The 288,358-nt window shown below is 41.4% G+C and overlaps 11 protein-coding genes and 4 non-coding genes across 45 annotated transcripts; 7 read left to right on the top strand and 8 right to left on the bottom strand.

The window, feature by feature from the left end:
- Positions 1–24,033: 24,033 nt before the first annotated feature.
- zgc:63863 (uncharacterized protein LOC393372 homolog) lies at positions 24,034–49,428 on the bottom strand. Of its 3 annotated transcripts, none has more exons than XM_034600654.1 (11): positions 49,188–49,423; positions 48,007–48,061; positions 46,981–47,111; positions 46,790–46,870; positions 45,845–46,031; positions 45,644–45,745; positions 45,026–45,167; positions 43,789–43,973; positions 42,978–43,087; positions 38,775–41,247; positions 24,034–24,088 (listed from the first exon to the last, which is right to left on the bottom strand). In XM_034600654.1, the coding sequence occupies exons 1-10, from the start codon at positions 49,255–49,257 to the stop codon at positions 41,066–41,068; spliced, it is 1,245 nt and encodes a 414-aa protein (XP_034456545.1). In that variant the 5' UTR covers positions 49,258–49,423; the 3' UTR covers positions 24,034–24,088; positions 38,775–41,065. The 3 variants fall into 3 exon arrangements, with proteins under 3 accessions (XP_034456545.1, XP_034456546.1, XP_034456547.1); XM_034600655.1 differs by lacking the exon at positions 24,034–24,088 and adding an exon at positions 35,198–35,216 and having other exon boundaries at positions 38,771–41,247; XM_034600656.1 differs by lacking the exons at positions 24,034–24,088; positions 38,775–41,247 and adding an exon at positions 41,255–41,373 and having other exon boundaries at positions 49,188–49,428.
- Positions 49,429–50,547: 1,119 nt separating this feature from the next.
- On the top strand, positions 50,548–64,533 carry dgat1a (diacylglycerol O-acyltransferase 1a). Its single transcript, XM_034600652.1, has 17 exons — positions 50,548–50,985; positions 52,629–52,716; positions 57,403–57,443; positions 57,616–57,701; positions 58,014–58,066; positions 58,618–58,723; positions 59,014–59,142; positions 59,589–59,663; positions 59,760–59,863; positions 60,024–60,062; positions 60,337–60,378; positions 60,557–60,601; positions 61,018–61,130; positions 61,377–61,442; positions 61,668–61,755; positions 62,095–62,157; positions 62,293–64,533. The coding sequence occupies exons 1-17, from the start codon at positions 50,690–50,692 to the stop codon at positions 62,437–62,439; spliced, it is 1,581 nt and encodes a 526-aa protein (XP_034456543.1). The 5' UTR covers positions 50,548–50,689; the 3' UTR covers positions 62,440–64,533.
- Positions 64,534–64,724: 191 nt separating this feature from the next.
- LOC117770671 (cilia- and flagella-associated protein 20-like) lies at positions 64,725–66,844 on the bottom strand. Its single transcript, XM_034600324.1, has 5 exons — positions 66,761–66,844; positions 65,871–65,950; positions 65,653–65,764; positions 65,041–65,229; positions 64,725–64,910 (listed from the first exon to the last, which is right to left on the bottom strand). The coding sequence occupies exons 1-5, from the start codon at positions 66,842–66,844 to the stop codon at positions 64,725–64,727; spliced, it is 651 nt and encodes a 216-aa protein (XP_034456215.1).
- A 1,616-nt stretch (positions 66,845–68,460) lies between these two features.
- Positions 68,461–70,224, bottom strand: LOC117770672 (cilia- and flagella-associated protein 20-like). The gene is made up of 6 exons (XM_034600325.1): positions 70,141–70,224; positions 69,542–69,621; positions 69,328–69,439; positions 68,764–68,952; positions 68,574–68,681; positions 68,461–68,466 (listed from the first exon to the last, which is right to left on the bottom strand). The coding sequence occupies exons 1-6, from the start codon at positions 70,222–70,224 to the stop codon at positions 68,461–68,463; spliced, it is 579 nt and encodes a 192-aa protein (XP_034456216.1).
- Positions 70,225–70,973: 749 nt separating this feature from the next.
- Positions 70,974–72,999, bottom strand: LOC117770871 (cilia- and flagella-associated protein 20). The gene is made up of 6 exons (XM_034600657.1): positions 72,648–72,999; positions 71,934–72,013; positions 71,716–71,827; positions 71,407–71,595; positions 71,196–71,309; positions 70,974–71,093 (listed from the first exon to the last, which is right to left on the bottom strand). Exons 1-6 carry the CDS (start codon positions 72,729–72,731, stop codon positions 71,088–71,090), a joined length of 585 nt encoding a protein of 194 aa, XP_034456548.1. The 5' UTR covers positions 72,732–72,999; the 3' UTR covers positions 70,974–71,087.
- Positions 73,000–75,494: 2,495 nt separating this feature from the next.
- On the top strand, positions 75,495–78,919 carry LOC117770673 (G-protein coupled receptor 20; the record flags this gene model as incomplete). Its single annotated transcript, XM_034600326.1, has 5 exons — positions 75,495–75,530; positions 77,315–77,446; positions 77,667–77,923; positions 78,009–78,141; positions 78,332–78,919. Coding segments are annotated over 5 exons (1,146 nt in total), but the record flags the coding sequence as incomplete, so codon positions are not given.
- An 8,202-nt stretch (positions 78,920–87,121) lies between these two features.
- Positions 87,122–132,208, bottom strand: LOC117770868 (solute carrier family 45 member 4). Of its 4 annotated transcripts, none has more exons than XM_034600649.1 (16): positions 132,055–132,208; positions 130,082–130,163; positions 112,434–113,752; positions 93,766–93,954; positions 91,227–91,406; positions 90,897–91,087; positions 90,614–90,800; positions 89,946–90,407; positions 89,592–89,863; positions 89,283–89,444; positions 88,863–88,962; positions 88,698–88,778; positions 88,475–88,605; positions 88,082–88,150; positions 87,827–87,981; positions 87,309–87,681 (listed from the first exon to the last, which is right to left on the bottom strand). In XM_034600649.1, the coding sequence occupies exons 3-16, from the start codon at positions 112,744–112,746 to the stop codon at positions 87,507–87,509; spliced, it is 2,667 nt and encodes an 888-aa protein (XP_034456540.1). In that variant the 5' UTR covers positions 112,747–113,752; positions 130,082–130,163; positions 132,055–132,208; the 3' UTR covers positions 87,309–87,506. The 4 variants fall into 4 exon arrangements, with proteins under 4 accessions (XP_034456542.1, XP_034456540.1, XP_034456539.1 ...); XM_034600648.1 differs by having other exon boundaries at positions 132,014–132,208; XM_034600650.1 differs by lacking the exons at positions 130,082–130,163; positions 132,055–132,208 and adding an exon at positions 123,339–123,390.
- A 2,183-nt stretch (positions 132,209–134,391) lies between these two features.
- dennd3a (DENN/MADD domain containing 3a) lies at positions 134,392–154,474 on the bottom strand. 2 transcript variants are annotated; one of them, XM_034600647.1, is made up of 30 exons: positions 154,310–154,474; positions 150,993–151,090; positions 150,640–150,795; positions 150,332–150,467; positions 150,042–150,157; positions 149,814–149,944; positions 149,598–149,709; positions 149,379–149,498; positions 149,137–149,235; positions 148,925–149,044; positions 148,008–148,123; positions 147,666–147,821; positions 147,445–147,541; positions 147,254–147,357; positions 146,912–147,117; positions 146,662–146,821; positions 146,396–146,552; positions 145,737–145,959; positions 144,303–144,382; positions 143,663–143,842; positions 143,298–143,468; positions 142,611–142,740; positions 142,243–142,350; positions 139,740–139,837; positions 137,755–137,909; positions 137,435–137,501; positions 137,156–137,228; positions 136,912–137,030; positions 136,215–136,352; positions 134,392–136,085 (listed from the first exon to the last, which is right to left on the bottom strand). In XM_034600647.1, exons 2-30 carry the CDS (start codon positions 151,071–151,073, stop codon positions 135,891–135,893), a joined length of 3,804 nt encoding a protein of 1,267 aa, XP_034456538.1. In that variant the 5' UTR covers positions 151,074–151,090; positions 154,310–154,474; the 3' UTR covers positions 134,392–135,890. The 2 variants fall into 2 exon arrangements, 1 of the variants encoding a protein (XP_034456538.1); XR_004615450.1 differs by lacking the exons at positions 134,392–136,085; positions 136,215–136,352; positions 137,435–137,501 and having other exon boundaries at positions 136,967–137,030.
- Positions 154,475–155,183: 709 nt separating this feature from the next.
- On the top strand, positions 155,184–155,255 carry trnah-gug. Its single transcript has one exon. It is a non-coding gene; the product is annotated as a tRNA-His (tRNA).
- A 1,060-nt stretch (positions 155,256–156,315) lies between these two features.
- Positions 156,316–156,387, top strand: trnah-gug. Its single transcript has one exon. It is a non-coding gene; the product is annotated as a tRNA-His (tRNA).
- Positions 156,388–157,167: 780 nt separating this feature from the next.
- Positions 157,168–215,811, top strand: ptk2aa (protein tyrosine kinase 2aa). Of its 24 annotated transcripts, none has more exons than XM_034599778.1 (38): positions 157,245–157,509; positions 175,282–175,308; positions 181,525–181,769; positions 183,130–183,299; positions 184,444–184,531; positions 184,951–185,030; positions 185,419–185,481; positions 187,483–187,537; positions 193,641–193,781; positions 194,015–194,092; positions 194,276–194,383; positions 194,790–194,907; positions 195,314–195,344; positions 196,245–196,309; positions 196,615–196,701; positions 198,596–198,613; positions 200,961–201,017; positions 201,811–201,831; positions 202,415–202,447; positions 203,866–203,963; positions 204,445–204,529; positions 204,644–204,744; positions 204,869–204,984; positions 205,099–205,199; positions 205,614–205,703; positions 205,826–206,030; positions 206,361–206,472; positions 206,620–206,694; positions 208,035–208,142; positions 208,785–208,889; positions 211,791–211,853; positions 212,183–212,222; positions 212,559–212,662; positions 213,076–213,084; positions 213,763–213,918; positions 214,079–214,159; positions 214,426–214,511; positions 214,598–214,975. In XM_034599778.1, the coding sequence occupies exons 3-38, from the start codon at positions 181,569–181,571 to the stop codon at positions 214,722–214,724; spliced, it is 3,276 nt and encodes a 1,091-aa protein (XP_034455669.1). In that variant the 5' UTR covers positions 157,245–157,509; positions 175,282–175,308; positions 181,525–181,568; the 3' UTR covers positions 214,725–214,975. The 24 variants fall into 24 exon arrangements, with proteins under 24 accessions (XP_034455670.1, XP_034455669.1, XP_034455672.1 ...); XM_034599770.1 differs by lacking the exon at positions 157,245–157,509 and adding an exon at positions 167,787–168,003; XM_034599763.1 differs by lacking the exons at positions 157,245–157,509; positions 175,282–175,308 and adding an exon at positions 179,772–179,994 and having other exon boundaries at positions 214,598–215,811.
- A 2,369-nt stretch (positions 215,812–218,180) lies between these two features.
- On the bottom strand, positions 218,181–218,253 carry trnav-cac. The gene has a single exon. It is a non-coding gene; the product is annotated as a tRNA-Val (tRNA).
- Positions 218,254–218,422: 169 nt separating this feature from the next.
- Positions 218,423–218,494, bottom strand: trnah-gug. The gene has a single exon. It is a non-coding gene; the product is annotated as a tRNA-His (tRNA).
- A 244-nt stretch (positions 218,495–218,738) lies between these two features.
- Positions 218,739–226,071, top strand: clptm1l (CLPTM1 like). Of its 2 annotated transcripts, none has more exons than XM_034600222.1 (18): positions 218,739–218,981; positions 219,912–220,120; positions 220,313–220,407; positions 220,618–220,807; positions 220,928–221,127; positions 221,214–221,292; positions 221,526–221,643; positions 221,732–221,826; positions 222,148–222,232; positions 222,460–222,563; positions 223,013–223,078; positions 223,348–223,398; positions 223,489–223,571; positions 223,668–223,702; positions 223,811–223,866; positions 224,238–224,282; positions 224,540–224,655; positions 224,856–226,071. In XM_034600222.1, exons 2-18 carry the CDS (start codon positions 219,956–219,958, stop codon positions 224,941–224,943), a joined length of 1,671 nt encoding a protein of 556 aa, XP_034456113.1. In that variant the 5' UTR covers positions 218,739–218,981; positions 219,912–219,955; the 3' UTR covers positions 224,944–226,071. The 2 variants fall into 2 exon arrangements, with proteins under 2 accessions (XP_034456113.1, XP_034456114.1); XM_034600223.1 differs by having other exon boundaries at positions 219,933–220,120.
- A 1,254-nt stretch (positions 226,072–227,325) lies between these two features.
- Positions 227,326–229,509, top strand: rplp1 (ribosomal protein, large, P1). Its single transcript, XM_034599385.1, has 4 exons — positions 227,326–227,541; positions 228,477–228,551; positions 229,126–229,249; positions 229,386–229,509. Exons 1-4 carry the CDS (start codon positions 227,470–227,472, stop codon positions 229,466–229,468), a joined length of 354 nt encoding a protein of 117 aa, XP_034455276.1. The 5' UTR covers positions 227,326–227,469; the 3' UTR covers positions 229,469–229,509.
- The last annotated feature ends 58,849 nt before the right edge of the window (positions 229,510–288,358 follow it).

A 288,358-nucleotide genomic window follows, 5' to 3' on the forward strand; every position in this document is an offset into this window, starting at 1 on the left:
AACCACAGGCGTCTGTGATCGCTACAAAAACAAGATGAAACTCATAATAAATCCAAATTATCCTTCAGAGACTTAAATCATCTCTACAATCTCTGCATCTGTGACGTTCCTCTGCACCTTTAATCTTAACTTTACTCTGTAACACATCAGTAATCACGTTAGCCTGGTCTGTAATAGTTCACCCTGCATTTTGGAGGAAAAAAAAAACTCATTCTCCAACGTAGCTGCTGGATAGTGAACGGGACAAGAACTCTGAGCCGAGGCAGAGCAGCGTCGTCGGTCTAATTTCATATGACTGACACGCAGGTAAGAGGAAACAGGCAGAGGTCACAGAGGGTTGACCCCCCCCCCCCCCGTAAGAGCTGTCGTACAGGATGCGTGTGTGTGTGTAAGAGTCAGACGCAGAAGATAGATTGGGTATAAATTGAATCCTTTCCAATTGGGAAGCTTTTGTCTGTTCATCACCTCTAAAACACACACACACACCTGCCGCACACACACAGACACACACTCAGAGGGGGAGGAAAGTCTAAAGCATGATGGGAAAACTGATTCTACCCTCAACTCAATACATACACACACCAATAACCCTTGTTTTCTTTCCTCCAATCTTTCTTCTCTCCCTTATCTTTAAGCCTCTCATCCCCCTTTTTCACTCTTTCTTCGTCCTCTTTATTCTTTCGTACAAACTTCTGACTCCAACTGTGTGTCAGGGCTGCAAAATGTTTGTTTGCCGCATTACAAACAAACTCAATGTCCCCCCAAAAAATGTATGTTGCCGTGGATCATTGCATTTCCAGGATTTCCAGGCAGATGCATCATGTGAAACTCTGCTCTGTTGCTTCTCACACCCACACAGATTTATTGTTTTTTTTTCTATGAGATGAAAAAAAACACCCCACCATTTATGGCTGATAATGTTTTTTTTTCTTTTTTTTCTGTAATCTCTCTCTTTCTCTAATGTGTCTTTTATTGCACCAGTACAGAACAAAGCCCTCAGGCGCTGTACGCACACAACACACACACACACAGACACACACACACACACACATTTATAACCCCTCTTCTTCCTCACACACACACACACACAAACACACATACAGGCCACATGCTGAAACACAACAGAGTATGTTTGACTTAATATTATTATCTCATTTCACAACATGTAAGAGACACAAACATGCACGTTCGCTTGCACGTGCACACACACACACACAGGCTCGACACTTTTGATGTCAAGATCTGTGTCTGTGAAGCACTAATTCTGTGTCGTTTGTCAGTTCGCTGACAGTCGCTCACACAGAACAATAACTGCCTGTGTGTTTTTCAGTGGTTTTATGAGTGAGGAGCTGTATTTCCGCTGGTAGCCCTCGGCTACGGAGCCGGTTATGAAGATGAAGAAAGAGGAGAGACAGAGAACAAAAGTGGAGGAGACGGAGAAACCAGACATTGCAAATAAGGGAAGAGAAAATCTCTCTCTCTCTCTCTCTCTCTCTCTCTCTCTCTGTATGTGTGTGTGTGTGTGTGTACCCTGTTGCCAGTGCTATTAAAGTTGTATTGCATAGGGCTTTTAGAACATCGACCATCACCCAAGCAACTTTAGCTAATAATTTTTTAAAACCCTCTGTGCTTTGTGCGTGTCAGTGCTCCTTCGATGTGTGTGGGTGTGGGTGTGCACTTGTTCAGATATCTTTGCGAGGACCATTTTGAGCCAAGAACCTACGGAGGTTAGGACTTGGTTTTAGGGTTTGTGTTAGAATTAGGTTAGGGTTAGGCATTTAGTTGTGATGGTTAAAGTTAGGGTAAGGGGCTAGGGAATGTATTATGCCAATGAGTGTCCTCACTAGAATAGATGTACCAACGTGTGTGTGTGTGTGTGGGCTGTGCTATAGTCGGGATTTGAGCCTGTATTTGTTGGGTATACGACCTCTCGTCATATCTTCTAGAGCACACATAAGCTCCCCTCAGACGTGTGCGGCCGTGTGCAAATGCTCTGCTAATTTCAAACGTTGGCAGCGAAACGTTTGAAAAGGAGCCAGAGTTTTTATCTGAAAGTCTCTCTCGTAATCTGTCTAAGAACCGAGGAACATTTTGTCACATCTCGAACACTTCTGACTGAAGGCGGCCACACAGGCAGCTCAGTCAGCGACGCGTCAAGAGACTGAGAATTTCTCTGCACATGCTTTTACAGCTTTATAGGTTTTGCAGAAAAGACTCTGCTCTTTGAGAGAATCCTTAAAGAACCTTTTCAGCAACAAGGATTCAACGGTGACAACTGATCTCCCTCAACAAACATACATGACCATCATCTTTATTGCATTAATCATCGTTCTGGAAGGAAGAGATTCAGGTGGACGAGGGAGCTGAGGCAGCAAAGTGTGTAGCAATAGGGAGAAGTATCAGGTCCTAACACTTCCTCGAATATCTTTAGATGTTAAAAGCTGCAAATTAGAAAAGAGCAGTCGAGCATGAGTGGAACAGCTGATGCTGATCAGATGTTACAAGTGAGGCTTTGTTGCTCTGCATCATATAACGCTCGGCTTTATTTACAGTAGTTGCCAAAAACTCACATGGGCTCCTTTGGGCATTTCCACAGTTTTACACCAGGGGCGGGCGAGAAAATCTGCAGAGAATGTCAAAACCAACAGACTCACACATTTGCTTTCCCAAGTACAGCCCCTCCGGATAATTTCAAGAAAATATCCAAAGTTCAGTGCATGTCTGAAAGCAGCTTTATTAACTTTGACCGTGAAACGATTGTTTTCGTGCCACATCGGCTGGCGTAAGTATTTTAGGAAACTGTTGATCTCCTGGGATTTTCAACTGTCTCTTGAGTTTTTGCTCAAAACGATGTGGGAAAACAAAAAAACAACATCCAGTGTCCTGCAGATGGAAACAACTTATTGATGAGAGAGACGTCAGGGGAGGGTGGCCCGACTGGCTGGAGCAGACAGAAATGCTAAGTTATCTCAGATAACCACATTTTATGACTGCGGCGAGCAGAGAGGCATCTCAGAAAGCACAACAAGTCAAACCATGAGGCAGATGAGCTACAACAGAGGAAAACCACTTCTGCTAAGAACAGAAATCGGAGACACATGTTCCCCAGAACTGAACATTTCTGCTGAGACACGCAGATGGAGTCAGCGCTGGGAAGTAGGAGGAGAAGGTGAACATGGGTCGGATGAGCAGCAAAGGAGAGAGAGGTGACCTGTTGATGCACTTTGTACAACATGTCCTTCACCTGTCACTTCTTTTGCTCTGCATTATTCCTGACGAGCATTTTTAAAGTGTCCTCTGAGGCTTGTCAGGGCGGCGACTGCCAAGTCATGACAAGACCTCCACGACCCGCCCTGTCTCGCTTTGCCTTCATCTGTTGTGTGAGGCACTCAGTGATAAATACAGTATTAGTATACAGTATTTCTGGATGCAAATGCGATGCTCCTGAATACATTTTAAAAGCTTGAAGGTCAGCCATTCAAGACTGAAAGATATTAACAGCAGAAAATCATATTTAATACTCACACAAAGAGACAGGAATATTAAAATAAGACTGTTTCATAACCAGTTAAAAGCTCCTTGTAGGGGCTTTAACAGTAGAAAAACATATTTAATAACAAAACAAATGTATAAATGAGAGACAACCTTCTTTCAGTGTGTTTTAGTGATGTGTCCAGAAATGCTTTGAATAATTGAAAGTATTTTAGAGCGCAAACCTCCATCAAGGCCCAAAAGTCCCCAATGAAACTACATTTAACTTCACTAGTTCAAATTTCACATCATATCAGCCTCCTGTGTGTCAGGCATATGAAACTGGACACATTCATATCCGTCCCCTTAATATGACAGATTTTTTTCGTCAGCATCCATGAATTTACTTTCCCTGAAAAGTCAAAGAAAATGAAAAAGATATTCCTGGATCCGCCACCTGATTTAGATCCACTCTGAAATTGTATTTGTTTTTCTTTGGGTCTTGCTCCACCCCTCCACAAAATGTCATGGGAATCGGTTGAGTAGTTTTTGCGTAATCATGCTAACCAACAAACAAACTGTGGAAAGTATTCCAGTATGTAGGCATTCAAACTGTACAGACAATCCCAAAGCAGATGTACTCAAACTCCCCACTCTTTGCCTCAAGGTGACTGGGCCCAAATACAACTATAACTTCTTCTGTGAGATAAAAAGCAAAGACAAAAAGACGGAGTACAGAGAGGAGGGGACAGAGAGGAAGAGAGAGATTAAGAGAGACGGAGAGAGGAGCGAGTGCATGCGACAAAAACAGAGGACAGACTGAAGTCATTCAAGCTTTTCTTCCTTCCCCCGAATAATCCCAGTTTTGGAGGAGAGGAGATTGTGGAACATCCAGTCCTTGACATCAGCCAGAAAGTCATGTAACAGCACTAAACTTACACTGAGACTGAATCCCTCTGACATTATTCCTGTACACGCTTCTCTCTGCGGAACTCTGTCTCTCTCTTTCACTCTATTCTCTTCTACTCCTTCACTCTTATAACGTCTCCCCATTAGTCAATAGGTTCATTTATATCCACCTGAGCGTAAGTGCATTTTCAATTTGGGCATAAAAATACCTCTGAAACACGGAAAATTCCCTCTGAAGTACTTTTGCATAATTTCGGAGTATTTGGTTTAAATTTGGGCTGAATTACATTTAGGACGGATGTAACAGTAAGTGTATGTCCCAGTTGGAATTGTCTGGGAAGTGGTTGAATGGCCCATCAGTGCTTTTCTAGAGGGTCATTGTTCCATCCAATGAGGACTATAAAAGTGCTGCAGCTTAGAGATGAAGCAGATATTTGCAAACTGCGAAATACCGATAAAGTTCTCTGGGCAGAGATGCTCACCAAGGACATCGCAGCAGGTTTTTTGACGACTATTATACTATCAGCTGCTAGAATTAAGTTCTGTACTACATCCTCCATCGCTGAAAGAGCTGTTAGATGCAAAATCAGTGACGAAATGATTGTTATGAGGTCAGGAGACAAGGATGTTAAAGAGCTTCTTGTCTGTGATGGACCAGCAACTCTCAAGAAAATAAATATTCAACCTTTTCACGCTGATAATAATGATATAAACTTCTTATAGCACTTCTCATGCAGAAGTGAAAAGGACAATTCTGACAAATGACAGTTGGACCCAGCAAACTGGCCCCTCAAGGGCATAGTTAATGTGATTGTCGGGGCACATTTAAAAATCTTGCTGGGATGTTCACATAATATTATATCAAAACTAAATATAATTAAAATGAACCAAATATTCACAAAATATGTAAAAGAAAAGTAGAAAGAGTTCTCAATGTTTCCATCCACAAGTATGGCAGTGATGAAGGTATGCTATAGTAATAATACAGTCAATACATATATAATATACTGGCCTTTACAATGTTGTGTTTTTAACAGGATATTTAAATTCTTTAATATTTTACTAAAATATGTTTATTGTCAAATTTAATTTACAACAAGAACTGAACCTTTGATATTGATTATCCACACAACTAATCAATAAATGTATTATCTATCATTTTGTAAAAGATAAACACCTTATACCATTAGTATTAAGCACAAACTAAAGTTTAGGAAGCGTATTATTATGATATGAAATGTACCTTCCTCCATAATTTGTAATAATCAACACTTATCCACACACATATATTACTCACATGCAGCAAAGAATTCATGAAGATATTATCACAGAGTGAAAACACATTTATCGCCCAGAAATCTGCACTTTTATCGCCGTTATTAAATTTCCGTTTCCCTCTCGGGCAAACACAGCAGGTAGCCCCAGATCTAATTAGCTAGTTAGCCTTTGGTTGAGTGAGTAAAGACTCCATCAAGAAGAAATCTGAGCCCAGTTCATGACATTTTGCTCTGATAAAAGAGGAAATGTGTGCGGCAGTGGAGCATTGTGTTGATGAATGGCTGCTAAACACAGCAACTTCTGATTAAACACTATCTGAGAAGGTGTTCGTAACCAAACAGAAAGGCAGAGGGGGGAAAATGAGTGTAATCAAACAGATTTCCTCCAACTACTTGAACTTATTTATGGAGGTCATTGTGCCTGTTTTCAAATCGCTGGCCCCGCTAATCTGTCTGGAAGGCAAAACAACTCAGGAGTGAGATGTCAGATCATTCAGACACACAGCGTGAGCGGAATATTTAAAAGGGAAATAAGTTTTCCTCCGCTCCAAAAGGAAAAAACCTGGGACTATAAATAACCGCGCGGGGCTGATGGAGGCGGTCGTCAATACCAGTGAGTGAGCACCTCGACGTGTGCCGAGATTCATGAGCTTCAAAAACTCAATTTACAAATTTAGAGAAAACAATAATATCAGTTTACTGGAGCCACTTGAATTCATAATCTCTGAGAGATGACTCATAGAGCAACGAGTTTATATTACCACTATAGTAATGGTAGGAAATACTGAGATACTAACATTGTGAACATTGTACATGCTAAACACTAAAGTATATTAGCATTGTCATGGTGTTTTTCTGCCAGGTAGCAATGAATTTAATGTTAATGCGGTTGCAGCAACACAGAAGATACTACTAAGATATTTAAAGGACCAGTGTGATCTATTGGAAGAAATTGAGCTATTCATTTAATTCAATTTTACAGTATATTTATAATAGTTATAGTCCTGAAACTGTCATTGTGCTTGCATTACTTTAAAATGAGCTCATTATATCTGAGAGTGCGTCCTCCTCCACAGAGTCCACCATGTTGGACCGCCATATTTGTATGGTAGCCCAGAATGGAAAAAAGTCTCTGGGGAGGCGTTATGTAATTTTTCTTTTTAGCTGAAGGCCACTCAAGGTTCTCCTAGAGACTAATGAAGAGAGGGAGATGTAGGAGTTATTCAGTTGTTGGTTTCTAAGTGCAATTTCACTGCTAGATGCCACTAAAAAGAAGAATAAAAGATTCAGAACCAAGTGTATATGTTGTGTGATTTGTTGTTTCGATGGCAAAAGTTTCTTTGTCTTTTTAATTAGTTAAAAATGTCCAACCAACCTTAATATCTTCAATAAGTCGGTATTTAAGAACAAAGGTGTTCTTATATGTTTTGAACTATCATTATAATACTTTAAATAGTCATTGCACTCACTTTGGAGAATTATTAGGTTTAAATCTAAAAATGGGTTTTGAAATATGTGGCTACAGAAAGAAAAGTGACTATGTGTCATAATTATTTATTATCTATTTAGTTGATCTTGCAAAAACAAGTCAACTTTCATTTTACAGGTGAAATATTTCTGCCAACCTAACAGATCAGAGGTTGTGTTTCTCCTTTGATTTGTCTTCAAACTCCCCATCACTCAGGAGAAATTATTGCCATAAATTCCACTCATCGCAATAAAATGGAAATTGAGTCATATTTGTCACGCGCACCTCCCTCTCTCTCCCCCAAAGATGTTTCCTGCGCGAGGTTAAGCAAGCATATCCATGATTAACTGGAAATTTGACTAAACAATCCTCTGAGCGTCTCTCAGTCATTACGCCTAAATATGACAGAGTGTTAATACTCGGAGATTTTAACATTCATGAGGGAGAAACAAAGAAACTGGAGCCACAAAGTGGGAGACGAACAGAGATATGACTGGACACTAATGAAGATGTATGATGCTAATACAGTAGTGTGTGTGTGTGTGTGTGTGCGTCTGCTTTGGGATCTAAATTGCCTCTAAAATAGCTTGATAAATGCAAGTTGAAAAAAAATAAATTACACTTGTCAGTTACAGCTTAGTCAAACGGTAAAACCTCTATTGCTCTATCACCCATGTCATCAATCTGCTGTTACCACATCCTACTGATTCATAAATTATCCCCCGCTGATTTTTTTTTTTATTACTTCTCTGTGCTACTGCAGTTTTAACAGTGTGTAAATATTAAATATATATCAAATATTACAAAGAGAATGTGCGTCCATACAGAGGAAACTCAAATATTCTCTCCTCTGTCCGATCCCTGCCGCCTGTCACAAAAATTTGGACACGATCGTGAAAGCTCTCGCGACCTCTGACCTTTGCGTGAGGAACTGCCTGTGGCCAGACTTGACTTTTTGTGCGTCTGTAACAAAGTCAAATTTCAAGAGAAACATAGTCAAACGTGTTGCCCCAAATTTGAAAGAACATAAAGTCACGTTAACAAAAAACACCTCAGAGCAAAGATGAGCTGCTGGAGGAAGTTGAGATTTAGTAAGTCTGTTAAGTTATGAAAAATTTTTTTTAAAAATACATTTCCTCCGACAAACTCGGCCTCAAGACAAGTTTTCCTCTAAAATAAAATCAACAGCATCCGTCGTTTCAGCAAATATCCCAAAACAACATGGTAACGTTCATGTGACAAAGACCTCGAGCAGCCACACTGATAATGACTGTGTGTGTGTGTGTGTGTGTGTGGGTCAGGCGTAAAGGAGGAAACAATGGGATGTTATAGTAGAGCAAGAAAATCTGAAGATGAAAATAGTTTGGTTGGCTTTAAACATCAGACACAGTTGGGAACTGCTGTGGCTACATTAACCAAAGTTAATGTCCCCAAAAGTTAATTTAACCAAAGTTAATGTAGCCATGATACGTAGGGCGCTGCAAGAACTGATGCCAAATCAGACTTTACTTAAAACAAGAAAGTTTAGGGCACTTTCACACCTACGTTCTGTTGTCTGGTCCTTCGGACTTTCAACTGACAGATCAACGGACCAAAATTCAGTCCGACCAAAAGAGGTTGCCTAAGTCCAGATCAAACTGATCAAGGGTTTGGGTAGTTTTCTGCGTGAAAACCGTTTTTTTGGATAGTTTGGACCAATTGCAGGAAGTTAAAACAGCATAAAAAAATAAATATTTGCCCAGGTCAGATTACACCTGTCTAAAAAACAATCAATGTCAAGTATAGGTAGACGCCCACTTAGGTGATGACGACAGGACAAAAGAATTTGATGCAACCTTGTTAAGTCTGCTCCCTAAATTACACTGTGAAACCAAAATGAACCGGATCTAATGTAACCAACCTAACAAAGACATGAACCTTGGTTAACACTTTCATGTGAAATTTCCTTTTTTTTTAAAGCAAATGTAAAGATTTGACTCACTAATGACCAGAGAGAAGAGATAAAAGCAGCGACCCAAACATTTACTGTCTGAGTTTCACTGTGATCACAGCAGTTATCTAAAAGGCTCAGGTGCAATATGCAGGAGGGTGAAAGTAGGTCTGTAGTGCTGCAATGCCTCTTTTTAAAAAAAAGAGGAAAAGCTGACAGAGCAGAAAAAGCAGCTCTTTGATCCATATTCATATTTCCATTAATTTGACTGAGAACTCTCCACAACTGTTGATTCACTTTGAAGAATCACTTGTTCGTGTTCAGGAGCATGTGCAGCCGGTTTCTTATTCATAATTATACTGTTACTTTACAGGGTGTCTCTGTGAGAGTGTGGTTAGCGCATATACATTCACACACCAGTCAGGTGTGTGTCTTTCTGCGACACACACACACCCCATAGCCTTCTGCAGAAATTACACATTCAGTTTAAGGGCCCGTTTTTCATTAACCTATATTTGTCTGGGTTAAGCTGGCTGAGCAAACGTGGTGTTTTTCATTACTTTCTGTTTTCACACATTCACACCAGTGAGTCTCACTCAGAGAAAGGATCAGACGTATTTACCTCAAGCAGCAGTTCGTTTATTATTAGGTTAAAGGTTCAGTGTGTAAGATTTAGTGACACCTTGTGGTGAAGTTGGATATTGCAGCTGAATACCCCTCACCTCAACCTCCCCTTCCAAACATGATAGAGAACATGTGGTAGACTGCAGTTGTCATAAAAACTCAAAAGGTGTTTAGTTTGTCCAGTCTGAGCTACTGTAAAAAACATGGCTGCCTCCGTAGAAAGGACCTGCTCCTGATGTACATAAAAAGTATTTAAATACAAAAGGACCCATTCTAGGGCAGAGAAAACAACAATTCATACAATTTCGAAGATTACACACTTGTGAAAAAACTCACTTGGATTATTTTATATTCACTTTCTGCCAACAGATCCCTTTGACCTAAATCTTACACACTGGACATTTAAGTCGGTTTTCAGAAATCTAGAACAAGACAATCTGGGGATGAATTTAGTGGCTTTGGGAGAGGGACTGCCTTTTTAGTTTATTGGAAAATACATTTTGTCATTCTGTTTTTTGATGCAGGGTCTATGTCACTTATATGTGGTGTAAATATGCAATTCACATATATTCAGCTTATCTTTTTGCTTTTTGTGTTCTGTCAAAAGCACTCGTCTTTGTTTTGAAAAGTACGATATGAATAAAGTTTATTGTTATAATTATTGCATTTTGCTTAATTTGACAGAGATGCAGTTTAAACCATATAAACATACGTTCATTTATTTTTTTCCAGAAGCTTACAGCCAAATAAAATCCTGCTGACTCATCATAAATCAAAAACGCCGTCGTGGCCACCAAAAGGAACCAGCGGCAGCAGTAACCTCAGAGCTTTCTCCTCTGAGCAGATCAATATCGCTGTAATGAATTGCACTCACACACACTCACACACAGGTATTTTTCATTATTTCCGCTCTGTGTTGCTTTTTGAAGTGTAACAGAGTCGAGCAAGGAGCAAATTTAGCAACACTGATGAGAGGAAAAACCCAACAACGAACGTTTGTAAGGGGGGGATTCTGCTGCTGTGAGTCTGGGGTTGTGCAAGGTTAAAAGGAAAGAAGACTCGGAGCTGTGTGTGTGTGTGTGTGTGTGTGTGTGTGTGTGTGTGTCTGTGTCTGTGCTTGAGGGGATGGTGCAGTTTCCTGCGTCTCCCCGTCGCTCCTTGAGAAATCAACTCCAGCTGCTGCAGCGCCTCTCTCTCCTCCTTGTGTCCTTTCTCTTTCGCCCTCGTTTCTCTCCCTCCATTTCCTCTGTCTCAGTTTCCCTCTTTCATCTCTCCTGTACTTCTCACTAATACAGAAATCACATGTCTTCCCATCCTTCTTTCCGTCAGTCTGTCATCAGATCGACTTCAAACTCGGCACATGGACCTCTGAGCACTCTGGGTAGTGCAGTGTTGGCTGTGAAGTATTTTTGATGATCGGTTGTCAAGACACCAACAGGATATTTTCCTTTTTTTTCAAACAAATCCAAAGGCTGACAGGCACGTGTTGAACAGGCAAAGAACATAAAAGAAAAAGTTATGTCTGATAAACTAAACATTCTCTTGAAAACAATCATTAGCTGGTGTTGGTCATTGATCCCAAAAGAAACAGCAACTGGAAGCGTTTTTTCTATAGTGATCATGTGTATTGAACATGGCTCTGGTCATTTCCTTGCCTCAGTAAAACTGCATTTGGCCAATCGGTCATTTTCTTTTGAAAACTAGAAATTTACTAGAAGACAATGAAAAGACTTGACAGGTTTTTCACAGTTTTTGCAGGAAAAGGGGGAATCAGACTGATTTATAAACAGCCCTTTCTATTCAGGCCTTTTCTTATTGACCGACTCAGAACCACATTTAGACTTGTCCACATTTCAGTCATATTAATCCATGTGATAAAGCCAAAAACAAACAGGAAGAGTTTGAAAAGACAGGTAGAGGAAAGACATTTAAGAGCTCAATTTTACACATCACAGACGTCTCTACTCAGATTTCTGTCAGTACCCAGATCAGGCAGCATTATCACATTCAGATCTGTCCAGATTGTAGTCCCAATCCCAAATTTTCAAGCCAAAAACACACAAGAAAACTAAAAACTGAGTTGACAGGCTGAGAAAAGATATTTAACCACCAACTTTTTCACACTGGATTCATAGATTTGTCATTTACCAGTTCAGACATCAGGATTAGACATCAGGCTACCATTTGAAAATGTTAATATTATTATAAAAAAAGACTATACTGAAATCAGATTTTTGGATTTGTGGTTTAACTACAAGCAGTTGATGGAGTTGAGTAGATGATGATAAACGAAGATGGAATGAACTAAAAGAACCAAAACAAAACGTCATAATGTAGAAAGTGAATAAATATATCGTATTATTAACAGACTACTATAGAAAACAGGGAAAGAAAAGGAATTTCAGAACAAAAGCATGAGAAAGCCTTAACCTGAACTCTCGCTTTAACCTGTGTTCTGTGTAATGATTTTTCAGCACATCTCCGTCCCTCAGCTAACAAACTGTTCCCAAGACGACCAAGAAACTGTAACTCTGGCTTAACAGGCACAAAACAGCTGACACACACACACACACAGCGGCATATTACAGGTCCACCAGGGAACTAAACTGCTTACAGGACACACTGGTAGGAGCCCTTAATGACCAAAGGTGTTGGTGTGTGTGTGTGTTTGTTTGCAAACAATTTTCACATCTGCATTTCCACGTCACACACAACAAAGATGTGTGTGTGTCTTCTTGTGCACTTAGTTGAATGCAGCCAGGTGCTGTGTCTCTGAGTGCAAGTATATACCTGGGTGTGTATGTGTATTTGTGTGTATTTGTGTGTGTTTCTGTGTGTTTGTGTGTGTGTGGATCAATAAAGCTATAGCTGTAATAAGCTTGCTCGGCTGTTGTGACAGTATTGCAGCTGTCTCTGGAGAACAGATATGAGAAACTGTTGTGTAATTTACCTCAACAGCTAAATTCAGCACTTAATTTCCTAACATCACACACACACACACACACACACACACACACACACACAAGCACAGCACAGCACAGCACATTGTTATCTTATCAATTGGATATAATAGCAAGTAAATACGCAGCAAAGTTTAATTAAGTGGTTATTACACAAAACATTGTAAAATGTTGAGATAATGGAAAACTAATAGTCAAAATTATGTTGAACACAAACACAGCAAAAATCTATATAATAAATCCCCTTTTGAATTATAAAGCTCCCTCGTTTATGAAATGGTTTGTACAGTAAACTTTATTTATCGGTTAATTAATGGTCATAAATAATTTTCCAATTTATTCTGAGCAGTTATACTCAATTTATTTCATCAAGAAGAACCCTCCAGTGGACTTTCACAACACAAACTCTATGGAAACTAATATTCTTAAAACCTGGCGGCCCAGCAGGATTTGTCCCGATCCTCCCGACTCAGCACAAGTATTCTATAGAAAGCTACCGAACAAAGAGTGATCAGGGTGAATTCTATGAATGGAAGTGAATTGCCTTCCCCTGAAAAACGTATCTTATTTCAGTTACAATCAACATAACACCAAAATCAGTTAAGTGAAAGTTTTCTGTTAAATATCCTTGTATTTATTATTTAGCTTAACCATTACTACCCTTTAAACCTTAATAAAGAGTACTTATAAGAAAGTTATACCAAAGAACAAAGTAAAATAAAACTCACTCTCTCTCTCTCACTCACTCAACATTTCTTTACAACAGCATTATTTGGGCCTTGTTATCTCTTTGGGGCCTTAAACAGCTAATTCATTGCTTTGGGTGGACTCTGGTAGAATAATAGTGCAGTGAGTGAATAAATCTGGCTCAGCCCTTGTAACTGTCCCACACATCAGATCTCACTTAAATCAAGGTCGGACACTGTCAGAAATAACTTGGTTTTGTCAGTTATTGGTCGGTGAAGAGAATCGTCAAAGCAGAACTCATAAGAAAGTTTGCTGGTGAATCCTCTTGAGACACTGAAATATAAAAAATCTAGCTTGAAACTAAAATACTTGCTTTTTTTCCCATCTACTTGAATGTACTTGTGGCTCAAGGTCAGTCCTGCCCTACAGTGTGTGTGTGTGTGTGTGTGTGTGTGCAAGTAGATTTGTGCGCTTGTTTATCTCGGTTCAGGAGCACATTGTAAAGTCCAGTTCAGGGAGAATCTCAAGCATGAGAGGAGAAGACAGAGAGCCACACAATCCAAACATTGATTAATTGCTTTTGGAGCAGCTAGTCGAGGCCACAGCCTCGAATCAAACTGTTTTATTCCTTTTGTCATGTCTCCTCTTCATTGATAATTAATCAAATGAAAACCATTAACCTGCGGACAACATCTTAGCACGTCCATGTGTACAGAAAAAACAAATCAATAGAACATGATCAGGTATCTACGATTAAATGGTTTATTGATTACTTTGGATATGGTACAATGGTTTGACTAGAATGAAGCAGCTGTTCATGCATGTAGCTGCAAACTATTATCATCATGAAATGTGAGTTTTTGCAACTGAGACTATCACTGCCTGTGAATCGGTTCCGTTAACACACCAGTTTTTCTTTTATATTGAGATCTATGCAAGAACTATCTTATACCTCAGTTTGAATTCTGCATTAATTTATCACATATTGCTTGTCATTTGCCAAATATCTGCCAAAAAACATTATCATAGTATTTAACACCACTATCCTTTTCAATTCTCCTTCTTGGGATATTTACTAATTTTGCCTGGAATTATAAAGCCCCTCCTCCTGTGACTATAAACCCTGCTAGTTAAAAACCGGTGCACAGGGACCTACGCTATGATTGATTGGTTAAATCCAGGTGAGTGGGCGGAGCTGCTGGAGAGAAGTCCTCCACAACAGAGAACATGCAGGATCTTGTCATGGCTTTTCATGTTGAGGTGCTAGTTACGTTCAACTCTGCCACAGGGCGAAATACACATGAAACACTTTTGGCTATTGTTGAAGCCAATCAATATCCATGACATTTCCTTTCATGCTTTGAAATAAAGGTAAAAATGTAAGAAACCCAAAGTATTAAAGTGAAACCATCTATTGGATTTAAATGTCCAGTTCATCATTAACCCACTACAACTACCATGGATTCCTCCCTTACACATCACACACACATCACACATCACACACACACACACACACACACACACACACACACACACACACACACACACACACACACACACACACACATCCATCCAGTTCTGCACATTTTTACCCGAGACTAACAGTGCAAAGTCAAAGCAAAAGAGGAAAACACTTTCTGATAAGAAGATGAACAATGAAGATGAACAAAAACAAATTTCATCAGGGTGTGGAAGTGACTGTGACTCATAGAGTGACAGGTGTAGGGAAGTAAACCAAGAGAAAGGAGATGATCACACAGAACAGCAGTGAGAAGGCAACGTGAAAATCCTCATCATATATAAAATGTCTTCACTAAGTAATATGTACACATGTATTACAAACATAAATATTATTACACCAAAAATTAAACACCAATTCAATTTAACTTCACCTTCCCATCGCTTACGTACAAAAGTTTAGCTGCTCACAGCGGGGGCACATGTGCAAAACACCTGAAACAGCTTCTGCACAACAGAAATAACAAACACATTTTTTAGCTGATGATGTTGGCGAGATGTGGAGCAGCAAGAAACCACCTAGGAAATAATGATGGAGTGTTAGAGGAGAGAAGGAGCAAACAGGTGTGCACAAACTGACACCTGTTAGGGAGAAATATAAAAGTGCATACACATGCATGGAGAAAAATACACTAAGATGTGAGTGAAAAACAGCAGGAGACAGAGAGAGAAAGGCACACAGAGAGAGTTCCCTGGACAGAGAGAGGAATGATGTAAGGTTATGAAATTACAGCTGAGGGTATCTGATGGTCCAGACCTCTCCTTCTCTTCTCTCCTTCTCTCCTTCTCTCCTCTCCTTCTCTCCTCTCCTCTCCTCTCCTCTCCACTGCATCGTGTGTTTATCCTCAGGTTAATCTTAGTCATGTCTGTGTGCATGTGAAGATGAATCATCTGAGAGTGGTACAGTGGATTATTAAAATATACCTTTAAAATAGTCTTACAAATTATTCGGTGTCTGTCTGAGTCCGTGCTTTTCTACCCCCACCTCTCTCTGTCTCTCACACACACACACACACACACGCACACTTCAGATGGCATTTTGATGCTCCTCTCTGCTTTTATCTCTCATAGAATATAGATGATGTTACCATTAGAGAAGAGAAGAGAAGAGAAGAGAAGAGAAGAGAAGAGAAGAGAAGAGAAGAGAAGAGAAATCCTTATTCGATGACTCATTGTTAAATTAGCTCATTTCCTAGAGCAAGTGTCCGACTTTGTGTGTGTGTGTGTGTGTGTGTGTGTGAGAGAGAGAGAATTTGTATTTGCACGTATAGAGTATAATACATATACTGTACATGCATACACACAAATATGCTTGCATGTATTCAGATATATGTACTATATTATTTCAGTATATGCATGCATTAGCAGATACATGCAGAATTTCACTATTTGTCATATTTATCTGTTACATTTGGATTAATACCAGGAAACAAATTGAAAAAGTTTTTTAGTTATAGTTATAAGATCATTTTCAACCTGTTATTCTTCTGTTTATCTGTTGCTTTCTTTCTCTCTAATTGGAAAAAACTACTTGTTTGGGTGCTGAGACCGTATGAGCAGCATTAACCAATTAACCTTCCTCACCGTGAAACTGCCCACATCCAACATCTATTCATCTAGTGGAAGATTTAAAGAGTAATTATAGCTCAAATTCTCTCCCAGTATATTTAAACAGAGGAGTGAGGGACCTCTCCCTGAGGAGGAGGTGGCACATTTTGAACCAAACATTAGAGTGAAGAGAAGATGTAATTGTGTCTACATTGCGTTATATTCACAAAACACTAACTCTTGCAAATGAGTTGAATATAAATATACATTTCCAGGAGACAGGGTTGATTTCTAGGTTAATTACTGTGTTGTACTTCTTAGAGGAAGCCAGTATTGTTCCGGTGTTTCTTCATGAGGGACAATGGAGACCAACTAATTTCACAGTCAGTCAGCTTTGAGGACCAGCATCCTTATTATTGTACTAATTTATTTTTACGTTACCCTCGCTATGTTCTTTATAACCGTGTTTCTGATTATATTACATTTTAATCAACCAGTACAAACCAAATCTTAATTCTCCAACTTAACAGCCCACAGCAAACAATGAGGAAGCAGAATGACTGAAGGAATGTGATAGTTCACCTGTTTACATTAGAGGTTTACTTTTTTTCAACATGTTAGGTTTTCTGTAGGCGGGGATATAAAGTTCAGGTCTTGATAGTCCTGGCTGCACACACACACAGACACACACAGACACACACAGACACACACAGACACACACACACACACAATCTGGTGTGTGTGTGTTTGGTGCAGAGCACAGGAGACTGTTGCTGTTAAAAAATGCACATCCTGCTCTGTTGCACAAGCTGCTGCCACTGCTGCATGGCAGACAAAGTGGGTCAGCACACACACACTCACAGACACACACACACACACAGAGAGAGAGAGAATCTGGGGACATATTCACACACACTTACATTCATATGTTCTCTCTTATTAATTGTCTTTCTCATTCTTTCTTTCTTTTACTCTCTCAGTAACAAACAAACAAACACACACACACACACACACACACACACACACACACACACACACACGCACGCACTCAGCAACGCCCTGATGAGAGCGGTTTTCTTGCGTTTGGCAATATTTGCTGTGCTCCAGCTGTTCCAGCACTTAGAGCTCGAAGTGATGAAGACTATATGAGAGAGACACAGACCTGATATAGTACCGCAAAGACACAATGGAAGATATAATGAGGGGAGGAGAGGGAAGATAAGGAGGAAAGGAAAGGAAAGGAAAAGGAAGGAATGGAAAAGGACAGAAACAAGATTGGATATAATAACAACGGAGGAACAAAACAAGAGAGGAACAAAATGGAATCTATTTCTACAATCTTCCCTGTGTTCAAAGTGTGTTCAAAGGCAAACACTGATTATTTGCCAAATGAGTCTCTTGATTAACTTACTGTTGTGTAACGAAAAGGGCTGATGGCAGTTTCAACGCTGTGTCCAGTGTTTAATTAGATCACAAAGATGCCTTTTAAAGCTTTAGCACCCGAAGACTGTTTATTGGACCATAAAAACTTGTGTTGCATCATCCCAGAAGAACTAAACACACACACACACACACACACACACACACACACACACACACACACACACACACACACACACACACACACACACACACACACACACACACACACACACACACACACACTGCTGCATGGTGATCAAAGAGTGTGTGCCAGAAAAGTCGCTGAGGTCCAGGAGGAGAAAGTGAAACAAGTAATACACCAACCTCCAACCTGAAAGACATAACTGGGTGATGTAGTCGCAGGTGTGATGACACAACACATGCTGTACACAGAGTGTCATGAACACACACACATACACACACATGGGCGCATGTGTAAATAAACCAGACACCAACACACTTCCTCCTGACACATTCAGTAGCGCATCACATTATCACCCTCAAATCCCTCTGTTCTCTCACTTTCTGTCAAATACACACACACATACACACACACTCAAACACAGCTACACTTTGACACAAACACACACACTCGCACAGGAGAAGCACGAAAGCCAATAGTCTCTTGTCCTTCAAGAGCCACCTGTCAACAAACACCAAAACAATCTGTTTTATATCAATCACAATGGATGCACACTGGTGTTTCCACACCTAGAGGGGGACCTACACACACACACACACATCTTGTAACACAGTTGTTACGTGTGTGTAATAAAACATCTATCCACTGAATCTAGTACGAATGAAACTCCTCAGGCTGGAGGAAACTGCACAGCTGCCCACAGTGAGACACAGACACAGCACGTTCATTTATTATGAATTCTCTGCCAGAATTTTCAAAATGCAGGTTATCCATGTTCACTTAAATAATGCAGTGACAGTTCTTTGGTCATACAGTTAAAGCTCCGGCAAATATAATGATTTAAAAAACTAACTCATGCGGTTTTCCTTGTTTCCCTCAATGTAAAAACAAATCTGACATTTTTCTTTACTTGTAAAATGAAGTTTTAAAAATATTGGTTATGTATTGACACAATCTATAAAATGCTTAAAATAACATTTGATTGCAAATTTTGAGGGGGCAACTGAGGTAGCACATCATCACCTAACAAAAGAAATATTCAAATGTAAAAACAAGACACGTGCATTTGCCAATTGGTCAGAAACACTAAAGAATGGACCGAAAGCAGCGAACAGTACAATGTCTTCATGTTGGTGGAAATCACACTGAATCAGTGCAGCCATGAGGGGTTTTGTTGGAAGAAGTAAACAGAGCCTCTCCTTTGCTGTTTGAACAAGAACAAAAAAAAAGGAAGAGCAGCTGTTGTCACTTCTCTTGCAGGAGCTTCAATTTAGCAGCTCAGATGTAACACATTAAAGGGGACATAGCATGCCCATTTTACCACAAGTTAATATGGTTCCTTGTCTGTAACATACTTTGGTCAAAATACCACAAGGATCATATAAAACAGCACCCTTTTTACCTGTATAAAACAGCCCTCCACAGAGTGACCTGTTTTGAGTGCCTGTTCCTTTAAATGCTAATGAGCCAGCTCCCCCCTCCCCCTCTCCCCCCATGATTTTAAACGATATAAATTACATATTTTATATGATATAAATTATCAAATATGCCTCCCATACTTTGTATTCCCCTTCTGCGGAGAAATGCATGACCCGTGTGAACAGCCAGGCGGCTGCGCGCTGGAGAACGCCGCTGCGCTGCCTCGCAGCGGCGCTTCCGCGTCCGGTGTACCCCGGCGTAACTACTGTAACCCGGCGTAACTACTGTAACCCGGCGTAACTACTGTAACCCGGCGTACAGTAGAGCTGAACACTGCGGAAGTCTTCCACACAGCTGGCAGTGTGGAAGACCGCGCAGCCGCCTGGCTGTTCACACGGGACGAGCATTTCTCCGCGCTGGTCAGCCCCATAGAATGTATATATAAGGTCAGCCCGCGATTCTGCTTTCTCCGCTTGTTGTTGTACCCGTTGAATGTCGGGGTTCGGGGGTTACAGTAGCGCTGAACACTGCGGAAGTCCTCCACACTGCTGGCTGTGTGGCGCTGACACAAATTCCAGCTCACGCACGGGAGAGCGAGCGGTCGCTCCCGAGCAGCTGCTGCAGCCTCCCAGTCCCAACGATCCAGACAAATGCCACATGTGAGTGAATCGCGGGCTGACCAGCGGAGAAATGCTCGTCCCGTGTGAACAGCCCGGCTGCGTGCTTGGGAACGGCGCTGCGCTGCCTCGCAGCCTCGCTGCCTCCGGTGTAAACCCGGCGTAGCGAGTGTGGGGGGACGGGGGGGGGGGGTGGGGGGGGTGGGCCAAGACCATGTAGGGAGACTTCCAGTTCCTTGTTACGACACAAAACCCAGGAAGCGCAATCGAGTCGCTCAAGCATGACGTTTCTGACTTAGAGGAACTATAACAAAACGCGCGAGTGTTTTTTCCCCAGAGTTTTTGGGTTGGTAGACATGCCAGATACCCACATTAACCTGTAGAAGCACTAACAAAGTGGAATTTGCATGCTATGTCCCCTTTAAACTACATGTGAACACACCTGCACATGTCACTGTATTTTATAGACGCTGATGTGGTCCTTACTCTTTCACAACCACGAATAAAGCGCTGTCTCTAACTTGCCTGTAAATACAACAAACTCTGTCCTTGCTAACAACACACCTGAAAATGCATATTACAGAAAATACTACGAATTAGAAACAGCAGGGGTAACAAGTTAGACGAGGGATTTCTTTACTCTTTAGTTGCCCCGACATTGAGGCGGAACTGTTACTGACGGTAAGCGCGAGCAACATTTCGCTTATAAATCGTGACTGAAAACAACCAATCAGAAAGCGACAGAAACCTGAAAAAATCGTCATGATATCAACAAACTATAGATCGTTAAATTTGTGCATCATTTTTCGTAAGATATTCCACGAACCTTTTCATGAGACTACGTTGCATTTCCAAACGTCTCAGGTCCTGCTCATCCAGACTAAAATGCTAACCTAGAGTTGTCAGACTTAAAAAGAGCCTGCTGCGTTTTTAAAATCCTCTGTTTCAGGGGCTCGAAAAGGTCGTGGGGACGGATGGCGTCAATGTAGCTAGAGCGACGCACTTTCAGAATAAATAGTGAGGATGTAGCACAAGTCTGAGAAAAAGGAATGACATTATTTTTTAACTATTTGAGCTGGACTACCAGATCTGCGAACATATAAACATGTATCAACCTGTTGTCTGAAAAGGTTGTCTCAGGAAAGTCTTTGATACAAAGAGTTGTTGGAATCCCTCTCCCCGTGGTCACACTTTTTCAAAATGTGGAGACAATTTCTTGTGTTGTTCCTCTCGCTGTCCCGCAGCCTCAGCAGACTTTTACACTGGCTCGTCACCATGATGACACAAGCATCTTGTGTGAGTCAGAGACAATCTGGTGATGAAGAGAGAAGGTTGACTTGATCCGTCTGCTGTTATAAATTACATTTCCTCCTTTTCTTCCTGTCTGCAGAAAGATAAAAATGTCCCTTAGTCCAATGGAGAGAGACTGACATCCCCAATTAGAGTCCTCCAATCCTCTGTTTATTTATCTTACTTTATTTTAAGGCTTAAATTCCATCTCCTCCTTTCTTCATTCTATCCCCACCCACCTAATGCCTACTTCCTTTCTTTGTTATTTTTTTATTTGCTTCATCACACACTTTCTCAGGGGTCTCCGTCCCTCCCTGTGTTACACCCTGCCTGTCTGTCTCTTTCACCCCCATCACCAACCCTCTGTCATCTGATCAGTAGAATTAATGGCTTTATTTCCATCGCATCGCCATGGTGATGAATCATGTCGTTAATCATCATATTGCCGGGGTGACAGATCGTGTCATTAATCTGGATTTTTTTTTTTCTGGGCTAAAGCAGCAGGTTAGAGAAAGCCAAACCACACGGTGGTGATTAGCAGTTAACACAACCCCACACACACAAACACACACACACAGGAGGCCCCCTGCAGCTTTGCAGCAGTGACTTCATCGCTGCTGACTTAATCAAACCGTCACCGCTAAGATCAGCGCATACACTCACACACTCACACTCACGCACACACACACAATATAGAGACAGTGTGACCTAAAACAAAGTCCAAACAATAACCAAACAATTGGGTGGTGAACATGTTTCCTTCTAAGAGCCATTTCAATTCATTAAAAATCCTTCATAGGCCAAACTAAAAGATTGTGAGAAGAAAGTCCAAGACGCCCCAGAGACCTCAAGATTTTCTTTGGTGAACTAACCAAAGAGAGAGTGACCTGTGGTGATGTGTTTTCTCCTCTGAGAAATCATCTTACAACAGAATCAATTTCTTTTTCCAAATTAAAGAGACAAAGTCAGATGAAACCTGCCACCTTTCGTCTGTCTTGATTTTCTGTATCCTTTAATCCCACTTTTACTCTGTCATCCTCTAAAGCTCCTCGTGTCCCGTTTCCTCTAAACTGTCCAACTGTCCAACTGTCTCCCACAGCTCCTCTCTGAAGGTGGGGAGGAAAAGAGTGGGATCACGTCTAAATTACTGATTAACATCATAACAACAATCTCTCTCTCTCTCTCTCTCTCTCTCTCTCTCTCTCTGTAACACACACACACAGACACACAAAGACACACACACACAGACTTTATTTCCCCCAATGATCTCAGATGAATCAGATGAATCTGAGATCATTGCTTCATTAGTGAAGCTCTAGTTATTCAGATTGATTTAATTATCAAATCATCTATGCATCTGTGTGTGTGCGTGTGTGTGTGTCTGAGAGAGGGAGAGATTACGCAGTGATCTTGGCTGACATTGATCAGCCTCGTCTAATTGGGAGCATCTAGCCGTGTAATTGATTCTGCTACACTTCACAACTAGATGAGTTTAGCAACATCAACAACAGTGATTCACACTGATGAACAGAACTACGCTGAACCAAACCGAACTGAGCCGATCTGAGCCGAGCTGAGCTGAACTGAGTGACAGAGATAAACAAAGCTAACATCAGATAATGGTGCTTTTTCTGTTTGTTTACCTCTGTGACCATCACTACTGGAGGAAAAAAAAACTTTACGTTGATAAAACACACACAACCATGGCACATGTGATCTTTATATGCAGTCTATGTTGTGTTCATTTCTGTGTACATTATTCTACCATCACTGCAATAACATCCATAAACCCAATATGCATATCACATCAGGGCCTTAGATGCTGATTCTGATTGGCCAGAGAAAGTAAATTATATCTGTGAATAATGACTGAATTGTTGTTTTCAGCTGTTACCGGACGACAGCTTCTCAAAGCTTCAGTTATAAAGGAGAGGATAAAATGTTTTTTATAAAAAAAAAGGTTGACAGTGATAGTGTTAAAGATCTCATTCGCCTTGATTGTCATGTTGACTGCTGGCCAGAGGCTATGTGGGAACATATAGAGAACCAATGTACTCTGTGGAGACAAACACTGGAGGTGAATCCCCTTCATATCAAATTATTTCTGTCTATTGTGGATTTAAAGGAAATTTCTCCCTGTCTTTGGACTGTGGGAGGAAGCCAGAGTTCCTGCAGAAAACCCACACAGACTCAAGGAGAACATACAAACTCCAAGCTGGGATTCAAACTGGGAAGTCAGCCTGCAACAGTGCTAACCCCAATTCCACCGTGCCGCCCATCAAACAACCAGTAAAAGGCAAAATAATGAAAAAGTGTTTACTGGGAATTTCCTAACAGATTTTTTAATAAACACTAAAAAACTGGAATATATCAAAGTAGCTGCATTCGGACGAAATGTTGCAAGTGCATCATGGGAATGGGCTGGGAGGACTGAAACTGCCTTTTCAAGAGGCTGCCATCTTTCTGCACCTGGTCAATTTGAATGAAAAATTACCTGGGCAGGAGCTAAGTACACTGGCAGATCAGCACAACGCCAGGAAACTGGTGTTTATGCTAGTGCCAACTTTACTGTGTGTGTGTGTGTGTGTGTGTCCTGAGGATTAGTCATGCTCTCCTGCCTCTGCAGCACTGCCTACTTCCTGCCCCTCTCTCTCTCTCTCACACTCACACACACACACACACACACACACACACACACACACACACACACACACACACACACACACACACACACACACACACACACACACACACACACACACACACACACACACACACACACACACACACACACACCTGCATCCATCTGGCCGGTCCCCTCTGATAGCAGAGGTGTGAAACACAGGAAATCAGTCGACTGAGAGAAAGAGAGAGGAACAGAGGGATCGTGGGGGAGAAAGAGGAGGAAGAGGAGAAAAAAAAAGAAAAGAGGGGACATTAAAGAGAGAGGAGGAGTAATGGACAGAGAAGAGGTAGAAAGGGTGAGAGAAGGGGGGAGTGAAAGAGTGGGAGAGTGATATTAAACACCAGGGAGCTAACTGAGCAAATTCACCTGCCCACTCCGTTGTCTCTCTCTCTCCCATTTCCCCCATTTTCCCCACTCATCTGCCTCTCCTTCCCTTCTTCCTCTCTCTCCGTCTCCCTCTCTCATCTGTTTCTCCTCTCGCCTCCTACTCCCCTAATTAGCTCCAAATCCTCTTACATCTCTCGCTCTGTTCATCTTCCTCCTCCTCCTCCTCTTTCTCACCGCCTCTCCCCACTCTCGCCCAAAAAAAAAAATCAGGTTGACCTTAATGAACAGATGAAGAGAGGAGGGGAGCGACTGCATCGAGGGAGCCCGCAGAAAGGCTGGATCAGCGCTTTCTGGATCAGCGTTTGTTTACTCAGGACTCCCACATGTGAAGCTGTCAGTGTTTTTTTGTTTTTGCCTTATTGTCCTTTTTGAGGTAAAACTATGTGGGCTTTAGGATCATTTGGATGGTTTAAATGTTCCTTTACTCTATGGAAGGGGAGTGGAAGGAGAGTCATTAGGGTTTTACAGAGTTTACTCAGAGTTTGACAGTGAGTAGTGACAGTAGAGAGGCCAGAAGACGGGGGAAGAACGTAAATTGAATAGAATTACGTAATATTTTGTGTCATTAAACAGAGACACTCCTCTCACCTGAGAGTTGGATATAATATTTTTAAAGCTGCAGTATTAATGTCCCAAAGTCCACACATCAAATGTAACTTGTTTTTGCTCTTAAACCTGCATTGACTGGTGTTATTGCCCATTTGAAGGCAGCAGGAGCATTAACGCAAATATACACAGAGAGATGATCGTCTTATATTAAAGTTGATATAGCAAAGCTCTTATCTGTTTATCTAATCTAATCTGCATCTAGCAGATACAGAGAAAGGTTCCTGGCCACCTGATGAATGAAAGTCAATCTGCTTATTATTGCCTTTGATCTCTGCAAACTCCTGAAGCCGATTTCTGGCTCGGTAGCTGCTAAATAAATGATTATGTTCACAAGCTGGTTATTTGGTGAAGGAGAGGCAAAAAAACGTCTCTGAACACAGCTGCCTGAGAGGTGGGGGGGGGGGGGGGGGGGGAATCAAAGCAGTTGAGAGCTGGAAAACCAAAACAATGAGCTTGAAGACCCCAAAAAGCTCCATAGAACTGGAGTCCAGTGATTGTTCCTGGTCGGTGACTCAATACAAGTGACATCTCTCACATGCAAGAACTCACTGATCAGACTATGGTACAAAATAATAATTAGATTAGCTTTATTACAATAAATTCCATCTTGATATCCGAGATGGCAACTCTGGTGCTTTGACTTTTTGCCAGAATTGCAGTCTACCAGCGATCACAACATTGTGATGTGGTGACAATGACGTGTAATTATTTCTGTTGCAAATTTTCCATCATCGAGCCTTTTTACAAATGGTCTCATCAACATAGATCCATGAACAATTCCCTGGGAAATCTGACGACGTCAAAAAACACAAATTTTTCCATTGTTAAAGAAAGTGAAGAATAATTCCTGGATCCTCTGATCCAGAGTTGGATGGAAAATTTAATGGGTTCTTTCTTGGCCCATCCGTCAACCAAGTTTCATGCAAATCCGATCGGTAGTTTCTGCGTAATCCTGCTGATAAACAAACAAACAGACAGGGGTGAAAACATTACCTAATTGGCGAAGACAAAAGAAGAACAGCCTCTACTCTAGTGAGTCTCGTATTTGTTCATCCAGTTTGTTACCGGGGTGTTTTTCTGCTTTCTGTGGACAGCCAGCTGAATCGGATGATGCGACACAACATGGGGACACCTCCAGGAGGCAACAAAGATTTTAATGGTCAAAATAAAGTTTTACATATTTACTGTGTAATCGGTAAACATCAGGTTTTAAGACCAATTACAGGAATAAAACTTTCACCAACAACAGTTTGCTTGAAAGAGAGAATAATGCAGCAGCTTGTATCTGTGTCACCTCTGTAGCATTTGAGGACCAGCACAACGTGACAGCGTTTCCGTACAGTAATTTGGGCGACCAGGGACCTCGTCACTATCAACTCTCGTACTTCTCCCGGCTCCAAACATAAAGTCTTTCTTTGCTGATTGGAGCTGCAGCCTCTTGTTCATCCTTCTCTTCACTAACACACATAAATCTGTTTGGGTTGTTTCGAGGCTTTCAGGAAATACTCGAAGACACTTGACATAAAGACTTGGTGCTCCCAAACACATAAACACAAAATACTCCTGTCCCTGCTGAGACTGATGATACACTAATGTATATTATATGAGTATATTCAGGGTTGATTATACTTTGGTGACACACATCCAATTTTTGTTTACTTTAACAAAACAATGAGGGATATTCTGTGATAAGAGAAAACTTAAAAAACAATAAAAATTCAAAATACAGCCAACGATTTACAATGTAGTCCTGTGTGAATTAGATACCAATAAAATACCGCTTCTCACCAAAATAATTTAAATTATAACTTATACTTATGTGGAACAACTGGGTATTTTAGAGGAAGGGAGAAATAATTTATAATCCCTTATCGTTTTTTGTAAATACTGGGTATTTACAGGGTGTGAACAGGCTAATGGAACTAATGTTTTTGATCTTCAGAGTCCTTGAGATAACAACATTTAAATCCAAATCCAAAGATGCAACACAAATCCATTTATTGTGTAGGTGAATGAAAAAAGCATTTATATCTATGATTGGAAATAAGGACAATAACATTAAGTAAAAAGGTAACTTAAATATAGTTAGAGCACACGTGGCTGGTCTTTAATGTTTAATGAGGATTCTTGTAATAATTGATTCTTTTAATTTAACAGTAAGAAGAAGGTTGTTAACACCTCTTTACTGTTATTCTCTTTTCTTCCAAGTGCCTCATTGTTACTCCCTTGTTTCTCATTGGCTTGTTTTCATCCACTGCATCTACACATTAGTACCAGTAGGAACCAATAAGTGTTTTACTGGTATTTGACTTATACTTTTAATTACACTTTACATTATAGACTGTATTATGAAAAAAATGGTTAAAGAGATGCCATCTTTTTGTTTAAACACTTATTGATCAGAACTTTAGACTGTAAATTAGCATTAAACTGAATGTCTCCGAACTCTGTTGCAGAACTTCCACCTCAGTCTTTTTCCACGACATGTTTACATCACTTCTTCTTCTCATTTTTTGGGTCCATTTTCAGGACATGTTTTAATACTTGCTGTCTCCTCTGAGTCATTCTGTCGAGTGACTATACCTCCTTCCTCTGTACATCCTCCATCCTCCGTCAGTCTGCAGTGACCTCGCTGAAGCCTGGCCAGTGAGATAAGCTTACACCTTTCTCTCCTGTCCAGCTCTCCCGCTCTCCCCTTCCTTCCCTCCTTCCTACCTTCCCATCAGCCTGCAAGATTTCAGGCTCCTCAGCATTTTTTGTTTAATTTTTTCACTCTCTCTAACCCGTCTCTGCCTTTCTTCTCCTGTCTCTTTCCTGGTATTTTATCTTGTCTTTTTTCACAAGCCCTCTCTAACCAAGTTAAGATATAGGATCAACAGAGATAGAAAAAAAAAAACACAGCAAGGAGTTGTTTTTCTTGCCAGGTGTGTATGTGTGCAAGCATGTGTGTGTCTGTCAGAGGGGGGATTTGTGCTGACTGGTAAGGGTAAAAGATTCATGACCCAACAAAGCTTGTAAAGCTTGTCAGGGCCACACACACACACGCACACACACACACACACGCATATATCTACACACATTCACTCAATTTTTAGACCAGGTGAGTCGGCAGATTTTGCTCTCGGGGAGAGACAAATGGAGGGAGAGGCTTAAAGAAAATGTTAGAAGGGGAAAATGTTAAAAAGACTCGTGAGCACGAGAAAAATGGAGACTGACCTGGGTAAACAAAAAGGAGGAGGGGGATAGGAGGAGGAGGGGGATAGGAGGAGGAGGAAGAGGAGGAGGAGATAAAGGCGGCTCATGAAGCAGAAAGGTCTTTCAGCCATTTAGTGCACAAGGGATTTCTTGGCTGTGATGACACATCAGATGAAATAAACAGAGGAGAAGGACGAAGGAAGCACAGAAGCAGAAAAGACTGACTCACCTTTTTAATCACGACTCAATGGTGTCTTCAGCTGGTCAACTCTGGGTTGATTGCCTATCATACTCTGGAAAAACTGACTATCAGCAGTATCAAAGTCTTTCAACAACCTGCAGAGAGCATCACATGTGGAGTTTTCTTTATCTTCCTATAGCAGTACTCACACACTATGACATGAAGACATTTTAGTGATAATACACGTGCCATGGACAAGGTAACGTCACAATGTGAGAATGTAATGTCCAATTTTGTCAGCACTGAGAAACCTTGAAGTCTGTCCCTGATCACTCAAAGACAACAAAACATAACGCTGAAAAAAATGTATTTTCAATGTTTTAATCAGCTGGAGAACGTTTTGTCTGTTGCTTGATTGCTAGGCGACGGCTGTAAGGGCGGGATGATAATAATACACCAAAAGACACCTAGTCGACCATTGGAGCGTGCAACAGATGCTGGCTTCATAGTCCGAGTCCTCCGAAGGATGCGGCTGCTGAATTGAGACGCAGCTCCTGTGTTAGGAGTTGTCCCTTGTACACCTGTATGCATGTCAAGTGTGAGTGCGAGCATGCACTGGTGCACTTGGGATGCACGCCCAGCCCTTCTCCAGTTCACCCGGCGACAGCAGAGGAGAAGCTCAGTGTAACGCGAGAGGGCAAAGCATTATTTTATCTGAATACATTCAACTCCCTCTCTGTCTCTTCTGCTCCTACAGAATCAATAGTCATTACACTCAGAGTGAATTGATCTCTGAGTGCTGTTTGATGATTCCAGGGACTAAACTAACACCAGCTGAATCCTGGCTCCTTTGTACGGGACACTGATGCTATCTGACGAATGAATGTTGAATGCGAGGTGGCCGGCAGGTGAAGCCGGAGAGCAGCGGCGGTCAAGAGGAATCTGCTTCCTTTCATGCCACAGCTTCGGTTTACTGAGATCTTCATGTGTCTACCTGGTGAAGCATCCTGTTGGAATCAGGCATGGAGCAAAACGACTGCAGGTTTCTGTGATATGTGATGGAGGAGTGAGAGGAGGGTCTGAGACGAAGAGCTGAGATCCAGATGAAAGGGAATGAGACGGAGAGGAGGTGTGAGTGAGTGGGATTGTGAATACGTATAATTGAGAAACGACATCAAAAGAAGCCCAACCATGGCAACTGAAAGTGATCATAATACTTGTGAAGATCTTTGCTAAAGCACCAAAATCCTGCTTTAATGTATTATTACTTATTACGGGTAGTGTCACTTACTGCTGCCTGTGTCTCTGTTTATATAACCTTTGATTAACTTGAATTAAAAAAAATGTAAAGTTCTCCAGACATAAAATCTGATTTTAGTAAAAGTAATAAATGGTAATAAACATTACTTCAAACCCTGTTTTCTCTTATAAACTTCAATAAACTTAAAACTGTCTTTAGAGAAAAGTTAAATATCACATGGCTGCTTGTTTCACATGAGAAAAATAATAATTTGATGGTGATTAAAAGTGCATTTGTTTGATTAAAGAGAGAAAACATGAAGGAGAGAAGAAGTTCATGTACAGTACAGAGTCAGATACAGTGGAACCACCCCTTTCTATAAGAGGAAGGAAGTAGGGAATTAACTCTGTGTGCGTGTGTGCGTGTGTGTGTGTGTGTGTGTCCTTGAGTTCCTGCCTTCCAACACGAGGAGGATATTTTGTCAGTTTCCATTTCCAAACAGCCGTAAACAGAAACATTTAAATTTATGGTGGACGGCAACTTAAGCTGATAGTCAATTCCAACCCGGAGAGGATGAGGATCTGCAGCGGAATGAGATTGAAACGGGATTCCAAGTAATGTCACCTCCAAACTTGTGACAGCGTAATCAAACATCGACATGCACATGCTCAGATGTATTTATTTATAACATAATCTGTGGTCATGGATATGGGTTTATGGCTTTGGATCGCTCTCACACACACACACTTAAAATCCTATTAGTAATAATAACAGTGATGCGTTTGCATGTGGAAAATAATTTGCATTTTCTGCTTCTGGTGACCATCCTGCTGCGAGTAAAAACACCAATCCTTGATAGATCCTTATCCCTGCCTCTTCCCCTCTCCCGGCGTTTTAATGTCCTTTTATCCTCCACCATCTCCTGTCAGCATCTCTGTTTTGTTGACAGCACTGACACCCAAAACTGGAGCTTTAAATTGCTCCTTGCAGCATTATTTCTGTTCTGCCAGCCCCGCTGGTGCAGACGGGAGGAGAGGGACCAGACACGGCACATCCGTGTGTCACACACTTACAGCACACAGCCGGCGTAGCGTAACTACTGAACCAGGAGATTAGATTACTCTCTCACAAAACACATTATTTATTTTGCGGTCGAGCTGAATGTGGTTTGTAAGGAAGTAAATGCATTGAAACTGGATGCAGCCAAAGGCTTTTCTGGGCCATGTATAAATGACTATTACCCTTTGCTTGGTAACCATGACATTAGTTCCTGCTCATGCATCTTTTGGCAGATTAATTTTGAGCCCACTCTGTCCTTAAGTGCTCCACCATGGTCGTCCATTTGATTTCTAATAGAGTGTGGTTCTCATTTAAAACGTTTAGAGCTTTACTCTCTAAGTGTAATGACTGATTCCGAGCTTATCTGCGACCACATATTTACTTACTCAATGTAGGACACTTGTTAGTTAACCGTGACCCATTACACTGTGTGATGTGTGTTAATGTCAAGGATTATACAACTAGCTCAGTTTTTGGGTGTATATTGAAACTTAGAATATGTAGAGTAAGACTTTAAACATACAAAATCCACCAGCAAATGATATAATGACAAATCTTCACATAACCTAAGAGGAGGTACATTCAAATAATAAAAAAATTATGACAAAAAATTAGAAATTCCCATTTTGATTTACGATTTTTAAAATAATTTGAATATAAACCGTTGTACCAGACGTTGTTAGTTGTGTGATACAATATTTTATTCCTCTAGGACCATGATCACACCAGCTGACTACAGTTTCTCCTTTAAGTTTCTTGTTAAAGTGAAGTACAGTAAAAAACCATGTTCCGCCAGCAACCACCATGCAGACTGCACCCCCACTCCCACCACCTGAATAAGAAATCTTCAGCACTGAAGGGAGACTCTGCTGGAAGATCCTCCATCACTAGGCAACCAATGATGCTTCTGGGAGAAACCACCAAAAGTTAACGGATGCCAAGCGGCATCATCACCAGTACACCTCACCACCCATTTCATCGCCCTTAGTCAGGATTGTTCATTTGTTCCACTGTGCAATCTTTGATTAATTATACACCATTGCATTTACCCCATGTCAGTGGATAGTAGTAAATTAATGACCTTTCATTTGGACCCAGTTGTAGCATGTGTGCTCGTAGAGAAGTGGAAGAACACAGATCGATTGAATCAGAACTCATTGCCTCATATCTGAATTGAACTAACTGAATTGAAAGTTCTTGGTATATAAGGTTTACAGAATTATTCTAAGAACATGAAGTAGAAGACAACAGATTCATTCACCCGGTCTATTGCATGAGAGGTGTCCAACATTTGTCCTCTGTAGTCCAATATTTCAAGAATTAAAACAAGTGTGTGTTTTATTTGAGCGACAAACTTCCGAAATTTTCCAAACAAGTTTCTTACTTCTCAAAGAGCTGAAAGTAGAAAACGCAACATGCAACTCTGAATGAAGTTAAACTGGTACAACCCTGCAGCACCGTTTTGCTCTATACTCTGTTACGCAAACTACACACACACACACACACTTCCCCGCTATGACAGTTGCATTAGAATGAATGAGAATCTCTGAACCAATCACTTTACGGCTTTATGGCTCATCTGTCAGTGCAGCCATTAGACTGCCAACTTCTTGACATTTACCAACAAATTCATATTTCTCACACACACACACCCACACTTGTGTGCACACGTGCTCAAACACACACACACCCACACTTGTGTGCACACGTGCTCAAACACACACACACACACACACGGAGAAAGGCGCTCACTCAGTCACCCTGTTGGTCCTCACAGTGGTAGACGTGCTCTCACAAACACCCACACCCGACACACACTGAACGCTTGTTGACATTTTGCCAGCTCTACACATTTTTTTTCTGCCAGGCCTTTTCAAATGAAGGACATGAGATAGAGCCCTGTGACTTAAGACAGATTGATCCGTTCCCACCATAAAACTTGTTTCACGGCCTGCGAAGATGTGCTCCTCTGCGGCGTTGCACACACTTGACACAGACAGATCCAATTCGAGCGGAAAATTTACTCGCCGTCTCTTGTTAGCCCCTTCTCTACAGAGTTTGTGTGCGTAAATTAGATTATGTGAGGTCGGTATAATGGATGGGGGCTGAGCGGGGCCTGAACCGCTGAGAGCTAGTCTGAAAGATTAACCAGACATCACGATTTAGTTATGACACATCTTAAATTAGTCAGTGGAGAAAGGGGGAGTAAACTTTGACCGAAATGCCAAACTGTGTAAACAGCCTGCAAAGAATCAGCTGAAACCACGCGGCAAAATAACTTTTACACAACAGCCTTTTGAACCCTGAGGACAAGGAGAGATTCTTTCTCATGGATCAGATGAATATTAAACAGGGAAATCTGTTTCTAAACTTTCATACGATGATTATCCAGGCCTATAAAAGCATTTAGGTAACCGATGAGATTATATATAGATTCTTTAAATTCCAATCTACCTCTTCTAATGTTCTTTGAGTGTCATTTGTCTTGTGTGTAATTTGGTTGCTGTAACGCTGCCATTTCTTACCCTCGTCAGCCAAAGGTGATGCTACAAACCTTCAGAGCGAGGCTGGACATCGAGTCATCCATCACATTAGAAAGGCGAAGTTGTGCACTCTCTTTTAAAGTGGTAAGCTCAACCATGTGTACTTGCGCTAACATTTCCAGTCCTTTCCTCACCACCCAGCAGTCGTCCCCATCTCCTACTGGGGACAACTACTCATCACCTGTGCTTCCCATGTTATGAGTTTAATGTTTGTGACCTATGGTGGGTGTAGTAAACCTGATGGAATCAAAGAAGGAAGTCAGGTGACGTAGGTTGGGGTGGGATGGATGGGTCGACAAAACATAACATTCATACAACAGACCACTGTCCATTTCCTATATGATCCCAGTAATCAACAGTTGTTTTAACCACCAATTTTGGGGAAGTAATTTGTTAAACCTAAATAATAATCTTCCCAAAAGCGAACCAAGTAGATTTTGTGCCTCAACTTAAAGAAAACATTCCAATTGACGACACTATATAAAACTACACGGTTGGAGGGCTTGGTGATGACAGAGCATTTCTAGTCTTTCAAAACAACTGAATACTGGGCAGACTTGAGATTTCACACTGACTTCATTACATGTAATAAAGGGGTAATAATCTGTTAATGTTATAAGTCCTCCCTTCTTAGGCTTGTCCACTAACTGTTGCTATAACCATGTCACCACGTGTATGTAAAGCATAAGCACATTTCCCCATGTGTGCACCTGGCTGATCGCTGTTAAAGGTGTGCATGACTTGTCGGATTGTTGGTTTCGAAAAGACAAATAAAACTATCACACACATGGAAAGGATCTTTCACCACTTCCAGTCCGGTAGAGGAGCACGTAAAAGGTGAGACCCAAGACTCGTTGGGACACTTCCCTAAATCCTCTGGTGTCCATAGAAACAGGAGTGAGGTCAGCAGAGGTTGGGTCCAATGGGAGGAGGCAACCAGGAGGACAAGAGGTCATGTGTGAAAGCCACAGGAGGTCAGTCCCAAGTGTCCACACAGACGCTCACCAAGCGCTCACACGGCGTAATGAGTATCAGGTATTAATAGAGCTGTATGGACCGGGCCCGGTTTAAGCTAATGAGGCCCGAGGGTTATCAGAGATTCACAGTGATATGACTGTGTTAGAGCGTGAAAGCAGTAAAACACATTCCAGTTTCAAAGTTTCACATTTCGCTGAATCACACCTGATAGATGCTTTCAACTTTGGTCCTAGTTTTGTCCTCAATATGTATCTGCTACAGTATGTTGATATATACTGTATATTCTCATCAAGACTACTCGCTGTTATTTAATGGACTTCTTTCTTTTTGAATGGAATTTTCTATATCGCCACTTCTTAATAATGTTAATATTGTTATTTTTAGCCATGCTAGTGGCATTGCTTTGGGGATGTCAGTGTTAATCCGCCACATTGCTCCAGACTAAAATAACTCAGCAGCTATTGGATGGATTAACATTACATTTTGGTGATCCCCTCAGTGTCCTGCTGTGACTAACTACAGCCGCACAGAGCTGCTGCTATGTCCTGTTACTTCACAACTCAGTGAATTTATCTACCACAGTATTTTGATGATTTCACTATCTTAATGGGATGTTCTTTTATCTAATGGCCTTTCTTGTTTGTTTAGTTTGATTTTGCTATTCACTTATCTTTTAATGACACTGGACCTGTTTGGAGAAAATAAGTGCAATGTTCAACAGTTACAAAAAAAAGAATCTCTTGAAAAGTGAATGACTGAAATCTGGTCAAATTCATTCATCATTCAGGTTTTAAATGAGCCTCCAGATAAACAGTTTACATGTTCAATGAATATAACTTACAAGTGATGTAGAAACTTTCATTGCTGTCGTCTGCAACTGCCGAGCCAATAAATCGGGCTTTTAAAAAAAGATTTCACTTTAATTTAATTCCCAAAGCAACCTTTTCATTATGTGACATCTACATGTAAAATGATTGGTTTACCTATCTAAATTTCTAAGTTGTTTCAAGGTAACATGAGAGGTCACAGGACCACACACACACACACACTCTCTCTCTCACACACACACACAGTCCTGTGGTTGGGGCTGTAAAGTCACATGATCGAGCAGGGATATGCTGCACGTGTGTTGCCTGTAAAACAGTTTGGGACATGTTCTCTGATCCATGACAGAGTGAAGGGCTGCAAGTGGGATCAAGGGGCAGATGGAGCAGGAAAAGAAGCTGTAGACAAAGAAGTTTGTGTGACACCTGCCTCTGTGTGTGTGTGTGTGTGTGTGTGAGTGTGAGAGAGACCGTGGCTTCACATGGGGAAATCCAGCCTCATAAGCGTTTGTGATCGATAAAGCTAAAAACTTTCTCAAATTCATTCAGACTAAAAAACAACCTTTGTAAGATCTTTGCAAAATACCTGAAGCTGCTTTAATCAATAATGAATAAAAAATGACAACTTGTAATGAAAAAGTTACTGTTCACAGTGAAAGACCTACAGGGAGTTATCTGTTATTTTGGTTTTGCGGCTAAAGACGTAACTATTTGGACCTGCTCTCACAGTTCTGATCAGGCAGCTGTTTCACAATAAAAGCATGAATATCCCCACTGTTTGCCGCTCACCAGCACCAAACAACCCAGAGGCAGAGTTAGTAACTCGCTGGTGAACATTGATCAACATTTATCAGCAAAGTTGGAGTTGAGACCAAAAACCGAGCTGATAGGAAGAGTGAATATTACATTGATTCATCAGGTGACATGATTTCAAATACATGGTAATTAACACAATCACCATAACAACTAAATACAGATTACAGCTTGTTTGACAGTGTAATGTAGCACTACATCCAAATTAAATTAGGGCTGAATTATGTTGAAGGTTGGTTAGCTCACATGAACAAGTAGAGCTTCGGTACATTCTGTGGTTTTTCCCAATCTTCATTCATCCCAAGATAATTACAGTTGATTTTCATGCTTTTTTTTTTTAAGCACTACCATGACACCAATTAATTAAAGGCTTGGCATGGTTCCAGGGTTACAAACCCGAGGGACAAGATCGACTCAATCAATTCCAAAAAGCGCAAATTAGACGAGCAACGTGGAAGTCATCCCGTCTCTGCAAACTGAATCCAGTGAATGAATAAAATCAAAAAAAAAAGTATTTCTGTTATGGCTCAGCAGTGAACGTCGGGGTGCTGCTGCTCCTGTTATTGGTGGCACTGAGGCTGTGAGAATGTGTGTGTGTGTGTGTGTGTTGTGTGTTGTGTGTTGTGTCACCAGGGGGGAAAAAGACATCAGACAGTCCCCTGGAGCAGCTGTTGTCCCCAGCATGCCCAATGTTTCACACACACACACACGCACGCATACACAACACTTTTTTTCTGTCTGCACTCAAACATACACTACCTACTTTCTTCACCAACCTCCAATCTGTTCCTTTGTGTTTTTCATTTGTGTGTTCAAAGCGCCTTTAGTACACACACACACACAGATTGTTGCCAAGCTTATGCAACCTCACAGAATGCCAAGAGTTGTTCAGGGTGAGCACCTAAAATCCGACATGGGGTGTGTGTGTGTGTGTGTGTGTGTGTGTGTGTGTGTGTGTGTGTGTGTGTGTGTGTGTGGAGGGATCCCGGTCATCATTTACTGTTGAAATTAGGGCCGTAACACCTTCAGACGGCCTCGAGTATAAATTCAGACCATCCCTCTCCACATCTGCTCTGATCAGACCCACGCTCACTTCCACTCCGGCTCATTAGAAATCCTCAGGGGAGTGCTTTTAAACACACGTTCTCCAAGACCGCGGCTACCTCCGACACGTCCACCAGATGTCTTTTTCTACGGTATCAATCTTTCCTCCTCATCCCTCGCTCATCTTTAACCGTTGCCTTTCTGCCTCACCTCATGTCTCTGCTCTGATTTGCTCTCTGGTGTCCCTGGGGGGTGAGACGGACAGATGCGCAGCCTTGAACTAAACGAACACACGCACACAGACACAGACACGCAAACATGGCCAGTTATGGTTCACTTTAGGGGACATTACAACCACGTTTGTTCTGTATAAAATTGTCAAAATCAAACTTCTGTTAGAAATGTCAAGAATGAACTTTCACACTGTAGCGAATGAAGTGTTTCCTTTGCCATTTATTCACCGTTCTACTTCATAAACAGAAAGAAGATTCACTTACATGTAAAACACACATTTCAATATATTAAGGTGCAAAGAACCCGACATGTTCAACCATACGATGTGTATCTCTTTGTAACCATCATCAAAACATGCAAGAAAATGCCCAAAGCAATCATATATACACACACAGTTAACAGCTTGAAATTTGCATTTTGTAAAAAAAGATTTGGTGTGATCGTGTCTTTTGGGAGATTTTGGACCTGAGGGGAGGAAATAAAGTCACCAGGGGATCAACACATAGGTTCTCAGGGGCTTCATACATTACACACACTTCCATTGAAAAGTCAGCTCTTTATATGACTCCAAAAGGCATCTCTTCTTTTATAATCAACACAAAACTGGCGAGATCTGGTCAAATTGCAACTTTCTTGCAACAGTCAGATAAAATGTTCTGTTTACTTCTCCTAAAATACAGCTCACACTGATTTTATGGCCCTGAAACTTGCATCAATATATATATACTTTGGAGAGGGATTCAACACCTGGAGCAACTTTTTCATTTTTCATTTTGGTTTCGCTCAAACTGAGAAACATGCTTCAATCATTTTTCATGGAAGGCAGCTGCCAGGCTGAGGCCAGTGCAGGTGCTGTTCTATAGGTGTTTGAATGCGAATGTGGAGAAAAAAAAAAAGATGAGGAGAAAGTGTCTTAAGCACGCCAAGAGCCTGCGGCAGGAATTAAACCCTCATTAGGATCTGGCACCACCACACTCTCCCAGTGCGTGTACGTTTGTGTGTGTTTTGTGTGTACGTGTGCGTACATGGTACAGATATGACTACACAGTAGCATCTAGGGCTGTGTTGAAGATCACACAACCTGATCAACAGGGTTTTATTCCTGCACATTTATGATTTAGGCGACTAATAGAAAACATGCAAAATGCCTCAGATCGATAAAGCAATGTTATATGACTCACAGGTAACCAGGCATTATTACAGATGCACAATTGCCTACAATTGAAAGTTCAGCAAGTGGTGACAGAACAAACTGCACTTCAGAATGAGCTGTTTGTTTAAAACAAATCAAGGCCAACCATTCACCATAAGAACTGAACATGTTCCCTTTGCAAAGCCATTTGTTTATAATATGAATCTACAAAATTAACTGGCACACAAGCAAAACATTTAAAAAGGGACAGTTTGGCAATTATTCCTTTAAGGTCTAGTCCGATTCTTACATGCAAAATAATTTCACTTTTAAAGTTAAAAACCCTCAGATTTCATTCATACAATTCAATTACGTACCCATTTAATAAATAACCAATTAGATTGTTGTTCTTGAAAAAAATATTTTGACTTTTGACAGATAATAAAGAGGCACAGAGTGAATCAAAACCATGAACAAATAAAAACACAGAATATGCCCAGAAAGCTAATGAAGAATTGTAGTCAAGAATTGTAGTCAAGTCGAGCACACGCGCACACACACACACACGAAAATACGTTGACCTACATTCATTACCCTGAGACTTGCTCTTACCATAACTACAACCCTAACCTTCAACTTTACATTTTTAATAATGTACGTTATGGGGACCTGGTTTTCGTCACTGTAATGTGACTCAAACCAGGTCCTCACAGTATGAGTTATAACCGTGATTTGAATTAGTGACTTAAACACCAACAACTGTTAACCATTTTTGACTATCTAATAAAATGACACTCAAGATTCATATCGTTAAAAAGTCTTTCCAATTCATTTCCTCGTCTTCATTTTCTCCTTTTGTTTGCTCTTGATCTGCTCCTCCTCCGTCCACTGTCATTTTGCACACACCCGACTCTACAGATGCTCGGTAGCAAGTGAAGTCAACAGGACAGACGGTGTAAAGATCGGACACTTTTATCTCTGACAACAGAGGAAGTGCAGGAAGCTGAGTGTTGTGACTCCAGTGAAACTGTGTTAACAAATGCAGCAGCTCGGCTACATGCTACTAAAAGCTGCTAAATATTTCAGAGCATAAGTCAACAACCAGAGCATGCGTTGCTGTTCGGAGGAGCCCCAGTGCTCCGTACGCATGTATGTACCTCACCTGTATTATTAATAATCACTTTTTAGGTTATGAAACTCTGTGATTACATCTGGTCCAACAATATCTACAGTGAGTGTGTGGGTGGTGTTTTTTGAAGAGATGCACGTATTCAGCTTCTTCCACTAATACAAAAATTATGTTAAAATAATTACTTGTACTGTCCTCAAATTGTAAATCGTTTAAGAGCAAAGCAGTTGAATTTGGAAGAGAAACATGATGTTGAGGAAGAACTGAGTCTATGTAGTGTAGCTCTGTTGCCGGCTGTTCAGGGTGGATGGTAGCGCAAACCTACTAAATATTTTAAAGATGTAAAAGTAGTGGTGTCTTCCCCCCGTATTCTTTCAGCAGTGGTGGGCCAGACGACAAGAAAACTGCTTTGGAAAATATAAAAATCACTTTAAATATATGGTTTTCCTCCCGAAAAAAATGGATCTGCAAAAGACCCACTGCTTGTATTTTGCGCTGCAGGCTAAACTGTGGGTGGTTTTCATGTTTCGGGCAGCAACAGCTCGTTTTGTGTGTCAAACATTATTGTAAATGTAACTCAATGACACCTGGAGTTAAGCAATTAATAAAAAGCTCACAGGCAAAACATATCTCCCTCTCTCTCTCATTCTTTGTTCATAACTGGAAGCTTTCGGCGGAAAAACGCTGCTCTTTAATTATTTGCAGTCGTGTGTCATTGTGCTAGCAGCTCTATTCACACAGGCGTGCTAAAACACTTTCAACAGCAACGCAACAAAACAAGAGTGATGGTCTAAAAATGAGTTATCGGATAGATAATCAGCAAACAGGAAATACACAGAGACGCGAGTAAAATGTTGCAATAGTGGTGGCATGTGAGCAACAGCCTGAAAGAGCGAGACGCGTTAGTGTCACATGTGCATGGAGGGATTATGAGACAACGGGCCCACGGGCACAATCACGTAAAAGAACTCCTCCGATTCCTACGTCGAAGAAACACCAGCATGTCTGATTTTTGTTCTGTGTCTGTGGTCATTTCTTTTTTTTGGTATCATTTTATGTCTTTTTGAAGTTGTATCTCTTTGTAGTTCTTTTGAACCCCTTTATTCTCATTTCTATCTCTTTAAGATCATGTTGCATCTCTTTGTAGACGTTATATATGTCTTTGTGTATTTTTGCATCGTTTAAGTCGTTTTGCATCTCTTTGAGGTTGTATTGCTTCTTTTTGTAGACATTTGGCATCTTTGAGGTCGTTTTTTTTGCATCTTTTTGTGGTATGCATTTGTTTTGTGTCTCTTGTAGTCATTTTGTATTTGTTTTGGTACTTTTACATTTTTCTCCAAAGTTCCTTATCGTTGTCTTAGTGACCTTCCACAAAGAAACGTTAACAGTCAGTTCCTGGAGCTTCCTTACTCCTCTGGCCCCCTCGCGTGTGCTGGGCCGATGTTTGGTATAAGGTCTGACATGATGCACAGAAACACATTAAAGCATACACCCGCTCACACACATGCACACACAGCCTGAGGCTGACTAGTGGTTAGCATATGTTCATTGTGGTTGAGAAGCAACAACCTGTTCAGCACCAAGATAACTGACCTCCTCCTGCTTCTCTCTACCGTCCCCTCTGAGCAGCCTAAAGTCTTCTGTGTATGTATGTATGTATGCTGTTGATCCATCATGAGAGCAGCATGTGTCCGCTGTCACCACGTGTCACTCTGTGTGGGTCTAACAGTCAGAACAGCTGCAGCAACACCTCAGGTCCCCAGTCCATGGCCGTCTGAGCCACAGCGAACACAGCCGCCCCGAGCGTGGCAGACAGCCCCCACACTGCCATCTTCACCATCCTGTTCCCCGTCCCCCACAGCTGGCCTCGGTCCCGGGGTAAAGCTGCTTCCATGCCTGAGTGTTGAGAGGCTACGAGCCCAAAACAAGGAGGAGGGGGGGGTCAGACAACGAGGGGAAGAGACATGGAGGGGTCAAGAGGTTTCAGATCGCTCGAAGCTAAACCAAAGGAGGCTCAAGCTGCATTTTGTTATTGGGCTGGAAACAAACCGGGGGTCAAGGAAAGTCAAAAACAATTGGAGTAGAGACAAGGAGGGGCCAAAATATCACAATCCATTAAATATAACAACCAATTCTGCACCACTTTAACTAATAACAGCAGCACTTAATTAACCTGAAGGCCAAATGGGTAACGACTTTACTTCAAGTTATACTCAGCAACCAGCTTATTAGGTCCTGCAATAAATTATGGCTTCATTAAGTTTGTAAAGATCAGCGTTTGTTGAAGATGTTTGAGGCTGCAGTTTGAGCTGCTGTTTCGTACTGAGAAGTGTTTCTACTATTTTGCCCACCCACTTATATGAATGAGATTAGATTAAATATTGGATTCGCATCTAAGTATAAAGAAATAAATGACAGTTAAATCAACACAGTTCTAAAACAGCAGAATTAACCACAAACTGAATATAAGAATCTTAATGGAAGTTGGATTAATTTCAGAGCCATTTTATTAAACTACATTAGTTAAAGCTAAAAGGACCAAATACAGATTGAAAAGTCCCTGGAGCAGAGTGGCTCTTTAATTAGGTAGAATAAAAAAAAAAAAAGACTATTGTGTTATCTGTCACAGTGAACACATGATCGAATATTGTTCTTAACAGTACGTGAAAGCTTTTGTCTTCTGCATCATGTGCGGTTTGTGCATGCTGTGTATTCTGTGAATCCCGTCTGCTTAGTTGAAAAGGGACAATGAAAGTTAATTAACATTATCAGATTTAACCACACGGGCAAATTCCATGTGAGTATACGCAACTTAAATCCTGAAAAGTAAGAGAATCTATCTTTGACAATTAAATGTATTTTGATATTTTGAGTGCATCTCAGAGCCGAGAGTATTTAAAAAAGCTATTATTCTGCTGCTATACTACAAAATACGCATACATTGAAATGCAAACTACAAACAGTATCTGTGAGAGTCTATGAGTCTGAAGATGTACATGCCCCCTTGTCTGTCAGGTTTGTTGACCCACAATTCATCGTCTGCCACAGTGAAATCAGGAAATGCCATAGATTCACCCTCTGTATTTCGTCTTAGATGCTGCTAATTGAATTTTGATGAAACTGCAAAGAACGGCGTGCATCAGTTTTAATATTACCACCGTTTGGCCTGAGGGAAATTCCACGACACACTTTTGATTACTCGTACATCACAGACAACGTGTCAGGTGCCGCTAATCAGATTTCCCCAAAACCTATACGGGAATGATGCATCTCTTTGTTCTCTTCTGGCATATTTTAATGTGCACTTGATTGGTCTGATGGGGGTGCTACAACAGTTGTTTACTTGTTATTGATTGGCCCAAAGGCAGCGTTTGTGGGGGGATGACATATTTACTGTTGCCTGGTTTGGGAAGAATTGTTCTCTCATGTAGAGCACCGAAAAGCCAAGAAGTGCGGATCCATCGAAAGATTTCGATCAGGTAGAAATGTTTGTTTTCTAAAAATCTCACAATAAATATTCATCTTTTTCCCCCCAACTTCATAGAGAACCTGAGAAGAATTCACGCTTTTCTTCACTCATCGACTGAAGTATGTGGGGATTCCTTCTTCGGAGTCAGTAATAGGATTACAGTTATTTTTACCTTGTCTGGAGGTGGAGGAGCCCTGGGCCCTGGTGAGGCGTTGGAGAACAGAGTCTGGCCTCTGGTGCAGAGTCGAGAGCTGAAACGCTTGGAAGGTGCTGATGGACAGACTAGAGAGGGAGAGAAAAGGGAGGGGGGGGGATGAAAGAGAGGAAGAAGGAGAATGTCTAAGGCGAAGCACTAACAGAGGGAATTAAATGAGGTGATGGACGTCTGGTAAAGTGACGGATCAAGACAGGTGAGGAAGAGAGTTAGAGGCGATTTGAGAAAAGTGCTAATGCAGTAGCTCTTGTGTATTGGGAGCTGTGCATTATTGGACATCGGTATCTTTCAGTGTCAGTCAGTTGAATCCCCTCGTCAGTGATGTCACTTCCTGCCCTGAACAATGACTGTAAGTAACACTGAAGGGCACTGACAGGGAGAGAGAGACAATGAGAGACTATGGGAAGAGAGAGAGAGTAGTTGTGTCTCTATTTTTGCTTTACACACACAGACTAAGGTTTGAGTGTGTAAACAGCACTACAAAATCTTGATTGGTGTGTTTTTCTAGCACCCCCTCTTGGTTACTGAGGACATTACATTACAACACCTAAGGCCAACATACCTTTAGTTTAAATTATTGGTCACTAGTGAAAGTACAGGGGAAACTATTATTGCAAAGTGTTTGAAGGTGAAGTGATGAATATGATGAATAAATATGGATGTTATTTTAATCTAACCCTGCCTGGAGCCTTCAATGACGCCCTGTGTGTTTATCAAGCAGTATTATCATTTCTATTAACCATTTTCATTTCAGTAATTGCCTCCTCACCTCTTGCGAGATTGCAGTGCTGCCCGCTTGGCCAGTAATGATGGCGGGTACTGGCTGAAAAGTTCCTGCGACCGAGGGATCAGAAGTTCGTATGGGAGGTCCTGAGGGATGCGCGACAGGAGGTGGTGGACCATGGCCATGTCGCACTCAGTCTGCTTCACCGCCTTCTCTCTGTGCAACACAATCTGAGGAGGAGAGGATGAGGAGTTAAACGTTTTCACCCTGAGGTACGAGAATGTGGTAAGATATGAATTACAGTCTACGTGTTGTACTTTGGCTGTTTTTCAGTTCCACTTGTGAGGCAGAGCAAGTGCACGGCGGTGAGACAGGCAGATGAAGAGTTAACAACCCCCCCATGCTGTGCGCTGTACTCAGCCTTGGAGGAAACATGAACTACATTCTGCTTTGTTGTTTCACACACTTCAAACAGAGCTCTCCCTCTGCCCAGCCTCTACACACACACAAACACACACATACATTTGCAAACAAACAAAATGTACACAACACTAAACATACTCAAAACCCTTCATGTAAATAAAAGGGGCCTCATCAAACACAAATATACAGCAAACACAACTAAAAAAACACATGTACACACACAAAATAAATGATTTTCACGAGCACATGTGCAGATGGACTGTATATAAAGATGGCGGAGAAAAGCGTATTTCATGTGTACTTTGACTTTTATTTTGGTCTATATCCAAATCACTAACATGGAGGAGACAGGGTTTATGACCTATACTGCAGCCAGCCACCAGATGGCAATCAAAATGCTTTGGCTTCCCTTTTGGGGAGCTGTCATGTCATCCATCTTTATTAACAGTGTATGATTCACATACGTCTGCACCAAGCAGTAATTATGAACGAGTGTGAGACTGAAGAATCTACTCCAGAGTGAGACAAGGACAGAAACATAAAAAAACCACTTTGACTTTGTCATCTGTTTCTCCTCCTTCTCCATCATATATCAGTCAGTTCTCCTCATCATTCTGCTTCCTCCTTTTTCCTCTTTCTACCTCTCCCTCCATCCCTCCATAGTTCTGTACCCTTCTTTCACTCTCTCTCTCTCTCTCATCTGTTCATTAGGAGGTATCTAATTAACTAGTCCAGTGACTTCACAGTGCTCTGCCTCACTCTGTGAATGAGTGTGTGTGTGTGTGTGTGTGTGTGTCTGGATTTCTGTCAAAACAAAGCCCCTGCCTCTTGCCCATTTGCGGTCAGCTTGTCATCTTACCGTGGCAGCCAGGTAGATGGGCATCAGAGGGTGTGACGCCAGGAAGAAGTCGTAGAGTCTGAGTGTGTGTTTGAACTCGGACAGGACGTGGCCGTACCATGTGATGAGCCAGGACAGTGCAAAGATGGTTCCCACCTCCGCTCTACAAGAATAGGGAAAGAACACAGAGGCCACTGATGTTTAAAGACAGTCTGACATGATATTCTTATAGAAACCCTTTTATGTCTGTTTTTAAATGTTGTCCTGTCTTTCCTTTATATCTCATCTTTACTCAAAACAATGTAGATGCTTTTTTAAATTTTTGCAATTCCGCCACACAACACAGTGATGAGCTTTCTGTGAAACAAGCAGAGGAAAATCAGCACTTTGCTGCCCTCTAGTGTTTATTCCATTACATCACCTTCCTTTTAGCAGACAGGTTAATCCAAAGTGACTTCAATTAAGTTTCAGAATTGACAGGAACAAAACTAGCTGCAATTTAAAAAAAATCCAGAGTTGTATCTCTTTAAAAAACGACTAAAAGTGTGCTTAGTGTTTTAAGAAATTAGATGTATGCAAGTGCTGATATCCACAGGTATCATCAACAGTGCATTTTACTAAATGGTGTCTTTTGTGTACCTGATCATGAAGTCATGCAGCTCTGCATCGACTTGCTCCAGTATAGGCATCAGGTAGTTTAGAATGTGTTTAGTACTGTCCATGGTAGGATCCATGAAATCCCTGCACACAGACAAGAGAGACAGAAGTTATATGAATAAAATAACTTGGCATGTAAAAAAAAAAAAATCTAAAATCTGAGATTCTGGATAATTGTACAACCTGAGGTGATAATTGGAGAGTGTGTCCAACATGGCAAAGGCCATTCGCTCCCCAACAACCAGCAGGAGAGTGACGGCCACGTCATGGTAGCCCTGGTAGTAATGGAGCTGAGGGTTACGTTTCAAAACCTTCAGTATGATGTCGATCAGCTGCTCCTGAAGCACGGCTCTCTCTGCGGCCGGCATTCCTGAGGATCAGCAGGTTCAACCACAGACAATCTAGTTAAACATGGTTCTCTCAGAGACTGATAAAGCCTGGGCAGCCACACGAGGGAAGAACTAACACTATGTAACTTTTTCATAACAGTGTTTTGCAATTCATGTTCTTCATGACCATCACCCCTCTCCTTTATTTTCTGTGTATTTTGTGCAACGACAACACATTCTAACAAAAAACCTGAGATACGCTTGTGTTCATCACAGTTAATCATGTCTTTGGCAGCATTGTGAAAAGTTCAGCACACATTATTAATCCCAATCTGGCTGCTGACATCCAGGGTTTTATACGGGCTGCTTGTGGCATAAAAGTTCCTTGTACAACATGTGTATAAATATCCATTTTAAATATATTTTTCATATTCAGATTTGTTGAGGAGCTCGAAATCAACTAAATTAAGGATTTAATATGTTTAATCAAGCTTTCCCTCATTTCCTGCTGTTTTTCTTTATTTCAGCCAATTTATCCAAAAATCTTTAACTAACCGATTAAATCGACTCCCTCACATTTACGTAAGATACCTTTCTCTGTTGCTTCCCTTACTGACACCACAGGCTTTCTTCAGACACAAAAGTCAAGCCCTGGTGGAGCTCTCGGCTGATTAATTATTAACCTTTGCCAGATATCTGCATATTGCTGTGAGTACAGGGGGTACATTGTGATAAATGGCACTGTGCACTATGCTGCTATCTTTAGAGATTGCACACACAGGGACACAGAGACACACACCTTTAGGGAACCGCTTCATGGATCTCCTGACATCCAGGAGCACCTGGTTGTAGTCTTTGTGGTTTTCCCTCACATCTCGACCTGCAACAGAAGAAATGCTGCTATTATAACGGTAACTACTACCTGCAGAAACAGTAGTATCTTGTAGTATTCTGACAACCAGTGTATATTTATATCAATCAACTACTAACCAGGTTTGTGTGGTAGATCATAGACATTGATGTTCAGTAGTTTGGGCCAAACTTTCCTCCTGAGCTCATCAGTGAGGAGTCCACCTTTACTGCCTGCTGTTCTCCTCAGGGTCTCAATGTCGACTGGATCACTGCACAATGAAAAGTCAGGATTGGAAAATATTGCACAACCTTAAAGTCTGGCCATTAAGCAAAAAGACTTAAACCTTGACTTGCTTTAGTCTAATTCAGTTGCTCTGTTCCCTCTAAATCTTTCTGTAGCATCTGTCCTGAACCTCCAATATATCATGTGTCCACTTGTTTAAGGTGAATCGACAACTATTGTTTTTATATTGTTCAGCTGATTGTAAGACATGTGTTATGTGAGTGCATTGATCTTGTTCTCCTCTTTGTGAGCTTTCCTGCGCCATTTCACATATCATCTCACGTGCCTCCTCCTCATGATCCCCATCGCACTATTCCTCTGGGCACGTGTGAGTAATCTTCATGTGTGAAATTAGCTTAGCAGGGAGCGATGAAGGTCACTGTGCAGCGGAGAAAATGCATGCCATCTAATTGTGGAACGGCGAGTTGGACGAGCGGAGGGACAAGCATTTCCAGTTGGGAAAAACACAATGAGGCCTGTTGCTCTGGTGCTAAAGGAAACATGAAAAGCTAAAAACTGGTGATTTAAGGACATTTAGGGGGGAAATCTATTGATTGATGACAACATTATATTAACTGGTTAAATCTTAACACCCAATGTGTTGTGTACACTGAATATGTGTTTTAAAGGGTGTTGTATTTCAGCGCTAGAACACTGTATAGAATTTTTATATATAAAAGAGTCTTTCTTCATCAAAATCAGATGACCTCAATTACCTGTAAAATAGCTCAATAATGTGTAACTAGAGCAGTTCTAAATGAGAAAATAAAATTAGCTTTAAAAGGGTTTAAAAATAAAATGACCTCTCACATGGCGTACAGAGCAGAACAAAGAATCAGTGTGCTTAATGGTCAAGCTGTAAAAGAAAATATGATTATAACCTTATCAAAGCCTGATGGATCTCAGCCAACTTCTGTTTCCTCCCACAATCTGCTTCTGTAAATGAGGGACAAGGATGAGAGGATGACAGATATCAAATAGGGTGAAAAACAGCAGGGATGATGAAGAGGGAAGGAAACAATGGACAGAGGGAGGGGAGACAGAAGAGGGGGAAAAGAAGAGAGGATGAGGGACCTGGAGAGTAACGATGAAAGAGAAGATGAAAGAGAAGAAGTAACAGATTTTTTATGCCCAAATGATTTGCTTATTATTTTCTTGGTAAATAAATTCATTATTTGGCATTAGGGCGGGGCAATGTAATGATATCAGTAATTATAGCACCATAAAGTGAATCAATAACAATACGACCAAGGTTGTTATTATATATATATATTAAAATATAAAGGGTATATACAGAAACAGAAACAGAAACCACAACCTTCATTCAGGAAGGATCATATGGGTAATTTAAAAAAAAACAAGCATATATTTGCATGTTAAAATGCTGCAACCAACATCTTTGGCCATTTTATCAAAGCATTAATATTCTAAATCATCGTTTGTCGACTGCATTTAATGAAAATTTGACAAGTCCTCTCAGCTCTATTCAGAAGTTTATAGTGTCAAGATCTGGAACAAACAAACTAGTTGAATAAAGAAATTTGGATGAGATTCAAAACATGAGTTAAAGTGTTTTGAACGTCCAAACAAAACCCCAGTGTCTAAAGATGAAACCAGTGATTAACAGTTGTCTCTCGGCTGAAAGAGAAGAAGGATAGTTTCCATCTCTTCAGCTTTAAGTGTCCATGTTGGCTCTGACACACACGCTGTCCCCACAGAGGCTGTCCCCACAGAGGCTGCCACGCAGGCACCACCTGTAGATGTGTGGTGTTTCAGTTTCCTCTCACAAACACGTGTAAAGATTGGATGCAGGTTAGAAACATGCAGCAGGTGCTTCAGTGTCGCTCTGTGTCAGCTGCACTTATAGTATTAAGTTCACTGACACTTTAAACACATGGTTTACAGTCTGACCCAGTTTCTGTCTGTGCAGACACTCGATGGAGATGTATAAATACACAGGCGGGGTTACACCGAGAGAGTTTGGTTTGTGTAACTAGTCTGAATTCACATTTATTTCACCTTTATTAACTACTCAGCTGCTTTATTTGTGTGTTTGACTCACCTCTCGAGGCAGATCCATTCCCATTCACCGCAAACCCCGCGTCTTGTTTCTTCCTCTTGAGCCTTTTCATCCCTTTTTAAAAACTGACGACCGGAGAAGTAAGTTCGTGTCGCGTCATGGACGATGAGTGAAAACTGTGTTATTTAACAGATACAAACACCATGAACACACCAGACTGAGCCCAGCTGCCTGATACAGGAAGCAGCTGGAAGTGTCATCAGCCCGGCGCGCTGCAATTGGTCGAAAATCACACGTGACGCAGCGCACGCATGCTATTGGCTTTCGTGCGACTCGAGCTGCAAACTGTTCATACACGTCTACAGCTGCTTATTATTATTTATAATAAAGTATTTATTAGCACTTTTCTTAACAAAGTAACATAGTGCTTCACAAGAGGATAAAACAACAATAAAAAACCCTTTGGCTTCACTTTAGTGAGCTGTCATGTCATCTAGTTTATGTGTCTGATATGTGTTTGATAACCTGTATCATATTCATTATCCTTGCTTGGAAACCAGATTGAAATTGACATGGTTTACAGATGTGTTGTATAAAAAAAAATTAATAATGATGTATCTGCAATGATCCTTATGACTCAGCATTATTTTGTCTCATGCCCTCGGCCTAGATTGTTGCTGATCCAGCCCTTTTCACCAGTTTGAACATCTGTAATAGTGACAATGCAACTCATAAAGTCCAGTTTTACACTTGTTCTATTATTATTATAACCCCACTGTTATCCTCTTCCTAGTCACTACTGCGAGTTCTCGCGATACTCACGATGCTAACAGCGGACATTTTGGCTAAAAACATGGTGTAAATGTACCGTTTCAAGTCAGATTTGAATGTGGTGGCTTACGGACACTTGGATGACACCACAGGAGCAGTATGGAGGTATTTTATTGTTGTTGTTTTTTTCTGTTTGAAGAAGTGGTCGCCATCTGTTTACCCCTGAGTGTTTTGTGGACTCAACCACTTCACCCACCCCTCCATCATAGTGGGGAGTAGATAATGAGTGAATTTTCATTTTTGGGTGAACTATCCCTTTAAGAGAATTAATACTAAATGTAAAATAAAGATTTTAAATTAATTGTGGGATTTTCCACCAGCAGAATGTTGTTTTCACGTCATAGTCCTGCAACAATGACGTCATTACCAGTGTAAAGAAAATACACCGTAATAAGTATCTGAAAGCGACTTTTTTCTTGTGCCCATGAGCTCAATATACACATTTATAATATATATAAATATAAATGTGTATTTAGTGAAGTAGGGTTTAGATTTTACAATGGCCGAAGATATGAGCAGGAAATCCCAGTATTGTGAAGCAGATCCGGAACTTGTGCAAACCTGGCAACCCTGCTGTCAAACAGCACCTTGAGCGGATGAAGCTCCTCCAGCGGAGTCACCGCTGACTCACCGGCTCTCCCCGCGCAGCACACGCTTCATATCAGGTTGAGCAGCGATGAGAGGCGGGCAGATGTGAGACGACAGCCACAGGAATGAGCGACAGAGCCGATGCGAGAGGGCCCGTATCCCGCCGGAGGAGGACGACCATCTCCGGTGCTGCTGCTGCTGCTGCTGCCGGCGGCGGCGGAGCGGCGGCGGCGGGGAGGCAAGCCAACGGCAGCAAGTTGCACGACGCGGGGGAGAAACCTCGACAGCATCCGGCTAAATCCAAAACAGAGGACGAGGTGCAGGGACACGCGGGGGACAGCAGAGAGGTGTCCCGGCAGCAGCTCCCCGACAGCCCGAGGAAAGAGACGAGTGCAGCGGAGGACATCAGCGAGAGACTCAGGTAAACAGTGATTGGAAAACAAGTTATCCTCCATTTCTCAGGTTTCACAGATCTGGCACCAATTAGCTTCTCTGGGATTAAACATGACAAGTGCAGCTATGGTGGCTTTTGATTTAGGGTTAGTATCACGTGGAAAGAGAAGGAAGAGCTGTAAGCTAATGTGCAATATCACTTCAATATCCCTGAATGTGTAATATCACTTCAATACCATTTCATTTCTAATATCACTTCAATATCCCTGAATGTGCAACATTACTTCATGTCATATATCACGTCAATAACACTTCATGTGTATTTATATATCCAATATCATGTACTATATTATATTAATATAATTTGCAATATTAGTTGTATTATTTCATGTGCGATATCACCTCCACTATTATCATGTACAGTATTGCAATATTAGAGTCATTATCATGTGCAATATTTGCTTCTCATTTGTCTTTTCCAATACTACTTCATCTATTTTATTTTTATCTAGTTTTGGTAGTTTTTCCTTCATGTTTGTATGTTTTTTTAGCTTAACTTACATATATTCGTATATATATATATTAAGGCACTGATCCTCTTACTCCTCATTACACTTGATATTTTTATACTTTGCCTATTGTTACATTGTTATGTTATTCTTTGTTGTTAAAGCTATGACTTTATCTGGCACAAGAATTTCCTTGCAACCAAGAAGCAGAAATTAAGCGATTGTAGTACTACTGCTGTAGTACTACTAGTAATACTGGACTTTTCTCCTTCTAGATGAGTAGTGTCACTTCCTGAACTATACACTTACTGACAAACAACAATGGCATGTGCTTTTGCAATACTGTGACTACGTCTCTATCTGCACGTTCTGCTGCTGGTCTTGCTCAATGAACCCGTCAGCTCTTCCCTCTGACTTTCTATTATTTCGGTCTTCTTACTTCTTTTCGAATTCTCCCTCCTTCTTACTATAACGTTCTTTCCTTCCTGCTCTCCTCTCCTTTATTGTTAGTCTCCTCTCTGTTTCTTCTCGGTCACGTATGGTTGTGTAAAGGTTATTGCCTAACCTCAGTTTTAACACTGTAAAATACCTTTCACCTAAATTTTCACAATTTTTCATTGTCTGCTGCAACATCGTGTGATTCATTCATTTCAAATAAAATGTTATAGACTAAGTTGCTTCACAAGTTGCTTAATAATCCAGTTTGGGGGTTTCTTCATTGACCTTTTGACGGTCAGGTAAATTAAAGTAAATGCATCAAACCAGAAACACAAAAATTCGAAAAACACACAAAGTATAAAAAATATACAACTAATAAAAAGGACAAGAAACCAAAGAAAAAATATTTATACTAAAATATTTTACAGAACTATGAATGTACATTCGAAGATATGGTGACTTATGAGTTGACCTTCTCTGGGTGAATTAATGTTGTGTATAAAATATGAATAATACAGCCTCCTCAAATTCAAACCACTTCAATTTTAAATCAATGCGTCTGGTTTCTTCACAGTGGTATTTCTAAGTATTTGTGATTTCAACAAACAGTCCAGTGTTTCTTAACTGATCTGCACAGTGATCTAATCCCTGAGGTCGTGATTATGCAAAGGTCAGGAACCCAGAAGTCTTTTGTAAAAACTGTCCGCTCTGTGTTTTCCTGCAGCTGTCACGTCCTGCAGGAGTCTCTCTTGAGCTCGGCCAGTGGCTACAGCAACTACAGGGGAATCCTCAACTGGTGTGTGGTCATGCTGGTGAGTAATATGTCCATTTAGTCCGGAACATGTTCTTTGACTTCCAAAACAGCACACCATCAGCAATGTAAACCCTGACACGGCAGAACATTGTTTATGTGTTTATGAGACTAGAAATGACTCATACATCTGTATTGATTCTTACATCTATCTGTACACATATACCTCAGATATTAAACAGCAAAACATTCAACAAACTGTCTTGTGTTTCTTAGCTGAGGTTTGAGAGTTTCCAGTTTGCACAGTGATTTAATCACAGAGATCATCACCATGCGAAAGGCAGGAAGGGTGATAAAGAGCTGGAACTACCCAGAAGTCATCAGGAAAACTATTGTTTCCATGAGATTATGCTGGAACTAATCATAATGAGGCTTGACTCCTCCTGCAGCTGGTTTCCGTCCCGTCTCAGGCCTTTTGCTGCTTGTCCTCCCCAATTCATGCTTCTACTGTCAACAGAGGTAAAATGCCCCCAAAAATATATCTTTAAAAAATACAGAGGAGTTTAAATCCACAATTAACTCTCTGGGTTCTTCAACTTTCACACAAGAGCCCAAACCAGTCTATAAACTTGAAAGGAATAATAATGATGACAACTAAATCTCCGCTAGAGCAAAGTGAAAGAATTCCTGGATCCGCTCCAGAATATAATGGGATCCTCTTTGGGTCATGCCACACTTTGGGTCATGCCACTTCATGGAAACCAGGTCAGTAGTTTTTGAGTAACCTGCTGACAGAGACACAAATAAAACACACAGGATATAACACTGCTTCGCACAACAGCACATTTGAACTTGCAGGACGTCTTCGGGCGGCTGCTTTAACCACAAAAGTGACAGTATAACTCCACTTCCTCCTGGGACTCGGGATTAGTTGAGCCTGTTACAGTGACTTTCTGTGACACAGAAAGCTTGTGGCGTGTCTCTGTGTGTTTAAGTGTGAGGAGTCTGATAAGTTGCTTTTGTTGTGTTGTCACGGTTCACACCAGCACATTAACCACATATGTAAGTCAGCAGTTGCTTTTGTTTTGTCCTTGTTTGACATTTCCCATATTGAAATGTAAATGGGTGGTTGCTTAACATATTGCTCAATATTCCAGCTTCGGGGTCAGTTTGGGTTACCTGGAAATTTTCATTTCTACAATTCAGATCAATGGGGTTGATGAGCTTCAGCATGATCTCAGATGAACTGAATTGTCTCCTGCGTGTGTATCAAGGGTGAATTACAATCCACTACAGTTCATGCTCACAAATATTTGCTGTAACAAGCTCAGAGGAATCTCTTACAAGCAGCATCAGAAAATGAGAGAAAAGCTGCTCACTCCAAATGACAAGAAAATAAACCAAAAATAGCTCCTTCACATATGCAGTCACGCTGTTGCAGATGCAAAGGGAAATAGGTGAGCTTCAGGATGTACTGTAGACTCCATGAGAAGTGAGATTCTGATTTTGGGTGCTTCAATCTTGCGTCAGATGCAGAATCCCACAGTCTCAGATGAAGTTGCAACACTCATGTGTCCGGGGCTGAGGTCACTTAAGGACAATAAGGCCTTCCTCAGAGATATAAACTGTCTGCCCTGTTCCAGTGACTGTGTGTGTGTCTGTGTGTGTTTGTGTGTGTTTGTGTGTGTCTATCTGTAGTTTTGAGGGCCAATTTTGGTTCAATACAATCATTGTGAGGACATTTCAGCTGGTCCTCCCAAATTCAATGGGCTGTTTGAGGGTTAAGACTTGGTTTTAGGCTTAGGGTTAGAACTAGGTTAGGGGCCAAGGAATGCATTATGTTAATGAGTGTCCTCACAACTACAGAGAGACGTGCATGTGTGTGTGCCAGTTAATTTAATAGGCCCAAATATCCTGTTAGCTGCAATCCTACTGAATTTGAAATGGATCCGACTATAAATAGAGCAGCTTACTGTCTGCATGTTGTGAACTTGTGGATGTGTGTTTGCAATATATTTTGGGTGATTTTATTTGAATCAAGCCTCACTTTGCAGCTTTCTGACAGGATTAATCTCAGCTTTGAAAGTTTATATGTCTGTGACGACCACATTCTCCCCTCTGTGGCCACTAGGGGCCTGGGTCAGACAGTTTTGGGAATAGACGCAAGAGCATGAGGTGGAACCACTGGGTCTTGTGTTTCTGGGTCTGTGTGGGTGTGTGAGTGTGTGAACACGATTAAAGCTTGCATGTGCAATTTGTCCTTGATAAGCAGGACCAGAATGTCAGCCCCACAAGTGCATGTCTAAGAGATTAGTCGTGATATTTAAACTCCTTCTTCTTTACAGCCTGAATATTTACAGATATTACTCATGGTTACAATTAATACACAACGTTAGAGTGTAAGAAATAGAAACTCCGGCTTTGTGCCTCTGGGATTTTTCCACGTGTTAACGAGGGAATTTATAAGTGACTTAAACCTGATCTGAGGGATCTACTGGCAGAAATTAAATTTATAATATCCATCATTATCTTTTCATTAGTGTATAATCATTGAAATTGAGAAGCATTGTATTTTCATTTGCTTAGAATGATCCCTTCATATCTACAAGAGCTGCACATGGTTCAGTTTTACCTAGATTAGCAGATATTTGGAATACGACACGGTGTTGATCCTCGGTAAGAAATAAATCCTCCCAGGATGTAAACCACTGGTGCTTCTGCAGCTTCATATCACTGATCCTTCTGGTGTTCGGCCAAATGGACCATGTGTCGAGCTGAAATGACCTCAGGCTGACAGGGCCAGACAAGAGCAAAGCAAAAACTTCACACAGCCAGCTGCAAATCAGTTTCAGAGCATGAAACAAGACACTTAAAGCGGACGATGTGAAAATGAATTGTTTGTTCTCTTGGTCTTTCTACAATATATTTTCGATCATGAGTCTAAATGACTGATTGGTTATGAAAACCTTTAACAGAATGTAAAACTTTTGATTGACACAATCATATCAGTGCAGTTGTATATTCACAGATGATATTCATGGCATGTGCATATATATGTTGAATTTTTATAACTGGATTATTATTGGTTTAAAAATCAAGCGATTTATATGGGAAAAGATGTTGAACTTTGCTTTTTATGCTGGAAGAAATGACTTACCCTAACCCTAACCCTTTTTGAAATAATTAATAGATTGAGATTTGAACTAAAACCAAGCACGCAAGTCACAGTTGTCTCTGTGCATGTTAAGTTTATATTTCTGAACACAAAGGAACCTACGTAAACAACAGTTTTATAAATACAATGGATAATACTGACTTTTAAATAATTTCATACAGCTTTCTTAACTGCAGCTAATAGTTTAAAACTGGACAGAAATGCTTCTACAGCCTGGGTTCACTTCATTTACCCCCTGCAGACGTGTCTTTGAGCAAGAAACTGAACTCCTGCCAACTCCCTGTGTGCTGCTCTGAACTTTGAACTCTGACCTTCCTGTGGACGGGGATGAGAGAACAGGCACAATTTTGCCATTTTCAATGTTGCACAGTTGGACTTTGCAATGTTATATGTGACGTTGTTCTCGTGTCCACACTGAAGGTTACGCTCAGTGGTTCAGGCGACATTCATAGTTGGATTAAAAATCACATCGCTGCGGAGCCTTGGCAGACGAGTGTGTAACAACAACCTTCTCATGTATCACTGTCGTCATTATCTGGACTGTGTCTTAAACTCATAAACCTTACTGCCATAAAAATGATCTCAGAAATGTGTATATACTATACACATGCATGTTGCCTCTCTGTATGTTGAGTGCAGATCAGTGTGAGCTCAGATAATTGATGACTGAGATAAAGCTGGACCCCGGACCTTGAACTATAAAACATAATATAATAATAAACTTTTCAGCAGAGGGAGCAGCAGCAGGTTGGAACAGGAATCGAGGTTTGATGGTTACAGGAACGTGTGGCTAAGTTTAGGCAGGAAGCTCATCTGATCTTCATATCAGACACAAACAGACACGTCTCAGCGTGTAGCTTTTATACTGCAAGTGTCCCACTCTCCAGACGCTTTCTTCCACGTTTTAACTGTTGAAAGGCACCAGACCGTTCCTATTCCTGTTCAAGACATTTAAATCTGCAGATTAATCATGAGCTGAGCTGTGTGCAAAGAAAATGATCAGCCAGATTTATCACTAAGTATTTTTAGCCTGTAAACAAAGGCCAGATTCAGGGAATGGACACTTACATGACAACCTTACACTCAAGCATGTTATATACCTATAGACGGCTAAAAATTAAAAAGCAAAGGCAGCACATTAACCGTGCAAAATGTTTTTTTAACAAATAAATATATTATAAAATATAAATAAATATATTCAATATTTTTCTCTATTAAACAAATATTATGGGAATGCCTCCAATAAGAGAATTTCTTCAAATGTGCTATTAAAGTTCACTTGTACTAAAAGATAAACTGATAATATTTTCGTGGTCGAAGGTCACAGTGACCTCATTTAGTTGTTGACATGATACATCAGGAACAACCGTAGTGAATTTCATAACATCTGGCACAAAGGTCAAAGGTCACTGTGACCTCTAAAGCTCACAAAAATGTTTTTGATATCTCAAGTCTGCAACTGCACCGGTTGGCAGGGGGGGTGGGGGGGTAATTATATTTAAAATGTATCTCGTATGATTGTAGTTGTGACTGTGATTGATTCTCTTGTGGCTCTTGTGTCCTCTCCTCCAGGTGCTGAGTAATGCACGTCTCTTCTTGGAGAACATTATAAAGTGAGTACTCAGCTGAAGCATTCCCTGACTCCACCAAACTCGTACCTACACACAACATAACAATTTAATAATATACATTTATCTGAACCCCTCAAGACTTATTCTGACAGTAGCATTTTTTTAATTATGCCTTGTGGGATCAATAACTTCAATTCTCTCTCTCCTCATCCAGGTATGGCATCTTGGTCGACCCTATCCAGGTGGTGTCTCTCTTCTTAAAGGACCCCTATAGCTGGCCAGCAGCTTGCCTGATCATTGGTACAGACCTTATATTTTACTACATCAATATTATGTAAATATATTGTGAATGACTTTGAGCCTGTTCATGTTGAACTGACCAAACAAGTGCTGTGTCTTTATCACCTTTACATCTAGTTAATCAGATTAACATTGTTCCCTGTGTACGACAGAACAGATTATTTGACCTTTTACCTGCTAACAGAGGGTTGACCCCTGACATTATTTCCTCAGCTAATATAGTATGGTCTGATGCAATGAAATAAACTTAACATCATCAGTTTGTGTTGCTGTAGTAAAAAAATGTAAAAGATTCTATGTTCTGTGTTTCAGCATCAAATGTGTGCATCTTAGTCGCCCTGTACACAGAGAGACGTCTGGCTGTGGTGAGTCTCCACAGGGATTTTCATACTTTATTTGCATATTGGACAAAAACATTTATTGACATCCTGTGATCAAATTTCGGCAAAGTTGAATTATTTCTCCAATTCACAAACATGTTTCTTCTTTTTGAACTCTGCTGATAAAAATGCTGTAAACCTTGACTCCACCTTTGTTTGTCTTCAGAAGACCAAACGTTGGCGTTATATTAATATTTGTTCAAGGATTTTCTCAAAATTACGTCTGCACTGTCAGATGAGCTGTAAGAGAATGTGTAGGCTTGTTTTTAACTTTGTCAGTCGTGTATCTCCCATTTAGGATGTTTGTTAGAAACAGGATCTTAACACTTTCCTTAAGTCAACTATTTAAATTCCCCATTCCAGCACCTGCCCTTTTTATACCTGCTCTTAACCTTGATAAGAACAACACTGCTGATCCAGATTAGATTATAAAACGGACGCTGTGTTTTATTTGAAAGAAGTATGAGTCCTTGTGTTGCACAGTCGAGAAACTTAGATTTTCACTCCTTGATCGACTCCTTCTTTCATCTTTTCAGGGCACCATCTCCAAAACAACAGGACTGATCATTCACATTTTTAACCTGATGTCTTTGTTGATCGTCCCTTCAGCCACAGTGCTCTCTGTGACCTCCATTACCCCAGGTACATATAAATAGATACAGGAGATTTATTATATGACATATACATGTAAAGCACCTTTAACAAGAGTGTTAATGTGCATATTTTGATGCTCAGTCAAAAATATGTGTCAGTTGCTTCAGAAATGACAATCAAATGATAAGAGATGTAAAGTGATGCCCTTTCATCTATATTGTATTGCTCTTAGTCAATAGCTGTGTGCGTGTGTGTGTGTGTGTGTGTGTGTGTGTGTGTGTGTGTGTGTGTGTGTGTGTGTGTGTGTGTGTGTGTGTGTGTGTGTGTACACGTGTCAGTGGGTGGCGTCCTGTCCCTAGGTGTTTACACAGTGCTGCTTCTCAAGCTGTACTCCTACCAAGACACCAACAGGTGGTGTAGAGAAATCAGACAAGCCAAAGCCAAAAAACTGACACGATCCTACTCATGTAAGTACAAACACACACACACACACACATGCAGCAAATGTTGAATCTTCTCGACCAAGGCCTAGAAACTGCTCATGATCTTGTGAATAAATCAAAGAAAGGATTCACACTGACCAGGATGTTGATTTTGACTTTGACTTTTCTGTACTGTTACTACCACCTAGTGGTAAACTTCAGGTTTTGGGCCCAAACACAAAGTTTCAAATAGATACAGATAGTTAATATCTGTCTTTAACAGCTTTAACACCGTTTGTATTTTGACGTTATTTAAAATCTTGAATATGAATGCAACATGATGACTTTCTGTCTAGACATCGCATGAGTAGCCCTTAAAATTCCATTTTAATTTTTCAGGAACAACTGTAGAAAAATATGAGAGTCAATAGAGAATTATCTCATAAGAGAGACCTGCAGTTTGTTACAGTCTGTATTTGTGTGTTTCTCAGGTCCGTCTGTGGCTCAGTCCAATGGCTCAGCAGTTCACACTCATGTCTCCTACCCAGGCAACCTCACCCACAGAGGTGACGCCATGACGCCTGCACACACATGAAGTGCACAGTTTATAATGAAACATTTCAATAATGAACATTATTAATACTCTATTTCTTTGTTTTCAGACATGTACTACTTTGTGTTTGCCCCGACTCTCTGCTACCAGCTCAACTTCCCACGGTCACCACGAATACGTAAGAGGTTCCTGATGAGGAGACTTTTTGAAATGGTGAGAGGGAACACACACACACACACACACACACACACACACACACACACACACACACACACACACACACACACACACACACACCAGCACAGTTAACGATACAATACGAACCGACTTGCATGCATGTTTTGTTTCAATCATAACTCGCTCTTTCTTGCAGCTTTTCTTCATACAGCTGTTGGTGGGATTGATACAGCAGGTATGTACAATATTTATTTATAACACACAACACAGACAGTCATTCAGAATTTACACCACACACACACACACAATAAAACTTTTTTCAAACAAACTTTATTCCTGAAGCAGCTTTCCAAACCAGAGGAACAAGATGCTTCACAAAATGAAATATAATTGCAAAGATAGCAAATCATATCATCAGCAAAACAATGACATATAAATATAAAAACGATACAAACTACTTGAATCAAAGTCTTTTCACATTTAAACAACATGAATTTTGTGTCTTTCAGTGGATGGTTCCCACTATACAGAACTCAATGAAACCGTTCCAGGTGAGTACTATATATACACACACTTAACCCCTATATGTTGTTAATATATACCCCTTTACTGCAGCCCTGCTAACAACCTCTGGCCTAAATTGAAATCATATACTGTCATTTTAATCGTCTCAGTATCGACAATAATACATAAAGACGCTTTATAACGTTATATTCTTGTGTCTCTCAGGAGATGGACTTTTCCCGGATGGTGGAGCGCCTGTTGAAATTAGCAGTGAGTATCATCACAGGGTCGAACGGGACAAACATCAATGACCTTTTCATAACTTTAAAAAACAAGAAACATATGTTGAGGTAAATCAAGCACTTCACACATGTGGCTCAGGAGGTTGAGCGTCTTCTAATGAACGTGTGTGTGGAGTATATGAGATATAGAGAGACGCTGTATGAATTTGTGAAAGCGATTTGTAGAGTAAAGCGATTAAAGTGGTGGTTAAGACTAAAAGAGTGCAATGTAAAGTCAGTTTATTATTTCATCACTTGACCTGTCAAAATGGAAAGTAAATGTGTATATCTGATACGAGTAGCAACATGGCAACACACCCACACATCTTTCCCTTGTTTCTCCCACTCTCTTCTCCCTCTCCCTCTCCCTCTTCCTCTCCTCCCCCTCTCCTCGTCCTCTCCCAGGTCCCTAACCATCTGATATGGTTAATATTCTTCTATTGGTTTTTCCACTCATCTATGAACTTTGTGGCAGAGCTGATGCAGTTTGGAGACAGAGAGTTCTACAGGGACTGGTGGTGAGTACAGATTCCGTACAGTCAAAGTATTTGTTCACATACAAACACTTTTCATACATTTTAAGATACAAGACATGAAAACAGGCACACATGCTCCGTTTGTCAGTAATTTGGTAAATTTATTTTTGCAGAACTTAAACTTAAATGCGCAGATGCAAACGATTATGCATGTGCACGAACCATTTGTCACTCATGTATTAAAATAGGGAGCTCGCTCTCAATCTGTGCATTTCTTGTTCATTTTAGGAACTCTGAGACTGTCACCTACTTCTGGGCCAACTGGAACATCCCAGTACACAAGTGGTGTCTCAGGTGAGCACAGTTTTATTTTTTCAACACTGACACCTTGATTGATGTTTTGGCTTTTATCCTCTGTGGTTAAAGTTCTCCGTCGCTGCAATAGATTTTCTGCAGCACCTTATCTTTGAAGTAAAAAGCCAGACAGTGGATACACACAGTGGTGACAGGCCATCGAGATTGAAGAGATAAGGATCAGCAGGATTTATGAGCTGGTCTGTGTATCTTTGTGTGTTCCAGACACTTCTATAAGCCAATGTTGAGGAAGGGGGTCAACAAGTTTCTGGCTCAAACCGCAGTCTTCCTGGTGTCAGCCTTCTTCCACGAGGTAAATCCACAACAACACTAACAACATCCCTCCTATTTATTTATACTGTACTTAATATCCGTGCATTAAAGTGTCTGTTGTGGAGAATTGTTTAAATCAGTAGCAACTGAGAAAATTGTGTCATTAATGTAATTTAACATGACTGATGTGTACATTTAAATGTAACCGACTTCCTTAAAGTTCCTTCCTCCTGAATGAAAATGCATCTATTTACTCCTAAAGCGTAAAAAATAAAAAGATTGTATTAGAGTTTTGATTGTGCAACTTTTTTATCCATAATCCTACATTTTAATACACAAATGACTTGTTATGATAAAAATCCTTGTCTTTCCTCTTCAGTACCTGATGAGTGTTCCTCTGAAGATGTTCAGACTTTGGGCCTTTATGGGAATGATGGCTCAGGTGAGACACGTTGAACTGTCCCCAATATCTGTTGTTCACCTTCTCTCCTCAGCACTCCATCCCTTACCCTCCCGCACACGTTTACACAAACCTGTACACGAGCTCATTTTGACCTCTCAGCTTTGACCTCTGCAGGTTCCTCTGGCTTGGTTTGTGGGTCGCTTCCTAAATGGAATCTATGGAAACGCCGCCGTGTGGATCTCCCTCATCATTGGCCAGCCTGTCGCTGTGTTGATGTATGTCCATGACTACTACGTCATTCATTACAGCAGCAGCACATAGTACCGGATCAATGCACACATGCTCTGCTCCACTTTGGTGTGACAATGTGGTGGTCAGCCTCCAGTGTAATAAAAAACCACCATCCCCACCAGCTGTCATCAGGATGTTTAAACTTTGAACTTAAAGTGAAAAGACATTTGTATTTCTGTTATTGGAATTGATCCCACGTATGATTTTATCAAAAACAGAAGCAAATGTGTTTTTCTACTTTTTCCCCCAAGTGGCAGATATTGGTGGTCGTCCTGACTCGGCTTTTAACAATGACGACAGTCAGAGTTTTTACATTAAATCTGTGTATATATGTGCGAATATATATATACACATACACACACACATCCCGCTCTTCGATCCAATGCAGTTGTCAAGTATCACAGATATTTATATTGAAAAGATTTGCAAGAAAATGTGAAGAAAGGACCCAATTACCAAAAAAAAGGTTTATAAAAGGTTTTTGTGTAACATGCTACATGTGTTATACACCTCGGCATGATCGGATTTTATGTGCCAAATATTTTATTTTATACTTTGTGTGATTTTATTTGTTGATGCGACTGCAGTTGTATTGTGCCATCTTCAGCTTATTATTTATGTCTTTTGTTAAATGTGAATTATGCAGTTTTGATTTTACTGATCTGAACCAATGGATGTTTTTTTGCACTTTAAAGAGATGCATGCTGTTAAAGCAATAGATTTCTATACATGTTATTGGTTGGTCTGAGGAAAATATGTTGTTTTAATATAATTGTTTGTTCTGTACCATCCTAGATGAGGTTTTGTTTTTTATTAATTCAGTTTGTTTTAAGTAAACATATATAGTTGATTTTCTTCCTTGAGTTGATCTTACAGCTAAAGATACTAGAGCCTGACATCGTTGCCAATCTGAATATTGCCACATAAAGGTTGATAAAGGTGTAGTGTTATTTAATTTAACATTTTAATCTGTTAAACACTAAGTGAGATCTGAGTGTACATTTTAAAATCAGACTTTTAATTTTCTGAAAATGTTTCCCATGTTTTTCCCTCGTCGAAAAAACACTGTTCACATTCCTTGTTGAAAATTATAAGTGCCTGTCGCTTTAAAACCAGATCGAAAAAAATATATTGACCAACAGTTTATTGTAGAAACAACGAAGAAGCCAAATACTTCAAAAGGAAAGACATTTTTTCTCTGTAGCCGATTCACAATGCATTTGTATGTATGGTGTGTTGAAGTATTTGGTTAAAGCTGCTTAAAGCTTCTCGTCCTTACTTCAAATTCTGCTCCACGTTTATTCAAACCCTTTAGCAATACGAACCTTTTTCAAATCTTTATTTCCGACTAGATGTTATTCTGATGGATTTTTTTTTTTTTGAAGAGTTGTGTGTAAATCTATAAATCATATTATTGGTATTTCAGTGCACAAATGGCAGCTTTAATATCTTCTAAGTCTGAGCCACTTCTACCAACATGTGATTGAGTGTATGTTCTGTGAGCAGCAGTGAGTGCAGGAGATTTGTTCAGTCTTTGGAGTTCTGTATTAATAAGCTGCCGTCTGGGAGGCTTTTCCACATAATACAAATCACATGGCTCAGTGCATTCTTGTTAATTGGGAGGAAAGAAATAATCAAGAGTGAAAAATATACTGGGAAATGTCTGACAGCTCTTAAATTTAACTTTACTAGAAATTTTCCATCTCAGTTAAATTGACATTATTTGGTAAACAGACTCAAATTTACAGTAGCAATATGGAATAAATTATTATTTTTATTTGCATGACCCTCATATGGAAAATGTATTTCCTGAGTTGTTTACTTTTAACTCTGCCTTGCTTTTAGTTTTTCATGAGATTTCTTGTCAATGGAAATACTGAGCTGAGTTTAACATAACAAATGTCCTTTGAGGTGTGGTTATCAAAATTCTAACAAGATTGCCTTTTTGTGTTATTTTATTTGCCTGGAATGAACCCAGTTCTTGTCTTGGAATGTATTGTTTATTTCTTGATACATTTAACTGAAATCCAAAGTGAAACAAAGATTATATGTTTTGGGAATGAGAATAATTTCCACGGCTTTTTTTTTTAAGTTATTGGATAAAGATCGTTTATATTTGATGAATGAACTTGTCTATTTGTCTTTGTTTCTATTGCCAAAAATATCAGGTGCTATTATCATTTATCAACAATGCATTGAAAACTGTAACGGAAAGTGAGTCCGGAGGAGAATGGAGCAGGTAGAAGAAGAACAGAGGTAACGAGAGGTGGAGAAGGTCTACTGCTGCAAGAAAGAAACACACAAACAGACGGGTATTAGACATCAAACATCAAATATCTGCATGAGTAACGACCGGAGAGATATTTGTCTGTGCGTGGAGGTGCATGTCTCACCTTGGCCTTCGTATTTTTGACATTAAGTTTGAACTCTGCCGGGAGTTCGTCCTCGGAGTACAGTCTGTCAGAGAAATACACCCTCCTAATGCGACAGTTTGCGTGGATCTGAGAGAAAAACACTTTAGACATTAGCAACAGAAAGACAATACAGTCATAAATATTTAATTGGAAGATTTTACAGGCTCATCAGTTGAAGTAGCATCTGAAGACAGCTTGTTCCACTGTCTGCACTGACCTGTACACGCTGCGTCTCGACGTAATTCGTTCCATACGCCCTCCCGGTGAAGTCCGCAAGGTTGAACTGAATCTGATTCCACCCCTCATCCAGCTTCAGGGGCATGGTGCAGATGAACGGCGCCACATGTGTTGAGGTCCGATAGTTACTCGCCCGAAAACGCCGCCGGACATTATGATCATCCAACACCTGAGAGTTGCAAATATGGGGGAGAAAGTATGAATGAGTCAGAAGGACTCCTGACACCATAAAGAACAAAACCCAGGGTAAAACATCATTCCTGGGTTTAAAGGTTCAGTGTGTAGAATTTAGTGACATCTAGTGGTGAAGTTGCATGTTGCAGCTGAATACCCCTCACCTCAACCTCTAGTTTGGGCTACTGTAAAAAACATGGTGTCCTCCATAGAGAAGACTCACTCCCAATGTAAATATAAGTATTTAAATACAAAGGGCCCATTCTAGAGTCAAGAAAACAACAATTTGTACAATATAGAAGATCACACACTAGTGAAAACATCATTAGGATTATTTTAGATTCAATTTCTGCCAATAGATCCCTTTCACATAAATCGCACACTGAACCTTTAAGGAATACACGTGTGATTTCCCCACCTGGACCTCAAAAGTGAAATACTTTTTGAGGTTCTTTATGATCATGACCAGAAAAGGAAGCTTGATGCCCAGTGTGCTCTTTGGTTCTGCGGGACACGTGATGAATGTGGTGCTGTAGGGGTCAGAGAGGTTAAAGGGTGAGACAAGGGAAGATACAGTAAGTGTGTTTACACAACTTGACCTGAGCTGAGGGATGAGTCTAACACACACAAACTCACCTGACGTTCAGCCCTTCAACTTCCAACACCGAAGAGTTAATGTCCTTGTCCGTGATTCTCTCGACGTGGCCATTTTTCACCTATGAACATAGAAATATATGACATTTTATGGTTTAATATAGAGAACTCACCTGTTTCTCTCTTGTAAAAGAGCCCTACCACCATCATTCAACAGATATTAGTTTGCAGCAGATTGTATCTGTATAACAACAAGAAACAGCAGGACAGATGTGCAAAGGACATATTTGAGGATCTTTAGTGTCACACTTATACAGTTTGTCAGCCAGAGAGAACTAACAACTTTCGTAGTTCAAAAAATAATCTATTAAAATATTTAACATTTATTGTATTATGTTAATTATCAGTCGGGCTACAGTTCAGATGCTGATCTGGGTGGAGTCAGTCATATGATGAAGATATTGTCGTTGCATTTTAAATCTTTAAAGTGTTGTCATTTGACTGTAAATTGTCTTTAAAAAATGATATTTTCATAATCATTATTTTTGTTATTATTATTTATTGATAATAATATTATTGGCTTTACAACTGTGCCTTCTGGCCCTCCGTGTACCCTACTATGTTTACAGGGGCCTTCTGGCTAAAGCATTTTGTTAAGGTTTTGTTCTCAAACTGAGGTTTAAATTATAAAGTTTCAATCAAATGTATTTTTATTTTTGTCTGTGACTGAGGCAGATTAGCTTCACTCACATACATCTGACAATTGCTTTAAACTTTACAACTTCAACCTCAGTCAGCTGCCTGAACACTGACTTCATTACATTTTACACCACAGATCAGACATCAAAAATTAAGACCCAAACACGAACAGCTAGTTAGCAGTAGCACGTTATGCTAGGGAAGCCAGAGGTCGGCTCAAGGCTCTCAATCACCTGTTTGTCCCAGATCTTCAGAGGTTTGCTGCCGATGCTGTAAAGGATGGAGAGGAATCCGCTCTGAAACGTGCTTTTAAACATCTTCTGTGTTTGTGTTTGGAAAACTACTATTGCTAACTATTGTTTATAGATCAAATTTCCTCGGAGGGCTAAATCTGCGTCTGTTTGATGCCGGGTTTATTGGCGGGTGGCAACCAACATTAAAGTGTATAACTGCATCTTCATTCATAAAGGTAAAAGGTCCGATCATAGGTTCTACATCAAAGGACAACCCATCTTCTTTAGCTTTTTCTATGTTTAGAGCAAGAAGAAGAAGAAGATTAAACAAATCCAATGAACTATAGGAAATGAACTATAGGAAATGAACTATAGGCAAAAACCTCAGGTAATGAACTATAGGCCAATATCAATGACATCACATATGGGGAAAGGTTAGCATATTAGCATATTATATGGCAACGGAAACTTAATCTGTAACACAACAAAACAAATAATTTCATATAAAAAGGCATCAAAATTACTTCAATTCCCAAAACATATAGCTTTGTTTCACTTTGGATTTCAGTTAAAAGTATCAACAAAAAAACAATACATTCAAAGACAATAACGGTGCATTTCAGGCAAATAGAATAACACAAAGGGATATCTTAATGAATAAATATATATGTGTCAATATCTATTATCTATTATCCATCTATTTGGACAAATATTTCGATTTATATCATGGATGAATGGATAGAAGTCTATATAGGTCTTTTATTGGAGTATATCCACATATCAAAATATATATAAATATTGACAAGACAGCGTCTTACTTCTAACACCATGTTCCAACTAACCCGCTGTGTGGAGTTTTTCACAAGCCTTGCTAACACTGGCTGTGAGTTGGTTGCATGGTGCTATATATTAAACAATAAGATGGTAATTAAGATAATATGTGTAGGGATTTGGTGACATACACACAGCTCAGAAGTCAAAAACCAAAACCATAAAGAAATGTACTCTCATGCCACCGAAAACACTCCCTGCCACTGCCAGTATCCCCACAAATCCAGGTCCAAACTTCCTGAAAATATTTGGGACCCCCTGCTGGTACTGTGGTAAAGTGACCAGAAGCACACCCTGCTCAACCAAAATTCGTAGCTCCAATATTACACTATTACAAAGGGTCAAATATATTTATTTTGACATATTTTTAAATATGGAAAAGCACTCATTTCACAGTCAGCAATTTACACAGTATCAGTATTTCTGCAAGTTGATTCACATAACATTGTGCAGGGACCTTACAACATTAAACATTTACTATAAAGATTTTACAGTCCCATCAGTTGAAGTTAGAAATGGGCGATACCAGACTTTATAAGTTCGATATGATACTGTAAGGTTGGCCCAAGCAGTTATGGCACAAACACTGAGACAAACCCAGCTATGCAGTACAAGTGTATTTATTTTACATTCTTTACTTTTAACTCTGCCTTGCTTTCTTTGTTTCTATTGCCAAAAATATTCACATTTAACAACAATGCATTGAAAACTGTAACAGAAAGTGAGTCCAGAAAATACGTGTCTGTACAGAGAGCAACACAAGACAGCACTCAAAACTCATAGCACTGCAAAGTGTTGAATTTCATCAGAAGGAGGAGAATGGAGCACGTAGAAGAAGAAGAACAGAGGTAACGAGAGGTGGAGAAGGTCTACTGCTGCAAGAAGGAAACACACAAACAGACGGGTATTAGACAAACATCAAATATCTGCATGAGTAACGACCGTAGAGATATTTGTCTGTGTGTGGAGGTGCATGTCTCACCTTGGCCTTCGTATTTTTGACATTAAGTTTAAACTCTGCCGGGAGTTCGTCCTCAGAGTACAGTCTGTCAGAGAAATACACCCTCCTAATGCGACAGTTTGCGTGGATCTGAGAGAAAAACACATTAGACATTAGCAACAGAAAGACAATACAGTCATAAATATTTAAAAAGAACTCTGTCTGCACTGACCTGTACACGCTGCGTCTCGACATACTTCGTTCCATACGCCCTCCCGGTGAAGTCCGAAAGGTTGAACTGAATCTGATTCCACCCCTCATCCAGGTCCAGGGGCATGGTGCAGATGAACGGCGCCACATGTGTTGAGGTCCGATAGTTACTCGCCCGAAAACGCCGCCGGACATTGTGATCATCCAACACCTGAGAGTTGCAAATATGGGGGAGAAAGTATGAATGAGTCAGAAGGACTCCTGACACCATAAAGAACAAACCCCAGGGTAAAACATCATTCCTGGGTTTAAAGGTTCAGTGTGTAGGATCTAGTGACATCTAGTGGTGAAGTTGCATGTTGCAGCTGAATACCCCTCACTTCACCCTCTCCCAATGTAAATATAAAGTATTCAAATACAAAGGGCCCATTTTAGAGTCAAGAAAAAAACCTAATTGTACAATATAGAAGATCACACACTAGTGAAAACATCATTAGGATTATTTTAGATTCAATTTCTGTCAATAGATCCCTTTCACATAAATCGCACACTGAACCTTTAAGGAATACACGTGTGATTTCCCCACCTGGACCTCAAAAGTGAAATACTTTTTGAGGTTCTTTATGATCATGACCAGAAAAGGAAGCTTGATGCCCAGTGTGCTCTTTGGTTCTGCAGGACACGTGATGTAGGTGGTGCTGTAGGGGTCAGAGAGGTTAAAGGGTGAGACAAGAGGAGGATGAGTGTTTTAACACAACTTGACCTGAGCTGAGGGATGAGTCTAACACACACAAACTCACCTGACGTTTAGCCCTTCAACTTCCAACACTAGGGAGTGAATATCATTGTCCGTGATTCTCTCGACGTGGCCATTTTTCACCTATTAACATAGAAATATGACATTTTATGGTTTAGTCTAGAGAACTCACCTGTTTCTCTCTTGTAAAAGAGCCCTACCACCATCATTCAACAGATATTAGTTTGCAGCAGATTATATCTGTATAACAACAAGAAACAGCAGGACAGATGTGCAAAGGACATATTTGAGGATCTTTAGTGTCACAGTTATACAGTTTGTCAACGCTCATATATTCTGGCTGTAATATTTTGTTAAAGTTTTGTTAAAGCCCTTGTTCTCAAACTGAGGTTTGAAGTTATATAGTTTAAACCAAATACTTTTCATTTGTCTGTTACTGAGGCAGATTAGCTTCACTCACATACATCTGACAATTGCTTTAAACTTTACAACTTCAACCTCAGTCAGCTGCCTGAACACTGACTTCATTACAATTTACACCACAGATCAAACATCAAAAATTAAGACTCAAACACGAATGGCTAGTTAGCATTAGCACGTCATGCTAAGGAAGCCAGTGGTCGGCTCAGGGCTCTCAGTCACCTGATTCTCCCAGATCTTCAGAGGTTTGCTGCCGATGCTGTAAAGGATGGAGAGCAATCCGCTCTGAAATGTGTTTTTAAACATCTTCTGTTTGTGTTTGGAAAACTACTATTGCTAACTGTTAAACAACAGTTAGCACAACAGTTGGAGATCAAATTTCCATTCCTAATGCTACCGCTTCTCTGGGCGACTAAATCCGTTCCACTGCCAGAGATTAAAAGAAGTTCCAGTTCAGTTCAGTAAAAAGCAAAAATATAGAAGTCAAGGTGCAAACTGCATTTGCATCATCAAAGATAAAAGGTCAGATTATAGGTTCTTAATCAAAGGATAACCTACCTTCCAAGGCTTTTACTTTGTTTGGAGCAAGATTAAAAATCCAATAAACTAGGATGTAGAAAAGTCTTATGAAATGGTTTGGAAGGAGGGATAAGTGATTAAATTAAACATGGCAGGGATAACAGGTAGGACGTATAATTCGATCACAGACTTTTTATTTGATGGTTTATTCAAGTAAGAGTTGGGACTCGTTAATCAGGAAAGTATATGGTGGGACATGGTACTCCTCAGGGCACTGTCATTAGACCAATATTGTTTTCCATTATGATTAATGATGTTTTATCTCAAGTTCAGGGTGATATTGGCTCTCTGCTGATGATGGAGATGGGAAAAATACAATTGATGTGTTATAAAATGTTCATATTCATGGGCCTTAAAGTTCTCAGTGGAAAAAAACTAAAGCGTTAATGTTAACTAGTAAAATAAGTGTTGCTACGCTATCACGAGTTCTCGTGAGAACTGCAGCAGAAACTAGGAGAAGGATGAATTGACAACAATTAATTGAAAAAACTTTATTGAGCAGAGAACACAAGACATCACTCAGAACTCAAGCTCTAAAATTACTATATTACAAATTTCATCACACAGGGAGCGATGCAGGTGGAGAAGGTCTACTGCTGCAAGACACACACAAACAGACGAGTGTTAGACAAATATCAAATATGATCATTGTACCACATGTACAGATATCTGACTGCATGTGGAGGGGCATGTCTCACCTTGGCCTTCTGATTCTGGACGGGCAGATAAAGTTTAAACTCTGCCGGGAGTTCGTCCTCAGAGTACAGTCTGTCGGAGAAATACACCCTCCTAATGCGACAGTTTGCGTGGATCTGAGAGAAAAACACATTAGACATTAGCGACAGAACAGGCTCATCAGTTGAAGTAGCATCTGAAGACAGCTCGGTCCTCCTCTGTCTCTGCACTGACCTGTACACGCAGCGTCTCGATATAATTCGTTCCATACGCCCTCCTGGTGAAGTCCGAAAGGTTGAACTGAATCTGATTCCACCCATCATCCAGCCTCATGGGCATGGTGCAGATGAACGGCTTCACTCGTGTTGTGCTCTGATAGTTACTCGCCCGAAAACGTCGCCGGACATTTTTATCATCCAACACCTGAGAGTTGCAAAGATGGGGGAGAAAGAATGAGTGACCGTGAATCCCAACACTACGAGGAACAAAACTCAGAATATGTATCATTCCTGGGTTTAAGGAATACACGTGTGATTTCCCCACCTGGACCTCAAAAGTGAAATACTTTTTGAGGTTCTTTATGATCATGACCAGAAAAGGAAGCTTGATGCCCAGTGTCTTCTTTGGGTCTGCGGGACACGTGATGTAGGTGGTGCTGTAGGGGTCAGAGAGGTAAGAGGGTGAGACAGGATAAGAATAAGCGTGTTAACACAAGTTGACCTGAGCTGAGAGATGAGTTTAACACACACACACAAACTCACCTGACGTTTGTCCCTTCAACTTCCAACACCAGGGAGTGAATATCATTGTCAGTGATTCGTTTGATGTGCCCATTCCTCACCTGAGAACACAGAAATATGTGATATTTTATGGTTTTATAAGCAGAGATCATGCATTTCTCTCTGGTTAAAGAGCCCTATCACCATCGTTCAACTGGACAGATGTGAGTTTGTTGCAGATAATAAAATAAAAAACTATAAAGAAATGCAAAGGACTCGTTTGTTTGTTTTCAACTGTAAAAGAGATCCTGCTCAGTTCATATCATGGTCTATAAAAACCTTTTTATGATTAAATGTAGTGTTTTAATGTGACAATCAGCTGATCATATTATATCAGTCACTAAAATCCTGTTTCAGTCAGGCTCTAGTTCAGATGTTGACAGGATGACGAAGTTACTGTGAATCCATTTTGAACCTGTCAAGTGTTTTAATTGAAACAAAGAACATGTTTCACTATTTATTCTAATATATGAAACAAATTTAATTTCCTCCCTTTACTGGACCAGAATATCTTCACTCACAGCAATAACATAACATTAACTTGACAATAACACTGAGACACTGGATCCGTGACGTATATTACACCACAAATGATGCTGAACTGTAAACATGATCAATCTTTAAAACACTAACAGCTAGTTAGCATTAGCACGTGATGCTACGGAAGTCGGTGGTCGCCTCAGGGGTGTCACTCACCTTTTTGTCCCAGATCTGCAGAGGTTTGCTGCCGATGCTGTACAAGATGGAGAGGAACCCGCTCTGAAACGTGTTCTTAAACATGGTCTGTGCTCGTGTTTGGATCCACCACCACTGTTGCTATGCTAACTCTTCTTGTTTACAGTCTAGGTTTCCGGCCGTTCCCAACGCTACCGCCTCCGTGGGGAACTAAATAATCTGTTCCGCTGCAGAAGATTCACAGAAGCTCCGGCTTAATAAAAAAAGCACAAGAACCGTCGGAGTCAGTTCAGTTCGTGACGGTCACACGGTTCTGTTACCGGAGGCGTGAAGTGAAAGCCCCGCTCCGTTATTTGACTGTTGCTAAGGAACGGAATCGCTCGGTCTCGTTTTCACGTCGACTCTAAAACCGTGACCCACCCCCGGTTGCCTTAGCAACATAATGCTGGAACGTGAGCCGCATTCAACAAGTTGAAAAAGAGATGAATTAATAAATGAAACCTGAATTAAAACTCATTAGTATTAGTATTAAACATTAGTATTTAAACTTGGAGGTAGAATACAGTTAAATACAAAGACCTGTTCATATAGATAGATAGATAGATAGATAGATAGATAGATAGATAGACAGACATACATATATTATATTTAGCCTACATGTAATTTCAAATTGAAAAAATGTAGTTAACACATGTATATGTGTACATGTGTATGTACGCATACATTATACATATATATAATAGCTGACCTGACCCACCTACCTCGACAAGGCAGTGATGCATGTGGCATCGTGAGCGTAACATCAGGAAGAAGTAAGGATCGACGAGAACAACTGGCACAGATGTGGAAGGCAGAGACTCACCTGGTCCCCTTGGTAAGAGGAGCACTTGTGACTGTGACCCAACACACTAGGAGCAGATTCCAGGTACAGTCAGAAGAGTGTAGTCGTGTGCACAGAAGATCCTGAACAAAACCTACAAACCCTCAAACTCCCAGATCTCTGGGGCCTCTGAGGACCCGAGGAAGACATATACACCACCCAGGGCAATTTAGTTTATTTATATTTATATAGTTAAGGTGTATTCAGTTAAGTTATGGAGACACAGATACAAAATTTAAAAAAACTGATGCAGCAGAGGCACAAATATCCAGACTCTAAATCCCTTCTCTGGAAGCTACTTGATAACTTCCCCCAAATCTTGCGACACAGGCTCGATGTTTAATGTCCACGCCAAGATAGTGAAGCAATATTTCCTCAGACATTAAAAAGCTCCACCACAACCACATGAGACTTCTACAATATAACGGATTCAACAGGCTGTGCAAGCACCTGATGTGCTTCTCAGGATAAACTAACTTTTACATATAAAATTGTTGGACTGCCCTTTAAATTCCCAAAATGCAATGACAGCCAGTCTCTAAAAATAGACGACCCACACACGACTATATGTCTGCACTTCACCCTCTAAACCCCCACTAAAGTATCAAGTGGGACATCCTTCCTCTCGGCCTGCAGCACTTTCAACAAGCCGGGCCAGGAACGGTCTGACAGTTGTTTCAAATATTTGAACAAGCATGAGAAACAGTCGATCAAACATTCACCAGGCACTTTAGTGCCGGTATCGCAAACAGAGGGGGGAATAAATCAAAAGTCCACAAGCCTATTACTTGAATTGTTTGACATAGTAACATGTGCAGGTACTGTACACAGACGCAGACACACACACACACACACATTACATTCACTTACATTGATATCCTGGAGGTTTACTGTAACGTTAACCATACTACTTGTCTAACCTAACATTACAGTCACTGACCCAAAGACCACATTTTGTCCCCAGTTAAAAGGTTATTAGAATGAATCCTGTCCCCAAATGTAGCTTATGTCAGAAAAAAACACACACACACACACACACGCACACACATGCTGCAGAGTGGCGACCACCTCTCCAGCTGTTTACGTTACTGTGGTTTATGAGGTGCTGCTTCTCTCCACCTAATATCTGTGTTCAAATGAATGTCTGTGTTTTCCTCTCCATCTCTTTTTCTACCCGCTCTTCTTCTTTCTCTTTCTCTAAGGCCCCCCCCCCCCCCACTCTTCTTCACTCACTGAGTCAGGTATTTAAACAGAAACGTAGATAAAATGTCCCCTCAGACCCGGTCAGTGTTGGACCACCCCAGAGACAGCTTTAAAATAAACTTTCTTAAACAAACCCTTAAATAAAATTGTCCCTTGTTTCTGTGACTCAGCATTTGTTTTCTATATGTTGCTTTTCAGTAACAGCTACTCACTCCCAATCCAATCAGCCGCTGCCTCCAGTGGATATGTCCAATCCTCATTTTTTTTAAATAGAGTGTTGTAGTCCCTTCCCTGTTTTGTTTCTGATCCCTTTCCACCATTTTTGCACGATATCTTATGTTCTTAAGTTTATTCAGTGGTTAATTCCCTGTGATTAATGCTATTGTGCCAGAAATCTTGTTTTTCAGGAATTACATTAAGTTTTTCTGTTTCCCTTCCTCTTATCTTTTCCTAATCACTATTTCATATATCAAACAACTCACCAGTAAGCGGGGATGATGAGAGCGAGAATGGAAATTTAGGTATTGTGAAGTGAAGAAAGACAAGAAAGCAGAGGAGAGATGAGAAATAGGAAAAAGAGAAACATTTTCTACACAACATGTGACATGAGGATAAAGAGGAGGAGGTTCAGCTGCTTTACTCTGCTGGAGAAATGGTCTTTTCCATGACTGGTTCACATCCTAACTCTGTCCTCGCTGTCCTGTCCGTCTGCTGACCGACGACAGAACGAAGACACGGGAAGAAAAGAAGAAACAAAAGGGAAACACCTCAGATTCAAACTTTAATATCTGGACATAAACATCAAAACTTTAAGACATCCAGTGTGGTTCTTTTTCACTTTCCCCCCCGTCTTCACCAGGTATGTTTCAGAGACATTTTCAACATGTTTAGTTTCCTTGTTTCAGCTTTGTTTTGTCGGTAAATGTTTTCAGACAAGCTTAGATCATAATGTCATGAATTTTATCTCGTATTTAATAACCACAAACTAAACATCACTCTCATGTATTCACTGATATTTTTATGCGAAGTTACAGGAAAACAGGAGCTTTTTATTCTTTTAAAATTGAGAGAATTTCACTGTTCTGCCAAAAAATGTTGTCATGTACTGAGAAAAGGTTTATCTGGAAGGAAACTATAGTTTGATGGTTATTATGATCCCAATGCAAATCCAGGCAATTACACGGAGGAACACTTATATACTCAAATTCTTTGCAGGTTTGTTTATTTTATTGAATCCCTGTTAGCTTCTGCCATAAATTGTCAAACAGCCTTGACATTAAATAATGTCCAAATAAAACGTTAATACTAATTAATACCTGAAAACCCGCTCCAAGGTGGGAAAGAATAATCTGCACAAAAAGACAAAACAAGATTTATAAACTGCTCTTTGTCTGTTTTGTACATGTTTAAAAGACTAGAGTAAAATCATACTTGGTAAGTTTGCAGAGTGCAGGTAATTCTCTGTCTTTAATTCAGGCCCTTGGTCAAGTTTTATGTGGAAAACATCTTCCTCAGCAGGACGTTCAAATAGGAAGTCATCTGTCTTTGGTATTTATAAGGAAAGAAAGGAGATTTGTGGCTCTAACCAGGGATTCTGACAAGTCATTCTTTAAAATGATTCAGGTGAAATTACTTTGGCTTTCAGTGAGAAAAAGTATTTCACCTAAGTGTCCAGTTCAGAAAAGTTTTAGGATTTTAAAGGCTCCATTTATCTAAACTGGACGTTAACCATACATCAAATTCTTGTGTTTCATACAAGACGAATGTGCGTCTTGTTTTCAACACAAAATGTAACAGCAACGTGTTAAATAGCAGCAAACACTGACATGGTTCATATTAATAACAAACTCTGTGTTTAAAGTAACACACAAGGTCGTGCACTTAACTTTGTGGAAACTGTCACATCCTTTCAGAGCATATGAAGATGAATTCAGTCGTCGCTGCAGTGCGACAAAACGTTGTTTATAGGATGAGTCTCCGGAGTAACTTCTCTGGGTGTTAAGCACTTTCATCCAGAGGAGTTTTTAATGTGATTGTGAGTGTGTGTGTGTGTGTGTGTGTGTGTGTGTGTGTGTGTGTGTGTGTGTGTGTGTGTGTGTGTGTGTCTTCTCCCTTGGCTCAGAGCCTTGGGTTGTTTTAAACCCGACAGAGCTCTCCCCATCACTTTGGATTTTAGCAGTTTAGCAGTTTATAATTGAATATCCACGGCTGACTCCAGCAAATATTATGAGAGTTCAAATAGAAGCAGTTACACTAAATTTAACCTCCCAGTACAAAAGCTACTTTACATGACTATGTTTCCTCCACAACCATATAGAGTAATTTACCAACAATACTCTCATATACTGTGTATTTGTAGTACTTTACTTTACTTTTCATATCACACTTTGTGATGACGTTATCTCCTCTATTTCTGTCTCTGTGTGCACAATTTTATACGATGAAACAATCGTTCCAGTCTAAAGCAGGTTGAATTTCAAATAGTTTTGCACTAAACGAAAAATATCATTGATGATGCATATTTCTCTTCTTCGTTTCTCAGAACCCTGACATTCATCCTCTTTAACCAATGGAGAGTCTTCCTGACAACATCAGCTCCCCCGAGCCCCTCCTGACTCCAGACCTGACTAACTGCAGCGCCTGGAAGCAGCGGTGGGGGGCGCCACACTTGCACAGGTTAGGTCACCTGGATCTGCAGCTGTACCAAGACTTCTACGCCGTGTGGGTCTCTCTTATGGTGAGATACAACAACACCACATGTATTCTGCAGAAACCTTTTTGGATTCATTGATTGGGATTGGTTTTGGATAAAGGTTTATTTTAGTCAATATCAACATATTGAAAGGCTAAAGAAATGTGTTAAATGACCTCAAACTGCTCTTGAGCAAGGCACCACACCTTCACATACTCACATGACTTTAGTGTTGGAGCACTGAGAGTCTATCCCTCTGCTGCAGGTGTGTAACTGTCTCATGCTGGTGGTCGGTGTTGCGCTCAACTCTTTGGCTCTCTACGTCTTCTGCGGGGCCTCCACCCACTCCTCAGCCTCTGTGGTTTACACTATGAACTTGGCCGTAGCCGACCTGCTGGTGGCGCTGTCACTGCCCGCTCGCATAGCCCTGTATCACAGCGGAGGGAGCTGCCTGGCTTGCTCCTACATCCACACCTTCAGCTACTTCGTCAACATGTACTGCAGCATCCTGTTTCTGACCAGGTGGGTGGGTCACGTCACTACGCAGCCTTTAAAAAATGTTTACCTTCTTCTTTTCTCTGTGACTGCACTTCCTTTGTTTTCTCAGTATCTGTGTAGATCGATACCTCGCTGTTGTCCACTCGTCCGGAACCCTCCATCGATGGAGGACCACAGGGGCGGCCAGGTGTGTCAGCGCCGCAGTGTGGTTCATAGCAGTGGTGGTCACCTACTCTTTTCAGGTGATGACAACTACAACACACTGAAGCTGCTTTCAGACATGTACTGGACTTTCTGTGGACGTTCTACTAAGGTCATGTCTGAAAACAGCTTTCATTTTTCAAACACATGTATAAACACGGTCGGCCAACAAGAAAAGCAGAAGAAACTCTCTTAAACTTCATATGTGGTCATCTCTCCTCCTCTCTCCAGACCACGGCATTGGGGTTCAGCTCCTCCTGCATGCTCCTCCCCGCCCTCTTCTACCTCACCATACTGGAGTTCGCCCTCCCTCTCCTCACTGTGGTGGTCTTCACCCTGCGCGTCGCCTGTTTCCTCACCTCCAGCCACGGCCTGATGCCGCAGCAGAGCAGGGTGAGGAGGGCCCGTGCCGTAAGGCTTTTGGCCGCGGTCCTCGTGGTTTTCACCGTGTGCTTCACGCCCTTTCACGTCCGCCAGGTGCTGGTTTACTTCTGGGTCAGAGATGGTGGGAAGGGGCTGGGCCAGGGGGCAGGGCACGTGCTGGCCTATCACATCACGGTGACCCTGAGCAGTCTCAACAGCTGCCTGGATCCAGTGGTTTACTGCTTTGTGACAGACAGCTTCAAGAGAGTGTGGAGGACGAGGAGGAGGGGAGGGACAGAGGGGGAGGCCGGGCAGACGAGTGGTGGCGGGGGAGAAGGGGAGAGGAACTCGGTGAATAAATGTTCAGGGGCGGTGCTGGCGATAGCTCACAGTGTGGCCACTCTCACCCTCACCAGCAGGCCCCTTTCTGCAGCCAGCGTGGACCAGTCTGATTAGACCGGTGGAACCCCCCGATACCTGTGGATGGAAGAGTCCAGAGAGACAGTGGAAACTCAAACACAAATTTATCTTTAAGATGAACAAAACAACACTTCAGTGGGGGCACCCCTCCATCCATCTTCATCCCTCTATCTCTCCATGTTTTCACCTTTGCATCCCTCTGACCTCTGACAGCCCATTAAAGGGGGGGGGGTCACAAAATGAGGACCGGACAAAATGTCCTCACTTTCCGAAAATGTCCTCACTCCGTTGGTTGTAGACTCAAACTGGTCCTCACAACGATAGCTGTACAAGAGCACACACACACACACCTTCCTTGAGTTTAGGTCTGTCTGGGGACCTTGGATGGGGTGGTTTGATCCGGGGCCCCTCAGGTCCCTTTTTTCACCGTGGCCCAAAAAACTCCTGGATATAGCGACAACTGAGGAGACTGCAGAAGTTTAGGAGTTCGCAGGTTTTGTCACTTTTTATGCCAAATTTTTGTCTCTGTTTGAAATAAAAGTGTTAATAAAAGCTCCCAATAATTTGGGAGATATTGACTGTAGCTAAAGCTGCACCACGTCATCTGGAACAATCTGTCAACAGGACGCACATAAACTGCTTTCTATAGAGTCATATGTTTTATTATGGCAAGCTAAATGAGTGCTATTTTATTATTTTTTGTTTCATGGGAAAGGACTGAAAAATAACACGTCATGTCAATTCTATTAAACATCAACTATATCCTCAATACTGCTTGTTTAGCTTCCTAATCGTTTCTTGAATATGCTGTTTTTCTTTACGTTTTTCTATGTAAAAATCCCTTTGTCTCTAAAACCTCTGGACATAAATGTATTCTCATCTTTTAAAAGTACTCCGTTTCTTTTTACCATGGCATCAATTCCTGAATAAAATCACTCAATCCTCAGAGTGAGTTGGATTCACTCCAGCAGAGGTCAGTGTTTCACCACAGCAGCAGGAGCAGCTGTAATGAACAAACCACACGATAATCAGACCATTTAAGGAGGATTCATTTTATAATTTTATCACTTCACAGTTTCAGCTGTCTTCTCAGAATTTAATCTAAAACAAAACTTATAGTAAAACTTCAGCTGGAGCTCATATCTCCTGTCCCCTTAAAGTTTTATCTTAAAGAAGATACATATAAACAGCTGATTCCCTCCTAAATCAATACAGGTTTTTAAGCCTATTTGTTACAATACAAAGGCGGAAAAAAAGCTGACCACATTGAAACCACATTTAAATCTGCTGGATCTAAAGTTTTTATTTGAATGTGCAGCAAATTGCACATACTTGTAGAAATCAGTCCCCTGAATATGCCTGATCTCTTTCATCCAGAATGAATTATCCCCTTGAAAATGGGTTAAATTATCAAAAAATGCCCCACCTCACAACATCATCCCACCAAGTTTCATAAAAATCGGTTCTGTAGTTTTTGTGTTATGCTGCTCACAAACAAACGAACGGACAGAGGTGAGAACACAAGCTTGGAGCTAATTATTTAAAATAATATGTGGTGAATCTATTAGAAAGGTCTCATTGTGGACATGGTTTATTTTTACTGGTGATAAACCAGATAAGAGCTGTTCAGGAGAAGTGTCACTGGCAGCAGGCGTCAGTCATTAAATCGAGTGGCGTCTCCCTTTAATCCCCCCAGAGTGCTAACAGGTCATTACAGTTCGTTTAGCGTAATGCTGTGGGTCTGTAAGTTTATACCGCTGCACAAGTGCATCACACACAGACACACACACACAGTTTCAGGTTCCTCCTCTGGTTTCTATGTAAGGAAAGAGAGGGAGGCTGTGACCCTGTGTGCGAGACAGAAATCTGATTCTGCATGAACAAAGTTTTTTGATCTCCATCTCTTCTCTCCGCGGTCTGGCCACGCGGCATCATGGGAAGTCAGTCATCTGCTCTCGGGATGCTGAGTTAAGATGTTTCGACATGGGAAAAAAAAAGGAGAAAACGGGTCCTGAAAGTGCAGAGCAGCAGGTTATTGCACCACAGACATGGAGACGTGTTGTTAAGTGCTGATCCACTCACAGCTGACTGTTCATTTCTTTTATGTGATTTGTTTCTAAAGTTTTCTTAAGAAGCAAACTGGAAAAAAAAACATCTTGACTTAGATTTGTGTATTAAAGCGAATTTACCACAAGAAAATGATCTTTTTGAGTGTATAAAATAATTCATGGCTCTTGAATCATTAGTTTGTGTGTCAGGAAACACACAAAAAGGCCCTAATAAAGTTAAGAATTCTCATTTTGGTCAACAGTGTTGTTTAATTGTTCTCTTAATAAGAATTTATTTTTTACTTGCAAAACTTAAACACAAAAGAAAATGTTCTTCAGACCCAATGAAGATTTTGTGACCATGACATCTGAAAAAATAAAAACTTTTGTTATTTTTCTTCTTGCTCTGTCTGAAGTAGCTGAGGATGCTTTCTCTTCTCTGTTACCAAATTTGTATAAATGAGTCATTCCTGCTCATATTTTACATAACAACAATCTACCAAGTGAAACCGGCAAACTGTATTTGTAATGCAATTCAAATGTATACCATTAGGGGAAGTTATTATTAATTACCTTCACTTGTAGTAAATTGAAAAAAAATGTCTAACCTTCTGAATTCATGAAACTTTTGATTTTACATTATATGCATATTGTTTCTAAATACAGTTACATTTTAAAATACATCTTTTTAGGATTAATTATAACAGAAATAGTTTGTCTTCTAAATGACGTGTGTATTTGATCTATTTCCTGCATGAACTGGTAAAACACACAACTCAATAAAATAGGAATATAAGTGAAGGTCGTAATCATAATTTGAGTTTCCTGCACACACTCGGGATTTGATCTCCAGCTGACAACAGTCTGATGACGCAGACACAAAACTCACTTTTCTACCCACAGGAAATGATTCACTAACTAAAAGAAAGAAGTTTCTATCTCGTCTTAAGTCTTGTTTTCTTTTGTCGTGTGGTGTCGTTGTGCTCTTCATTTTTTGTTTAACTGATGGTGAGATTGAAAAAGGTTAAATAATGAAATGAGTCGTTGTTGTTTAACTTCTGAACAGATTTAAGGTGAGTTTCATACAGTGTTCATCCAGAGTCCTACATATGAAGGCTCAAGCATATTTACAGAACACAGAGAGATATATATGTATATATATACAGTCTTTATATAGAAAACAAAACTACTAACAAAAATAATCATCTTTTTCATAGCAGCAAAAAAGAAGAAACTAAAGAGAAATATGTATATTTACATCTTTTTTTCTCAAATAACAAGGCATATTATATATAGTACACTGCGCATACTTGCTTTCCCATTCTTTAAGTATTTTTCTTGATTTAATCTCAGTGAAGATCAGAAGTATTTAGGCATTTCTCTCCTCCATCGTTAACACAGTTTACTGGAGGCAGAGTCACACACACACACACACACACACACACACACACACACACACACACACACACACACACACACACACACACACACACACACACACACACACACACACACACACACACACACACACACACACACACACACACACACACACACACACTTCGACCAGGTCGGACTAACTGCGTGGCCGCCATGCTGCTGCCACTGGACAGCTGCTGGCTGGAAATAAGAAAACAGCGTCACATTCGTTCAGTGATCAGGACGGTGGAGCCAACATGGCTGCCACTGAAAAAAGTGCAAAGGCCAAACTCTTGCGTGTGTGCGTGCGAGTGTGTGACCCTGCCTGAAGTTTAAAGAACAGATACAAAAACAAAAAACACGTTTCCTAGTTGAGTTAAAACACCAGAACAGAGACGACAGACTCGTAAGTAACCTCTGGTATTGCAGCCGTTGATTCCAGAGTTAAGTGTAAACCAGGTGATTGCAACGAACAGAGAACAAGAACCAAAGTACAAACACAGAGATGACATTTTAAACACATCCTTGGTTTTTGCTTCACGTGAGCAACCGTGACACGACCGCTCACAAGTGCAAACAAACACACATTTCTCCGTCCACTTCTAAACCATCTCCTGTAACAGTAAATAGAATAAGTTTTACTTTACCCTTTTGGAAACTATAGTGAAAAGTGTCCTTTATAGATAGGAAAACTCAAAAACAAAAAAATAAATATCCACAGTTATTTTTTTCTCTCTTATACAACACAATTCTACTGTTTTTTTGTTTTTTTTAAACTTATTATGTGCAAGTTCTGTGCAATGTCAGACCCCCCCGGCTCGTCAAACATCAAAACTAAAAGTGATTTCCACTGAAATCAACTCACATTCATTGACTTTTTTTTCGGAAAAAAAAGAGAAAAAATTTAAGTCACCAGATGGAATCAAAAGGTAAGAACTCAACCTCCCAGCAGGCCGAGCGGGCGGCCGCGCTGCCTGAACATTCCAGAGTCAACAATAAGAAGGCTTGGGATATTAAGAGCAACACCCCCTCCGAGAAAGAAAAGGAAAAATCTAAAAACTTTCCACTGCATTGGAACTGAAACGCTCGAGTTGCACTTCAAGTATTCACGGCTTGGAGTTTCTCGCCAACACTTTTAACAAGGAGCGTCACACACGTCTCGCCGGAAACTTCACTCATAAATGTGCAAAACTGTAAAAAGTCACATGCTTGTTAAAAGTGTACTAACCCACACCAAGCACAATGCTTCAGCTAAAAGAGTACATGTTGGGCTTTTTGTTTTTCTTTAAACACATTTAAGTTTTTAAAAAAAAGACACAAACATCCAGCCATGCATTAGAAAATACATCCCTGACCTATGAGGACAATAAGTAAAGAGATCGAGTGAGTTGTACAGAGTCATACTTTGGTGTTCCACACATGCATTATCGCTGTTGTCACATGCAAACCTCCCAAACCCAAAGTTGTTGTTTTTTTTATCTTCATGTTTTTCCATAAACTGAAGTTGTGTGTCCGTTTTTTTGGTGTGTTTTAATACAGAATGTTTTATTGCCCTAGTGGTTCCAGAAGCTGTGGAAAACCCACAGCACCTGCACCCCCTCGTCTCTTTGACATCGTCCCAGAACTACAGCAAGAGCAGTGTCGACCTGGGAAGCAAAAATCTTGCTCCTCCTCTCCACTCTGCTCTGGGACTGAGTGAATGTACCTGAAATTATGGAAGGAATCTAGTTCGTGCGAAAAACTCTGTAACAGCATCCACCCGAGTGCGAAAAAAATAACAACAATCAGTAAACTCTCTCCTAAAACCAAAAAACTTCTGCACTAAAATCTGGAATACACGCTCAAATAAAACATCCTTTCATCGTTAAATGAACCCACAGCAATTTACATCTCGATTCCTTTCCATTTGCATGTTTCAGCTGATTGAGCTGAAAGGAAAAACTGACCCAGATCCACGGCCTTTCCCCCTGACAGAAGCAGGAAAAACACCTGGAACCAACAACCCTGCTCCGTCCGCAAAAAAACACCTCACGCTGGCCAACACCCGGCTGATTAACTAAGGCCTATATTGCAACAAACCACTTGATTTGTCAGAAAACAAATAAAATCTTTCTTTTCGCCTCCTAACGTCAAGTTTACTTTTACACGTCCAGCATCGTGAGCGAATGAAACATTCAAAAGATTAAGGTCATTTAACCTCAAGGGTTTACACAGTACAATTATGAGATTATTGCATGTATTCTCTCTATTCGGTCTCACCCCTCTGCACTGATGTTTACAAGGTCAAAGTTAAACTAAACTCGGCAGTTTTACGTCCTCATCCATCATCGCATCTCTGATTTCCCCCCTTAAACAGCACATGCAGACGTTCTACTATCCTTGAATTCTTGACGAATTACAACAGATTTGTTTCCCCTTTAATTGGCCCTAATACTCCATTATACAAAATGGATCAGAACCATCTTCAGTGAATTTTACTGAAGCTGTTTGGCTCAGGAAATAAATGTTCCTCATTTAGGGTAAATTTTATTATTTTTGTGGTAAATTTAGCTGTTTTTATGGAGGCGAAGTTCGATTTTGCCAGTAAGTGAAGTAAAAAACAGCTTTGTCATTTAACTAAATTATTGGGTTTTTAGGGTCACTCAAAAAAGATAAATCTGCCTCACTGGCTTATTTTGAATCAACGCAAAGTTAAGACGATTTTCATTTTCTGAAGTTTGAAAATTTAAAGTGTCTACGATAAATAGGAAGCTAAAACCAGCAGCCTGATAGCTTAGCTTAGCCTTTAGTCTAGAAACAGGGGGAAACTCTTAAACTGGCTCTGTCCAGAGGTAAAAAACAAACAAACAGCCTACCAGCACCTCAAAAGCTTATTGATCTACATTCAATAAAACAAAAATGTTGTTTATTCAACATTCACAAAAACAAAGTAAGTGTTTATGATCATTGGACAGAGCCAGCTAAATGAACCAGCCGCTGACTGTAGCTTCATATTTACCATAAAGCAGACATTTTTTTGAAGTGAATAAATGTCTTTAATCCTCCTCTAATCTGGTTTCTAATCCCTCTGTTGGATTTTAACATGCAACATGTAAGTCATTAGCAACTTATCTACCAATTACTGCTTCACTGTACTGATCATATTTGGCCTGTTAAAATGGAACCAAGGCTCCTGTAGCAGAACCACAATTCTCCATAGAGGCTCAAGTAACATCTCTTTTTCTCTCTCTCTCTCTCTCTCTTACATCACATGGGCCCCAGAAACCTGATTTTTCTTTTCAGGAACCAGGATCCGTTCTAATACGCTTGTGTCCCATTGCAGACACTGGTCATTACTGGTTGAGTCACTGGATCCACTGGAAAAGAGGAGCGTCAGGAAACAAATCCAACAGCCCAAAAAGTCTCAGAAAGGATCGCAAACAACTAAACGCTACAACACTTTTATCGACAATGGCTCAGCTAATGTGCAGTTGGTGACAAACATTGTGTTAAGAGCATTTTCTAAAAAATAATTAAGCAAAATAAAAGGAGAGAGAAGCTCCACACATCTCTTCTCTTCTCCTGTGCTGTTTGGTTCGTCTCTCCTCCGCTCCTCCGACATGCAGCATGTAGGTTAGTCTGATTATTCAAAATGAACAGAAGCATCATCGTTATTTTCTCTGAGTCCTCAATAAATCATGAAAATAGTATTTTGGATTGTAATGCCCCTGTTTGCTGCACATATTGCATCTTTCTGCTCTTTCTCTCCTGGAATTTCACTCAATACACATCAGCAGTCTTTTTATTCTTGTTCCTAACTCTCAGCATTAACGGGCAACTGCACACTTGTCAGCAGAGCCTCGTAAATATTCACCTTTGCCCCGGAGTGAAAGCTGAATTTAAGATGTGAGCACCTCTGCCGTGTGACGGAGGGCAAAACAGATCACCTGCAATCAACGTGGGGGCTCCAGATCAATTATTTCCCCTGTTGAAACAGGCTTCGGGCTCTCAGTTTCAGAAATGCCACTTCTAAGAGTCTCTAGAGTCTTAAAGCTACTGTCGCTGAGTGCTGTTAAGGTCCCGCAAAACCGAGTGTGTTCACTTTGGTGACGCCAAGTCCGCACGCACACACTCTCTCGTCGATGAGCATCCACATGACGAAGCAAAGATTCCATCGATCCGATTCCACAGCGAGGAAGAACAATATTTTTTTAATGATTGCAGCTTTCGAAGACTAATGTTCATCAACAGCATTCATTATTCAGGTGTTCATCTGATTCAGATGAAGAGGTGTTTATGTGCATGTGAGAGTTTGTATGAATGAGAATCCCCTGAAGTTTCCTGTCCAGGCGGCTGCTCAGTAGCACCTCCTAGAGGCCCTGAGAGACAGAGAAGACCTCAACTTAGAGCAACACTATGCAACAACTTTACTCTAAGATAACAGCTCAAGAATCATTTAGATGGAACTCTGATTTCTAAAAAAGGGTCAATGGTGCCTCTTTCATTCTCACGCCGCATCCTGAACGCCTCATCACTGTATGTAACTTTGGTGAGTGAGTACATTCTCTTCTAGATGATCGTTGCAGCTTAAACTTAACTTAAACTGGAATCCGGCCCAGCAAGTTCAATTAAATCTCCGATCAATCTTCGATATTCAACGAGACAACTTTCCAAAAACGACTTTGGAGCTTGTAACAGTGACAGCGCTTCTTGTTCGGGGAGCGAGAATCGTGAGGAATAAACACCTTTCTGCCATGTTTTAGTTCAGCAAGTGGGACTGAGCTAATTTTTCTTTGCTTTACAGATGTATTCACCACTTGTGGCTGCAGAGGGCGCTGCTGCTCAGTAAAAGTTACATAGTGTTGCTTTAAAACCATGACCAGTGAATGACTGACTTCTGGGCGATGTGAGGTTTAAATTAAAGGTTTTTCGGAGACAGCTAAAACAGCACTGGGACCAGAATGATTTTTTTTTTTTTTGGGTAAGTTGGTCTGGTATGACGCTGGTCTTCTGGATATCTGTTTTTCCCGACTGCCCCCCTCTCTCCTCCAGAGGTCTGTAAACTCCAGAACAGCGAGATTGGAGGGTAAATCCTTTCGTCTTTTCCAACAGCATTGATGATTAAAATGAATTTAGTTGTGTTTGCAGCAAAGTCTCTGTTGAATTTAGCCAGCCAATCACAGGGCAGACTCGTTTTCCGTGTGACAGGAAGTGGTGGTGGTCGTGGCCTTTCCCTCCTTATTGAGTTTCAGGAAGCTGGGTTTCTCTTTCACCACGGCTACGGCCGTGCTGTTGGGATTTTCCGGCTTTTTCAAGGCCCGTTTTTCCGAAGCTTTGGCCGAGTCCCCACCGCTGAGGATCACAATTAAAATCAAGGAGTTAAAGGAATAGTTCAACATTTTAGGAAACATAAAGCAGCTTATTTCTAAATGTGTTGAACTGCTCATGTAATGACATATAAGATGTAACAAATAAGACCAAGTGTTTTTTTTCTCACCCGCTGTTTGGCGACGGGTAAATGACCAAAAAGCACGCAGTGAAGAATCCAAGGAGGGAGCCCCCAGAGGCCACCAGGGGAATAACACGGACGCTGCCAACAGCTTCCACCACAGCACCGAGACCGGAGGCCACCATGATCTGACTGATGTACACCTGTGAAAGTCACATTAGGATCATACAACAAACTTTTTAGCAAACACATAGAACATACTGTGTAAAAACAAGCAGGTAGATAGATTTCTTGAAAACACACCTGGCACGATAAGATGGCACAGTCAATGCCAAAGCCTCTCCGGGAGTTTCCAGGACTGTGCTGGATGTACTGCAGGAGACAGAGGAAGATGTACTTCATGAATGTCACTTAAATCTTTTAGAGTTGAATATATTTGAAATACAGAATCACAGAAAATTTACAAAAAATCTCCATCTTGAAAAGCTGCCATATTACACTTATTACTCAACTGTTCATAAGTCATAAATTAAAAAGAGAACAACAGTAAAAGTTTGTTTAAAATAAAGATTGAATTATAAGTCTGGTGTTCTGCAATATTTTTTTTATTATTCTTAGGAACAACCTAAAATACCTCCTGAATCATCCTTTGAACCACAGAGTTAACTTTAGATTTAGAACTAACATCCTCTGTACCTGTTTCATTTCGTGATACTGTCCTAACAGAGCGTACGGACAGTAGGAGATACTCATGGAGATGATGCCCATGGTACTGATCATCACCATGGAGACATACACATTAGGGAAGATTGCCATGACAGCAGTTCCTATGAAGAAAAACAAAAAACAGATCAATTCCAAAGTTACTTATTAGCTGCTCACATGTATTAAGTATCTATCAAAGTACTGTGGTTCTCACCTATGGAGAATGCAAGTGTCCCCAGGATGTAGATGACCTTAATGCTCAGGTCAAAGTTGTCAAGGTATTTCTGAAGGAGAGCTGGAAGAGAAGTTTAAAGTTCAGATGTGTTATTCTTCCAGGGCAATTTAAGATGATGTGATGATGTGACAGTTGTGTTGTTACCTGAGCATGTGGCAGCAGTCATGGCGTATATAACGAGTCCCCAACATCCCATCTGAACTCCTCTGTGATAGTTTTCCAGCAAAGTAGAGTTGGCAGGAGCCTGAGAGAGAAAAACAGGGACGGTTTCTATGTGAGATCAATGCAGGAGTGAACTTCATCCACTTCTTTAATAAAACTAAAACTAAAGTAAACTGCTTCTTCTTTTAGACACCAACATGTTTACAGATTATAAGATGTTTATTCTGATTTATGTTCTCATGCTTATGTTCAAGTCTTTTAAACACTTTCCATACATCTAACTACGGATTATATGGTTAATATTAATATTATGAGATTATGTAATGTAATCTGGTAATCTTCTGAAATCACATATGCATATTATCTATTTCTGTCTGTGTGTTTAGCTGCTCGTGCTCGTACGGTGGGATCTCCGTGGTAGATGACTTGTCCCATGAAGTCGGTGAAGAAGACGGCCTCGGCGATGATGGAGAACCAGGTGAGCAGGTGACAGGCGCAGAGTCGCAGCAGCTCCGGAGGCATCTTCAGCATGGAGAGCCACAGCAGTCGCACGGTGGTCTCAACCTGAAAGGGATAGGGGGGGAGAATTACTCTACAATATACTACCAAAACTGCACTGCTTTCCTACCAGTACATCAGGAGTAGCAGCCGTAATATGAATCGTGTCACAGTTTATCACTCGACTTGTAAATCCCTCCGTCCGCTCCTCACCTCGCCCTCTTCGCTCTCTGTGTCTCCGCTGGAGGAGTTGGTGTTTCCGCTTCTGTGTCTGTTCCTCTGTCGACTCCTCCTCCTGTGTCTGGTCTCCACCTCGTACAGGTCGTTCATGCTGCGAGACGGCTTGATGAGAGAAGCGGCGTTGGCCCGGCGGTAGCGGTAACGGTGGCTCCCTACTCGGCCATAGTAGGAGAAGGTGCAGGACGGCTGGCGGTAGAAGATATGGCGGTGACGCGATTGCCTCATGGGAGCTCCGGTACTGGCGGCTGGAATAAGAGACACATTATAAATTATATTTTGTCATAATTGTATATATTCTAGAAAATAATATTTCATTAAGATACAAACCTTTGACCATTCCAGCACGGTGGGCCTGCCCTATAGAGCTCAGGCTGTTGGTGTTAAATCTATCAGCATTGGTTACACCGGCTAACAGCCGACCGTTCAGCGTCCGCTGCTCATTGAGCTGGTTGTTGAGCAGCGCCTCCTGTCCGTCGTCGTTCTCCATTTCTTGCAAGAAAGCCGAGAGGCGGGAAATCCTGGGTGTGAGAGCGTTTGTTTGGTGGTTGTTGTTGGTGGTTTGGGGCTGGAGCGGTTCCTGGCTTCCTGTGCTGCTGCTGCGTCTGATGTTGGTAAACCGCGGCGGGGGAGTGCTGTGATTGGCGTTGAAGAAGGAGGAGTTCGTAGGTGGCGAGCCTTGATAGGGCGAAAGGCGGTCGGTGAAGATGGACGGCTCTAGGTGGCACAAGAACATTGCATCATGGTCCAGGTGGTCGCCGTCAGCCATGGCGAGAACACTGTCACTTTTACCTGAAGACAGAGGAGGAGAGGACTCAGTTTAGAAGAGAGGATTTTGTCCTTTTTTTTTAGCCTGTTATGTTTTTGACGTATCAAAGTGGCCTGAAAAGGAATTTCCCTCAAATGAGCCACTGTAAAAATCAACTGTGTAAAAAGCTGCTTGACATCAGGAAGGAAACCTTGAAAACACAGGAGCAGATATCCCCATCTTTACTTACTTCTTACAAGCTCCACCTCTAAAAAGTCCATCTCACTATCTCCCCGATCTGACATGTCATCTTCATAGGGGTCGTAAAGGTCGTAGCTGTCCATCGTTTCATTCTCTCCTATCATTTCCAACTTGGGACCAAGAATTGCTGCCTTGCCATTGGACGAAAGTTGCTTTTTGTTGGGATCTGGGCTCTCCTGGTGAGAAAACAGCGAGAGGAGCGTGTTCTGAGACGTAATGGAAAACAGAGGTCTTGCTTATTTTGTCATTTAAAAAATGGAATTTGACAGTACCTGATCCAGCCTGTCGTGTTGGGGGGAGTACTGCTGCTCCTCGATGCTGAAGAGATGCAACACCACAGAGACTGAGAAGAGGATGGCGGCGAAGACGAACAGGATCTGCTCTTGAGACTTGAAGATTGATCCGAGGAAGGTGTGCGTCCAGTCTAAACCTCCGAGAGCGTAGCCGACTGCGCCGCCAAGACCTGTACACATGGTCGGAGGAAGAGGTTCAGAAGCAGATGGAGGCAACATGAGCAGAATGAGAGTCTGTTCTCATATTCTTTAGTGTGTTTCTCGTTTCCATCTCGCTGAGTGAATTCGTGTGTCGGATGTCCGCCGTACCTGCTGAGGCAGCGTGGATGTTGAGCGCCATGTCTTGTTCGTCTGTGTCTGCCACATCTAGCAAATACGCCCTGATTGGTCCCTCCGTGGCGTCTGCACAAAAGTCCAACACCACGACTCCCAGCACGGTGAGAACAATGCCGATCGGTTGTTTTCCCTGCTCGTCACCTAGTGACAGACCTGATGGAGAAAAATATTTAAATGTGTTTTAACAGTGGAGGCTGAATCAAACAACGTCAGTTCAATGAAATTTACTGCTTTTATTCTTTACAGACGGGGCAATTCACTTGTTTAGATACTAGATCACACAAGAACAAATCAGACTATAAATAGAATATAAGTGATAAAATAAAACAACAGTATGAGTCTTAGAATAACAAATGTCAAAATAAAATGAATGAATATAAAAGAAGTGAAATGAAATGAATGGTAACTACAACACCAATACAACAATAACAGTATTTAAGTGGATGTTTTCTTGTGTTGTAATGCAACGCTGGTCAGCGCATGATCAATAGCTGATTTGTTACAACTGCTGTGCAACACACACAAACGGGTCACTGCACATTTTCCATACTGCTCTGCGTGATGTGTGTGACGTTGTGTGTGTCTTTACATCAGTGACCTGGTCTGAGCCTCGAGCTGCTCTGTGTGTCTGAGTGAGATAATGTGTGAATGTATGAGAATAGAAAAAAGAGACACGGGACAGTGCGTGTGTGTGTGTGTGCGTGTGTGTGTGTGTGTGTGTGTGTGTGTTTCTGAGAGAGAGAAATATTAGAAGCAGTGTGACGCAGCATGACTTCACAAACTCAAATCCATTAACGTTAGGGACAAAAACATTCATAGAAGACAAAGTGTGTACTGTGTGTGTGTGTGTGTGTGTGTGCGTGCGTGCGTGCGTGCGTGTATGGGACAATGGAGGAGTCATACTACACACTAGCCAGGCAGACAGACAGGAAGTGAATTGTGATTGGTGGGAGAGGGGGAAGCAAACAGGAAGCATTTCCCTGTGAACTGCCTGGTCCTGTGTTCCCATATCAACACACAAACGCACACGCACAGGTTACTACAGTTTTCTCATGTAGCACTGTGTTGTTCACACACATTCATACATATATAAATAAACAAACAATTGTGGAAATGTACACTTTCCCTCGTTTATTCTCCAATATCAACCTCTCAAACAGGTGCAGGTCATAGGTCACCCTCTCTCTCACAAACACACACACACACACACACACACACACTCACACAGACTCCCTGGTGCCCTAGCACGAGTGCCAACCTCTGGGCAGAAGAAAGGAGGTAGATCAGAACAGAACTGAATGGAGCTGAATGGAATCTGCTGAAAGAAAACAGTTCACACTTTTGTTCTTGTTATTTATAACTTCTCTGATATTTGACTTCACTTTGTTCCATTCTACTCGGTCTGCTGTTGTTGTGCACGTGGTTCATATTTGAATATGGAGCCTGTACATGTGGGCAACAGCTAAAATCAGCAGAGATGAATGGATTCCGAGATTGAGGACAATACTCTCTTTAAGAGATATATTTGGGCACTATGAACTTATTGATAGGACAGAATTTAGGTGGGAAAGGAGAAGAGACTGGGGAAGAATGATGTGCAGCAAAGGGACGTATCTCAACCCAACCTACAGCTTCTGCAAGGGGGCTAAATTCTCCGTACATCGAGATCCCCAAAATGCACTGGAGGACATTCAAGGGCCTGCTCTACTTCCTAAGTTCTAAGTAACAAGCGTGATAAATAAGATTTGCAGCAGAAGGTTCAGTAATGAAAAAGAAAAGCGACTGAAGAATGTATTTGATGCCTTAACTCAAACATAATTCACAACATTCACACCACTGTCTCCTTTCATACGTGCGTGTATGTTCACACGTATACAATCACAACATATGGCGAATTACAAATCCGGAGCTACGTTGACAACTTTGGCCCGAGATCAATATCTTTGTGGTTTGATTGACAGCTAAATCAATTGGTTTGATTGGATTGGATGGATACGACCTTGTCATGACATTTGAGTGATGCAATAACCGAGGATGACATCACTGCAAGGACACGACACTCAAGCTTTTCACAACTGATGCTTTATTTCCTCTGTGGGCTGAGCGCATGCTGAGTGAAGCGACAGAGTTTCCCTCCGGGTTCATCAAACTCTCCGGTGGTTTAGATAACAGCGTTCGGCAGATGGCACAAAGTGAACTCATGTAGTTTCAGGCCAATATTCAACATCAACATAAGTGGAATGAACATAGTGGGTTTGTTGTGTAAACTGCAGCTGTGATCTTTAGGGGATTAGAAAATCAAAATGTGTAAGGATGGAAATGTGAGGATTTGTGACGTTATGGATGGTTTATCAGATCTTTTATAGACAATAGTGGTGAATTAAGAAAAGGTTAATTTGGAAAATAAGTGTTAGAGTAATCATTGATAAAAAATGTACTATAGAAATGTTTTAAAAAAAAATTAAAACACACACACAGACACTGTTATGTGTCCACACTGACACACACTCACCTATCAGCGATCCATTCAGAAACAGAGCCACTCCGATCAGCGTGCCGATACAGAGAGCCAGGATGAACGGTCTCCTCCTGCCCCATCGCAGAGTGCAGCGGTCGCTGGCCGAGCCGATCAGAGGGGTGAACATGAGGCCAAGGACGGGACTGAGGAACCACGTCAGGCTGTAGTACTGCTCTGGAAGACCTGGAGACACACAGACGGAGGAGGGACAGGAGTATTAGACTGTGAAGAGTGAAGGGATATTCAAGTTGAGTTGTTTTTATGATTTTCAGAGAGAGATTTTTAAAGACAACCTGTAAACAACTGATGTTTGACCATGAGATTTTTCTATAATCCACCAGGGGGAGCAAGTAACTTCCTAATTGAAGGAGTAAGAGTAGACAATTTTTTCCTGATTGTTTTGGATTAGAAATCAAATTTTCAATTGGATTTACAGACAGAAACACATATGGATTGGATTTACACAGTGTGAAAACTTTATTAAAGTAACGTATCATTTAAGTTCAGCTAATAACAAGTAGACATTGTATAACATAAAATGGTAAAACAACAACATTTCTGTTTGAGAGCTACACGTGGTCCCAGTGTTGCTGCCGTCACAGGTGAGGTACACATCAATATGTGTTTGTGCTGTCACCTCAGTTACCTAAGAGTTGACCTGCGGCTCAGTTAAAACCCACACAAAGAGAGAACGGAAGAAAGCCACGGCAACCGTACACAACACGAGGATTTAGCCGGGGTCTATTGAGAGTGTGTGTGTGTGAGTGTTCACCCTGGATTATCACACAAAGGGCGGCTACACCGGCTCCTGTGTGCGGGTTAATGCAGAGAAAATGAGCAGAAGAGTGATCGAGTTTCTCAGACTTTTGTGAGTAACGGACACAGAGAGAATCTGAGAGTCCGCAAATGGATGAAATGCACATCTTTGTGTTGCTTGTGTCGAAAAACCTCAACTGGCTCATAAATAAACTTCACCAGGCTCCAGAAAGCCGCAGCAACACAACTTCAAGTGATGCTGGCTGATGGAGGAGGAAGAAATATACTGTACTTCATGTGTCCTCGTTACTGAACCCATGTCTAATTATTTTGGTTCCTGACCTTTCCACTGCCGCAGCTGAGGACTGCAAACACACGCTGCATGACAGGGTCTCAGATTAGACTTCAAGGTCAGGGGGAATAACTGATAAGTAAACAGACACACACACAGTATGCAGCCACATAATGGAAACACACACTGTACACAACACATGCTTTCAATACCTTTAAATCATGTTAGATAACATCTTGTAAACCCATCTCACACACACATACACTCCATCAACAACCCCTCATAAAAGTGTCAGTCAGGACAAGGGACACACTATTTTAATAAGTATTTATACAAACAGGAACATTAGATGTTAATTTGCTATATGCACAAACATCATGATCTGAGATCACACTGTATTTGTGAAGAATAACAATTTGTCTTTTCCTTTATCAGCTTGCGATGTGAGCAAACCACACAATATCTCAATATCTGTTTCACAACAAGTTTACAATACTTTCTATGTTTTTTGTCATTTATGTAAAACAGTGTCTATCTTGGGAAGCAAGACAAATTTCAGAAGCGCATTCTGAAAATAATGTGTAATCTTATTAATCTTATCTCATAACTAACTAACCAACTAATATGATTGTTTTTGTTATTTGGCCTTGAGAGAAAAAAAAGAAAAGAAAAGAGGATTCACATGACGCAAGACGATAAATGAGAGAAGCAACGATGAAATACTGAGAAAAGTGACGTATTTTGACAGATTTTACAATGTCCAAATATCAAAGCTGCTATAACTATAAGGTATATTTGATTATGCATTAAAATAAATGCATTATATAAATCCCTTTTATGTTTGAGTGAAGCACATATAAACAGAAATCTTCAGGTTGGTCTGGTTTGAAGTAAGTGGTGTCAGCCAATCAGAGCCCAGTATTTTCTTTGTACCTTCAAGGACTAACATGTGCTTCTAACACAAAGCCAGTGGTGGGGTTGAATCATCCTGTCGTTATTTAAGCTGTGAGTCAGCCTGCAGCACCAAACAGTGGTTTTGAGGACATCGTGAATAGAATAACAAATTGGTGGCACTGCAGCACATTTGTTTTCAAAATCTGCAAACTAATCTGCCAATCTAGACTCATTTTTCATTTGGACTCTTTAAATGTTTAATCGTATTCACAATCACCAAAAGCCAATACTAGAATGAACCTGTTTTACAGTATATTTAAAAAATGAACATTATAAACATGGACACACATTGGTCTTACCCATTGGATTTAAACTCACAATTAAACCACTCACAATGAGAATAATCAAAGTTTCTGTCCGATCTCACACTGTGTTGACACGATAATAACATCAATCATAACGAAATATGTCAACACCTAGTCACCACACACCCATTAATTTTCAATGCCATATCATTTTCAATGCCATATCAACAAAACAACAACAGACAACGCCCCTACAGACACAGACGTGCACGCAGAGCGGTGACTTGAATGAGCTGCTGAGGAGGAGGAGGAGGAGGAGGAGGAAGAGGGCAGACTTTCTCTCTGCTAAGTGAAGTCAGCTGAAAGTCGCATAATTAAATCAGAACTTCATCGTCGTCCTGCTGTCAAACTGTCACTTAGTGCCGCACACTGAAAATACATCGATTGCCTTTTGGCTGCCACACCAGCCTTCCTCTAAAGAGACAAAGATCGGAAGAGACACAGACACTTTAATGTCCACTTACGGAGTCGCTCCCACTCCATGAGGTTAATGGAGTCATCCGAAACCCCACACAAGTAAAAGAAAAAGTCTTAAGTGTCCATTAACACTTCCTGGAATTAACTTGAAAAAAAAACTTTAACCCTACAAGAGCTTATTATGCATTTTATTTTTGTTTAATTAAACCTTAAGCTTGGCCGGGGTGTATTTCCATGTGTGTGCGCATATGATTGTATGAGAGACTTATTCAAAACACAGGTTTACCTTATTGCTCAAAGACTGTATACAGACACACAGGAGGGATTTTGTGAGCTTGCTGCACTCGATGATACTGTTTATTAAATCTGCGGTGTCTCAAAGGACGAGACACAGCAGAAATGTAGATTCATTCGAGGAAGATGACACTGAGGTTCCATTACTCAGTGACCACAGAGAGAGGGATGGCAGCTAATTTAACTGAGAGCACATCAGACTGTGTTAAATTCAAAATGCACTTTTCAAATTTCTCAGAACAGGCTATAGTGACGCAAGCATCGATATGAAAGCCGTGATTTATAGAGCTCGTCTGTACTTCAAACTTCTGCACAGACGCGTTGACACACACGGTTTAGGGTGTGAACCAGTTTGTCCGGATGGTTCACCTGCTGAGTGGCTGAAGAATTTTATCTGATGAGATGTGGCATGAACACCTCAATTGATCCAACCAGAAAAACACAGGAGACATAAAGTTCATTTGGTAGGTAAATACAGGAGGACCTTGAATGATTCAAGCTGCTGCAATCATTTTTTTTCCACTGCTGTTGATGGATCACATGTTTCTCTGACAGTAAGTCAACAACATGACTTCCAAGGAATATTATTATTGAATTGCGTGAAGAAAAAACATAGTAAGTCGCAGTTTAAGCAATTTATTTTCCCTAAATCAGATTCTGAGAGTCCAACACGGAGGAATCCTTTTGTCCAGATCCATAGCTAAATGTAATGGGTTCTTTCTTGGCCCGTGTCCCTTTCCTCCACGATGTTTTGTGGAAATCTGCTTAAAACATTTTGCATAATCTTGCTCACAAACAAACCAATGGACGGGGGTGAAAACATAACCTCCTTGTTGGAAGTAATAAGGATATCAGCACTTTGTGGGTTATTTTACAACATGTCTTTGTCTTATTGACCCTCAAACCAACAAAAAAATAAAAATAACTGCTCAGCAGGCACAGATTTCTGCAGAAGCATGACGCTGAGACGAAGTGGAGTATTTTGGGCTTATTAGCGTCTTTTGGAGTCCAAAGTAAAAACCTTCAAGCAAAACAATCGGATTGGAACGCTTTTCACTGTGACGTAGCTGCAGGCTGCGGCGGGCTGGTTTGGCTTGTTCCTATTGTCCTACATTTTCGGAGATTCTTAACCTCATTTTTCTTAGCAGACTGAGTAAAACATTATGGTAGTTTTGAAAATGATGAGCCTCCCGAACACGTTGTCTCTCGCAATCCCACACAAATAAGTTAACAGCTCCCACGGTGCAAAGTGTGTGAACCGTCCAACTGAGGCCATAGAGTCTGTCACTGTCCAGGGGATTCACAGAGTGGGCGTGTCTATGACCTGTCTATCATGTGTGCTATGTAAACACACTGCATCTGTAAAACCTGTTTTATAGTAAGAGAAGAAATAACAAGATTCGGCAAATCTTTCAACGAGGAATCAGAGGTGCAGCTTCGTCCTTTGGGAACTTTTGTTATAATAAAGTTTGTAATTGCATAATAACATATTGCAACATGCTGACTTAGCAGGCAGAACAGGCAACAGTTTAATTGAACCGTAATTTAAGACACATGAGAATTTTTTTTTTTACGTAAAACTAAAATGTCAAACTGCACATCACACAAAAATATGTGGTTCTTATCAAACTGAAGTATGTTCTGGTGCTAGTCTTTCTGGTAAGTTTGGTTTTCTTTAGTTATTCGATGCTGTAAAAACAGGGCAAAACGTCATGATTGGTAGAGTGAGTGTATCAGCGGGACCTCGATACTACTGCTCCATCCCCCAATTACTACTCCACAGACTCTGGCTCACAATGACAAAATTGGCGCAACATGACAGCGTTCGAATCAGGAAACATTGGGTTCATTTCTGGAAGGAAGTGGAGATGCTATTAATTAAACACACTGACTTTGAACTGCCCTGGGACATTAAAGTGGCAACGCAGCGTCACACCAACAGCACACCCTCTAAACGTCACTCTTTACAGGCCATGTTCCTGTTGACCCATGCGTTCCTTCGTGAGACGGCCATAAACAGGGCTTGACCCTCTGTCGCCATGGTGACCAGGTCTTGGGAACCCTGTCACCACAGAGACTCCATCACCTTCGCTTCCTGGCTCCTAATATGGCGGTGTCATTCACAGAGGACTTCCTGTTGTGGGGTTTGTTCAGACTGAGGAAAGATTGGTTTCTCTCAGTTTGTCTCACATTTATTGTTTTTTCTCCCCCCCCTTTCATTCTTTTCTTTATGCCACACACACACACAGCTGTACATAAACACACCTTATGTATTAATTTGTACCTGAAAGACTCGACAGAGAATAAAGACACACACACACACACACACACACACAGTCATAAAAGAGGAGACAGGGCGGCAGATAGGAATCTGTCTGTCTGTAGGTTTGTCAACATAAAAACAGGAAGAGAATTTCTAGTAAACAGTTCCCACACACACACTCAAATGATAGAGGAAAAACAGTCAGCACCTAGAGAATAAAGACGTGTCTATGTTCCCACACACCGACTCACCTACCAAAATAAAACACACAGCTGAGTTCCCACACTCTCCTGGTACTGTGTGTACACACACACACACACACACACACACACACACACACACACACACACACACACACACACACACACACACACACACACACACACACACACACACACACACACACACACACACACACACACACACACACACACACACACACACACACACACAGAACAATACTGAGAGAATTGAGACGCAGGAAGTATTTTAGAAAGAGAAATGAACACAGCAAGAGACATGGGAGGGTGAAAACAGAGCAAAAAAAAAAAGAGTGGGATTATCATCAAAGAAATTGAAAAAAGGAGGGCAGAGAAAGAAGTGAAAGAAGCGGGAGGAAGCATGGAGGACAGAGAGGGAGAGAGTCGGGCAGGATGGAGAGACTGTTCATATTCAGGCTGCGGGATGGAGTGTAGATGATTAATCGTGGGAAAGAAATATTTACAGTCTGCTCCATCTATCATCAAAGCGCTCATTTTTACTGTGCACGTTTCCCACACACACAGACACACACACATACAGATCAACACAGCTTTCCTTATAGGACTCTGCACTAATTAATTGTGGACAGCAAAACCTTAACCATTGCCAAATCATGCCTAACCATAATCTTAACTTACCCACAATTCATATCTAACCCCTAACCTTAACAACAACCTAAGAAATTATGTTTAGCCTCATTAGGACCCGGCTTTGGTCCCCATGAGGTCCCCTGGTCCTGACAAGCCTCTGACCCATCAACAACTTTAACATTAACCGTCACAACTAAATATCTAACCCCAACATAAACCTAATCCTAACCACCACCCCAGCAATAACTACCATATCTATAAAAGTGTACACACACATACACATGCTCATACTAAAAATGGAGCTCAATGTGTGACCGCTGCGAGCACAGACTGCCCATTCATCACAACTTCTGCGGACTTTGTGTGCTCCTCCACATCGTCGCCGCACCAACAGTAAAACTTTCAAGATCCCATTGTCTGTGCGATTGTTTCAGATCTTGAGATTAGACGCAGCTCATTTGATGTGTGGGGAGGTTTTTCTCAAATATGACCAAATCTAAATCCCCCCAAAAAATAAGAAAACACTTTGCTATTGTGTTTCTGGGAGACGTCAATGGAGGAAAACCTTGTTGAACTCAGATGGGCATCAGCTTTTCCCCCTTTTACTCCAACATTACTCGATCTAACATATACCTGAAGAGTCTAATTCTAATCTTCATATTTAAAAACAAATGACACCCACTGTTTGCTTCTTCAAAGAGACGTTTGAGATCAGTTGATATGAATACTATGAATCCTCCCATCTTAGCTGCATATTTTTACAACAGTCCTCTCCTTGTTTGCAGCGGGAACCTGAACAAGGATTACTGTATCTCGGCTGTTTTCGGCCCTTGTACGATTTGTTTTGAAATTGTTTCCCACAGCTACATGAAATTTAAAGAAGAAAAAAAAACTTCGTAGAAAGTGGCCTCTGTCCTCTGCTGCTCGGGAAATGATTTAGACCTCCAAATGACATGAAAACAAGAAATGTATGGTACTTTTACTGTTTTACTGCAAACGTGATAGATCTGCCTCAAATGTGGAGGCATATGGCCCATCAGCTGATTTAATAGGAGAACACTGGAAACTGTCAGGGAAACACTGTCAGTTTTACAGCAGAAGAGTGAAATTAAGTTTAAATAAAAATGTGAAGTGGCTAATTATCTTTTGGGGATAAATAACCCTAGGTTTGGTTATAAATGCTCAAATGTGCAGGAGACATGCTGTGTCGTGTTACAGGATTGAGAAACAATGACTAAAATAGAACAAAACTAAACTTTCTGGAGGCAATTAAAAGTTTATTGATTTAAAAAAACTAAAGCTTTTGTTAAAGGTTTCTTTTTTTTCAAAAAATCCCATAAAAACGCAATAATGAATCGCTCATACTGACAAGTATTATGTTCGTATCCAAAGCAGGTTCTCTGTGCCAAGGAACTTCCATTGTCATCTAAAAGCTATTAAAACAACATTAATGAGTCACACCATTGCAGTGGGTGCGTGTTCATTTTCCACCATGAACATGGACGACGCTGCTGCTGCTTTGCTGCATAATCACTTTAGCCCTGGATTTGTATTTATCCATTTAAAGTAGATTCCTATAAATGCACCATTTAAGTAACATTGGCTAAACACTACAGAGCCCTGCAGGGTTACTTAATCATTCAACACGTTTTTTTAAAACCACACTGTATGCTTGAAGTTATTTTAAAGACTTTAACTTTCAGTAGGATCCAAAAGCTGTTTTCGGACATGTACTGAACTCCAGAAATGTTCCTGAAAATTTCCAGAACTGCTGTATGCAAGAAAGCAAATGAACCTCACCCAGATATTCTCCTGTTGTTGTGAACACATCTGGCCTGAACAACCTCCTGCTGTGTTCTATTTAAAAAGGCAAACTCTGGAAAATGTTCAAACCCAATTTTTTGACATTTTCAGAAGAGTTCAAGTCTGAAATAAGCTATAGAGTCGAGAGACAGGCCTGGAATTTGTTTACAAAACGATTATAATATATTTAATATTGTCAATATTATCCGTCATTCAATTATTTTCGTGATATTTCTCAGGCAAAATAGTTTTTGAAAGAATGAAGTGCTACATTTATTATTATTAATTGTTACTACTTCACATCTCATGCCCAATAAACAAATCTCATCTTTCCATCCCTCTCTCTATCTTCCCCTCCTCCACAAACTCTCATAAACTCACAATTGTAAAAATCAACCAATCTGACCTTCTCTTCCAAAAACACAAACAAACTTCAGCTTCATTCTCTCCTTCTTTCCCCGACACCTCTCTTCTCCTTTTTTCCCTTTTTCCCATCCCTCCCATGCCCATTCTCCCATAAACACAAAACAATCCTTTCATATCCTGCGCTGGCGTGAGAAAACCACAAGAAAAATGACGAGTGTCTCCGAAAAGAGCCAAAGAAACGGTGTGAAAATGAGAGTGGGGCAGAGGTCGAGAAGGGAGAAAGTGGGCAGGAAGGAAGGAGGGTGAGAGCGAGAGGGTGCGAGACAGAGCATGAGGAAAGGAAAAGAGGAAGCAGGTGTTTCTGAACAAAACATATGAACTGAGTCAGGTGTATAAAACTGAGGGAAGGGGAAAAAAAGAAAAGTAGTTCATGACAGATGGTCTTTGGGACCGGTCTAAAATATTAACATGAATATTTTATAATTGATAAGAATCTGGATGAAGGTTTTGTGCCAACAATGAGGACTCGAGGCCCATCTGTGCCTGCAGCTAGATTGCTTTTGTATTGTTCTTTGCATAAAGGGACTGTCCATCACCTTTAACATGTGCAAACATGGAGGACAAAGGGATCAGTACCTCGGGCAGGTGTCTTGAATTATATCCAAGTCATTGAACTCTGATGCTGTTAAAGGTTTGTTTGTCATCAGCAAAAATGTGTGTGCATATTTGGAGAGAAATTTTATTTCAATTCATAGTTTACTTAGTTTCCTTTTGTGCCCTTAGCCTGCTTTGTCTACCTTCATCATTGGGCATCAGCAAGAGAACACACCGATCAGATCGCCAGGACTCTGAAAACTTCTTCAGTTTAGTTTAATACAAAGTAGACCTGCACAACTCATTTGCTCAGAAGCTACGGTTATCACAACACAACACATACAACTGTTACTTTTCTGTGAGCTCAGTGAAATCTTAATCGGCTGTGACTCGAAGTTGTAAAACTAAATTACTAGTTCAGAGAATTAAGAGTTCCAGAATTGTACAGTAAATGTGGAGCAAATATCTTTCTCACCGACACAGATCACCAGGCAGATTTTTGCAAACTCTAGTGACCAAAATGCTACGATAACAGAAAATAAGAAAGTAGCAGCTTGTGCTATATGCTAACTGCAGCTTCAGCCAACATCTATGCTCACAAGGGTAATAAAGTGAGGGAAGAAAGGAGTGAGTCATAGAGCTTTCCCAGCAGCCAGTGATGGTGTGAGCATCAATCACACAACAGGCACACACAGTCTCCAGCACCCAGACACAAAGTATACGCAGGCTGCACAGCCAAGGTCATCATTAACAAAGTGCCTGCTTGAGTGAAATACTGAGTGACGTATGGCTGTGTGCAGCAGAAATCCAATCAAGGCAGAACAATCATGATAAAACACCACCAGGGAATGAAATGAGCTTCATGCTGCTTTAGATATAATTTTAAATAATTGCACTGAACCTATCCCAACCCCAACATTCCTGTTTAACACACATGCTGCAGGGCCAGGGAATGTGCACAAAAAATACAGGTTTACAAACTGGTTTTAGAGCCATCAATACAAGAAGAAACGTGCCATATCCACACTGGCTGTGCAAAAACACCCCACCAAGGATTCCTCTCTACGTAAAAGGTGTCATTAAAATTGCATGAAGCCGGCGTGTATTCACTCGCACACACACACACACACACAGCTGCCTCTAGTCAGCAGAGTTATGTAACACCACTGCAGTAAACTGACCTCCTACTGGGAGAGAGAGAGAGAGAGAGGCAGACAGAAGGAGAGACTGATACTGAGAAAGTAGTTGAAAGTGTAAAATCTGGCTCATTTAAGTGTATACATCGTGTACCGTTTTAATGCCTCTACCGTCTGCCAGTCACATTAATATAGAAACCAGATGTGACTGGCAGCAGGGAGGCGGGCGTGCGTCTGTGACTGACCTATCCCACACAGTGGGCTCACTGCATAACCAAATGCCCTTTCGCTATCACAGAAGTGATCGATAAAGCCAATCAGCGGTGATCACTTGGTTCCTGTGTAACCACAAGTACAGCAGGTTAGATTAAATTAGAAGGATGCAGCTGACAATTGAAAATGTCAGGACAAATTAAAAATATGGTTGGTAATACGTGAGATTACAAATTAGGACGCTTCCCTGGCGGATGTTAATCAAATTAGAAATAAAGCTACCATTTCTCTATTATAATGTCCGTGTATGATTTTGGTTTCTTCGGGTTGTGTATTAAACACAATTTCTCGGCACCTGCATGAAGATTTTCCATTAAATCTAGTTGGTTACAACAAATTCTTTAAAAAAAATTATTGGGGGATTACTTTAATTTCCACATTTTTAAACAGAAACTCAAGATATCAACTCCTTAAGCCACACTGGTACAAATCACTTGTGGATTCAGTTTAAGGAGAAAAGGGAAGTACCATTGGTTTTCCTACCCACATTTCCAAGTTAAACTAAAAGTACATACACTGAAATTCTGTGTTATTGTGTTTATATGTTAATAATAACTAAAGCAAACTACAGTTATCGCCTCACGGTTGTTTGCCTTCCCACTAAGTCAAGCTGCAGCAAATATGATCACAATCTCTCCTTCTGTTCCTGAGTTATCGTGTTAAATAAAGTGTTTCTGCAGTTGTCAACAGCAAAGTCAACCTTTGGCCTTTTGAATATTAAATGTCATCACTTCATCATTGTCATTCTAACCTCAACAACATTTGCCTGAAATTGAGTCATAATCAGCACCTTTTTTTTTTTTTGATTGAATGCAAAAAAGGAGTCGGGTGCAGTCATAGTGAACTTAACATTACATTACATTTCATTTAGCTGAGGCTTTTATCCAAAGCCACTTGCAATTCATGGTTGAATGCACTTAGTGCTTCTTCAAGAAAACCAAACTACAAAGTGCTATAAGTAAGTGCCATTTAACCTTTGACCTAGTCCAAGTTAACCTTTGCACCAATTTTGAAGAAATTCCCTCATGGTATACGTAGATTATTGTGTTTACGAGAGTAGGATGTACAGACCCAACTTCTCAGGCTGCAACTGATACCTGGCCAGAGGCGCACCGACATGAATAAACATGGCTGAAACCTGACTTTGTTTTCTACCCTAAAATTAACCTTATAGCCAGTTGCAGTGTTGCCTGCCTAATGATAGAACTGCATTGTGCATTCACCTTTTTAACCGAATATTTGTCTGTACACGATTAATCTGTCAGTGTTCATCCATCCGTCTTGTCATTCATGTACTGTCAAAATCAATGTAGATGACGGACAGATGTTTTTAAATTGCCCTTTACACACACACACACACACACACACACACACACACACACACACACACACACACACACACACACACACACACACACACACACACACACACACACACACACACACACACACACACACACACACACACACACACACACACACACACACACCCTGAGGCCAGCCATTAGCCAATCCTGGTGTCCTTGCTCAGCCTGTTGTGCATTTAAGTGCATGTTTCGTTAGGTTTTATAACTGGTTCAACTGACTGGCTATAGTGTAGTTCAGCTCATACATACAGAATCCATTAATAAAACATAATTGCCTTTATTTATTGAAAGCTCATTCTATTTGCGCCCTGTGTTGGGGCTAGACGATGCAATTGTTCTTGTTCACTTACTTTTGCACTTTGTTTTAGATAATAATTAGATAGTATCGATTTGAATATATGTTTATATATATATATATATATACAATAATGATCATATATAATTAATCTTTGATGATAATGTTTTCACTCTCATCGCTCTGGATCAGGATGAGTCAATATTCTTTTGAAGAACAGCACCCACTGTGGCAATAAGGCACAACTACAAGATAATGGCGAATGCTAAAATGTGACATAACTGCAGATTCAGTACAGGATCAAGTCAGTGATCTTAATTATTTTACCTTTTTATCTTTTTCTAATGATTTTGAATTATTTTATGATTTAACTCAATTTTAAATAAACTTTTGACTCATTTCACTTTATATTTATGTGCTTACGTGCTTTGTATTTGACCCTAAGCTTCTGTTTCCCTGCAGCCCACAAAGACAGCAAATGATTAACTAAACTCTTGAGTTATCGAAATAAAAATCCGGAGAGTATAGTGAAAATAACAGTTTGTTGTCGCCTTTGTTTAAAAAAAATTTGCTTCCCCTGATGTTTCTTTGTCCCTCGTCATCACCTGAGACCGCTGGTGGTGGTGGTTTGTTTTTGATGACTTCTCCTCCCTGGAGGGTGGGGGAGGGGAGCAATGTGCTGACAAACAAATACACCGCACACACAGTCACATTCTGTTCTGCATTCTTCACATATCTTACACTAATAGCCTCCAAATACTTTGCTTATCGCCTGTTGCATGGGAAAATATGCACAGTCATATCGGTGCACATAACATGGCTTTGTCTTAAGGACTTAAGTGTTCGCTGACTCTGGAAAATGCCAACCACAAACAAAACACACATGAATGTAACGTGCACCACAGCTCGGATTATTGCACAGCCCCCTTATGGTCCACGGGCCACATGTTGGGAACCACTGCCATCAGACATTGCATCTTTGTGTTGCTGTTTGCCTTGTCTTTCACTGCCACAGCAATACACCCATAACCTCGCCCTGTAATGCCGGTAATGATCACAAACAACCCCGTCTAAAACCCTTTTGTCTCTCTGTGTGTGCACAGTGATAACATTAATAAATGAAAGAAGTTACTGCAGCGATTATATAAAGGGTTATAAATAGGAAAGCTTTAAATAAGTGACTAGTCTGATGTCACTGTCTCGCTCTCTGCAGAGACACAGACGTGTACAAAGATAACTGAAGCCTGGACATTGGTTTAAGGGCTTCGCACTCGCAAGACCGTCAGTGGCTCCTTAGTCTCACTTGTCACCTTTTCTCGACATGGATGTTTTTCTTTTCCCCCCTCCACTTGTTTTATCTGCCCCTTAATAAATGACCACAACTTCAACCTGTCTCAACTATGCACCGATTTCCAAAACACACTTGATTCGTCCACCTGCTCTGTCCTCTATCTCGTCTGTCCCATGAATGACTCGGTCCGATTATGGTGATTAGTCACTGTGTGACATCGAGTAAGTCATTTATATAACTCCACTGTCTGCAAGGTCATCTGCTAGATTAGACCAGCTAACATGATGGGATCACTCAGTGGATTAGGTCACCTGGCATGCTAGCAATAACAACGCAAGATCAACCTGGTTGGTTACGCAACAAATAGCAGGGAGTCTTCATTTAGTTGAAGGATACAGTAAAAAAAAAAAAATTGTTTAAAACGTGGCTAAAATTTTAAAGGAGACAGATTTAAGTTAGATATTGATGTTAGCTTAGCATGCTAAAGAAAGCAGTAGAAAACACAAAGAATATTGGTATTACGCTAAACAATAAATGTCGCTAAAGCTACCGAACGGTAAAACAAGATGGTATTTTGTAATAAACTGACGTTAAAATAGTGAGTTGTAGTGTGATAGTAAATAAAATCTTGCCAAACTCTTTGAATAATGTGTGAACATGAAAGCTACTATTCAGCGCTACATGTGAAGAGCAATTAAGTTGGTCCACTTTTACAAAGATGATCCGTGGCTGCTTACAACTGGTGTCACATTTCACAAATGATTTGGCAAACGGTTACTGATAGAGTTTTGAGCAGGGCTCTCGTATGGTCATGCATGAGTCACGAGAAAGGTTTTGGTTCGGACCTGTGATTGGTTCTTACATTAACACGCTCTGTAGTGGTGTGCAAATTATAATATCACGTGGTGTTTCAAAGGAAAGGGACGCTTAGCCAAGGAACTCGAATGAAATATAGACGCTAATACAGTCGGCCAAGGCTTCCAGCCACAGAATATGAATGAACAGAGGGGCACTTCCTCTTGGATTGTAGTAATCTCCTTTAGTAAAGCCAAGAAGGCCTTCAGAGCAGGATAACACTGTTGCAGAGCTGCCGACCCAGGACAGTGTTAGGTACCACGTTGCTGCTTCTGCAGGTACAGATATAAACAGACTAGTAATAAACAAGACTAATCGTGAAAAAGAAAACCTTTGGTTCGACTTCAGATTGTGCTGCTCCTGATACCCAACCCGACTAATGTGGTTAGACGTGAAGAGAGAAGAGAGAGAAACCCTTTGCCAGATAAATCGCCCAACAACCCTACGGTCCTTGCTGTGTATAAGGAGCGGTTGAACCTTCAGTAGTCAATGAAGAAGCAACAAATTCTCAATTTGTTTACAGCCTTATCCCTTCAGATTTATCTTCAGGGAACATAATGATACTTGAACATTTTGTTTTCTGTCACTGAGAGCTCAGTTCTGAGAAAGCTTGTTATGTAATGTACCACGTTCCAAACAAAGTACTTAAAACGCCATCTGCACTCATCACCTCCCCTTTGTTTCATTTTCTCCTTTCAAAGTCCTTTCATTTCTTTTAATCCCTTTTTCCTATGACTGGCTGGATCACTCATTCACCTTTATCTCACTTAGCTGCATTAAAAAATTAGGTGATGCTCCTACTGAGGGTGACTTGAAGAATAAATCAAAAGGACTAACATCTGTACACGTGTGTGACAACTCAAGGTGGGACCAGATCTTAAATGCTCTGAGAATTTATGTCAATCATGGGTGATTAGTGACTACCATCAATATTTTCTGACATATATACCCTAACCCTAGATTATTGATACATTACATTTGCCATATGATGAGTTGCTGGGGGAAAGCCTCATGCTACGTCTGGGTCAGGTTTTTTTTTTTTTAGCACCAAACTACTTTTTGGGCTCTAATCTCTAGACTCTCTTCACACTGTGGAAGAGTTTAGAGATATTCGAGTCTGTCATTTAGGTATGAGCTCCTCGTTTTCTCTTGGCTGGTCAGAGTCCTTCTGTTCTGTTTCATGTGCTTTCCTCCATGTTTGTTTGTTTTGCATTCATGCAAACTTCAAATCTGACATCTAAATTCTGTCGAAGAACGCAAAGCACTTTCCCTCTGACAAAAAATAAAGAGTAAAGTTTACAGCAAAACCAATTAAACGACAGAGCATAACATAAAATGATCTACGTTTTTTATCGTCACATGATATTGCTGACATGGTTATATCACTCTGCCTTAATCATCAGTGGGAACTACACCACACTTATTTGAATTGCTGAACACACCAGACTTGTGAGCAGTGATCCAGAGGTCAAGACCCAGGCTACAAAATAAATAGATATACTGAAAACAGGTGCCTTGCTAGTTTATGTTAAAGCAAGTAAAGACATATAGGAATAATGCTACATTTGAGATGATAGATGGAAAGACAACAACAAGGACCGTAAACTCCGAGGTAAACGACAGTATAGGATCAATACAATAGTCAGCACCACCTGGGCCAGACTTAAACAGACTGGGTCCAACTTGCTTAATGAAAATGTAGATAAAATATAATCAGCCAGACAACTACAACCTGTGTCCCTATAGAAAAGTCCTGTGTCCTCATATGAGTGGCTGCAGCCAGGATTTCAGAGACGGAACAGAAAAGAGCTACACAAAGAAGACCTTGTAAGGTAGAAGTTTCTTTCCTTTCTCTAGGTTGGGCAAATATGGGCTCCTTGACCGGACTATCTGCTGTGCAAACACATGCACGCACACTCCCTCTCTGACCCCAGTGTTGGGGGTTTGCACACACAATGGTTTCACTTATGGCCAGCCAGCCCGCCGGCTTATCAGCTATCCAGCTAATTCTAGTAGCTGAAGTCAGTCCCCAGCATATGGAACTTTAACCAGATCGGGGGTTGATGCAAAACGTACCTTTGTGGCAATATTGGTTATGATTGAAAAAGATGGTAAAGGTTGGTAAATCTAGCGGGTTTGACGTGGATAACAACTGTTGGTCACCCAGAGGTTCTTATCTTTCAACAGCTTTTTAACTGTGTTGCAATGGTCCTGACGACACTGTTGCAATGGTGTTTTATGCAGAAAGGGTTTTAGGCCACAAGGGACATCTTTGTTGCCCTTGTGGCCAATGGCCACAGTGACAAATTGGCAACATGGCTGTTTTGCCAGGTTACATCTATGCATCCATAGTGATCATCAGGTTGCAATGGGAATACACCAATCATTCCATAGGTTTTCACACTGAACTATTCTCAGCCTCAACTCCCTACAGCTATGTTTAGGCTCTGTCAGTGCAATGTTTTGTTTTTACAACCCTTAATTTTATGATTACCTGTTATTAACATTGTTTCCAGCCACAGTAGGAAATTATTTTTAACAAATAAGTTTTGATAAATGGACTAAATGCTACTTGTCCAGCTGGAAAAGCAGAAGTTAGGGACTAGCTGGTGAAAACAGTGAAGCATTCAACTGCTATGTATGTATAGATGTATGTATAGATGTATGTATAGATGTATAGATGAACAGACGGACGGACAGATCGACGGAGTTTTGGGAAATGAGCCAAATTTGTCCCTAAGTGGTTGGAGAGGAGCTAAAAGGAGAGATATGATTTGACTAAAATCATTCAGGTGACAAGAAGGACAAAATGAAAAAAGGCTAATGTTGATGAAATGGTGTCAGTATTGTTTTCTCACAACACACTTGGTGCTGAATGCTTTGTGACAGTCAACTAAGTTGCTTAACATTGGCTGTAATCTGAACAGATCTACGGACTTTTATCGTGTATCAGGCACAGTGATGCAGCTCGACAGCATTATCATGTTTGAGATCTAGGCACAACTTTGTGAAACCCACTACATAATTCAGTTGGATGGAAAACAAGCCTCTGTACCCACGATCAGTTTAAAGGGTAAAAGGAAAAGCAGTGAAAAGGGCAGACTTGACAGGATTAACTCTCCATATCAGTGATGAATCTCATCGAGACACCAAATTCACCACCCTGTCTGCTTTGGTTTTATCCATTTCAGTTGATTAATCTGTAGCAGTTGTACCTCTCATCAGTTCCAGAATCGCACTAAGAGGAGCTCAGACATGTCCTGATGTAACAAAATAGGTTAGAACAGCTAAATCAGGGCTATAATTAGAATAAAAAAGGAAAAACAGAAACTCCCCTTCTCCGATACTGCCACAGGAGAAAAACTTTAAATTTGGTCATGACAGTTATGGTAAAAGCTTTATTTTTTGGGGGATTAAAATCTGTCCCTTAGATATTTAGATTCTGAATTAAACATGAATCTCTTTTACTTCCAAAATCTGACCAATCTTAGCATCGTCCTTTGGAATCCAGTCTCTCAAAGCCTGGTTCCCTGGGGTAGCTCATCCTTGGGGAGCCGGCCAGAAGTCACGGTGGCCACAGAGCGACCTGCCACTCATGTCGCCTTGGTTATGTAAGCTAAGAGATCACTCGACATCGCTGAGGGGGAAGGTGAGATCTGAATAGAAAAGAACGCCGATGGGGTTGAGGGGGTGGGGTAATTCCAAGGGAAGTGACTTTAAATTATAAATAAGGTTACTGCTGCTTCAGCCTTTAATCTCTGTCTTACTCCTGCCATTTCTCACTCTCCTCTTCTTCCGCTCGTTCTCTTCTTCCTTCCTCTCCTCCTTTTTACTCCTCAAACCCTCAGAGCCTTCTGTATGGGCTCCAGTGTACTCCAGATAAAATTGGACTTGGCATATACTCAAAGACTGTCAATGATGATGCTGGGTGTAAATGAGAGTACGCGCTGTGCAACTTGAGGTCAGTGTGCGTGCGTGCGCGAATCACAGTTCAAACTCATTAATCTCCTGCAGGGCAGAACCAGTGGACGTTCCATCTCAGAAGGTTGAAGGAGGTGGGACATTTTAACTGCCAAGGTGTCTTCCTCTATTCCGGAACAACATCAGGACTAAATAGACTTCTTGTTCCCACACACTAGTTTACAGCTTCTGTTCATTCTAAATAATACTCCTTGTTTCTATTGGTATGGATGCAATGATTCTCCTGACTGAGAATCATTAGTTTGGTTCCCTTTCTTTTGGCACTGAACACTCGACTAATGCCGTTTTTAAAGTTCTGTGCTAATCTTTGCTTACATGTGATGCAACTGGATTTTTATGTAAATACATTGTGCTTTTTCTTCTAATCAATGTTGTAAATACTGTTGATTTGTTGATGCATTCAGTGACAGGCAGCACCTATTGCATCCCTTACCCCCCGTTATGGTTAATAGTGTTAAGGACAGAGGATGTTGCACCTTGTTAAGCCCTATGAGACGAATTGTGATTTGTGAATATGGCTTATACAAATAACATTTGATTGATTGAAGGTTTGTGGATCCTTTACTCACCAATCTGCAGCAGCACGGGCGTCACCAGCGCCGTCTCCATGGCGTAGCAGAACTCCCGGCCAAACATCACAGCTCCGTGCATCAACCATCTTTTCATGGTGATGCCTTCTATCGATTCTTCGCTCGCCACCTCCTCCCCACCACCACGGGTTCCTCCCCCGCCTCCTCCCGATCCATCCGCCTTGCCTCCGGTTCCTCCATTCTCCCCGTCCAATCCCGATGCAGAGGAATTTTTGTCGTTGACACCGCCAACCAGAGATCCGACCTGCATAGCGTCAGCCTCTGTGTTCTGAGGAGGCATGGCGGTAAGCATGCACGCAACAAGAAAACAAGCGCACCCCTTGAAAAATCTGAGAACTACCAAAGAAAAAACAACCACTTCCCTACTTCCACAAACTACTTTGTAGATCAAGGTTGTAGTTACTCTAAAAACTAGTAATGACTTCCTGGAAGTAACTGAATTACAATCTTTACATGCTACAACTCGCCTGTCGTTGTAACTTGCTAGTTATTACCTATTAAAAAGGTGTTGGTGAAGTGATCAATTGCTAATACGACAAGAATAACAGATCATGTCCCAGCACGCTAGGTCATGAAATCTATCTAAATTTAAAAAATAAACTATTATCAATACACCCAACACAAATCTCAATTTCCTGATCTGCTAAAATACAGAAAACAAAAGAGTCAATCAGCAATCATTTGTCCTAAGTTGTCCAAAAACACTTCAAATTCAAGGCGTTTTGTTTAAATCCTCCTCTTGCCGCCTCGTTTTCTCCACTGAGTGGGGAAAAAGAAGAATCACAAAAATCAGCTTTCCAAAAAATCCCCAAAAATAAAAAGGAAGCAGCAGAATTTTCACAGGTAGAGTTTGCGGTACATTCCAAGCGGGAGTTTGTGCGTTTGCTTCTTTGTGAGTGTGTTGTCAGGTGAGAGCATGCCTGGCAAACTCTGTAAGCTTCAATGCGTATGTTGGTATGTCAGTGTTTTCATGCCTGTTTGTGTATGCCAGTGGTGTGTTTGTGTATGCGTGTCTGTGGTGTGGTGTGTGTGTGTGTGTCTGTGCGTGTGTGTGGTGTGTGTGTTTATGGCTTTTTTGTCATTGAGGTTGTCTCCCTCTTTTCTTTTTTTTTTCTTACTGTCTATTACAAGCAGTGAAAATCCATATAGAAGACCATTCAGTGAGTTCCAGAGTCATTTTGTGTATGGAGGGCTGGATGACGGAGAGGGTGGGGGCGCGGGGGGAGGGGGCAGGAGGAGGGCAGGCAGCGATGGTGGGCGGAGCTCCTCTGAAAATCCCCATCGATTGGCTGATCAATCTGAAGGAAGACAGCGGCAACCGGAACGCAACGAGTAGGTGAGGAGTGTCCCATTGGTCAGGAGGAGATTGGAGTTGGTTGAGAAGAGAAGGAGAAAAAGAGAAAAAGAACATGAATGAGTCACAACAATTTCACTTTAAAAGATGTGTTGTTGCATATACACAAAGCAATGCTGCAATGCAAGTTTCTCAGGTGTTACATACTAGATGCAGAGTTATTTAAGCAGCTTTCAGACATGCACTGAACTCTGGACTTTTCCTGAAGTTTTTTCCGAAGGGGGATTTATGTGAGAACTCAAATGTCAGACTCAGTTGCCCCAGGAACGTTCCTGCCAGCCCCCCTCACAAAATGTCCGCTAAATGCCAAATTGAGCCCTTGTGAGGATAGAGCAGGAAAATGTCCGGAAAATTCACACCGAAGGAGTGGGCATGTCAAAGTCGTTTCTCATATGGGGCAGTTCCACTTCCTAACGTTGTGAGCGTGTCTGACCCGGATAAACTCCTGCTGTGTTCTTCAAACTTGTAAGGAAAAGTTTGGAAAAAATGTCCAGACCAAAGTCTCAGGGCATTTTCCTGGGTTCATATCTAAAATATCTAGTTCAGGTACAAGATGTTCTGGTCCTGGGTAGGTGATGCACATTAACGCTGGAAAAAAATTGGAATTGCCAACTGGGAGTCAGAGGGTATAGGGTCAGTGTTCTTCCCTTAATTGCTCCATCAATGCTGCTTTAGGAAGATCTGCAGTCCAGAGCAGTTGCCAGTCCATGTTTTTTCTGTGTTTCTAATGACATTAAATGTATTTAAAAATGTATTTAGCTTACTGTATTATACTTTCCTCGTTTTCTACATTCAATGCCTTCTTCTAGCACATCAATAACAAAATTTAGCAGCTCTTTTTCACAGTTTTTCGCAGAGCTTTTATTGCTGGACTAATTTCCCATGCTTTACTCCATGGTACACCAGAGGGTCTGCAGGCACAGTATTGAGTTGTAGTTCACAGACATATTTCGCTCAGAGCCCAATACACAATAACTGTACTTACACGCAAATTTGCCTTGATTTTGAGATGTGCACATCTGAAGCTTAACCCTGACCTCAAATACAATTGAGGTGATGACCATAAGAGTAAATACTCAACAGAAACAAAGTTGTGATTATGCTGAGAAATCAATTGTCCCGTTGAAAAACTCTGACCGTTATGCACATATTTAATCTTGTTAATATTGGGGATTATTAATATTATTATGGGGTTATTAAATTCTAGAAATAGCTTCTCTTTCTAGAAACTCAAGGATGTTTGGTATTTTGTTAATGGCACAGTCACCTTAAGTGCAAAAACCTCCTGAGGTTAGTAACTAACAAGGAAAAGGACATTCAACATCAAAACCCAGGTCCTGACACCATCAGAATCAGAGAGAAAATGTGAATTGAAAATGTGAAGGATGAAAGAGCGCAATTGTGTTTTATGAAGTGAAACGTTTTCAAACTGAGCTTCTGTTTCAAAACAGAGGGCTTGTGTGTGGTGGGAAGAAATGAGAGAAATGTAGACTGAAAAAAAAAAAAGGAGAGAAAGAGACAGAGGAGTACAAGTAGTGAAGCCCTTTGGCGACTAACACGCCCGAGAGAGAGAGAGAGAGAGAGTAAAACACTGCATGGATGTTCGTTACGATTTCCCACAGAGTTGAATTCCAAAGTGCGTTTGTTTTGCATGCAGCGGGGCCGCTGGATTAGAACCCATGGCGACGCCACATTTCGTCACACCCAGCGTGCACTAATGCTTGCCACGTGAACGACACACAAACACACACGCACACTAAAAACAGCACTAAGACCCTCATCAAGCCTCTTAGGGAGAGGCGAAGGGAAGAAAACAAAATGAGAGAAAAAGGGAGGAAGGAGAGGAGTTGGGAAAGGAGGGAGGTAAGGAAGGATGGATGTCGGGTTGGAACAGGTGGAGAGTGTGAGGAAGTAGACATGGAGGGAGGGGAGAGTTTGAAGAGGAAGAGAAGGAAAGATGACAAATGGACAGATGGAAGTACAAAGGTCAAACATTTCTTTCTTTTCCTGGTTCTTATTCTCTCTCACTCCTCTCTTCATCTCTCCTCTCCATTTCCAATGCTCTCACAAGTCTCCATTGCCATTTAGGATACACTCATGATATTCCCACAAGATTTAATGGTTTCTATCTTGAACCATGTTCCGTGTTTCCACCAAGTTTGAAGAAAATCGGTTCAGGAGTTTTTGCGTCATCCTGCTGACCAACAAAATAACCAACCAACAAACAGACAGACAGAGGTGAAAATATAACTTTGTTTGCGGAGGTAATAAATATCCTATTTCAAGTGAGCCAGGTGGCTTCCGACCATAAAATACTGTGGGTAACTTCGCAGACAATGTATAAACAAACGTGGAAGTTGTGTCAACATCTAATGCGTATTTTTTTTCACCCTCTGGTATTTTCTTTTGCATTACATAGTTTACAATATCACATTACAAAAACATTTGTTCGAATAACAAACAGCTAATTGCATCCAGCAAACATACATGTTTAGAGAAAAGCCGGGGGCCTGTTTGTTTGAGTTTAACAGCCAAACGTACACCCCTCTGTTGGCTGCACCTTACTCCAGCAACTTCAGAGTCTACTACTCGGTTTCCTCTTTGACCCAATTTGATTTTCTGGTGTCTGTAACCGCCAAGATTTTGCCAAGAAACCTTTTGGTGGCACCAATGGTGTTGTGATAAAAATCTGTTCTGTCATTACCACACATTTACTGAAGAAAATGGATCATGCAGCTTAATTTTTACACTTCCTAGTGAAGGCAATGGCCTAAATATTACTACAAGTTACTGGTGTAGTCTTTGAGTGTTGGACAACATAACATATAGCATTGTTGGCATCATAGATCAAGTGTGTTGCGCTTTGAACGAGGCTCATATTTGTGAAAGTGGAAAAACCATGAGGACAATGAGCCAGAAGAGTCGTCAAAAACAAAGAAATGTAAAAAAAAAAAAAACACGCATCAAGGTTCAGACTGAAATTAAAAAGGAGCTAAATCCATTTCAAACCTTTTTGAGCGATTTGTTTAAACTACTCCGACAGTGAAATTAGTTCGAGGCTGTTTTGAAAGTTAGAAGAGCTAAAGGATAACCCACCAGCTTTGAGTGCTTCTATCTAAATGAATGCATATAATGAACATTAGAGTGATTTTAAGACCGAAAAATGGGTCAAATTAAACAAGTGTCTGTGCTGCAATCCAGTCACACACCTTGTTCTCTCAGCTGACAGCACTATCTGGCCTGCATCTGTAATTCTCAGTCCTATATAACACACCCAGACACAGACACACACACAAAGCGTTGAGTGCTATCTGATTATATGTTCCGTACATTTGCAGCACCAGTCAGCTGTACCATTGTCTCTGTGTGTTAATGCAAAGTGTGTGTGTCTGTAACATGAGCTCAGCTGGTATAGGATTACGTCTCAGCCGTTCTGGGAGACAACATAAACAAAATACAGTCTCACGTGAGAGAGAGGAGAGAGATAGAGGAAAGGGAAGCTGAAGAAAAGAGGGAGTAGATGGGGCTGGAGTAGAGTAAATGGAGGGGAAAGACAGGGAAGATGACAAAAAAGGAGGAAGTAGGGTGGAGGAAGGTGAGGAGAAGCATGAATGATGATGGGAGGAGCGAAAAAAGTATTTGGAAAACTATACTGTCACAAACTGGACGAAGAAAACAAGGTGAAGGCACAGAAGACGAGAGGAAAACAAGAATGAGAGCGAGGCATAGGAGATGCCTGTAAAGTTCAAGGTCAGAGACAAATTAAGAGTTGGCCGTCTCCTGTGACTCGCAGAACAACAACACACAGACTAAAAACACGTCAGCCTGGTCTATTTCAGTGCGCGTTTATTCTTGTGCCACAGACCAGATTACCTGTGACACAGGCATGAAATCAGGGCTCAGCTCAGTCTCTCTCATTTCATCTATTTCTCTGCCGCTTCTTCTTCTCCTTCTCCCATGCAGGTCAGAGAACAGATGGCCTTGTTTCTGCTGCAGGTCTCATGTGTGAAACGTACCGTCAATGTGTAAATGAGCGGTGAAAAATGCTTCACTTGCTCTGGATGCTCTCGTGACCACCCTGTTGACATTAGCCATTTCTGCAGACTACTGATCGTAGAAAAACATGGGCTCATTATGCAAATGTGAGGCATTTTGATTGCCTGTTACATCACAATGTCCTGGAAGTATCGACAACTGGCGAGGCGTTAAAAGAGCTTCAGGAGAAGTACGTTCTCCCTTCGGTGCTTTTATGGACTTTGGGCTTTTTACCCTTGATAATTTACAAAACACAAACCCAATAAAACACACTAAAGACTAAAAAAAGCTTCATATGTCTTTTTTAAAGCAAAGAAATCTGGGTTTGTCCAATGGCGTATTTGTTAATCACAGGAAACACCTCCAAATATAAACCCCAAATTACCCATACCCAAAGATAGATCAGATATTTTCACACCAGAAGCACAAATGAGGGGGAGAGTAAATGAATGTGATTTTATGAGCTGCTGCTGGGAGCGATGATCTCCACTCTGTGAAACCCTCTAATAACCATCACAGCCAGTTCAATTCAGTTCAATCTGCTCCCGGTGTAACAAGAAGAAGAAGAGTCTACATCATTACAACAACTGATACTTTGTGTAGGGTCAACACACATATCTCTGAGTGTATGTGATCTTAGACTGCAATATATTCATGATTGCTCATGACGTTACCGCTGCTGGAACTTTTCCAACCCTTTTTCTGTGTGCTACTGTTTCTCTGGAGTCCCCGACACTATCTGATCAGGCTGAATCTGGACAAGAGATAGGGTGTCACACACCAGCGAGGCACGTGAACACACCACGAACATGACAAATAACACAGCCATGACCCATATAGAGGTTGATATAAATTACAAGGCTGACGACCTTATAGGATCAAGTTCACATACTGATGGGACCTATGGACGTTTATGTGCATTTGTGTGTGTATAAAGGAGGGAAAGCGCGATACAGTAACTTAAAATAAAGAGGGGAGGATTTTGTTACTGAGAAATATTTTTCAGGACAGACCCAATGACCTGATTTGGTGCTTTATCAGGTTAAAATTAGGTATTTGTCACACTGATCACCTATGAAATCCAAGAAACCCCTTCAGGTAGATGATATGGATTCACTTCAGAGGCAGATAAGATGGGGGGAAATAACATAATCTGATTTTATAAAGTGCTGCTGGGAGCGATAAGATGTTCCTCAGTGTGTGAAACCCTCTATTAATGATCAAGCGAGTTCATTTCAGTTCAGTCATCTCCCGGTGTAACAAGAAGCTGCTTTTCCTTCGCTCATGATGAGTCTGCATCATTGCAACGCCTGGTACTGTGTGTGTGTATAGAAGTATTTTTGGCCGGATGGCAACTGTGAAGCAAATGACGAGCGGCCAGCGTGTGTTTGTGTACGTGTGTGTCACTGACAGATGTGTCTTCATCGGTCTGACTGGAACCACAGAGACTCTCATGCCTTTAGTCACACTCTGTTTCCCTTTTTCACATTTTGGACGAGCAGGAGACAGTTTTAGGACGTCTGCACCCACAGAGCAGAAACATGTAAACACACGGGCTGCTTCGCAAAGCCGCACTTTCACACAAACACTTCAGTATTCCCATGCAGCTGATAATACTCCCATGAAAAATAAGCATATTCCCAGCTGCTGGGAAGCAGATGGCAGAGATAAGCAGAGAAAGAGGGGGAGAGAGAGAGAGAGAGAGAGAGGTAAACAGGGACTGGATATGTGCATTATGGTGCAGTGCTGCTGCAGTGCAGAGAGTGCAGGGTGGGGGGTGCACATGTGAATCAACGTGCACCAGCATCAATGACAAATCCCTTACTCATAACACAGGGCTTATATCAGTATATGGGCTGGTATGAAATGTGACATAACACACCCGCTGTTCACATACGTGCACTCTCTCAAACACACTGGTCAACTTTCTCCCTGGAAATACTTGATTTCTTGATTGATTCTGATTCATGCAGGTATATATCATGTTGGATTTCCATGAGGAAGTAGATACGTCAATATTATTCAAGAGTAATCCCAGTAAATCTAAATATGACTGCTCCACCACATTAAACAAGCCAGCAGGCAGATTTAAATACACTTAATGTTATTAAGATCATATTCACGAGCAGCATGCGGGAAAAAAGTTCATGTCAAGTATTCGTCAGCTTTAAGTTAGCAAATAGAACGGCAATAAAACAATATTAGCAAGATTTCTCTATTAAGTTAATCTGATTTTATGTAACTGCTACATATATGTAATGATAAAAATATCTAAGTTAACTTATTTGCAATGCACAACGTGGCTACAAGCTGAGCAGTGCTGGTAACCTCTCTGGGATAACACATGAACGCCTCATATTCAATACCATCATATCTTACAAACTATTTCTGTGCTTTCAAAATTTTGTGAAGGCCGAAATTGGGTCTCACGACGTCAACAGCAATACTAGCTTGTACTCCACACGTGCTCAGATGATGTGTAGCAAGATGGCCTGCAACGTGAGGAAATGATAAGGCAAGATATTCAAGGTTCCAAGTCTTTGTCACATGCACAGAGCAAAACATGCAGTGGAATGAAAGAGATGCTCAGTTACTGTGCAAGAGTATCAGAGGGGGAAGATAAACTGGAGTCAAATAGATGTAAATAAAAAAGTACTGGTGCATTATTAGATTGATGTATGCATTTAAATGTATATATTTACAAGTATAAATATACGTGCAAATCTTACCACACATCTTAATCTTATCAAATCTACCAGCTAAAATGACCTGGTGTGCAGGTAAAAGTGACAGCGGCAGAAACAATCATGCAATATGTGCTCAGTATTGAGTGTTTATGTATGTGTGGACGTTTGTTACATTAAGACGTGTGGGTTGAGGACCTGAGGATAGAAACTCCTCTTCAGTCATTCGGCTTTGGCCATGTGACTGCAGAGGCGTCTGCCTGACCTCAGAAGTCTAAACAGTTCATTGTTGGGGGGGGGGGGGGGGGGGGGTGAAGTGTCTCCTCATGGGGTTTTTGGGCTCTCACACTCCTGGTGTAGGGGTCTGGGTGCTGCGTTTAGCTGAACGTACCAGCATTGATACCAGGCGGGGAGGCTGCCTGTTGGGAGGTTGAATCCTTGAACTTCTACAGCTGTTGGTGGTAGAACCTGTCTTGATTTTTACCTCCACCAAGGAGGTTATGTTTCCCGTTTCTTGGTTGGTCAGCAGAGTTATGCAAAATCTACAAAATATGTATTTCTATAAAACTTGGTGGAAGGGGACATAGGCCTAAAGAGAACGCACTCAATATTTGCGCAGATCAAGACAAAGTGGAGGATCAGTTCTCAGTGCTGGATACGACAAGGTATTTGAAGTCGAGCCTCTCCACAGGTTCTCTATTGATCTTTGGTGGGTTGTACCTGCTGACATGTCAACCACCTTCCCCTTCTGCTGATGTTCAGAGTGAGGTTCTTATGTACTTACATTCAAGTACCAGTATGAACAAGTAAGTGTTTTACTGGTACTGATTAATTTGCTTCAATTACAAATTCAGAGTTTAGTTCAAGTAAAGAAATCTGGTAAATGTTGGGAACCTTAATCCTGAACTAAACTCTGAACTTGTAGTTGTACTTCATCGTACTTTCAGGAGACTTTCTGACAGACTAAAGTTGCCGGTGGTAAAAGGTCCTGAAGGTTAAGAGTCACAAACTGGGGCGCGGGTCTATTTTGAGGGGTTTCAGAAACACAGGTTCAAGGACCAGGACAAAACAAAGTAACATGAGCCACTTTTTACATGTGATGAATTTACTGAAAAATATCAATTAACTAGTCTTGAATTATAACTACAACATACATTTTATGCTATTAAAGTTCATCCAATTATTATGGTTTTTGAACAATGACCCATCAAAACCTGACAGTCTTATGGCAGAACTTGCCCAAAGGTCACGATAGAATTAGCACATGACAGGATCATCTACATGAACTCATTTAAATGAACTCATTCAAAATGAACGAACCTGTTCTCTGTTGCTCAATCCAGTTTTCAAAAGCAGGGTTTGCGTGAGAGTTCTCTGCATTTTAAGGTAGTTATGCAAACTAGGAAACTGGTTTGCAAGTTTTTTTGCAAGTGCTGAAGTAGCACAAAGTCAAAGACGACCAGAGCTTTATAAAAACACTATGATATGTACAGTTTCTAACACAGTTATTGTTTTTTAAACCACACACACACACAGTTTAATCCTTCAGGTCTGCCGATCTGTGCATGTCTAGATAGTTGATGTCAACGTTGTGTCTCGTATCTCATAAATATAGTATCATGTTTACGTAAGATACTCACCCATATTTTTTTCATGAGTAGCCCCGAAGACAAATGATAATCACAGACCCCTGAAGTAAAAAATCTGTTTCAACTACTGCAGGTCTGAAAGTTTGAAGCTAGATACTTTGAGGTTTTGACAAGCTGCTGACAGCAGCCTTGGCCTAGTTCTACACCGGAGTCACGTTGCTAGCTGTGTGTAGCACTCGCCACACACACACACACACACACACACACACACACACACACACACACACACACACACACACACACACACACACACACACACACACACACACACACACACACACACACACACACACACACACACACACACACCTCATCTGGGCCCCCTCTGACTACAGTACCCCCCCACCCAACATCACATTACAGCACCCCCCAGTTGCATCGTGTCTTTCTAACCTCAGGGGGGGGCCTGCCCTCTTTTGGAGGGACTGGGTGTGTATGTATTTGTATGCGTGTGTGCGAGTGTTTGTGGGTGTGTACCCTATCCTTTACAGTCCCCTGAGGCCTTTACCCAAAAGGGAGCTGCACGCCAACCAGGAGATAGAAGAAAGAAAAAAAAGATGATATAGATCTGCTTTATGTATCTCACTATTTGTGCATGTGTGTGTGTGCACGCACGCTTCTTTCCAGGCAATCAGTGTGACCCGGTCTGACACATTACAGCTTCACCTCTCTGATCAACACAAAATGAAAAACCTGAACATGCCTCTCAATCAGTTCTAACCTCACTGAGGACACACTAACTATGGGGCCTTTATTGTATCAAAACTATTGACAAAAGTGAGTCTCAATCCGTCTGTGTTTCATCAAATTCGTGAATGTGTACAGATATCTGCAAATCTGTATTTAGAATGTGTGTGTGTTATAGGATTTGAAAATGTGAAAAGAAAACATCTTCAAATATATATTCAGATTTGAAAGTGTATTCATATCTGTAAATGTGTAGACAAATCTGTAATTGCATACATTCTAAATACAGATTTGCAGATCCCTGTACACATTCACAAATCTCATCAAACACAGACGGATTGAGACTCACATTTGTCAATAGGTTTGCAACAATAATGGCCCCATAACTAACCACTCCCATCCCTTCATACCGTCTTAGCACATTAACAACAAAACGCTGATGTGCCAATACAACACCTCATCATCACAGTGGCACGTTGACAATGAGCCAAGATAATTAACACTGCCTGCACTGACCAGTTCAGGAATGCTAAGGACCTTAAAGATGGCAACCCTGATCATACATCTAATGGAATATTCCACTGCACAGCGAACACAGCGCACACATGCACGCACACACGCACGCACACACCTCCCACATGCACACGTTTGTTGCTGATAAAGGCCAACTGAAATCAGCAACAACAAACTGCAGCGCCTCACAAACACACACTCTAGCTGTCAACATTTAAGTCAAATAGCCCCAATCTGTCAAACAACTTTGTACAAATACATGTTATAATTATCATGCAAACAAACACGCTCTGCAGCAGTGATGATACGTTACAGAAATAACTCTTGATATTGTTGCCAGAGCAACATTTTTGATGAACTTTTTGCCGCAGCATTGCTCTGGCTCGCTGCTGCTTTAATCACAGAGGAACTTCTTGTTCTCTATAATCTCCTGTTGTCTAGCTGCTGAAAACCAGCCTCCCCCTCCCATTAGTAATAAAAAAGCTATTATATGAGAAGTTAAAACCAAGATCAAAGTCAAGTGCCTCCTTTTTCTGTTCCTTCTCCTTCATGTTGTTTTTCTGTCAGATCAGGGCGGGAATGAAAAAACAGTTTTTTGGCTGTGGACAAACCAGACTGCATCCAACTGGTTTACCAAATCTGTAAACAACTTCTGAAGGATGAAAACAAACAGTCTATTTGAGAATGAGAGACAGGTCAGTAGATGTGTGTGATGACTCCATGTCATCCATCTGTATGTGGATCGCATATCTCTAGAACTGTTCATCATATCCACTTCACACTTGGCCTGTGTATTGTTTAGGGCCCAAGGAGGCGCTGTGTCGAATTTGGTGCGATTTGGACACACAATACGTTTAATATCAGTAAAATTGGAAGAAATAGCCGACTAGCGTTCTTTCACAGCGACTGAGACTCATCAACGAAAGTGACCGACAACAGCATATTCACCACAACAGCAACAACAACAACAAATCCAGTTCGGGGTTCTGTGCACAGAGTCGAGCTTCACTGAACTTTGAATCAACAGGTGAACAGTTCTTTGTGCAGCAGCGGTGGCACAGAATTAGGGTTTTGAGTCCTGCAGCCGGTCTTTACTTTCAAAGTCTGTCTGTGATAACTTTGCTTTTATTTTGAATTCTGTTGAACCCTCTTTATTCTATGGCTGCTGAGAAATCTGCTCTAAAGTGTGTGTGTGTGTGTGTGTGTGTGTGTGTGTGTGTGTGTGTGTGTGTGTGTCCATTACCCTGAGTGCAGCACTACTAAAAGCGTTAACGACTCTACTGGCCCACAGCCAGATATCTTCTCTCCCCTTTCAACCTCGATACCTGACTACTTGTCTGTGTGTACGGCCTCTGTGCCTCGGCCTCTGTGACACTCGCATGTTCACATCCAGAACAGTTATTATTAGTCAACAGAAGGTCATACTAAGTTAATGCCAAAGATCCATCAGTTCCAGCATCTCAAATGTGGAGATTTGATAGTTTTCTTAACATTAAAAACATCTAATGCAGAAATGAGCATGAGAACAGCGCTCTCTTCACAATACAGACTTGTTATGTTCCAATTCAGGGGCCGTCATCTTCGAGAGCAATGAGGAGAGTGAGGGCTGGGACGGTTTGGTCTACTGAGGATTTGCTATTTGCATCACCAGCTTGTCCTGCTCTGACAGTTGCATCGTTAGCTACCTTAAGCGAGTGCACTTGCTGCGGTTCAGCCACCCAGATAGCTAGCTCATTAGCTTTGTCAACGATGCACAATCAATCCTGGGATAGTTTGGCCCAGGAAGTTTCCACCCGTTGGATCCTTCGTTGCTCGGTTGTGGAAGGACACATTTGTCGTCTGCATTTGAAGGAGCCTCTTTAGTTGCGCTGCTGTGACTCAATCAGTCATCACAATGTTTTCACTTGTCACATTTGTATACTTTAATGCACGATACAATGACTGCACTTTGTAGAGACTACCGGTCAGAACTGGATGTGGTGCGTGCTTTTGCCAACAAAGAGACGTAAAAGGCAGCCAAGATCCACAAAGCAAAGTGGATGACTCAGTAAAGATGGGAACACTGATTGGAGGAAACCCAAAAAGATGCTTTAAGAGTGAAATTTCATCACCTGATTGCAAAGTGCAGGATGAAATGACTTTGGGAAAAACTTTGAGGAAAGAAACCTCAATGACGTGCTGCAGTTGGTTCTCTGAACGTTTGGCTCGAAGTGCATTTGCTTCATCAGAAAACAACTCGCTGATGGGAGTATTAAAATTAACCACAGGCGGCCAAACAGCTCCGGAGTGTGGTTAAGCTAAATTTGTTCAAGCTTTTCATGCTATCTAATTTGAGACTCATTCTGCCCTGAAGGGAAATCTAACCTTCATCATAACATTCAGTGCATTCTGTAGTTAACTGTGATTGGAAAGATATGAGAAATATCAGTAAATGCACAAAAGGCTTTAAGAGATAATCTGAATTAGTATCAGGCCGAGATAAAGGAGAAGCAGGCTGCTGGTCCAAATCTCTACAAGAATGGAGAAAGAAATAATTGAGCAAGTTAATAGGCCTGACGACAACTTCATTAAGTATCTGCATTGTGTTTTTCAGAGGACGAGATTTGGCTCATGCTGGTGCTGGCTGCGTCCGTCTGGCTGTGTTTGCACTTTGGAGGACGAGAACATTCTTCACACTTGAACTGATTTATAAGCAGGATTTCACACCACCACAAGCTTCTGAGAAACACCAGCTCACTGTTCTGTGCTGACTTCAGCGGCAGCAGGTACAAGAGGGTAGGAACGTCTGATTTAGGACAGTTGTTTTCTATATAAAGAACAGTGACCACAGGGGACCTTTAACAGTAAATTTAGCCGTGGAGGACTGGGAGGAATGAAAAGATGCCAGTGGAAACAAGGAAGTGGGTTCAGGTTTTTTTTTTTTTTTTTTTTTTTTTTTTTTTTTTTAAATTTGACAAAAGAGGTATTATCAAAGTAGTTTTCCCCATTCACTTGGGTAATGTAACACAGTATTTGTTTTAAGCGTATTGCAAGCCTCTTTCACACTAACAGCTTCTTCTCTAAACTCCAATAGATGATTTTTATGTTCCCATGAGTTTTAAAAATGAACTAAAACAATCTTACCACAAGGTCCATTTAGTGGCTATTATGTAGCTTTTATTTTGCTTCACACAACCGTCCTAAGGAAACGCACTTTGCCCAGTGATCAGGCTGCAGAAGCTCTCTGTTAAAGTGTCTTTGCTAGTTTCAGATCTACGCAGTGGTAATTTCCCCATCCAACACCCACATCGATGCTGGTGCAATTGTAAATGCACTTGCACCAGCATCTGAGTGCAAATTAGCCCATTGTTTTTAAAACGAGGCGTGGTCAGGTGTGTTGTCGGTGCATTATCCTGAGGCAGCAGAAAGCGGTTGCACAACCGACCAACAAAAAACCTGGTCTCATGCAAGAGGCACAACATGGCACAGCTGAGTCAAGGGCGTGGAGTCATGATATATATATTTTTTTTACTTTTATATTACTATCTGGCAAATCCCCCACTCTAATAGAAATCCACCAAGGTACAAGCACATCAGACTGCAGAACAGCGCTCTGATTGGTTTATTGCAAGCGAAACAAACTCAGACAGTGCATACCTCTGTGTAACCCTGCTTACAATCCAACAAACGAACGCTGATGAAACATAGTCTCCTTGGCGGAGGTAATAAAGAGCATGCTACCCTTTCGCTCCATGCACCCAGCACGAGGACCCTTTGTGCTTTTGTCTAGAAGCTATTAAAACCCTGAATGCATTTGCACCATTCACTTTAGATCATGGTCTTAAATAGAGCCACACATGTACAAATGTAATATTTTCTAAGCGGCATAAACTTTTCTTTGAATTTGAGATTCAATTAAAAGTTTTCTCCTTCTACTTCAGTATTTGATGAAAGAATAACAACCATGTCTGCTGAGGAAGATTGACTTAAGGCACCTTAACAGATACTAAATGGGCCTTATGGTTATTTTATGAGCGACTGATTCCAAAGCCAATAACAATTTTTTCAGTTGGAGCCACTACGTGATAAAAATGTCATGCATCTTTGCACACACACACACACACTGATTTCTTTTGATTGTGAGTGATGGGTTTAACCACCTGGAACCAAATACAAGCTCAAGATACGAGTGAAAATGGAAACCAAAAGAGGGAAGAAGATAAGGGTAAAATTATTTTGGAGGAGAAACAAGTGAGAAATAAAGAGGAGGGACGACAGGAGAGCAAGCAAACAGAGTGGAAAGTCTTTTGTATTATTGACAATCTCTCTCACTGCTGTGTGTGTGTGTGTGTGTGTGTGTGTGTGTGTGTGTGTGTGTGTGTGTGTGTGTGTGTGTGTGTGTGTGTGTGTGTGTGTGTGTGTGTGTGTCCTCTAACTCAAAGCCAGGGCTAAATAGAGTACAGCCATCTGATATTGACTTTGATAACCATCCTCCACCACTAGAAAACAACCAGGCATGCATGCAGCTGTGTTGCTGATCCACACACACGTACTCGCTGGCCTGCAGATTTCCCGTTAACATTGATCTATTGCACTGCAGAGTAATCAATATCATTACTCCATTATCACTACTATCTGTTTTTCCTAGAAATACTGTCACTTTCTCCTGATCTCTGTGATCTGAGGCAGAAGTTCAGAGAGAATCAAACAATTAGGAGCCTACAACTGAACAACTGTAGTAGTTTTTACCCAGCTGGAAAGTGAGCACCTACCAGTCTTGAGTCCCACCGTGCAGGATCTTTACACAAATCACATTTCGAAATGTTTGTTGCATCCAAAAACGTTGTAAAAAATGCAAACAGGCCACGACTGGTCCGGTTGTCCCTCAGCTGCCGAATACTGTGTCTCCAACCAGCTTCTAACAACACAACAGCATTTATAGCTGCAACAAGTGTGTCTGTGTGTGTAAGATCTGGTGGAGATAAGGGAGGCTATTGATGGCACTGATGTAAGTGAGACGACAAACACACACACCAGCATAAACACACAGTCTTGTGCTGCGATCAGAGGTGGGAACTCGTACTCGCTCGCTCTTTTCTTTCATCTCTCTCCCGCTTTCGCTCAGGTTTGTGTACAAAACCTTCACACTAATAGGAAATGGGTTATCTACACACAGGATCAAGGCTCAGGATTCAAAGCCAGATCTGCTGTTAAGTGAGTGTGTTGTATGAAGAAAGGCTAAGATGTTGAGGGAGGGGCAAAGGGACAGAATGAAGCAGAGTATTACTTATAAAAGACGGGAGCAGCAGTGTGGTTTGATCACTTCAACAAACGTTTAGCCAGACAAACACATTACTGATGATTGTTGCTGTGACTTTCCAAAATCCTGCGTGGGATAAGAATTCAAACTCATTTATTTGACTAAACCCCCCCCCCCCTTCAGCACCCATATAACTCTCAGCAAGAAAGAAAATAAGCTTTGTCCCTAAAATGTGAAACTCCTCCTTACACATAGAAGAGGTTTCTGGTCTAAATGGACGGTTAACTTTTTCAAATTTTGTCCTGCAGCTTTTCACTTTACTTCCATAGACTAGTTCCAGTGCACCTCCATGTTTACTTCATCTGAGTTTGGAGGATGTAGCTTGATTGGACCGTTTTGTTTGCAGTGAGAAAAGAAAGCAAGGACTTGACACCGCTGGTGACGGTGATACACAATAAGCACCTGAAACCACAGTGCAGCAGGACACCCGTGTTGTTTTGAGGAAGCTACAGGTTTCGTCTGCTCCAACTGAGACTCCCAAGCTTCTTCGCCTGATGTGGAAACCGCTAACCAAACAGATCTGGAGTTGCAGCGAGGGTACTGGTGCTCTGCTCACGTTGCAGTATTCAGCAGCCGTCTGGGAACAAGCTATGGTCCATTTGGAACAAGACTAATACTACCAGCTTTGGTGCATGAAGAAATTTGTTTGTTTTAGTGTATTTGAGCCACAACTCAACCCTAAACACACGTTGTTAAAGTGAAGTCCCCCATGAATGTCTAATATATCATTTCGCAAACCCAATCTTCCATAATGTGCATATGTATACAGGGGTGTTTTTTCCCAGGAGACAAAACATATACAAAAAGTGCATTAATGTGCCAGAGTGTGGGTTTTCATGTGACTGAGTGCATGTGATCTTTTGTGTCTGACAACATCTATGTGGTCGTCCCTGTGCGTGCGTGTGTGTGAGCAATACCACAATGCTGACGCAGCACCAGTTGATAGTCAGCTACCATTTCATCAAGAGGAAGTCAATTCCTGTCACTTCAGCTGAGCTGGCCGCTCTGCAGCGAGCAACGTGACACAGCATCAAAGCGCATCAAAAACCAAGAGTGTGTCGATTTTGGATGAGGAAGTGTTTGCGTGTTATTGATGATCCCGTCGAAACCAAGACTAACACATCAGACTTTCAAAGACAATAGAGGGCGAACATCTGTTGGTTAATTACATCTCCCTTTGTTTTTATGCAAATTTACTGAGCCAAGAGGCAAAATAACTCCCTCACAAGAAGAAACATTCAAAAATGCAGAGAGAGAGAGAGAGAGAGAGAGAGAGAGAGAGAGAGAGAGAGAGAGAGAGAGAGAGAGAGAGAGAGAGAGAGAGAGAGAGAGAGAGAGAGAGTACAACAAAACGAATGGTGCCTCCTTGGTGTTTGTGTGTGTGCGTGTGTGCGTTTTCCACTCACCAAAAGGCCCTAAAAGCTTCATAAATGTCGTTGAGACGTTGTTGTTTGGTCCAGGCTGCAATCTTAAGTCCTGAAGTCGTACCTGAAAACACACACACACACACACACACACACACACACACACACACACACACACACACACACACACACACACACACACACACACACACACACACACACACACACACACACACACACACACACACACACACACACACACACACACACACAACAAAGAGTTAAGGCCCAGCAAATTATGACAGTGCACACATACACATGCAGTAAGTCATTGTGTACACATACATTAAATCAATATGGCATGTGCGCTCCAACACTCTCATGTACCCAAGCATAGAAATAAATCAGCAGTTGTCAACACGTACAAACCGACTAAATACTTAACACACAAGCCTTCAGCACCAGTGATATGACAGAGCTGCAGCCGCCAAACACACATTTTTTCACTTAAAAGCTGAAATGTAAATGAAAATAGATCAAATCTATCTAATGGGGACTCCTAGTGGCAAATTAGTTAACTGTGAAGGCAACTAACTTATTATCTGCTTTAAGAGATTAATCACTTGGTCTATAACGTGTCAAGGAGCCCAACATAACACCTTGGACTGGGAGATTAAACAATATCAGCAATAATCACAATCGACAGCAATCTAACAAAAGTCCAATACGTATCGATTTAATACGTATGCATTGTGTAAGCACAGCAGGGAGGTATAACACACAATAGATCTACCTCAGATTCATATAATGTTTTGCTGTTTATCAAGTGTTACAGTGGACCAAAAGTAGGTGAGATTTCTTTTTCTACTTCTTGCTAACACGATCAATATATATTGTTTGTAAAAGAAAGTAAAAAAAATAAAAATCTTTATTATAACCTTGGAATGTCATACTTCATTTTTTGCTGCTCGTGTCCAGAGACGCAAGAAAACAGGAAGAAGCAGGAAACATTTGCTGCACATACATTAAGGTCAAAGTAATTATCTTGTGGGAACAATATCTTTATATGTCATGCTAAAAAGTTATTTATCGTGTGCTAACAAGTTATATATTTGTTGTGCTAACAAGTTTTTTAATTGTCGTGCTACCAAGTTATTTATCGTGTGTGCACTGGCTAATTATCTTGTTTGCACATGATAGGTCTATTTATTGTGTGTGACAGTGTTTCATCGTGAGCGGACGAGTTATTTATCTTGTGCACAAGTTATTTATCGTGTGCTAACAATAAAAAAAAAACAAACATCACCTTTCATTCTCTGCACAGAAAGAAGAGTTACTAACCACAACAACAAACACTCAGGAGCAAAAATCAGCATCAAACTTGAAAAAAAAAAAACAATGTCACATTTTTCTAGATAATTACCGATATCGACAGACTCAATTTAAACCATATATCGCTCGGTCCTGTCAGATCCTGTGACCTTTAAAAACGCACCACAGACATCTCGTCCTGTTTTTTCCTCAGTGTTTTCATGATGTCAGCTTGTCAACACCTGCAGCTCCGCTCTCACATGCAAACCTCTCGTTCCTGGTTGGTTACGACACCGCAGCGATGAAAGCGCATGAAGCTAAGTCGTGCCCTGCAGCCTCCGGTCTGTCTCTAAACCCTCTCTACCTGCCTGACACAAGCGACGACACAACACTGTATAATTAGAGCAGCCCGCTTAGAAACCTGACCTCTGCCTGAGCGCCTGTCTGCTCCTCTCGGGCTCTTCTTGTTTTTGACACGGGCCTCCTGAAACTACAGTAAACGCTGCTGCTGCTGCTGCTTCTTCTTCTTCTTCTTCCTCCTCCTCCTCCTCCTCCTCCTCTCTGCACCAGCAACCTGAGATGCTGTGTTAGCCGGAGCCTGACAGCCGGAGACCCGGAGAAACCTGCCTGCAAAAGCGGCTGCAAAAAAACCCCCGTCCGTACCCGTGTGGCCCCCGGTGCTTGAGCCGGACCCCGCAGCTCACCTCGCCGGGTGGTGTCAGCCGCTGGCTCCGCTGGTGTTGTGGTGGGACGGTCGCTCCGCGGCGGCTCGTGTAGCCTCAGTGGTTCTGCAGCTGCAGCTGAGGTCAGAGCTTTAAATCCGCCTTTAAAGGAAGAAGCGTCGGAAGAGATGGCTTCCGCCGACGTCACGGCTTCATCTGCATAAAGGGGCGGGGCCGCGGCGGTGGTACACAAAACAAGCAGGAGCTGATTTGTGTTAAAGGAGACGTTTGGGGCTCATTAGCATTAGAATGTGTTTGCAAGGCTAATGTATAATTCTTTTGTATAGATAAAATGATGTGATGATAAAATATTTGTGTTAAACTTTGTTTGTAGAGCACCTTTCAAAACACAAGGTTACTTTACAGGTTGAAAACGAGAAATTCAAGGCAAACAATAGAAAACAGTTAAAAAGCAAACAATGAAATAAGCAGTTTTAAATGTAAACAATGAATAAAGCAATTTTAAATATAATAACATATTATTACATTTTAAATTACTCTATTTCCAATAGCTTCCTCCACCTTATCATTAATAGAAATTCTATCATATTTTAATAGTGCATTGGACTTCCACTGCACCTTGTGTATTTTCTTTTCTTTTATTGTGTATTTGTACCTTCTATTCTATTGTATTTTAATATGCCTGCCTGCTATGATAACTTAATTTCTCTCCGAGGATCAACAAAGTAATCTATCCATTTATCTATCATCTATCTATATATCTATCTATCTATTAGAATGTATATCAAATAATAGCATATAATCATATTTAACATTGCTTTTAAATTGTTTCCTATTGCTACTATTGCCTTCAATATTTTGTTTTTAACTTGTGAAGTGCCTTGTAACTGTTTTGAAAGGTGCTTTATAAATAAAGTTGAATATTCCTCTTTTGTTATTCGAAAAATATCTTTACTCTTTCCATTTTAGGCTTCTTTATATGTATATTCAACTACATTCAAGGGGAAAGTGTTTTAATCATTGACTGTATATAAAGATGGACGACATGACAGCTCCCCAAAGGTGAAGCCAAAGTGTCTTGATCGCCATCTGGTGGCTGGCTGCAGTACAGTACAGTTTAATGAGAAGGGACCTAGCATTGGTTTCTGCTGATCTCATGGCTAATTTGCATAAAAGCCGGCAGGGATTGGAAAAGAAGCAGAGAGGCTGGATTTACTTTCAAGGGGACCTTCATGTAATTTAATTTTGAGGCATATCTGCTTCAATTGAACTCTTTAAACAAATTGCGGAGTTGGAATTTATTACCTATACTGCAGCCAGCCACCAGGTGGTGATCAAGATGCTTTGGCTTCACTTTTGGGGAGCTCTCATGTCGGGTTTTTTCCCTTGATTTTGAGGTAGGCTAACTCATCAATCCAGAAAAACGGAGCAGATCTTTTTTTCTCTAGAGTCAATTCAATAAGCTTCAGTATAGAGCACAAACAGCACTCACTTCCTGTAAGCTAGCGAATTTTAGGAAACTGATAAACGGCTGCAGGGAGACAGAAAACATCTTATCTTCCACAGCAGCTGAGGCTCGAGTGAACTCTCATGGTGAGAGATTGACAGCCGCTTTCTGCCTTTCAGTAAACAAAACAACACCCAGCACACAAACAGTTGCACAAACGTAATTGCACAAGAAGAAATATTATTTGATGAGAAACCTACATGAAGGTAGGTTTCACCTTGGAGTTTATACATATACTTCCTGGTTTCATCTTCTCTGAAGTTCTGAACAGATGTTAGAAAAAATAAACACTGAGGCTGAAACCATATTTTCTAAGATCTAATAGAAAAAAACTGTTATTCTGCTGAGAATATAATTAATGGAATATCTAGAAAAGCTTTTTACTTCGGAGTTGTGATCTGTTAAACTCAACTTCATCAACACTTGCCTGCCACTTTAACCTGTCTAAATATGTGGCGCCCTCTTTCGGTCAACTGGAAGAAGTGCACAACAGAAGTGATATTATGATCATTTGCTTCCAGGACTTAGTTTTGCGCAAAGTAAAACAAAGTTCACGCAATACAATTTCAAGATATATGAATTTGCCATATTGCAAAAATGCTCAACCTGAATTTACTACATGGCGCAGACAGTAGTACCCAACCTGTTGAAGGTGTTTTAGTGATTCCCAAGAAAGAAGCAACGATCAATGTGATAAGCACGTAAAGAAAAAAAAGTACAATAGATATAATATATATATGAAAGGTTCTGCTTTCCCATCCTGTGAGTTGACATGTGTGTCCTCTGCAACCCTGAGGTCACAGGTCAACTGAAAGTCACCTCTGGTGGAAAATAAAGACAAACTCCACACATCCTTTAAATAGTGTATTGAACGTTTTCACTGTTGCTTTAAAAAAAACCTTTGCTAACAATATTCGAGAATATATATTGTGCAGTTTCATACAGTCATACAAAAATCCAGTTGGAAAAAAATATATATAAATACATTGGTTGACTTTTTGCAGAGTTTCGATTACAAAAGAATACGCGTCACATTCATGTTCAACAGTTATATACACTGTAGAGATTTATTAGTGAAGGAGGAGTTGAACCTTTGATCGAACCTCAGGTGTCTCCCAAATGTTTTATTGCTAAAATCCCACTGGTAATGTTTTGATAAAAAAGTGCACTTTCTATATAAATGTAAATTTAAGGAGTCACAGAAAGTTGACTTGTTGGACGGGACAGGAAGAGTAAAAGTAAGAAAAACAATGTTCTCCATATGTGAAGAATCAATAACATCAGTCTGTCTGGTTTCACTTTGTTAATACAAGTAACACTAACACTGTAAAATAACACTAATGTCTACAGCACATACATAGATATTTAACATATGTGTTTTATGGCTTGTTTCTTTCCTTAGAATTATAAATATCTGCATTCTAATAAGCATTAAATGTTTTAAAGCCAGGAACTTGGGTTTGTTTGCTATTTTTCGTGACCAGGACCTTCATATCCTCCTTGTGAGACAAAAACCTTCCTGGTTAAAACAGATCAAACTATATTTGTTAAGAAAATGTAGAAACTTTAACAGCAAGGTAAATTATACTGTGGGGATTGGTCCTTATTCTGTGTTTTTAATCGCTGACAGACTCCAGTTGTTGCAGGACGTATCCAAGTTCCTCCGAGACACACCTCACTGTACATCACATGTCGGTGGTGTGTCACGAGTCCCAGCTCTGTATCTGCTTTCACCCTATTTCCCCATCACTCTCCTCTGTGTGTTTTCCATCAAAGGATAACTTCCATCATAATAAGCTTCCCCACAGCGACGGTAAACTCTCCAGTTTTATTTGCAGGGTAGTTTGAGCTGCGGGATTCGGCTCAGAGACACAGCTGGAGGCTCGGCTCAGTCACACGATGTTCCCACATAACACTAGTGTGATTAAACTCACAATAAACAGGGTACAGCATTACATAATGCATGGGAGGAGCAGAATATAAATACAAAAAAATGTATAAACCTTCAGTGAAGTGAAGCAATTTGGATTAAAAGCACAAATCCAGCAGAACTTGTCGGCATCCACTTGACGTTTTTCAGTCTTCATTCGTCCTTCATATTCCTGTAAAATCGGTAATGTCAGCATTTCCCCACTTCATAGCAGGCAGGAGCTCAGCCGCTCAGCTGGTGACGCTTAATGTAAACTTCACATGACTGCCATGTGATTCCTTCACATCTCTGTGACGCAGCTGCAGGTCGAGGTTGTGAATTTGATTCCCCTCCTGTTACTTGGCCCTTTGTATTTTTTCCCACAGATTCCAAAACAGAACAGAGTTACTTTGTCCGTTTGTTCCAGTCCGTAGACCTCGCTTACTCCACCTTCCAGATTGCGATCTTCCCGTCGTGTTTGCCGGCACCGCTGAGGATGTAGCGGTCCTCGGCGGAGCAGAGCGCCGTCACCTTGTCGCTGTGGCCGTGAAGCTCCTTCAGGACCTCTCTGCGCTCCGTGTCCAGGATGTAAACCTTTCCTTTGGTGGAGCTGCGGCCGACACCACCCACCCACACCTGGAGGGGATAATAAGTCACATAGTGTGGTTTTATTCCACGTCACCGCTCATGTTATAATGCATAAAAAGGGATTTGTGTATTTAATTTTGTGTGTGGCGCGTTTGTGCACGAGTGCTGTATAATAACCTGATTTTTCACTTTAATCATGCAGTAACATCCACTGCAGTCCTGTAGCACCACACGGTGGAACGGTTTGGTAGGGTCCTTCATACACCAGATACACACTTCTCCGGAGTCCACGCACACACTCCACAGCTCCTCCCTCTGACACACACACACAACACAAAACACATATCACACTCAAACATGAGTCACAAGTGCTTAAATAAAATACAGAGCAACAGAAAGGGAAAGATCATAGACTGTAAAGATGGACGACATGCCTGCTCCAAAAAGTGAAGCCTAAGCGTCTCGATCACCCCCTGGTGGCTGGCTGCAGTATAGCTCATAATCCCTGCCTCCTCCATGTTAGTGGATGGGACATGGGCCACATTAAAAAGTCAGAGTGCATAAACTAAACACTGATGGTTGTTCAAAGGTAAATTTTTCCATTAAGTTTGGGTTCAATTAGTTATTTCCAAAAAGGAAGTGACACGTCATGATTGACAGCTGAGACTGCCTCACGATTGGTCGAGCATGTGTATCGGTGGGACCTCACTACTTTGGCTCCTTCCTCTGATTGCTACTGCGCAGATTATGGCTCCAAATCATGTCATCGGCACAAGATGGAGGATCGTGGGAGGAAGTGGGGACACGGCATCCATCTTTATATACAGTCTATGATGAAGGTAATCATGTGTGTCTGTGTGTGTGTGTGTGTCACCTCAGATAACAGCAGTAAAGAGCTGAACGTCGTTGTAGCTCCTTTTTGTTTCTCTGGCAGATTCAGACGATGCTTCAAGGAGCCGTTCCTCCACACCTCCATGATACTGTCTCTGGAGCCTGGAGAGAGAGAGAGAGAGAGAGAGAGAGAGAGAGAGAGAGAGAGAGAGAGACACAGACATGATTTGGTTACTCAGATCTCAGATTTCCACTTTAACACATTAACGTGATGGTGTGAAACTTACAGCACCACAGCTTCCCGTTCCAGCCGGAGACAGACACCAGTCGATCACAGGAGAGGCGGAAGTGTCTCTTCACCTGAGTGGTTTCAAAACGGAAAACTCAATGAACCAGAAACAAATCTGCAACTTCTGGGAGGACAGCGTCAAACAGGAGTGAGTGAAAGTTAAGTTAAATTTAAAAGTTGATGATTGAATTAGCAAACTGAATCACTTTTTATGACCTTTTGACCTTTCATGACAATATATAGCTAATTTCAAATGACATGTTGGTTTCAAACTGACCTGCAGTGTTGATACGTCCCACACCATCACTGTTCCCTCTGCACTGCAGGAGTACGCCACCTTCTGGCTGAAGAACATATTACAGTAGTACTTTTTAACACTTTACATGTCCCTTTGACCTTGAATGGATTTGTACATTAATAAATTCTAAGGTTACACATGTGTTTTGATACTGTGTATGGTTTAATAGAGAGATGGTCAAATATTAGACTTTAGGCTTAGTGTCAATTCTTTGATAGTCAGTGTGGTGTGTCTTATTCTGACTCTGTGCATGTGTGTGTGTGTGTGTGTGTGTGTGTGTGTGTGTGTGTGTACATTACCTGTATTTGTCCGTGTCGAGCGCCAGTCCCGTGACCTCCCCCCTGTGTTCAGTCAGCTGTCTGTTACACACCATGGCCACCATGCTGATGATGTAGATAACAGAGTCCTCGGAGCCCATCCACACCTGATCCTTGTCAACTCCCAGCATGCAGTTCTGAAAGGAAAACACACTTTACCGTTCAGGAGTCACACGGACACAGAGAAGAGAAAACCAAAGAGTCTCCAGGTTCCACAGTAACACAACGTGTCTGGATGAGTAATAGAAGATTTACAGTAGTGACACTAGTTTCCTTTAGATTAAGGCCCATTAAGTGATTAGCTGGTGTAAAAAGGGCTTAGTACAGTTGGACTTTTATTTGTATATAAATAAAAAGTAGAGTTGAGTTGTTCAAATCCTAATTAGCTGATCAAGTTGTTATTCAAACTAAAACACCAGAAAATATTTGCTGGTTCCGAAAATACTTTTCGTTATCTTATATGTAAACAATTCTTAAAGTGCTTCATTGTATATTGTCTTTGTCACTTTTATATTCCTTCGTTTTATATTTCTATATATCTTTTATCTCTCTGTTTAATCTAATATTTTCATAAAAGCCAAATAAGCCTCTTCTATAAACGCTGTGGTACTTGCATCAGACGGCTGTTTTCAGTTTGTCTATGTATCTGTCCCTATCAGATAAACCATGAATGAATGATTGAATACATCAATAAATATCTAAGATGATAGTTAATGGATTACTTTGCATTTCAGGAAATGGTGACAACTATTTTTGTATCCACAACAACTAGGGGAAATATTTTAGTGGAGGTGTAAAAGTCATTGTGAAATACCCAACCTCTCCACTAGGTGGCGCATTGTTCTTAGAAACTACAAAACCCACTGTCCTCTTCAACACTTCATCTAATATCAACGTCTGCATTTACTCTCCATCACTTGTTACTTTACTCAGCCTTCGGGCTTCAAGCAGCTACTGCTGTAAGAGCGCGGCCCAACTGTGGCAGAGCCTGTGCAAATATTGTGGACTCCAGGGAACGCACACACTCTCCCTGTATCTTTCTCACACACAGATAAGTTAACGTTCTTCATGTGACTGTGACCTGCATGCTTGTGGTGCTGCTCAGTGATTAGCACGGTCCTGAGAAGTGCCTCGAAAACTTTACACTCGTCCTTAACCTCGTTTAGGCAGAACGTTCACCTACAGGAGCTTTAAGACGCCGCTGACGACTTCCACTTGTTTACGTTTTCTCAGGAATGCCGTAGGAGGAATGTAGAAATGTAATGTAAAATAATACACTGTGGTACACTCCCCTTGTTTGAAAGCCTTGAGATAACACCGGCGCTGTTTGAAATGAAGCAACGGGAGAAAAAGGTAAACTATTTCGATTCGGCACCACTGCTGATAAAAAGGCTTGGTTTCTATATCCATGTCTTGTTTCTCTCTTTGTATTTTGCCGATAAACTTAAAGATTTGTGGAAAACTATTATTTATCATTTTAAAAAGAAAACTATATACATATATATGTGCGGGCAAGCAGGCGAATAAAACATTTGTTACACACAGACGTGGAGTTGAACTTATACACGTGTACACTGTGCAGTAAAACAGGGGTGAAATGGTGTTGTTATTGTCTAGCATTCACATTTTGCTCTCCACTAACTCCACCAAAGGAAATATATGTCTCTTTATCTGCTGAAACCTCCCCTGCGGTGTCGTTTGGTGCTGGCCAGGAAGCACAAAGCTTTTTTTTAAATCAAAACAAGAGCCAGTGGACTCTAGAAATGACAGTTATGAGAGTGAGTTTGTTACCGAAGACGACCTTGAACATATAAGTAGTTATTTCATCCCCTGATAATAATAATAAAAACAAATTGATTATAGCACGTTTAACGCTCTTTTACCAGTTCTTCTTAAATTGTTTTTTATTTAAGAACTAAGGTGTGACTGTAGAATAAGATGGTCTAGTCTATGGATGCTTTTCTTACCAGTTTAACATTGCCAACTTGGCAGGTGTGTGTGAGGGACCAGCTGGAGGCATCGAATACCATCACCTTCCCTCCGCTCACAGACACCCACAACTGACCTGAAAACACACACACACACACACACACACACACACACACACACACACGTTAAATATATTTCTCAAAACCTTATAGCAAACAACAGCTGCCAGTGTTAAACCTAACTTTACCAGTAACTTACTATTAAAGCAGTTTACAAAAGATGCATAAATTATATTAAACCACTTTTGTAAAACCCTGACAGCGAAAAGAAACAACTCCGTGACTTGTGCTTTTGAAATGTCAGTAACCTCCCAGGAGAGAAGAGTCAACGGTTTGAATGGAAACACTTCATGTTGCAGTGTGACTCCACCCAGGTTTCACCTAACGGTCAGATTTCCTCTAACGGGTCCATCGCTATTTTAAAAGCAAGGCTGGCGAAAACAAAGAGTAACGTCCTGTATTTTATAGGACAGACACAGAGCGATAGTGGGACAAGGCAAGTCAAAGTGAGACCTCAGGAGGGGGGCTCTGGACGCAAAAAGTGAAAGAGAGAAGGGAATGAAGAGGAGCGAGGGGGGGGGGGAGAAAAAGTGTGGAGTGAGGTGGCCGTGTGCCACAAATTCAATTCAGTGACCTATATCCACACTCGAGGGAGAGGGGGGGGGAGTCAGAGGGAGGCAGGGAGAGGCAGGGAGGGGGGATCTGAATAGGCAGATTTGTTCTTTTCACCGAGAGAAATCCCAAAGAGCTGACGACTATAGAAGAAGTGAGCAGTGTCTGTACATGTGTGGATCACAGAGAATGAGTGTGTTAGTGCCGGGGGTCAGTCTGCCACCAGCCGGGCATTTAAGTGGCCCCAGATGGTCGGTCCGCTGAAGGACGCGGCTTTGTGGTAAGATGTTTCCTGCCAAATAATGCTCCAGTCTGCCAGCTATTGTAAAATTAAAGGGCAGGGGAACGGTAGTAAAAAAGTGTTATTTTCAGGAGCAAGGTAATTTAGAAACATCATTAACTGTGTTGAAAAGTTCCTTTGACGGTATATAAAGATGGCCACTAAATTAGGCCAAAATATCCCAGATTCGATCGTTGCCATATTGCGATATGAGGTCATTTGGAGCCAGAGAATTTGCAGCAGCGATCGTGGCGTGGAGTCGCAGTGGCATCGAGCTCCCGGCGATACACATGCTCGACCAATCGCGAGTGAGTCTCAGCTGTCAATCATGACGTTTCACCTGGTTTATGACAAATACTGCAACTAGCCACCAGGGGGCAATTGAGATTCTTTGGCTTCACTTTTAGGGAGCGCCGTCATGTCGTCCATCTTTGTATACTGTTGATCCTACAAATCTCTGGAGGCTCGACCGGAGGAATGAAACACAAATCTTTACATCAGATATTTTAATATTTTAATTCAATTTAAATCATTCAGTTGCCCCCTCATGCCATGTGTGGGAGGTTTTTCTCAACCTGCTTATTTGGGTTATTTCCTAATTTGTCACCAATCTATGTCGTTAAATTGAGCAACAAGTGGAGCTTTATGGTTTATAAGTCACTACAAAATCCTTTAATTCTCTAAATGACCTTGACTTTTCACACACTTTCTGCTCTATGATTCTCAGGGTAACATGGATTATTGTTTGCCTGACAACATTTAATATTTCACAGATGAAAGAGGATGTAGAGTAATTTTACTACCAAATTATTCAAAAACAAGAAAAACTGCAGTTAGCTATTGTTATTTTCTTAGTGTGAGGAGTTTGTATATTCGCTTTTACCGACCTACAACAAAAGAGATTTGGTAGGTTATCTATTAACAGCTTCATAAATTCATAATTGTGGACACAAGGGTAGGAAGGTTTGTCGCCACAGAAGAGGAGCAAAGTCGCACCACAATCTTTAAAGATTTTATTTTGTCAATTAAATGTACTTAGTTGAAACAGTTTTATCATATCGTACAGTAAAGATATATTATACAGTAGCTAATGCGGCTCAATGTATAACTCAGGATATCTTTGCTGATTACATGTCCAAAGCTTTAGTGGATTTATTACCGTTTTCCCCTAAGAGAGAAAGGGAAAGCATCACCCGATACTGACACGTTAACATTCGGACACTATCACTTGTCCTGTGTGTCAAATGACTTCCCAGCTACCACTGGAAAGGCTAAACTTTCTATTTATGGCTCTTCCCACACCAACCTTGAGAAAAAGCCTCCCTCCGTATATTTCTAAAATACTAACCAACTTCCTTTTTGTGCTTTTCCTGTGAAGGAGAGCAGAGGAGGAAGTGTCGAGAAACTTTACGTAGCAGTTTTATGATCATCTGCCTTTTTACATTCGAAGAAAACAGGCTGCATGGTGCTCAGAAACAATGCACGTGTGTGTGTGTGTGTGTGTGTGTGTGTGTGTGTGTGTGTGTGTGTGTGTGTGTGTGTGTGTGTGTGTGTGTGTGTGTGTGTGCGTGTGTGTGTGTGTGTGTGTACCTGGTGTGTATAAAAGTACGTCCACAGGCTGAGGCGCAGCGAGCTCCAGCGAAGGGTTAATTTTGTGCTTTAGCGTCTCTGCAGTCGTCTTGGGAACCATCATGGGGACTGAAAATACACAAAAGAGAAATCACTGACATTTACCTGGTGGTGACGGCACAAACTCTAAAAGCCCAGAAGAGTCATCAAGAGTCATTAAGTTTCCAAATCATTTCATATATAATTTAAATAAGTGTTTTACTAAGCAAATAGCATTAAATAGAGGCAGTAACCCCCTCTCTGAGTCGGTAAATAACAAGCTGAAGGGAAACAACACTTCAGATTGTAAAAATCAAAGCCAACTATAATGAGCAGCATCTTTCCTCTACCTTCCGTCTTGATGCGGTCGAAGTGAGCCAGCTTAGAAGCAGCGTAGATGGCTTTACTGCTCTGAAGGCTGCCCACCACTGCGTCCATTAACAAGGCGTTGGTCAGAGCCTGCTGCATGTACTGAGGGTCCTGGAGGAACATTCACAGTTACTACAAACTTCATGTGGAGCACGCTGCAAAATCAGGAAGGACAGAGCAAATTCATATATATAATATAATAACATAAACTGTTCATATACTGTAAATAAGGGGAATTGAGAGACAAGAGAAGATGTAAATGAGAGTTAGAAAGAGACAGAAGTGAGAGACACAGATTATGACATCATCTGGTTTCATGGTATTTATGGTAATGTACGACTCATTGAATTTCAACCACACCCACAGAGTCACTGAAGTTCTCACACACACACACACACACACACACACACACACACACACACACACACACACACACACACACACACACACACACACACACACACACACACACACACACACACACACAAAGTGATTTCTACATAGAGGCACTGTGTGAGTAATAAAAACACATCTAATTATCTTCTGTTCTCATGCATTTATTCCACTAGATTCAAATTCTCGCTTCTCCCTCACACTTACATGCCCTCATATCGGACACACACACACACACACACACACACACACACTCTTTTCAATTTGAACTTTACCTTGTGCTGATCAGCCATGTTGCGTCCGGCCCACATCTCTTTGACCATCAGGTTCCAGAGCTCCGTCTCCGTTTTTAGGTTGGCTTCGAACGCCTCCTTTCTGCCCCGAACGCGCAGCTTCAGGCTGGGGATTCGCAGGAGCAGGAAGGGAGCCGAGGACACCTTCACCTCCTGAGGAGAGAGAGGAGATAAAGACAAGAGATGTGGATCAACAATACAGGATCAATATCCTAAACGGATTCTGGCTTTTTAAGCTTTTAGTCCTGATAAAACTGCACTTCTGTTTCGTGACGTTAATCCGATTTGTAAATACCAAGGAAACCTACTTTAAAACGACCCCCTCTCCATCCTCCCTCTTGTCTCACCTCCAAATCTCGGTACTGTGCGACCTCAATGTATCCCGGTCGTCCCTCGGTGAGCAGGAAGAGCCGGCGTTGGGTCATGGCGATCTTGCCCACGCCGCGGCTCGTCTTGACCGAGGAGGACAGCTTGAAGACGCACTCGCTGGGCTCAATGTGCTCCAACACAGATGCCGGTAAACACACCTGCCAATCACATTAAATATGAGTCAGCAGTGTGGAATCTTGAGTTTCTGCTGATTCATCCTGGTGTCAAACCATGTGACATCAAAGGCTACAGTACGCAGATGCTGGTTTTGTTTTCAACCAAACCCCGGCAGCATTTTATAGATCAGTGCAACGTCAACTCAAGAGAATAGATTTTTATTAAGGGTTGTTATTAGTAAGTATTTAATATCACATATGAGAAAGAATCTTCAAATCTGAGAAGTCAGAGGCAGCATGTCAGGGATTTCTGCTTGAAAGTCATTTTGTATTGACTACTAGTATTATTCCTTCAGCCTTGGCTGTAAACACAGTTAAAACAGGTTTACATTTTCACTTATGATAGATGTCTTACGATGTATATTACTAGTATTTGATAGATATTGTATGTCTGAGCCATTATACTGTAATTTAGAAGGAAAACATAGATACATGTACAGACCTCCTGTGCTTCAGCCTCAGTTTCCTTCCAGATGGTGTAAAACACTCTGAACAACTCTGGGCCGACCTGCTTCTGATGACCTGCAGCAAACACACACACAAAAATTGTGAATATCCTGTGTCAGCAAAGACAGAAAACATGTAAGACAAACATTTCACAGTTTATTTTAACCCTCATTTTCCAAGATGGTTGACTGTGCAACGCACACACCCACACAAACACACGCACACACTCGTGGTGGCTGACTGAGCCAACTTTATCTCATTCCATGCAGTCATATCTGCCAGCAGTGTGAGTGGTTTGGGGGGTTGACATCCTAACTGTAATACAACAATGACTGCATACAGTACAAAGTCTGAGCACACACTCACTCACACCCCTCACACAACATACAGACCCATACAGACACAGGCCTCTGTCAATGACCACAAGAAGCAGTAAAGTCACATATAGCCTAATTTTTTTTCCTGACTCATATGAGGTCACTGTGAAATACAATCGGGTAATCTTTGAGTCCACGTGATGACTGGTAATGATTTGAACAGATTTCCAAAAGGCAGACATGAGCTATCATGTTAAATTGACCTTTGACCTTTCACGCCCATAATCTAATCAGTTCATTTGTGAATCTGACGTTTGTACCAAATTTTAGTACTATGTGGATACCAGCACATATTCGGTTTATTCTATCTCATAATAAACCAGGGCAGGTCAGTAAGGGGAAACTGAACCAATGTGGAGGACATGATAAGCTCTCAGTGCAACGTTAGATTCCTGCTTTTCAGGTCACGACTCCGGTGAAAACATCAGCTTCTGGAAAAATATGTGAGTTCCCCTTTTCTCACAGTTTCCTTCCTCTCCTAAGTTCTTATCTTACATTTAAAACAAATATCTCTATATTTCACTACTAGTCCGCTACACTCAATAGATAGATTTTCCTCTATGCCTTTACTAACATGATCAATCTGAGATTGCAGGAATGTTGTCAGGTCACATTCAGGTCACTGCAACTCCGAGAGTGGCTGCTCAACAACGTCTGAACCGAGGCTCAAATCTACAGACCTCTTCAGAACATCAAATCCAAATGCAATGCAAAACAGTGGAAGCACAGGCCCCGGACCGGAAAGGTAAGGTATGTGGGTATCATGGTTTGTAAGTGCTGTTAAATGCCCACTGGAGCCCTGGTTACACCTACAACAGCAGAGAGGCCTTCACGATAAGCCCTCTTTCTTCAGGAAGCGGTGCGGTAATGATTAACCCAAGGAATAAATGTTTGCCTGGAAAAAGGATGAAGGAGGGTGCAGCTGAAGACTTACGTGCATGAGTGTGTGTGTGTGTGTGTGTGTGTGTGTGTGTGTGTGTGTGTGTGTGTGTGTGTGTGTGTGTGTGTGTGCGTACTAAGACGAGCTCTACAAAGCAACTTGTGCGACTCACCAACAGTTAGAGCATCGAAGAGCCTGTGTATGGTCCCGTGGTCTTTTACGATCCCAGACTCCTGCACACATTTCACAAACTCCTCCAGCTGCATGTATTTTTTCGGCAGCTTGAAGCGCTTTACGGCATCTTCCTCGTGGCCGTTGGCGTGACTCGCTTGTTCTCGCTCCTGGTCCCTCTTGACCCGGCTGATGAGCCGCTTGAGCTCTGGACGCCTGTCAGCCTGTAGAGAGATTTAAAAAAAACTGTTTTTATTAATTTTATTAGGGCTGTAACCAGTGATTATTTACACAATCAATCCGAGATTAATAATTTTAGCTCCGTCTACAAAACTATATTTATAGACAGTTTATATCACATCTGAGAAATGTTATCATCCAACAACAGCACTATGATTGAATAATCAGTACCCAACATATATTGAGAGCTTAGAAACTGAGTCATTGATAACCTGAATACACCCACAGTCATTCATCTGGAGATAAGTTGGTTTTTATTGGGTTAATTGAACAACTAAACAGTCAGTGACCATTGTTCTCATTTAATTTGTGTCTCTGAACTAAATCATAAATACTCTTCCTTGGATTCACTTCCCTTTATTAAAGACAATCACAGCGCAATAGGACATAGTGTCACCATTCATGATGGCCTGGACTGACCTGTAACCGCTCAGCCTCCGGCAGGGAGTCCACCAACGACTTCACCATCTGGGAGGGGAAGATTTCTGAGTCCGTCTTATAGAGACTCTGGAAGTCCTCCAGTGCATCCAGACGCTTGTTTGACACAGTGTTCACCAAACCTCGCAGGTAGTGGTACCTGGAACAAAGACATATACTGTAGTTGTCAGTCAGAGTCATTCGGTTTACTTGAGATATTCATTATCTGTGTGGAACTTTATTCATATTTGATATTAAATTTGTTCCACCTGGCCAGAAGAGCAGATTCCTCGGGTGGTGTAGCGTTAATAGCCTTCCCCAGGGAACCCACCATGTCAGAATAATAGTTCTGCACGTAATGATAGGCCAAAGGAGGGGGGAACTCTGGAAGACGGAAAACCTTCACTGCTTTCTGAGGTAACTTCAACCCTGGAATACAATAAACCAAATTAGAAAAGAATTCACTCTTAATTCAGTCTCTCCGCTTTATCTTTCTCCTTTTCCTCCGATGACACTGACCGATATCAGGGGTCATCTTCCTGAATGAGGCTGGCCGGCTGAGGCTGATGGCGGTCACAGCGTCGCTGGCGGGTTGCTCCAGGTTGGGCAGGCTGGCTCCGAGCCTCTTGCTCAGTCGGTCGCTGGGGCTGGCGTAGCTGCTGTAGCCGGTCCTGGACAGTTCAGACATGGGAGGACGGCGAGGAGTCTCCGTCATTGCACGATTCCTGGAGAGAGAGAGAGCGTGAGAGGACAGATGTTGAGGTAACGATTGGTACATGCAGGAGGGAATAAGGATGAGGTTTAAGTAGGCTAAATTATGTCTGTCATTATATCAGTTATGATATAACACTGGCATCCTACCTGTGACCATTGTTACGCGTGTTCTGCTCCATGCGGCTGAAGGTGTCCCGTTTCCTGTTCAGCCTGTCTCGCAGGAATGAGTGGAAGATATGCGTTTCTAAAACCTACGGACGGCAACAAAGAGAAACGTGCAGCGTGTGTCAGCGTGAGTGTGTCAGTGTGTGTCTGCCTGTGCAAATGTGTGCATGTACCTTCTTGTAAAAGCTCTGGTCTGCTGGCTCCCTGGTCCTCAGAAACTCCTCACTGTTAAAAACTCTGTGTTCGTGGTTTAAAAAGTCCTGAACGTCTCTGACAGAGCAACAAACAGAGCAGAGAGACAGAGGTACATTTAGACAGACAACATAATAGGCTGGGTGATGAAAACAACTTCATTCTAGACTCATTAACCCAGTGACACTCGCAGAGCTCTCACCTGAAAATGTTGACCACGAGCTCCAGGGCGATGTTTTGTATCTGTGTGTTCAGTCGTCTCTGCCAGTCTCTGCGTTGGCACCGCAGGGCATTGGCATCGGTGCCCACTCCGAGATGACACAGCTCCAAGTCATAATGAAGCTGGAGACACTCGGCCCTGTACGTACAGACAACAAGTCTGTCACACCTATGTTGTTTAGTGTGGCCTTAAATGACTTAGCTTTGTTCCCCCTTTTAATTTGATTTAGCAGGTATTTATAGAGTAGATCTAATTCAAGCTGAGAATCCACTGCAGGATCACTGTGTACGTGTACGTGTGTGTGTGTGTGTGTGTGTGTGTTACCGTGATATGAAGCTCTCGGCTGCAGACAAAGGGACGGCTGGGAGGTCGATGGTTTCTGAACCCGACGACTGGATGATGCCATCGTCAACATTCACCAGGATGAGGTCCTCCGTCTCCTATACAGTAAAATAAATACGCACACACATTCTCTACTGTTGTAGGTACAATGGGCACAATTCATTTCTACACAGAGTGACTGTGTGTCACTGACAGGCAGCTACTGTTAAAGACTCTGAATGAGCACAAATACAGAGGAGAATAGACAGTTATTGTTGAATACTGTGCCAAACTGTCAAATTCATAAATACATAAAGAAATGAATAAATGACTTAATGGTATGTTAATGAATGTAGAAATGTATAAATAACAAAATTAAAAATAAAAATGAATAAATACAATAAAAGAAATGAATACATTTTTTCATTTATTTACATATTAATTACTTATTTTTGAATGTATGTATTTATTTATTTATTTATTCTTAAGACGTTTATTTATTTCTAACTTGGGCAGCTTCAGTCCTTAATATATATGCGTTCAACCAATACAATTAATTTATTGATCATTGATCACCCATTTTAACAATAGCCTACTTGTCTGCTGTCGCTGAAAATGCAAAGATGTTTTAAGGCAAAGCTGAAGAAATATTTGTTTATCTTGGAATTAATCCTGGTTGTGATGATTGTTGTTTGTGTAAAGCAGTACATTCAGTTAAATAAACAACGCAAGAACATGGCCATTATACATCCTCCCTAATAAAGGGAAGAGCAACAGTTCTGAAATTAATTTAATATCATCTTAAACCAAAATCCCCAAATATCCAACATTGCTTCCATCATCTTGGGTGAGAAAAGCAGATGAGCCAGAAAAAAAGAAGAAAAAATCCTGAACATAGAAAGTAACAGTGGTAAACTCACGGCAGCAACCTCCTCAAAGTGACTGATGTGACAGCCCATCAGGAAGGCAGTGGGCGCCATGAGGAAGTCCAGCATTCCTCTGGACAGGACAGGAACATAGGGCTGCTGCCAGCACAGAGGCTGAGAGACAAAGGAAGGAATGGAAACTCAGGAGAAAGTTTTATAATTTTGTTCTCTGTATTTAAAAGACGTAAAGTTCCTCTGACACTGACCTGCAGGTACAGCAGAAGACTCTCAGCAACCAGAGTGAGTCGAGCCCAGTCTGATGAGAATAAGACCAGCCGCTGTTCCTGAAGAAGACACGACAGCACCTGGAGAGGAGAGTGTAACTAAACTCAATATTTGTTTCTCATTTAACAATTTAACTGAAATTACTTCTCACAGGACCCATTATTTCATTAATTCATATTTTACCCTTTTTTCTGCTGTGATGCTCTGTCAATTTGTGAATTACCTGGAGGAGCGTTGTGTGCGTGAAGCAGAGGAAAGGTAGATGCAGATCGATGTCGATAACTGGGCTGTCCTGATCCTCCCTGGATGGAAGAACCACCTGAAGAGGACGGAGGCTGAAGGACTGACACACAGACACACAGAGACACACACGTTACTATAAAGATAAAGAAAAGAGGAAAAACAAACATAAGAAGAAAATCAAGGAGGAGTGTTTTCTGACCACGTGCAGTTGACCAGGAGGTGGTAAAGGGACCAGTGACAGTTTGGCTGAAAACTCCTTGATGGTCTCCTCAATGTCCGCTTGTCTTGCAGGCCGCAACTGGACCAGGAGACTGAGAGCGAGGAGGTGAGAGACAAAGTAGGAGATACAGAGAAGGGGTTAAAGTTGAACATTAAACAATGGTCAGGTTATCCATCATCTAACGGTAGTTGTTACCAGGACAAGCATTCTCTCAGGGCGTTGTAGTAGGGGAACTTGGAGATGACGCACACAGCGAAGGGAGCATAGAGACGACTCTTTGATGAATTCCATCGGTGGCCATTCTGGACAACGCCTTCCTGACAGGACTGACAGAGCAATGAGAGCAGCTATCTGCATTTACTGGATTCACTGTGATTCTCTTTTAAGTTTTCATCACGCTGTGAGAGTGTGATGTGTTAGTACCTGTACTGATCTGTAGTACTGCACAACAACTCCGTGGGTTCGGTTCCCAAACAAGTCGGTAAAAACCAGGAAGTGGTAACTGTCGTCCTTCTGCTCATTGGCTAACTGAAGACCACCTTTGAAAATTAAGAGAGAGCAGAGCAAGAGTCATGTGTTGTAAATAAACAAGCTGGATTTGTCTAGAAGCTCTGATGTAGGGGACAACAAAAACAAACACGTGGATGCCTCACATCAGCCAAAGACCATCATTCAAAGTACTAAGATATAGCACGATGCTGTTTACACTATACCAGGGAAGCACAGCTGCGGCAGAGCGATGAGGTCCAGATCCTTGGGAACACTGATGTCCTCTGTCGCTGACGACACTTCGGCACGATTGGCTGTATCTCCATTAGATAATGTCTCCGCAACACGATCTCGCCGCTTCTGCAAAAACAAAAACAAATAAAAACTGGATCAGACTGCACACAGATGACTCAGCTGGTGGGACGACGCATCACAAAACAGAAAGTAAGTTTCCATAAATATGAACTTTCTTAACTGTCCTAAAACTTTAATGCAATAATTTAGCATTTCAAAATACAAACGTTGAGTTTACCTTCTTGATGAAGCTCCTCCTCCTCTGGACACGGCTGAACGCCGGACCAATCGCCTGGTTGGAGTTGGTCTCCTTGGTAACAAAGGGCGGGGCATGGACTTGCAGTACCTCCGCATCCAGCAGGGGGGGTTCATTTAGCTTATTCTGCTGATGAAGCTGCGACACAGTTGGGATATATTTCAAGTTTTTATTCAAACGCAGTTGTGTGATTCATGAAATACAGAAGAGCTACATTATCCAGAATCCAGTGCAATCCAAACCAAGGCTTTTTATTTGTATTTGTCCACTTTGTATGTCTCCTGAATGTGACAGTGTGTACGTGAGTTTTCTTCCGTCTTTGTGGACGTCCATACCTGGTATATGTCTCGGAGTTTATCACTGGGGGCCCCGAACACCACACATGCCTCCAGCAGTCCAGACGGGAGCTCTGCCATCACGCCCAGCACACACACTGCGAGAAACACACACATAACATTATAACTTTGAGTGATGCGACAAAAACACAAAATCAGGAAGACCTTTGTCGACAGTCGTGGCCAAAGAGGAAATGTTGCAAATTGATGAGCAACAACAAACAACAGTTTCACTAATGGCAAAGTTACTGGATCATCCCGAAACAGACCTTTTCATCTGGTAATATTTTACCTGGACTGTTTCGCACACACTGGGTATGTCACTATATTCAGCTCAATGTACTGTGATCAGTCATCCTTGTTATAGTTACAGAGAGCCACTTGTAAAGTAACATGAGGACGAGAGGGTGCGGTAAAGGTCAGTGTATTTTAACCATGAATCGCTGATATCTCACACACACACACACACACACACACACACACACACACACACACACACACACACACACACACACACACACACACACACACACACACACACACACACACACACACACACACACACACACACACACACACTTCTCTTTTCTCACTACCTCCTGCACATGTACAAATGCAATCTCATGTGCACACACAGCAGATGTTAGGTTTGGTGCAAACGTCAGCAGCATCAACTGAGTGAACTGAGAGGGAAACAGTGAAGCAGAACTTGGTGGATACAGATAATTTGTGGTTCCCACAGCTCCGAGTTAATTTTGATCACTCAACTGTAATATTGTTAATGTCCTTTTCTTCAAAGAAGACAATGTGATCCTGCTTTGGCTGATTTTAGGACAGATTACCATGAAACTGGGTGGAAGGACATGGTATCGGTCAGGAAAGGATCAAAAAGGGTATTTTCAGGTGGGTTTTCAAGTATGGAAACAAATGTTCCTTTCAACTATATCAGAGAATGGATGTTTTGCCTGGGTTTAATGTGAGCAGTTTGCAGAACATCTCTTTGTATATTGTTCATGTATCTGATGCAATACGTGTACATTAAATATGGTGATAAAGTGATCAATCAGCCTTGGTGGAGGCATGTTCTCTCCCTTCTGGTTCCTGGTTGGTTCGGTCAAGTTAGCATTCGTACGACTGAACAAAGCTGCAGAGAACCACAGTCTTCTCACAGAAGTAACCCTGCAGTACACTTACATACTTATACTCATACTCTGGTATCATCAATACAGCACAGAGCTCTAAGTCCATATCAACCTACCTGCCCACTGCATCTGTATCTGTGGGCGAACACATCAAAGAGTAAACATCTGACTTGCATTAGCTGCAGCTGCAGACTGAACCCAAGAAACAACACTGTTAGCTCGTCCTTTTCTCTCTCAACCTTCCTCCTGTTTTCTCTCATCACACCTCCCTGGACACTGCCTATCAACCGCTTCACGACTTTTCTCTTTAATCCTATATTTGTTGTCGTTTTTTGGCCCCGACTTTGCCCTTTTCTCTTCTTTCTTCACCTTCGACACACTTGCTTTCTTTCTCTCTGTCTCTCTTTGTCTTCGGGCCATTCCGGTCTCTGACTAACTACCCTGCTGTGTCACGGAACCACAACACACACATTAAAGTCATCTATTCCCCGAAAACCCCTAATTTTGTAAACCAAGTGTACGTGTGTGTATGTGCGTGTGTGTGTGTGACTGGAGGTTGTTTGCTCTGCTCATAAACTCAGAAGATTCCCACATTAGAGCGGCTCTAGAACCATCTTACTCATGCAAACTATTGCAAACAGGCACACACTCAAATATCTAATAAAATCCAGATGTTGTGAATGTTGTTGAGGCACACAAAGAGGAAAACAGAGAGAATCCATCGAGAATTTGTATCTTTCGGAATAAGATCCGTGCTTCTGCTTCGTTCTGCCGAGATTTTGAGTAATAAGAAGAGGAAAAGTGGAAGAACTCCTCCATCAGTAAACCCAATAATAATAGAGTTGAGCTTTGAGGAGGTAACCCCATGCTGAGGCATCCAGAGGCTGCACAGGGACCTTTAACAAACAAGTTTGGCTTCATAGCTCAGGGAGGAGGCAGCTTTTGAAGTAGTCGACTCAAGAACAAGTTAATGCTACAGTTACTGGCAAGTGTGTGTTTTATGTAACTGCAATGCATAGAGGAGGGAGACTGCTTCCAAAATAAATGTGGTTATGAGTAACATGCTTACACAGAAGAGTAAGTGTTTCGAGGAGTTCACAGATGTGACGTTGGTGTCACAGTGAAACTTGAAACACTACAATAGAATTGGAAATCAGAATTTACAAATTGGCACCGTTCAATGGAAACACATGGGAAAGTTGCTGACTCACTATTGTTCTTTGCAATTGCATTGTTCACATGAGGCTGACGTTTCTAGATGGACCAGTGAGCAATGTTAGAATATGTAAACACATTCCTCCTATATTGTGCACGATATTGATCCAAAAACCACCAGGTGTCTTTCTTTATTAAATCCAAGTGATATCATGAACCCACATGAAAAAACACACAAATCAAACAGGTTTGTTCAGATTAGAATCATACTAACACACTGATAACTTCAATTTGTAAACATCAATTCATTTGTGTACTACCAATTGAAGTATGTTGATAAGTTGGTTTACAATTCAGTTTATAAAACTTTGCGCTTAAACTGTTTCCTACCAAGTTTTTATCATGATTTCATTGTTTTGGCAGGAAAAGCAGTAAAGACTGAGCAGCATGTGGTTAATGTGAAGAAACAATTACCTCTGATTTATCATGTGTACACAAATACACTCTGCAGTTTATTAACTATAATAAAAGCATATATATGTATAATACACATGAATTATGCATATATATTTGTATTTATATCAGTAAATGTATGTTAGTCCAGGCTGCCTATAGATGAAAATGATCTTATAGAGCTGACTCATTGGCTCATTTACAGTATTTTGCATGTTGATTAATGGGATCTGTCCCTATCAGATAAATAAAATAAAAGTAGAATGACATAATAAAATACAAATCACAACCTCTCTACAGCAGTTTCGAAACCAATGGAACATTAAACACCTTGGTGAGTGTAGGATTTATTTAAAAAAAAAAAAAAAAACCTGAGTCAGCATAATTTGAACAAACTTCCTTTTAACGTTAGGGTGAGAAAAGTAAAAGCTGCTATTCACCAACGCAGATTACGTTGATGACATGACTTGAATCCATATTGACAACGTGCATTGAGGGAAACTCGACCTCGTTGAGACCAATCGAGCCAGATTCTTGCAACAAGTTTAAAAAGAAGCGCAGACCGACCTGAGCTCACGCGATCATTTCACTTCCACAGGTGAGAAGTTCCAGAGTTCTTCCACCTGTTGTCATCGACCTCCTGGACTTGAAGTCTCCAGCTCTCACTAACGGCTTTTCATGCAAAGTCTCTGGCCACCGACACTGATTCCACACAGACACACACACACACTGTCAAACTGCCCTCAGCATCACTTCCTGTGTGACACGTTTCAAAGTAAAACCCCACTCTCAGGTCTGGGTCCCAAAAGAGCTCCTATGGCGCCATCTACTGCGGGCTGAGTGTATAGACATGGACCCAAAAGTGAAGCCAGCAGCGTCTTGACAGCCCCCTGGTGGCTGGTTTAGATGATAAAACTACGCCTTGTTAGTGAATGGAGCTTAACAGAAAAAGTTAAAGTACAAGTTCAACATTTTCTTCTTCAAGATGGTTTCTGTCATTTTAAGTATTTTTCAACCCCCCCCCAAGTCTGAAGTTGCAACTGGAACGCCCCCTGAGCTTTAAAATTATATTGTTATATTAGTTATACTATCAACTCTCTGTCATGGCAGCTTAATATTATTATTTGTTCATTTTAATTTTGACAATTATTTTATTCACTTATACTTATATTGTACCTTTTGCTGTGTTAATATTCACAGTTCCTTTTTGTCCACGTGTTTGTAAACTGTTGAGTGTTGAATAAAGTTTTTTAAAAAGAGAGTGAGACAGATCCCAGTGAAGATCACAGGATTCATGCAACTGTGTCATAGAGGAAATAATATCTATTCTCTAATCTTACAGTTTTACTTTAGATTTAATTCAGAAACGCCTGTTATAGACGGATCTGTAGGAACTGATCGTGGCTGTTCCAGCAAGGTGTGTCACACCACCGGACAGCCAGCCGTGATCGTATAGTGGTTAGTACTCTGCGTTGTGGCCGCAGCAACCCCGGTTCGAATCCGGGTCACGGCAGCAATTTTCAAAAAGTGACATAGTAGAAATCTGGTAGATATATCCAGCATAGATTATAATATGCTAAACCTACATTACAAGCACAGATATGATATGTTCCACCTGCTGTTATTTACATGAGAAGATATTAGATCATTGGTGTTTTCACGTGTTTTACAGTTTTTATTTTTAAAAACTGGACGTGGTTGCATGGATGTGGCTGCAGACGTGTATCCCCCCCACAGAGAGGCCTCAGGACCAAACTCCAAAGGTCTTAGCCTTTTGGAAGTCATGGAGGGACGACTAAAATAATTTATAATTCACCCACGACATAGAGAAAAAAACAATACAAGCCTGCATGTTAGATTATTGGGGCTATATAAAAATCCATACCCTCAGGAAATGCAAATATACTGCGATTGTGACATGTGACCACCAAGTGTCAGCCTTGAGCCCGTGTAGAGAGGGAATGAGCCAAAAGCACATGTTGTGGCATTATCTTATATATTGATTATATAAATGCAATAGTGTTAAACTATATGTATTCTTTTTTTTTTTGCTTACACTAATCACACGTTTAATTGGTGTCTGAATAATCTGAAACAAAGAGTTCCTCCGATGGGAAAAAAGTCACATGAAAGCATGTACAAGTTGAAACAACTCAAAACGTTTAGCAAACATTGGGGTACGCGAGTTGGTGACATCATCACTCGTAAACCAATGAACACAGTTTTATAATCAACTCATTAGTAGCTTCTAATAATTTTAACTTGTACAATGTTACACTTTCGTCAATTGTAACCTCCAGACTTTTTTTTTTGCCATTTCAGACGTTTTTATGATTCACATTTTATAAGAATTATGTGCCGGTCATACTTGGTGCTTTTGAACAGAGGTGTCAGGATGTTGTCTAAACATAAAGATAAAGATACAACACATTAATTGTGTTTTTCCCACATTACAACTTCAAAAAGCATGAAGACTTCTCAACTTCCAGGGAGTGAATGGACTGTAATGTCAATGGGGAGGGGCAGAGACTGAACTTATTTGTGCGGGTGCGGGTCTTCATCCCAAGTGGCCAGCCGTGATCGTATAGTGGTTAGTACTCTGCGTTGTGGCCGCAGCAACCCCGGTTCGAATCCGGGTCACGGCACTTCCTTTTGGCAGGATGTACCCACAGTGTAATGAGATGGTGCACTAACCTGCCTTCAACACACATCAAGTACTTCACAACTCATACACGTGAGGGTTTATACGCTGTAGTCATAGATTGTGTGGATATTTGTTGATGAAAATCAAGTGTTGTACTTAGTTAAATATCTGAGGTGCTTTCCACAATATTTTTCAATAACGTGAACACATTGCACCACTAATTAAGTTCAAATAAGATAATCCTTTATTAGATAAAATAATCCTTTATTTGTCCCACAATGGGGAAATTTGTAATATTATAGCAGCAAGAGCCAAAAATAAGCAACCAGTTATAATAAGTAACATGCGATACTTAAGTGTGAGGAAATATACAGAATATATGAACATATGAATGTAATTAACACGAATATATACAGTCAGTTTAAAAACAAGACACATATGTGCAGTGTGAGAATATGTACAGTGAATGAATTGCACATGGACCCTTGTATTGCACAGGCAGAATGAATATTGCAGAGAGTTATAATCCAATGATATAAAACACGTTACTGTACTTTACTGTACTTTTTTACTGTATTTTTATGATACTGCTATTGAAACTTTGACTGCATGACTTTTACTTGTAGTACATCAAAGTTCTGAGTATATTTCCTCCATCACGTGTGCTTATCTAATCGAGACAAGAGTACACTTTGTCTTAATGGTGCATAATTAAGTTGTAATAGCATGTGAAGTGTAAACACGTCCATTCATTCATGGGTTTCCTGCTGCAAGGAGCTTCAGGGAGAGAGTGTGTGTGTGTGTGTCTGTGTGTGTTCCTGCAGCAGCCATATTGGAATGCTGGATAGGGAGCGAGAGAGAGGGAGAGGGAGAGAGAGGGAGAGCTAGAGAGAGAGAGAGGGAGGAGAGCAGGAACAGTCGACGGGAGAGAGGGTGAGAGGAGGCGGGGAGAGGGTGAGCCAGACGGGGCGAAGCGAAAAAACTCGGACCGTAAACTACCCCCAGCCCCCGCGACCCTTCTAACGGACTAACCACCGACTGTTCGCCGCTTCCCCAGTCGCCAAAGTCGGCAGGAAGCTGCCCGCACGCCCCCCCCCCTAACCTCCACTGGAACAAGTCGGCGGTGAGTGATGTGTGTGTTTTGCGGGACTATACCACGAGCTGAACGGCGAAGAAAAGTGTGTGTGAGCCGCCGTTTCCTTCACAAACTAAAAAACCCCAAAAGAGCTAATTTGACCGTTCGCTCGCTTTCACGCTAACCGGGATAACATCCGGAGAAGTTAGCTCCAGCTCCAGCGGCGGCGTCGCACTTTTCCTTTTTAGTAAGTTGGGGAGAAAAAGAGCGAGGCACCGTCACGGCCACAGTCACATGGAGTCAATGTGGAGTCGAACGAAGGGAAACCGGATTAACCCACATTTTCAGCCTAAATCTGCCTCCTCGGGCGTTTGATTTCCCTCTGTATCAGAACCGGAGTTTACCTGCATGTGTCCGGGCTCTTTACTTTCTATCGCAACCACCCAGTTCTGTTTAGTTTTCCTCCTTTTTGGATTCAGATGTGGAGGTTTGATTGACCCAGTTATGTTGGGTTATTTACCACGTGAGTGTGCTAAGTAGTTTGGTTTTTGTTAATAGTTGATCAGGTGTATTTAAACTCTACAGAATTTGACACATCTACACTTTTAATCAAGCTATTAATCAAATAATCAATGAGCCAATCTGCTGGAAGTTGATCAGCAACTTGCTTGAGTGTTATTTGTGTACTTAAGGGGTTTAGTTAAGGTTTGGAGATATGGGGAAAAATAATATCGATAATGATCACGATTAATGTCACATTATTATTTGTATTTAATAGAAATGAGGACGATCACATGAGCAGTCGATCGGTCTATATCAGACTTTCTATTTGTGCAAATTATGTTGCGGTAATTTTTGTTTCATTTTTACCGCCCAGTCCTTTGTTTATTCCACAAAAAAGTGCCTAATTTTGGCTTTTTCTAGGAATCAGATCAAGCAAATGTTAATTTTATTTAATATTTGGGTGGGTTTGTACAGTTTGAAGCCCTCAAATTTGCATTTCAGAGCTTTGTTATCGAGTAGGTGATTATTTCATTGAAAAACACAAGCATATGATGCCTGTGATATCTGTGATAAGCTGAAATAGTCAGGGAAGTTCATTCATATTCTCTTTCATGTTGCAGCCTCCTCATGAGGTTTGGTTAAACACATTTTCTGCCTTAATGATCTCCAATTTGTGAACAAATTTCATATATCGATAATTGGACACTCAAGGATTCAATGTGCTTTTCAAATACTGAAGTCACTACTCAGAAAAACATGGTGCTCTATGTTCTGCATATTGCAAAGTGTGGTAAAGGGCTGAGGTGCGGAGCCCTTTCCCCCCTCCACTTCATATTCCACATGCAAGAAAATGCTAATGAATTGCAGTATCCTGAGGCCACTGAAGCTTCAGACTTGCAGTGTACTAATAAGAGCACACTTATATTTGAATTCTGTGGACGTGCTGCACCTAAACCTGAAGTCTGTACACCGATGAGATCTATGATTATTTCTTTTAGACCAAACTTTCTTTGAGGATGTGGTGTGAAATTTAGATGCACTTGTACAATTTGGTGTTTTGCAGGTAGAGTCTGACCGATAACAGATTTTTTGGGGGCCAATTGTAATGATTCCTAAGATGTCGTTATCAAACCCTTCAACAAAGAAATGTTACTGAGTCTTGATATTTTACAGTTTAACTTTTCATTTTATTAAAAATAACTTAAGAAAACACAAATACAACCAAATATAGAAACTCGAATACAAAATAATCATAATTTTAATGAAAGATTTGAACATAAATACAAATCTTTTCGGAATTGTTTATTCTGAACAATCAAACATAACCGCCAATACACAATATTTCTGTGAAAGGTACTTATCGGCCAACCAAGGCATTGGACAGATACAATACAAACACTGAATGTTTACCGACAGTTAGTTGTACTCAAATCATCCAGGCTCTCATTTACTCAAACAAGCAGAATATGATGATAGTGGTAATGTTACAATTAACTGTTGAAAATGAATTCTAATCATCTGAATAACAGCTGTTCTGGTGAGAAGAAAGTCTTCACCAGACACGTCTTCTTACAGCACATCAAGCCAGAGTGTTAATGTCTCATATGTTGCTCGATTAAAACACATAGCTCCAAACGCTGTCAACTGCAAAACCGAATCTTCTCGCCTATTCATTTAAATGTAATTGGCTGGAAGAGACATTCACAGAGCAAACCAGCAAACAAGCCTTCCCCCCTGCTCATCCACTTGATGAGCTCGTGTTTAGTTCCACTCCGGCTGCGTTCATTAGGTCACTTACCTCGACCGAGTGTGACGTCACACGAGAAGCAGTCTTTGTACAGGAAGTGATCACTTCCTGTGGATGTTTTTATGCAGACGATCTTTGTGTTTGTAGAGATAAAGATGGTCCAATTCATGTGCTTTCGAGCCACATTGCACAGCCTCAGTCCACTCATTTGGCATCACAGGACCAAAATGAACGCCGTGTAATCCATTATATCTCAAGCAGAAACGTATCATTACCGAGAGAAAGAAGTTGTTTTGCTTCATTTTCAGACACGCCTCACATGTATCTGGGAAATTCCTCCACATGGACCCTCTGCTTTAGGTTTAGATAGAGGTCAGTTGGAAGAAATAAACACAATTCATCGAGAATCAATGGCTACACCTTTCTGACTCGACACTTCCTGTGGCTAGTCTAGTCTGCGGGCTAATACGAGTGTAGCAGTTGTGTGTGTGAGTTTGACTCTGCTGAGTGAGGTCTTTTTTGGGAAGGTGTGGATGTTTTGGCCGGTCGCTGCGACCTCAAATGGCTGTTTGATGGTTAAAAGCATTCAGGTTAGAGTTCGGTTAAAGGTTGGGCTTTGGCATTCGGTTATGATTATTACGGTTAAGGTAAGGGGCAAGGGCACGCATTACGTCAATGAGTGTCCTCACAAAGATAGAGGTGTGTGTGTGTGTGTGTGTTTGTGTGTGTAAATTGCAGAGCAGTGCAGGAGGCCTGTATTTATAGAAACACTCGACTACACTCAGAGATCTTGCAGGAGCCGTCCATTACTTTGCAGACACCTCCACTGTTGTGCCTCTTTCATTCCTGCAAACTTCCTCTCCGTTTTAGTTCAATTTTTCATTTTTATTACATGCAAAAATCTGCTATGTATTGCTCAAAGGTTTTCTAGTCACTCTGGATAGTCAAGCACACAGCGACAGAGAAAAACTGTAGAGAAAGAAACAAGGGTAACAAAGCCAGCAGTCTAGTGTGAGTAGATTCCAGTATGTGGTGGGACTCTAATGATTCTAACTAGTGGTAACAATCAATGCAGACACATACTGTGTGGTGTGTGTGGAGGTATGTAGAGGGCCTGAATAAGTGTGTGTGTGTCCTTACTTAATATGTGTGTCTGTCATGAGGAATTCATGATACCAAATCAAGTAATTTGTCCCGGGGGGAAAGAATTACTCTGTACTTGTTTCTTTGCAGTCTGAGCATTTTTTTAATAAATCGCTTGCTCCTTTCCAAGCATCGAATGAAACACAGCGGCACTTTATCTGTCCAGTGATTGGCCTCTTCGTTCCTACTGTGTAAATATTTGCAGCCGTGAGGACGTCCAAGCTGTTTTCTCATATCCTGCACCAATGTATGAATGCTATTTGCCAACTTACCTCAGGAAGGAAAATGGCATGAATGAACAGTTGACCAGGACAACTGAGGTTCTATGTTTCGCACCGGCAACTTCATTTGGAAGTATGGTGTGTGTGTGTGTGTGTGTGTGTGTGTGTGTGTGTGTGTGTGTGTGTGTGTGTGTGTGTGTGTGTGTGTGTGTGTGTGTGTGTGTGTGTGTGTGTGTGTGTGTGTGTGTGTGTGTGTGTGTGTGTGTGTGTGTGTGAGAGACAGCGTTTACCGACGGGAGGCTGAATAAGGGTCCATTCCTTTTGCTTCTGGATTGGTTGCATTCAGGATGTAGCCCCCACACCCTCTCATGGATGTACACACACACACAGAGAGAGAGCACTTACTGTACATCCTCAAACATGCTGCGTCCCTCAGGAGCTGAAAGGAAAACGCCTTCTTCCTCTCAGAAGCAGCAGTGCTACTCAGGCCCCCCTAAGTGTTTATGTGTGTGTTTGTTGTGTACATGTCTTTCTGTGGTTGTGCGGACAAATCCTCAGCCTCACAAGTTGAAAAGGCTGTTTAATGGTTTAATTACTGATATGGGTTAGGTTTAGGAGTAAGGGTAGGGTAAGACATTTAGTTGTGATGGTTAAGATTAGGGCAAGGGGCTACAAAATGTATTACAGCAACTGGTGTCCTCACAACTGCAGAAAGTCCCAACATGCACGCTTTTGCATGCTTGCTTGTGTGTACTGTACTGTGATAATAACTGTGTTTACCCAAGATAACATGTGTAAACATTTTCTTGGCTTTTGCCGTTGGAAAAAATATCTTTGTACTCCTTAAAAGATGGATTAGCAATATGTGTGTGTGTCCTTTTGGTCTTTGTTATAAACAAACCTTATTGCATTAATATAAATGTTGTCACAGTGGCCTTTAATTGACATAAAAGAGTACCATGCAGTAACGTAAACAGATTTTAAAGTATGTTTCCCAGAGGTTGAGAAGTCATTCAGTTTAGATGTGGGGAGTGCAACATGTAATTTTTCTGTAGCTACAATTTAAAGATGTCCTCTAAATGGCTCATATGCATGATTTGGCAGACACTAGCTAGGCAGCTGCACACAGAGAAACCTAAAGTATAGTCACTGCAGTGAGTTTGCTTGAAGTAAGTGAAACAAGGTGTTTTAATGCAAGATTTTTCAAGGTTCAAATCAAGTTCGTTTTATCAACCAGGGTGGGTCTTGGTCTACCTTAGGAGTCTCTAATCAAACCAAACCAAGTGTTTAGAAATTCACTTCTACATACAAGCGCCAGCCATTTAAGAGATGACAGTTCTGCAGAATATTGCTCGCTATTGGACATTCTTTTGGTCCTAACTTATCAGATCGGTGCAACGCTGTGTCTTTTTCTATAACCCTGAAAATATATTGAACCCAGTCGTGGTTGGATTTATTGCAAAATAGATACCAATCCTTTCAAACAGGTGGCCATGTACTTTACAGTATTCCATTTCTTCTGTGGTCACAAAAGTTACATAACGTTTATTGGTAGGTTCTCTGGGCTTGGCTCAATGCAGTTGTTTTAGTGCGTGTGTGTGTGTGTAGTTTGACCGCAGCAGCGTAGTGGTCTGTGTGCAGAAATGTGCTACAATGGAAGGAAATTACATCATAGTTAATGACTTGTCTCTCCTCTGTGCACACACACACTCTCAAATTTAGTATAAGCTACCTTCGCTCATGCAGGTCACTGGTGCAGCATGTCAGCTAGTGATGAATGGAATGGAATTAATCTACAAACTAATTAATGTTCTGTTCTCTCGCCCAATAATTTTTCTCTGAGCAAAGATCGAACTGCAGCTTACGAAAGAACAATTACAACCACCGATGTTGTAAATAAGTTATCGCTCTCTCCTCTGTGTGTGTGTGGGTCTGCATGTGTGTGTGTGTGGCGTTTGAGCGGACATTCGCCGTAATTACATTGCAGTGAGTCAGAGCGAGAGAAAGAGAAAGAAGCACTTGTTTCAGTTCTGTCATATAGACAAAAGAGAAAAGAGGTGGTAGGAGGAAAAAGCTGCGTGGAGAGAAAAAGAGAGAGAAAAACAGAAATAGTGAAATGAGGGAAGGAGAGAGGGTCCTGAGATGCACTTCATGATCATCCCTAGATCTTTAAACTCATGGAGACATTATCTTTGTACCAGTGCATATTGAAAATGTGTCATTAACCTACTGGACATGAATAAAAAGCTTCTTTTAGCTTCAGAGGCAGGATGTTTAATTTGCACAGCAGCTGTTGTACGGTAAAAAAGCTTGTTGCTTGGTGTCTTTTACACCCTGCTGTGTGTGTGTGTGTGTGTGTGTGTGTGTGTGTGTGTGTGTGTGTGTGTGTGTGTGTGTGTGTGTGTGTGTGTGTGTGTGTGTGTGTGTGTGTGTGTGTGTGTGTGTGTGTGTGTGTGTGTGTGTGTGTGTGTGTGTGTGTGTGTTCAGCTGTCCACCAGTTATGAAGTCTGAGGATATAACTCAGACACCACATATGCACCAAGCAATAAGAATGTATTGATGAGTGGGAGTTAAATAGTCTTCATTGCTTTCTTGTGGAGAGTTAGATCAGCGCTGTCATGTCTGTATGTTATAATGAGGTTGTTAGCTTAGCACATAGCCTGGAAACAAACAAAACCCAAGTGTAAAAACAAGACTTTAACTGCCTGTTAAACATTGGGGGTTGTATGCCGCTATTTCTTTCATGGATGCTGTAACATCCTGGAGGTTTTTTGCTGCTTTTCTGGTGGCCTGTTTTATAATTTTTAGTTTGTATATTGATTAGATAAATTATAACGTGTTAAATTATGAGATTGAGAGATGCTGGTAGGTGATTTATTTTACTTTAGGAAAGATATAAAAGTGGTATTTATCTCCTAGCCTGCTCTATTCCTCTAATAGGACAGTGTAAAATCTCCTGAAACTAAGAATTGTTGTGTTTTCATTTACTTAGAATGAGTTCTTCAAATGTATATGAGCGGGTCCTTTTCCCGGGAATCAGCCATGTTTCCAAAGTAGCCCAGTTTGGACAAACCAAACACTGCCTCTAGAGAGAGACCTTCACATTTTTGTATCACAGGAAGGCCTCCATAGATTTTCCTTTTGGAAGGGGGAGGATATTCGGTTACAATGTGCAACTTCACTTTTAGATGCCACTAAATTCTACAAACTGAACCTTTTTAAAATCTCCAAAAACTCTCAATACAACAATAGCAAGCGTGAGTATGGAAGTAGTAGTACACTGAGAGAATGAGAGCGGGGGAGAGAGCGGGCGCATCAGTGTCTGCTTGGCCAATCATATGACCTCATCTCTTCTCTCGATTCAGGCCCAGCAGCCACAGACACACAAACACTGCACCCACACACCCACATAAATACACAGTCATAATAGATCACAGGGATCACACACACTCACTCACACACACACACAATGAAACACCTGGACACGAGCCATAGGTATGACATCACACACATGTACTCACAGACTGGTGTTGCTGAGGTCGAGTATAATGCCACAGTGTGTGTGTGTGTGTGTGTGTGTGTGTGTGTGTGTGTGTGTGTGTGTGTGTGTGTGTGTGTGTGTGTGTGTGTGTGTGTGTGTGTGTCAATGTATATGTGTCTGTGTGATTAGTCACTAGCAGGCGTTCTCTTGTAACAATGGTTCATTGAAGAATAGTCTGGAGGCTCGTCTGTCAGTCTGTCTCTTAAAGTCTGAACAAACACCAGAAAACAACATAACCAAAGACATTTTTTGTTTTTCTCCTGTTTAAAAAAACAGCTGCATTTTAAGTTGTAGCATCAAAAAGCTGTAGACCAAGTCACAAAAAAGTTTTGGTAAAAGTAAAAATGCATTTCGTGGATTTGCGGACAATCGCACATCAGTTTACTCTTGGAAAGTGTGATATACGGATGTGACTATGTTGTTATTTGAAATATAAAATATACTTTTATTAAGGTTTTGGGTGTTCAGGTAAAGTAGACAATCATTCAAACACAGGCAGACCCAGTGACAACTGTACACAGACTGTCAACAGCAGAGTTCACCTCAAACTGCATATCCACCAGAGGGCGATATTAACACATCAACCGATCCAGCAGGGAAATGGAGTGGAAGGGGGGGGGGCAGAGCTTAGGTCTACCTTCTATATGAGAGACTATGTGTATGTGTGTATTTGTGTGTGTACTGTGTGTGACATCTTGGCCTACTAATCCAGTGGCCCATTAATCTGCTTTACTCCTGAGCAACTCTCGTCTATTCCGGCTGTCTGTTTGTGTGTGTCTGTGTGTGTGTCTGTGTGTGTCTGTGCCATAGACTGTATTTATGTGTGGGTATAAGAGAGACCCTGAGATTGTAGAGGGAGATATTCTCTTGGTGATGCTTCATTTATTCTCTGTATCCAATGTGACCAATACACTGTCATGGAGTGAAAGGCAGAGTCACTGACATCGTGACAGCTCACTGATTTTCATGGCACTTTGAGAACGTTTTGTTGTTAACACATGAGTGGCACCAACAGTGGAAAAGGTCACTGGGATAGTTAAAGCTCTGACAACCACACATTGCCTCCCCTGCCTGGCTTTTCCTCCAGCGCCACCATGAGGCTGACATTCGTGGTTTGAATCCTATTTATTTTCATAGTCCCCTGACTTTTAGTCTTGCACCACCAGCAGGTTATAATGTTTTACTTTTACAGTAATGTGTGTCAACAACTTGGTGGATTGGCAGAAAAAGGTGCAGGCGTAACTCGATAATGTTTCTATGGAACTTGAATGTGGTGATTTGTCCTCTAGCGCCACCATGAGGTTAATATTTGTGGATTGGGTGAAATGGGTCAACAACTGTTTGATGGGTTGTCATGAAGTCTGGTACATGTCCCCTCAAGATAACCTCACTAAACCCTTAACTAGTGTAGCAAGGCAACATTTTGAATTTATCCAATAGTAGTGAGCTATTGTCCTAAAAAAAAATCACAACACAATCTTGTTGCAATCCACGATGTAAGTTTCTTCCCTATTTTGAAATTCACAGTTGAGAATATCCAGACTAAACATCGCAAATTGTCTCATCTATTTTGCATTAACGACGCTGGTAGATAATGATGTACATTGATTTCAAGTCCCCAAGGTTCACAGCTTTGAACGGCTCAGGATCCTTAGATAGAATGCGATCGCCTCAGTCATCTTTGTCCATCGTTTGCTGCGTTTATTGAATTCTTCTACTGCTGTAATGAGTTGGCCAGAGACAACTGCTTGTTTGTGAGACACGGATGAGTGGGCTTCGCACCGACATGAGTGAATCACTGTTCCTTCAGATGCTTCCCTTCCCATTTGTAGAATAGATTTGCTGTTACTCCCAAAAGTAACAAACATTGACCAACAAAGTTCACAGATAAAGTTGGGAGTCATTTTCTTCACCTTCTCTTGTCCCATAATTTTCTTGCTAAGGGCGTTTAGATACTAAAAAGGACCTAATTTGACTTCATTGAAAGCTTAATTCATGTTTTTATATTGTAACCCTGACTTTCTTGTTTTTTACCTGTTTAGCTTGTACTCTGCTTGTGTTGATGCCTGTCTTGGCCCTTGAAAGAGAGATTGGTTAAATAAATCTTAATAATAAATAAATTAAAAGTGACCAAAATGAAACGTCCCATTATCTTGAATAAAATTGGAAATTTCTCTGGGTTTATTTGAACATTATTGGAAATTTTTTGGATAATGGAAGTACACAAGTCAAGAAAATATATAAAATGGGTCATTTTTAGACATTTTAATGCAGAAATGCTGAACATTATCTTTAATTTATGACAGACTCAGTTTCCATGAGTAATGGCTGAATAAACTATTCTTTCTGAAGACATGTGCAGAATGAGTTGAGGTGGGTTCACTCTCCTCCGTGCCCCTGCATGGAAATTAATGATGTGCACCCCTAAGCAAAGTCAGTGGAACAACTGACTGTTCTCCCCCCGTGTCCCTCGTTCTCTATAATTTGTGTTAGTCGTTGTGAAGATGGATGACTTCTGGGGGACAGTGATGAGTTGAGGACATCACATTATGAATAACCGAGTCGCTCCTCAGGGGTTCATGTGTGTCGTAGAGGCAGAATAGCCAAAGGCAACACACGCATTGTTTAAATTACCCATACTGACATAATGACATAACAGGAGGGGAATGAGCCCCCTCCTGTAATGTCATTATCCTCTCCATCTTTTATTTGCCCCTCACTTTATCCTCTTTTTGTCCATATCGTCCCACTCCTGTTTTCCACTCCTCTTTTCTTGCAGTTGTTGCATCACTTCTTTCCATCTCTTATCATGTCTCTCCCTGTTCACTTGCTTCCCCTTTCGTTTCTTGTACATCTCACTCCCTCTCTCTCCACCTCCACCGCCTCTCCAGGGAGACAAAGACACACCTCCCCTCTCCCCACCTCCCCTCCTCTTTCCTCCTTTTCTCTCTTTTGCCTCCCTCCCCCCATTCACGGTCATAGGCTGCCGCTGCTGCTGCCTAATCCTCCTCTCTCTCTCTCTCTCTCTCTCTCTCTCTCTCTCTCTCTCTCTCTCTCTCTCTCCCCCCCCCCCCCCCTCCTCTTTTTACCCTGCTCCCACTCGTGCTGTGTGCATCTGTGTGTCAGTGTAGTAGCAGCAGCAGTTGTAGTAGTAGAGGAGGGAGGAGGAGGCTGGGCTTTAAGCTCATCATCATTACTGAGTTAGCTGACTGTAGTGCATCACAGCATTAGCCCCAAAGACGACAGAAGCCCGGGATTTTGGCTTTTCCCAATTTAGCTGTCTGTCAGGAAGAGGTTTTCTCTTCTCTTCTCTTTCTCTTCTCTTCTCTTCTCTTCTCTTCTCTTCTCTTCTCTTCTTCACTTTTAAATGGAAGGACTATATCATGGTAAGGATGATATTATACAGCAACTATGTTACGTGTGCAAGTATATTAATGCACAAGTTTATTTAGTACGCGTGTTCTTAAAGGAGTGTTTTCAGTCTGTAATTTCAAAACATGAACTTGTGTTTATGCAATGCATTTCTATGAAGGTTTACTTGTATTGTAGTAATGTTTGGTGCAACTGAAGAACAGTTACCACTGAAAATATACATTGATAGTAATGATATAAATGTATATGATACAGTGTCATTGATAAATTCAGTGTTGTAAAAGCTGTAATACTAATGACAATAATGATGGTAAAGAGGTGTAAAAAGTAGCAAATTGAATACATCGTTGATGCATGTAGTTTTCCAGTTGTTACTGTAGTGATGGTGCCCAGGATGCTGATGATGAGGAGGATGAAGAAGTAGAGGAAGTAGAAGAGGGCGGCAAAATTGTACATTGTGCATGCATGAGTCCCGGCTGATTGAAATGATTAGTCACTTAATCGGTTAGTTAATTAAGGAAGAAATTACTTAACATAACAATGATTTTGTTAAGCAAAAATGCTCAAGTTGTTTTTGTTTCACCCTCTCAAATGTGAGAAATAAGTTGTTGTTTTTTTCACATTGAAAATCAGACATTTGTAATTTTGGACTGTTCATTTTACAAAACAAGATTTTGGGGTTTTCAGATTTGTAACGGGCCTTTTTTTTCAATTTTCCTTTCGTTTTATTGCCCAAATAATCATGAACATAAACAGCAGATTAATCGATGAATGAAAGTTATTGATTTGCAGACTTAACCCATTCCATCATTGAGTTTTGATTACCTCTGAACGAGGTGTGTGTGTGTGTGTGTGTGTCTGTGTGTCTGTGTGTAGGTAGGAGGCTTGCACTTCAAGTGTGCATGTGCAGTGATGATGGCGCTACTTGTAAATGTGTATTTGTGTGTGTGGGAGGCGGTGTGTGTCAAATTAGTCAGTTGCATTTGAAGTGTGCATCTCCCATGTGCAGTGTGGCTGATGTTGCTCTGTGCGTTGGCGTTGGTGTGTACTTTTGTGTGTTGCATGTACAATTGTTTCATGCGTGTACATACGCATGTGTAGTTTGTAAGCATGAAGTAAAAATCCTCCCGCGGCGTTTTGTTTCTGGGTTAGATCATCTATATTTCAGTGTGTTTTTAATAGTTCGATCTTTGTTCATAATTGATGGAGATTTGCTAAATTAGAAGCAAAGCTAGCAGCTACACACACACTCACATGCACACACCTACATCTTTACCTGCCTTACATCCAGGCAGTTTTACTCATACTCTTTAGATGTGATATTGATTTTGTGAATGCCAGAAGGTTATACAGAGGCACATAAAAGAGCATCTATAAAAGGTAAGCTCAAGTAAAATCTATTTTATAAAAAAAAAAGATGCTCAGGGGGTGTTATAGTTTAAAGCCCCTTTTTTCACTGGTCAACAAACTCCCTTACACCCACTCACATCTGGCTTTTTTCTCCAATGGGAATGGATACGATCGACATTCACTCCAGGATGAAATGACTGCTGTAGACACAGGTTTTTGTCGGGGCCCGCTCCGATCGACAGTGTTGAAAACATGTCACCCAGATGAACGTACCAATTTCTTCATCTTTATTTTGGCAGTCTAGATGATGACGCTATACACTTTTTCTGGGACAATGTAATGACGTGAACAATACTTCCGGGTTTTGCCGTGTAAATATCCACGAGGGCTCCTAACTCCTCTACTGGCAATGGGAAAGGAGTCACCTTTTATTAGCGGGATTACCTCCTTTCAGAAAACCTATGTATACCTACTCATTGTGGTGTATAAGAGGTATAAAACATGCTTTATCCCAGGACCGTTAATCCAGATGAGGATGAACTCCACTTAAATATAAGGAATACCCTTAACGATGAAAAGCTTTCGATTTGTTTTCCATATTTAGCATAGATAAATATACATGTTAGCATTCATTAGCATATTCTGGTACCACTCAACTAAACTCTTCCAGAGCCCAGTCTATCAGGATTTGCATTTATTGGCCAGTTAGAGTCAAGGATTCATTATTTGCCTTGTAAAACCAGTTCCCCCGTGTTTTTCTCTGATGCAAAATCAAAGAAGCGTTCAATATTAAATGTTAAGTTTGATTTTCATGTGTAAATTTATGCTTTGACCCACAGCTGGGTCTTCACTTAAATTTCTTGTTTGATGTAAGTCATGTCAGACGTGTTCTGATCTATTTAAAAAACATTGAGTGGCATCATTTATAAAGATCATTTTAAGCTATCTCACCCGTTCACTTGTCCTCAATCTGTTGTGTTGAATTATACATGGTGTATCTGCACTGGGTGCGATACCTTAAAATGCGTGCTCGCTCCAGTAAGCCAGTTAGATTCATCGCTGCACCTGAATTACACACACACTCAAGTGAATGTGTGTGTGTGTGTCACAGTGTGTGTGCTTTTGCAGATAAATGTGTATGAGCAGTCATGCGTTTATGTGACCTTATTATGTTGTATGCGTGTAGGACTTATCTGGAGTATGCATCATCTGTGTGTGTGTGCGTGCAGAGCATTTTTATCATGTGTTAGTGGTTTTGAATAATTGCTTGATGTGTATCTGAATGTGAAATAATGAGATGAGAAAATGCACATGTGCCTCTGTTTGAACACATCACCTACACAGCTCACGAGTCACTAAAAACACTGACTTGTGCCAGCATTATGTAAAAGTACGTTATCTCAGACCAAGTCAAAACTGAGCTTTAAACCCTCACAAGTGCAATTTCAAGGACATAACATTTTGTGTGTTTGTTTCTGTGTGTTTGTGTGTGTGTGCGCCTGGCAGGTGTGATTGATGCCTCGGGCGTGACGTTGTTGCATCGTAAGGCAGCACGCTCCAGTAACACCCCATTGTCCAGAGGGTCAGACACACACCCGCCCACACACACATGCGCGTGTGTGCCAGCTCAGCTTGAAGGTGGGCCATTAAACACTGAGCAATGAGGCAGAACAGCTGGCTGCTCTCCTCAGGTTGAAACAGTTGATTCTTAGAAGAGACGTGCTTTTATTTTATTTTTTATGGGAAAAGAACATCTGCCTCAGTTTCTCCTCAGCCACTTTAGATTGTCACCATTGAACCTAGCGTCACAGTTTCTAACAAATATATGGATCCAATGGAAGCTGCCACTAAAAATTATATAAAAAACACTATTTCGAATGTTAAAACACATTTTTGATAACCGTGATTTCATTTTGATGTTGGGAATTTGCTCTTTAATTTTGTATTTCCTGTATTTTGATAATGTTGTGTTAAGCACACAACAAATGAATTTTCTGGATATTTTCCTGCTGTATTCTCACATGGGTTCACTTGTATATTCTATTAGGGGTCTGGCAGGAAAGTTCCAGAACATGTCCAGAGCAACTGTCTCGGACATTTGCATTCTCACATGCAGCCTCTCCAGAAAATTTCAAGAAGCTTTAGTGTTTTGTGCTGTTGCTTCATTGTCGATCTTTGTGTAGCGCTCCCTTAAAGAGCAGCACCAGGACATATCCCACTGCGTCAGGGACTCTGTGAACCATCAAAAAAGTTTTACTGTCCTTGGCAGGCAGACTGAACTTTGCATAACATTGTTAGTTTCCACCTTAGCTGTGTGTCCCCGCAGTTGGCATTCAGACCTCAGCAGGCAGGCAGACCTCGGCATAACACCTGAACTATGTGTACCTGTCATTCACTATAATCACAGTCACAATAACCCTGCACCACGACCGCTACCACCACAGATGGTCTACTTTCATCGGAAACAGTGAAGGGTACCCTCATACTTTTTACTGATGCCTGAAAAATACTTATTTAAATAATATTTTTTTCATTGGCATCTGGATTTTAGCAGAAAGCCCTGTTACAAAAAAGTTCATTACAATTTAACAATCTATACAATTTAACATCACTTGCAATTCTTGAAGCCTAAATACAGTTACCACAAGTAAAAAGCTAAGTTAAACTTTTAACGAACTTCTCCCCTTTCGCACGCCTTCAGCTTCACCACCACTAAACTTCTAACTTGTAATTCCACGTGGCGTGCTTACCTCTTCTACAGAAGCCTCTGCTCTACCTTCCTGTTCATACTCTACCATGAGGATATACTCATGGAGGCTGTAAAGGCCTCCTGAATCTAAATCATTCAGAGCTGTGGTGAAGACACTCATCCACATTTGTTTACCTTTCTTTTTTCTGCATTGAGAGCCATGATTCTCAGAGCAGCTGTTTTGGCATGAGACAGTGTTTGTGCTTCCTGACCTCTCCTATTTATTTAGCTTGCACTCACACACAATTGATTGTTTGGGTCACAAACTCTCTGTCGGAAAACATTTGGAGTTACAGCGAGGGCATCGTGCATCGAATTTATCTTCAGCATCTTTTGTGATAACCACAGGCTAATGCATTTATATAAAAAGTCTATGAAATGAATCTGTTCTGCTCGTCCCGACTCGTTTCTGTTCTTGGGAACAGCTTGAGGAGCAGGTGTTTTGGGCTGTCTGCCAGTGTGTGTGTGTGTGTGTAAGAAAGACCCAAGTCCCTCTTTGATATATGTGCAGTGGAGGCTGTTAAACAGACTGGTATGTAATTAGCACCATGCTGGTGCTCCTGCAGGATATTCCATGGAGAAAATAAACTTATAGTGAGCTATAGTCAACACTCTTCAGCCCAGAGTTGTTCGTGATTTACATGACATCAAAAACAAAACGGTAAACAGGAAAAACAGAGTTAGACGATGCGAATCTGTTCAATAGTTTTTATTAAGACGCTCCGAAACTCCTCAGGTGCCGTTTAATCTTGTTTCTCAGACATGAGAAATATGAGAGGCTCCAGTCTACTATGGATTCTAGTTTGCAGCGGGAACCAGCATGGCTGCAGATGTCAGGCAACACAGCACTTAACCTACAACTGCACTCTTACCGGAGAGACGGGGGAAAGACTAACTGAGTGAGCGTCCATGAGACAGATGGTGTCTGTAGGTTTCAGGTCTATCTAGATGTCATTATGGACACTTAAAGTCTCATCATTATCCAGATCATTGTCCATTGTGGGTTAAAGCACTGTGCTACTAATGGATATAGGTTTCATTTATTATAGTGCGTATATTTGGCTTCATATTAAAGGTACGATACATTTAGATTGAGGAAATCTGATTACATTTGAAAATAGATATGGCTGCAATACTGATATGGGATGTATAATGATTTATGGGGGTTTAGGACAAGGTCTCACATTATTATTACATTACATGTCATACGTTATTTAACCCGTCGTTGCATTTGACATAATGAGTGGATCTTGCGTTCTGAGCAATGTGAGGGGAACCTTCACACAAGGGCGGGTTTCCCCTGTTATAGTACAGGCCTAGTGGGACATCAAGCCAACGAGAACCCCCTCCCCATGCCATAAAAATATAGAAAAGGAAAACATCACCAAAATAACAAGCGGCAAAAATGTCCATATTATGATGCCATGGTGAATTTTTTCTCCAAACCAAGGAAGATAAAGTGCAGCAATGAATCATCCTCACTGTCTTCATGATGTGGCATTTTTGCAAAGGTCAGAGGTTACACAACTTACTTTTGTGCTATACGATATTTCTGTTATTGTTTTTAAAATCGAGTGACGTCTTTTGCTCGCAGCCTTAGCATTTCTTGGTGCTGGTTTTTCCCCCCGTTCTTAAGCAAATAGACAAATGAACCTGAATTTAAATGCTGAAAACAAGTGTGAAATAATAACGTTAGATTTGCAGATAACAAGTGATACGCTCTTACAGCATTTTCATGATAATGAGGTTTGTCAGTTGTTCTCTTCCTGTGAAGATGAATCCCACACTATTCTACTATGCACACTGTGCAGCAGTAAGGTCCTTTTCTATATTACACAGGGTTTGTGTGCACACACACACCCACACGCACACACTATGAGTCACGTTGCTGGCATTTCCTTTCTCTTTGAGGATTTTCCTCTTAACATGACATCATTTTTGTTGACGACCCTGGCTGTCATTTCACCCCCTGTGTGTACGTGTACGTTCATGCATGTGTGTGTCTTTACCCAGTATTTGTGTGTACATCAGGGTGTCTAAAGCACTTAGGCACTTATCCTCCTGACCTCCTCCTACATACAGCCCCTATCACTGCTGTAACTGGGTGTCAGGTTCCCAAAAGGCTCCTCTTGTGCTTCCTGTGAGAGTTTGGGGGCGGTAGTGTATATACAGTGTAGTGTACCTCACCACTCAATGATATGAGTATGACCATGCCAGGTTTGCTTTCAGCTTAGAAACCATGAAGCATTTTGTGCTGTTTTTAGCATGCAAGCGTGTTTTCTCCTCACAAACTCGAGTTTTGCAGTCATGCTACAGTCCCCATGCACATTCACGCAGAAGTCAGATAAGCATGTTCCTACAATTTGTGCTTAATATCCTGACAGAATGTAAATTAAATATAAACCTATAATAGTACAACCACATTTTTAACATAACCTGCAGGATTTTTCTTCTTAGCTGGAAGTCTTCTGCCCCACAAACTTGATAAAATCAGATGCACAGCTCAGGGCCCATTTAACAAACTTGGCACCTCTTTCTAGACTGTTGTAATTTGATGCACATTCCCAAGATCAGTAGCCCCTCACAACTCTACCTTACCCTCCCATCCCTCACTCTTTCCTGTCAAATGTGTTATGCCTCCTTTTGCTTGTCGTGCTGTGTACGTCATGTGCAAAGTATGTAAGGTTTGTGGGATATTGTATTGTATTGTATTTGTTATTTTTCTATTCCATCGAAATATCAATAAAACTATAAAAACAAAAAAATACTACCACCACGTGTCATGTTGTAGTTTTCCACCAGACAAATGCAGGTCAGTGTAACATCCACATCACAAAGCAGCGACGCCTAAATCCCTGAACAATAAACCATGTCCCAATTAGCTCTTTAGACCGAGGCGGACATTCAGCCATCGGGGGTGTGGGTCATTTATGTAACAATGCAGGTATTGATTTTTAGGAAAAAAAACATCAATATCCTGTTTACATTTCAACAGGATATTGATTTTTAATTTGGTAAGTATCACAGAGCTGCTGGCACTGGCATCCTTTCTGCAGTTCACATTCAGCTGCTGAAGCGTGAACACCTGCTGTGGGACCTGACACATTTTTGACATTTTTGATTTCCTTATGCAGCACCTCCATAATTAAACACACCAGCTAACCCTCATGTTTTTTCTATGTTTGTGTTTCAGATATTTCCAGGCTTGCCTACTACACAGGTGAGTAACTGACCCTCAAACACCTGCTATAGCCGCTTCATTCAATCATCCATTCACAATTTGTACCTATGAGAACAATAGGAACAAATGTCATCATTGGCTGTCTGACCATACAAATATACCTCTTTGATATTTTAAAAACAAATTCAGTTTTACCAAATGTCACATTAGCTTTTTTGCTTCACATTAGTGTGGCCTAAAATTCCCTGTGTCATTGCATGACCAGCCTTTTATGTGTGTCAGGTTCCTCTTACACACACTCTCACAAGCTGCTACCTCAGCCATATGGAGGACAGAATTAGAATTAAACTTTTATTCAGGCCATGATTAAATGTTAAACAACGACAGTCTGAGCTGTTGGCCATCAGGCAGAGCAGGTGGGGGGGGGGGTTAAACGCCTTTCTTAAAGTAGCAGTGTGTAAGAAGTCTAATGCTAGTAAAGACTTTCTAAAGATCTGTATTTAAGTGAGTCATGTTTGTGTGTGTGTGATATAAGTAAGATAATTGAGCAGGAGAAAATTGACTGTGAGACATTTTATCTGTGTGGGTTTGTTCTCATTAGTGCAAACAGAATAGTTTAGAATAGCTTTTATAACATGAGGGTGAAAATTAGTTTTCCTTTGTGCTACTGAGACAAGTTAAGCCGGGGAGCATATTCATGTCTCGTGGCTTCATGCCCAGAAAGCTCGCCCTGCTGGCCACTTATATTTAACTAATGAAGTTGCCAGTGACCAACATATTGTAACTATCAAGAGCAATTCCTGTTGATCTTTTTCACCCAAAACACAATAGAGTTCGGCATTTCCAAATAACACTTCTTCTGTTTTCCTGCTTTGTCACTTTACTGCATCATCATCTGTAAATGCGTTTCACAAACCTGTTGCCAGCTGCAAGGAAGCGAGACAAAAACAATGGAGGGAGGATGTTTGACACCAGAGTGTGTACATGTGTTTTTTAGCTTATTTAAAGGACCGTTTTCCTGTAATTAAGTTTTAATTCTGAAGTTAATATCATGTTTCTATCCACTGTATTTATTTGGTTGATGAGCGAGACCAGGGTTAATACTTGCACTCTAATTAGTGCTTATCCTACTGTAAAGCTTGCAAATATGATATCGTGTCAAACTGTAAATACCAGCAATTAATTCACACAGACACAGGAAGAATGTAAATTATAGCTGCTCTCCCTTGGGTCAAAACCCCCACTAACACTTGCTAACATCTGGCTCGTCTGCAATGGGAATGGATACAAACGCATTCACTCCCGTGTCAGTTGATTCTATTTAATCGGCTCCGGCTCTGATCGGCCGTGAAGGAAACATGACACCAGGGTGAATGTGCTAATTTGGTAAGACAGCGAGGTGAGAGTGCGCCGCAGTTGTCTGTGCTTCCATGACGTCAAATATGACGCATCGGGGGGGGGGGACTGAAACGCAAACTCCTCTAGTGGACTCCCCGACTTTTTATTTAGCAGGTTTACTCATGTTTAAAAACCCTGCATAAACCGGTTTCGTATTTCTCCTATGTTGAGAAGATTGCAGCACAAGAACGTTTCATCACTGCTACATCCATGTGTGCTGATTTAATCATTGTGATGTGGCACAGTACTTAATTTATTTTTGACACACAGTGGTTGTTTTTTAAGATCAATGGAACCTCATTTCAATATTACAAATTGATAAGGGAACTGTAAATTAGACTTCCAGTAGTCTTGGGGCGCCGACTCAAAAGGTCAGTAGTTCTTTGCTTTATCTTCGATTTGCAAGTACAAAAAAATGTATATTTTAACATTTAGTTTAAACAGAATTGAGAAATGTTGGGAAAATACTGTATTTATATGGTAAAATATGCCTTTAGTTCAAAGAGCCTTTGGATTTACATTTCACAGCATTAATGTGAATACACTGATGGTTCACTGATAAAACATCAAAGTGGCTGTTACAGTTCAGAGGGTTTCCTGAACCTTCCAGATTTTATGTACATTGAGCAGAATGTGAGTGTTTTCCTCCCCTGATAATATAATGATGTTCGTAAACACAAGCGAGAGATAGAAATAGATAAAGAGACTTTGGCTCGAGCCCAAAAGAGCGCTTCCTAGTCATGGCAACATCCGGCCTCCTGACAAAAGGCTTTCAATAGTACACACACACGCACACACACACCCTCCACCAAAACCCCCTGCTCTCACAAGATTTTCTTAACAATGGCCAGTGCCTGAGATGGAGCACAAACCACGTGCACACACAAACACACTCTCAGGCAGCGCCCACAAAACATTGTAGTCCGCACACTTATCTGGGACACGATGAAACATCAGGATTTCAAGTTTCTGTCACTTTAACACGTGTTCTGGGATTTTTTAAAATGCGTTTCAGTGTTTCCCGTATAATTAGATTGTAGTTGTGGTGACAGCTGAGCGACTGGGGCAGCTCTACCTGGCCAGTGCTCCAAAAACAACATGTCCACATTTTCAAACGTTAAACCAGAGAACGCCCATCTTTCTCACTATTTGCAGGGCATGTGTGATTTTATGCTTCCATTTATCGTCAAAAAGACGATAAAGCACATTATGCGTCAGAGCATGAATACCATGTGATTGATTGACAGCTAGTACCAACCAATGGGTGCAGGTCACAGGTGTAGGTGGGTGGACAGTGTCCTCAAGCTCTCAGTCAGAGAGTCTAACCCAAACATGGTTCCTGCTGGTTTGAAGAAACCAAAATGGCACCGAACAAAATGCCAAATTCATCATGGCTTCAAAACCGCAGCCCACAAAAAATGGTCATGGTGGATTGCCAATTGGTTTATAGTGGTCAGTCGGGAATGTCGTTGGTCTGTCAGATTGACAGATGTTTTTCTGAAATAGATTAAAATCAAATCAAATTTTATTTGTATAGCCCAAACATACAAATCAGAACAATCTCTACAATGGGCAACATCCTCTTTCCTTAACCCTCAACTGGAGAGAAAAAATCTACCAAAAAAACTCCCTTTTAACAGGAAACAAAACCAGAGAGTCACAATTGAGGGACACGTGTCCCAGGATGGACGGAGGTACATTATACATCATGTGTAACAGAGGTTGCAAATATGAATTGTTGGCCTTAGACGGCCCAGAGAGTAAAGAGTGTTGAGTAATAGACTTATGTCTGTTCAGTCAGCTCTTCAGTCGAGGATGTGTTCAGCCGTATAAACGTCCATTTGATTAACGGCGGCTGGCATCTGGTCAGGCGTAACCGGCACAACGATAGGCGCCACTCACTTGTAGGTACGTTCCCCCGGAGACAAGCTCCCAGAAAGCACCTTGAGCGCTCTAGAAACAGAAAGGAAAGGAAAGAAGAGTATGACCTGATGTACAATATGGAGAATGATTGATTGGGAGCTCGTGGTTTGAAAGTGGATTGGTTTGTGTTTTTCTTGCAGCTGTGAGTTTACATACAGGACACAGTCTCCTCCTGCAGTAACAGAGGTGGGTGGGGTTTCTAATGAATGGAGGAGCCCTGATTAGCATATTAATAGCTTCTAGCTCCTCCTGCTCTTCCAGGAGTCCTCTGTCCAGCTCTCTTGTTCCCCCACTCAACTTTCTGTCACTTGTTCTGCTCTGTCCTCCTTTTCCTCTCATTCAACTTGAAACAATTGCTGCATTTCTCTCCCGCTCTCTTTCTCTCCCTGCTCCGCTGTCTCTGTTTCCTTTTGTTTTTCTGGTTCCCTCTTTTCTCTCACTTTCTGTCTCCTAAGAGAAGACGACAACTTTCTTTTTTGTTTCTCACCGAGCACAGTAATTGCTCCTCTTTCTCTGTGACCGCTGACTGAGTGACAATCCATTTGGAAAAAACTCTGTAACAAAGTTGGATTTGAACTTTTGCCGGAGAAGCCGTCTTCTTACAAATCACAGGATCCCGAACCCTTTCCAAAGCGAGAGTCGCTTCACGCTTCCACGGCAACTGTGTAACTACGGAGCACAGGCATGGGGGCAGAAATCGGGCAAAAAACAAACAGAGTGTTGTCATCAGAGAGGGGCCACTGAGGAGTAATTCAGAAGTGGACAGAATCGGAGGAGCAGAGAAGTTTCTGCATGAGAAACTTTACATCTCTGGGTGGATTTTATCCACCGTGGATAACGAGAGAAGATTAAGGAGGCAAAACTTAACAGAGAAGAAACTCTTTGAAGGATGGGAATCTTTTACTTTATCCCTCATTTGTTTTCTGTAGCATCTTCACACTCTTTACGAAGTGTCAACAGAGCAGAACATTGCCCTTTTTGATTTCTGCCCCTGGAAGAAACTGTTGGCTGAAGAGGCTGTTGACAAAAGTTGGAGACAAAGATTTCTGCCTTGGAGACGGAGTGTGTGTGTGTGTGTGTGTGTGTGTGTGTGTGTGTGTGTGTGTGTGTGTGTGTGTGTGTGTGTGTGTGTGTGTGTGTGTGTGTGTGTGTGTGTGTGTGTGTGTTAGTGTGTTAGTGTTAGGGTTATGTGAAAGCTTTCTCACAGTTGTGTCAGCAGCTCAGTGTGTTTATTTATGTAACTCCTGCACAAGAGAAGTTCGCTTTGCTGTGTGTGTGTGATGCGAGGTTGCGAAGCCGCGAGCTGTCTATCTGTCCTCGCCACAGACAGACACAGGGAGGGACAGACATGTGTTTCCATGGCGACCAGTGGCTGTAGCCCCTTCCCCATGTGTTGGGACAGAGGTATGAATGAATAAAAATCTCCCTCTGCACACACACACACACACACACATGGAAACACAAGAGTGACATCTGACTCCATGGGAACTGAGTTGGTGTACTGCCAACACTGCCATTACCCAGCAAATGTGTGTGTGTGCGTGTGCGTGTGTGTGAGTGAGTGAGCTGGGAGCAAAGTGATTTGTCAATGAAAGTCATTACTAATTGGAATTGGCAAAGTAAGATGGGAGCACATTTTTATGGTGCGATATATCCATCAGCAACTTTAAAATCTCTCCTCTGAGGCGAGTGTGTGTCTGTGTGTCTCCTTCTCTCTCTCTCAGGTGTAATTACCTGCTGGAACATATCAATTTTCCTCTAATGGAGGAGAGAGGAGAAGCACAGGAAGATAGCGAAGCAGAAAATTGCAGAGTGAAAAGAGATCTCAGTATCTTTCTCTACGTGAATACAGCAGCTCACATGCACATAAAAATACGTGTGTACTTGTGTCTGCCGTTCCCACATGAAGTTAACATGAATTTCCAGGAAGTGTGTCAATGTCAGGACTTCTAATTCCGGAAAAACGTCAGCCTGAGGTGCATTGTCTTCAGATACGAGCGCTCAAACACTGAGCCTTGACCTGGACTGCAGCTCTTGTTGTTTTTATTTCTCCCTCTGCTCTCTCATTTGTTCCTGTGGGTTCATCTTGCCAAAGTATATCACATCAGGAACTTACAGTTTCTTTGCAGTAAGAGAGGAGCAGGATTCAAGTCCACAACAATACAACAGCATCAATCTGTAGCCGACAGCAGAGAGAGGAGGAGTTATGTAACTGAATGAGCTAGAGCCGCAGCAATTAGTTGAGCGGCAGAGAACAAACAGTTTTGTAAGTTCATTGATCGAACCTCATCTGAGAGTCTTAGAAATTGTGATCAGGGCATGATCCAGGGCCGGGGCAAGGGGGGGAACTGGCCCCAGCTTAAATCAGTTTGACCCCTGAAATGCACTATCCTGGCCATAGTCTTTATTTTTTATTTTTGATATATACTCGTCACTCACTAACAATGGATTTGACCCATTATCCAAATATATTCAAGGTTCAAAGCTATAGAGCCAACAGTAAACAAGGAATGACTTAAATCTGCAACTTACTGAACCAGGACTTTTTGCTATATAATTGGCTCCTCTGTGTAAAACGTGGCTCTATTTTTCTTGCAGTCTTTAATGTGTAGCCTTCCTCTGCTTTCATGCTAACTAGATGTCACGACTTTATCAGTGTAGCACTTTGTCTTCTGGGGTTACAACTGACACATGAACATGTTTTCATCCTGTCATGGCTGCAAATATATGATTATTCTCATAGTTATTATATTAAAGATCCACCTAACATCCGTTTGGTATCTCCCAGAAATCACTGCCCTAAATGGTTGATTGATTGGTTAATTGACGAAAGGTGTCATTGTTTCAAAGTTGAAGAATCTCCTTCACTTTCCTCTCATTCATCTGTTCATTCTTCCTCATCTTTCTAACTGATTGGCCTTCTCTCCTCCTCAGAATATGACAGACACCTAGCAGCTGCTGTGTCGGCGAGGAAAACCATGGCGACGGCCTACCTGGACCCCAACCTGAATCACGCCCTCCTCGGAGGCGCCAAGTCGCGGCTGAGCGCGGGGGGGTCAGACCGAACCATTGCCGGCTCCGTGGACAGGGTTCTCAAAGTCTTCCACCACTTTGAGACCAACACTGAGAACAGCCACTGGTCGTCCAATATCAGATATGGAGACGCAACTGATGTCAGGGTAAGAAGAGATGAACACTTACTTACTGTATGTGCAAAATATTAGAGACACTTCATAGTTAAACGCTTAGTAGTTAAGTAGTAGTAGTAATCCAAAACAGTTTTGGTGCCAAACTGTGGAATTAAAAATTCAATCTGAAGGGTTTTAGATTATTTTCAGCCACATTTGGAGTTTAAGTGAGTATAGAGCAGCAGGACTGTGTGTGTGTGTGGGATCAACGTAAAATAAATTACAGTCCTTCACTGCAACTATGTTGTTCATTGATGAGTTTTCAGTAGTTTTTGGACAGAACTTGAAGTCTGTGGCACAGTTTTTATTTTTAAACTCTATTAGTGGATCGTTTTTAAGTCAATCACACTATAGCACCACAATTATTTTTATTTTAAACTTTATAAATGATGTATGCTTGTATTTACTGTTTAGCTCTATATAATCTGTACGTGTTTGATATTGTTGATATTTTCAGACACAATTCAAACACAGAATATTGTGAGGCTTACTCGACTATAAGTGACCATTGCAACCTTCACGCCGGCAATATTTTGTGCACGGCAATTGCATTGGATTTCATTGTATGGGGCAGAAATGTTCATGAGGCTGTCTTCACCTACAGTATGTTTCCTCTGGCGGTGGTTTTAAAGGTGGATCTTTGTTTTTTTTGTCCTTGGCTCAAGGTCCCAACTGTCTGCTTTGATAAAGAACAATGAGACAAATTTGCGTGTGAATGCATGTAACCTCAGGACACCGTCTTTGTGTGTTTTTGTGTGTGTGTGTGTGCATGTACCAGTGTATGTTTACATTTCAGTGCTTTTAGATCCACTCCCATGAGGCTGAAACTACTTAGTGCTGCTCAAACTTTTTTCATCCTCCTCTCTTCCTCTCTTCTTCTCTCCTCTTCTCTCCTCTCTTCTTCTCTTCTCTTCTCTTCTCTCCTCTCTTCTTCCTTTTTTCATCCTCCTCTCCTCTCCTCTCCTCTCCCATCCCTCCTTCCTTCAGTATCTAGGTCAGACCCCCTAGCGTTTTACAAGACAACGCACATGGTTCTGTGAGCATTATGGGGAGTGTGTGTATGATGACTTGTTTGGGTGGGAACGTCATGTTTAATGAAATGAAATCAGCAACACACACACAGACAAATACACACATGGATAGACTGATGCCCTCGTTGACCTGATACAAAATGCCAGACATATACTTTAGCACAATTGGCACAATGACTTCTTGGTCAATGTTTTTGTCCACTGAGCTTCTCTGCTTTAACACTGATATACTGAACATGTGCAGGGACACTTCAACCAGGATAGCACCACTTCAGATAAAGGGGGGAAAGTGTTTTTAATTCTTCGCTCTCTGTGTCCAGGGAATCATCCAGAAAATTCTGGACATCCACAAAGTGCGCTGGACGTCTTGTTTCGGTCTGCACCTCAGCAACAGCCAATCCCGAGACCAGGTGCACTGGCTCCACCCCGATATGGGCGTTTCCCAAGTTAGAGAGAAATACGAACAGGCACGACCAAACGAGGAGTGGAGGTAAGAGAAGTGTTTATGCAACAGGAAGATAATAAATAATTATGATAAGTATTCAATCAATGATGATAAGTGTTGTCTTCTAAAAATATTTTTTAAGATATTTGATTTATTTGTTTTAACGTACATCGCTTGCCATTGGTATTTTATTTATTGATTGATCAATTGCATTTACATTGAAGAGATCAGGCAGACTCCTGAGCTACAGGGACGTCCTGTTGGAATATAAGTTATTTGTCTTCAGTATGTTGTTCACTGTGACCTCTCTGATTTCTCTCTACTTTATTTGCCGTTTGGAGATTAGTGAAGTTATCTAACCTGACCTTTTAAATAAGTTATAATCTAGTGTCCTAGATGAGCTTTACTTGAGATTTTAGAAAATAACTGTTTTTGAAGTTTACTTATTATCCTGATGCAGGTGTTGTTTGTCCTCAACGATCTCTCTCTTGAGACCAACTGTGAGGTTACACTTTACAAACAGCCTCCTGTCTTGGTCAGACATGACCTATTTAGCCTTGTGAATTCAGTAACACTGTTTCCTCCAATGTGCAGCCTGCTCCTTTGTACAACACAGTAGCATTAGTGATTTATATCAAACAGAGTCGTGTTAAAATAGTGCGACCCCGTCTGTGGTGTAGTGATGCGAGGGCTCGTGTGCGGTGCAGTGTGTCTGTGTGGGTTCGGCAGTTTGGATGTTAATATTCTGCTATATTTTACCCCTATTGTGGCGGCCGTGGTGCTAATGCTATTGTAAGGCTCGAGACCTTTGGCACGGGGAGAGAGAACCAGATGCCTGCTTTGTCAAACCAAGTCAACATCTCTCTGTCTCTGCTCTACTCATCTTTCACTCCGTCTACTCATTTGCATTCTTGCATATTGTTTTTCTTCTCTCCTCCTTCTGTCTGTCTCGCTTCTTAATTTCCCTCCCTGGCAGTAGCTGACTGCTGACTATGCTTTTTCATTATCAATTAAACTGGATTATTTTTAAACTCATCTACAAAATTTAGTAGTGGTACACATAAAAAACTTTGCCCCAACGTTTACAATACTGTCGCTTCAAGTCTCTGCTACTGGTTGATTTAAAATGGCGTCAGTGCAACTCTGCACAACATAACATTCACTCCCTCCTTCTTCTGTTCCACTGTAGGTATGAATTAAGGATCCGGTATCTTCCGAAGGGCTTCGTGCAGCAGTTTACAGAAGACAAACCTACACTCAACTACTTCTACCACCAGGTACCCACACAGACACAAAGTCTCAGAGGCACCCAGGCGCACAAACATATTTCATGTTGTGCCGGCAGGCAGCACCGAGACATATGGTTCTGCAGGAAGAGTGTGTGTGTGTGTGTGTTAGCCTGTGGGTAAACTCGGTCAGTAGGACTGTGTGTGTGTGTTTGTGTGAGAAATAGATGTGATGCCATTTGTTTCTTGAGGAAATAAATGTTTTTAGTAATTTCTTTGGCATGTTGGATAGTGATGGTAGAGATACAGTAAACACAGGAAGGGAAGAGGGGTGACATGAAGTAAATGGTCCGAAACCCTTCTGCACAGGGGCTTGTATGCCCATGTGCGTGCCTTGACCATTGGGCCATCAGGTTGCTCCCAGAAATAAACGTTGTAATAAACACACTTTGTGTAATTGTGTCCTGCAGGTGAAGAATGACTACATGACAGAGATCGGGGATCAGGTAGAACAAGATGTGGCTCTCAAACTGGGCTGTTTAGAAATCAGGTAAGACACGTTCACAGCAGTGACCAGTTAATCAAGTTCAGTACTTATGTTATTATTTGTATATGTTTTGATGTCTATTTAAATCAAAAATTGTAAAGGTTTGATCCCACCTGGTATTTGTTTGTCACACTGAAACCATCAATAAGTTGGTACATTTTTGCATTTAAAAGGACCATTTGAATAATTTCCTTCTCCAGCTGAGTTGTTTTTGTGTGTTTTTCCTTCAGCTCCACTGATAATCAACGTTTATTTATCATTTTCCAAAGCAACAGCTATGTTTTACAACTGGAAACAACAAATCTTTAATATCCCTTGAACGTGGAGGTGTATTCAGTGAACGTAGCTGACCTGGATCTTTCTCTCTGTGTCCCACTGCTTTCTTTTCCAGGAGGTTCTTCAAAGAGATGAGAGGAAACGCCCTGGATAAGAAATCCAACTATGAACTACTGGAGTGAGTATTTTCTGCATGATCTAAGTGTTACAGGGGCCCACACCCAATGTGGCTCCTCATCTTCGGGACATGTTAATGCCAGACGATAACACAGTATCTCAGTTTTAGGTGCAGAATTTTGCCGTGGAAATCTGTCCTGTTTTCTTTTAGTCAAACTGTCATTAGAAATTTTTCACATTTTTCATTTCAACACTAACTTAACCTCTCACTTTTGTGATATCTTATTCCTTCATGTTTCCGCTCGTGTTTAACACTCGTTCATTTTTGACTCTTTCGTGTTTGCCTCATCTGTCGATCCACTAACAGCTCCCCGATAGATGCATGTCGATGAAGAGCATTAACAAACTCCGTCCCTAACGCTGCTCATCTCTAATTTGGTCTGATTCTAATGAGCTGTCCTCTCCCACTGAAGTCTTTCTTTCTGTCCATCCGCCTAACGAGCTCTCCAATTAACCAAGAAGAATGCACACTGTCTTTCCATTGAGTTCTCTTTGTGTCTCTTCTTCATCCTGCGTCCATCCGTCTCTCTTCTCGATGCTCTCATCCTCTATTTTCGTCAGATTTTCCTCCCGTGTTCTTCTTCTCTCTGCTTTGTGTCTCTGTCTCACCGCATCTCCTGCTGATTGGAAAAAGCTGTTGTATCGTGACTGTTACAAACCAACGAGAAAAGGGGAGAGAAAATGTGCTGTGTCGAGTTTTTGGTAAACCAAGTTGACAGTTGGCCGTGAGCGGCTGCGGGGCATGTGTTGAGCATTAGTGGATTAAAAAAACAATTCCTATATATTTGACACTGTTGTCTCCAATCAGAACTTTAATCAGATATTTCACTAATTTATTAGCTTAATTGTTTCATCCTTTGTCTGTTTCTTCTTCCAAAAGCAAAAGACCAGTAAACATTTTTCCAAGTCCATAATTCCCTTATCATTTCCTGGAATGATCTTCATGATTCTGTACCACTTAAAGGGAAACAGAAATGTCTTTGGCAGATTCACAATTTAACCTTGAAGGAAATATTAAGTCATTATTTGGTTATCATCAGAAACTTTATTCTCCATATGTGTGGGATGTTTGCCAATCGGAGCCAATCTGGTATCGTGTGATAATGAACTAGCCAGTGGAGGCAACGGCCAATGTTTTGGGGCTTCCGGTGTAAACAGCTGATATCCGGACATAGAGTCCATCTTCTGTTTGCTGTACTCTGTTTACAGTCTGACTAGTTTTTTAAATTACATGAGTCAAACGTATGTCCACACAAAACCCAAACAGAGATACTTTTTGCAGGTGTTTTATGTCCAGTATCTATTAATTTTGTGAAACATTAGGTCAGAGATCGTTTTTCTTTGCTTTGACACATTCTTTGCTTCAGAAATACAAACTGCTGACTAGTTGTTTCCTCTTACACAGCAACAAAACACATGTTCCTGCTGGTGATCAGCTGGCTGCAGTTGGCAGACATCCCTGTGGGTTATGAACTAATGCAAATCGTTTAATCAGTCGTTTTTTGTCAGCAGTCCTTCTCTGTGATGGTAATAATAGTTTGAGACTGATATTTGACCTATGTTGGAGGAGCAGGGGGAGAAAGGATGACGTCAGCCTCACTCTCTTTCTCTGCTTCTCCATCTCTACTGGTCTTTTCTCCAGAGTAGTTTGGGTCATTAGCCAGCTTCCTGTTTTAGCTCCCTTCATCCCTCTTTGTCTCTGTGGTCTCCCTCTTTGTGCTCTTCCCCTGCCTCTCTCTATCGCTCTATTTCTGTTTTTCCTCAGCCCCGTCTCGTAGGAAAAGATGAGTAGTGCTCTGAAGTCAGCGCTTAGTCACAAAACTTTGTGTTTCTGCTGGTGTTCAGTCGCAGTCGGCCTCATATCTGTCTGTAGCTCTTGTTAGTAATTTCTCAGCGGAGGAAAAAATAAGATCAGATAAAGACGGCAGCGCCTGACAATTAACATTCCTCAGTGTAATTACAGTATAATAAACATTCTTTATCTCTACTTCTCTCTTTACAGGAAAGATGTTGGTTTGAGGCGTTTTTTCCCAAAAGACCTGTTGGATTCAGTCAAGGTGAGAATGATGAGACTTTCTAAGGAGATATTTTTTACTCATTCACTTTCTCCACTTGAAATATTTGTGAAAGAAGTATGTGTAGGTAGTGCTCGCTCCACACTCAGCAGCTACCATGGGGCTTCATGTAACAGCTCTGGAGTCGCTCGGTTACCACAAGAAACCAAAGCATGTGGTTTTGACAGCAGCTCTCTGGTATAACTAAGGGTTTCCCTGATACGCTATTTTCGAATGTGTTATTTGCTGTGTCAACAGACACAGTCTGGTCTGACTAAGTTTGAAGTAGTCATGAGCCATTTTCAGACATGACCTGTGAGTAACATTCGGAGATTTGGCAACAGAGTAGTCTGCCTTTTACAGACTACTGCACACCGCAGCAGATTCTCTGCACAGACACAACAAATCCTCCGCATTATTCAGGCGAGAGGTGGAGCCGCCGGGTGCATCAGGCCGAGACAGGAAGTGATGTATTAACTCAGCTGCAGAGATCACGTGATTTTCTTGATAAAACACATACAGCTCTTATCACCACACAAATTGTAAGCTCCCTGCACTTTATAGTTTTACTCACGTTGATGAACAGTCATGTTAAATTAAGTGAACCAGTTTTGATTTTGGTTGAGCGTGTTTGTATGTGATGGCTGTGTGCATAATAAACAGTGTCTGTCAGTGATACATTTACAGCACGCGTTGAAGGGAAGAGTCCGTGTGTGTGTGTGCGTGTGCGTGCGTTAAAGAAAGGCCTGGTGACCCGAAAAGGTCTTAATGTCAGCAGGCGGGCAGACAGATGCTCTGCAGAGGGAGCGAAACTGTGCGACCCTCAGGTCATGTTTAAACCCACTTTCTCTTTACAACAATGAGGAGGGAGGGGGAGGCGACAATGTGTGTCTTCCTCAGGACTACACCCCCACTCACTCCTCCAAGCCCGGCCGACTCCCCCCTCATCAGCTGCACATCTACGTACTGCTTTTCCTTCTTTGCAATGAGAAAACACTCTCCCCTGACGTCACCAAACACACATACGTGAAGTCTAACATGTGACTTGAGTTCCCTACTGAAATATTCTTTTAATTTCATTATAGATCATTTAAATATCATGGTACAAGTACGTAAAGAGAATGTGTGGAAGTATTAGTTACTTTAAAAAGTTTGTTCATTGATTAATTGAAGCAATAACCTTGATAATCTGTATATTAAATACATAAATGCTAACAACAAGAATATGTAGTAATGTTAAAGCAAATGTCAGGTTTGACACATCTGCTGCTCTTTCTCTGTGTGTGTGTGTGTGTGTGTGTGTGTGTGTGTGTGTGTGTGTGTGTGTGTGTGTGTGTGTGTGTGTGTGTGTGTGTGTGTGTGTGTGTGTGTGTGTGTGTGTGTGTGTGTGTGTGTGTGTGTGGAGATAGAGAGAGAGAGCACAGCTGTCATTTACGTTTCAGTCGGTCACTCTGGTGAAAGAGAATGGTAGTCATTTAATGGGATTATTCCCCCTCAATGGACTCCACTTGACACACACACACACACACCAGAGCAGATGGCTGTGGTAGTAAACAGTGACTGATGTTAGCTGTTATAAAGAGTCTGTTCATTCATATTGACAGGCTGGACACCAGGTTTAGTAAAACTGACCTTATGGTTGCTTTGGGGATCGGAGTTTGACCCACCGGCTCCAGCTTGAGCTGTTTCTCCTTTTTTCATAAGAAAATAATACAAACAAATAAATGTACACAAAACGTACAAAATATAGAAATAGTAAAAACAATATTAAGAAGAAACTTTATTTATAGAGCACTTTTCAAAATACACATTACAAAGCAAAATTTAAAATCAACAGTTTCAAAATGGAACAGCTCGGCTGCTGGAATGGACAGAAGAGCCCCTGGATCTTAAAGTACATAATTGTGCATATTGTACTGACTGGTCAGAGATGTAACTTAACATATATTGTAAAGCTGGAAGCCGCGTATGGGGGGTTTACCCCCCATACGCGGGGATAGAGGGATAGAGGTGACCTCTATCCCTCTATATTCGCTTTGCATTCACGTATGTGTGACCATAAACTTATGCAGAGTGAGTTTTGAGGCTTCCAATGTGTACCAACAAATTTTTCCGCTGCTGTAAGCCCAGCTAATAGTCTTAATGTTTTAGTTAAAGTGAGGCCCACATTTGAATGGTTATTCAGGATGAGTGTTATGGACTGGAAGAGGTTAGAGTCGAACGTTCTGAACACATGGGGCACACTCCGAGGACATATTAAGACAAATACCAGCTGCTTTCAAGGGAGAAGTGAAAGTAAATGTAAATGTTTTCATTGAATAAGGCTTTCTGTTTCTCTTGTCATAGCAGCAACACATCCAGTAACTTTCACACATAATGAAAGCAAAGACTGGCACAATGAGGTTTTTTCACATCGCACATTTTGACATTTAAGCACATTTATTCCTGATCACATTATAGATATCTCTATTCAACAGGCCTGTATTCACACCTGTGAATAGATTTAATCAGAATTTACTGGAATTAGGTTGTGTGCAGTACTGGTTCTTTTTCAGCCATGGATCCTGTACAAGATATAAATTATTCCCCCTTTTGTGAAAGAGCAACACAAGAGAAATGTCTTAGAATGATATAAGACTTGTATTAAATGTATCAATACAGAATATCCATATATCATGATAACTTTAATGGATTCATCTGGAAACTTTTCATGTAGTCCCTGAAAATGTGCCATAGAACCCTGAGGGTCCGCGAACCCCCATTTGAGAACCACTACCTTAGTAGATGCCAGTTATCCGACTGACCATCATTGGGATTTATGACTCGTAGTAAAAATAAAGGAAAAGAATAATAATTGAGGCTTTCACTAATGGGTATGTTTCAGAAACTAAACCAGAAGTGCCACAGTGCAACCGAGGCTCACGCTGTCTGATGTGTATTATCACTCGATTCTGCAGTAAAAGCAAAAAACAACTTGGTGACGACCAAAAGTCCAAATTGCTTCCAGGCACTACTGGTACAAATCACAGCTGGAAAGGAAACAGACACGTAACACACACACACACACGCAGACCGACAGTTCTTCAGCCATAAACACACTAGTGGATTTCACCAAAATTTAAAAAACATACTGTGTAAGTGCTGTGACTACTGAGTGGTCAGCCTGTGAGGTGATAGCCACTTGATGCACTTCCTCTCAGGAAGGGTGGACACTTGGGACTGACAATATTTGTGTGTGTGTGTGTGTGTGTGTGTGTGTGTGTGTGTGTGTGTGTGTGTGTGTGTGTGTGTGTGTGTGTGTGTGTGTGTGTGTGTGTGTGTGTGTGTGTGTGTGTGTGTGTGTGTGTGTGTGTGTGTGGTGGAATTCTAGGAATTAAAACCGTGATCCTATCAAGAGCACGAGCTCTGTTATCATGTGTATTATGAAATGTGTTGAGATGGCACACAGACCTGAACACACAGGGACATTGCTGTGTGTGTGTGTGTATTGTGTTAAGTTTTTAGAGCCTTCTGGCTTAGTAAGTCGACAGCTGACAATGTAATTCTGAAATAAAGTATAGATATTAAGGCTTTCACTGTATTTACAAATGAAAAAAAGCTATATAAATACATAGTGGCTGAAAACAATAGATATTAGAAAAGAAAATGAGACTTTGCCATTATTATAGGATTGATTCAGCCTCCAAAAATACACACATTGTTACATAGATTGAACATTCTGTGATAATATGATTTTAAGCCTCATTAGACTCACACCAAATCAACCAATTGACTTTTTGCTACACATTTTTTGTCAATAATTCAATACAACTGGTAAATTCTTTGTAATAATCTTAGCTTTGAAAGTGCTGATTTATTTTGTGCTGAATGACCTTAATTTGATGCCCCAGTCTACTGTAAATCTGCACGTTTTTTTAAGCCTGGTCTGTACTGCACTAAATCCCCTCTAATCCTTATCTTAATCTATATATGGAGAGTTATTTATAGATTTGCTTCGTCCGTACAGCCTGTGCGCTTGTGTGAATGTGTCTTCTCACTTTACAGCTGTTTTCAAACATGAACAAAATTGAGAAATTGGGAAAATTGGGACCAGACATTTTCCTAACTTTGCCTTTTGCATATGCCTTCACAACGAGAGGAAGATGTCCAGAACATTCAGAGAGGTACAGGAGACAGGACAAGACGTATAAAGTCCGCTGCAGAAGTCACGTGCTTTTGTTGACAGCACATCAATCATGTTAGAAACGTCATCAACTCGCCCGTTCGCTTCCTTTTTTTCCCGTACATTTTCCTGCTGTTTTCTCACATGGGCTCACTCGGACATTTTCCAGACATTTTACCAAGGAGCTCGCAGGAAAGGTTCTGGAAATGTTTCCATATTTTAGTTCCTGCGCAAAGCCTCTCCATAAAAATGTCCGAAGTTCAGTTCATGTCCGAAAGCAGCTTATGTATTGAGTGTGAATGTGGGTTTTGGATCATTCGTCACCTATAAACTTTTTAACGTGCATTGGTCAGGGAATCTGTACGTAGATTTATGTGAAGGGCTGAGATGATAAGTGGAAAGGGTCAAAAAGGTCTTTAGTAAATCCACATATAAGCAATGGCGCTCTAGACATATATCTAACATATATTGTAAAGCTGGAAGCCGCGTATGGGGGGTTTAGCTCTCCTGCAGCAACCACAGGTCCGGTTCCGACCCGGCACTTTGCTGCATGTCTTCCCTAATCTCTCCCCATTTCACACTTCGGGCCTGGTCACACATACGCAAATCTTTTAACCTTCGCCTCCCATTCACTTCCAATCTGTGCGAGCGAGGAGGCCAATAAACATCCTCCTCCTGTGGCGTGGCAAATCGTAGCGTGGCTTCGCGTGGAGTTCAACTTTGGTGACCTCTATCCCTCTATATTCGCTTTGCATTCACGTATGTGTGACCATAAACTTATGCAGAGTGAGTTTTGAGGCTTCCAACGTGTACAAATTTTTCCGCTGCTGTAAGCCCAGCTAATAGTCTTAATGTTTTAGTTAAAGTGAGGCCCACATTTGAATGGTTATTCAGGATGAGTGTTATGGACTGGAAGAGGTTAGAGGCGAACGTTCTGAACACATGGGGCACACTCCGAGGACATATTAAGACAAATACCAGCTGCTTTCAAGGGAGAAGTGAAAGTAAATGTAAATGTTTTCATTGAATAAGGCTTTCTGTTTCTCTTGTCATAGCAGCAACACATCCAGTAACTTTCACACATAATGAAAGCAAAGACTGGCACAATGAGGTTTTTTCACATCGCACATTTTGACATTTAAGCACATTTATTCCTGATCACATTATAGATATCTCTATTCAACAGGCCTGTATTCACACCTGTGAATAGATTTAATCAGAATTTACTGGAATTAGGTTGTGTCGGATATCGGATATTGAGGATTATGTTTGGCATATTGTACTCTATATGAGACTAATGATCTGAAGCACTACTCACTCCTTGCATGTGCTGGTTTGAAGTGTGTGTGTGTGTGTGTGTGTGTGTGTGTGTGTGTGTGTGTGTGTGTGTGTGTGTGTGTGTGTGTGTGTGTGTGTGTGTGTGTGTGTGTGTGTGTGTGTGTGTGTGTGTGAACTGTATCTTTATGTCTGAAGTGGTGAAGTGTAGAGGTGTGTAAATGGCGGTTGAATGTTCCTAGAGTGATTTGTATTTCCCATCTGTCTCCTCTGTAGTGACATAACCTGAATAAATCAGCTGTGAGCGTGTGACTGTACCTGTCACTCTGTGTTAGAGAGCACTTTGTGAGTTGCATAGCGAGCTCTACGTTACTATAGAGATAAACAGACGGACTCTGTTAAATTGAGTGGTAACTAACGGCACCAATGTGTCTCTGTGAAGGTATTGATCTGAACTGTGAGTGCCCCTCCACTGAAGTGCTGAGGTCACTTTGATCGGCAGCATAGTGGCCTAATAGTCAATCAATGCCTTCCTCTCCTAGAGCCACTGTCACTCCACCCACACAGAAAAACACCCACAAATGTCATGAACTTTCCTCTCCCAGTTGAAACGTTGGCTACGATGACTGTTTGACCTTAATTTCATTCATCTCCTCTGTGTCTCCTCAGGCTAAAACTCTGCGTAAGTTGATCCAGCAGACCTTCAAGCAGGTGGCCAATCTCAACGACGAACAGTGCATCCTCAAGTTTTTGGAGATTCTTGCGCCGGTCTACCGCTACGACAAAGAGTGCTTCAAATGTGCCCTTGGTGTAGGTTTCTCCCATTCTTGCCTTCACTCTACTGTGTCCTCGTGTAGTGTGACAGCTCGGGTTAGTTGTGCAAGGTTGACCCCTGTTGGTAGCATTGGGTGTTGCATGTATGACAGATGTGAGAGGCGTGTCTTATAAGCTATGAGTGAGTAAACAAATGAGATTTTCTTATGTATTTCCATGTCTTCTCCCCTCCTTATTCTTTCTTTTCAACTCTTTTTCACTCTTAACAGTCGAGCTGGGTGATTCAGGTGGAGTTAGCCATCGGGCCAGAGGAAGGGATCAGCTACCTCACAGACAAGGGATCCACGGTGAGTTTCTTCTGGGATCACGACTGATAAAGTTCTGTATCCAAATATTATTTAAGCAAAGTAACATAAAGGGAAAGTTCAGGCTTTACTCCTGAGATTAAAATAGCCATTTATAGATTATGAAATAACAGGATTACCTTTCGACATTAACTTTTATTTAATTTCTTCTCTTTTTGTCCCCAGCCCACCCATCTAGCAAACTTTAACCAGGTCCAGTCCATCCAGTACTCGTCTATGGAGGAGAAGGACAGGAAAGGCATGTTACAGCTGAATGTAGCTGGAGCGGCTGAGGTACGGCCAGTCTCTCTGTTTGCTCGCTGTCAGTTTCTCATGTCATTTATTCAATAAAGTCAGAAACCTGAGGAAGAGTTTCTTAACACCCACAGCTGTAGGAATATAAGAATTCAGTTTCACTTACATTTTTAAGTATTGGATTTATTTACACACCCACTGAGAGAGAGAGAGAAGTTTTCCTCTGAAACTAGGAGCAGCTGGAAACCCCCAGTGTGCTCTGACATGGAAGAGTATGTGTGTGTCCTCTGAGATAATGGCTCTTTGTAACAGGCCACATCTGTGTGTGTGTGTGTGTGTGTGTGTGTGTGTGTGTGTGTGTGTGTGTGTGTGTGTGTGTGTGTGTGTGTGTGTGTGTGTGTGTGTGTGTGTGTGTGTGTGTGTGTGTCTGTGTGTGTACATTCAGCCTCTCACAGTTACAACAGCATCACTCACCATGGCAGAGAACTTGGCTGACTTGATTGATGGCTACTGTCGACTCGTCTCCATGGACACTCATTCCTTCATCGTCCGTTATCAGAAAGGTACGAAACGATATTTTCCTCTTTTCTTTCTAGCTCCTCTGTTCCTCAGTATCAAATACTACTCACGCACATTGTGCACTAGATACAATATTTTTTTAGACGAAATTAAACTATGAGCTCTGCCATTATCCTCAACACTAAGAATATTTCTCATTTATAACATTTGTCTTTAAAATAATCATATATTTGTTGTTATTTGGTTTTAAAGTGCTTCTATTCAATAAAGGCTACAAGATCCACTGAACTACAGCACAAGTCCCCGGCTATGGGCATATTTACATCCAGTTCTGATGTAGTATAATGAATGTATTTTATACGCAGAAGAAACTGTGGTTATATCCTGTGTACTGTGTGTAAGGTCCTGTCTGAGTCATGACACATTATAATGTGTGTTTTCATCCTTTAGAGGGAGAGAGAGCGCTGCCTTCCATCCCAAAGTAAGTCCAACTATTCTTAGTACTGTTACAGTAAAAATAACAACTGTTCTACATGAACATTGTGTGTTGACCGTGTGAGAATATTTTCTTTTCAAGTTTTGCAGACCTGAAACATAATTCTTCTAAAATTTTAAGACAAACAGAATCAATCAATTAAATGTATTTGTATAACCCATATATAGCATCAGAAAATCTGAACAGTGACAACCTTGTATTTAATGTTTTTCCTCCAAAATGATCCTTATTTAGGATTTCTGGCTCCGTGTCATTAGGCTTTAAAAAGATTTACAGAGAAACCACTGTGACCTCAGCGCGGAGCTCGTTGTGTTTGTTTATCTGTGAGTCCGTCTGGACGTAGCCAATCAGACGTACAGATTCAACAACTTTTCACTTACTTTAGGTCATTTAAACTCAAATCCCTCTCTCTCTCTCTTTCTCTTTTCTTTCTTCCTCTCTCTTTCCGTCTCTGGTCAAATAAGGAGATAAAGTTTAGGAGCCAAATATTTTCCACTTAGGGTTTTTTGAGACACTCTGGAAATCTCCTCCTCCTCCTTCTGTCCGTCGCACACTCACTCTCTCTCTCCGCTCTCCGCCCGTTGTAGTCTGTGATGTAAAGATAGCGGAGCTCAGATGACAGAGAGGGACCACGGCAAAGACAGGGAGATAATTGGAGCAGTGCGGGCTCGTTTATAGATAGCGATTGCAGCGTTTGCTTCTTGTATCCTACTCTTAATGTGAAGAACAGTTTCCATGGTTTATCCTTTATTGGAACTCTGATGCTGGAAATCGCTGATATGTTTTGAATCGGCGTCGGTATGTTTATGTTGTGTCAACTGAGTGTTTACCTCTGTTGCTGATGTGTAATCCTCGTCTAATTTACCGTATTATCTTTTTCTCCAGAGTGTCAAACAATGAGAAGAAGTCGGAAGCGGTGAGGAGTGGAGTCAGAGCGATCTCCGTCTCAGGTAAGATAATTAAAAAACAACACATATGTAGAGGTGAGATGAACTCCGTCAGTTCGCTCCTTTCTTTCTCTTCCTGTCCTCCCAACATCCGTTTCTTTTTTTCTTCTCATCTCTCATTGTTTTCTCCTCTGTGGGGACTTCCTCTCCCTCTCTCATCCCATCCTCTCTGTTCCTACATTCTTTTTTGTTTACTTCCTCCTCTCCCCCCTTCGGTCTTTCACACATCCCTCCCCTCATCCATTCACTCTGTCTGTGTTTTTTTTTTCCTCTGTCCTCTCTCCCCCTCACTTCCTCATTGGCTGAAGACCTAGTGACATCGACGCCTCCTAAGCCAACCAAGGCGCGGCGTTTCCTCCTCCCCTTTGTCTTCTGTTCAGATTCGCCGCCCAACGGTATCCTCGGCCCTGATTGGAAAGTTCGTAGAGGAGCGTATCCACAAAATTGTAATGTGGGGAGAATAAAGATGCCTGATTTAATCGTCGTGGTTATTGGGTAACTCGCATCATGTCCGGAAAAACATCTGTGGAAGCGACTTAAAAGTTTAACTCTGGCTTCCTTGATTGGTTTATGAAGTAATTTGGTTCATATGGACTCTAAAAATAATGGCCATTAAATTATTGTCAGAGATTTGGCAACTTTTTTACATTTTTAAAGTGAACTGTCAATTGTTTTGGGATTAAAACAGCTTCAAGTAATTTTAAGGATGCTCTCCTCTACTCAACTCTCTTTGTCCTCGCTGCGTGGTTGCTTGAACTAATTAAATCCTTCACAAAAGGACAAACAAAACTAAACCACAATAACTGGTGTCCATGTTGCTGCATATAACCAAGCATTCAAACAACTGGGACACAAATAAAGACGACTCTGAGAGGTATCTCCTGTAAAACCTGAGGTTTATGTCTGTTGTTGATGCAGTAGTGATACATTTTTAATCGTAACTCTCCAGCTGTTTTATATTTTACCTCTCACATTTAGATTAAGTATTCAGATTATTCCTGAGCCTGTTGATGAGGGCTGCCAAAGATCGACATTTTCAGTTTTACTCTTTGTGAGATTTAACAGAACGATGTGACTGGATGTACGGAGACGGAGTAAATTGTTTCTCTCAAGTCTCTGTTCAGCCCAGAACTTGCTGCTGAGGTCAGCGTTTGGTTATTTTAAATCTTTATTTTCAATGTTTTATTGCAGTCAATTCAAAGAGGCAGAGCTTTATTTGTGGCCAAGTAGTGACGCATCGCTCTGTTTGAGGTCAACCACTGAGCATCTTCCCCATCAAGCAACTCATCACTATCAGCTCAAGATTGTTACTCTGTGATCAAAGACAAGAACTGTCATAAAAATCTAAATAATGTTCATGATAAACACTTAAAAGTTAATTCTGCAAAAAATCAACTCTTATAGATGAGTTGAATGTTTCCTGCAGTGAGGTTGACATCCTAAGTGGGTCAGAAGATGCCCTCGTGTCTCCATCTGTGGCTTTGGCAGCTGTCGTCAGTAGCTCACAGGACGACTGACAGAAACAAAGTCGTGGATCTGAATGGCAGCTGATTTGTTGTAGAGACGTAGAAACTTCTCCTGCTGCAGAATCTAACCCAAACCCTACTTTTAAAATATTTAAAATCTTAAATCTGAAGTTGAGTGCAGGCATTTCTCTCACTTTCTATATTATTTAGGTTCTTCTAGTCCCTCTAAACTCATTCTAAATCAAATGTAACTTAACAGGGGGCATCTGCTTTAAAGGTAGAGACTCAATAACAAACAAACAATTTAATTTTCAGTTTCTCCTTCAGGTTGTGAAGCTTCTTTACAAGCTTTTATGTCTTAATTCAATTATTTCATCATTTCTAATCATTTCTCAAAGAATTTTAAATGATGAAGCCTAAAGATACCTTTGAAAACTGGGCTCCTGATTGGAGATCCTCTGAGTGAATTGCCGGAGTAAACAGGGGCCAATGCCGGGACTAAAGAACAAGTCATATTGCTGCTGTTTTCTTGCACTCATTCATTTCTTTGCCATGTCATCTTCACAACATTAATGGAAGCTGTTAACTCACTGGAGACATTTTGGATCTGTACTAACTGCTCGCTGAGTTTTTGGCTTTTGCAGATCCTGCGACATCTCCCAAGTTGTTTCAAAGCTTTTCATGCTCTAACCTCTCCTCTCTCCTCTTCTCTCTTCTCTCTTCTCTCTTCTCTCTGCTCTCTGCTCTGCCTCCTGCTCTTCTCTCTTTCTCACTCCTCCTCCTCTGCTGTCCCATTTCCCGCATGCTCTCCTGGACCCTGCAGAAGATCTTAGTGGGGATGGTAAAGTTATGCTGTTGTTTATCAATCTCTCCGTTGTTCCTTCTTTCTTGTCTTGCAATACACGGCACCCTCCTGCAAAGGATAGTGTGTGTGTGTGTGTGTGTGTGTGTGTGTGCCTGTGCGTGCGTGCGTGCATTCCTTCTTCTTTAACAATAGCTGTAGTGGTCTATTGGGTAATACAGTGTGTAATATGCAGTGTTGATTAGTATGTGTTGTTCGTCATGTTTCAATGACTGGAAACATGAATCTATCACCAGTAGCTTTAATGGGTTTGATCTGTTAGAAGCTACAGTGGCTCTCTACTTTAGTTTTGTGTTTTAAGATGTTTGTGTGTTCGTATCCATGTCTATTGGTGATTATTTTGAAATTGGATCGCCACTAAATTCCCACTAAATTTAAAATATGTCTGTGTATAACCACAAGAAAAAACAGAACTAGTAAATGAAGCAATATTTTCTCTGTAAGGGAACCTCTCCAAACCTTTCTCTCTGCACGCACACACACACACAAGCACAAAACACACACTCATGCACACGCCCACACAACACATGCAAAATCATGCACACGTGTACTTGCATTCATTCATACACACACACACACACACACACACACACACACACACACACACACACACACACACACACACACACACACACACACACACACACACACACACACACACACACACACACACACACAGTGGAGCAGGGAGAGGTTTGCTGGATCTGAGAGCGGGTGCATTCCTGGCTATAATGGGCAAACTAGATCACACACACATGCAAGGGTACACACACACACACACACACACACACACACACACACACACACACATTTCCCTCCACTGGAAGCAGAAAGAGACGGAGTTAGACCAGTCAAACTTAGAAACAGTTTACTCTGTAGAACAAAAACCACATGAGCCTGAATATGCAACGATACAAACAATGGACCTCACAGCACAAACGGCCACATCAGTGGGAAATTGTTCTCATTATGTGGAAGCAGAGCTGCAGATTTAAAAGCAACAAAAAGTCAGAGAATAGTTTGAAATCAGAAGTTAAGCATTTTATTGCCACTGATGAAACTGACTGAGAAAAACCATCTGTATGTAAGATGAGAATTTTAGTATGTATCAGTACCATTGGCTAAAGTTGTTGTGATTGGCCTGATCAGTTTCAGGACAGATGGAAATCGGTCTTGGCGAGAGCAGAGTCGGACTCCTCTGCGAGAGCCAATAAACGAGCTCACTGATTGGTCTGATTTCCAGGCGAACCCTCAGCAAGTTAGTGTAAAAAGCATTAATGTCAAAAGTACTTTATTTCTTCAATAATCAGCACTTTTCAGTTTTATTTGCATTGGCAAAGATTCACCGTTTTTATTTAGCCTCCTTTACATCAACATCTAATCCAGCTTATTCTAAACGGCGGGTTGTTGGGAAATATCTTGAGATAATCAGCCACTGGCTTTAGAGAAGGATTTCTGATCAATTTGGGGACGCGTTCCCACAGAGCCTGATGAATCCCCAACCATAGCAGTGAGCGGAGAGAGAGAGAGAGAGAGAGCGAGAGCGGGGGGGGGGGGTATTCAGGACAGCAGCAGATGTTTGACTCTCGTTTCCAACAGCTGAGTCTGCACACTGATTTTATTTTAAACACCACCATCTGGTTGGGACTGACTCAGTCCATCTCTCCCTGTCTTTTTCCTGCTGCGTCTCTTTCTCTGCCTATCACTCTGATTCTGACACAGATCTGATCCTAAACGCTACCATCTGCTTACATGACAGCCACACACACCATTTCTCCTCTTCTACTGTGTGTGTGTGTGTGTGTGTGTGTGTGTGTGTGTGAGAGAGAGAGTCTCCCTCTTCCTCTTATATCCCAGTCTCTCTCTTTCTTGTTCCGTCTCTCCACCCGTCTCCTTCGCACTCTCTCCTTTCTGTCTTTGCTTTTCCATCCCGGGCCGGCTACTCCCTGCACCCCAGCTGCTCTCACACAGACAGATATGCACAACACATGCTCAGCTGACCTTCTCCGCCAAGTGTGTGTGTGTGTAACAGAGAGAGGGAGAGAGAGGGAAAGAGAGAAGCTACGTGGGTGTTGCTTCTCTCTTGAGTTGTCGAAACTGAGTTTGTTTTAAGAGTTCGCTGCTTTACGTTTAAGTGTTTTTGTGGAGTTTTATTCTTTTGCTGCACACGTTTGACCGTAGTGGACGGATGGTAAATAGAGCAACATGTGCACAACTGTCTTGTGTGTGTGTTTGTGTGTGACGTATATACATGTATGTGTGTGTGTGTGTTTTCTTTATTGTTTTCATGTACCTTCAGTTAATTTTACACCATTTCATGTTGCAGAGACCGATGACTATGCAGAGATAGTGGATGAAGAGGACACGTACACCATGCCCTCCAGTAAGTAACTTCTCCCGTCTCCACTAAAGAAACCTGTTGTTCTTCAGTCAAATGTTTTATGCTCTCAAACAAACATTAAATTGTTCTACTATCTCTTAAAAAAGAGCGTGGTGTGAATCTCCAACTCACACAAGGAGTTAGACATTCGGTTTGGTAGCGACTGATCAGATTCAGGCCAGTTCTGCCGTCTTATGTAAACAGTGGAGACTCAGGCTGCAGGTCACGGAGGCTACAACTCAAACATGTGGTTCATGGAGACACGTTACATCTGTCGGATACATTCATGTGCTGGTGCGTTTGGCTTTAGCCTCTCTGCAAATACTTTTAAAGTTGATTTACGTATTTGATTGTTGGGACAGAGAACAGTGGATTGTTCTTCTTTCCTCACAGTCTTTTTTTCCTATCGTTCTCCGTGTTGCTTTATTTGTGCAGCTTTATATCTTTTCTTTTTTTGGTTCTCTCGGCAGACTTCCCCTAAACACACTTCTGACATATTTTCCTGCTCTGTCAATGAGTTTGCACCATCTGCTCCAAGTATAAAATAAACTGTATAACATTCGTTCCTTTTAAACCTACTTTTTAACCTTTCTGTGGCAGCATCAGCTCAGTTTTTCATCCACTTATTTATGCACTAAACATTTAATATAGAATAAAATTGGTGGATTGTCTTTCACTATAAATGTGTGTGTGTGTTTTCTGAGCTATTTTCAATCTTAAAGCAGCTGTCTGCCTCTCCCCTCTCTTCATCTCTCTTCATCTCTCTTTCTTCCTCTTTCTCCCATCGCCAACACAGTGAGCTATGGAGTAGTCGAAGGTAAAAACTGTCCGTCTCTGTCGCAGTCTGTCTTACTGAAAACTCTTGATGTTTTGAAATGTTTTTCTCTGCTGGGCACTCATCTAAACTATAGGGACAAATTTGCCTCAAGTCATTTTCTTAATTTAAACCTGAGTAACTGTATCAATGATATAAAGAGTCAGTGTAGGATGGTTTACTTTTTTTCACAACTAGTACCCAACAAAGAAAAATGCAAAGATTTAAGGGGATAGAGGTTTGTCGTTGACTTGTGATTGTTTTTGTAGATTGAGTTCATTCAGGTCTGGTGTTGGAAATGAAAGAGAGAGAGCTAATCCATAAACAATTCAAAATGTTAAACGAGCTAAACTACCTCACAGTTATTTGCATCGTGTATCGGCTTGGTCCATCATGTTGGTTGTGACCATTGACTGTTCATAAAGATGGACGACATGACAGCCCCCCCCCCAAAAGTGAAGCCAAAACATCTCATTCACCACCTGGTGGTTGGCTGCTGTGTAGGTCCTAACTCCATGTTGGTAGATGGGACATGGATCAAACTAAACAGTAAAAGTACATCTCAAGATGGTTTCTGTCATTTTAGGTACTTCTTATCACACTGATGTTGTTTTTCCCGGTAAGGTTGATTTTAATTCGTATTTTGATGATATAAAAATGGACTGAAACACCCTGATGAACAGCTGAGACTGACAAGTGATTGGTTGAGTGCTTGTATCAGTGGGAATTTGCTGCCACAGCTCCGTTCCCTGATCGCCACAGTGCAGACTCTGGCTCCAAATGCTCCGAAGAAGGCTTTTTGTTCGTATTTGGGATATTTTAGCTTCATTTCTGGATAGTGGGAGGGAGTGGCGGGGGATCGTCCATTTTTATATACAGTCTATGGTTGTGACATTTTTATTTCTTTATTTTGTTTTGGAATGATGATTATAGTTTGTTTTGTTTTCCTTTAAGTTCTCTGTGGGTTTTGTCTTTTCATTTGAAGTGGTATTTAATTTCCTGTGAGGGAATTTGCCCTACGGAATAATTGCATTAAATCTCCTTGTAAAGGAATGCAATTGTGCAATGCTGCATTTGTGATTCTAGTGCATGAATCTGTTGGTTTGCTTGATTTTATTTAGCCCAACACACTTTGACAGTGTAAGTTCATGATTGCCATGCGTAAACCTCTTGAACTTACTATTAAGTCAGTTTTAAAGATGTTTGATTCGCAGCTGACGTTAATAGTCCTCTGTATATTCACATAAATTATTTTGGACATACTCGCACTGGATCTGAAGTATGTTCAGCTCTGTCTGGGCTTGGCTGTACAATTTGTATACACAGCAACTGTTTATATATAGTGGGGAACAAAAATCTGAGACCACTTTGAAACATTTCGACATTGAACACTTTTCTAAAAAAACGATGCAGACCCAGGCTCCTTCTGTGTTTTATAAACGGACTCTTGATGTTTAAATGAACAGAGGCCTCAAGGTTATTACCTCAAATTAATGATCTCATTCATAAGTAATTGTTTATGTGTTCTCTTGCAGCTAATGTCGATACAGGAATCAGACTTTTGCTGTGCATGTGAACACAGTGTTTATGAATCATACATTTGTCTGTAAAATGGGTTAATGTTATGTTATGAATGTTGGTGTGTTTGCAATTTTGTGTTACAGTGCGCATGACAAGACAAACTGTGTATTTAGATAATTTTGTGGATGGGAATTTACTGTGGATTTACAACCCTGGGTCAATATGTATTTATACATATCATAAATGGTTTATTTAAAAATAACCCAATTGCCTGTGGATGGGGCTTACCACAATAAAATTAGAAATAATATCTAAGTATTTTTAAGTATCTTCATGCTTTTACTCAAAGAACCTGGTACCTGATACCATCCACTTTGTCTCGTCCTGGTAAGCTCCATCCATGTGGTCTAATAGAGAAGCATGTCAGATGTGAAGGGTCTTTCCCGTGCATGAATAACAGCAGGTGAATTTATCTCTATTCTTTTCTCTCTCCTCTCTCTGCTCCTCCTCTCTCAGCGCGGGACTATGAGATCCAGAGGGACAGGATCGAGTTGGGTCGCTGTATCGGAGAGGGTCAGTTTGGAGACGTGCACCAAGGGGTCTATAACAGCTCGGTACGTACAAATCAAAACACTCTCTAAATGTGCACCAATAATTAAATAGACTACCTTCTTTTCTTAAAGAACTTTATTATCAAGCCAAAATAAACCATTGAAGTTAAAAAATACTCAGTGTTCATCTTAATAACAAGTACAAATTAAAGATTACCTACTGATTATGATGATCCTGTACATACACCTGCTACAACAGGTCTGTGAAATTCAATATTATTGTTTATTCACTCACTGAAACTATATAGAGTTGATATGAACATACTGCAAATCCATCCAGGCAAATTGTAATCAAAAATTAACTATAAATCAATTGCTTGTTTTACATGTGGGACAATTTGATTGTTTATGCCATACAAACATGAATTTAATGAAATATAGTTTTTTTATAATGATATACGGTGTATATTTAGTAATATTAGATGTATAGGGTTGGATATGCTTCACTGCTAATCTGCTGACTTGTGTTGTGTGTGTTGCGCAGGACAACCCCGCTCTACCTGTCGCCATTAAGACCTGTAAGAACTGTACCTCAGACAGCGTCAGAGAAAAGTTCCTACAAGAAGCATGTAAGACCAGAGTGTGTTCTCTGCGTGTGACTCATTTCAAACTTTGACTCATTTCAAACTGTGACTCATTTCATGCACACTGGGTTTTGAATGCGTCTCCTGTTCCCCCTGCAGTGACGATGCGTCAGTTCGACCACCCTCACATTGTCAAGCTAATCGGAGTGATCACAGAGAACCCGGTGTGGATCATCATGGAGCTCTGTACGCTCGGAGAGGTACGCCTCAGGCTCTTTGTTTGGGTTTACAGAAGGAACTGTTTGACATAGTATCTGTATCCACTCTCAAAACCATTGTCTCTTAATACTACATCCCCGTGTTTCTGTCCCTCTCTCTCCACAGTTGCGTTCGTTCCTTCAGGTGAGGAAGTACAGTCTGGACCTGGCCTCTCTCATTCTGTTTGCCTACCAGCTCAGCACGGCGCTGGCCTATCTGGAGAGCAAACGCTTCGTACACAGGTAAACAGCATACAAAGCCCTGGTGATTAACTGTGTTCACCTCTCCTGTTCTTTGATGAATATTTAGCATCAAACAAATGATAAATAACGTCAATTTTCTTTTGTGCCTCACAGGGACATTGCAGCTCGTAATGTTTTGGTCTCATCAGTCGACTGTGTGATGCTCGGGGACTTTGGTCTGTCCCGATACATGGAGGACAGCTCTTACTACAAAGGTAGTGAAACACCATGAGCAGATACAGTACAAGGCTTTTTAATTAACATAGAACAGTGATGCATCAATATTTCAAGACAGTGTTTAACGTCCTGATGTTCCACGCTGTTATATTTAACCACCTCAACTCCACAGTCTTTAGTTTGTTTCATGCTCTTGGTTAATAGAAGTTAGCAGCTACCCAGAGACATCAGTCTTTTCCTGTTGCTTGTACTTTACCATCATCTACTGGTGACATTGGGCTACTACAGTTTACTTTTAGGGGAATCACCTATTCTACCTTCTCATTGGTGGATGCAGAATTCAACCATTTAACTTACAGATTTATTATAGCTATAAAAACCTGCTCTGTTCTTTATAGGTGATCTTGAATCTGCCGGTAGTTTGTCATCATCTGTGTCGCTCTTTGTTTCAGCTTCTAAAGGTAAACTTCCGATCAAGTGGATGGCCCCTGAATCCATCAACTTCAGAAGATTCACGTCTGCCAGTGATGTCTGGATGTTTGGTGAGATGTTTTTACAGTCTTTAAGAAACAGTGTTCATCAACAATCAGGTCCATCAAGTGTGTCTTTGTAAATCACTTCCTGTCTTAAATAACACTGCCTGTTATTTCCCGTGTCTGTGCAGGCGTGTGCATGTGGGAGATCCTGATGTACGGCATCAAGCCCTTCCAGGGGGTGAAGAACAACGACGTGATCGGCAGGATAGAGAACGGGGAGCGGCTGGCGATGCCTCCTCAGTGCCCCCCCACCCTCTACAGTTTGATGACCAAGTGTTGGTCGTACGACCCGAGCAAGAGGCCGCGGTTCACAGAACTCAAAACACAGCTCAAGTAAATAACATGAATTCTCTCACTGGTCATTGTGTTTTACAGAATTACAATTCTCTTGTTTAAACACATATAATGTGTAAATGTCGTATCAATTTATCATAGAATAATGAATAAGGGGATCTGTAATGTTTGTAGGAAAAAGTATTTGGAAAGAACCTAATTCAACATTTAACTTTGCATATGGTATATACATTATATATATACTTACTTCTGATTTATGTCAGCATCTAATAAAAAAATAAAATAATAATAAAATAAAAAACATTGAAATATATCTATGTATGTATAAATGTATATATCTGACTGCTAGTGTTGTGTGTAATTGTGTAGCACCATACTGGAGGAAGAGAAGCTTCAACAAGAGGAGAGACTTCGAATGGAGATGAGGAGACAAGTCACCGTGTCCTGGGACTCGGGAGGGTCTGATGAGGCTCCACCTAAAGTAAGACTCACTAACCAAAATGTTTCATCCACGACCGTTTCCTCATTCTCATTATTTTGTGTGTGCGTGTGGCTGGGTGGGTGTGTTGGTTTCTGTGTGTGTTTTGAATATGTAGTAAACAGTACAAACTTATCTTTGTGTTTGCAGCCCAGTCGACCAGGTTACCCCAGTCCTCGCTCCAGTGAAGGTTTTTTCTCCAGCCCTCAACACAACCACTTTCCAGTAAGACAAACACACACACGGACACACACGCACACGCACACAGGTGGCACATTTTCATAATCTGTTCTCTTTTTTATACTTAATGTGATAAATAGACAGTCATCAAACAAAAAATCCCCGACCAAGTTTCTTAAATCCAGTGAAGAAGCATCTGGGAAAAGTGAAGGAAAAGTACTAAATTAAAGTTGAACTATTCACAAATCTTAAAAACAGATCAATACATGTCTAAACTACGTTATCGGAAAAATATCTCGTCTGGTTCTATAAATCAGACTTTCAACTATCGACCTGATCTCAGGTCCCTGACATTTCCAGGTTGAGCATTTTATCATAATAAAGGACAGGATGATAAAGTCAGGACGAGGAGCGTGAGCTGCACGTGTCAAAGTCAAAGAGAGAAATGTGAAGGGAGAGAAAACGACGAGAGGAGACGTTCAGTGCAGTTATTCCTCTCCTCATAAACCGAGCAGACAGCAGGCATTTCCTGTAGTGTTGAAAGATACACACACACAGACGCACACGCACACACACACAAATCAAAGCCGTTCTTTCAGCTTTTATGGCAATAGGCCACTCTGCCTCTTTCTCTCTTGTCCTTATAAGGAGTGATTGTATAATTTGAGCTGCTGTTTAACTCAAACTTGATCATATCACAAGAAGAATAACATCTTTGTATTAATGTATCACACACTAGACTTTTGTTGAAGTACTCACAAGAATAATGGATGTTCCATATCAAATCATTACATGCTTGTTATTGAAGTTATTACAGTTTGCTTCATATAAGTATAATTGATAATATAATATTCTTATTAGTCATATGTAGTAACTACTATCATATACAAACTTGTCCTGTGTGTGTTTGTGTTCTTGAACTTTGGGCTTATCTCTGTTATCTGTTGTATTGAAATCAGTTTTGACTAAACCAGGTCTGATTTGCACAATAGTCATTGAATTTGTGCAATAGGACTTTTTTTATTCACCCAGACTGGAGTGAAGTGAAGGAATGTTGTTGTTCTCAAGGGAAATATCAGATAATTTCCAGACTCATAACATTGATATCAGTAATTTTATTAAATTACTTTATTTTGTCTCATGTGCTGCTGCGTCAGATGTATCCATTAACTCAAAATATCAAAGAAATTTAGAAATATCTTGTAAAGAAGGAATTATAATATATACGAAAACAGTATTTTACATAATTTATTTTTCTATTGCATGAAGTTTTTTCACAATTTTTCTCTAAAAGCCTCCAGCAATGGTTTTGGAAATGAAATTTTTTTTAATTTTTTTACGTGTTCTCTCAAATTGTCTGTCCCTCTCTTTTTCTCCTCCTCCAGCCGTCAGCTCATGGTGGTGTAGGAGGAGTAGGAGGCAGCTTCCCTCCTGCTGATACCTGGAATCAACACAGACCTGAACACACTGCACTGTGGAATCCCGGCATGGAGGTACACACACACACACACACACACACACACACACACACACACACACACACACACACACACACACACACACACACACACACACACACACACACACACACACACACACACACACACACACACACTTGTACATACATTATATTTTCCCGTTTTAATATTTTAGTGTCTATTATGGAATGACATGTTCTGCAATGGGCTTGAATTTAATGTTGAACTTTTACCTCGAACCCTAAACGCTCCGTGTTGCATCACTGCCACTTCCAGTCACACAAAGAGGAAACAGTAGATTACAGTAAATGATGAAGCAAAGTTTTAGTCTTCCCCAGATCACTCTTAAATTTCACAAACCAGAATTTCATTTACTTTTCTTCTGAACTAAACATAACAGGTTATTTTATAGCAGTGAAGCTCTGGCACTTCAACCCTATGGTGAAGTTGTTTTTTCAGTGAGACCGCAGAGTTTCTGTGTTTCGGAAAACGGCTACTTGATCCCTGAAATAATTTTTATTAGTCTGAGTTTTTAAGAAACTGGATAAACCTGAACCTGTTTATCCACTTTCTGCTTTTATCGACTAGTTTACCTAATTATGTAGTATGACTATATTTTAAAGAAAGCACATATTAAAGCAGAAATGTTTTCTACAGGAGGGTGGCTGTGTCGGCCAGGTTCTGATGGAGGAGAGGCTGATGATGCAGCAACAACAGATGGAGGATGACCAGCGGTGGCTGGAGCAGGAGGAGAGCTTCATGGTAACAATCATACACACATATAAATCATAGAAATATTCATTCTTACACAAGCAAGTGGTTTGTTTGTGGACTGCTGCCTTATTATGAGAAAACTGGAGCCTTACAGGGAACTTCTGGGGGTTTTCAAAGTGCGTCTCAGTCATGGGATTGTGACGAGTCTGAGAGATGTTGTGTTTGAGTTCTTGTTTTTAGAGGAGATTCAAGAAATCATGAAAAACTGCAACAACTAATTATAGATTGATCTTTCATTCAAATGCATTTGTCTGTCAACATTGATCAAGTGTTGAGACATTGGATTAGTGGCAATGAGTAATTTGAGGCTGTCAGATGAAAAAAGTGTGGTTTTCTCTGCAGGGTGTAACTTGGAATTGAATATAATAGTGGGCAAATTGGATCAGTTGCTGTTGTGTTATCTTTGAGTTTGCAGAAGTTTAACAGAATAGAGCTGGAACCATGAACAAAGTGGACACAATACTTTATAAAAAGCGAAAGTAAAACATCCTCTGTCAGTAAAAGAAAATCACATTTGTTATCTATACAAACCTTTGGATGTTGTAACGTTGTCACAAAATGTTGTTACACAGTCTGGTTAATTAAAAGCATCACTTATTTAAATATAGAAATGACATATTCCACTCAGTAAAGCAGCTCTTTGTGTCGTAGCTCCCGAATGAACTGAAGAATCTCTTTTTCAGATATTTGAACTGGCTGAGTGGTTGATTTTTCCCATCAGACACTAAAATATCCAGAATACGAAGCCAAATCATTCGTCCTTTGCAAAAACAAGTCTGTTTTTCTTCTCTCTTCACATCAGGTTGTTTTCCCTCTTGCTCTGATGGACTGTTTCTGTTTTGAGCCAGGAGTAGGGAGAGCACAGATAAAGAGGGAAAACACAGATGAGTGTTGTGAAGTTGGTTTGTGTGGGGGCCAGTCGGGATGCCACGTTTGAAAGGCCTGACAGACTTAATCACCAAATCTTAATATGTGGTATTTGCTTTTAAGACTATTTATGTCAGTTAGGTGGTGAAATGCGCTGGTGCAATACTATGCTGCTGATCCTATTTCCCAGCTGAACTGGACACATGAGAGGAAACATCCCTCATTGGATTTCATAAAATATCCCATTACTTAACATGACGTGATCTCTTTCCTCAATAAAATAGCTAATTTTCAACCACATCTAAGAGAGACTAACTTTCTTTCCACTGTCCTGGATGTACCAACCATTTAAAACCACATGTCCCTTCATACAAACAAGAAAGTCAGTGTGGTGAATTCAAAGACTCGGCTCTAATCTGATAATATCATGGTTGTGGAAGCTGAAAATAGTCGTTTGCCGAAATAAACATCAGAAACAATCAGTTCTGACAATCAGCTGATCAAACCACAAAGACGAATTGTGAGTGGATTATTTTATAAGGCTATTTTAGAAGTAGCTGAGTGAAAAGCTACATGGATGTAGATTATTACCCATTAAATATCTAAATAGGATTTTACCTGGTACTAATACATGTCTCCAGTGTACATGCTAATAGCTCTGTCCAGCTCACATCCTCGTCATGTGGAATGCCTGAAGATGAAAGGCTGAAGATGAAAGCAGTGGAAAAAAACAGACTTATTCATTTTGATTTGTAACGTTGATTATGTCAGAATCCATCCTCAATTTTAAAGGATACTTGTGTTGCTTTTTCAGTTTTTCTTTCCTTGAGTGAATTTTAGAGACTTTTTGTAAAATGTCTGCGAAGTCGAAAAACGTAAAAAGGGATACTTTGACAATTCACTTTGCTTGTTGGAGAATTATGTGGCAGAAGTTATGAAGAAGCGAATACCTGCTGGTAAAATCTGGAAGTAAACTTTGTGATAAATGACAGGACGATCGACAGGAGAATGAAAAAAGTACAAAGAGAGAGAAGGAAAATAAGTCCTGAAGAAAGAAAGAGATGAAAACTTGGGGAGTGGAGGACAGAGGGAGGGAGAAAGGAAGTGGGATTGGCATGAGCAGTGGAGAGGGAGGAACGAGTGAGGAGTCGGCCATCAGAGAGAGGGAGATGCAGCGAGATGGAAAGAGTGGGAGGGAGAAATGGAGGAGAAAGTGAGGCGGTTCATTGGATCTTTCCTTTCCAGGATTTTGGGTCTGTGGCTTTAGTGGAGCTTTTTCCTCCTCTGGAAAAACTCTCCCTCTCCGTCTTTTCTTCCCTCCATTCTTCCCTTACTCAATTCATCTCTCTTTCTCCGTTCATTTTCTTCCATCTCTGCAAACAGTCGTCTTCGCTCTCAGTTTTCTGTCTGCACTAGTTCCTCTCGTCTCCTTTTCTCTCTGATTTTTCACTCCATCTTTTAAGTTTTTCTTTGCTTCCATCTCTCTCCCTTGCTCTCATACTTGTTCGTTCCCCATCTCCGCCCTTCTTTCGATGGCCTCCACTTCCTCCTCCCATCGTCTTCAGGCTCTACTCTCCCAGGATGCATCTCTTCAAGGCGTGCTTCACCAAAACGGTACTGAAACTGAGACAGAAGAGGGAGGGGTGAACGGCAGTGGCAGTCACGTTTGACAGTTGTATAACGTTGTGTGTGAACAGTCTGCAGCGCGGAGGTTTTCTCTATGTGACTTCTGTTGTGTTTATCTGCTGCTCTTGATCATGACGATGTCAAATTGTGTTGGTTATTGTGCAGAGTAGATGAAAAGAGGTGGAGTTTAAAAGCTGCAAAATCCTTTTCTGCTTAAATTGTGCATTTTTCTCTCGAAGTCTGGTTTTGGGCTTAAAAAGAAACAGTGCATTAGCTGCTTTGCAAAGGCTGTTTATCTGTGTAACCTTGAAAAAGTGGGATATCATTTCACTATAACGGAAACTGCAAGGAACCACATGCTTATGTCCATTTTGTGTCTCTGTCTCTTCCTTGCAGAAGACAGAGTCCAGAAACAGCAGAGGAAGCATCGACAGAGAGGACGGCACACTACAGGCACCGGTCAGTCACTGTTGTGTGTTTTGTGTTTGTCTTGATGGATGAACATTTTGTTTGTATTTATATTTAAAGAAAATTCACAATTGAATTTCCAGTCACATGAGGAATTTGTGTAAATAAAAAAAAAGGTTAAGGGAAAGAAAAGTAGGAAGAGGGAGGACTAAGGTAGCAGCGTGGCAGGCAGGCCTCTGCCTACACACCAATCACATGACCACTGTGGGCTCATGGGAAAGTTAGACCCATTATTCCATTATTAAAGACTATTGACAGTTTGAAATTATGCCATAAAAGTTATTTAGCATTAACTTGTTTTGTGTTCTGTGTCTGCACAGAGTGGAAGCCAACACATCTACCAGCCTGTTGGGAAACCAGGTGAGAGAATTATCACACTGACACTCACACTTACACTTTCAACAAAAGTTATAAAAGTAGTCTCAACAAAATATGGTAAAAGTATTCATTATACAGGTCATATTTTATATAATGTTTTGGGTAGTTTAACCTTGTGTTCATCAACCCATCACATTATATTACATTTTTGTGATCAGCAAGTAACAACTGCATCGTTGTAGAAAGTAAAATATTTCACCTTAAACCTTGGAATGCGGACAAACAAACAAACAAACAATAAAGTACTGATCAACATGTGTCCTACTCAGCACGCTAGCCTGCTCCAACCAATGACACGAGCTGACTCCTTTTTTCCAGAACACGTAGCTCCTCCTAAGAAGCCACCCCGCCCTGGAGCTCCTGGTCACCTTGGCAACCTGGCCAGTCTCTGCCCTGTGGACAGCTACAACGAGGGCGTCAAGGTACAAACACACAAACACACAAACACACACACGCAGTAAAGTGACGGATGCTAAGATTATTTATCCTCTTTTACCATGGACGTCATGAGCTGTGTTAATCTCCCACTCTGACATATTCTTTTTGATTTGATTTTGATTGTGTTAATGGCTTGTGTGCTGAGCCATGTTTTACCTCTTCTGTGTTTGGCTTTGCCCTAATGTTCTGTCCCCTCCTCTCTCCCCCGTTTACTTCTTCTCCCCCTCTGTCGTTAACATCCCTCCATCCTGTTTCCTTTAACACCCATCGTCCTGTCCTCATTCCATATCCTCCTTTTCTCTCTGCATCCATCACCTTCACCAACCCATCTCTCATGCACACTCCCACTTCACTTCACCCTCTTCTTTCTTCAAACCCCCCACCCCCAACCCTATAGCCATGGAGGGTAAGCTGATCTGTGTGTGTCCGTTATCATCGTAGAGTTAGTTTCCTCTTAGTTGTCGTCATTTTGCGTAGAACATCCAAGTTTTTTTCTTCTTCACCAGAAACGTAGAAAAATATCTATCGGAAAAATCAGACGAAAAAAAGAAAACTTTGTTGTTGTCGTTGGTAGCAACAGTAACAATGAGCCAAAGAGCCACTGGTTATATTTTGGTGACGTCAACAATCTTTTTATGAGCTGAATATTTCTGGTGAAGAAGGATAAAATGTCACTGTCTGTGGTTTAGCACAAATAAGTAGATGAACAGTAGATGTTGCAGGACAGGACAACAGGACATTACCATCGTTAGCAGGAAGTTAGCTCCTGTCATTAACACTTTGTACTAACAACCTACACACTCGTCTGTCACTGTAGGAAATGTGAGGTATCCAGTTTCTAGATAGAAATGCATGTAGATTGTAATAGTCTCAGGTCGGTATGACGTGTGTGTGTGAGTTTGAGGGAGATAGTGTGTGTGTGTGAGTGAATCCTCTAGTTTTCTTCTAGTTTTTGTGAAGTCACATACTGCCTCCTAGTGTTTTGTCTGTGTAATTACACTCCCCTCATTGACAGGCAGCTGAAAATGTAACTTTGTCACACAAACAAACAAACAAATAAAATGTCTCTCCTGTCCCGGTCCAGTTGCAGCCCCAGGAGATCAGTCCGCCTCCCACCGCCAACTTGGATCGTTCCAACGACAAAGTGTATGAGAATGTGACGGGATTGGTCAAAGCTGTGATTGAGATGTCCAACAGGATTCAGCCTGCAGCACCAGAGGAGTACGTGCCCATGGTCAAGGTACGATTCCAACCTGAGTCTATGGAAGAAGCTACAACTCAGTGTCCCATGAACTTTATCCTGCATTGGTTTACTTATTACTTTTTTAAAGTAATGAGTCTTTATTAAATTGTGTTATTGTGTATGTTAACTCAAGATACAAAATGTGTGTGTGTGGCAGGAGGTGGGTCTGGCTCTGAGGACCCTGCTAGCGACAGTAGATGAGACGATTCCTGTGCTGCCAGCCAGCACACACAGAGAGGTAAACACACACTCTCCTTACAAAGCAACACACAAAGTTTTACTCTGCTTGACTTCGACTGCACGCAGCACGAGTAACGCATCACAACGGAACCACAACACATGACGTCATCTCAATAAAATAGAATAAGCAGCGTTTCTGTCAAAGCCTCCAACACAAACGACACAACTTTATGAATGTGAAGCATTAAATCGGTGGATTCTTCTTTATCGTGATTTCTATGATTCGTTGACGTGATTCATCAGCTGCTGTTTCTGTCGTCACAGATTGAAATGGCTCAGAAGTTGTTGAATTCCGATCTGGCAGAGTTGATAGCGAAGATGAAGCTGGCTCAACAGTATGTGATGACGAGGTGAGAACACGACCACATACGCTGCTGGACGCTCTAATAATAAACCATGTTGATGTTTCACACTCGCCTTGTGTTTTCCCGCACAGTTTGCAGAAGGACTACAAGAAACAGATGCTAATGGCAGCTCACGCCCTCGCAGTGGACGCCAAGAACCTTCTGGACGTCATCGACCAATCACGACTCAAGATGATCACCCAGACTCGCCCACACTAGCCCCCCGGGGATCCAATCAAGCCTGGTTGCTGATGATGATGTTGCTGTGGCGACGGAAGAGAACTTTTAGATGGATATCAGTGATGGACGGATGAAAAAATATCGACTGACTGAAACAATCATCTCCCTCTTACCTTCATCACGTCGTTTCCCCTCTGGCAACACTCTATTGGTCGATATTGTGTTGTTTTGTACTTTTTGTCGTATTATTTTTATTTTTTTGCTTTTGTATCCAGATAAACGCTCGTCTCTCTCATCACGTATCCTGAAAACATCAGTACAACTTTTTTTAAACCGTTGAGTCAAGCAGAGGCTCCTTTTGCAGGACCGTACGGATGTTTGGGTGAATGGACGCACACCGTAAACCCGCCGCGTAAACACAACACTAACCCTCTCCGCACCGGCAGGACGTAATAACTGGAACTGAAGAGCCAGAACGACGAGGATAATGAAGACGATTTCATAATGTTGTTGTTTAAACATTCTTTTATATCACTATTGATTATTACTTCTCTTCTCAGCCTGGACTCTCACAGTAAGTCGACAGCTACTTCAGCCTTCTCTAAACGTGTACGTGCACAAATGGATTTACACTACAGCTGCTCGTTGATGTCATGATTTCATCTCTTTCTTCTTTTTTTTTTTCAATCTTCCTCCCTAAATATTTCTATCTCAGGCATCGAGGCATAAAACATGAAATATGAAAGGTGAATTTTTGAAGAACAAACTAAATGTCTTTTTAATGGTTAAAGAACATTTGAAAAAAACTGCCACAGGCCACTTTTTAAGTTAACTACATAGTAAATATACAAAGAAGCTATATTTTTAACACATTTCTGAGGTGCGAGTGAAAAAGGGAGATGGGTGAACGGGGGGGGAGTGGAGATGGAGAGGTGGAGGAGGGGTTGTCTTTTATATACCATGGAGGTGCTAATTACATTGTATCGGTCGCCCTGTGCCAAATGAACTGATATTGACTTTAAAAAAGGAACATTTCACTTAAAATACTCAAGTCCATGTGGTGACGTTGTTGCTTTCAGTGTATTTGAGCCGTAGACTGAAAATAAAGATGGACGACATGACAGCTTTCCAAAAGTGAAGCCAAAACGTCTCGATCGCCACCTGCTGGCTGGCTGTAGTATAGTTTGAAAATCCTGCATCCTCCATGTTAGTATATGGGACATGGACCAAAGTAAAAAGTCAAAGTCGATTGTTCAAGCTAGTGTATCTTCAGAATTTCACTACCGTGACTGCTTCGAGACTCCAAACGAGCAAGATGGCAGCGTTCGTGTTTGGGATATTTTGGCTTCACTTCTGAACAGCGGGAGGAAGTGGAGACTCTACTTTATTTTGTATAAATAGAATAAAATCTCTCTTTTAAAAATGTCTCAGTGTAGGAAATATAGCATTTACATTAAGCAGAATACACACAGAAAGATGGAGACATTCCTAGATCAGCAGGTGCACAGCACTGTTACCAAATCCCAGAGATAAAATTAGCTTTCATTAAAATATAGATAAAAAAAATCAAGCTACACATTTGTAGTGCGAGTGTGCAATCAGCCCGAGGACAGTGTGATGTTCAAATCCAACAGCAGAAATATCACAGTAGTTTTAAGGATGGGGTGATTATCCCAGAATAAGGTACTGGGTCTGTTGGAGTCCATCTTTACAAACAGTCTGATTCGAGCCAGATGTGTCCGTCATGTTTTTGGTTCCTTTTGTCTTCACTTTCATTTTCACTCAACAATATGCAACACGACATTTCAGTTTCACTACGTCAAATTTATTGTCGTTTAGTTCAGGGTCTTTAAAAACTTATTTTAGGGGTGAATTACAGTTGCAGATTCATGTATGATTGGCTAAAAGTTTATTGAACTTAATTTGTGAGAAGTTCGTATCTGCCAGAATCAGGTTCCAGCAATTCAAGTGTAATTACACATTAAAAACCAGCATTTATCTCCAATACTCAGCGAGGAAACTTAAAATATGAAGAATTCTAAACAGAGTTTGGTGGATCTGTTACACCAGCAGCTCATCTGGTTCAGGAAGCCGGGGATCATGGGTAATATCCATCTTTCAGTTGTGTTTAGGTTTAATGGGACTTCATCGTCAGAGAGTTACAGGCTTTGTTTTTGTCTCTACGTGAAAACAACTAATTAAGTAATCACCATGTGTGGCTGCAGAGGGCGCTGTTGCTCTGCAAAAGTCACGTGTCGCTTAAAACTTTGGGCTGGAGACTGAAATGAGATTTTTGAATTTAAAAATGTGTCCAACAGGATTTGCTCTTATTTCTCTCCAAGTCTTCCTCTATCTTTCTACCTCCTCTATCGGAGTTATTTATACCTTTTTTTATTCCTTCTCCTCTTCTAGTCTGCCACCCTTCGTTCCTCCTCTTCCTCTGTCCCCTGCGCTCTGTCCTCCTCTCCTCCCTCTCAGATTCTCTCTCTCCATTCCACTGTTCCCTCTCCCCTGAGGTGAGCGGTATTCTCAGGAAGGAGCCACATGTACAGTTGCTAAACCAAGCAAATAAAAACACTGTTATCATGAAGAACTTCTGTCAGCTGTCGTCTTTTATTTTATTTTTCATGTATTTCACTGTCTCTTTCTGCCTTTATTGCTTCTGAACAATGTGTGGAAACATAATATAAAAATTAGTTTCTTTATATGTATCTGCCAATTACTTTCCAAGACCTTTATAAGTTTGAATTCAGACTATTAAAAAGCCAAATGATTTTAAAATACATGTCAGCACAGTTATGTCAGAATGGCTTCAGAAGGTAAAGATTAAGAATTGTATTTTATATTTATTAGAGTAAATCTATCAATTTGAAATATAATAACCTATAATGACAGTGTGTTTTTAGAAACTTTGCTATCAAGTCAATAAACTGCAATCTCTCATTTCTGAAAGTTTTTTTCAGACCATGTGGACATGTAAATCCAGTGTGCTTTCATTAGAACTTGATTGGAGTCTCAGCTGTTCTCCATCAATGAAGCCTGAGTGAATAGACTGAAGCTCTTTGGGATCAAAGGAACATGACAGCCCAGTTTACCAAACATGAGGGAAATGATGCCCGGGTCTCATGAGATGATAACTTGTCTCCGTGCAGTGAATCAGCCTCCAGCTACGAGATGGGGCGATGACCCACACATCCAACATGACACTTGAGCAGCTTTGAGAACAAGTATCTCTCTCTGACTGTCTCTGAGCGGCTCAACCAAAAGCCAGACTCTAACCCCAGTGAACATCTGTGAGCAGCTGGATCCTTCTCACCTCAGCTGACGGAGCTCCAGAGGATCCGTGTGGAAGAATGAGACAAACTGGTCAAATCCAGGTGTGAGAGGTGTTAAAACTGACAGAGGCAGAATTAAAGGTTGTTGAGAACTGCAGAAACACAAAGGATCACTTTTCTCCATCTTTAATCAAATTAAAAATTAAATAAAAGCTAAATGTGTTTCCGCCCGGTTTCGAACCGGGGACCTTTCGCGTGTGAGGCGAACGTGATAACCACTACACTACGGAAACTGATGATAGACGTTCGGTCGTCAGTACAATTATATCTTATGAAAGCGTTGTGAAAGTGTATAACTGTGTAGTGACGTGTAGTGATGCGTTTCTTCCTTTGCGGCGTTTTAAAACAGATCATAATGAAGATTGAACATTTACAGTTTAACTTCCTCCTTTAAAAAAATGCTGCCGTGACCCGGATTCGAACCGGGGTTGCTGCGGCCACAACGCAGAGTACTAACCACTATACGATCACGGCTGGCCAATGGCGGGGATGCGGCTCGTGTGATGTCACAGGACTTTTGTATACAAATCCCTGTTTATGAAATGGTTTGTTAATTATATGAAAACTATTGTAAATGTAAAATGTGACACTAATAATACACAACAGCTGAATATTTAATTTAAACATAAACTGTAGAGATGGTTTTATATACAGTCTATGGTTTGAACCAACGTCTCGGTGACGTGCGTCTCGCGAGACTCCCGCAAATCCCGTCCAAGCGAACCCAACCCGGAAGCGAATGGCGGAACTCTTATCAGATCCACCTCACGCTTACCGCTCGTTGTGTTTCGCCCGCAGCTGCTGTTGTTTGGCCTGGACGCAGACTGGCGGGCCCGGGGCCGGATGTGAAAGCGCGGCACGATGTTGAAGCAACGATGTCGTCGCGTTTAACGACCTGGAAGAAGCGGATGGAAACGAGCCGAGCGAGCGACTGACCGAGTGACTGGTGGATTGAACACCGGTTTGTTTCCCATCTCTTCACAATATGAGCAGCGATAGTGTTACAGTCCGATTAAACACCTGAAAACAAAGGCATCTGAAAAGCGAACAAGTGTGTGACTTTAAATCATCCCAAGGCTGTTTTAAATAGTTTTAAACCTCCCTACAATTTGTAAAATGGTGGTAAGTCACCACCAAGACTTACTGCTGCAGTAATACTGCACATTTGCCCATTGTGGGACTATTAAAGGATTATTTTATCTTATCTTATAACAGCTGCAGGAAATCATGTCAGTGTAATGTTTCTGTCAGCGTCAGGGCCTCTGCTCCCATGACGACACATGAGGACCCGCTGGTATCTCGTCTGTCATCGTTTCTTTTTAAAACTCAGTGTCATATAAACAATGACAAAACCAGTGGAACCAGTTCTGCCCTCTGCTTATTGTCAACCTTCACCATGGAAAGGAAAGAGAGAGTGAAAATATGTTTTGCCCGGATGCAAATACATGATAATAACTTTATTTGTTGATGCACAGCAGGAAAAAAATGGTTAAAATACAGATGGAACTTCCTAAATGATAATGGGGATAAAGGAACAAAAACAAACTGGCAACCCACATGAATTCAGGAATATGTTTTTACGATAAAATAATGTTTTAAGAAGAAGTCTCAGACATACTTTTGGCGTCCAAAATCTGGGGGGAAAGCCTACCTGGAAGAGCGGAGGTGTCACAGCAGCAAACAAGTCTCCTTAAGATATGAAATGAAATGCTTAAAAATCGAATTGGTGTCATATTTATGTCTCTACGGATGTCTTAACACCAACACTGGCTTTCTGTTGAATCTTTAGGCCCAAGCCAGGAAAATCGAGCTATGTCATTAAGTACATTTTAAAAAATCCCTTTTAAACATCATACTTCACTCTAATCCTCCATCTCTGTCTCCTCCACAGACGTATGGCCTCTCTCCTCAGGTAGCATCTCAGCGCGGGGCATCATGTTTTTGAAAACGTCCTTCACCACCCTGATTGTGGGCGTGTTCGTGGTGTACGTGCTCCACACCTGCTGGGTGATGTACGGGATCGTGTACACCAAACCCTGCGACAGCCCCAGTGGCGAAAACTGCATCACACCCTTCCTGGCAGAGAACCCGAAACTACAGGTCAGTGAAGCAGACGGATGGTCCCAGCGATCGATCGGCTTCGATTCCACTTTGTCTTCTATTCAGCTGATTGTGTGGCTGGTTTGGTTGAAGTGCCAGTGTAGGAATAATGTCCGTTAAATGAAAAACAAATGAAATATGTTGAGATAATAATGTAAAAACACCTGTAATATCTCTGTGTCTGTTTACTAGTTAAGTATCTACACTGCACTGCGGCCCAATGCAGAGGGAGGACACACCCTGATCCACAGGGAAGAGAACTTTGACGTCAACAGCAAGTTTGAGAGGTTGGTGGGAAGATTCCTGGGGTCAGATCTGATTGGTTAATATAAAAGTTTCTATTATATAGTTCTTTTCATGCTTAATCACAAAGTGCTATTCTAAATATGTAGAAATTTGAATCAGAAAACCATGAAATATCATCTTTTAAGAAATACTAACTTTTGGAACATGACACTGAGCCCATGCATCATCTTTCCTCTCTTTCTTTCCCTCAGAATAGTAAATGTCTCCCTCCCTAAGAAGACCCGTAACAATGGAACGTTATTTGCACTAATATTCGTCCATCAGGCTGGCATCACTCCTTGGCAGGACCCTCGGCAGGTCCACCTTGTGGCTCAGCTCACCACGTACATGATCCCCAAACCGCCTGAGATCTCTTTGATATCCGGGGAGGATCAACCACTGGTATGCATGATCAGGTTTTCTCACTGAACCCTTCACTATGTCAGTCCGAGAGATGCTGCACACGTGTGAATCCTGTCTTCTGATCCTTTCTTTAAGAAAACTTTCTTCTTCACGTTACAGGGTCTGAATGAAGAAGGCCAGATGAACAAACTAGGTGAGGGTAACCATGCAGAGGGGGGCAGAGCAGGAAGTGGAGCCTCTTCCACGTCGGATCACCCGGTTTCCCACTGGCGTACGCTCCTGACACTTAACATTGTCGGCGATCACTTCATGTTCGACAGAGAGAACCTGCCGAGTGATGTCCACAGATACCTCAGAGCGTAAGACAATGAACACGTTTTGGTCGCGTTTTGGATACCCGACCAATGGAGACCACAAAAGTCAGTTTTCTTTGTCTATGTTTCAGATTCCAAGATGGTAAAAAGATGGTGTATCTACCTCTGCTGTTTGTCGATGAGCTCAGCAACCGGGTCAAGGACCTCGTGGTGAGTTTTCCCTTTAAAATAAATATTATGTAACACACAGCTGACAACTGACTCCCTGGTGGTTAAATTCACATTTCACTGAGTCATTCTTTTGAATAGAGAAATTATTCAGACCTATATTGGTTTATTTTCATCAAACCTCAGCTATGAAATGCTTCCTGCCTCAGAATAATATCAATAAAAAGTCCCTGATGAGCTGACAAGTGTGTGTATTCATTTGTTTGTGTGTGCAGGAGATCAACAGCACCTCCAATGAACTTCCTCTGACCATCTCTTACGACTCCATCTCTCTGGGGAGGCTGCGCTTCTGGATCCACATGCAGGACGCTGTTTTCTCTCTGCAGCAGTTCGGTATGTTTCCCCCCCCCCCTCTCTCTCTCTCACTCTCAGTTTGGTCCCTGTGTGATTATTTCTGTCTTAACACCTCATGTTTTTCCAGGTTTCACAGAGAAAGATGCTGATGAGATAAAAGGGATCTTTGTGGACACCAACCTCTACTTCCTGGCTCTGACCTTCTTTGTAGCTGCGTTCCATGTGAGTCCGACTTCAGATCGCTCTGCCACATAAGAGCCACATTCCACTGGACTAAATAAAATGGAAGAGAGCTCGGAGACAATTGGCCTAATGCAAAAGTCTAAGCATTGTATGATTTTCCAACTCACAAACTGCAGCCATTCTCTCCAGATATAAAATCAGTATAACAGACCAAACATTAAAGGTTTAAACGATCCTAAATTCTAATGCTGCCCCATCATCAGTTGTTGATTCTGATTTATATGCAGTTGATACTTGCGTTCGTAAGAGGAAATCTTTTACCCTCTTTTCACATATGACCTTGAACTTTTGCTTTTTTAGCTTCTCTTTGACTTCCTGGCGTTCAAGAACGACATCAGCTTCTGGAAGGAGAAGAAAAGCATGGTGGGAATGTCGAGCAAAGCAGGTGGGTCACTTTGTTCTCTCTGCCAATATTTATATATGTATGTTTTTTTGCATGATTGCTGACCGCTGTCTGCAAAAATGAGCCATCTGCCAAATGTCAGTTTAGCTTAGGAAATAATTAAAGAGGTGGCAATACTTTTATCTTTGCTTTATTAAGTGTTATCCATCGACCAGGTGATTTGTCAGCAGTGTTTCACTAACAAAGTGTGAAATGTTTATTTCTTTCAGTGCTCTGGAGATGTTTCAGCACCATCGTGATTTTCCTCTATTTGTTGGACCAGCAGACGAGCCTGCTTGTCCTCATACCCGCTGGAGTCGGCTCTATCATTGAAGCAAGTACACACACACACACACACACACACACTTTCACAACTGCACAGAGATTTAGATCTATTCAAAACAAAAGGGAAATGTAAATATGTTATTATAATCATTTTCTTTTCTCAGCCTTAACACCTTCATTGTTTTGACATTATTTTGACTTTGGGGTTAACAAAGTTGGGGGGAAATTTTGCGACTGCTGGTTTAATTATGACCAAGTCTAATTAAATATTCTGTGGATTGAGTGTCGTCTTTGTTTAAATTCTTTGTTTTGTATACGACACCTATATGAATGTTTAATATTTCCTGAATAACAGTTGAGATGTCTCTCTCCTTGACTGAAAGAAACATAGTAGTCATAATAAAGGCGATATTAAGTGGAATTTAAAAATGGTTAATTATATGAATCTCTTTAATCAATGTAAGATCTTTTTTATTTTGGATATTTTCTTTTTTGCAGGTATGGAAAGTGAAGAAGGCTTTTAAGATTCAAGTTTTCTGGAAAGGAGGCAAACCAACATTCCTGGTAGGTTTATGTGTTTAGTGTGTTAGTGAGTGTTAGTCTTTTATTGTGTGTGTGTGTGTGTGTCTGTGTGTGTCTGTGTGTTAGAGAGACACACATACATGGACTGGGACCTAATAGCGAAATAGTTATGAATTGAAGTTTAAAATGCTGCAACGAACAAATAAAGCGTGCAACTGTCTTTTTCTTCCGATCTAATGACGTCACCATTGTGCAGATTGTTTGAAAATGTGTTCAGAGGATTTTATTTTGTGTCTTTTCTGTTTTAACAGTTTGGCAAATTAGATGAATCCGAGAGGAGAACAGAGGAATATGATACTCTGGTAAGACAAACATACACAGATAACCATGACTTTAATTATTTAATACAGGTTTAATAAGCTAATCGTCACATGCTTTGTGTTTCTCTGTAGGCCATGAAGTATCTGTCCTACCTCCTGTACCCACTGTGTATTGGAGGGGCTGTGTATGCTCTAGTATACCAACGATACAAGAGGTGTGTGTGTGTATGAATAACAAGCACAGTATTTACTACACAACTAGTAAGTGTGTAGTAATTATGCCATTGTCTGTCTCTCTCTCCCGGTCATAGTTGGTACTCGTGGTTGATCAACAGTCTAGTGAATGGTAAGCCCACACACCCTTTTACCTGATCAATTCATAACTATCAATCAATGCTCTTCATTATTTGTTTCTAAAGAAAAGGCTAATCAAAGTGTTTTGTAACCTCTACAGGTGTATATGCCTTTGGCTTCCTCTTCATGCTTCCTCAACTGTTTGTCAACTATAAGGTCAGTTTATCACAGATACTGGATTTTATTATATTTCAGAAAGAGAAGTTCTTTCGTGGGAGAGAACTGCATCGAATTTTAATTGCGGTTATGAAGGAGACACCTTGTGAGTATCAGGCAAGACAAAAACGAGGCAAAACTCTGTATTATGAGAAGTGTACATTTTTTTGCTTTAATATGAAACTGTGACAGAACAAATCAGAATATGTCGAGCTGCAACAGTCTTGATAATTAATGGGAAATTGATCATTCATGCTGTTTTAAAAAAGAGATAATAGATTGAGTCACAAAACAACATTTTCCAGATGTTCGCTCTCATTTCTTAGAAACAAACATTAAACTAACTTGTTTTTCTCTGTTTTATTGTACAGCTGAAATCTGTGGCCCACCTGCCGTGGAAAGCCTTTATGTACAAGGTGAGAACAAAAACCTCGACAGTCAGTGAAATGACGGCTGAACATGGTTTCAACACACATTACTTATTAACTTAATGAGCACGTATAAGTACAACAGTGTTTATGAAGTGGGCTTCATTTACATTTTCTTTTCATATGTTAATGATGGGATTTGGGACAGAATTCTTTTTTATCCTTATCCTGTTTAACAAAGGAGGATTTGTTTGCTGTTGAGTAAAATAAATTTGTATTGATATTTATCAATTGATCTTCAACAGGCTTTCAACACCTTCATCGACGATGTGTTCGCCTTCATCATCACCATGCCAACGTCTCACAGACTGGCATGTTTCCGAGACGATGTTGTGTTTCTCATTTACCTCTATCAGAGATGGTACGTGCGCGCACACACACACACACACACACACACACACACACACACACACACACACAGACTCTAACCTGTACTTATATCTTTCTTAGGACCCTCAGTAACATATTCCATTTCTCTTCCACCCTGTCAACTAGATACCAAACCCCAGCCCTTACCTTAACTCTGAATCTCTAAATCTCTGCCCCTGTCTCTCTCCTCAGGCTCTACCCAGTTGACAAGACAAGAGTCAATGAATACGGGATTTCTTATGATGAGAAACCCAAAGAAAAAAAGCCTCACAAGGACTAAAGAGGAAACACAGATAATTGTTTTCCATGAACTGGAACCTGCAGGTTTTATCTTCTGTCCACTGCTCTCTCCCGATCTCATCTGGTGTCAACTGAGCTGGTTCAATGGTCCAGGTGCAAGTGGGGAAACATGTGTTTTGTGTCATCAGTTAGTTGTAAATGGACCAAGTGCATCAAAACGCTTGTTGGTTCTGATTCTTTTTTTCTCCACGCCGTCCCATAGTGTGAAGGGTTCCAAGGAAAGTTCAACATCTGCTTATCTGGCTTTTGCAGTCTGGAGAGTTGTTTTGTTTTGCAGTGTGTGACAGGTCAGTAACATCGATAAGTTCAATCTATAACTCTTTTTGAACTGACTTAACAAAAGGGAACATTTTATATGCGACGCTGCAAGAGTAAAACAAGGTGCCACTCTTATTTAAGATGAAACTGCCCCTTGAGAACCACTGTAAATATGATATGGAATCAAACTTAAAACAGCCTGAGCCTGGTCGTAACTGCTTCGAGGAACAAATAAATAAATACATGCAGGAGTTTAACACAAGAGCTGCTGAGTTCATCAAAGAAGCGTCATTCATTCAGACAGCATTTCAATGTTCTATCAATTAAATTTGGTTTGAACCACTTTGAACTGTGGACTAAAATGAGAAAAAACTGAGAAAAGGCGTTTTCACATTATTATTAATATTAATATTCCATATGTATCAAGTCTGATACATTAGAGCTCTCAGAAAAATCAATTCCCCACTCATAATTACAGCTTAAGTGTTGAAGTGAATTCAATTTACATGTCAGAACCTGGTAATGAATGTGACTGATATAACATGAAATCAGGAAAATGAGGACGACACTGAAACATAAATGGATTCTTTGTGAAAAATACCCGATGTGCTTTTCTAGAAATTGTCTGAAATTGTCCTAAAGGGCTGTCAACAATTTATTTTCCTCTTAGAAAACATAGATATGTAGAAATTTCCAATGTTTTATCCAGAATTACCACATGAACAAAGCAAACACATGTTAGCTGATCAATTCCAGAATGACTTTGTGTCACCTACATTTTAAAGTGATAATATACAGAATATGTTTTAAAATGACTGAGGCCGAAATAAAGGGAAAGACACCTAACATGTTAAACAATAAATGCATCACTTAAATAATGTACTTTTAATCTATGCACGTAAAAGATGGCTGCAGTAGAAGCAGATAAGAAGATTCAGATTTGTTGCCATGGCGATAAGGATGGATTCCTGTAATGTTTTGGAATCTTAACTTACGTTGGAAGCAGATTTGAGGATGCTGATTTGTTGCCATGGAGACGGGGAGAAATTGCCTCAACATTCCAGAATCTGCTGAGTTGAACGTGTCTGTGTCTCTTGCTCTGTCCACATGTTAAATGGCGCTGGCTTCCTCTGCACTGTAACACAGGAGGACACCTCTGAGAGCCACACTGTCCTTTACGTCCATTCTAGTTTTGTAGTTGCACCTGCTCAAGTATTTTTTACGTGTCAGGGCCAAGAAAATCTGATAGTGCCAAATGTGAAATGGATTCTTTGAACTGCTTTGTATGGTCACCATAAACAGACACTCACATTATGGTGGGGAACGGGTAAATGTTCGAGACTTGTGGAAAGTATTACTACATCTGGATTTACACAGTCACATTTTAATACTTTCTTCCATAGTTCAATTATCAGAATATATTTTGTCTGTGCTCAGAGATTCAGTGCAGATTTTTCTTTTCCAGTGTGAGTGCGTCCAGGAGAGATGCACCACACATTTGCCTTGAAATGATTTTGCTTATTGTGATGTTTGTGTTTTTGATTGAGATGTAATAAAATAACTGACTGAACATTACTGGTTGTGGATTTAATACCGCTGGACATTGTTGGCTTTGTTCATATTCTCTATAGTTTAGATTTGAGTGCAGGGTTGTCGGGCACAGTTACAACACTGCATCTACACCCAAGGTCTATTTTGAAGAAGATATATGAACATGTTGTATAAATAGATTTGAATTGAATTGAGGTAATTTAATTTAAACAGAAACATTTTAAACAAAATCTATAATGAATAAATAAATGCATAGAAAAGAGCAAGCATTTAAGGTACTTTAAATATTTGTTTATTATTATCTGTTTGAGTTTGTAACCCGTTGTGAACTTGCATTTGTGGATGTGGAACTTGGCAAGAAACAATATCAGATTAATGATTTTAATAAAGAAAACTGCAATATATATTTTATACTGACTCTATAGTAAAAAACAAAGTCAGAGAAAAAGTTATGAACTGATAAACGTCTATGGAGCACGTCTGTCGTCACTGTGTGCGTGCTGACGTCAGAGCCACGCAGCCCTGACGCAGGGTATATAACCGCAGCTCCCGCCCTCCGCTCCTCCCTTTCCGCTGCTGGTAGTCAACGTGCCTGAAGGTGCTCGGTTCTTCATCTGAAGCTAAGGCCCACAATCCGGCGACTAGCACCGTTAAATTTAGGCATCCGACCCCGCAGACACCAAACCGAACATCTAAAATGGCCTCCGTGTCCGAGCTCGCCTGCATTTACTCCGCGCTCATCCTCCACGACGATGAAGTCACCGTCACCGTAAGTGTCCCGGTTCCTCCCGCTTCGCCCCGGCTGCATGTCTGTGTTTCACCCCGGTAGAGGCTCCGCGCTGGGGGTGAACGCCTCTGAAATCTTAAGTGAGACCGTAACAGCTCTGAGGAGACACCGGGTCTTTGATAAATCTGTTAAAATGACTTATTAATGTGCACCGGTGTCTGTAAACAGTCATGTACCTGTCAAAATGGCGGCATGCTAGATGCTAACGTCAGAACCGGTTTGTGTGTCAGGAGCTCGTGTCTGTTTCATTTAAATTAAGTCGCTGTTGTTTCTCAACACGTGTCACAAATATGTAAACTAATGGTTGAAGTTGTTTATATTCCATTCATTCATGACAGGTGCTAGGAAATGCTAATGCTAAGCTTCACACCAGAACACTAAACTTTTATCATCAGGAGTGTGACTCTGCTGAGTTCAGGGTTTAACCGCTGTTACAGAATATTGTTAATTCAGGTTAAATAAGTTTCATCCATCTTGTTGCTTCAGTGACTTGTTGATACACGTGGAGGCTGCTCCACTTCCTACAGAGCTGCCGCTGCATATATTACACATGCGCACTAAACCCACGTGTGTGATCATATCTGAGGCAGCATCATATACATATTCTCTTATTTTCTCACTTTCACTCTGTCAGACAACTGTGAAATGTTGGTGTCTTAAAGTATGTTCAAAGACTGTAAACCCAAAATATGTATTTTGCAATCATAACAGGAAATGCAGTCAACCTACTCAAATTAAGTTAGAAGCATTAAACTGTGATTATTAATCTGGTCGTATTTTCTGCCAATAGTTTTTAATTGACAGAAGACCAATCAGTAATCTAGCTTGTAATATATTGTATGCTCATTATTTATATTAGGAGTAGTACCTGTATATGTATGAATTGTTTTTTGTAACCACATGTCTTGTGTCTGCAGGAGGACAAGCTCAATGCTCTGATCAAGGCTGCAGGAGTCACTGTGGAGCCTTTCTGGCCAAGTCTCTTTGCCAAGGTGAGGGATGGACACATGTGACGAGTCGTATGTGAAGTGCTGCTGTATCATGACATGAAGACGTTGATTATTACATTTGCGGGTTTAAACCTGTGGGGATTTCAGAGTCGCCTGAGCTGAGATAAATTCTTCCACAGTAGAATATAGACAACTGTCAGCAGGACAGAAGTGATGTGTTAACATCCCAGAGTCGGTTTACTGCTTAATGGATTATTGCAAGAGGGAATGTTAAATGTGAGTACCTAAAGGTGTAATAGGTCACTGACACTGTAGGTGAAGTTGATCGTATAAGTAGGACAAAATACGACCCTCTGCTCCAACTGAATTTCCTTTAATGGGCGACATTTACAATCTGTTATGGGAGTCGTCACTTTAGGTTAAGATTGAGAGGAGTGAGCATGAGGTGCAGTTTAACTTCCACAGCTTGGGACATAAAAAATGAAACACATGGAAGTATTATGTATGAAATGATAGAAAATATACTGCAGTGTCTCTAATCAACACTGTCAGGCTCCATCTGCATCACTCACAAGATGTAACATGACACTGACCTGTGACTGTTTCAATGTCTCAGGCTCTGTCCAGCATTGACATCGGCAGCCTGATCTGCAACGTTGGAGCTGGAGGAGGTAGTGCCCCAGCTGGAGCCCCAGCTGCTGGAGCTGGAGCTGCTGCTGCCACTGCTGGAGACGCCCCAGGTAACGAGACCCTGGGATCATTTAGCTTTGAGGATCACCCATCTCACATTTTTTGTCAGATTGACCGCAAAGGCTAGCATGTGTAATCTAAATATTTAATGTTATTAAACATGAACCATCTTTTTCGCCCCTGCAGCTAAGGAGGAGGAGAAGAAAGAGGAGAAGAAGGACGAGTCCGAGGAGTCTGATGACGACATGGGCTTCGGTCTCTTTGACTAAACAGTTTTTTGTAATGAAACAATAAAAGTACAAAAACTGAGAAATAACTTGTCTGACTCTTAATGTTCTATGAATGTCTGGTAAAGACAAAAGTCCCTGAAATGTTTTTTTGTGGTTGTGGGGCATTGACTGATGAGAATAGAGACAATGGGGAAAACACTGGAATGTACAAGCTCCATTGAGGGTTAAGTCCAACAGAGCTTGTACCTCTACCAAGACTCAACAGTCCACTAATGAAACAATATTAAAATTCACCTGTGTTATCTGGAGCTGCACCAAATTGCACAAACTCATACATTTTAGTATCCTAAACACATTTTTAAAAATCCATGAATTATCAAAAGGACATGATGTAGGTGTGGTTAAAGGGTTAAGTTCACTTTACAGACACTAGTTGAGGTCAATTTATTGCCGCCACTTTATTTCAGCATGACAGAAAACACTAAATGTGACTCATTACATTCAACTCATGTAATGAAGTTACATGGATGTGTAATGTTGTAGTCCACCAAGGTGATTTAAACATCCCACCCCTGTTTTGTTGTAATGAGTAAATATTTCTTTCTGTAGTTTTAATTACTTGGTTGCTTTTTTGTATTTATAATTTTCATTAGCATTGGTATACAGTAGTTAGTTTCCTGTGTTCGATTCTTTCCTCAGGTGCCTCAGTGGCTGTTTGATTGGGAGCTAAGAGACTTTGACTTTTCTCGTTTTTAAGGACTCTCAGCCCAGTCAAACTGATAGAAACAGATCCAGGGCCTGTTTATTATGGGCTTTTTTTTTTATACAGAAATTTCCCTCATAAAAATATCAAATCTTTTCCTGAATTTATATCCATTTAAATTGCTCTTAATTATACATTTCACTTGCAGGGTAATTTGCACAGGTTGTGTGTAAAACAGAGAAAGAAGTGGGATGCCTATGAGGGGGGGATAAAATTATTTAATGTCTAACACCAATTTTTCCTCACATAACCTCAGGGCATCAAATCTATGATATTATAAAAAAGTGGTTTCTTTGCTCTGCTTGTGAAGAAGCCGTTCACCTGTATTTTCCAGAAGATACAAGAGTCACGGGGACATTTCACCGGCTACTTTTTGTCCCTAAATGACGTCCAGCCCACTTTAATCATGACTCATTGCTGAGCTGGAGGTCAGCGGGCCCTGTGCGAGCTCAGGCCCCTGACCTCCGTCTTGATGGAGTCCTTGCGGCTCCCTGTGTTTTCTTATCTTGGATGTATCACTGCCTCGCTCCTTGACCCGCCACAGTCGGGCACACGGACAGAGCGAAGTGTCCGCCTGCTCCGACGCGGCCCTGCAATTTGTCCGAGCAGTTTGTTTGCAACCCCCGGTGACTCTGCCATCAGGACAGCGCACGTGGAACCTACAGCTGGGAATTGAGCAACCATCATTCTGGAAGTGCTCTGTGGGCAAATTTCCCAGCTGAACGTCCCTCCATAAATCTGCCGCATTGGTATTATTACCACTTCCTGTGCCAGCCGTGACCCCGCCTGTCGCTGCGATGTCACTGGAGCTGACACCACTTTCTCTGCACAATTGACTTCGTGCATAGATTTGACAACGGGCCTCATCAGCAGTAACATGAAGGACGGTGTCATGTGTTGAATGGCAGCTGGAAACAGGCCAGAGGGCTCGAGCTGAATCTGATGGAACCTCTGTTTGTTTCTTTTTTCGCTGTGCTTTAAAATGAAAAATATCTTTTAATATAAAAAGCTCATCATTTTAACAGTGGGAGTTATCTACTTCATTCACATTGACAAAAAGTAGCTCAGATCATTTACTGAAGACTTAAGTATAATTTACAATCTACAGTCTATGTTTGTGACCAATTACAAACTACCCGAGGCCCTTTGTCAATATCCTTTAAGTAGATTGGCCTTTTACTTGTAATGGATTTCTTTCATCCTCCTGTATTTGTTCTTTTACGAGCGTTTCTGCTCATTTATCGATGGGATCATTCATGGTCTCTTTTATTATTCTGTCTAATATTGTGAGTTTATTATTTAATCCGTTATTAGAAAGATTGAAACTACAATAAAAAAGGCAGCCGGAGGAAAAAGTGGGTCTCCATTACAATCAAGCTTCCCAGAGTAATGAAATAGTGAGTGTGTGTTTCTGAACCTTTGGGCGGAACAGTACGTCCAGACCAGCACAGAAGAGAGAAATGTGAAGGGAAAAAAATGGCAGGGTTTTAAATATATGACCAAGAGAAGGGCAGAACTTTCCCCTGATGCATTCCACGTCCATTTACTTGTCAGAAGTGATTAAAGGGCTTCAGCCTATATCTCGCACAAGTGATGTGCTCGTTCCCTTCCCTCAGGAAACCAGAGTCTCATACATTAGCTAGATTGCAGAGTTTCTGGTCCCATGTGATCCGGGGAGCGGGCAGAGCTCCTCGGGCAGCTTCGTTTAACGGTTCCTCAGCCCCAGTTTGAGAGGAAAGGTGACCGGACTTTCTGCTTCCTGGGCATCCGACCTCTGAAGCACCCGGCCGGGGGGGTTTTCTATAACTTCTCTTCTCACTTTTATTCATGAAAGGTCATTTGTTAGTGTCACGTTCTGCTTTAATGCTCCTGTTTTATCCATTTCAGTTTATTCAAATGCTGCACCAACGTAATTCAGTTTTCTGCAATATTTTACTGTATCTATAGATTTCGCAGAGGAATATAGTACTTTTAAATCCATTACAGCTGGTTTTATGCGATCATTTTACTCTAACACTTACATAAAGTAATTGAAATTAGCATTATATCATTCAGATGCCCCATTGAAACATTTCTTACACATTTATGAATACAAATAATTCAAATAATAATGAGGATTCAGTGATAAAATAAACTGTGATAATATAAATATGACAGGGGTGAGTTTGATCCTTATAAACAACTTTTACTTATTATATTTCTGCGATTACCTTTCACAATATATCACATAAAAACATAGTAGTCCAAACTATAAATGACATCATTCAGATGCACTATTTAAATAATAATAAAACATAATTGTTAAATACCTAATGATAATGATAATAATAATGATCATCATCATCATCATCAACATCATCATCCAGTGATAGAGTACACAGTATGATAATGTAAATATTACAGAAGACATTCTGCTGTATATGACTATAATAGTAAAAAGTGTTCTAACCTTGGTCTCAGTAGTGAAACTTTTCACCTCTCAGTGGCGCAACAGCTCCATCTTCAAGAATCAGATGGCCTCACTTCTGTCATTAACCACACTGAGCCCGCTCTCGACTCTCTCTCTCTCTTCCTCCGCCTCCGTCTGTCTGTCTCTGTCCTTCCTCGATACTCTGTGATGATCCATAATCACCACTCCATGTGTCTCCATCAACATCCATCACTCTTTATGGAGTTTCACAGTCAGGGGCTCGGAGCAGAAAGATGGAGAGAGAGAGGAGGAGGAGACAGCCTTCCAGTCAGGGGCAGAGAGAAGGCTACTCAGCAGTCTATTTCCAAATGACCTCCCAGATACAGAGAACGTGAAACGCTGTGCAAACGTTTCCAGTCCTGGGATACACCACATACCTTCAGCTCTCCGGCTGGGGAAGCCCCGCGGATTTGCTCATTTCATTTGAATAAATTGCCTTTTTTCAGTTTTCACAGATCGTTCTGGAGATAAATCTCCTTTCTGGGTTTTTTTTGAGCCAAAGAAATAGAGACTAGTTATTTCATCCAGATGAAGAGACTTGGCAACGTCCTGAAACATGGGTCCTGAGACAAATGTCTGAGTCAGTTGCTCCAGACATTCCGGGTCCAGACAACCAGGCCTATAAATGAGGTCAACACTATATTACTATACTCAAAATAACAACTAATCGAATGAGGTGTTAAGTGAACAAACAGACCTGACATGATGAGATATGAGGGAACATATAAACGGGTTTGGCCAAATTAAATAACACACAAGGGGAATCTCAAACCCCCCCATGATATGGCAGCACATGGTTCAGCCCAATCAGCTGACCCCAGCCTTTAATGGTCCTCAGCCATGCTGCTTTTTACTGAACCAGGAAGTGACCTGCCCCATGATCACAGGTAAATCAAACACAAAGAAAGAAACCAAACCTAAACCAGAAGCTCTCGAATCTCGTTAACATCTTTGTCTGCGTCTCCTACGTGTATTTCTCCTCTTTTGTGTTTTGTTTCTTTTCAGTTTAGCAGAGCAGTCTGCTGGGAGTTGGACAGTAATGACATGAAGATGAGTGTGTCCTGGATACAGATTAGATACCTGACGGGTCGGCCAGTTTTGGATAAATTTGAGATGATATTCTAGTTCCGATCCATTGGGGGGGGGCTATTAACTTGACTTGTGTCTGTAATCAGGGAAAACATTGGGGTTGGGTTCGGACATAAAGAAAAGCCTTTTGGGTTTGGATTAGTTTTCTCTCAGGCTTGGATGAGTTCAGCCAGAAAATTGTGGCCCAAGCAGATCTCTAGTTCTAAAGCCTCTCTAAAGCTGCACTGCTAATCAATTAAAAAACTTATTTTGGCCTTCAAGCATTAAATAATCAATGCTTACCCACTCGAATCCCCTCGATTAAATCCCAGCCTCATTTGAAATGTCCTCAAATCTGGGCTGAATCTTTGATAACACTTTGCCCCTGAAGTGTCCAGATCATTAAACGTTAAACATGGAGGAAAACAATGCTTTCTCTCCACTTATGAGCCAATGACTGCATCATCCTGTGCAGGATTCAGGGGAAGTGAACAGAGCCTTCCGACAAGATACAGCGTGTGCCGCCAGGTGCACAGGTGCGTTCAGGTTCCTCTGTGTGACTCGCACTGTAGAGATAAGGTTGAAAATCACTGGAGTGTTCCTGTAGGCAGGACAGCTTGCATCAGTCAAGCTGCTTGGTGCCAAACATTGTTGTTTTGTGGTTGTAGACGACTGAGCCGCAGCTCTCAGCTCAACTTTGTGAGTTTGATGCAGGGGCGTTGCTGAAGAAAGAGCGAGCGTGTTCACTCAACCTTTTCCGGGTCAATAACACTAAAAAAAGCCGCCGGTCTCCCTCGTCTCATCTCAGTCAAAGCCACTGCGTTGGTAATTTAGAGCGGGCGTAAAAAGGAAAATAACTTGCCTCATTTAAATGCTAATTTGTCTTCAGCTGAAGATTCAGTGCTGTGGCAACAGGTTGGCAGAATATGGGATATTTTTGTGCGAGGGCTCATAGATCAGACACAAAGACAGTTTTCCAACCACGTTTCACCATAAAAATCGTTTTATTCCTTCATGCATCTTTTGTGGCGCGGCAGTGCTGCATAAATACACAGGACGCAGCGGCCCTGCTCTGCTGCCGCCGCCGTGACTGAAAATCATTACTGATGCTGCTTTTATCAATCACCTCCTCCGTCAGCGCAGACCGTGTTCGTGTTAAGGTGAACTGCTGCTGCTGCTGTGGCTGTGAGTTCTGGCAAATCAAACTGGTTTGTTTAACGTGAAGCCATCATTCAGAAATTATATCTCTGGGAATGATATAAGGATTTACAGTACATGCACATCACATGGAGACTTGATGATGAAGAGTAAAGTCTGCTCACTGACTCGAAACCATCCATCACACACTGGACAGCTACTATAGCTATAAATGTATTTAATTCATGTAGTTAATTAAGTAAAGTTTATAGTACAGTCGGATCATCATGTCACGGGTGTTTAAAAGTGGCCACTACACCCATTTATTATGTTGGCATGTGTTAACCATAGACTGTAAATTAAGATGGACGACATGGCAGGTTATAAACCCCACCTCCTCCATGTTAACTGATGGGATGTGGGCCAAATTACAGTTAAAGTACAAGTTATATAATTTTTTGTGTTCATGTTTCTGATAACTTTTGTTTGAATTAATTACGTGATTCTATGGAAATGTGGCGAAACATCATTATTCACGATTGGTCAAGCATGTGTATGGGCGGAGCCTCGCTACCTTGCTAAATGCCTAAGATACGTCAGCGTTCGTATCTGGGATAGTTTGGCTTCATTTCTGGATAGTGTGAGGAAGAGGAGATGTCATCAATCTTTATTTACGGCCTATGGGGTTAACAAAAAATGTTATGCTTAGTTGTGAATATTCTCTGACATGAGGCGTTACCAGGTTGACCCACTTATGAGGACAAGTAACTCAAAAGTCTCTGACAATAACTCAACTAATACAGGCGAAAGGGAAGCAAAAGTCCAAATCCAAAAACACAGGCAAAGGTCACAAGAGGAAAAAGTCTGTAATACATACTCAATGTGGCAGAAGGATGATGGGAAGGACACTCTATATAAAAAAAGTTTCTAGGTACAATAATGCAGGGACAGAAGCGTACAAATTAATTGACCGGGAAACAGTAACTTCAAAGACAGGATGCAATGATATACAAACTATAACAGGAAGTGGATGTGGTGGTCTATTTCCTCTGTACTTCTCTGTACAGATGATGGATGTTTATCACACTGAGCTGACCTTGATTCCAATCATCATACCAGCACTCAGTGTAAATCCTTACTTACTTTGTTCTGTCCATCCATCATTCCTTTCTGCTTCTATTTTTCATTTTCATTATTCCTCACTTTTTTTCCTTCCCTCTTTCTGTCCTCTTATCCATTTGACTTCTTGATGTCATCATATGCTAATATTGTATATTCGTTGTCTTGTCCTTATACAAACCTTCCTTGTTCCTCACTTTTATGCTCCTTGATTCTCCCTCCTATCTCTTCTGTTCATTCTTTCTTTCCTGTATTGTTCTTTTTCTCCCTTCTTCTCTTCCGCCCTCCTTCCATCCTATCTACTTGCCTTGTTTCTGCATCATCCACCTCCACTAAACCCCCATTGATTTTTGCTTAAAATGCAGATAGATATTTTTTTAATCCTTCGCTCTTCAATCCACCCGACTGCTCTTCCGTCCTGCTGTCCTTCCTTCCTGTATTCTTTCTGTCCTTTTTTCCTTTCCTCCATCCTTCACTACCCCCAGTGTGTTTTCTATGCTTCCTTATTTCTTTTCTTTCCTTTATCTCCTCAGTTCCACCCTCCTTCCTTTCTTCCCATCTGCTTGCCTGTCTGTCGGTTTTTCCGTTTATTTTTTAATGCGAATCCTTTCTCTCTTCGCCTCTTGTTTTTCTTCCTCGTCCTTCCTCCTTTCTTTCCGTCTCTCTTTCCTCCATGTATTATTTCCCAGTGATTAAGCAATGCCACGCTGAGGATTTCTTTCTCACTCTCCCACACTCTTCTTTCTTAATTTCTCCCCTCTCTCCCTCCTCGCCTCCTTTCTCACACTCTATCTGAATCTCTAACCTCGTTCAATCAGTCTCCGCGTGTCATCCTCTGTCTCTGTCACTCTCTCTCTCTGTCACTCTCCGTCTGTCTCGCTCCATCTTTCTCTTCCTCTCCGTTGGTCTGCAGCCACCCTCGCTCCTTCTCTTTGTGATGAAGTGAGTTGAAAAGTTAGTTGGATGCCCTTCTACGATCATCCAAGGTTAACCCCACACACACACACAAGCTGACCTCTCTGTGTACATCATTTCAATGGCTCTTATAGCCTTTCTGCTCTTGTTGCTATTTTACATACTTGACTGAATGTATGGTGAACATCCAATTCAATTTGTGTGGTTGTGCAGGAGTGTGTTTGCATACACGTGCGCATATGTGTCTGTGCATGCTGCTGGCTAGTTTAGATTGTGGACCGTGTGAACTTCCATTACGCAGGCTTGACAAGGAAATGGTCCAGTTTTTAATTGGTGGGGACTCACCTGAGACACAAGGTCATTGGCTGATAAAATGTCAGTCGTCTGTCACACGGCCGAGAGAGCGAATGGAGAAAGAGAGAGAGAATGGACAGAAGAAAGGGAGAGGACAGCGGAGGATGGACCAAGCCTCATTTGACTTGTCAGTTATCCATCCCAGAAAGACCAGGACTGGCCACACACACACACACACACACACACACACACACACTCATGCAAGACAAAGTCACCTCCAGCTACAACACTGAACTCCAGTCAGCTCTTTCTTTCCCCCTCGATGTTGTTTATAATGTAAGAGATGCAGCATGATGTGGGATTTCATGGTTATGCAATCAAAATCATGTAATTGATTATTTCATCATAATACCCTCAAAACATTCAATTGCCAACATTTATGAATTTCATCTTTGGCCTTGGGAACTGGATCCTCAGCTGCACAAACTTACCAATTTGAAAAGTTTTAACTGGTGAGCCTTTCACACATGTCACTGTCCCACTGTCAGTGCTGGTCACGTTTAGAGAGCTGTGACGCTCCAACACATTTCTTACTTTGTATCATCATTTGTGGTGTCGTAAATGTTCTTTAATTTCTCTCCTGTCTGTATCGCTCCTCTTCCTCCCCAGTAAACATCTTGTCCAATGTCCAGTCGCCTCAGTGTGACAGAGAGGTAGTGCATCATCTGTCCACGAGCGATGGGGGACAGGAAATGGAGAAACCTGACGACGGTTACATCCAGGTCACCATCGCTGCATCGTCCGTCACTCGATCTCTCGTCCTCATTAGAAAACATTGACGTGTCAAGCAGATGTAGGTCAGAAGTCTAATAGAATGTCTCGCCTTACTTTTGGAGCTTTTCGAGTGACACGGCGTGTGACAGTAGGTGGCAGCAAAACGTCAAAGCTACACCTGTCAGGAGCAAAAGGAAAATAAATTGAAGTCCACTTTCCATCAAACTTTTGCACGACCCTAAACTCAAAGCTGTTCTATCTGAGATGTATGTGCAAATTAAAAACTAAGTTGCAAGTTCTCTATCTTTAGCCCTTTTTCTTTCTTTCTTCCTTTTCGTTCTTTTGCTCTGCTGACTAACATTTTATTCATAATGTTTTCCCATGCTTTTGTAAAGCACTTTGAATTGACTTGTCTGAACGGCACTTTGCGAATAAACTTACCTTCAGCACTTTCACAGACCGCTGGCCTCCACAGAGCTTCGATTGTTTCTCGACTCTGTTCTCCTCCTATTCTCCACTTCTCCTCTTTCACCTTCAACCTGTCCTCTCTTGTATTCCTCACCTTATTCGTCTCCATCTAACCCCAGCTTTACCATTCCCTTTTCCTCCCTCCCCTCCTCTCGCTCCCTCCTATCCCACCGCCCAATCTGTTCATCTCAACGTGTGTCAATTTGGATGGAGGGCCTCTCGTCGCCGTGGTGACGCAGAGAGGGGTGGATCATGGAGGGAAGGTGCAACGGAGGGCTGAGGGGACAGATGCACCGAGCGAGAGATGGCGGTGGAGAGATGGAGAGACATCTGATGTTCTCTCGCTGGGGCAGCCATGAGTGTAGTTGCAATCTGTAAACACACACTTGCACACACACTTGCACAGTTGGGAAAAGATCACAGGGGAAATCAGTACCCTCTCAAACAGAGAAAATTAACACAACAGGAAATTGGTTTCAGCTTTCTGTGCAAATGTGGCAGCGTCTCCCTCGATGAATGATATATAAATGATAAGTGTAATTTATTTAGCTACAAAGGAAGATGGAGGGATGATGGCAAGGATGGAGAATGAGCAAGAGAGGGGAAAAAGTAAACATTTACATTTCGGAACATATGTTTGTTTGCTTTTTTTGCCAAAAGTTAAATGAGAAGATTGATACCACTCTCGTGTCTGTACATCAAATATGAAGCTGCAGTCAGCAGCTGTTGGCTTCCACAAAGACCGGGACTAGGAAAACATAACTCAGCTCTGTCTGAAGATACTCTGCTTACTGGGGGCGGCTGTGGCTGAGGGGGTAAAGCGGTCGTCCTCTAACCAGAAGGTCAGTTCGATGCCAGTCTTCCCATCTGCATGGAGAAATGTCCTTGGGCAAGATACTGAACCCCAAAATGACCCTCAGCGAAAAAAAAGTGCTGCCTGTAGATATACTGTATGAATGTGTGTAAATGGGTGAATGGCAAAATAAAAGCTGTACTTTAAAGTGGAAAAACCACGACCTCCAAGGTTATAACTTTCACACTGAAAATGGGAACTTTTGATAAAAATTAATATAGAAGATGCACTTGTATTGATTTATTTTTGTACATCATTTAACTATTTCTTTTGGCCGATCCTCATATTTTTCTATTTTTAAACATACGGAAATGATAGTTGTGTTTTAAGCGACACAGTACGACACACGTGCGGAGTCCGGCTGCTGTGTGGAAAAGACGACAAAAAGATAAGGCCACAGATGAGGTTTTTGGATGTGAACTCTGGGCTCTAGTGTGACAGTTGTACCCAATCCCAGCCACCCAATCACTGCCTGGTGACGCCTTTGCTGTTCTTAAACATAGCGTTTCATTCCTTAAAGGAACCGTAGCCCAGCCAGAGATTATATTTTCAACAAACCATGTTTGCTGCATGTAACTCACATTTCTTACAAGATATAGGATGAGGCTAGCACATGTAACCTCCTGAAGAGAGACTACAGCTGTTTGCCTGACAACTTTAAACAAGTGAAATATTGAGCTATAGCCGTGGATAGTTTTGGTCACCTTTGCTCAGAGCCGGGCTAGCTGTTTACCCCCGTTTCCAGTGCTTGTGCTAAGCTAAGCTAACCAGCCTTTCATTCAGCACGGTTAATATTGATCCTCTCATCTTCGTCTCCAGCAGAGAACAAATTAACATTTTCCCCGAAAATGTCAAACTGTTCCTTAAAACTCTAACAAACGAACAAGCCGACTCACAACACTACACAATGTTCTGTTGTGTTTTTGCTTTTTTTTTCCTCCCCCAGATCTTGTGGGCTGCGTCTCTCACAGACCGTTTGGGCAACCTTGCCAACCGGGAGATCAAACGCCACGGCGATGAGTGGTTCCTGTGATCACCGCGGATACGGCGAGACAGCAAACCACTTTGTAGTGCCTGGTTTCATGTAGTAAACGTGTGTGTGAGTGATGTGTGTGTGAGAGCTTAATTAGTCGTACAGGGTTCTGTTTAAGTGTGTGTGTGTGTGTGTGTGTGTGTGTGTGTGTGTGTGTGTGTGTGTGTGTGTGTGTGTGTGTGTGTGTGTGTGTGTGTGTGTGTGTGTGTGTGTGTGTGTGTGTGTGTGTGTGTGTGTGTGTGTGTGTGTGTGTGTGCGCTTGTGCTTGTAGAGAGAGAGAAAAAGGATTGACGCATGTGTATTTATCGATTGTCTATTAGCGTGTGTGTTTGTGTTTTCCGTGTGTCCACATGTGCGACTGTCTGCCGCTGAGTGTCTCCCGAGGCTCTTTTCTGATAGACCACCACTGGGCGTTGTGGAGATGAAAGGAATGCTGGGAACTCATCTCACGCTATGAATCCTGGGTAAGTAGCGTGTGATGTGAGTACATCCTCATCACTCAGTGAAAGAAGGCTTTCATCTCTTATCCGTTCCCTCTATCAATATCCTCTCGTTCTGTCCCCTCTCCTCGTCCTCGCCCCCGTTTTCTTTCTTCTCTCCCCTGTCTTCACTTTCTTCTGTTTTTCTTTTGTTGTATTTCATTTCCCTGTCTTTTCTTTTCGCGGCTCATTTCTTCTCCTCCTCATTTTCATACCTCTTTCCCTCTCTCCGTTTCATTCAGCTCTCCCCCTTCACTTTACTCTCAGCTGTTTTATTCCGTTTTTGTCGTCTCTCCTTCTTCCTATTTCCATTTCTCATCTCTTCCATCTTTTCCTTTCCTTTCTGCTTCCTCACACTTCTCTTCGTTTTTCTCCCATTTAACTCAATACTTCCCCTCTTCTCTTTTCTTTCCTTTTCTTTCCTTTTCTCTTCTTTACATTTTTCTAATGCCATGTCCCTCTCCCCTTCTTTTCATAGTTTCCATTTCTTTCCTTTCCTTTTCTTTTTTCCTTTCCTCTCCTTGCCTTCCCATCCCTTTCTTTTCCTCTTTCCTGCGACCCCCTGTTCCTTTTGCTCTTCTCTCCTGTCTTTCCTCTTTCCTTTCTTCCTTGCTTTGGCTTCTTCTCCTCTCCTTTCCGTTTACTTCCGCTCAACTCGTCTACATTCTTGTCTCCTGTGAACATAAAATGATCAAAGTGCCCATTCTGGCCATGACAGTTCAATTTTACCAGTGTGCTCTCAAACACGAATGCGCACACACACACACACACACACACACTTCTTCTGCGTGCACTTTTCAAAGGATGTACGAGCGGTCAGCGAGCATGTACGTATCTAAAGTTCCCATTTTCAGCTTGAGAAACTTGTCAAACACGTCAAGTTTCGAATCTTCCTCTCATGATCATTCTCATGGAGGCGGACTTGATTTCGATCTTTTCTAAACTCAAACATCAAAATCTTATGGACAAAACCCGAAGGAAATCTTGAAGTGATTTATGGCACCAGAAGTTTACCCATGGCAACGTGAAGAGGGCAAAATCAAACTTACGGACACTGGACAGTTAAAAGTGAATGAAATATGTATGTATGTATGTATGTATGTATGTATGTATGTCATAATAAATTAGACTCTACTTTTATGTCTAGTTAAAAACTTCTAGGGTAGTTTCCCCTTAAACCTACAGAGCGAAACCAGCAGGGATACTTGATGTGACACCTGCGTACCAGTGAGTCGAGATGTGGACATCGTGTTCTTTTTGTATTTTTTAAAAAAAGTTTATGTCTCTCTTGGCTTCCTCACCTTAATAATTTATGATTCCACTCGACAGCATCTTTATCCTCCAGGTCGTTTTCCTTTGTTTACATTGTGTGCTCATTAGTACCTGAACGGATCGTGTGCCACTTATTTGGATCTGAAGTAGTTGTTGCACTTCTTTTGGATGATTGAACGTCATTAACTCACTTTACTCCACCGTGTGTTATAGTCTGTCTTACATGTATATCTTGGGAATTGTTACTATTCTCCAAGGGACAAGGACGTATTTGTGGGCCAGTTGTGTTTGTGTGTCAAACTCCAGGTGCTTTTTTGTCCCTGTAAGTTACACAGTTTGCACGGAGCTTTCTTCTGTCTTTCATTTTCCAATGTTGTATTTTTGTGCCCGCTCGGGATCCCCTGATCCTCGAAATGCAAAACACTGGCTCACAGGTTGTTACACCTCGTGCCGACTCTCAGGCTTTGTACCCGTATTCATCTAAAATGCTCTGTTTAGAATCTGCACCGCCACAAACGCGCGTACACACACACATTTCCTTTCCTGTGGCTTCTCCATGTTGCTTTTTCTTTCTGTCTCACACAGTTTGCTCCAGGTGGGAATGTGGCACCTCTTATTCTGCCTTGCTGTTCTGTATTAAAGCTACAAACACGGAATTGCAAGGTGTTTCGGCTTTTAGCACAGTGGACTGACGCAGATGCAGTATTGACGTCTATGTAAAAGAGGAACCCAGCACGCCAAGCGAGTTGTGTTACACGCCTTTGCCTCTGATTTCGTAATGGTGGTCTGCTATGGAGAAATCACACACTAGATGTACGTTATGCAAAGACACCATAAATAGGGGTCTCCATCTTTCTCTCCTGCTTCTCTACATCGTGCTCTCGTCACTGATATATGATGCAATGAAACAAACCGTGACAGTCGACTCTTTTACCCCGACTCGATTCCTCTCTTCATCCTTAGTTTCTCCTCCTTTCTTCACATTCTTTCATTCTCCTCTTTCCTCTGTTTCCCCCCCTCTCCCCTCTTCACCTCCTCTGTGCTCTCTCCCCTCCTTCCCCTCCTCCCCTGATCTCTGTTCTTCTCGCTCCTCCCCTCTCTCTCCAGAGTCCTCTTCTTTCCGTCTGTTTCATTTACAAGATTTATCTTCTCTAGTAATTACAGTACACACACACACACACACACACACACACACTTCCTCATGCCCCCGTCCTTGTGAGGACACTCATTGAACTAGTGCAGTGCCCGTTCAAAATGTGCCTGTCGGTAGGGGCTGATTGCTTGGCCTGCGTTAATCTATCTTGCAGCTTCCTGTGTAGAGCGTCGTCCAAACAGCTTCACAGTCGATGCTGCTCCCCGCTCTGGTCCTGAGAAACGCACCTGCCATGATGCAGTCGGGTCCCCTCCCCGCTACGATAGTGTGTGTTGACGTATTTAATGAAAGCTATTAAGGAAAATATTCATTGACAACTGGGTAAAAAGTAACAATTCAAAATGAGAACTGTGGTGAAATGTATGAAATTTCCCGTCAACGAATAAAAACGAATCGATAATGATACAGACCAATGAATGTGCGTCTTATTCAACAACCTGCATCTGTGGAGTCTCTCACTGTAGCTCCTGATTTGTAAAACTGTTTCCTCTGCTCCTCAAAATCTGGAAAAAGAAATGCGTTGCACAGTTGTCGTTTAGTCCTCTACTCTGATGTTGTTCTTTGAATAAGCAGGTTGTGCTCTAAATTCATTCACCACCCACAGAGACGAGAGGCAGCATCAAAACGTTTAAGACCGACTACGAAAAACATGCAGGTGAGTATAGAGCTTATGTGACTATCAAGGTGCTTCTACTTGGCTTTAATGTTGCTATAAGAAGGAGTGAGTTGCAGGAATAACGTGGGTGATTCATATAAATAATCCTTTAGATGTTCGTTAAATCACAAACATTTCAAACTAAACCCAGCTCTGCAGTGAACAGGGAAGGAAGCAGGAACGAAATTAGATTAGGGAGAAAGTTTTACTCCTGCAGAACAGAGGGACATAGACACATTACAAGAGACAAGAGAAACACCCGGAACCAGCCTCAAAATGCATAGAAGTGATACAAATTGCGTACGAGACTAACAAGTGACTGACGACTGAAAATGTCTAAAACGAGCCAAACTTACCTTTGAGTGTGTGAGCTGCACATTGTCCAGGTGCTGTCTGCTCTGTGTAGCTCATACTTTTTCTTCACATCAAGAAAATCAATGAAGTTTTCTCGAGAACTGCTCATCCCGAAAAACTTCAGTCAACACTTTAGGATTTAGCAGTTTTCAGAAAATTGAAAATCGAAAGACAGACCGAGATTCCCCCATTTATTGTGAGATGCATTTCCAAGCCTTAACCTCAACCTAATTCTCAAGATGACCTCACTTCTTCTTCTTCTTCTTCACACACACACACACACACACACACACACACACACACACACACACACACACACACACACGTGTCTCCATCGTGTCTTCAGAGGACATCCCATTGACTTAGATTGATTTCCTGAAGACAGGTCCCCAAAATGTGTCTGTGAAAAAAGATTTAGGTCCTCATAACATGAGATATACCTGGACCACACACACACACACACACACACACCTTCTGGCGCTGCAGTACAGCTTTGTTACCAGTCAGGGTCACTGTGGTACTGTGATGAACACATTGAGTAATAGAGGATAGGAAGGTGTGTGTGTGTGTGTGTTCACATGCATGAACATGCGTATGTATGACTGGAAACTTGCATCAGAAATGCTCCTTGACGCGCTCACAGAATTAGAAATAAACACCATCCATACTGAATAATGACATTCTGCCGCAAACCTCCTTCCTTTATTTTCCAATTCATTCATGTTCGAATCCATAATGCACTCGCTCTGCCCCAATCCCTTCCTGAAGGCCACAACACTGCTTGTGTTTGCATGTGTGGAGATAAAACCCATCAAGGTCCCTGATATTCTCTTTGTGTGCGAGTGCTCCAGATTCAGAAACAACAGGCTTTACAGCAGCAAATATTTGCACAGTTCGATGAGCTGGATGAGATGTTAATGGAGACACTTTTTAAAAATCCCAACATTTACCCGTCTCTCGCTCTGTTGGCCCACAGGCCCGACGAGCTCCGATATCATAATCCCTCTGAAATAATGGGCCCCTCGCTGGCGCAGCCTGATTGATGCGGGTCTTTCCTCTCGCTGCTTGACATTGACAGAGTGACGGACAGAGAGGTTGACAGAGGGACAAAAGCAGAGTGGCTGGCGTTCGTCATCGTAATGTTTCTGACCGATACAGAGTCAGGTGGTGGTGTTTTCAAATATATAAGCTCCCCATTAAAATTGTGACGAATATGTATTTTTTTATTTTGTAAAGTTTGGACTCTATAAAAGCTTGTTTCTTGTTAAGGTTGAAATCATGGACAGAAAAGCTCTGTACAGAAACATCAGAAAACAAAGCCTCATCTTGTCTCCACGTAGTCTTCTCTCTGACCATAGATTGACACATTTAAACATTCGAAAACTTAAATGTACGCCTCTTAATAGTTTAGAATTTTTAAATTATGTATAGACCCTCTTAAGGATGAGCATAACGTCAGTGTTCAGTGTTTTAGGCATAAAGTAGATGTGTAGCTAATGTGTTCAAAACTGCAGGGAGACATGTTCAACTGCATCAGATGTCTAAACAATTGTAGGCATTTTAATATGTTGAAACACACACTTTCACTATCTCCCTTCTACTGGGATACACACAGAATACTATACCTCATGCCTCAATTGAAAATATATATTTTATTTCCTTTTCTTAAAATCAAACTTGGGGCTATTTCCAAACCAGCGTGAGCACACGTCCTCCTGCTTGCATCAGCAGCAGTGGATTGACAGATGGGTCGTCCACAGTCTGACGGCACAGTTGGTCACCTTCTGGGTCACGGAGACACACGGACAGCATGTGACGTGAATAACATGTCGCCTCTCAGTGGCTTTACAGTGTCAGTCAGACTCTGACAGTGCTGGACTGCACTGCAAGCTTCCTTCGTGTTTAGAAAGTGGCCAGTTTCCACTTCTGCTGGAGATTCAGTTGGTTTTGTCATGTCTGTATTTGACATTTTATATGATCTTATCACTGAGCGGATTTCATTTTAACATTGACCCTGTAATCTACATCTGACTAATAATATACAACCTAACATTGGAAACTTACCCTAACCTTAACTTAAAGTCCACTAACATGGAGGAGGTGGGGTTTATGACCTATACTGCAGCATACAATGACGAGCTCTAAAGAGGTGTGTAAATGTTGTTCTCTCCATGTCTGTTTTTATTTTAGTGTGTGTTTGAGAGTGTGCAGTGAAGTGTGCCATGTACACAAACCAGGAGTGTATTGTTGTTCAGACCTCCAAACAACATTTATACAGTTTCCACACTAATGCACGCACACATAATGGTAGCAGGTGTCTATCAGTTTATCAGCTCAGGGCACGTTTCTGTCAGCAACGTGTGTGTGTGTGTGTGTGTGTGTGTGTGTGTGTGTGTGTGTGTGTGTGTGTGTGTGTGTGTGTGTGTGTGTGTGTGTGTGTGTGTGTGTGTGTGTGTGTGAGAGATTGCAAAAATAAGTACTGCTGATTACCCTCTCCTCATCTCAGGAACACACACAGAAGAAGATTTGAATCCATTTTGAAGAGGAAATACCATCTGCATATTTATAGGTTGATATTTCAAAAACACCAATGTCTCCGGTGCCTGAAAACATTACTCTCTTTGTAAGTGGAGGCATTGAAACAGATCTCCATGAAGTGGCTGAGCCGAGAAACAGCAGCACTCTGTTCCTCGATTCCTGTCGCAGCCACATTTACAAAATGTTGGCAGACCAAAACTCAGGCATCTTGTTTTGTAAGTCTGGTATTTGATGGCGTGCCCTGAAGTGACACCACTGTCACGTTTTACTCAGTCCGCTGTTGAATGTGGATCTAAAAAAACTCTGCCCCAAGATTCACGTCAGACACTCATAACAGACTTCTTTTCAATGCACTAAATATAATTATGGCTAATATCAAACTAGATGATCCAGATAATGAAAGACCCCACTGTTTGACTGGTCAGTAGCTCGATGGAAATCCAATGACTTAATACAATCCAGTGGCTGAAACCTTCCAGACCTGCTTGTAAAAGCTCGTGCAGGAAATGAGGAACACCCTTTGCCCTCCCAGCTGCTACTGAAGTGCCTCTGGGCCAAACCTGCAAGTGCAACAGCAGCTAAAAGAGAACGACTAGACTGGGCAGCTCCCAACTGAGGGTCACAAAAAACTTTTGAGAAACTACCTGTGATAAAGATGTTGTAGGATGCAGCGATGGTGCCTCCGCAAAACAGTGTTGGGGAACATGTTTTAGTGGAACATTTGAACATCAAGGTTCCAGGTTGCTGGTTTGTGTTGTTTCCCTAAGTGAAGGTGATTTTTTTTTTTTTAACAACGGTATCAGGTCAGAGGCGGAGGGAGAGAAGAGGAGAATCCTGCGTGAAATAAACATGTCTGTGTTGGCGGGAGAGAAAAAGTTGGAGCGGTGCATCCTTGAGAGTAAACTGAATATCTATGGATATCAGACAGTTCTTCAGATAAGTCAAGTTTAATGTGAATACATAGAAGATTAAAGATTTAGTTGATTTTCATTCAGACCAGACACAAGACGAGTGCACAGTCGAATGAAATGAAGTCGCAGCCAGCTCGTGAATGTAATTTAGATTTATTGTAAGTTTCTTAACTAATCATATATTATAGAGCAAACTTTCAGTCAATTAATCAGAAAAATAGTCAGAAAATTAATTGATATTGAAATTTGCAGCCCTTCGTTCATTAGTCATCCTTCTATCTATTTAATTCTTCCTGTCTTTCATTCTGCTCTGTGCATCTGCGTCTCCCATCTCATGTCCCTGTATGTAATGTATGGGGCACCAGTGCCTGACAGTCAGATCCCCTGAGTCACAGCGAGAACAAATACATGAAAGTGTGTCGGCGTAATGTTTATATGAAGCTATATGAACCCTTAGGTATTGTGAAGTTTGAACATCTAGTAGAGAATAGATATTTAAATATGGTGTGTTCAGGATCCACATAGGATAATCCCAGTTACGTGTCTGAGCATCCGTGAATGCACCATGAAAGAAAGCTGATGAACAGTATCCGCTCACAGCTGCAGCACAATGCAACAATAATGTAAAATATTGTGATGGATTTCCCATTTTATTTCTGCAAGATTCAAGTATCTGCAGGAAGATTTATCTACATTGAAAAACCAGAAGAGACTAAATCAGTCTAATGACACTTTCCTCAGGAAGTTGAGGGTTTGAATGAAGCTCACAATGTTTATCTCTTATGATCCAGTCTGTGTGTTTCCTCTAACACAGTTTAAAATGATCCCCCAGAATGAGAACGTGCAGTAGATGGCACTGTTGCCATATCTCACTTCACACACACAGACACACACACACACACACACACACACAAAGAAGCAGAGATTGGCAAACACAACGCTACCTCAGGCTCGAGAGATGGAGAGGAGCATTCTGTCTGTCTCTCGCTCTTCCTCCCTCTCCGTCCCCCTCTCTTTGACACACATACATACGCTGTCTTTTTCTCCGTCGGGTCGTTTTTCTCCCTCTCCCTCCTTTACTCACACTCGCATTACCTCTGTCTTGTCGTTCTGGGTAATGTATCGTTTATTACTAAAGCAGACACCCCATAATACTAAAAACGCACTGTCACAGCAACCAAGCATTGGGAAATCCAAAAGATTTACAGCGGGCTTTACGGAGTATTGTGAAATTACAAAACTGTACAGCATGTAATCGTAAGCTGCTGCTGCTGCTGCAGTGGAGCCGAGCTGCACAACCCTGCCTCACAATCACACACTTGCATCAGTTGCATTCGCGTACAACTACAAGCTGCACGGAACTGCAGTCGTCCAGTGTCGGCGTCACTGGATTCTTATTTATTTTTTTATTTCTGAAGTGTTTTGCTGAAGAGCACTTCAGGAGAGGGGATTACCTCTCCGTCACTATCCTCCCACGGTTTATTATTCCTGAAGGGATTTAAAGTGTCATTTGCCCGGTCACAAAAAATCACTTCTGTTCTTTCAGAGGAGGCCGCTGTCACGAAGAGAACACAATCAAATATGAGCGGTTTGTGTGAATTTGTCGTCATCTTCACTGTGTCGTACAGAGCACTTCATCCGGTCTCAGTGAAGTGTGTGTGTGAGTGTGTGTGAGGGCGGGCGGGATTTTGAATGACAACCCACATTCAGTTAACGGCAAGAAAATCCAATCATCCCTCCATTTTAAAATGTGCAGCCTAAGAGGGAACTACGGTGGCTGAGAGGGCTCAACCGCACTGTGCAAATAGAAAAAACATGCAAATTAAGAAAACGCATGCAAAAAGTCACAACACATGCAAATACAGCAAACTACAGCTTCCAGAAATCCCATAAAGTTGATTTAAAGCATCGAAAATAGAAAGTGAACCCATAATCATAGGATTTGTGCGACTGATAAACTGGCAGATGAGCGTATACAACCCGAGAGGACACAACAATGACGGCCAGCTTTAAGTTAATAAAACATTTAATCAAGATGTGCGGAGAGGCCGCGATTTATCATCACAATTTGAAGATTGACCTCTGTCGATGATCAGTGAGCCCGCAAGCAGTGCCAGACGCACACACCTCCGAAACACAACGGCAAAACAAATTTGCTCCTTTGTGGAGCTGACAGTTAAAACACCAACACGCTTGCCAAGAGACTTAATATTGCAGCGGGTCAATAACAGCAAACGAGTAAATCACGGAACCCATGATCGTGCTCGGGCCAAACTTTCCAAACCGACCAGAAAACTGTTTGCACGGGGAGGGGGGGGGGGCGGCGTTGAAGTGAAGTAGGAAGCGAGGACAAGTCTGACTGACTGCTCGCTTACAGCCGGACACAAAATGGCTGCGAAGTTTGGCCGCGGACAGCGAACTGTGACAGCTCAGCCATCACATCTGATTTAACAAAGGTTGCAGCTTGACTCCTCACGCCGACAGTAGCCAATACTGCAGCTCCCCCACAAAGTGGATCTAACTGCTGCATTGCACTTTCACAATGTTGCCTAAAGGATGGATATTAAAGCAGCTGGATGTGAATGAAATGTTTTGACAGCTATGACTGGTCCCAAGTTGTATCTGTTCAACACTGTGTTCCTTGTGGTAGAAGTACATTTAGTACTGAGTTTAGTTTTATGCTACTCTACCACTTATTATTTATTTACTCACAGGTTTTTGCAAACCTGCCACATCGTAACCCACCAAACTCAATGCAGCTTAAATGAACCCCTTTGGGCTCGGTTGGGTTCAGACGGACCCTTCAGTCTAACCCTAATAATCCAATAATTATATAAAAATAACACAGTAAGAACATCCCACTGGCGTCTTAAGGTTGTTGTTTCATTCTTTACATATATATTCTGGTAATTAATAAATGATATTCTATACCAAAACAAGTAAACACATAGTTCTGTCAAACCCCCCCCCAAAAAATCTTTTTTCTCCTTTCCCCCAGTTTTCAACACGTCAACAGAACCTGCTGTTTGACCATCTGCAATCCTGCAAGTCAGGGATTCTTCAGCTTTTCAAGCTGAGATCCAAATCAGTATTTTCTTTTCTCCTCTACAAGAGCCAGCCATCTTTCTTCCCAACACCTTGTACTGAAGCCCAGTACAAAACCTTACTGACCGCACGGCCAAGGCCTAAAAACAGAACATTTGTCATACTCTCGGTGCCAAGTGTTCCAATGTTACCTCCTGCACAAAGATCAGTTAACCTGGAGATTAAATGACCCTGAATTACATGAGAAAAATATGAAGTAAAAGGTGTGTCGGTGCCCATAGTCTTCTAGTGGAGTCGAACGAGGCTGGTGGCCAGTATTTATCAGTTCATTGCACTGAAAAACCCTGTGTAAGAAGAGTACATCCTAATTTTCTGAATCAAACATTCAAATTTGAAGGCAGAAAACCCCCAACAATCTGTGTTTGCTAATACCGCTGAAGTACTGCTGAGAAAACTCCCCTAATGTGCACTAATCTGCTGCGGAGATGGAGGATCCTCCTCTCACACTCTTAGATAAAGATGAAATACTTTCTATTTTCATGTGGTCGGAGGTCTGCTCCTCGGAGAGATGCAGAACAGAAAGGTGGGGAGCAGATGGTACTGGAGAGAGGCCGAGCGGAGGAAAGGGAAGAGAAAAGGGAGGAAAGCAGTGTGTGTTTCAGCTTGTCAACACTTGGATATTTCCTCCGCAGCACTCTGTCTCTCTTCATATCTCACCCAAGTGTCAGGGGAGTGGGCGGCGGGCCCTGTCTGGAGAGACCACACACACATTTAGCCTTCAGAAAACTAGCCTTGGCAGTGCTGGTTGTTATCATGAACAGTAACTCACACTGCAGTTGTGCACAATGTGCGCCGTGTGAAGTCATTTAAATTCATATTTGTGTGCAACAGAGATTCCATACTTTCTCGTTGAGTAAGGCAGCGATGTGTAGTTTCATAGGTCCAGTTCAGACCTGACATCAACATTCATAGTGGATCATTTTAGATTCAAGTACAAATGTGGACGCACCCAAATGCAGAAGGTGCTAGAGAAGTTTACCATAAGAATAACTGGCTTGAAGCGACGTCGCTTTTTGATCCTTCCATGTCGTCTTTCCCGATCATTGTGAAGCAGAAATCACAGAGTGTTGAATTATTCACCGACTGAAAGGGAGCTGGGGTTTGACCGTTGTGAGACGGGTTCGTTTTTTGGACGTCCACCGATTGAAGGACTGTCGACTCAGCGAGACAAAGTATTACTACCTGTGTTTGTTTTCGTTTGTTTCTTTGTTAATTAGCAGAATTACACAACAGCTATTATATGGATTACCATGAAATTTGTTGAAAGGATGTTTAACGGGTTTAAAATAATAATTTACATAATTTATGGATGATTATGGTTCTCTGAGTGCCCGTCTAGTTCAATATGTGTGGCCACAATATCAACATCAACCCCCCCACATAGTCTGATCTGAGCAATTTTGACAGAGGCCAAATTGCGATGACCAAACAACTTGGTCAGAGCATCTCCGAAACAGCAGGTCCCTTGGGTTGTGTTCCTCGTGTGCAGTGGCAAGTTCCTGCCAAAAGTGATCCGAGGACAGATAACTGGCAACGAGGTCATGGCTGCCCAAGGCCCCTTAATACACATGGGAAGCAGAGATTCACCCAATCCAATGAAAGAGCTACTGTAGGATAAATGCTGGGTATGATAGAAAGCTGTGAGAACATAGAGTGGATTGAGTTCCTGTGATGACCCGTGTCCATTGGCGAATGTGCACGAGAGAATCAGAACTGGACCATGGAGCGTGACGTCCGATGAATCACATTGTCTCTTTCTTTTTGTATGTATCCGAAAAACACTGGGAAACAACAGCCAATGTGATAATTTAGCATAATGAAAGTTTATTGAAAGATAATTTTGTGACTGAAACGGCTTTATTAAATGTATTTTGAATGCCCTCATAATGTGACTCTGCCTCAGTAGGTTTGTAGAAACACAGATGCAGGTGATTCCTCTGTTTTCATGACACTTGATTATTGGTGTTAATTGCGACAATGGATTCAGATGACATGCATCATTCTTGGCAATCTCTTAGGATGTAATAAGCAGGAAAAACAAACCAGGGCAGACCTGAGAGCAATAATGAATACAGAAATGTTTGCATGAGCCATAATCGAGTATTTTATGATACAAAACTCAGAAATATCGCTTACAGCAGAACTTTCTGGCTCAATGCACTTTATTACTTTTTCTCCAACTCCGAAATTTACCCAATACATTCTTTGACTCTGCTGCCACAAAGGCGGTTGGAAGATCAGATCCATCCTGGGTCCTTTTCCGCGTGTCATCCCCTGCATTTAGTATTCAACCACCAAATGTTTTTCACAGGCTAGAAGCTAAGTCGTAGTTCTTTTAAAATAAGGAAATTTCAAATAAGCACCATTTGCTGTATGGAAGAAGAGCTAAGAGGTTAGCACTCGTGAGAAAAAGACACAAAACAGCTTTATTTGGCTAAAAGAAATCACCGAGGGCTGAGTGCATTAGCTAAAAGACTCTGTGCTCTGATAAATCCAAACCTGAACCCGCACTGTCCTGAAAAGTGTTATATCTGGCAGGTACCAGACGCAGGTTATCACCCGCGTAACGACAGCTCTAGCTAGAAGCACGCTCGTGGTAGTATCGTGCTCACGGGAGGTTTTCAGAGGCAATAAATGGAAGATTTGTATGACAGATGAAAAAAAAATTAATTTAGACAAGATCTTTCAGCAGAACATGTCGAAGATTGACAAACATCTTGGGATTAAGATGAGGAAGCAAAACCAACCTGTCAGTTCATAAAAACAAAGTGGAAGAGCCAAGTATCGAGTTGAAAAAGATGTCAATGTGTTTTGGCAGATCTTTTTATAGTAAAATGGGATAATACCCCAGATCCAGATGTTCCAAACTGATAAAAAAATAACACCCACATTTTTTATTCCTACTTCAGCTGTCTGTGCCATGACCTTAAAAAACATTACCTTGTTTAATTTGATTGATTTCGAAATTATTTCTTATTCATTGTGAAACTTAATTTATTTTATTTTATTATTTTATTTAATTTTTTCTGGAGGTTATTTTGTTACTCCACATTAAATACAGCCTTTAAAAATGTATATTTGTGTCTCCATTTACCTATTTGTTCACCAAGGAGCTGGCATGCAGTGTTAGTGGTTCTTTGTGAATCTATCTGTAGTTATACTGTAGTAAAACTAGGCTCAGGAGAAAAACTGTAAAGAAAACAACTTTAATATATGGAGGCATGTGATATAGTAAAGTTCAGAAACAACCATATAGACAGGAAAGAGAGAGAGAGAGAGCTCAGCATCAGCCTCCCTCGTGTTGGGGGGGCTCCTCAGCCGTGTCTTAATAGATTGTCTGGTGTCCTGTAGTGACATTTGAATAGATTTCCATAAACCCAACAGATCAAAATAGGAGAGAGGCTACATTTATCAATGAGCTATCCATCTGCAGCAGCTTGTCCCTGGAAACACGGTCTCACTGAGCTGCTGTGAATAAGCAATGAGTAAGTTGTGTGTGTGTGTGTGTGTGTGTGTGTGTGTGTGTGTGTGTGTGTGTGTGTGTGTGTGTGTGTGTGTGTGTGTGTGTGTGTGTGTGTGTGTGTGTGTGTGTGTGTGTGTGTGTGTGTGTGTGTGTGTGTGTGTGTGTGTGTGTGTGTGTGTCACTCCCTCATTCAGCAACACTAAGCAAATGGCGGTGAGCTTCGCAGGTGACCTACACGTTCAGTCTGTTGTCTTCTCTGATGTGTTTTCTGGATCATATCTCAACCAGTCAATCAGTTGAGTAATTGTAAATTGATCAAATCATCAAACTGGGAGGTTTATTCTCTGGTTCGTTCAATAAATCAACGGTCTGACGACAATGGTCTAATCCATCTGCAGTTTTTCCAAAGAGATAGTGACCAGAGTATAAATGGTATGAACCTGTGACGCTAACAGATTTATACTATATAACCCTGCTGTATATAATATGTATGTTGGGGCAATAGAATGAAATTAGATTTGTTGTGCACAAGAGGAATAGACTTTCCTGCTTGGACCCCGGCAGGAAGTGGAACACCATGGAAGCAGATGACTGCTGAGGAGCGAGAGGGAACTTAAGAGGCCTGTGTCCTGACTGAACTTTCTCCAAGCTTCTTTTTTTTTTTTTCATATTTGCGCAATGCGGGTTCTAAACCTGCCTGTATTGAATGGGCTGTTTGCTCGGCCTGTGGTGTTGCCGGTTGCAGCTTTCTGTCTGATTGAGCTGGGGCTGTTTATTAAAAGTTTCTTTATATTATATCGCGTGGCCTGAGAGTGGCTACACGCTGCCTCACACGCTGCTGTGGCAAACACTGAACACTAGCATGAAGGAGAAGGGGGTAGAAAGTGCAGAAGGTCAGCTCCAAGGACACTGCTGGGTGAAACTTGTTGGAGTGTCAAAGGAAGTCTATTTTCCACTTCAGGAACTAGAGCTGATTGGCCTTTGGAGTCGGACTTACCTGTGACCAATGAACAATCAGGGCACGGCCTGTTTGACCTGTCACTCACCTGGAGACCCGGACTCCTCTGAGAAACATGGACTGACCACCAAACACACATGTCTGTCCAACACTGTTAGCTCATGGGTCAGGGACAAGTGCTTTTAATGAGCTGAAAATCAGCCAGTGCTTAAATAATCCATTTCTTTTATAATAATCTGAAATCTGATTTAGTGTTGTAGTGTAGAGGTTGGTCGGGGCTTTTTACTCTACTCAACACTGAGGGTTTTACAAATGTCTTCAAATAATCACTTGCCTCAGTTAAAAGGTGACATGTTGCGAAAACAAGGATGTGCTTGAATGTGCATCTCATTGAATCAGGACTTGGAGGTTTGGATAATTGGCTCTTCTGTGTAAGTTTTGGCACCTTTATGGCCCCTGATTTCGAAAAGAAATCCTAGATCCACCACTGCAGAGAAAAACTATTTTCACGGAACTGCTGCCACAGGCATTACACTGCAGACGAGTATTATTCAAAGTGGTGGTTGTTATATCTTGGCATCCTGAAGTTACCAAATAGCCCTGATTTCAAGAGTCAGAACAGTTTTCAGCTTCCTCCTTTCGTTGTTTATCTGCTGCTTTTCCATATTATCGTTGCAGAAACTTTATAGAAAGTCAAATTTAGGTGAAACCTTCTGCCTACGTCTCCCTGTGTCTCTTCCTGGCCCCCTCTTTTCCTCCTATCTCTGTTCCACCCTCTTTTTCCATCCCCTCCTCCCTTCTTTCTTCCCAGGTTCTTGGCAGTGCTTGGCAGTCGCCCACCTTGTCTAACTAGCAGGTTGATGTGCGTCTGTAAATGTGTGTGTTTTCTGTGCCTCTGCTCAGTGTGTGTGTGTGTGTGAGACTAGCAGTAGTCTAGACGTGGTTTCCTCTCCTGTGTTTGTCTTTCTCCTCGGGCCAGCTGATCTGTTCAGCCAGGAATGTTACTGCTACTGCTGCCACACTGTTCAGACACACACACACACACACACACACACACACACACACACACACACACACACACACACACACACACTCTCTCTGTTTCTCCGCAGCTCCCCCCTTCCCTGCACCCCCTTTATCTCCCCACACAATTTATTTTTCTCTCCTCCTTTATCTGCACATATCTTCCATTTATCCATCTGTCTGACTCTTTCCCTGCAGTTTATCTTCCTCCCTCACTCCTTCCTCTTCCCCTCTTGCATTAGCAGAGATTCATTTATCTTTCCTCTAAAATGTCTTCAATGCCCGTCTCCCCCCCCCCTTTTTTGTCTTTGTCTAGCCCCTCTCTTTTTCCCCTTCTCCCTCTCTCCTCCCTCGTTCCCTTCCTTCACCGTTACTTCTCTTTCTGCAGACAAAGTTGTCTTTCACTGGACGTCCGCTGGCCTAAGACCAGCACACCTCAGCGTGGATGTGTACGTAGTTTTATGTGTTTGTGCATTTTCACAAATACTAATATTTTCTAACATCTGTTAATTTGTGTGTGTGTGTGCGTACCAGCCAGACTGGCATCAGGGTGGCACACCTCAAACAGAGGAGACAGGCAGAATTAGAAACACACACACACACCCCGGATAAATTGTAGAGCCCTGTTTTTTTTTCCTCTATTTTTTCTATTTATTTATTTCCTGCTGCTCCACCACCTTTGAGGAAACTATGACCATGTTTCTGTTTCCGTGTGCGTCACATGTACGTATGAAGTATGATGCATGTACACAAGGTACAAACTACTTTGAAAAATATTCAGAATAATAATATTTGTTTGTATTTGCACTGTTTAATGACATGAATAAATCCCAAAAGGGCCAATTCATGCATCTGCATCTTTATACAAAATCACACTGTTGTACTTTTAATTACATAACAACATAAAGCTGAAGCTATTTGAAATATTTATGAATATTTAATATTACTGCTAAATATTGACATCCAGCAGATGTTTTATTGATGCAGTGTTTTTTTTAAAATAAATAATAAGTATTGTTTTCTTGGCACAACTAACAATCTCATTATCATGTTTGAGATTCTTATTGTAAATAATCACCTGAAACCATGACTCTGTAGTTCCAGTTCTCTTAGGAAGGTAATGGCAATCTGTAACCTCACCACTAGAGGCCACTAACTCCTACACACTGCCTCTTTTTAAGATGCATTAGAACAGATGTGCACCAGAAAGAATAATCCTTAAAAAGTCTTAGTACAAAAACAACTGTTACAGTGAAATTAATCCGACTCTCAGAATATGCCCATTTTCCAAAATGTCCAACTATTCTTTTAACTAAAGGTTTCAATTACTTATAAATGGTTTGTATTGTGTTCCAGGCTTTTTTGTGATTTTTGGACCATCCTCTCCAACTTTCTCATTCCTCCAAAGTTTGTTTTCTCACTTGCCAACGAGGGGAAAATATTTGGGAGCTTCACACTATGTTCCCACCACATTTAGTACAGGTGCCTCGAACACCACCGCAGACATGATTGTAACGATTGTGTTTGCGATTATAGTCCTGATCTGTTCTAAGACCTGTCTCTGCAGCAACTTTTCCTTTGTCCCACCTGTTCAACCGTCAAAAGCAGATTTTCGATGTTTTATTTCCTTTTAGCTTACTTCTATCCTTTATTCCTTCCCTTTGCTCTTTTGTGTGCCCTTCCCTTCCTTTCTCTCGTATGTTTCTTATTTCCTACTTCCCTCCCCTTCACCCTGAGAGTCTCTGTTCTCCCCTCGTCCTCATGCTTGAGGCCTTTGGGTTGTAAAAATTAATCTTCATAAAAGGATGAAAAAAAGTTTCTTCTTTCATCTCCCCTGGTCTTTCTTCACGCACACACACACGCACACACACACACACACACACACACACACACACCCTCTCACTTTTAAATTAAACTGATAAAATTCTCTTTCTAGTTGGCCTTGACAACGACCTGCGCTCTCTGAAACACACACACACACACACACACACACACACACACACACACACACACACACACACACACACACACACCTTGGCTCTGGCCGCACACCTCGAATAAATAAGCAGCAGGGAAGGGGAATAAAAGAAAAAGATGCAAAAAAGTTGGGGGGGGGGGGAGAAAGGAAAAAAAAAGTGATGAGGAGGAAGATAAACGGGAACGAGGGTAAAAAATGCAAAGATTGGAAGGCTTTGTTTTCCCAGAGTTCCTCACCTGTTCCCCAGTGTCAGTCTTCCTCGAAGAAATTAGAAGTCTAATACGAAGTGGAACAGCCGTCTCACACACACACACACACACACACACACACACACACACACACACACACACACACACACACACACACACACACACACACACACACACACACACACACAGCTTCTCCTCTCAGTCGAACCATCTGGTTAACTTATCAGTCCTCTCTCTTGCTGTTGCCGTAGCAACCAAAGCAACAAGCGACCGGGGGCTGCCGCACAGCACAATGCCTCCCTGTCTTTCTCTCCTTCTTCCTTCTCTCAGTCCCTTAATCCCGCCATCCCACATTCCCTCGTCCCGTCACTCCTTCTCTGCATCATTTCTTCTCTCTCTCCCTTGCTCCTCTTCCTCATCCCTTCATCCCTTTCCCTGCTTCCCCCTCTCTCGTCTTTTCCTCCCCTCTATCTTCCCAGTCTGGATCCCTTTCTCTGCTTTGCAAAACTTTATCCTGCTGTCAACATGACACAGAAAAAGCTTTATGTTTTTCACAAAGAGAGAGAAACAGGGAATGTGCAGCATGAATGTGTCTACATCAGTCTTAGGGGGGAAAGAGAACTCGACACAAGAGGAGAGAAAGTGTTTGTGTGGATGTGGACATAATTAGCATTGATCTCTACTGTACTTCTCCACTTTGTCACTGCTCCTGTAAATACACTTGAAGTCCAAAAGCTTGTTCCCTTTGTGAGCTGGTTCAGGTTGAGCGAGACGTGTTAGTTTGGTTTAGTGGATGTCTCATGGACTGTCGCAGTTGCCCCATTAGCTTAGATTGTAGCCTCTGCTGCCAGTGAAGATATACTGGATTGAAAAGATTTGTATGTCTCATTCATTTACACACCCACATCTAAAAACTTAACTTGAAAAATACCAAAATTCCCCTTTAATATTAGGTCTGAAGAGAGCTCGAAGACAGACGTGGAGAGAGTGAGTGAGTTTCAGTTTAAATTGCTTCTAGTCCCTATTGGACCATGTACAGTATAGTGAACCCAGTATAGTGGTGACTATATGTTAAAATGACCCGGGTGATCAGATTTACTGTCTTCCCTTTCTTCTCTGATTGTCGTATATCATACACAGACTGCTTCACTGTTCGGATGCAGACGTTTTTTTGAGGCTTAGCATCACACAGGATTATGATCCAATCTTATATAAAGACCTCCTGGTAGTTTTACACGGCTCGTTTAAGTTTCTGAGAGAAAAATATGGGAAAAAGTTGCTCTGACACCACATATAAGAAAGTTTGCAGAGGAGAAGGCTTATGGGATGAATGTCTCTGTGAATCGGAGTGTGTCACATTTGTACTAATGTGTGTGCTTGGTGGAAGGTGTCATGGTCTTGAAACGCGGTGCCCACGGTCGTGGCAGCCCTGCACCACTGTGTTTTGCTTATTTGCATGTACACGTTGGTGTGTTTCTCCGCTGCCCTTCCCTAAGGCGGTGTATGTGCATGCGTGCATGTGTGTGCGTGTGTGCGAGTGATGGATGTGTAAGGTGAGCAGGTTAATCTCTTGCTAATGTAGATGAATTGTACACACAGCCTATGTTACACTAAAACACAAAGCCCCCACCACACACACAGATGAATTATTCCTGTGGGGAAAAAGAAAGAAAAAACATTAGACGGACACTCACGTAGTGTTCACTTACTGTGGAGAAATTGTCACTGCACCACGCAGAGAGCAACACAGGGTGAAGGGTACTGAACACACAGCAAAAGGATGCGTGTGTGTGTGTGTGTGTCTTTGTAAAGAGAAAAAGAATGTGAAGCTCACTTTCTCTGTTAAACTCTCTTTCTCTTTGTTTCCTTCTGTGTATCTAGCTTTCATTCGTTCTTTCTTTTTATCAGTCCTTGATATGAAAATAACACACATGCGCGTCCGTGCGGCTATGTCCGTTAGCGTAGCCCCTTCTGTTGGACTATTAGGCTTCAAACTTGCGTAAAAGTGTAAATGACCTCGTTTGGAGTCAAATATGAATGTCGGGGCTTGTTCTTGTTGTTTAATTACGTCTGAAGAAGAGGTAACCTTGGCTGAAACACTGTTTACCCCTGAGACTCCTTAAGTGTTCTGTGGACTCAACCACTTCACCCACCCCTCCATCGGCACAGTGGTGAGTAGATAATGAGTGAATTTTCCTTTTTTTTTGGTGAACTATCCCTTTTACCATCCAAACTAAATGCCTAACCTCAAACAGCCCTTTGAATTTGTAAGGACCAACCAAAATGTCCTCACAATGATTGTACACGCACACACGCGGTGACTCATTGCCACTAGTTTTCCTCTGTCAAAGTGCACCCACTCTGGGCTCTGGACACCGTCAGTGGTCAGCTGTGTGTGTGTGTGTGTGAGTGTGTGCCAGCGTGTCATCGGCCACAGAAGTAAGTCCTAATTTAGACGCTGACTCGAGAACCTCCAGCTCCTCTGGGTCTGACAGACCGGCGAGCTCCGGTCTTTGAAGTCGTTCTGCTCGGCTGCACGGAGCTGCAATGCGAACGTTCGCCCCGCCACCTGTTGATGGCTCCCACTGAAAACCTCATCAGCACCGCCGCAGACTGCGTGACTGATGCCAGGAGCTGCCGGCCCTCAGCCAATCACTGCAGGCAAACACACGGCCCTCGCGTTACTCTGTCTGTGTGTTTGTTGAACAACACTCCGTCGTCTTTACAGGATGATTGTGTCAGAGTGAATAGTGTTAAACTGCTAGAAATAAGATGGATAAAGGGTATTTATAAGGAATAAAGGCAGAATTTGTACTGCTGGTTGTTTGAGTTTTGAGACTTTACACTGGTGACAGACTGAAGCATATTCAATTAGATTTTACTTTAGTTTCCTCTTAAAATAACCATTTTAATCTTTGAATTTGACACTGTATACTAATATATTAAGTTTGCTTCATGTAGGTTTATGAACAGAGATCTGCACGTTCCTGCGATGGAAAGTGTAGATTCATGTTTCAACTGATGTGTGCAATCTTTGCTACGATGGCTCACATGTTTTTTACTTTAGCACAGAGAGCCAGAAAGAATCAGCTCCTCATCTCCTCACTCCTGTCTCTCCTCTGTCAGGAGTCTGTAGAAAGCTCCTGTATATTCAGAGCAGTGGTCGGCTCCTACGAGAGCAGCAACACCATCATTTTGGAGCCATCCTGCCTCGTTTCCTTCGGGACAGAGTTAAAAATTCTTCTTACTGTATCAGAGAGCCTATAGCAGAGCTCGGCTGCCTGAAAGAGCTGCTCAGCCCCAAACTCCCGAAATCCACTGCCTCACTTCTGACGACTTTTTGACCCTTTGCTCCTCCAGCACCGAAGCTGCCCCCCAGCTCTGAAACGCAGCTGCACCAAACTTTGGATAGAACAGGCCTCAACACTTTTTTTTAAACTTTAACTATTCTCTGTTCCCAGGCACTTTATTTTAATCCCATTACTTTTGTATTTGAATGTATAATTTGACCCTTGCCTCCCATGTTGTTCGGCTGTGCAGATGATAATGCATATGAATCGCAGCACTTTGAGATTTTATTTTAATGAAAAGTGCATTTTAATTATGTAAAATTATGTGACTTCCAAGACTTGGGGGTAAGAGCAATTTTGCTGCAAATTTAAAAGATGGGTTTCTAAAACTTTATTTAGAAGCTTGAAAAAAATGAATTATATGTATATGATTTATATTTTTATAAAAATAGTCAATAGTTAATTTTCTGTCTAAATATAGAATAATATATATAATTTGACCAAAAAATGTGTAGGCTAAAATTTATAATGCCTACTCTCAAACACAAGCGCATAAGGAAAAACCCAATATCACAAGAATTAAGTGTCTTATATTATCTATAACTCTAATTTGAAACTGTAAATTGTATTACATGCTTTCAATTCATCCTCAAGATAGTTCCATAGATTCACCCCTTTTATTGAAAAACTTTATTTTTCATATTTGTCCAGGCCCTATTTCTTTTAAACGAGGCACAAAGTGGTAAAGCCGTCCAATGTAATGTCAGAAAAAAGCATAATAGTTGATAATAACTCTCTCCTGGTCAGAGAGGTTGGGTCGCTTCACCTCCTGCTGGTTCACACATGTACTTCAGGCTCACAGGCAGCATGGCCATCCTTCACTGTCGAATGTTGCACCATAACCACGCAGGCATGTATCCTTCCCTTCTTCTCTCCTGCCTCTCGTTTTGTTTTTCTCTCTACACCCCCCCCCCCCCCCCCCCCCCTCCCTCGCTCCCTCCCCGTGGCTCTCCTTCTGTGAATAATTTATATATATATATATATAAAAAAAGAAAAGCTATAGAGCTGAATTTTATTATCTGATTCAAAGTTTTCAACAACTTTCCCCGGCTCCCTCTTCCTCCATCTGTCTTCTCATTTAATTTCCATTTCGGATTCTGCGTACACACACACACACACACACACACACACACACACACACACACACACACACACACACACACACACACACACACACACACACACACACACACACACTTTATGAATGTTTTTAATAGTTTTACTGTCCACTTGGGGACATTCTCTAACATGAATTACCATTGATTGTTTAAAACGTTTACCAAACGTTTTCCACACACACACACACACACACACACACACACACACACACACACACACACACACACACCACACATACGCACACCCATAAATGTAAGCAGTAAGTTCTGGGTCGAGGCAGCAAAGTGACAAAGCAGTAAATCAATTCAATAGCAGTCCACTCAAGACCTGAATGACCTACAAACACAGTCACACACACACACACACACACACACACACACACACACGCACTGTTTTTACTGTAGGTATGTGCACTCTCACACATACACTATTTATACACAGAGACAGAATGTTGGGGGGGGAGGGGTGTACATAATAGAAAACACAACTGTGGGGAAGATACATCAGCAGAATCAGTCAAACTATCGACATGAGCGAATGAGCCTCTGCACTAGTGTTTGCCTCCCAACTCCCCGGCAGTTTGACCAAGGTGAGTGTTGCTCACTGTGAATTTAAAGACCATAACTGATATCTCATCGTAGTTGGTGTGTGACCAGAATCACTTCTGTACCCTCCATGTTTTAGCCACTCAGCTCCATCACATCCATGCCTTCTCCACACTGATGCAGATTTTTCCTCTGCGTTTGGGCCTCTCCTCCGCACGCAAACGCCGTTTTAACTCACTACAAAGGGCCATTGTTACAAACGCCTTCTTAGGTGCATATATTTTCAAAAAAGTTAACGCACTAGCTAGTTTAGAAGGATAATATTCTGCCGTGCGGAGCAGGTCAGAGTAAAATCGTAACTATGGTGAAGGCAATCGGCCCGTCGTGTCTTGGTACTTGCGTCCAGCGATGGAGGTGTCCGCTTCGGTCTAAGGGCAGCAGCTAGTTAGCATTAAAAAACTGCAGAATTTCTTTTTTAATGTTTAGACTAAACACACGGTGTAAATGACGCTGATTCAAGTTGAATTTCCTATACCAGTTTCTCTCTGGTTGATTAGGACTGCTAGTCAACTCTTAATTTAGCATTACTAAACCACATTACCAGCATTCACAGGCGTCTGCCTCTGCCAACATGACCCCGGTGATTCTCTCTGGTGTTTGATGGATAGTTGATGTAGACCGTCGCCACCTGCTGACCCGGCATGCTTGCCTGAGCGTTCTCTTCTGGATGGAAATAAACAACAGTTGTGCGAACTCAGTTTTTTTTTTCAAAAACAGAAGGGGAAAATATCCGTAGTCGTGTAGACGAGGCCTCGACAGCAATCTGTCTGTGATGTGTGGAGGACGGCAACACTTGTTATCTGCAACGAACAGGCCTCGGAGAGAGAAGGGGTTTCGGATTGGTCCAGCTGCACCGCTGAGTCATTCATATAAACACTGAGTATTGTTGGACACAATGATGGACACTTTCCTCACTGAGTGAAGGCTGCATGGAAAAGAAATGTGATTGCACATCTGTTGTCGGGATATTTACTGTAATTCATGCCAGGATTAATCAAACGTTTCTTTTTTTTTTATCATCTGCACAAAAGCTCAAATGTCTCTGTGCTCTTGTTTGCTGATGAGATTGTGTGAGGTAGACGCGGTCAATTGTGCAACACTCCGGATGAGAGTTCTTTCGATTTTTACTCAAGACGTTCTCATTAAGGATGTTGATCGGTCTGTTGTTTATATTGCTTCTTAATAACTTCCCCCAGACTGTTGCTTGCACATCTACCTCAGTAATTACTCATGTTCAATTGTCTCCAGTCTTATAAAATGGGGATGTGTAAACCCTTGATGCCAGATGTTGAGAAAGAAAGAAAAAAAAAAAAAAACACTTTCACAGAATGCTGGGTTGAATAACGCGAGTGTAGCAACATGCTGTTCATAAGCATCTAATTAAAGTTATGGCATCCACTTGCAAGCTCTTGTAATAACTGGTAAACCATAAAGAAAAGGACTCAAAGGCACAACTCACGAGACGAGAAGGTCTTTACTTGCAAAACGGAGGGTAAACAGGCCGTCGGAGGTTCAGGCAAACAAATCCAACAGAGCTACGCAAAGGAAATAGCACAGACGAGTAAACCTGAGATACTGAGGCACGAAGAGATGCTGGGATGTTTGGTGCTGAGGACAAAGACAAAGTGGAACAGAGGAGGAGGGGCACAAGGAAGAAATACACGAGGAAGGTGAAGACAAGGAGACGGAGGTGAAACCAATTAGGGCGGAGCAGACAATCACACAGGCGGAAAACAAGGGCAGGAAGTGGAGGTCTGAAACAAGCGACACAAATAAAAAAACAAAAAACAATAATGGCTCTAAGGAGGCAACTGACGGCCCAGACTGATCAATGAAACCTCCTCCGACGTCCACATCCGAAATGTAGCTGGTGGAGATGGACTGTATGGAGATGGACGACATGCGAAAAGTGAAGCCAAAGTGGCTGGCTGCGGTATATGTCTTAAATCCTTTAATTAGTTATTTTATGTTCTGAAAAATAAATCGAGGTTGGTGGAGTATGTATCAACAGGGCTTTGCTGCCGTCGCTCCGTCCCCCGATCACTACTACACTCGACTCTGGCTCCAAATGCACAAGATGGTGAAGCTCGTACAGGGACATTTGAGCTTTACTTCTAGATAGCGGGAGGAAGAGCAGACGTGTCATCCGTCTTTATGTCAGTCGATGGTGGAGACCCACAACCTCTCCTCAGGACCATAATCTTCCCAGTCCACCAGGTACTGACAGTATCGCCCCTGATGACCTGCCAGGAGGCGAGCTGGACCTTCATCGATGATCCAGGAGTTGATGAGGGTCTCGAGGTTCCATCAGACCCTGGAAAAAAACCCCCGCTGTGAGCATTTGCGAGTCCAAAGAAATCTTCCACATGGAACTTTTTTAACTTGATATCCAGTTTCCCTGCATTCCTCCAGTCTGCCTCTCTTTGTCTCCCTCCTCCTCCGTCCCCTCATTACCTATTTTTACTACTCTATTTTATTTCATTTTTATTTCTTTTCAATGTAAAAGGTCCGTCCAAATTATGTTTCTGTTTGAATGCGATACAAAGAGCAGAATGGATATTGAATACTCGTGAGGTAGATAATGGGAGAAAGGGAAGGAAATTAATCGAGTGTGACTGAGAACATGAGAAAGAGAGAAATAGCACGAGTGTGTGTTTTTCATTTCCAAGTATCAACTTCACATTTCCACAAGAGTTGGGACGAGATTTTACTTTTTATAAAAGCTTATTCTCCGTCACATGTCAGCTCACGTGTGTAACAGGCACAGCTCTTAGTTCAGGTGTGAACGCTTCTTGAGGTCTGATCACTCAGACCATATTGGGAGGTGGTCTGGGAAACATGTGGCCACAGTCTGGGGTGACGCTGAAGGACCGCCTACTCAGCTGATCCACTACAGTTTCATAATGAACCCTGCTTTGAGTGAATGCTAAAATTAATCGAGACTCACGTGGACCAACATTCTTATGTAAGAACTGATATACTTGCTGATAGACTCTGTCCCCACAAGCGTTTTAGGTCCATATGGATCGTAATCACTTTCCATACACACCTGAAAACCACCATTCACGTACACTGGGCAGGTGCAAACAGGAATCACAAACATGCACTTAAGTACATTTAGGTTTTAGATGCATTATAGTTGGCAGCAGGGACAAATTGTCCCATACAAAGTTAGCAAAACATTATACAAGTACCTCAATTAACCTTTCTACACTCGTTGTCTCCTCTCTGTTTATTTTGTTATTATGCATTTTCTCTTTGGTTATTCTGTAAACCTCAAACTAAACTGGAGATGAAACGGCTGAAAACCACAGCACTGAGAAATCAAACAACAGAAAGACAGAAGGTAAGTGACTGAAGACACTGGATGAAGAGGAGAGAGTAAAAACTGAGAAGGATGTGAAATTGAATTAAGAACAGGGAGGGTGTGTGTGAGAAAGTGATAGAAGTGTGTGAAAAGCACTTTTTTTGCAAATTTTCAAAAAATGAACTTCAGTAAGGCTGTAGAAAGCAACGGCTCAAAGGAGAAAAGGTAGGATTCATTCAGCAGACCGTCATATCTCCAGAATGAAACCACTTTGTCTCCTGTACTCATGAATACCTAACGACTTTCTTTGAATAATTGATATCAATGAAAATCCAATTTTTTTGATCAATCGAGAACAATCACATTCGGAATCACCATTTTACTAATTTTACTGCTGTCTGCAAATGTGTTGTTCTTCTCCGTTTCTCTATTTCTGTCATTTTGTGAGTGATTCTAAAGGAACACACGTTTTAATTCAGTGAATATCTCCTCATTGTCCACTGGCGGTGGAAAAACTAATCATATCAGATATCATTGCTACCGTAGATAAACAAGACGCACCTATATTTGTAATATTTTGAATCTTATTATGACCCTAGATAAACTGGACACTGATATTTTTTATGAATGCTAAAAATAATTTCACAACAGTTGTTTGGTCGGCCTGCAAACCCAAAACCTAACAGGAACAAATGTTACCGTTCTGAGATTTTGTTAAGTTGCATCTCATGTCAGTGTTTGTTCCCCCAAACGTTAAAAAAAAATGACAGCACTACAGTCATAATGAGAAAATCACCTCATGTTCTGATTATATCTGAACATAATTTGATAGAAGCTTCACGCTGACGTGTTATTTCATTTTTCCATTAGACGATTATTAAATGTGACTAACACGTCAGGTGATTTTCTCATTTTGATTGGAGTGCTGCCTTCTTCAAAAACAAATTCAAACCAGAAGGGTACTTAAAGAGCGAATACCTCCACCAAGGCTGAATGGCCACTTCATCACCATAATACATACTTACAGTGCTCATAGATAATAGCACCATACACATGCGTGATTAATTTCATAAATATCTCTGCATTATTACTTGAGGAATTCACAAATATTGCAAAAAATCTCACCATGTTAAAGGGAAAATCTGCCCTCTTGATCGTATCCTCTCCAAGAAGTTAACCGGTTCACTGGTTAACTGGTCCAGTTCAGCAGTTTTCCAGTAATCCTACAAACTGCCTCAAAAAACAATTACCTCGCCCAAGGAGGTTATGTTTTCATTGCTCAGAGCTCATTGGTTCAGGAGGAACGCACCTGCTTCCTCTCGTGACATCACCGCTGGTCGCAGGTTGTTTGCTTATTCATCGCTCAAACCGAATTAAACGTGCTGCCATTACTCTCTCGTGGCAGATATTTTAGACACGTTACAGTCGGACAAACTCAGGTGTGAATATTCTAATGTGTGACGTCTGGATTCCTTCACTCTGCTGCAGTTTCAAGGTCCCAGTATTGAACATGTTGGCTCCCTGTCGCACCGTCATGGCGCACTGGCACACTGAAAGAGAGCAAAGCCATGTTAATGGTTTTAGTAACATCTGTGCCTCTCCAACTGTTACTGTTTCCTACTATGTTAAAATGGCTGCTAGGAAAAGGAAGTAGGATTTGGCGGACACACTCACAACTCTTTCTTCTTTCTTTCTTCTGTCTCTCTTTCTTCTTTCACCCCAGAATAAAAGTATGTTTCAACTATTTTCCTCCAGTGACAACTCAAACGCATAGAGTAAACGAGTAATAAACTCAAACTCAAACCAATGACACTGGTGCATCGTTTTTTGGTTGTGTAGAGATACCTCAATGTCTTCAAACGCGTAACACACCTGTAAAGCTTTATTCAGACATGGACTCTCAAAAATTGGATGCTGACATTTTGGCTCATCAACACTGGCGTCGGCCCCTTGAATCTCATCGGCTTTCCAGGTTCACATCTTCATCGATTCTTCTAGTTTTGTGTTCATCGCACCTAAGAAACATCAACAAGCTTACTCGTTCCCTGTGAATGGAACAGAATTTTTTGGTCTGTATCCTCACATGATTTTACTGGGCGGCTGACAGGAAAAGTTCCGTAAAATATCCATGGCAACCGACTCAGACGTTTTGCATTCTCACATGCAGCCCCTTTTGGAAAATGTCCAGACTTCAGTGCATGTCTGAAAGCAGCTCATGACACCCGCTGACCTTTGTCTCACAGATATAATAAACCCCATGAAAACTGTCTCTATTACATGACTTGCAGTTCTTCATCTGTATTTCTCCGTGGTCCAAAAGCTCCACATACCACCACCACAACTTTGTTATCCACAATTGAGCTTAATGTCATTGCCGAGCCAACAGGTGTGAACCAGAAAAATGTGCTTGCATCCCTGGAAAATCACACTGGGCGCTGCCACTGTGACCACAAATTCAGTCTCCTTTTCACCACCACTGAAGCAGCTCAAGGATTTGTCTCCGGCTCGAGGATTTATGTCCTGATGGCATAATAAAATAAAGATAGCCTTGTTCTGCAGTTTCCAAGCTTGAGGAGAGACTGGCTTATGCTCACATTTCTCGAATGAGCCAAGATCATTCATTGGATAGCGGACGGCGATAATGCAGCTATCCTGTCAGTGATGTTCCCCGGTGATGTGTCGGTCCTCTCTCAGGACACGTGTCAAAGGTCAGTGTGGGATCGCCTGCAGCTGGGAGGCAGACTCTGCTCTGCTGACAGGTGTTGACATATCAGTGAGTTGGATCTCATTGGGTTTCTGATCTTGGTTCCCTGTGCTACATATTAAATCCACTACCTCTACCTTCAGCACTGACTGAACCAGTGCCTCGGGGGGTCTTCTTGACCTGAGGGTTGTTCCCCAGCGGCATCTGCACAGAAGGGGGAAAGAATCACAGTTCACAGTTATGCGGCTGTAGCACATTTGTAGCCCATGACTCACTGAGAGAAATATCTATATGAAGGTTGTACACGATTTCATACCATTTAAATATGATGAAGGTTGGTAAAAGTCTACAGGGTATGTGGTGTTCATTATTTCTGTTTCTGTTACGATGACAAAATCGTGCTGTATGCAAAAGCCATTCAAAATGATAGCTAATATGTGATTGAGGTGCAGATTATGCCTTTATTACAGGATTGAAGGAGATGACGATCAATCTGCACCATAGAGGGTCTATAAAGATGGATTATGCATGACCACTTCCTCCCATTGTATATAATGTTAAGCTAAAAAATCCATGATGTGCCGGCTGCCTTTTTGCAGTTTAGACATAATTTGGAGCCACAGTTCACTGTCCACCATGAGGTTTCATCCTGTCTTCATAGCATTAAATCATTTTTTAAGATGAAACTTACCAGGAGGTGGTGGGGTTTATGAGCTATACTGCAGCCAGCCACCAGGGGGATTTTAAGATGATTTTTGTAATCACCTTTGGGAAGCTGTCATGTCATCCATCTTTATATCCAGTCTATGATCTGCACAGCCTGTGGACAAATCTGATTTCAGTCTCCATTTCAGAGCGGAATGGGATGCTTTATATCCGCCGGCTGTCGGGGGGTTGACCACATCTCCTCTAGTTTGATTGAACTCTGACCTACAAAGTCACATGGCTCCGTTATGTCCTATTCCACACGAGCTGGGGGTGCTTTACTTCTCGTTTAGGAAATATTGATGGTTTATATCTTTGTGTATATCTAAACCAGCCTTGTGGAGAAGGCTGTTTTGCAGTAACTCCCCCCCCCCCTCGCTAATGATATTGAAAGGACGCGGAGTAGAAATGTTTTTCAAATGCTGATTACATTTTTTCATGTGGTTGCCTTTTGAATAGACAACACAAAAACCATTTCAAGCCTTTTGAGCCTTGATCAGTATTTTTACAAGCTCAGAAGTTTGCATTGACTTTGCTTTTGTTTTTTCTTTCAAACGCATACAAACACTGGCCGAGTGCTCTGATGTAGTTTGCCATAACAAGCCACAGGCCTTCAATCAACCACATCAACCATCAAAGTGGATGTGACGAACAAGACGAGTCTAAAAAAATCTGCTTGAATTCATCCTCTGGGCTTTTTTTGTTCTGGGCTGTAGGATCATGTCTCAAATTAGAAAATTATAATGGACTTTTCTCTCTCTGGTAGAAAGCAGGAACAATGTTGGTACACACTGTTGTTGTGCTGTCTCGGTTTTCCATTATAATACAAGAATGCCTTCTGCACAATCGAGGATTGTTACATGACTATGGGTCAGATTCAGCTCTCCTGATGGGGGCGTACTCCTGACTTGAACTGGTCATCTGGCCAAATAATCCTGTCGTGTGAGGGGTTGAGAGACGTCACGTATTTATTAAGAGCCGCCGGATTGTGAATACGAACCGTGGCTGCCGACAGCATAAATTAGGTTTTGTTTCACGTACCAGATGGACAGATTAAAAGGACAGACTCATAGAATTGTGGATACAGTACGAGTCCTTAATTAATGTGTCCTGTTCGTGCAAAACCTTATACAATCACTACACCGGCAGTCCAGCTCCATGGTGGTTTTTATTCCTAATTCACGTTTGATCAGTCGAGTCTCTGGAATCACCACACAGAAATTGTTACATAATATTATAATATACAATAATATACTTTGTTTGAGTTTCATATTGGAGAGGAATTCTTTTTTAATGTTCCCATTTATGCTTCAAATTACTTTTCACTATCCCCTGTCTGCGTATTTCAGTCAAAAACAACTGACCAGCAACCGACCGGTAACAACCTGCTTTATGCACCTTGCAAGCAATCTCACAAACACGCTGTGTGTGTGTGTGTGTGTGTGTGTGTGTGTGTGTGTGTGTGTGTGTGTGTGTGTGTGTGTGTGTGTGTGTGTGTGTGTGTGTGTGTGTGTGTGTGTGTGTGTGTGTGTGTGTGTGAGGGAGAGTTGTCGGAGCAGTTAATTTGGGTTGTTGGGAGAATGTGTGTATAAATATCTTGGTACCTTGGACAGGGTGACGCAGTTAGTCACAAATTATAGTTATGGCTGTTTGTGTTACTGACTCACACTGTCCAACGCACACACAGTATTTACAGTTATAGGATGAGGTGAACAAAGGACACAAAGCACGCACACAAGAACACAAACAAAGTTAACTACACATTAAACTATCCTCACACACCATCTCATTCTCTCGCTCTCTCTCACGCACACACACACACACACACACACACACACACGCACATGCAGCAGAATATTTTACAGTTGGCAGTAGGATATTTATTGTTGCCATGTACTGCTAATCAATACTGTCTCTATTGGACACATACATCATTGGCAATGAGCTGGACTGCCTGTGTGTTTGTCTGTGTGAGACTTTGTGCATGTGTCTGTTGTAATGGAGGCGTAGATCACTGACAATGGGCATCTCTGTGTTTGTGAGAGAGATTGTGTCTGAGGGAACCTGTTAAGGTTTGTGTAGCTCATTTTTCTGTGTGGGATATTCTTACAGAGCAAGACGACTAATTACCATTTTCACTGTTGATTCATAATTAGTTTGATTCATTGATTAATCATTCAGTCAATGAAATGTCAGAAAATGGCAAAGTACTTCAAACTGCTTGTCAATCTACAGGTTGGAAATTCCCCAAATATTAATGTTATTGTAATGGAAGACAAAACAATTGTTCCCCAGTCATTTTCTGGTGACGTCTTCAATCAACTAATAATATAGCAATAAATCAGTTCTAATTAAAGTATTAAAAGCAGTGTTTATTAAAAACCTGATAAATCATTTATGTAAAACTGGGTTGTGCAGTTTAGCACTGTGGCCTCACAGGAGTAAGGTTCTTGGTTTGAATCCTGGTTCGGAGAGGGTCTCTCTGTGATGAGTTGGCATGTTTCCAGTGTTTTCAAAGGGTTCTCCAGCTTCCTCCCACAGTCCAGAGGTGATGAAGTTAATTGGAAACTAAATAGTGGTTGTCTTTAAATGTCAGATCTGTGATATGCTGGTGAACCATTGTAGCCATCAAAAGATCAGCTGTTCAGATGATGGATGTACGATGTTAAATATAATCTTGTTTACTCTGTCCATCCGTCCACTTCTTGTGAACGCAATATCTCCTACGGCTCGAGGCAGTTTCTTTAAATGTGGCACAAACATTCACTTGGACTCAAGGATGACCTGATTACATTTTAGAGGTCAAAGGTCACTGTGACCTGTGACCTTAGACTGTGAACGTGTTATCTTAAGATCACCCAGTGAGAATCCTTTCATATTTCGCATAAAGGTTCCCATAGACCCTCAGATTAACTGATACGATTTTAGTAAAGGTAGCAGTGGCTTAACAGAACATGCTTTTGGCCTCTTGAACAGGATATTTCAAGTTTGCCTTTTGGGAATGTCTTTAAATTTTGACCAGTTGTCACTTGGACTGAAAGATTAACTGATTTGATTTCAGTGGTCAAAAGTCACAGGGGCCTCATATGAATGTGGAAACAATCTATATAGACTTAAAGTGCAGAGGTGTACAAGCGCCGTGCAGTATTACTAGTCTTTACATCTTCTCTTATTTCTTATTCTTATTCTGAACATCTTTTGGCTGCTTTCAACCTTCTGTCTCGCCAGGATCTGCGTTAAACCCATTCATTCTTTTGATGCAAAGAAGCACTTTGAGTTTGCACTATGCACTATTTATGTGGTTCCGTGTGTGTGCTCCGCTGCATATATATTTTACTTCGTGTATTTGGGTTGGCAGAATCGATAAGTGAATTATGTGTCTGTATTTGTGTGGGTCTGTCGGTTGCACATGGGACTAGATAAACAATAAACAGCAGTTTGGGTGCATTTATGTAACTGATATGGGTTTGCGTGTGTCTTTTTATGTGTGCGCACAGGAATTGTTTACCAAAGACTTATTTCCAAAAAGCCTGCAAACAAAACGCTGTCTTAGGTCTGCGCCCGCAGAAAATCACTTTTGTCTGTTTTATTTGTCTTTGCGGTTTGCATCGCAGGTTGAGCAGTCAAACCAGATAAAACTCACATTTGTGTACATTTTACATTTCAAATTATTGGCACTTAGCTCCCACTGTTATGCAGCTTGACTTCCAGGCAGCACAGCAGTAGAATAAGCTTCAATTCTTAAATCATCATTAGCAACAACCAACACGCCTCGGCTCGCTGCCCTGAAAATCCTCTCCTGACCCTGAAATGGTCCTCGAGGAGACAAGCGAGGAAAAAAAGAAAAAAAAAAACGGAAAAGGAGAAGAAGCAGAGAGATGGAGGGTACTTTCACTTCGGAGAGTTATTTGTCTCAGAAACAACAGGCCTATTCATTGTTTTTTACCAATTGCTAAACAATTTCGCCAAGAAAGACGGACAACAACAATGAGCAGTGCCATTCTTCACAGATGCAAAAGCAGATAAATAAAATATACGATAATACGATACCTTACAAGACTCTCCTGCTGCTGGCGGTGGTGGAGGGGGAGTGATGAATGCTCCAATATCCCATAATGGTTATAGTCAAAGGTTCCCATCCAGTGTGTCAATTCCATGTCGCAGTGTTTACTTTCCTATGTAATCACACAACACCATTTTAAAGATGTATTTAGCAAGAGGGAGGTCCCTGCTGTTCCATCATGCATCATGGTTGACTTTGAAAACCCTTTTCACGGCTGTTTATGACCCTTTTCTTCAGCGACAACATTTTAAACAACAGAAAAGTGTTACACACAATAATACATTAAAATGGGACTGAGTTCAAACCAAGGCCCAACAGTCCCCTTATGAACCCACATTTAAATTCACGTGTCTGCTTTTGCGTAATCCTGCTGTAAAACAAACGCCCAACTCCAAAGTTGACCTGCCTTTACTCAAGATTGGGTTTGCATCATAACACATTCACAAATAACCAATATTATTGTAATTTGCTAAAATCTTTTTACTGATATCTGGCAATGGGCTGAATGAAAGAATGTTTTTGTACTTCTACCCTTAACCTTTTCTGTTTTGTGTTGGATTAACAAAACTCTTTGACTTCGCAAACCTTGTTTAAATTGGTTAATGGCAGATGTTCAGGTTTTTGAGCATTAGATTTAAACCTCTGCTCCACGATGTATGTAGGAAAGTTTCATTTAACAACAACATGGGACTTTGCCACACTCTCTGGTCCCAGGAATCTAACCAGCAACCTAACCGACTACTACACGACTCCTTAGCCATCTTGCTTTTAGTTATTTACTTTTAATTCAAAATTGATTTGGGTGAGTTAAACTCCCACTACATTCAGATTAAGGCATCATAGTCCAAAGTATTTATTATCCCTTGTGGAGAATGGACAGATTACACGACAGTGGTCTGGACCGAACTTCTGAGATATATTTCTCCTTCCTGAAATTTCTTAGAAGATAATTATTGAACACCACAACGTCTTTTAAGTCAGTTTGACTGTATCTGCCACAAGAATGATGATGATCATTGGAGTGGTTGCTGCTGGAGGCCCATTGTCTCCGTCCTCTCCGATTCAGTTGACCTTGGCACAAGAAAACTCTTATGCCGCCTTCTGCAATATTAAAACACATTTTCATCAAAGGGAAAACTGTTCGCTTTCACCACAGACCTTTTTTTTAAAATGTGGTAAATGGTGTCAAGCTGAAAAAAAAAGGCAGAGGTGGAGTTGGGTTTTCTACCGGAATGTGGATTACATGAGTAATATTTCCAAATCTGTCCATCTCACCATAACAACCCAATATGTATCCGGTCTGCTCGCCTCCACAACAGGAATAATAAATTCAATATTCCAGCGAGACGAACAAACCTGCCATTATTCACAATACCTGTGTGTGCACATGCTGCTTGTGTGTGTGGCGTCCGCGAACTGCTGTTTCTGATTGTATTACATGAGGGCCCTCGCTGTATTTGAACCACATGTGTTACATGCCTGCTGTTCTAGTTTTACATTAATAAAATGTGTGTCCGTGTGCTCAGTCCTGCTCCTGCGATGGAGTGTTATAGTAATAAAATCATCACACAACCTCATTGTTTCTGACATTTAACCAGAAAGCGTTAGAGGAGAGGAGAGGAGACGACATCCAGCGGGAAATATTCCCCTGTGGTTAAAGGTTTCAAGTCATAGCAATTATTCTCCATGTGATGGCAGGTTTATTTTCATACTAATTTCCAAGCATCACCCTGTGAATCCGATAGCTCTGTCTACAGGCGATACACAAGCAACTTCCTCCCGGGGAGGATGAGAGGTCTGAAATCGGGCCAGTATATTGTGTTATGAGATGATTTGTAGTGGTTAAACCTCAGGATTTTACTGTGGACAGTACAAACTGTCAATGTCAGAAGTGCTTATACTGTAGAGCAGTAAATACCGGAGAAGATATCGGATTTATTCTCCCACAGTGAAGCAGTAAATTGACGAAATTTGAGCAAAAAGTCTTCCAATTATCAATCCGGGAATAGGAATAACTATCTTCTTGACACTAACGGGAAAAAGAGTTAGTGTAAAGAATAAAGTGCTCATTTATTTTACACCTGGGTCCATTTTGTTGTCGAGTGCTACTTTTCCTAATTCCTAAAAAGTATTTTGTAAATGTTTATTTGCATAAATTCAAATTTAACAGATGGTATATAAAAATAAAAATAAACTGTGGAAATGTGCAGGGAGAGGAGAAATCCCAGGAAGGGCTCATTCTTGATATTGACAAAAGTACAACAATATTCAGGGTCTAAAAGATTTATTCAGGTTTTGCCACGAAACGAAAACACATTAAAATATAAACATTTTAAATACAAAATAGTGTCGTATAGGAATTAGAAATAAGTACCGAGGTCCTGTCAATACACTCAAATTATTACTAAAACCAAACTACCTAAAATGACAGAAACCTTGTTTGATTGAAATTTATTTTTGTACTTTGACTTTTTGGTTCATTCCATGTCCCATTCATAAACACGGAGGAGGCAGGATTCATGACGGGGTCATCGAGGCGCTTTGGCTTCACCCTAGGGGAGCTGTCATGTCATCCATCTTTATATAAAGTCTATGTTTGTGCCGCTGAAACAACTTGAGTATTTATAAAAACCTGGCTGCAGCCTTGTTGTCTTCGGAGACGTTTGGAAAGACGATGATGGAATTTTAGTCTGAGGATTAACTTGTTAAACATGACATTAAATGATCGGGAAGATCTCCCTCTCTGAACAGTGTCTTGTACATAAATATCTGGAAAATCTAAATATAAACAAATTGAGGATGTCATTACATCATGTGAGATATTTCCAGGAACAGAAACAGGAACTCGGTCTGAATTTCTCCGCCCACTGGTTTGCCTGTAACGGTCAGTCCATAATGCATCGCAGCCTCCGGACATGTTGCATTTTCACCAATGAAGCGTGACTCACTTTTTCTTGATAGGGAACAAATCTGGCTCTCTCGCTTCTCACCGCTGCTCTCTCTCCACCTACACACTGACAGCAGAAAGCAACAAGTTCATTTCTGATCCGAGGGGATTGGTTGAAGTCGTTCTGGGAAACGCAGGGAAGCATTAACTGGAGTAGAGGACAGGTTGAGCGGGAGTGGGTACCGCGAACGAGTAAATTGCGACGCTTAATCACAAACTAACTGCTGGAATGCACTGAGCATCGCAGACTGATGAGCGAGCAAGTACCTGAGGGTGGAATTTTCCTTTAATCATGCAGTCGACATCCACTGAGTCACGGCTCTGAGTCAGTGGGCAGCACAAGGGGACTGCTGTCCAGTTGTGTGCGTTATGTATCTGTGTGTGGGAGGCAATGGTGGAGGTGGCAGCGCGGGCTGGAAACAAACTGTACCTCTGAAAAATCAACAAGCTGTGACCAAGTTGCAGCAGAAAAAGTTGCAGCGGTCCAAAAAAAAAAAGTTTTTTACGACGCCGGCCCGAGACACAAACAGCGCTGGAATGAGTTATTTCCATTTTCGCCTCACAAATTTTTCACAGCACCCAGCAGGAAAGTTTGGAAAGTTACTCTCCATGCATAATCCATTACAGATTAGTGATTGCCTGTATAAAACGATAATCAGTCACAGGATACGGAGGGAAAATTTCCACTTCATTGACTCCCCAGCCCATATATAACATCCCTCTGAGACCATCATGCCATTCTATACGTTTTAATTCTCATAGCAGCACAGTATTTTGCGGCCAACGTGTATAAACCCCCTCTGGTTTGCTCTTGTAGCCTCAGCACTGTCTCTCATTCTGCATGTTTTCTGTTTCCTGGTCAGCTTGGGGCCCAAAGTTGTTCACTGTGAAGTTAGCACCACGTTAAAAAACAACACACACACACACTCGAGAAGCAGGGTTGCCGTGGGTGTGTTGCTATAGGTACTGGTGAGAAGATGAAACGCAGTGTGGGAAGTCCAGTTTAATTACTGAGTTTATCAGAACCAAAACACTGAGTCAGATAAGGCAGGTTTAAAATACTTAATACGAGACAGGCTTTTACAGCTTAAAGCAAAAGGAGGTCATTGTTTTGCTGGATGACCATGCATTCTTTTCTCCCGGCTCTGTCACCACGTGTAGTTATTTCATGGATGTCAAACAGGAGGCTGCATTTTTTTTTCAACACAGTGTTGTTGTTGTCTTAAAATACAGCCATAAAATGTCAGTGTACTTTATCAGAAGTGTTTGTCAGTTGGTTGGACAGTGTGTGAAATCTGCTCCCCTCACGTCTTAGAGGTGGAGGAGCTGCATCGGACAATTTTTGACTTTCTGAAATCAATTATCCAACAAGCAATGCAGGTGAGCAGAGATGAGACGACATGCAGGATTTACAGCATGGGAGCAATTATCACATCTTGCCTCTGTCTGTGTTGCCCACAGACTGTATTTTAAAATGGACTTTGGAAAGTGAAGCCAATGGGGAAGTGCCTCAAACCTGCATTCTCCAGAATAACCAGCAGAGGGTGACTGCATAGAGCTTGGGCCATATCCCGACAAAAATCTTGAATATTTAGGTTCAGGATAGCTACTTTAATTATTTTAGGGTTTTAGCACATGCAGTAGTCGGGAAAACATTGAGTTTGAGACATTTGAGACGGTTCATGATAAAGCACTGTATGCATTGGGGTGTGGATTCTATGTGATTGACAGCAGGTACTGTCCAATGGGTGCATGTTGCAGGTGTAGGTGGGTGTGCAGCTTTCACCCCCTCTTCCATATATGGTTACCAAAAAAAGCCAAGATGGTGGTGCACAAATTTAAAAAAGCCAGTTCTGAGGACAGGATAAACTCTAGAGCTTGTTGGACAACTTTTTGAACCAATTTCCAAATATACCCTGTCTAGAAAACAACTTAAGATTTAGTAGTTCTTTTGAATTTCTTCTTTCCCAGCATTACTCTATTAATTTTTATCCCACACCATTGTTTACTCTCTGTTCTCTTCGGCTGTTCGGTGCATGTGCCTGAGTGTAATGCAGCATAAAATAAGCAGCAAGAGCCATCAGGTCCTAAACAACGTAAATGGCTCCTTGGGTTTATTACAGTTTTATTTGATTCTGGACTGAAACAGTATGTGAATTGTGTCTGTGTCTTCATCGCAGTGTGTCTGTGTTTGTGTTTGACACATCTTACAGGTACTTTATGGGATATTGCATCGTTTCGTTTCTGTTTCACTAAGTAATTTGTTTGTCTAAATGATCAGAAACGTTTCTCCTGACACCTGCTGGCCTCTGCAGATTACTGTGTCCTCATTAGGAGCAAATGTGATTTCTGTCTTTATTTTCTTCTGCGTATGAGAGCAGGGATACAATACAAGGACATTTTTTTTAAACAATGCTTTATGATGCTTTTATTGAATACCTTCATTAAATAGTGTCTTTGTGGATTCTTGGTGCATTTGTGTGTTTCATAACAGCTTCGGTCTAAATTGTTGTTACATTTCATATTACTTTTATTATCCTCGACAACAGCAGCTGTCGTTGCTACACAGCTTTGAGTGTCTGGAGCTAAGAGGGTCTAATGGCTTTACCGTCTGTGTGTGTGTGTGTGTTTGCATGCATGTGTGCATTTTACATGAGTAATACGGCAGTATATATGAATTATTGGCACTCATCCATGACTATGCACTGCTGTGCCACAAGGGTCTTTAACGTGTGTGTGTGTGTGTATACTCATTTCTATTGCCTCTTAAGGGCCTCTCCAGCAAAGCCTTGTCAGGACCAGTACACCTTGTGGGGACCAAAGTCCTGTCCTAACGAGATAACTTAATTTCTAAGGTCCTGGTTAATGTTCGGGGTAAGTTGTAAATTGTGGTTAGGTTAGGGTTAGGTAGGAATTGGTTAAAGTAATAGAAAAGGTATTTGTTAGGCTGTTTACAATGAATGGAAGTCAATGCAAAGTCCTGATAGGTATAGCTGTGCAAACCTGTGTGTGAGAGTGTGTGTGTCCACAGCTTTTTATAAACTGGCCAGCAGACAAAAACAACACGCCTGAAGGTAAAAGAGACAAATCTGATCACACAACACAGGGGATAGCAATCATGGACACGCACGGACACACACACACACACACACACATGCACAGGCGCTCTTTTTTTCCTCCCCCCCCTCTTTTACACATACATGAATACCCACAGACCTGGATATATGACAACTGTGGAAAGTCTGGGAACTGGCTGGTGTCAGCTCGGTGGACCGTTACCATAGTTCACTCGGGTTTGGCCGTGGCTCCCGCCCCTTTCCTTTGCAAACCGTACCAAGATAAATAAATGTGCCTATGCATTTTAAATTCATGTATTAAAATGTATTTATACCTCAGGCCAACACTTCTCGGTTAAACATGATGAGAAGCAACATGTTTATAAAACGCCCCGAACCTGGACAGTGCATTTAATCCTACTAGAGAAACAAAACTTCAAAACAGTTTCAAAATAATCTTTTGAAATTGGTGTTTGTGTATCTTAACCGACCGAACAATATTGACAGGAATTAGTTTTGAATTTATGGAGCCTCGAGGCGTGAAACTAAGTCTGCATAAAAAAAAACTTGCCATGCACATTTGTCATAAAAAGAAAAGAGCCCCAATAACTAAACAGATGCAGAAGAATGGATATGGCTCATAAAGAAAAGAGAGAAAAACTGTTCCAGAGTCAAAGTGTGCGGAAGAAACTTTAATGTTTTCTATTGTAAAATGCCAAAGGTAACTGATTTGTCTTCATCACATGTGTTTCTAGAATTTGCAAATACAAGTAGAGGGAATGTGTTGACCTGCCTTGATCTGTTTGCATCTTTCTCCAGTTTTTCTGTCTCTGTTTGGCCAGAGACTTCTAATCATTACTCGGCCTCTGCTGAAAAACCAGCTCGCACAAATATGATGATGAGCACACCATGACGCCCTGCACATTTCCCCACACAGCATCATGCAAATGTAAAAGGAGAACCACGCACAAATGTACAACCCTAACGAGGGGTCAACAAAAAGGAATTTGTTTCGAATCCAAATTTTGTTTACCGAGCACGGAGAGAAGAAAACAAGGTGGAATATAAGATACCAAGCAAAGGGATAAGAATGATAAACTGACAAAAAAAAGATGGGCTGAAGACAAGGCACAAGATTGATATTCGCAGAGACATAATTTGCGTAGAAACTGACAAAAAATACAGCGACGGGTCGAACAGATAAATGGCGACAGCGGAGATGAGGAGAAGCGCTTCGGGTGAGAGAAAATACGGAGCGAGTTAAAGAAAAGAGAGAGAGAGAGAGAGAGAGAATCATAGTTTCCATTTTCCAGTGCGTCACAAGAAAACTGTCTATTCATTAGAGCATCAAAACTAACACGCAATGCTATGACCACTTCAAAGAGGGGGGCGAATATAAACAGACATATACAGAGAGGAATGACAAAGATGGTCTGTCTCTGTTGCCAACTCAAAGCAGTAGTGTGTGCGTACAGTATGTGTTTATGGCTGTGCTAATGTGTATATTTGTATACATGGACTATGTGCGTTGGCAAGGCCGTGTTCGGAGCGGGGGAGGCCACGGCGGGCCCGCGAACTATCGATCTCTTCGGGAACCCGTTGCTCTAGGCAGCGGCAAAACTTATTTTTGCTTATTTGACATTATGTTATAATTCATCCACAAGTTTAAAGAGCTACGCTAGTGTTCACCCTCTGCCCACTCACCACCACTGGTCCTGCCCAGGCCGAGAACCTCACTGTCCGAGGTCCAGGGGCCAGTTTCCCATTGATGTGGTCAATAATTCTGGCCGAAAGGTATAGAGTCAAATCTGTGTGTGTGTTGGCGGAGGGGGTGTGCATATTACAATTGGCCTTCGTCAAAAATACCAACTACACTTCTCCTTTCCATCACCCAGGCCTTTTAATTCTTCCATTGGTTCTGTTTGGGGCTGTTTGTGAGACCGCAAATATCCGAGTCAGTCACTCCGGACATTTTCCAGAACTTTTCCTGCTAGCCCTATAGTACAAAATTTGAAAAATGTCAGAGTAAGCCCAAGTGACAACACATGATGATGAACGATGGATGCAAAACTGGAAAAAAAACTAAGAATTAAATGATCTTGGGTTGAAACAGACAAAGACGTCCACCTGGAGATTGTAAAGCTGTAGCTGATAAGGGTCGACTCCGGTGTCACACTGCTTTCACCATCAGAATTGATATGTAGTGTCATGTCCTGCCTCCTGCGTGCTCTACCCAGGGGCACCCTCATCTGAATGTTCCAGAGATTTTTTATGTTTTTGTGTCTGACACAGACATTCTGTTACTGCGTTCTTCACATGTTAAAGGCAAACTCCCAGTATGGAAACACTGCCCCTGTCCACTTTGTGTAGGTTTACATGGCCTGGAGATATTGACATTTCCATGCAAATGAGGACGTATGAGCAGTGGTCAGGAGAGCAGGCTGCACATATCGGTTTATTATTTTTTAAACCAAGCGCCTGCAGCTCCAGACTAATTTAACAGTTGCTAAAAAAAAAACACTCTGGGATTTTGGGAGATTGGCCCACTGATGAACTTCGCCTGCTTAGTAATGAGAATACAGACATCAAAACTGTCTGCGTGTCCTCCATAGTAACGACTTTCCAAACCGCTATGTAGTGCAAGCACGTTCCGATATTGTACCAGGTGTCTTAGCAACTATACAAAGGAAAACCTTCCTGCACACTGACCTGTATTAAAATGTGTTTCATATCCAGATTGTATCTTGATAAGATTTTATCCTGATTACATTTGTGTCTCCGATGTCCACATTGAGATTTGATTGTCCCCTGATTGCTCTGTCCAGGTGACATCCTCATGTCGTTTGCGCAGCTTCAAAAACCAACAACAAAAAGAGAAGAGTAGAAGTTAGTCATAAGTGATGCTCATGGATGTCTTGGTGATGCTGCATTATTGTGTTACTTGCTTTTTCGATTGGTCTTGACTTCACTCTATATCCACAGTCGTCTTGAATAACCCGAGAGGCAAACAGCTGCTAGCCGCCGAGCTGCTGCTGCTTCACTGGTTTGAAACGATTGTGTGCGATTGTTCCTTCTGCCCACACAGTTGTTGTGTGTGGATTGACAACACATTGGCATTGACACTTATGTTCAACAAGGTCACAATGGGTCCATAAACGCCTTCGGACATGGTTTGGCCGATCGGATCTCAATCCATCCTCCATGCATCCAGGGTGCATTGACTTTCATGTGGTCAAGTGACATCCAAATATAATCAAACAAAAACACATTTTGATTCCAGGTTTAAATGAGGTATGAGTTTGGTTGAGTTCTCATTCTCGAATAACAATTTTACAAACCCCATGCTGAGTCACAAGAGCCAACGAGAATTATTTTAAATTGGATCATGTGAGTTAAGGGTTCCTTTATGTGTAAAAATGCATGTGAAAGGAAATACACATGTGGCAAACCAGCAGACGCATAACATTTGTATAAGAGTCGTGTTTCTTGTCGCTCCTCTCCAGGAGATCCTGAAGGAAATATCTGTCGCCTCTGCAGCTAAATGCTCCACCATGTTCACTGGTGGTTGCCAGTTTGGACTGTCTGGTGCTGGGCGAGTATTGATGGTGGGTTTATCAGAGCTTGTTTGGTGATTGCTGTGCCTGTTGTGGCTGGAAACGAGGTTGATGAGAGCGGCGAGAGGTAGTCGGTAAACTCGTGGGCTGTAAAACCAAAACTCGAACATGCTGTAAAGCTCCATAGAGCTGAGGAGGAGCTGAGGAGGAGCTGCAGAGCTGGGTGATAAACTCTTTGCAGATTTATCACCATGAAATATCTCTTCCATATTTGTACTTTGATCCATTAATCACGTAAAGATAATATACCTTCAAGAAAGGAGCACGATGTGGAGGTAAAGTTGGTCATGAAGCTGTGCATACAAAGCCCAGTTTCACCAAAGCTCTTACTAACATCTTGTCTTGCTACTTTTCTTCTGAGCTGCTTACCTTCAATTTCACCTTCAGTTTTATTTCTTAGTATTTAGAGATGTTCCCTTAACGATACCAGCATCAGAAATGCCTCGATAAGCCGAAAGAAAGAGTCCCACAAGTAAAACAGCGTCATGAACCATATTCAAGACTTCAGTTTCCATGGGTGCAACAGAGTTGCCAATTACAACAATAACAAATCTCATAAAGCATCTCTTAATGTAAAGGGAGTAAATGTTATGTGTTTGTAGATTCCACTATTTGGGTTTGATTTCAATTATGACTGTTAAACTAGATATATATATATTTTTGAATGCACTGGTAGCAGTATTGGCCAAGCCACAAAGTCCAGGTATCGAACTAATTATCGTGAGGGAAAAGATGGTATCACAAAAACCCCAGTCACTAATTGTCGGCCATCCAACACCACTCATGTGGCAGTTTCCTCCATTTTTGACTCTCCACTTCTGAGTTACTAAATCAGGTTTGTCAGGAGAGTTTACGTTTGGTCAGCGTTACAAATTTGTAACGTCAAAGTTAACTAAAGTCAAACTCTGTTTAAAAATGATTGAAAATGACATGAATTTACCTTGCCCCACAAGCTCACTGAATGCAGTGACTTTGTCCTTACGTACGCAAAAAGAAAAAAAACGACATTTCAGTCCCTATACATGAAAACCAAAATGAAGTTCAGATAGGATATACAGTGAAGACTAAATGTCAAGATGTGGTCGGGTTCGAGTAAACGCACATGCTGACAGTAGCTCTTTATTCCATTAACCCCCACTTTTCTTTCTCTCTCCCGTAAACACACACACACTGGAACGCGTACTCTGACGCACGCGTGCAGATGCCCACTGTGACCAGAAAAAAATCCAACAAACAAACGTAACAAACACAAATCTACTTAAACCTGAATTAAACATTTTATCATGCTTTAAGCACATTTCTCTCTCTCGCGATCCCATAAACGCATAAATAAATATATTCAGAAATATGTTCCCTCTGTGAAACGCTGTAACGATTATCGGATTATCGTTTCATCTTTTGTTTTGGTGGAGCCGATTTAAAATTCTAAACAGATAGGATAAAAGGACACTTTGAAGTCTGATGACTGTTTCACTTTGGTTCTTCGCTTCTTCCCCTTTTTCCTCCTTGTTTCTGTCTCTTCCCTGTCGTCTCCTTTTTTCTTAAACCTCTCAGTTGTCCTGTGTCTTCGGTCGAGGTAAGGTTTGTTTACGGCGCAGACATCTCCCCCAACAAGCTACTGGCGCTTGTTGTACACAGCTGGCATCCAGAAAACTTCACTCTTTAACAGTTGGGATCTGGTAGAGTATATTCTCTTTTCAGTTCTCCACTCTCGGCAGGTCAGAGGTCAGAATGGACACTTTGGTGCAGAAACTGAGTCTCGATGGTTTCTTTCTCTTCTTCTGTCCCTTCTTTCTTCACTTCCTGCTCTCTTCCACTGCATGCCTCTGCCGTTCTCGTTTGCCTCTCACATATGTTGCGGTAGTAACACTAATTGACCATTCTTAAACATCCCATAACCTAATCCTTGTTTCTATGATGACATAATTCAATTCCACAGTCAGATTAGTCAACAAGTTCCTCACACACACACACACACACACACACACACAAATTCTACGTTGGTGTTCCTTATTATTTACGGCAACTGGAGAAATGTGCCAACTGGAAAAGTAAGAATGCAGGTGTGTGTGTGTGTGTGTGTGTGTGTGTGTGTGTGTGCGTGTGTGAGTGAGATGCCAGTGTTGATGGTTGATAGAGAAATGATGGAACTATTAAAGTCATTAAGAGACAGATTTGCCAGTCATGCTTTACTGAGGCACTGATACAAAGTGATTAACACAGTAAAACACACACTGGACTTGTTTTGATAAGAATTCCAGGCAAACACAGGAGGGTCGGTTAGTTCATCCATATTTGTAGTCTTCTACTCCTGTAATGACCCAGTTTCCTCGAGGGAATGTGAATGCATGTGCGATGATTGATTTGCTGTTGAGATGGATGGAAAGGTGACTCGTCGATGTGTGCGGTCCCCGACTGCTCCTATGCATGAATTGAATATGACAGATATATACTGTAAGTCTGTAAAGGCAGTAGTTTTAAATGTTGACGCTTATATATAAAGCAGCTGAAAAGCAGAAAAATAACGTGTAGCAGCTACAACAACAGCTGATATCTGCGATGTAATGTTAGTTCAGATCAGTAAAGTGCCACCTCTGGAATGAGCTTTTAAACCTCGGCCTTTAACGCGACACCTACAACTTTGTAATAAGTGGTTAAACACCATCTGCTGATGAAGCTCATGTGTTGTGATAGAAAGTTGAGGAACAGCTTGTGGTAAACTGCCATTTCAGGGGTCAGAAATAAACTTTCTAAATCTGTCTCTGCTATCATTATGTAAACCAACAAACCAGCATCTCACCTCTTTTATCTCTTTCTTCTTTTTCTTCTCTTTACCATTATTTTTCTTGCAGTTGAAAGTGTTTTCTTACTGGTCTGAAGGCCGACCGGACGCCACAGTGATCGCCTCCTTAGGTACAAAGTGGTATTACAAGACGCGGGTGGCCAGGCGAAGCTGAGGCTAGCTGGTTAGCATGCTAATTGTCGCTCAGTGTGTGGGCCTCGTCCAAATATACGTAAATAATGAGATTAGCTATTTTACTCATAGATGATTGTTTCATGGGTTGGATCAACAATGGAGCTGTTCAGGGCTTCGTACACGAACAATTAACATAGAGTTAGTGAGAAGTGTGGATGAGATGCAGATACAAACTAATATTAAATCATCTCTTGCTTGCATTTGCTACGACAGCTTCCATGCCAACTCAATGATGCTGCCAATGTGGACAAATAACTCCACGCCAGTTAGCAGTGGTAAAAAAAAATCCTCCTCCACCCAAACATAAAATGACTAACGTGAACCTGACGCCAAGCAAAACAGAGACGTGAAAATGAAACGCCAATTTAGTGTGATTTATTTATCATGCTGATTCATTCAGCGTTTGTTTGCCAGCCTGCAAAGTTCAGCTTCTTCTGCAGAGTATGAGTGTCCACATCAAGAGCGGCGCACAAAGCACGGCAGCAACATACTGAGCTAAGAGGATTAATTGTGCAGTCAAACCAGACGCCTCACTGTTTCGAGTGCAGTGACACTGTCTAATCCTACAAACGGCTCCTTTTTTTATTACACAGCAAACCATGGACCGCTTTGTCCAGAGTGGAAGACGCAACCTTCTGTGTTTATTTATCTCTCTATGAAAATGCCCATTTACGTAGATGAGCCGCAGAAAAACAGAAGCTCGGAGATTACCGCCCCCCGAAGAGACGCTTAAATCCGTTTTCTCTTATTCAGCTTTAAAAGTTCAGGCCCCGAAGTCGTGGTAATGGTAGGCTGCAGCAATGATTCATGTTGTAGTAATGATTCATTTTATCCTGCTTAGCCCTGATAAACCCCCCAGCACACACAGACACGCACAGAAGCTTCACACCCGACACAGGTTACAGCAGAGCATAATTAATGGGGCTCTTTCCCGCACCTTTAAATACACTCGCACACACACACACACACACACACACACACACACACACAGATATTTGTACAAGCTGTTTGCTCTCTCTATGAGCGCGGAGCCTGTCGCTGGTTATCATTCATGTCTACATTTCCTGTCTGTAATTTGAGCGAGGGCGTACCGCTGAAAGCCTGCTTGGAGCCCACTGACCTGAAACTTGCTAAATGACAGACAGAGAGAGGAGCCGCTGAACAAAATGACACCGAGACATGAGATAAGCCGACACTGTTAAGAGGAATATCTGCCCGCTAATCGGCATCAGTCGTTCCTTTATTTACCCAGCGGCTGTTTGCTGAGGGTCCAACCTCTTTGTGCGAGCGATGCTGTGCTTCAGATTCATGAAGTTCAGGGATTTCTCCTCTGTTTGAAAACACAGTACCCAGCTGCTCCACCAGAGGAGCCGCTGGTTCATGAAATCGCTCAAGGACAATTTTATGGTAGAGCCTTTATCCTAGAACCTGAAATCTGTTTTTTTTTTCATATCAAAATTAAAATGGATGATGAGTCACTCAAAGTTATG

The sequence above is a fragment of the Hippoglossus hippoglossus genome, chromosome 11 (genome assembly GCF_009819705.1).
Source record: "Hippoglossus hippoglossus isolate fHipHip1 chromosome 11, fHipHip1.pri, whole genome shotgun sequence".
NCBI lineage: Eukaryota > Metazoa > Chordata > Actinopteri > Pleuronectiformes > Pleuronectidae > Hippoglossus > Hippoglossus hippoglossus.

Excerpts from the sequence above, each read along its gene's own strand:
- zgc:63863 (XM_034600654.1), bottom strand. The coding sequence starts at position 49,257 with ATGAAAAGGCTCAAGAGGAAGAAACAAGACGCGGGGTTTGCGGTGAAT. Across the intron at positions 45,746-45,844 it reads CTCTCCAATTATCACCTCAG|GGATTTCATGGATCCTACCA; the intron begins GTTGTACAATTA and ends GTCTGTGTGCAG. Across the intron at positions 41,248-42,977 it reads CTCCTCCACCTCCAGACAAG|CCTCTCAACACTCAGGCATG; the intron begins GTAAAAATAACT and ends TTGGGCTCGTAG.
- dgat1a (XM_034600652.1), top strand. The coding sequence starts at position 50,690 with ATGAGCGACAGAGCCGATGCGAGAGGGCCCGTATCCCGCCGGAGGAGG. Across the intron at positions 57,702-58,013 it reads AGCAGCTTGCCTGATCATTG|CATCAAATGTGTGCATCTTA; the intron begins GTACAGACCTTA and ends TCTGTGTTTCAG. Across the intron at positions 58,724-59,013 it reads TGTGACCTCCATTACCCCAG|TGGGTGGCGTCCTGTCCCTA; the intron begins GTACATATAAAT and ends TACACGTGTCAG.
- LOC117770671 (XM_034600324.1), bottom strand. The coding sequence starts at position 66,844 with ATGTTTAAAAGCACGTTTCAGAGCGGATTCCTCTCCATCCTTTACAGC. Across the intron at positions 65,951-66,760 it reads TGAAGATCTGGGACAAACAG|GTGAAAAATGGCCACGTCGA; the intron begins GTGATTGAGAGC and ends CTATGTTCATAG. Across the intron at positions 65,230-65,652 it reads ATTTCACTTTTGAGGTCCAG|GTGTTGGATGATCATAATGT; the intron begins GTGGGGAAATCA and ends TGCAACTCTCAG.
- LOC117770672 (XM_034600325.1), bottom strand. The coding sequence starts at position 70,224 with ATGTTTAAAAACACATTTCAGAGCGGATTGCTCTCCATCCTTTACAGC. Across the intron at positions 69,440-69,541 it reads GTTGAAGGGCTAAACGTCAG|CACCACCTACATCACGTGTC; the intron begins GTGAGTTTGTGT and ends TGACCCCTACAG. Across the intron at positions 68,953-69,327 it reads ATTTCACTTTTGAGGTCCAG|GTGTTGGATGATCACAATGT; the intron begins GTGGGGAAATCA and ends TGCAACTCTCAG.
- LOC117770871 (XM_034600657.1), bottom strand. The coding sequence starts at position 72,731 with ATGTTTAAGAACACGTTTCAGAGCGGGTTCCTCTCCATCTTGTACAGC. Across the intron at positions 71,828-71,933 it reads GTTGAAGGGACAAACGTCAG|CACCACCTACATCACGTGTC; the intron begins GTGAGTTTGTGT and ends TGACCCCTACAG. Across the intron at positions 71,596-71,715 it reads ATTTCACTTTTGAGGTCCAG|GTGTTGGATGATAAAAATGT; the intron begins GTGGGGAAATCA and ends TGCAACTCTCAG.
- LOC117770868 (XM_034600651.1), bottom strand. The coding sequence starts at position 112,746 with ATGCTTACCGCCATGCCTCCTCAGAACACAGAGGCTGACGCTATGCAG. Across the intron at positions 89,445-89,591 it reads CAGAGAGCGAAGAGGGCGAG|GTTGAGACCACCGTGCGACT; the intron begins GTGAGGAGCGGA and ends TATCCCTTTCAG. Across the intron at positions 88,779-88,862 it reads GACTGCTGCCACATGCTCAG|CTCTCCTTCAGAAATACCTT; the intron begins GTAACAACACAA and ends CTTCTCTTCCAG.
- dennd3a (XM_034600647.1), bottom strand. The coding sequence starts at position 151,073 with ATGGCAGAGCTCCCGTCTGGACTGCTGGAGGCATGTGTGGTGTTCGGG. Across the intron at positions 149,945-150,041 it reads AGTACTACAGATCAGTACAG|TCCTGTCAGGAAGGCGTTGT; the intron begins GTACTAACACAT and ends TTGCTCTGTCAG. Across the intron at positions 137,502-137,754 it reads CTCGACACGGACAAATACAG|CCAGAAGGTGGCGTACTCCT; the intron begins GTAATGTACACA and ends TATGTTCTTCAG.
- ptk2aa (XM_034599763.1), top strand. The coding sequence starts at position 179,871 with ATGCGAGGTTGCGAAGCCGCGAGCTGTCTATCTGTCCTCGCCACAGAC. Across the intron at positions 194,384-194,789 it reads ATGTAGCTGGAGCGGCTGAG|CCTCTCACAGTTACAACAGC; the intron begins GTACGGCCAGTC and ends GTGTACATTCAG. Across the intron at positions 206,473-206,619 it reads CTGATGAGGCTCCACCTAAA|CCCAGTCGACCAGGTTACCC; the intron begins GTAAGACTCACT and ends TTGTGTTTGCAG.
- clptm1l (XM_034600222.1), top strand. The coding sequence starts at position 219,956 with ATGTTTTTGAAAACGTCCTTCACCACCCTGATTGTGGGCGTGTTCGTG. Across the intron at positions 222,564-223,012 it reads GAGTCGGCTCTATCATTGAA|GTATGGAAAGTGAAGAAGGC; the intron begins GCAAGTACACAC and ends TCTTTTTTGCAG. Across the intron at positions 223,079-223,347 it reads GAGGCAAACCAACATTCCTG|TTTGGCAAATTAGATGAATC; the intron begins GTAGGTTTATGT and ends CTGTTTTAACAG.
- rplp1 (XM_034599385.1), top strand. The coding sequence starts at position 227,470 with ATGGCCTCCGTGTCCGAGCTCGCCTGCATTTACTCCGCGCTCATCCTC. Across the intron at positions 227,542-228,476 it reads ACGATGAAGTCACCGTCACC|GAGGACAAGCTCAATGCTCT; the intron begins GTAAGTGTCCCG and ends TTGTGTCTGCAG. Across the intron at positions 228,552-229,125 it reads GGCCAAGTCTCTTTGCCAAG|GCTCTGTCCAGCATTGACAT; the intron begins GTGAGGGATGGA and ends TCAATGTCTCAG.